General features: G+C 52.0%; 19 protein-coding genes and 1 long non-coding RNA gene across 39 annotated transcripts; 12 read left to right on the top strand and 8 right to left on the bottom strand.

Moving 5' to 3' along the window:
• The first annotated feature begins 22,176 nt into the window (after nt 1–22,176).
• On the top strand, nt 22,177–31,846 carry Cxcr5 (C-X-C motif chemokine receptor 5). Of its 2 annotated transcripts, XM_090319798.1 has the most exons (3): nt 22,276–22,349; nt 30,291–30,345; nt 30,770–31,846. In XM_090319798.1, the coding sequence occupies exons 2-3, from the start codon at nt 30,304–30,306 to the stop codon at nt 31,835–31,837; spliced, it is 1,110 nt and encodes a 369-aa protein (XP_090175924.1). In that variant the 5' UTR covers nt 22,276–22,349; nt 30,291–30,303; the 3' UTR covers nt 31,838–31,846. The 2 variants fall into 2 exon arrangements, with proteins under 2 accessions (XP_090175923.1, XP_090175924.1); XM_090319797.1 differs by lacking the exon at nt 30,291–30,345 and having other exon boundaries at nt 22,177–22,349.
• Nucleotides 31,847–36,449: 4,603 nt separating this feature from the next.
• Nucleotides 36,450–64,123, bottom strand: Bcl9l (BCL9 like). Of its 6 annotated transcripts, XM_090319377.1 has the most exons (10): nt 63,411–63,534; nt 57,633–57,688; nt 48,672–48,773; nt 47,063–47,448; nt 46,260–46,379; nt 42,900–43,116; nt 42,677–42,761; nt 40,301–42,593; nt 39,670–39,951; nt 36,450–39,197 (listed from the first exon to the last, which is right to left on the bottom strand). In XM_090319377.1, exons 3-10 carry the CDS (start codon nt 48,695–48,697, stop codon nt 38,101–38,103), a joined length of 4,506 nt encoding a protein of 1,501 aa, XP_090175503.1. In that variant the 5' UTR covers nt 48,698–48,773; nt 57,633–57,688; nt 63,411–63,534; the 3' UTR covers nt 36,450–38,100. The 6 variants fall into 6 exon arrangements, with proteins under 6 accessions (XP_090175503.1, XP_090175501.1, XP_090175505.1 ...); XM_090319375.1 differs by lacking the exon at nt 57,633–57,688 and having other exon boundaries at nt 63,411–64,123; XM_090319379.1 differs by lacking the exon at nt 48,672–48,773.
• An 18,332-nt stretch (nt 64,124–82,455) lies between these two features.
• Upk2 (uroplakin 2) lies at nt 82,456–84,932 on the top strand. The gene is made up of 5 exons (XM_090319796.1): nt 82,456–82,556; nt 82,943–83,074; nt 83,230–83,368; nt 83,598–83,668; nt 84,540–84,932. Exons 1-5 carry the CDS (start codon nt 82,481–82,483, stop codon nt 84,674–84,676), a joined length of 555 nt encoding a protein of 184 aa, XP_090175922.1. The 5' UTR covers nt 82,456–82,480; the 3' UTR covers nt 84,677–84,932.
• Nucleotides 84,933–86,274: 1,342 nt separating this feature from the next.
• Nucleotides 86,275–92,924, top strand: Foxr1 (forkhead box R1). Of its 3 annotated transcripts, none has more exons than XM_090319372.1 (6): nt 86,275–86,410; nt 90,581–90,655; nt 90,745–91,001; nt 91,249–91,404; nt 92,236–92,452; nt 92,850–92,924. In XM_090319372.1, the coding sequence occupies exons 1-6, from the start codon at nt 86,275–86,277 to the stop codon at nt 92,876–92,878; spliced, it is 870 nt and encodes a 289-aa protein (XP_090175498.1). In that variant the 3' UTR covers nt 92,879–92,924. The 3 variants fall into 3 exon arrangements, with proteins under 3 accessions (XP_090175498.1, XP_090175497.1, XP_090175499.1); XM_090319371.1 differs by having other exon boundaries at nt 91,178–91,404; nt 92,214–92,452; XM_090319373.1 differs by lacking the exon at nt 92,850–92,924 and having other exon boundaries at nt 91,178–91,404; nt 92,236–92,411.
• LOC150045489 (uncharacterized) lies at nt 90,785–95,605 on the bottom strand. The gene is made up of 3 exons (XR_016532800.1): nt 95,524–95,605; nt 91,769–91,980; nt 90,785–90,870 (listed from the first exon to the last, which is right to left on the bottom strand). It is a non-coding gene; the product is annotated as an uncharacterized LOC150045489 (long non-coding RNA).
• A 141-nt stretch (nt 95,606–95,746) lies between these two features.
• On the top strand, nt 95,747–101,936 carry Cenatac (centrosomal AT-AC splicing factor). 2 transcript variants are annotated; one of them, XM_090319366.1, is made up of 11 exons: nt 95,747–95,914; nt 95,999–96,162; nt 96,742–96,840; nt 98,639–98,705; nt 99,032–99,094; nt 99,363–99,430; nt 99,679–99,784; nt 100,529–100,559; nt 101,370–101,459; nt 101,564–101,696; nt 101,774–101,936. In XM_090319366.1, exons 1-11 carry the CDS (start codon nt 95,747–95,749, stop codon nt 101,820–101,822), a joined length of 1,038 nt encoding a protein of 345 aa, XP_090175492.1. In that variant the 3' UTR covers nt 101,823–101,936. The 2 variants fall into 2 exon arrangements, with proteins under 2 accessions (XP_090175492.1, XP_090175493.1); XM_090319367.1 differs by having other exon boundaries at nt 95,753–95,914; nt 99,634–99,784.
• On the bottom strand, nt 101,912–103,620 carry Rps25 (ribosomal protein S25). Its single transcript, XM_090319370.1, has 5 exons — nt 103,517–103,620; nt 103,239–103,334; nt 102,946–103,129; nt 102,054–102,152; nt 101,912–101,962 (listed from the first exon to the last, which is right to left on the bottom strand). Exons 1-4 carry the CDS (start codon nt 103,517–103,519, stop codon nt 102,058–102,060), a joined length of 378 nt encoding a protein of 125 aa, XP_090175496.1. The 5' UTR covers nt 103,520–103,620; the 3' UTR covers nt 101,912–101,962; nt 102,054–102,057.
• A 191-nt stretch (nt 103,621–103,811) lies between these two features.
• Trappc4 (trafficking protein particle complex subunit 4) lies at nt 103,812–106,864 on the top strand. 2 transcript variants are annotated; one of them, XM_090319368.1, is made up of 5 exons: nt 103,812–104,041; nt 104,239–104,413; nt 105,331–105,434; nt 106,016–106,142; nt 106,550–106,864. In XM_090319368.1, exons 1-5 carry the CDS (start codon nt 103,867–103,869, stop codon nt 106,626–106,628), a joined length of 660 nt encoding a protein of 219 aa, XP_090175494.1. In that variant the 5' UTR covers nt 103,812–103,866; the 3' UTR covers nt 106,629–106,864. The 2 variants fall into 2 exon arrangements, with proteins under 2 accessions (XP_090175494.1, XP_090175495.1); XM_090319369.1 differs by lacking the exons at nt 103,812–104,041; nt 105,331–105,434 and having other exon boundaries at nt 104,279–104,413.
• A 1,002-nt stretch (nt 106,865–107,866) lies between these two features.
• Slc37a4 (solute carrier family 37 member 4) lies at nt 107,867–113,868 on the bottom strand. Of its 5 annotated transcripts, XM_090319361.1 has the most exons (10): nt 113,526–113,868; nt 112,481–112,826; nt 111,582–111,814; nt 111,019–111,262; nt 110,192–110,350; nt 109,959–110,044; nt 109,375–109,488; nt 109,116–109,181; nt 108,657–108,795; nt 107,867–108,540 (listed from the first exon to the last, which is right to left on the bottom strand). In XM_090319361.1, exons 2-10 carry the CDS (start codon nt 112,626–112,628, stop codon nt 108,374–108,376), a joined length of 1,356 nt encoding a protein of 451 aa, XP_090175487.1. In that variant the 5' UTR covers nt 112,629–112,826; nt 113,526–113,868; the 3' UTR covers nt 107,867–108,373. The 5 variants fall into 5 exon arrangements, with proteins under 5 accessions (XP_090175487.1, XP_090175486.1, XP_090175489.1 ...); XM_090319360.1 differs by lacking the exon at nt 113,526–113,868 and having other exon boundaries at nt 112,481–113,064; XM_090319363.1 differs by lacking the exon at nt 113,526–113,868 and having other exon boundaries at nt 111,582–111,845; nt 112,481–112,603.
• A 1,888-nt stretch (nt 113,869–115,756) lies between these two features.
• Hyou1 (hypoxia up-regulated 1) lies at nt 115,757–125,335 on the bottom strand. Its single transcript, XM_090319359.1, has 25 exons — nt 125,239–125,335; nt 124,942–125,035; nt 124,689–124,767; nt 124,409–124,563; nt 124,234–124,310; nt 123,775–123,956; nt 123,460–123,575; nt 121,888–122,080; nt 121,609–121,743; nt 121,419–121,501; nt 121,212–121,344; nt 120,844–121,031; nt 120,448–120,586; nt 119,770–119,830; nt 119,548–119,627; nt 119,018–119,203; nt 118,736–118,908; nt 118,555–118,642; nt 118,323–118,445; nt 117,944–118,077; nt 117,745–117,829; nt 117,349–117,589; nt 117,209–117,259; nt 116,030–116,080; nt 115,757–115,915 (listed from the first exon to the last, which is right to left on the bottom strand). The coding sequence occupies exons 1-25, from the start codon at nt 125,327–125,329 to the stop codon at nt 115,854–115,856; spliced, it is 3,000 nt and encodes a 999-aa protein (XP_090175485.1). The 5' UTR covers nt 125,330–125,335; the 3' UTR covers nt 115,757–115,853.
• Nucleotides 125,336–132,016: 6,681 nt separating this feature from the next.
• On the top strand, nt 132,017–143,464 carry Vps11 (VPS11 core subunit of CORVET and HOPS complexes). Its single transcript, XM_090319358.1, has 16 exons — nt 132,017–132,207; nt 133,942–134,089; nt 134,178–134,313; nt 134,618–134,781; nt 135,622–135,869; nt 136,233–136,434; nt 136,801–136,952; nt 137,806–137,992; nt 138,386–138,532; nt 138,616–138,804; nt 138,903–139,064; nt 139,886–140,025; nt 140,117–140,319; nt 140,420–140,591; nt 142,633–142,855; nt 142,975–143,464. The coding sequence occupies exons 1-16, from the start codon at nt 132,017–132,019 to the stop codon at nt 143,137–143,139; spliced, it is 2,829 nt and encodes a 942-aa protein (XP_090175484.1). The 3' UTR covers nt 143,140–143,464.
• A 2,229-nt stretch (nt 143,465–145,693) lies between these two features.
• Nucleotides 145,694–154,427, top strand: Hmbs (hydroxymethylbilane synthase). The gene is made up of 14 exons (XM_090319357.1): nt 145,694–145,875; nt 149,023–149,076; nt 149,380–149,452; nt 149,813–149,862; nt 149,938–149,993; nt 150,411–150,488; nt 150,680–150,757; nt 150,877–150,952; nt 151,801–151,914; nt 152,136–152,174; nt 152,519–152,638; nt 153,602–153,655; nt 153,773–153,859; nt 153,941–154,427. Exons 1-14 carry the CDS (start codon nt 145,843–145,845, stop codon nt 154,112–154,114), a joined length of 1,086 nt encoding a protein of 361 aa, XP_090175483.1. The 5' UTR covers nt 145,694–145,842; the 3' UTR covers nt 154,115–154,427.
• Nucleotides 154,428–155,005: 578 nt separating this feature from the next.
• On the bottom strand, nt 155,006–155,973 carry H2ax (H2A.X variant histone). Its single transcript, XM_090319355.1, has one exon. It carries the CDS (start codon nt 155,916–155,918, stop codon nt 155,487–155,489), a length of 432 nt encoding a protein of 143 aa, XP_090175481.1. The 5' UTR covers nt 155,919–155,973; the 3' UTR covers nt 155,006–155,486.
• Nucleotides 155,974–157,227: 1,254 nt separating this feature from the next.
• Dpagt1 (dolichyl-phosphate N-acetylglucosaminephosphotransferase 1) lies at nt 157,228–164,211 on the bottom strand. Of its 3 annotated transcripts, XR_016532799.1 has the most exons (10): nt 163,673–164,209; nt 163,197–163,317; nt 162,798–163,011; nt 162,233–162,379; nt 159,892–159,976; nt 158,958–159,146; nt 158,576–158,663; nt 158,257–158,412; nt 157,811–158,180; nt 157,228–157,690 (listed from the first exon to the last, which is right to left on the bottom strand). XR_016532799.1 is itself a non-coding variant. In XM_090319353.1 (9 exons), exons 1-9 carry the CDS (start codon nt 163,837–163,839, stop codon nt 158,115–158,117), a joined length of 1,233 nt encoding a protein of 410 aa, XP_090175479.1. In that variant the 5' UTR covers nt 163,840–164,209; the 3' UTR covers nt 157,698–158,114. The 3 variants fall into 3 exon arrangements, 2 of the variants coding, with proteins under 2 accessions (XP_090175479.1, XP_090175480.1); XM_090319353.1 differs by lacking the exon at nt 157,228–157,690 and having other exon boundaries at nt 157,698–158,180; XM_090319354.1 differs by lacking the exons at nt 157,228–157,690; nt 162,233–162,379 and having other exon boundaries at nt 157,698–158,180; nt 163,673–164,211.
• A 6,225-nt stretch (nt 164,212–170,436) lies between these two features.
• Nucleotides 170,437–179,603, top strand: C2cd2l (C2CD2 like). 2 transcript variants are annotated; one of them, XM_090319352.1, is made up of 14 exons: nt 170,437–171,031; nt 173,260–173,355; nt 173,699–173,818; nt 173,986–174,087; nt 174,181–174,297; nt 174,386–174,497; nt 174,698–174,806; nt 175,431–175,498; nt 175,588–175,715; nt 175,794–175,968; nt 176,899–177,000; nt 177,130–177,263; nt 177,351–177,636; nt 178,552–179,603. In XM_090319352.1, exons 1-14 carry the CDS (start codon nt 170,669–170,671, stop codon nt 178,761–178,763), a joined length of 2,124 nt encoding a protein of 707 aa, XP_090175478.1. In that variant the 5' UTR covers nt 170,437–170,668; the 3' UTR covers nt 178,764–179,603. The 2 variants fall into 2 exon arrangements, with proteins under 2 accessions (XP_090175478.1, XP_090175477.1); XM_090319351.1 differs by having other exon boundaries at nt 173,986–174,096.
• A 9,174-nt stretch (nt 179,604–188,777) lies between these two features.
• On the top strand, nt 188,778–195,449 carry Hinfp (histone H4 transcription factor). Of its 2 annotated transcripts, XM_090319349.1 has the most exons (9): nt 188,778–189,054; nt 190,083–190,312; nt 190,569–190,680; nt 190,840–190,992; nt 191,479–191,556; nt 191,641–191,761; nt 191,844–191,982; nt 192,075–192,199; nt 194,528–195,449. In XM_090319349.1, the coding sequence occupies exons 1-9, from the start codon at nt 188,874–188,876 to the stop codon at nt 194,943–194,945; spliced, it is 1,557 nt and encodes a 518-aa protein (XP_090175475.1). In that variant the 5' UTR covers nt 188,778–188,873; the 3' UTR covers nt 194,946–195,449. The 2 variants fall into 2 exon arrangements, with proteins under 2 accessions (XP_090175475.1, XP_090175476.1); XM_090319350.1 differs by lacking the exons at nt 188,778–189,054; nt 190,083–190,312; nt 190,569–190,680; nt 190,840–190,992 and adding an exon at nt 191,041–191,272.
• Nucleotides 195,450–201,485: 6,036 nt separating this feature from the next.
• Abcg4 (ATP binding cassette subfamily G member 4) lies at nt 201,486–213,729 on the top strand. The gene is made up of 14 exons (XM_090319347.1): nt 201,486–201,732; nt 205,789–205,906; nt 205,996–206,128; nt 206,279–206,329; nt 206,494–206,639; nt 207,777–207,900; nt 208,025–208,139; nt 208,328–208,470; nt 208,983–209,081; nt 209,286–209,454; nt 209,573–209,673; nt 211,458–211,616; nt 211,757–211,875; nt 212,066–213,729. The coding sequence occupies exons 1-14, from the start codon at nt 201,495–201,497 to the stop codon at nt 212,289–212,291; spliced, it is 1,941 nt and encodes a 646-aa protein (XP_090175473.1). The 5' UTR covers nt 201,486–201,494; the 3' UTR covers nt 212,292–213,729.
• Nucleotides 213,730–218,485: 4,756 nt separating this feature from the next.
• Nucleotides 218,486–232,368, top strand: Nlrx1 (NLR family member X1). The gene is made up of 9 exons (XM_090319346.1): nt 218,486–218,598; nt 219,097–219,166; nt 219,626–219,714; nt 220,414–221,033; nt 222,229–223,050; nt 226,899–227,494; nt 228,480–228,566; nt 229,892–230,143; nt 230,565–232,368. Exons 1-9 carry the CDS (start codon nt 218,538–218,540, stop codon nt 230,884–230,886), a joined length of 2,919 nt encoding a protein of 972 aa, XP_090175472.1. The 5' UTR covers nt 218,486–218,537; the 3' UTR covers nt 230,887–232,368.
• A 383-nt stretch (nt 232,369–232,751) lies between these two features.
• On the top strand, nt 232,752–237,578 carry Nherf4 (NHERF family PDZ scaffold protein 4). Its single transcript, XM_090319319.1, has 11 exons — nt 232,752–232,767; nt 233,173–233,200; nt 233,312–233,388; nt 233,595–233,806; nt 234,520–234,709; nt 234,883–235,019; nt 235,230–235,434; nt 235,644–235,840; nt 235,924–236,151; nt 236,559–236,759; nt 236,991–237,578. Exons 1-11 carry the CDS (start codon nt 232,752–232,754, stop codon nt 237,012–237,014), a joined length of 1,515 nt encoding a protein of 504 aa, XP_090175445.1. The 3' UTR covers nt 237,015–237,578.
• On the bottom strand, nt 237,389–242,149 carry Drc12 (dynein regulatory complex subunit 12 homolog). Of its 2 annotated transcripts, XM_090319344.1 has the most exons (6): nt 241,712–242,149; nt 241,327–241,392; nt 240,552–240,671; nt 240,013–240,105; nt 238,845–238,975; nt 237,389–238,000 (listed from the first exon to the last, which is right to left on the bottom strand). In XM_090319344.1, the coding sequence occupies exons 1-6, from the start codon at nt 241,779–241,781 to the stop codon at nt 237,872–237,874; spliced, it is 609 nt and encodes a 202-aa protein (XP_090175470.1). In that variant the 5' UTR covers nt 241,782–242,149; the 3' UTR covers nt 237,389–237,871. The 2 variants fall into 2 exon arrangements, with proteins under 2 accessions (XP_090175470.1, XP_090175471.1); XM_090319345.1 differs by lacking the exon at nt 241,327–241,392.
• Nucleotides 242,150–242,524: the final 375 nt, after the last annotated feature.

Genomic DNA, 242,524 nt, shown 5'->3' with positions numbered 1-242,524 from the left:
CACTTGAGCCACAGCACCACTTCCTGCTTTTTTCTACATATATGGTACCAAGGAATTGAACCCAGGTCTTTGTGCATGCTAAGCAAGCACTCTACCACTAGGCCAAACTCCTGGCCCTCTACAAACATTTTTACACTCCTCCCTTAGCACTGTTTTTGATTTATGGAAGTAGTATATGCACTGTAGACTTGGTGATTAGACAGAGTGTGGTTGTATATGATTATAATCCCAACATTGATGGGGGGAGGGAAAGGAGAACAAAGAAAAGAGGAATACAAGTTCAAGGCCAGCCTATATTGTGCACTAAGACCCTGTCTGGGGAAAAAAGTAAATGCTTGTTAAATATGTCAAAACATAGTCTTATCTTGAGAATTTTTGTTCATATATTATACAAGCTCTATTTTCCATTTGCCCAGAAAGACAGCTCGTTTAATGCTTTTGGAACTTTCTGCTCCGTAATGTCTTTAGCGCTGACCGTTTGTTAGGTTTGTTTTCTCTTCATGCTAAAGTGTCAGTTAGTGGTTTTATGAACTGGTCAGAAATTCACAGGTCTTAAACGTTTGGGGGAAATTTATATTGGACACTGCTCTTTGTCTAGCAAATAAAGATGTTAATATATTCCTGTTACTGGCATGTGCACGACTATGTTATTAGAAGCCACTTGGTCATTTTTCCTGCTTTAAATAGAAATGTCTGTTTATGAATTCTGCTTGTAGTTTTTTCACAAATAGTAAATTTTTTTAAAGTAGAGATTAGAGCAGATATTCTTGTTTAACTTGTCTACACACTTGGGAAGTGGCTGCTAATTAATAGGAACCCTGTCTTCATCGAGGGTTGATCTAGTAGGGAAAATACAGATTTATGTCAAGAGAGTGGGTAATGAGACCCCCGTGAGTCATGCTGTTTCTGTTCCACTCTGAAGGCATCACATGGCATGGGTGAGTCCGTGGTGGCAGGAGTAGGGCTCCTGTTTTCAGGTTAAGGTTGTTTGGCCAGAACATACAACCCTAAAAAAAGCTTCACTCTACTCATGTATAGGATGTAAACACACTGTCGGTGGCAGTTCTGCGTTTAATCTCCTAGTTCTCTTTTATGGTTTCCTCATTTGTGGGGTCCGTGTTGGTGGAGCCTGCTCCCAGCCCAGAAAGGACAAGGAAGTTCTCACCGAGTCACCTTGTTGGTTTTTTTCAGTGTTTATCCCAGAGGTGTTCCTCTCTTTTCCTGTCTTCTATCAGCTCTGGCCTTGCGCCCACCTGTTGCTGCAGGAGATTCCAGAAGTTTCTTTGCAGGCTCAAATCTTCTTCCCAATTCCATGGAGAATGTCACCATGCCTCTGGGTATGGTAGGTCATGACTATAAATCCCAGGTATTTGGAAGGCAGAGATCTAGAGGATTGAAGTGCTAGGCTATCCCAGACGAGAAGTTAACAAAGACCTTCTCCCCCCGCCCCCCACATCTCCCATGTTAAGCAATAAAAGTTTAGTGGAGGGGCCAGGAGTGTGGCCTAGTGGTAGAGTGCTTGCCTAGCATGCATGAAGGTCCCAGGTTTGATTCCTTGGTACCACATACATAGAAAAAAGCCAGAAGTGGTGCTGAGGCTCAGGTGGTAGAGTTCTAGCCTTGAGAAAGTCCAAGGACAGTGCTCAAGCTCTGAGCTCAAGCCCAGGACTGGCAATAAATAAATAAATAGAAAAAGAAAAAAGAAAAAAAAGTTTAGTGGAATGTGTTTCCAACCAGCCAAGCAAACCCCACAAGACTGTATTCTAAAAATAACTAACATAAAAAGGCAGAACACTTGCCTAGCAAGGACCAGGCCCCAAGTTCAAGATCCCAGTATTGGGGGAAAAAATCCTAGTGTATGCAATGTGAGTGATGAACTCTTTTCCCAGAGGTCTCCTTTCCAGGAAGGTGCAGACTGGAGAAGGAAAGACAGAACAGTCAAGTCTTAGTTGTCTGTGAATCTCCCCTATGTCCGTTACTTCCCCACAATCCATTTTCCTTGTATTCAGTCTCCAAAATAAACTGAATTTCACTCAGTACTGGATCTCTACTTTGTATCAACTTGTACACCTCCACTGCTTCCTTGATATTCTCTACTGTTTATATTTCTATTAAATATATATTTAAATATATACATTTATGTGTGTGTGCGTCTCTTTATGCATGGGTATATATTTTTGTATTAAATATATTTAAATATATATATTTCTATGAAATGTAAAAAGGACTGTTTCTTTTACCTACTTAATAAGAAGCAAGAGGGTAATCCTTAAAGTATTCCTAATTCCAATGGCCAAACAACATAAATCTATTAAAAAAAAATAATAACTCTGCCTGGAGTTTGGCCTAGTGGTAGAGGGCTTGCCTAGCATGCATGAAGACCCGGGTTCGATTCCTCGGTACCACAGACATAGAAAAAAGGCAGAAGTGGTGCTGAGGCTCAGGGGGTAGAGCTCTAGCCTTGAGAAAGTCCAAAGACAGTGCTCAGGCCCTGAGCTCAAGCCCAGGATTGGCAAAAAAATAAATAAATAAAAATAACTCGAGGGTCTTTGTAAGAGTCACTCCCTGTGGTAGGATGTAAATTTGGGCCCAGAATCTCTGAGTTGGAAGGCAAATTACCATGGCTAACCACATACTGATACCTGTGCAGGTATACCAGGAAATTGAGATTGGGAAAGAAAGGTTTTGGGAAAAAAAAATAGATAGGTTAGTAGAAAAATACACAGGGAGCCAGTGCGGTCGCTCACACCTGTAATCCTAGCTACTCAGGAGGCTGAGGTCTGAGGAGCACGGTTCAAGGCAGCCCGGGACTAAACAAGAGACTCCTATCTCCTATTAACCCGCCAGAAAACGGGAAGTGGGCTGTGGCTCCAGGGTAAGGCTGTAACCTTGAGCTGAAGAGCTCAGGGACAGCCCACAGGCCCAGAGTTCAAGCCCCATGACCAACAAAAAGAAAAAGTGAAGAAAAATACACAGGGAAGCTTAGCTAGGCCTCTTAAGGGTAGAGCTAAGGTGGAATTCAGCAGTCTAACTAGAGGAAATTAAGTGCGTTTGTTTACAGTAATGTTTCCGTGACAACCCAAGTACCTTAGAAACAGGAAATAAGTCAGGTGGAGAAATAAGAGAAAGGACAAAGCCCCAAATTACAACATCCTTAACCTGACCTTAAGAAAAGCTAGCTGGTTGTGGTATTTAAAATTCACTGTAAATTTAAGAGAAATAAGCTAGTATTAGCTCCATTTTTCTCAGGCACAGATAAATAACTTGTCTAATGTTTCATGCTGGCAAGTGGTAGGACTGTTTTGTTTAACAAAACAAAATTGTTTTGTATCATTTTATTATTGGGTTTATATCAGGACTATAGCTACTCATAGAGATGAGAGCCAGGATTTTACACAAAAGATACATCTAGGGACAGCCAGGCATGGTGGCTCATACCTGTAATCCTACCTTCTCAGAAGGCTGAGATCTCAGTTCAAAGCCAGCCAGGCACTAAAAAGTCCATGAAACTCTTATCTCCAATTAATCAAAGAAAACCGGAAGTGGCTCTGTGGCTCAAGTGTAGAGCCGTAGCCTTGAGCTGAAGAACTCAGGGACAATGCCCAGGCCAAGGGGTAAGGTGGTAGTCTTGAGCTCCAGAGCTCCAAGACACCTCCCAGGTGCCCAAGCTGAGTTCAAGTCCCACGACTGACAAAATACATATATATGCGGGGGAGGGGGGGGTAAGAGTGTGGCCTAGTGGTAGAATGCTTGCCTAGCATGCATGTAGCCCTGGGTTCAGTTCCTTGGTACCACATACACAGAAAAAGCTGGAAGTGATGCTGTGTCTCAAGGACAGTGCCCAGCCCTGAGTTCAAGCCCCAAGACTGGCAAAAAAAAAAAAAAGAAAGAAAGAAAAGATACAATGATACATCTATTCGCTGCATATAAATATGCACATAGTTTGTGCCAGCGATTGTATATAGAGATTCCCTTCTTGAATTCTTGTTTGTTAAACATGACACTTGAAATATGATGTTAAAATCAATGTTAATAAAATCTTAAAAAAATATGCACATGGTTTTGCCGGTCTTCTGAGGACTAGAAAATCTCCCAACTTGGGAAGACCCAGAGAGATAGTGGGCAGCCCAGCACGGGGACAGTACTGTCTAGACATTGGTTCTTGTGTGGTAGGAAATAGGACCACACCTGCACCCAACAGGTATTCAAGGGACTGAGAAAATAGGAACACATGCAAAGTGCTTGGGCGTTTGTGCAGTCTCTGAAAAACAAATAATGAGTTAGTTATAGGGTGATCAGGAAATCAGGTTGTTTTATGCTATTTTCTAAGAATCTTATTTGATTTATTTGGTCAGTACGGGATTTGAACTTATAGCTTCATGCTTGCTAGGCAGGCACTCATTTCCAGTCCTTTTTTTTTTCCCCACCCCCCATTTCCAGTCCTTTTTTGCTCTAGTCTCTTTATTTTTGTTAGTTCTGAAGCTTGATATACATATATATGTAAATATATGTATATGCATATATGTGTGTATACATATGTGTATGTATGTGTGGGTATATATATCGATATATCTATATTCCTCTTTAGTAGCTAATACCAAGGATGATCACTTTTTTTTTTCCCCCAGTCTTGGGGTTTGAACTTGGAGCCTGAGCACTGTCCTTGGGCTTTCTCAAGGCTAGAGCTCTACCACTTGAGCCACAGCACCACTTCCAGCTTTTTTTCAATGTATGTCATACCAAGGAATTGAACCCGGGCCTTCATACATGCTAGGCAAACACTTTACCACTAGGCCAAACTCCCAGCCAAGGATGATCACTTTCTTAACTTCAAGCATCACTGGTAACTTTTGACTGCTGGAGAACACTTAGAAAAATAGAATCACATGAAAAGGTATCCCCATTTGTATCTGGTTTCCTTTGCTCAGCAGGGAAAGCTGGGATTTAATAGCTCACATACATCTGTAATACTCAGGAGGCTGAGATCTGTGGATCACAGTTCAAAATCAGCTGGGTCAGGAAAGTCCATGAGACTTTTATCTCCAGGTAACCACTAAAATAGCTGTGACTTGGTGGTAGGAAGAGTGCCAGTCTTTTTTTTTTTTTTTTTTTTTGAGGGTCATGGGGCTGGAACTCTGCCTGGGCATTGTCCCTCAGCTCTTCAGCTCAAAACTACCACACTACCCTTGAGCCAAGCCCCACTTCCCATTTTCTAGAGGTTAATTGGAAATAAGTGTCTCAGGTCCTTTTTTTTTTTTTTTTTTTTTTTTGCCAGTCCTGGGTTTGAGCTCAGGGCCTGAGCACTGTCCTTGGATTTTCTCAAGGCTAGAGCTCTACCACTTGAGCCTCAGCACCATTTCTGGCTTCTTTCTATGTATGTGGTACCGAGGAATCAAATCCGGGTCTTCGTGCATGCTAGGCAAGCACTCTACCCTCTCAGGTCCTTTTGTGCCCAGGCTGGCTTTGAGCCTTGATCCTCAGATGTCAGCCTCCTGTGTAGCTAGGATTACAGGCATGAGCCACCACGCCTGGCTAGAGTGCCAGCCTTGAATGAAAAAGCTAAGAGACTAGTACACACACACACACACACACACACACACACACACACCATGGCATTCATGATTTCATTGCACATTATTGCAGTTTGTTCAGTCTTGGGCTGTGTGATTCTCCATTGGGTGAAGATACCCTAATATATACTTCCAATTGCCTATGAACATGCAGAGTATTTCCCGGACTTGGCTGTTTCAAATAGGGTTGTTATTCACAATCTAGTCACATAGTTTCAGTTAACAGAGGCACACAGAAATGCACTTGGCTAAAACCCTGAGAATGAAATTGCTGGATCATAGAGAATATATTTGATTTGCCCGGTTTTAATGCGTACTATCAGATAATTGTTTTATGATCATATTCTCTTTTTCTTTCAAAAGTATCCTTTTGTTCTCCCTCATATTTAATAAAATACTTTTTTTCTTTTTGCCAGTCCTGGAGCTTGAACTCAGGGTCTTGGCACTGTCCTTGGGTTTTCTCAAGTGCTCTACCACTTGAGCCACAGCACCACTTCCAGCTTTTTCTGTGTATGTGGTACCAAGGAATCAACTCTAGGGCTTTGTGTATGCCAGTCAGGCACTCTACCACTAGGCCAAACTCCCTGCCCACTAAATAGCTTTTAATCATCATATCTGTTGAACATTGGCAGTCTGGTGTGTGTGTGTGTGTGTGTGTGTGTGTGTGTGTGTGTGTGTGTGTGTGTGTGTGTTTTGTTTAGTTTGCAGACTGAATTGAAGGCCTTACTCTTGCTGGGCAAGTTCTCTACCCATGAGTCACGTCCCCTTCTTTGGTTTAGTTATTGTTGAGATGAGGCTTATGCTCAAGCCAACCTGGACAACAGTCCTTCTACTTACACTGGCTGAGCACCCGGATGACAGGCAGGCCTCATCATATCATGCCCAGCTTGTGTGTTCATTTGTTAATCGGTCGAGAAAGGTTCTTTCCAACGTTTTGTCTGAATCGGCCCCAAATCTGGCAATCCCACTCTCTCAATTGGTCATTCTGTCACCAGCACTAAAGATCAAGGCCCCCAAAGCAGAGACACACTGAGAGAACACACAAACCAATACATCCATACAGTCAGAATGGGGCAGCCAATGTCTGAACAAGGGTTTCATTTACATAAACTGTCATATCCGACATCCCCCAAACCCTATGGGACATGTCCTTATGCTCCTCATTCAGTAGATAAGGCAGTCCAGAGAGGAGAAATGAGCTGTCAAAGGTCATGACCAGTAATTAGAAACGCCTACCTCCAAACTTAGGTCTGTCTAAACCAATAGCCTGATAGTTTCATCATGGGTACATCAATTATGTGAAAGTTCAATTTTCCCTGACTCTCCAATATACTTCTTGAGTGTTGGCCTCTGATTTTAGTTAAGTAAAATATATTTGGTGCCTACTGCATGCTGAAGACATTTGGGTTACTAAAGCTAATATTAAAATTAATTGACCTTTTTCCAATACATTCCTTTAAGCAGGGTACTGGTGACCTAGTCCTACAATGCTAGTTACTTAGGAGGCTGAGATCTGAGGGTTGAGGTTCAAAGCCAGCCCAGGCAAGAAGGTCTATGAGACTCTTATTTCTAATCAGCCAGAAGTGGCTGGGCGCTGGTGGCGCACTCCTGTAATCTTAGCTACTCAGGAGGAGATCTGCCAGCCAGGTCATGAAAGTCCAAGACTCTTATCTCCAATTAACGACCAGAAAACTGGAACTGGTAGATTGCTAGCCTTGAATTGAAGAGCTCAGGGACAGCACCCAGGCCCAGAGTTCAAGCCCAATGACTAACAAAAAAGAAAGAAAGAAGAAAAAGCCACAGCTGGTACTGCAGCTCAAGTTGCTAGCCTTGAACACAAAGAAACTCAGGGACGGAGCCCAAGCCCTAAGTTCAAGCCCCAAGACAGGCCAAAAAAAAAAAAATATCCTTTAGCTTCCCTGGTTAGGAGGCAGCTGGCATTTTTTTCTTTTTTCTTTCTTTTGCTAGTCTTGGGACTTGAACTCAGGGCCTGGGCACTGTCCTTGGGCTTTCTCAAGGTTAAACCTTTGCCACTTGAGCCACAGCACCACTTCAGGCTTTTGTCTACGTATGTGGTACTGAGGAATCAAACCCGGGTCTTCATGCATGCCAGGCGAGCACTCTACCACTAGGCCAAACTCCTGCCCACCCCCTTTTTTAAAATTACAGTAAAAGACATGAAATGAGTGGGTAGATCTTTAACAGGGCTCAGGAGAGCTTTTCAGATCAGAGAAGTAGAGGTAGGAGAAGGAGGGAGAGAGGTGGGGGAAAGGCTTAGAGAAGGTATGGACGGCCCCTCAAGAGAGAAGCTTGAAAATCCTTTCCATCAGAGATTTTCTTTACTTACAGCTGTCAAGTTCTTGAACTTGCTTTCTGTGGAAAGCAGAATGCACCGGAGGTACACTGGTCTGCATTGCTGGCTACAGCGTGAAGAAACACTCCGGGTAACAGATGCTGTGGCTGGAAACTGGAGCCCAGTCCTGGACTCTGGTTCAGTGATGGCAACTCCTTGGCACCATGGGCAGGCTATTTGTCACCCTAGTCTGGGGGGGGGGGACAGATCCCAGATGATGTAGCAGTGGTGCCAAGATGGCTGTCCTGCAGTCCTGTGAAGGGCAAGGGGGCTGGGGGAGTCCTGGAAGATGGGACGGAGGGAAGGGAGGGGGAGAGCAGGGAGAAGGGAAGGGAAAAGGGGTAAGAGGGAATGAGAATGTATCACCTTTTCTAACTCTAGCATGGCTTTTTCCCTGCCCAGTTCTCTGCGTAGCTAATGCCTGGGACTGTCCAGTTGCCCGCAGAATGGATTCTTTTCTTTTTCTTTCTTCTTTTTTTCCTGCCAGTCCTGAGGCTTGAACTCAGGGCCTGGCACTGTCCTTGGACATTTTTTACTCAAATGAACACTCTGCCACTTGAGCCACAACGCCATTTCTAGCTTTTTCTATATATGTGGTACTAAAGAATTGAACCCAGGGCTTTGTGCATGCTAGGCAAGCACTTTACCACTAGGTCACACTCCTTGCCCCAGGATGGATTCTTCACCCTGTAACAGTCATGGCACATGTTCAATTGTCTCTCACGCATACTTCAGGGGGCTCACTGGTCCCTGCTCATGATTAAGACTGAAATAGCGGCCTGATTTGCATGCTAGTTCAGCCTGCATTTCAGTTCTTGTTTCTTTGAAAAGGATCCGTTAGGGAAGCAGTACGAAATGTCAGCTTCCGGTCTGGTATTCCCCCCACTTAGCTTCAGCCTTGTAGCTTGACTTCTGTGGGATTCCCACTCATAGCCAGGGTCTCTGCATGCCAAGAGGCTTGTCTGATTCAGGAGTTGCTGGATGATGTGGTGAAATCACAATCCTGGGACATCAGACTTTTTCTTCTTCCATCACCTCAGATGGTCTCGTTGGAATCCACTTGAGTTCAAATCCCGGTCTCTCTAGGACATGCCTGTTAAGTGCAGGAGCCACCAAGGAAATTTCTACTTCTTCCTACAGGGAAGCTAAAGAGGCTTGTACACATTTTTACAATTATTCCAAATTGTCAAACCTCTGACAGTTGGCTACTCCTTATCAATGTCTAACCCTGGGGTTGGAGGTGTGGCTCACGTGGTAGAGTGTCAGACATCAAGTTCAAATCCCAGTCTCAGACAAAAAAGAAAAAAGGCAATGTCTAATTCATACTGATCTCCTAACATTTTAAATTTAGTTGGTTTTTTTTGTCTCAAACATTGACTGTCTCACGGTTTTGCCTCTGACTTTGTCATAGCCATCTCACTTTCTCTCCAAGACCACAGAGAGCTGTAGCCTCGTTCTAGGAAGGATCATTGCAAGACTGTATGTTAGACTTGGGGAACTTGGAGGTGTCTTAGTGTGGAAATTCTCTAGTCGTTAGAATCTAAGATGTAAAAGTCTGTCAACTTTTCTAGCTGCGGGAACTAGCCAAAGAGGTCTAATATCCCTTTCAGAATTGAATAGTTTTACTCACACCCTTTCATGATTTGAAGAAGAGCCTTTTCCTGCTATTTACATAGTAAGAAAGCCCTTTTCTGCATGCTCTGAGTGAAAGACTAAATGTTGGGAGGGAGAGAAAAGCAAGCATCCAGAGTAATTTGTGAATCAATCGAAGACACAACTGAAAACAAAACAAAACAAAACAAAAAAAATGAACAGTTTGCAAAAGAGGAAATAAATTGGACTAAAAGACATGTGGGAAAATGTTCAACTTCACTAGTAACAAAAGAAATGCAAATTAAAAAGGGGGCCAGGTATCATTTTCATCTATAAAACTTAGAAAACTTTCAAAAATGATACCAAGCATGTTTGAGTGGCATGGTGCCCTGCCAGGGCTGTGTGCCCTGTCCCCAGGCTGGGAGATGGGCACCTATCCTATTCTGTTACATTGTCCTAAGACAGGATCCAAGCAATCTTCAAAGACTCACAAAGGTACCTTTTATGTATAAGACTAAGAGAAAAAATGGCAACAACTTAGGTCAGACAAAAATGTTCTCATTTAAATTAGTATCATTTGGATACTGAGTAGCAAGAGTATTGTTTTAATACCCTGTTTAAATAAGAACAACATATTCCCATGGTGAACAGCAATTGCACTAAAAGATGCATGAAGAAAAAAATGCAAAATTGTGCAGATAGCTGATCTCAGATGCAGTTTTAAAAAAAAAATCTGGGCCGGGAGTTTGGCCTAGTGGTAGAGTGCTTGCCTAGCATGCATGAAGACCCGGGTTCGATTCCTCGGTACCCCACATACATAGCAAAAAGCCAGAAGTGGTGCTGAGGCTCAAGTGGTAGAGCTCTAGCCTTGAGAAAGTTCAAGGACAGTGCTCAGGCCCTGAGCTCAAGCCCAGGACTGGCAAAAAAAAAAAAAAAAAAAAAGAAAGAAATTCTGCTGTGGCTCAAGTGGTAGAGCTCTAGCCTTGAGAAAGCCCAAGGACAGTGCCTAGACCCTGAGTTCAAGGCCCAGGACTGTCAAAAAAAATCTAAGACATGAAAAGAAGTGATAAATATTGTATATTAATTTATTCATTGTTGATAGTTGGGAGTAAAGATGATTGGTAAGTTTTTTCTTTTTTCTCCCCCCCCACTTTCTTGGAGTACTGAAATTTGAATTCAGGGCTTCATTCTTGCTAGGCAGGAACGCTACCACATGAACTACCCTCATCCCTTCTATTTTTTAAAAATAATAGTAATAATGTGTAGCCATTTCCTCTTTTTGAAGATCTCATTATATAAACCAGGCTAGCCTTGAATTTATAATTTTCATGCCCCTTGAGTGCTGAAATAATCGGCACATATCACCAGGCATGGTCTTATATTGTCTCCATAATAGAATATGAATAGAAATTTCTCCAAATAAGGTATACAAATGTCCACTAAATAATCATTAATTTCTTATAACCACATATTTAGTGGCTTAAAACAATGTCACTTTATTATCTGGCAGTTCTGGAAGTCAGAAGTCCAGTGTGAGTGACAGTGGAAATGATGACAGATGGATTAGTGAACCTGGCACTGATGGCTTAACTCTGGAGCCTGGGATCTGAGGATTGTGGTTCAAAGCCAGCCAGGGCAGGAAAGTTCATGATACTTATCCCCAACTAGCCACCAGAAATCTGCAAGTAACGCTGAAGCTTAAGGTGGTAAAGCAATAGCCTTGAGCAAAATTGCTCAGGACAGCGCCCAAGTCCTGAATTCAAGCTTCAAAACTGACCTCCTACCCCGCCCCCCCTAAAAAGCACTGGTAGTTTCATTAGGAGGTCATGATCTAAAATTAATTGTGGTGATAAAAATACAACACTGGGAATAAATTTAAAAATATAGTCTAGAGTGTGGCAGTAGCCTTGAGCTGAAGAGTTCAGGGACAGCACCCAGACAAGAGTTCAAGGCCCACAACTGACAAAATACACACACACACACATACACACACACACACACACACACACACACACACACTGTACTTTTTTTTCCCTTTGGTAGTCCTTGTACTTGGTTGTCCGATGCTATGCCACTTGAGCCATACCTCCAGTCCTGCTTTATGCCATCTGTTTCAGAGATGGAGGGTCTCAAGAACGTTATTTGCCTGGTTTGACTTTAAATCAAGATCCTCCAGCTCTCAACCTCCTGAGAAGCAATACAAAAAGCCTAGTGATGCTGAGCAGTGTGGATTATTCACTAAGACAACATCTGTGCTGAAAATTACTTCCTTTCTCTAATTCTGTACCATCTCTCACAGATGTGGACGGATGCTGATACTCCTACAAGTTCATTTTTCCCTATTTTTTGTTTTTTCTATTTCTCACACGTGCCACCCCCCCACCCCCGGCCCTGTCATGGGATCTGTCTCTAGTATTTAGTGAAGAAGCCTTGTACCAAGCACTGGTGTAAGAGTGAGGACAAAACAACAACAACAACAAATGCAGGCTTGCTAATCTACCCATGCCGTGAGGGAAGAGTTCATCAAACCACTACTTACATGAGTAATGGCATGACAAATAAAACAAAAACAATGACAGTGCTATGAAAGATCTCAACTTGATGCGGATGGGGGATTACTGGGAAATCTAATTTAGATTCAGTAGTGGCAGCAGATGGGAAGTTGGTCTAAGGAAATTATTCTGAGCAGAATAAAGAGGGCAGGCAAAGACCTTTTGTCCAGTGCTGGGTGAGTTTGAGGAACTAGAAGAAAGCTGGTGCTGTTGGAAGGGACAGGACTGGAAACATGAAAGGATCTGGACGCTGTAAGGTTTAACGAGTGTGCCCGGGAGGTTGGGAGTGGCACACAGGACCTTTGTACATGGTAAGCAAGCGCTCTAGAGCCACACCCCAGCACGAGAGGCTGACTTTCATTTGGAGTGTTAGAAAGTTGTGAAAGGAATTTGAGCAGGAATGTGATTGCATGTATTTTCAAAGAGTCTAAGATGCCAGGGCCCAGATAAATTACCTCCATTGAAAGAACTTGCAGGAGTCATCAATATTTGTCCTAATCTGCGGAGAATGGCACTGTATTAGAGGAAGGAAGTTGCTGTGGGAAAATGAAGACAAACATGACAACCACACCTATGTGAATTATGTGACCATTACTAGTTTCAAAAAATTATCAAGTTTTGGTCAATTTTCAGGACTTGGGAATACAAAAAATAGAAATTTGGGATAAATGAATAAATAAGGCAAAAAGAAGAAAAAATGAACTTTCAATGAAATTCTTAGAAATTCTCGGTATTATAAGATATTCTGTATTCTACTAACTGGTTTAAATAATAATGTACATTTAAAATACGTTTATATAATATGTGTAGCATATATTATATAATATATACTATGTTAGTATAGTGTGTATATCATAGTATATATAGTAGATACAATACAATGTAAAGTATACAACATATATGTGTGTATACATATATGGCATACACATACACACTTTTTTTTTTTTTTGCGGGTCCTAGGGCTTGAACTCAGGGCACTGTCCTTGGTTTTTCTCAAGGCTAGAGCTCTACCACTTGAGCCTCAGCACCACTTCTGACTTTTTTTTTCTATGTATGTGGTACCAAGGAATTGAATCCAGGTCTTCGTGCATGCTAGGCAAGCACTTTACTGCTAGGCCAAACTCTCTGCCCTGTAAAATATTTTTGTATGTCATGGTGTGTGTGTGTGTGTGTGGTCTGTGTGTGTGTGTGTGTGTGTGTGTGTGTGTGTGTGTGATCCTTAGCCTCACCCATGCTTAGGAAAGCACTCTACAGCTAAGCTACAGCCTCAGCCCTGTTATGATGTTCAGAACATCTTCAAAAGCCTTTCTGTTTGCGGGACATTGTCTACGTCCCAGGCCAGCTCTGAAGATGTGGTAAAGGCTGGGTGCAGAGGCTCCCACGGGGCTGAGAACTGAAGACTGCAGTTTCAAGTCGGCCTGGGAATCCAGGTCTATGAGACTCTTGGCATTTTATTGCCAATGGAAGCTTTTGTTGCTAATGGGAGTTGCTGAAGAGACTTCTCTCATTGGTGCCCCATGGGGGGAGGCCTGGTGGCCACTTCATTTCTGCCCTCTGCACAGCTGACCCCCCAGTGTCAGAAGCACCCTCCCTGTGTGCTGAGTCATCGCTTACTCACTGTCGAGTGCCTGGCCTCCTGCCCCCCCCCAGCCCCTACTTGCAAGCCCTGAACGCTTCCTTCCCAGGGCATCAGGACCGAGTCATTTGGAAACCAGTCTCTGATGATCAAGGTGCTGAGACAGCAAGCGGGCCTCTCACCAGGTCACCAGTCTCACCAATCTCACCGATCTGGAAGGTGAATTCAGGAGAGGGTTTCGACCTCCGCCTGATGCCGGATTCACTTTCACTGCTGGGGCACTGTGCGGTCGCCTCTGAGGATGCCACGGCACCAGCCCGCTTCGGCCATTTCCTGCCTCTGCCTGCCCCATCCTAGGCAAGTGAGGCCAAACCTCCAACCCTTCCTCCCCCATGGACCCACTGTTGACCACAGCTCCTTGAACTAGTATCATTTGGGGCTTTGAGGACAGAAAACAGAAAGATGAGATTTGCGCCCTTTAACTTCTTGAGCTTCCTAGAAACTAGAGAATAGAGACCATACCTGTAATCCGAACCTCAGAAAGCCCAAGCAGAGGCATCAAGAGCTTGAGGCCAGCAAAGGGTACACAGTGACTCTGTCACAAAAAGAAAAGAAGAGATAAGAAAAGAAAAGGAAGAAGCCAGGGGCGCTGGCTCATGCCTGTAATTTTAGCTACTCAGGAGGCTGAGAAAAGGAAGAGGGGAAGGTAAATAAGGGAGAGGAGTGAAGGGAGATGGAAAGTATAACAGAGGAGGGACTGGAAATGTGGCCTAGTGATAGAGGTGATTGCCTAGCATGCATGAAGCCCCGTTTCCATTCCTCAGTAGCACATACACAGAAAAAACCAGAAGTGACACGGTGGTTCAAGTGGTAGAGTACTAGCCTTGAACAAAAGAAGCTCAGGGATAGTGAGTGCCCAGGCCCTGAGTTCAAACCCCAGGACAGGAAGAAGAAGGAGGAGGAGGAGGAGGAGGAGGAGAAGGGGGAAGAGGAGGAGGAGAATAAACTGATACAGTGTTCAAGGACCCACCACCTATTTTCACTAAGGGCTTTTATTAGGCTCCTAGGTCTTGTTCACTGCTGGAACCTGGCATGTAGTAGGCAGTTCATAAATGTTACTTTGGAAGTGGAAATGATGTCAACATCACTGTGATATTGTGGGATTTTCCATGTGTCCCCTTTGTGAATTCAATGCCCAGACAGGCTTTCCCGGGCCTCAGGCTCTCTTTCTTCCTGTCTTGCTCCCAACTCTCCACTATGCCCTCACCAAGTGTGCTATACCCCTTGTAGACTCTGCTAATGCCCAGATCTTCCCTCAGCAGCCTGCCTAAACTTCCTCCTTTCCAACCTCCTTCCAAGGGAGCGAGAGACAGAGAGAGACAGAGAGAGACAGAGAGAGAGAGAGTTGGTACTGGTACTTGAATTCAAGGCCTGGGCTGCCCCTTAGTTTTTTGCTCAAGGCTATTACTCTACCACTTGAGCTGGACTACTGCTAGTCATATTGGAAGTAAGTCTTATGGATTTTCCTGCCCAGGTTGGCTTCAAACCTTGATTCTCAGATCTCAGCCTCCTGAGTAACTAGGATTAGGTGAGAGGCATTAGTCATAATTGTGATTTTTTTTTTTTTGCCAGTCCTGGGCTTGAGCTCAGGGCCTGAGCACTGTCCTTGGACTTTCTCCAGGCTAGAGCTCTACCACTTGAGCCTCAGCACCACTTCCAGCTTTTTCTATGTACGTGGTACCGAGGAATTGAACTCAGGTCTTCGTGCAGGCTAGACAAGCACACTACCACAAGGTGAAACTACCAGCCCCACAATTGTGATTTTTAACCTGCAGATTTATGCTTTCAGTGTGAGCTCATATAAACAATCTGAGGGCCAGGAGTTTGGCCTAGTGATTGAGTACTTGCCTAGCCTGCACGAAGACCCAGGTTCAATTCCTCAGTACCACATACATAGAAAAAAAGAAAAAGAAAAAAACAATCTGAGTGACTTCCATTAAAAATAATAATAAAAATTAGCAGAAAGAGAGAAGAAAAGAAGGAATGGAAGGAGGAGGGAGGGAGGGAGAAAGGGGGAAAAGATTAAGTATTGTATATAATAAGTATTATTTATGGTGTCTGTTATAGACATCATACATGTCTATACATGGTACATACATGTATGCTTGCACTGTAACTAGGTTGTGATATAAAATATACTTCTTTGTATGTGCTGATCCTGGGGTTTGAACTCATTGTCTGGGTGCTCTCTGAGTATTTTTGCTCAAGGCTAGCACTCTACTACTCAAGCCACAGCTTTATTTTCATTGGCTTTTTTTTTTTGCTATTATTCATTGCAGATAAAAGTTTCATGGACTGAGCCAAGCACCAGTTGCTCATGCCTGTAATCCTAGCTACTCAAGAGGCTGAGATCTGAGGATCCTTGTTCAAAGCAGGAAAGTCCATGAGTCTCTTCGCTCTAATTAGTCACAGGAGGAGGGAAAAAAAAGCTGGAAGTGGAGCTGTGACTCAAGTGGTAGAGTGCTAGCCTTGAACAAAAGGAGCTCAGGGAGAGTGCTCACCCTGACCCAAGGACTGGCCCAGGACTGACAAAAAAAAAAAGTTCCTGCCTGGGTGTGTTTCCAACTATAATCCTTAGATCTCAGCCTCCTGAATATCGAAGATTACAGCCAACAGTGCCTGCCTAAAATATAGATTTGACTGCAGGCCATGGTCAAGTGACAGGCTTCTGTGACAGGCCAAAGGTTATCTCACCGCACTTACATGGAAACAGATCAGAGGGATTCAGCAGGGAGAGCAGGAGTGAGCAGGGGTCCAGGAGCGTGACAGAAATCTCAGCTCTCACAGGAATGCGGGAACAGGCTGAACACATGCCACACGCTGCTCACTGAACTCTGGGTTGAGAGTGAACAGCACTACTTGTGATGGGGTGCGGGGGAGAATGGAGAGAGTGAGGGAAGGGGTGGCACTGGCCTTTTTTTTTTTTTTTTTCTGTGCGCTGTCCTTGGGTTTTCTCAAGGCTAGCACGCTACCACTTGAGCCACAGCACCACTTCTGGCTTTTTCTATGTAAGTGGTACTGAGGCATCGAACCTAACCTTTGTGCATGCTAGGCAAGCACTCTACCAGCACTACCTACTAGGCCAAACTCCCAGGCCAGAAGTGTACCCATTACCTCAAAACTGTAACCCCTCTGCACATCACCTTTATAATAAATTAAACACACACACACACACACACACACACACACACACACACACAGATGTTCGGGGGGGGGAGAAAGACACCTCCGCTGTGCCAGCGTGGGTGGGTCCCAGGTGATCTGACAATCTGGGGAAAGCAACTGAACTGTCCATTGTTCTGGGAGGAGCTGGGCTCTGGCACTTTCTGAGTGGGGGTTGCTAAGAGTCCGCCCAGGGCTGACTTGGGGAGCCCCAGCTTGGCACACTTGTGTCTGAGTAAGTGTACCAATGAGTCCATCTGATCAAATGAATTCCCCAGCAGGGCGGTGACAGCTCTCAGTGTGTCATTGTCATGCAGGCAGATCCCATCTCCTGAGCACTTGTTACAAGTGCAGATTCTCAGGCACCCCAAATTCTGGGGTCAGACTCCTGGGAGTGGGTCCGGCCACCTGTGTTTACAGAGCCTCTACGGAGCCCTCCACCTCATCCATTCTGAGGCAGAAAATGAGAATCACCCTGTCAGGGCTGTCTCGTGGCTCTCTGTGTTGACTGTGTCTTAGGGCCTGGTCTAGGGACAGGCCTGCTGGCGAGCACAAGGACTAGGGTGCCTGACCCAGCCTTTTGTCATCACATGTGCAGTCTGTCCACTTCCCACAGCTCCTGCAGCTGGCACACCCTTCTCTCCCTGTGCCCCTCCCTGCTCCACAAGGCCCACACTGCTGGCCCTGATATGGGACAGTTTGGGACAGGTTTTTTGTTTGGTTTTGTTTTTGTTTTCTCTGGCTGTAGGGCTTGAACTCTGGGCCTGGGAGCTGTCCCTGCACTCTTCAGCTCAAGGCTAGCGCCCTACCACTTGAGCCACAGCACCACTTCTGGTTCTCTGGTGGTTTATTGGAGATCAGAGTCCCTCCAAGGGGCTGGGAGTTTGGCCTAGTGGTACAGTGCTTGCCTAGCATGCATGAAGACCCGGGTTCAACCCCTCGGTACCACATACATAGAAAAAAGCCGGAAGTGGTGCTGAGGCTCAAGTGGTAGAGCTCTAGCCTTGAGAAAATCCAAGGACAGTGCTCAGGCCCTGAGCTCAAGCCCACGACTGCCAAAAAAAAAAAAAAAAAGAGTCTCTCCAACTCTGGCTTTGTACCAAGATCCTCATATCTCAGCCTCCTGAGTAGCTACGATGACAGGAATGAGCCACCAGCACCTGGCTGGGACAGTTTTGAAAATGTCCTCCTACTCAGAAACTACAATCTGAGAATTGCAGTTTGAAGCCAGTCCAAGCAGGAAAGATTTATATCTCCAATTAACAACCATTAAGCCAGAAGTGAAGCTGTGGCTCAAGTGAGCAAAAAGAAACAGAGACAGTCACTATATATGCTTAAGAGTGTGTGTATGTGTGTGTGTGTGTGTGTGTGTGTGTGTGTGTGTGCGCGCTCGTGCATGTGCGTGTGTGTGCGTGCATGGAGTCCAAACCTGCATACATGGAGTCTGTTCTGCCTTTTTTGTTAAACACAGTACTCCCAAGAATCTCCCCCCCCCCAATCGGTCCTTAGCTTAGTACTCAGCATATATTGGATCCAAGTACCTAATTCACTCTCTAGCCCTGGCCTTGCACAGGTTGGCCATGGTTCCCAAACTATTCATAATCCCTGCCATCTTGCAGTCCCACGACGCCCTTGCCAGCACCTGCAGTCCACTTCCTCTCCTGCACAAGTCCTACCTGTTACCTAATGGCAGAGGACCTGTGCGTGGGCGCCCAGCAATGGCAACCTTTACCACCCACTTCCTGTGTTGACTTGCTAGGTACTGTGAGGTCCCAGGTGCCTGAGGAAGCTCTTACCATGCATCGTATGTCCTACTCCTGTCGGAAGCTCAGTTTCCATATTTGTAATGTGGTGATAAAAATGTGACGCTGAAAGACCGTTTGAGGGATGACCTGCTGGTGTGAAGAACCTGGTTCACGGGACCCAGTGAGCATAATAAACCACCCGTGAAGGGCTGAGGCAGTGTTTCCCCCTCAGATGGAGTGTCAGGTAAGTGCAAATGAATGTCTCGAAGAGAGGCTTGTGTGGGCTCAGGTTTGCCGTCCACACCACCATAGCTGCTGCTACTGAGAAAGTCCTAAGCCTTCTTCTGGGCCCTCACTTGTCTTGCCTCTCACCGTCATCAATGTCATCCGCATCCTCATGGTTATTGTCCTCATCACCATCCCCACACCCCGTGCAGAATACACACATGGGTACCTACATCAAGCCAGCACAGTATGATTGTGTGTGTGGGGGGGTGTTTTAGTACTGGGGCTTGAACTCGGGGCTTTGCCCTCTTGCTTGGGTATTTTGCTCAAGACTGGTGCTCTACCATTTGAACCACATTTCCACTTCCAGCTCTTTTCTGGCTAATTAAAGAGAATCATTTCTCAGATTTTCCCCCTTGGCTGACTTTGGATCTAGATCTTCAGATCTCAGCCTCTTTTTAAAAGAATTTATTTTTTCATCTATGTGGTACTGAGGATTTGAATCCAGGGCCTTATGTATTCTAGGCAATCACTCTACCACTAAGCCACATTCCCAGCCCAGATCTCAGTCCCTTGAAGAGCTAGGACTCCAGGTGTGAGCCGCCAACTCCCATCTCCATATCTTTTTTCACATAGCCTTCATCATCTCCCTCAATGTGCCTCCCCTCAGGCACACACCATTCCTTCCCTTTCCTCTACCCTTCCATGTCTAGTCATGCTCTACTTCTCCCATGAAGCCTCCCCTGACCTTTGAAAAGTATAGCCATGGAACAAGGCTCGGCTTCTGGCTTTGTCCTGTTCATTTTATCTGCCAGGACTTAGATAGACCCAGAGACCAAGAGTCTATGTCCACCTTAGCTCCAGATAAGCCAGGAATACAAAAATTTCCCTCTAAGGCTTGGACGAGTGGAGTGGTGGGGCCAATCACCATGAGCTCCACTCCATATCCTGAAGGGGAGCAGAGGCTGTGGGGGTGATCATGCCTGTGAAGCTGTGTAAGTATGGATCTTAAGGGAACCCATTACTCCCTAGTACATTCTAGTCACAGACTGTCTGGACCACGAACCAGAAATCACCCAGAGTCAAAGAACAGGCTGATGAGAGGCCCAGAAACCAGGTCTGTAAAGAATGGTTGAAGACACTGCGGATAAGGTTTTGGGACATAGGAGACTCGCCCACAAGTATGTGATATCTATCTTCAGAGGGCACTGATTGAAAAAGATGCCACACAATCTGCACTCAGGACCAGCCAGCCCCACAGGTATGTTACAAGAAGACCTACTGACACGATGGGAGAGCTACGTTTCTAAGCACTAAACCCTGGGTTCAATTCCTCAGTACCACATAAATAGAAAAAGCTGAAAGTGGCGCTGTGACTCAAGTGTGGAGTGCTAGCCTTGAGCAAAAGAAACTCAGGGACAGTGTCCAGGTCCTGAGTTCAAGTCCCAGGACAGGGAGAAAAAAAATCAAATAAAAGCCAGGCACCAGTGGTTCGCACCTGTAATCCTAGCTACTCAGGAAGCTGAGATCGGAGGATCAGGATTCAACACCTGCCTGGACAATGAAATCTGCAAGGTTTTTAGCTCCAATTAAAAACATCAAAAAATTAGAAGTGGAGCTGTGGCTCAAGTGCTAGAGTACTAGCCTTGAGTTCAAAAGCTCAGGGACAGCACCCAGGCCCTACACTCAAGCCCCAGGACTGACACAAAAATTAGTAAGAATTAATTAGATTAAAAAAAGATTGGATCCCAGAGAATGCTGATTTGGCTTGACAGACAAGATGACAACAAAGAACTGGCAGTGTAGGTGCTTCTCTCTGGGTGTTATTTTTACATAATTGTGGACAGAGACAGGAAATGAACACTCATGGAAGAAAAAAAAACCCCACAAAAGTGAGGCTTGGAGAGGAAATGGATCAACTGTCTACAAAGGGGCTTCATAAAAGAAAAAGCCCTCAAATAGGGCAGAGCCAAGGAAAAGGCAGGGACGCTGAGTGTGAGAGAGCAAAGCCTGTAAGAACAGAGAAACCACTGAATGCACAGTTAGCAAACCTATATCCACATGAGCTGCTGCTGGTTAGCTGTGGGTCCGGGGTGAGTGACCTTCCCTCTCTGGGTTAGGGGCACCTCCTGGGTAAATCTGAGAGTTGGTATGGGTGGTCTCCCCATCTTCTCTAGTTGGGTACTTAGTGATGTTGATCTTTTTTTGAAACAAAAATTATTATTATAAAGGTAATGTATAGAGGAGTTAGAGTAATATACGGTGGGTAAAGAGTACATTTCTTTTTGGCCCAGTGTCATCCCTTCTCTTGCTCTCTCCCAGTCTGCTGATCATCTTCCTGCCAACCAAGTTTATTTGTGGGTAGAACATTGTTAATTTTTTTTAATTAGACAATGTTATTTTCAAATTCAATGTTACTTTCTAATTCAGTTAGAACTTTTTTTTTTTAAGAAAACGATGCTATGGCTATGTTTATAGTTCTGCTTGTCTTAGACAATTCCCTTTTTGTCTCCCCTTTGCCAAATTCTCACCTCTCTCTTTCAAACTTGAGCTGAAAAAATTAAGGAGTTTTGCCAGGCACCAGTGGCCCATGTCTGTAATCTTAGCTGCTCCAGTGGCTAAGATCTAAGGATCATAGTTCAAAAGTCAACCTAGGCAAGAAAGTCTCTGAAACTTTCCAATTAACCATCAGAAAGTTGGAGTAGAGGTGGTAGAGTGCTAGCCTTGAATGAATAAGCTAAGGAACAGTACCCAGGCTCTGAGTTTAAGCCCCAGTATCAGTATCAGTGTAAACACACACACACACACACACACACACACACACACACACACACATATACGTAAGGAGTTTTGTGCCTGCTGAGGCCAAACAATAATAGCAATAGGTCTGTCAAGTGCTCTGATTTGCCTAGGACTAAGGGATTTCCCAGGACTAGGGACTTTCTTTCTTTCAGTTTGGGGCAAAATGGAATGATTGTTCTCCCTTGTTGGTGAGGGAGGTAAAGACATAGAGTTGGCTGGGAGAAGAAGCAACTAGACAAAAGTGTCACCATTCTTTTTCTTGGGGAGTCCCCCACACACATTATGGTGGTTTTTTGTTACAAGGCCTGCATCCCTCACAAAGGTCCAAGGGAGAGAAGTGAGGGGCCAGCTTTGCACCAGTCTCAAACCCCACCTGACTCGCATTGCCAGGAAAGATGCTGAAATGCTTGACTGGCACTGATGCTGCTGTGGGGGATTTTCCCTTTTTCTTTAAAAAAAAAAAAAAAGAGACCCAGTGGAAAAAAAAAAAAAAAAGCGATGAGTTGTGAGGTAGATAGCAGGCCTCCCGCAGCCCAGGAGGCTGCGCGGAGCTCATTTGTTTAAATTTTGGGCTGACGCCTGCCCCCCTGTCTATAGGCAACATACGTAGAACCTCTCGGCATCAGACGGTGACCAGTCTGGTGACTCACACCTGCAGCCATGAACTACCCCCTGACCCTGGACATGGACCTCGTGAACCTGGAGGACCTGGTGAGTAGAGACGCGCCTACCATTTGAAACCTCTTCCACTGAGAGAGGGGTCAGCGTGGAAGTCTCACTGTGAGTCAGTAGAATGTAGACAGACTCCATGGTGGCTACTTTTTGAGGTTTTTGGTTTCTTAGCCTGACAAATAAGTATGGCTGTTACCCTTCAGAGGTGGAAGGCATGGGTTCGGATCCGGCACCGTCCTGTGACTTGCTAAGTGATTGAGAACACAGCCCTTTTCCCCAGGGAAGCCTCTCCTTACAGCTGAGGCACCGAGGAAGCACGTTGGGAGTTTTCTCATTGTCAAGAGGCTGGCATTGCTCCTTGACAATCAACACTGAGGGGTTCATCTCTTGCTAGACGATTGTTTTCTCAAGGCATGACATTCTGCATTGGATGGAGAAGCTGAAAAACTAATCCATGCCCTCAAACAGCTCATGATCCAGCAAAGAACGAGCCAATCAGTCACGGAAGCTGTAGGACAATGATTATATGCTAGACTCAGGAAATACGGGGCCAGTTGGTAGCAGGGAAGAGAGTTCCGGTGGGCCAAGTTGAGAAGCAGGGCGTGCTAAGTGGGTGAGGGAACCCCGTGTTAGTCTTAGAGGTTGGGGTCTCCTGTGAAGGACTAGCACCGATAGAGAGAAGGGATTCTTGGAAGGATTTCATAGGGGTGCTAAAGGAAGGATGCCCAGCAGTGCTCTGTGACACCCACCCAAGTGAGTGTCTGCAGGGAAGCATCATGGCTCAGGTAACTTGGTTGTCCCCAAGTATGTGTGTGGGGACAACTCAGTCAGATGACTCCCAGGACACTGGCAGCAGAGGACTTGTTGTTATGATGTATTGGAATTATTGTCAGGAGATCCTTCTCTGGGGAAGTATTTCTCTCTGAGCTACATTCCGGCCTGGGTCATGAAGAATGCAGACCCTAGCGCCTGCCAGCTCTCCACATCTAAAGTCACCCCCCAAGTTTCCCGGCTCCTTTGGGTCCCCAGGGGTGAGTCTATTTTCTCACTCTTACCCACTGTGTTTCCAGACATGTTGCAAAGATGCTGCATCTCTTGTCCCAGGCTGGGAAGGGTCAGTGGGATGTGGCACAGGTGAACAAGAACTCATTATTATACCTCTGACCTCTCTAATCAAACTCCAGTTCAAGTCAGACCATCTATATAAGTCATCTGATCAGGACCTGGTGGTGCAGTCTGTGGCTGGAATACAAAATTGAACTCCAGGGATCCTTGTTAGAGAGATGTGAAGAATTTTTTAAGTGGAGTCTGGTGGTGTACACCTGTAATGCCAATACTGGGGAGACAGAGGCAAGAAGGTGGTGCAGTTCAGGCCAGTCTGGGCTACATCATGATCTCCGTCTCGAATAAACAGCAACAAGAATTTGAAGCTGGCAAAGCATTAAATGGAATGTGCGGTCCTTGTAAAGTGTATGCCCTACGTGACTGCTCAGGTGACCCCCCAGGCACCAGCCTGGAGTCTAACCAGCATCTAGGCCAGACCCCATGTCAGACTAAAACCTCAATGCCCTGCATGGCAATGTGCTCCCACTGGGGCCCCTTGTCCTCACCACTGCCCACACCTCATTAGGTTACTGGGTGTCTTCAGCCTCCAGCTTCAAACTGACCACGAGCCTTGACCCAGTTGGATACTTTAGTAACCACCTGGAGACCCGGCCAGCCCTGGTTTCTCAGAAACCCCAAGAGTTTCCCCTCACTACCCGCCTCAGCTTGCTGAGTGACCTACAAGTACCGATAATGGCAGGGGATAAAAGGACAGCCTGGTCCGTGTCATAAAGGAAACCTACATCCCGGGGAGCGGGACCTGAAGACTTACTTCATCTCGTACCTCACACCAGTTCTCCAGATTTGTTCAGCCTCAGAAATACAGACTGTCCCCCTCGGTCCCACTCTCCCCCTCACAGCTGTGATTTGCCTTGGAAAAGGGCCCCCACCGTGTCACAGAACTGAGGTGACAAAGCAGAAGAGTCCTCAAAGGCAGTGATTTCCCAGGAAATCGGTTTGTGCAGTGCTGAAATTAGAACCCAAGGTCATACCCTCCCTAGGCAAGGGCTCTGTCACCGAGCTTCCTCTCCAGCTCCCCTCCCCCACTGGTGAGCATCTTCTTGCCTTGTGTGGTTGAGGTCTTTGCTCCTCATTTTCTCTGGAGTCTGTCCAGTTTCTTCTATTCCTTTTGTTTCCCGTTCCCCTCCCTGTCCTTCCAAGTACAGGCCCAGTGTCCCAGATTACTAGGTTCTACACTCCAGGGCTGGGCTTGGAAGGAGGTTCCTCCGCCCTAAGCCAAGCATTAGCCATCCTGTACGCCTTTCATCTTCTTCAATGCTAAGATCAACTCTCACCACGTACAATGCTTTAACCTGCATACTGGATCCAGCTGGCTAAGAACTAAGAAGAAAGAGCCAGCTACCTAGGGTTTGGCATGCCAGGAAAGCACCGGCTGGGAAGGCCAATCAAGGCAGACCTAGGGAAACTTGATCAGAGAGAGAACCTGTTCTGGACAGAGCCAGGGTGGGGCTGGGGCACTCCCACCCCTGGTCATGGGCCACCTCTCCAGCCCCACGCGTGCACCAGCCAGGAAGAGAAGCTGCCGCAGTGAGGGGAAAGCCCGTGGAAGGCCAGAGTCTTGTTACCCTGATGCTTCCCCACTGGTGACCACCACAGACCAGAGAACCTGTGTCGCCAGAGCATCACAGGATGTCCACACCGTGACATCTCCGCACTGTCTCCTTTCACCAAGGAGGTGTGAAGAAGAGGAACCAAAACCCCCTGAGGCTGTTTCTGGGCTTTACCTAGGGGGAGGGAAGGCTCCCCACCCTACTTCAGCCAGGGCAAAAGTCCCAGCGTAGCCCCAGTGAAGGAGGGCCTGAGTAGAGTGTGCCTGGAAAGATCTTGAATGAGGGGAGACCCAAGGCCAGCCTAGGCCGGGATTGGCATGGGATAGTGGGGAAATCTAGAGTCTGGTACTTTCTTTCTTGGGGACACAAGCTGTGTCTGATCGCACCCCTCTTTAAGATAGCCTAAAAGAGTGGCCGTATGTTTAGAATGCAGGAACAGAAGCTAACCATGGTCTGAGAGTCACCGCTACATGTGCCTGACCGTGACTGTCCTCAAAGTACAAGCTGAGAATATCATGCAGGATGGGATACCTTGAAACGTCAAGACTCAGCCCAGGGGCAGCTTAAAGTCTCCTCTAGACCTGTATTAAGAGGGGTACTGCTCGGCCAACAGCCACCACCCTTGGATGGATATAAAATAAAATGAGGTGTGAAAGGCTTGCTCCTGAAACAGGAGCCAGGGAGGAGAAGGAGGAGACAGGTGGTTCTAAAGGCTGGGGTGAGAGGTAACCTGGCCAGCCCCCTCTCAGGTCCTAACTCATTCCTGGGACTAGTCACATAGAGACATAAAAGGAGGCGGAGTCTCTGTGGTCCCCACAGGCAGGACACAGATCAGCTCTTGGCATGAGTGCCAGCATGACTCAGGCTGTGGAGTCCTGTGGTTGGGCGTGGGTGAGCAGGCTGGGGGTTGGCAGCCCTACCCCTCCCTAAGAGGTGAAGTCTAAGTAGCACTTCCTTCGCTGGCTGCAGTAGAGTTGGACAAAGACCACGCTTAGAACCAGAATGGCTTGTGAGCAATCCAGACGCAACACAAGGCAAGATCCAGCCTCCTTCCAAGGCAGGAACCTCAAACTGTGCTCTCGTTGACATTGGGCCCTTCTCCTTGTTGGATAGTTGTGTCTGTTGGAAAATTGTCCCTCCATGAGCAGAAACACTAGCCTATTGACTTCTCCTTTCTCCTGGTATGCCCCACAGAGGCTCATGCCACTGTCCATGTCTGCCCTCTCATCTTAGGGGCTCTGCCAGTGCTTCAGGACAGCTGGCACAGAGACCAGTCTTCTCTTCCTTGGACTCTACACCACTATTGTCTGGAAACTTCCTGCCAGGGAAGAGTTCTCCAAACCCCTCAGTAGACCTTTGTTCAGGCCAACAGAACTGGGTTGGAATCTGTCTGTCATCTCACCTAAAGGAAGGCAATTCATCGAAGCTCTCGGTCAGCCCTGTCACTAGCAACTCCTCTGAAACTTTAACAACACTCTCGAGATTTTTCTTTTCTCATGACCTATAGTTAACAGATTCTCCTTGACTTATCTGTGGATAGTTGGCGTGTGTGTGTGTGTGTGTGTGTGTGTGTGTGTGTGTGTGTGTGTGTATCTTGGTGTATTGCCCAGGCTGGTCTCAGATTCAGAGGTTCAGGAGATACTCTTGTGCCACCAACTCAGCCAGTGGATGTGTCTCCATCCTACTCCATTCCCCATCCCTGGGCACTGCACTGCTCCCTACTTCTGCCCCAGTGCTCACAATTTTCAGTCAATTCCTAGCTCCGTGGCCACGTCATTTGTGACACCATGCTTTCTTTCCTCCTTTGGGAGCGCGTCCCTAGCCTAGTTTTGGTAATATTCTGCTGGGTGCCTGCCTGTGCCCGCGTGCTGGGGCATGTATGCAGCGCCTGGGTATATATGCAGGAAGGTGAGTTGTTTGCTGTATGGCAGGTTGTGCACTTGAAGGCCTTGGTTTCTCGGCCTTCCATGGCCAAAAATGAGTGAACCCCTGGTCCAGGTGCTGTCACCGAGCTCCCTCTGATGTGAGCCTAGACTACTTCCTACAGAGCAATCTAAAGTAGCACTCAGGAATTGCTGAGTCTTCTCCTCTCTGTTCCAGGCCAGGGCCAACATTGCTTTATTGACTCCACAGGGTTTGTTTTTTTGTTCGTTTGTTTTTTGGTAGAGGGAAGAGGCCTAAATTGTTACATATGGGAAGTGGCTTTAACATGTGCCACTCCTATGTCCCCAGAACATCTGTTTGACATCTCCTGCTATGCACCAAGCCACCTTCCCCGCAGCTTCCCTTCTCTGTAAGCACTTGGCCAAACCAGTCCTCTGGGTTCTGGGAAATGGAGTGCCTGGAAAATGTCCCCCTGTGCTGCCTTAAACAGGAAGTGCACTGATCAGCCTGGATGTCTTAGAGCATAAGACTTGAGCTGGTCTATTAAGGGCCTTTGGGCCAGACAGTCTGGCTGAACCTAAGCCTTCCCCTGGGCAGTGGGGCATCTAGACTCTAGTTTCTGCCAAGGTAGGTGGAGTCAAGCCCCACAGCTGGCCCCAGGCCCCGTATCCCTCCTCCACTGTCAAAAGCCTGGATTCTGCTTCAGGACTGCTCACCTGACCCTTTCCCCTGAGTCTCCTGCAGACCTGAGGTGAGGATATTAGTGAATCTATTGAACATAGCTCCACAGAGGGAATGAGAAACCAAGACAGGAAACTGAAAGAGGAAGAGGAAGATAGAGTCCCTGGCGAGAACTCAGACAGGCTCAAGTGTAATTCCAAGAGGGCCAGTGGGACTGAGTGGGTCTTGAAGAAGGCCTTAGAACTAGATAGAAAGGCCTGCTGGACCAAAGGAAGGGGTTTTTTGGTGGATCATGGGGCTTGAACTCTGGGCCTGGGGGCTGTCCCTGAGCTCTTCAGCTCTAGGCTACCACCCTTACCCTTGAGCCACAACCCAACTTCCTATTTTCTAGTGATTAATTGGAGATAAGAGTCTCAGGTTCTTTAGTGCCCGGGCTGGCTTTGAACCACAATCCTCAGATCTGAGTCTCCTGAGTAGCTAGGATTACAGGCGAGAGCCACCGCACCCAGCCCAAAGGAAGGGTTTTCACAAAATGTTTGGTGACAGGAAGGTCAGAGAGTGTCGGGAACAGGAGACTAATAAGAAGGAATTCCTGGAGACTAGGGTATCTACAGCAATAAAGTGGATGGCGAGGATTGGCAGGTAAAAGGAATATGCGTTTTGGAGAAACCCCAAGGTCCTCTTTGGAGTCATCTAAGCCACTACCATGGAGTCTCAAGAGGTCCTTGATTTACAAGTGAAAAATAGAAAAATGCCATACCAGGGCTTCAACTCAGGGCCTGTGTGGTGCCCATTAGTTCTTTTTTTTTTTTTTTATTGGTCAAGGCTGGCACTCTACACTTGAATCACAGCTCTACTTTCAGAATTTGGGCAGCTAATTGGAAATAAGAGTCTCTCAGGTTTTGTCCACCTGGGCTGGCTTGGAACCCTGATCTCCAGATCTCAGCTTTCTGGGTAGCTAGTATTACAGAAGTGCACCTGTAGCTAGAACCATTTTCTTAAACAAAAGTCTGTGCGTGTTTGATCACATGGTCTGGTTTAAAGGCAGAAAGAAGGAGGTCCTGGAGTCCCAACACCAGGGACACTTGTAAGACACACACAGTCCCAACACTCATAGTGTGTGGGGTGCCCTGCACATGGGCTGGAGGGTGCACGATGAGCATTGAAATCTGTCCCTAAGAGGACAGGCTGCAAACCTGTGTCCTTCCGCCAGGTCATGATCCTCTGTCCTGGAATGCAAGGAAACTGGCTTACTCCACTCCTCCACAGAGTTACCTTAACCTGAAAATGGCTTTTTCTCGTAGGTGGCTTTTGAGTTTGAAGGGAGAGAAAAAAAAGAAAAGACAAAGGCAAAAAGAAAACCACTTTTTAGAGGTGACAGGGAACCAGTAAAGGATTTAAACGAGACCTTAGTGTGATGCGTTGTTCCGTGGTTGTTTGAGATGACGTCTCGCTACAGATAGTTGATCTCAAACCCCTGGGCTTAAGCTGTTAGCCCACCTCAGCCTTCCTCAGTAGCTAGAGCCCAGGTGTGCCTGCCATAGCACTCAGCTAGACTCACCCTGTCCTTCGTGCAGGAAGTGGACAGAGTGGAGAAGTTGGTGGGCAAGGGGCTCTGGAGGAACAGTCATCCTGAGAGGTAGAGTGAGGAGGGCTGGCCTGAGGTGATGGCACAGTTGTGCAATGCTGGATGGTAGACAGCTTTGCCATGGTACCCAGGTGTCCCCCTGCCTTCTCATGGAGCCAGCTGCTTCAGGGACCAGAAGGAGAGCTGACCAGGTGGGAAGGGGTTTGCCCACCCCTGAGAATGAGTGTGTGCCCAGCACTCGGGTCCCTAGGCGGCATGAAAGCCTGCAGAAGCCAGTGTAGCCCCCACTGCCTACAGGACACCCTGAACCTGAACCCGGGACGCAGCCTCTCCCGGGCTTATCATTTCTAGAATCGCTTTATGAAGCCATCCATGTCCGTTGAGTACAATCAGTTTTGCATTGCACGGGGAGGTGGGTTGACCAAGGCAGGGTGGGAAGTACAGAGCTGAGAGGTGAGGCTGAGCAGGTGCAGGGCAGCTGTGAGTGAAAGGTATGAAAACAGGCACGTTGTCTTCCTCTGCGGTTAGCTGAATAAACAGCCTGAGCCCTGGTGTGTGGGGGGGGGGAGGAGGGGGGCATGATGGAGAGAAGAGGAGGATGAGGAGGAGGGAACTTCCGGAGACATAATAGACACACCCCTTCACTCAGAACAGTCTCCCTCCCTCCGTCCCTCCCCTGTCTAGTCCCCTTGTGTCTCTCTTTTCCTTCTGCCTCTCTTAGCTTCTCTGCTTCTTGGCACTGGGATTCCCTAACCTGGGGAGTCTGCAAGGCATAGGAGGCAGCAGAGAGGGCTGCATCTGCCCCTCTCCCTGGAGGCTTTGAAGGAGCCCCAGGCAGTGCTGTCTGTGCTGAGAGGCTTGGATTCTGTGTGGATTCAAACAAACCTGTTCCCTTTAACAAGACACATCTGTTGAAGGTGGCAGTGTTAGATATCTCCAGCTTGTGTGATTAAATCAAATGGAAGACTGGGGTTCTACAATCTCAGTGATAATAAAGATCATCCTGAACTGGGGAGGGAGGTGGGGGGAGGAATGCAGAGGCTGGCAGGCTGTATCAAGACCCTGACTGTCACCTCCCCAAAGTGAGATTCTAGGTGTTAGTGCTCATTCTTCGGTTTAGAAAAAGTACAGACGGCTCCTTTCTCCCACCAGATCCAGCCCCCAAATGGCAGTCCTGATTCTACACCCAAGGACACACAGACACAAAGTAAGTCATGGCACACAGTCCTTTATGGCTTCCAAAGCATGCCCATCCCATATGTCTCATCCTTGTCACCTTGTCACCTCGTCACTGCCCTGATGAGCAATCGGACCACCCAAGCACAGACAAGCTACAGGCTAGGGAGGTGACTCAGTAAGGGAGCACTTGCCCAGAGTGAGATGTCCTGGGTCTGTCACACACACACACACACACACACACACACACACACAGCTGGAAAAGACACACCATGCATACCCTTGTAAACAGACACACCAAGGAAACTTGGAGGGTCATGAAGGGACAGGACAGTACCGGGACAAAAGCAGTTGGCCCGGAGGACTAGGACACAGCTACAAGGCAGCTAGGATTCCTCTTAGAGGCGGATGGCAGGGTCCTCAGTCGTTCACTTCCTGCCTCCTTGTTCCTGCAGTACAGGGACTTGGCCAACTACAACGACAACAGCACGGACAGCCCCCTGGAAAGTCACTTCTGCTCCACCGTGGAGGGACCCCTGCTGACCTCTTTCAAGGCCGTGTTCATGCCCGTGGCCTACAGCCTCATCTTCCTCCTGGGTCTTTCCGGCAACATTTTGGTGCTCGTGATCTTGGAGCGGCACCGGCAGACACGGAGCTCCACCGAGACCTTCTTGTTCCACCTGGCAGTGGCTGACCTCCTGCTGGTCTTCGTGCTGCCCTTTGCTGTGGCTGAGGGCTCTGTGGGTTGGGTGTTGGGGACATTCCTCTGCAAATCTGTGATTGCCTTGCACAAACTCAACTTCTACTGCAGCAGCCTGCTGCTGGCCTGCATCGCCGTGGACCGCTACCTGGCCATCGTCCACGCTGTCCACGCCTACCGCCACCGCCGCCTCCTCTCCATCCACATCACCTGCTCCACCGTCTGGGTGGTGGGTTTGCTCTTTGCTCTGCCGGAGCTTCTCTTTGCCAAGGTCATCCAACCTCATCACAACGAGTCCCTGCCACGCTGCACCTTCTCCCAAGAGAACCAAGCTGAGAGCAGGGCCTGGTTCATCTCTCGCTTCCTCTACCACGTCGGGGGCTTCCTGCTGCCCATGCTGGTGATGAGCTGGTGCTATGTGGGGGTGGTGCACAGGCTGTGCCAGGCCCAGAGGCGCCCTCAGAGACAGAAGGCCGTCAGGGTGGCCATCTTGGTCACCAGCATCTTCTTTCTCTGCTGGTCACCTTACCACATTGTCATCTTCCTGGACACCCTGGCGAGACTGAACGCCGTGGATAACAGCTGCCAGCTGAATGGCTATCTCCCTGTGGCCATCACCATGTGTGAGTTTGTGGGCCTAGCCCACTGCTGCCTCAACCCCGTGCTCTACACTTTCGCCGGCGTGAAGTTCCGCAGTGACCTATCTCGGCTTCTGACCAAGCTGGGCTGTGTCGGCCCTGCCTCTCTCTGCCAGCTCTTCCCTAGCTGGCGCAAGAGCAGTCTCTCTGAGTCAGAGAATGCCACCTCCCTCACCACCTTCTAGGACCTCGCAGTCACCACCTTTGTTTCTGCTTTCCTGGGGCATGCAGTGAAGATGGAAGCCGTGCCAGAAGCAGCTGGGGCCCCAGGAGCTTCTTTGGCCAGCATCCTATGTGGAGGCAACCAAGATCGTTTTGCTCAGCAGTAAACCAAGGGGTGTCTGTGCCCCTGCATCTCCTTGGGCTGTACACCATCTCCACCAAACCAACCAAAATCTCAAGAACCCACTTACTGCTGGTGGCCATAGGGAATTCAGTGCCCTCCCCTTCGTTCTGAAGGACTAACCCCTACCCTGCCCTCCTTATCCACCACAGACACCAGGCAAACCCCCGGGGATGCGTGTGCTTACTGTGCAGGCAGGACAATGCACCTAAACCTGGCTGGAATGCCACTTGGACCCAGCAGAATGGGTCCTGACGGCCTTTTCATTAACCTCTGCCTCCTTGCTTAGAACCCATAGAAGACACAACCCTGCCCCACAACCCACACAGCCTCGGATCCCCCCACTGTTATGCCTCAATAAATAGTCCTAATCTGTTGAAGATCAAGTCCAGCCCAGTCCTTTTCCCTTTTCCTTTGCCTCCATGTTCCTAACATATGGTGATGAAACCCAGGACAGGAAAAGCACCAGGAGTAACTGGTTCCCCTCCACCTGTCTCTCTTCCGGTCTTTTGCTACCCTTCATCTCTTTCTGAGGTCTCTCTTCCACCAAGAGCAGATAGTCCCTTGGGCTTCTTTCTCCTCCATCTTCCTCTTACTCGTCCCTCTCTTCTGACTCTTGGTCTCCAGGCAGGAGGCCCTTCCCAGTTTGACCAATTCCATCCACCACCCAAAAGCCTTCAGGACAAGGTAACTGTGCCAGAGACGCCCCAATATGGACCTAGGGACTCTGGGAGTCCCTCCCTTCCTGTCTGTGGGGGTCCCTCTCTAGGAATCTCTCATGTTTTGTGGACCCCCTGATACCCTTTAATTGGGACTTTGGGGATGCCCTCTCCTAATTATTGGGATCTATCCATTAGCCTTCTCACACCTTTGGGGATGCATGAAGTGGCAGGAGAAAGACTCCATAGTCCCACCAGATTTTTCCAAAATGGGTTCCAAATTGTCTCTCAGAGACACCACATTGGCTTGCCTGCAATCAAATCTTAGTCAGACACACTGAGGGATAAATAACTTCTGTTCAAATTTAAGTTTGGGCCATGAGTGTTGGCCTAGCGGTAGAGTGCTCACCTAGAATGCACAAAGGCCTGAGCTAGATTCCTCGGTACCACATACACAGAAAAAACCAGAAGTGGTGCTGTGGCTCAAGTGACAGAGCACTAACCTTGAGCAAAATATGTCCAAGGACAGTGCCCAGGCCCTGAGTTCACACCCCAGGACTGGCAAACCAACCAACCAACCAACAAACTTCTATTCTTAACAAGTTCCAGGTAAACCCTGCTAAAAAAAAAAAAAAGAGGGGCTGGGAGTTTGGCCTAGTAGTAGAGTGCTTGCCTAGCATGCATGAATCCCTGGGTTTGATTCCTCAGCACCACATACATAGCAAAAGCCAGGACTGGTGCTGTGGCTCAAGTGGAAGTGGTAGTGCTTTAGACTTGAGAAAGCCCAAGGACAGTGCTCAGACCCTGAGTTCAAGCCCTAGGACTGGCAAAAAAAGAAAGAAAGTAAGAAAGAAAGAAAGAAAGAAAGAAAGAAAGAAAGAAAGAAAGAAAGAAAGGAAAAAGGAAGAAAAGAAAGAAAACCTGTTTCTATTGATTGCTCCAATTGGAGGAAAGGGGCTTCAAAAGCCCCTTCAAAAGGCTCATTTGATTTGAGGTCAAAGCAAGCCCAGGCAGAAAAGACTCTCTGGGACTCAGTTCTAATTAACCAGCAAAATGCTACAAATGGTGCTGTGGCTCAAAGTGGTACAGTGAGAGCCTTGAGCAAAAAGCTCGGGGGTAGTGCCCAGGCCCTGAGTTCCAGCCCCTCAACTGACAAAAGAGATCTCAGTAAGAAGCAGACACCCCTGGGTCATAGCTTGTCCTGGCAACCAGAGTGCCTCCAGAGGCAGATAATAAGGGATTGTTTCAGATCCTAGATGGAATTACTTTGTGCTTGCCTTTCAAGATTAACCAGAGCTGGGAGGTGAAGAGAAATAGTAAGCATGTTCATCTAATGTCCATGCCTGTCTACCTTCTAATTAGACAGGAACTTATATTCTTGCGTTTGTTACCTGCTATTTCTATATAGAGTCAGTCTTGGAACCTTCCTGGGTGTCATCCATCTCTATAACCCAGACATCTACCAAAGCCTCCCACCAGTCCCTTCACCACTCCAGTCGAGCCCCAGCTGGACTGGCCTACCATGCTCTCCTCCACCCAGTTGCCAGAAACCCTAAATACTTTCTTCCTGCCCCCAGTCCAGTTATATAGAATTTCTCTTTTCCCTAGGGCCACAACTGGGTTTGTGCTCCAAATGGACCTTTTCTGGCTCATGACCAGAGAACATTCCCCTGTGTCACATCAACCGCTCCTGCCCTCTTGTCAGCCTCTTGCTTGATCTTGACTCAATTGCAGGAGCATCTCAGTGGAGATGGGGCGTACTCCAGTGGACACCCTGCTGGAACTCCTCTCATAGAGGACCCCTGACGGGCCCTCTACTAGAACCTTTATCAGCCATCCTCTTACTCCTCCTTCTTGGATCCTGGTTTTCTCAACCTTTTTCAAAAGTTTCTCTTTAACAGGATAATAACTCTCACTCAGGACACTACCTGGGATCAAGTCAAGGCCATGCAATCACCACAAGAAACCAGAGGCTTCCCTTAACTGTCCTGCACTGCTCAGCATAGACTTGGACCCCGAAGGCCCCAAGCCTAGTGACTCCTCGATGCCTCCTGGTCACCAGATCATAGCTAGAGAAGACCATGTCAGCCCTCCATTTATACTCCTTCAAGGGTTCAAATGATGAGAATCCACTTCGTTCTCATAATTTCATGCTGCTTCTATGGCCCACTGACCACTCTCCCCCTTGGGGCCCCTCCTGGTTCTCGAGAAAACTTTACCTCTGACCTTATCTGAAAGTTCAGGACTGCCAGTGTCAGGTTGATGATACCCCTGCCACAAAAGGCCAAATGGGACAGTTTGCACCATAGAGCCCAAACAGGATAATAAATTTGAATAATAAATTCCCAATAGGACAGGACAAAGAATTTCCAAAGAAGAGTCCGATCTCTTCCCAGGTTCCCTATTAGCCCGATGGTTTTATGTATCCAGAGATGGAATTATGATGGGTTGACCCCCACCCTATCATCTCAGGCGCAACAGATGCCAGGTGTGCGTGGACATGCTTGACTTGCAGGAAGGGCATCCGCCTAAGCTGGCTCTAAACATTGTGGGACCAACTGGAAACTCATTCCTTCCTGCTCCACCTTCCGCCCCATATACTTCAGGATCTAAGGAACTGCTACAGCAAAAGGCTCCTGGCCACAGCAGAGGAGTCAGATGGAGCCTGAGAATAGAAGACTGAAGATGGGACAGATGGAGTCTAGAAATTTCTAGTCCAGCTTTCACCCACCGAGTCACTTTAGGCAAGACAACATAAAAGGCTTGGCCTGCCAGGCACCTGTGGCTCACACCTGTAATCCTAGCTACATAGGAGGCTGAGATCTGAGGATCAAAGCTAACCCGGGCACTAAGGCTCTTATCTCCAATTAACCATCAGAAAACTGGAAGTGGTGCTGTGGCTCAAGTAGTAGAGCACTATCTTTGTGCTGAGGAGCTCAGAACAGTGCCAAGGCCCAGAGTTCAAGCTCCATGACAAAAAAAAAAAAAAAAAAAAAAAAAAAAAAAAAAAAAGCCAGCATGGGCAGGGAAGTCCTCAGGCTCCAGGAAGCTCTGCCATGCCCCTGAGAGAAAGCTCCCAGGCATGCTGGGGGTAGAGGCCTGTCAGGCAGTTCTGGACTCTCTCCCTTCTCCCAGCCTCTGCTTTGAGGTATAGCATCAGAGACTCCTACTCTTGTGGAGAGCCTATCCAGACTGTCCAATCAGCTGCCAGCTGAGCTTCCTGGGTGAGGGGGGGCTTCCACCAGGAAAATCAGCTCTGGGGCTCCAAGAGGCTAGCTCTGACAAGGCGATGGGGACGTCCTGGGCCATCCTTTTCCCTCCTGGCATCCAATAGCATGCTGGACCGTGGAGAAGCCAGACACAGAAACAAAAAGGCAACATATTGGATTCTGAGTTTTCTCTTTTTAATAAAAAGGCACCTATAAAACAGGTCAATACAGTACAGGCAGCACAGAGACCCCCGGAACAAGCCTAAAAATTGTTTCAAAATAAAAACCAAGAAGATGTCTTCACATATTGTATTTATATATTTATATTTATATATATATTTATATAATGGTACAAAATGGCTAGGGGCATGGCCATGGATGGAGGGAAGAAGGCTGGCCTGTGAGTTTGCCTTGGGAACTAGTGGTGGGAGGAGAGGGCACAAGGGGTGGGGGGAGAGCACAGGGACCCTTTGTGGTCTGAGCCCTGTCCCGGGGCAGGAAACAGAGTAGGACAGTTTGAGCAGTTGTAGGACAGGGGTGGGGGCCCAGGTGGAGGCAGGCCAGACAGAATGCCTGCCCCACCCCTCCCACAGAGACCTGGCCATGGCCTCTGGGAGGTATTAGGGAGTCAGGAACCTGCAGCCAGCCCTGGAAAAGGACTGATGGTGGACCAAGAGGACAGCACCAACTGGGAGAAGTGGGCACTAATTCCCTTTGTATTACAGCTGCCAAGGTGAGACCAGACCCTGCAGACAGGTCAGGAAGGCTGGGGTAAAGGACACTGTCTAAAATGGCCCTTGGCCCTAGAGGCAGGGCAGCAAAGACCTCAGCCAGAGAACTGCCCTGCCACCTCACAAGGTAGGAAAGGAAGTAAAAGGTTTTACTCCTGGGGGTCAAGTGGGACAAAACACCCAGTCACGTATGGCTTCGGCTCTGACCAGTGGTGGGCTGGGAACTCTGGGAAGGAACAGACTGAGGAGGCAGTGGCTGTGCCTGGGTGGGCATACACAGATCTGGCACATGGCCCTGAACCCTGGGCAGGATTTGCCAAGGAGTGGGCAGAGGCAGTGGGGTGCTCTCCATCCTCGCCCCACTTCTGCAACCCAATCCCTGGAGGCAGAGACTGGAAGGGGAGGCAGACAGACTCAGCCAAGCCCTGCTCCTCTTTGGTGGTTTCTGGGAGTTGGAACCCTGGGGGTTCTCTGGCATCATGTGGCCCCTTCTATGGCTCCATTCAAGGGGGCCATGCACACACAGCCCCTTCCTCCTTTCCTTCACCCCAGACTGGGGGCAAAGGACTTCAAGTTCTGGCTAAGATGTAGCAGCAGGAGCACCCAGACATCCACAGAGGGAGGTGGGGTCCATGTCACCCCACAGCAGAGGGCTGCTGCCGCGGGGACTCAGCCCTGCTGGAGCCCACCAGCAGGTGGTGTGACGTCAGGTCAGGTGTGGGGCATCTATGTCATCTTACCACCAGGAGAGAGGGCAGAGGCTCTCTCCTTTCATGGGGTGAATGTGTAGGACGGGTCTTAGGATCCAGGGGAATGGAAGGGAAAACCATTTGAAAAGGGGGGGGGAAGGGTTTTCTTTACCCTTTTTTTTTTTTTTGAGGTGGGGTGACTTCTATCAAAACACAGAAATACAGCACACGCACAAACCGGCACAAAAGTTCAGCGCTCTATTTACAGCTCCGGCTGACACCTGCCCACCTGGCCAGCCGCCTGCAGGAGTGGACGGGGTAGGGGAGGGAGGAGGAAATGAGGCAGGAAAAGACAGGAGGGAAAAACAAACAAACAAGTAAGAGCAAGGTAATAGAGGAGGAAAAAAAAAAGTGGAGCTGAAGCAATGAAGAGACCGCTGACAGAGACAGAGGGGAGAACGGACCCTTCCTCCCTTCTTCCCTCCCCCAGGACTGGAAGCACAGCTGAAAGGCGGGGAGGTATAGAGAACAGAGGGAATACAGGTTCCATAGGAACTGGAAGGATGGAGAAGGGGCTGTCCTGGCTGCCAAAATAAAGGAACAAACCCCAAACCCCAACCTCTCTCCCCTACTCTGCCACTTCCTCTAAACTGCCAGCACGTCTGGTTTCCACAAATGCCACTCCCCCACACCAGGCCCCTCCCACCCCTCGCCCCACCCCTGGACCCAGGCCATCCCCACACGGGAGGGAAGAAACTTGGAAGGTTAGCATCTTTGCAGTGTTGCCCGGCTCGGCTCCAGCCCCCTACAGGGACTGCTAGAAGGGCAGGTTGGCCATGCCACCCGGCGCAGGGAGGTAGCCCATCTGGCTGTCCAGGGACACGCTGCGCTGCCGCAGCGGGTGGGATACCATGAGGTTCTGCTGGGGTGGGGGGCCCATCAGAGAGCCCTGCGGGGAGAGCATGTGGGGGGGCTGGCCATAGACCTCGCCCCCCACGCCCCGCTGCTTCATCAGCATGAAGCTCTGCTGGGCCATGAGGCCCTGTGGTGGGGACATGACCCCCTGATGCAGGCCATGGGCCACTATGCCCTGCTGTGGGGGCACGCCTGTCCTGCCCAGCAAGGACATCTGTCCGGGGTGGCACATGGACATGTTGAGCCCCCGCTGGACTCCCTGCTGGCCCGGGAGGTTGGGGGGCCGAGAGGGGGTCTGCTCCGCCATCATGTTCTGCAGGTTCATGAGATGCAGATTGGGGGGCTGGGCCTTGGGGGGCTGGCTCTCGCTCTTGGGGAAGTACTGAAGGGTGCTGCTTGGCTTCTCGGAGGGGATGATCCTTGACAAGTCGAACTCGGGGATCCCGGTCGGGGTGGGCCGGATCACCTCGCTCAGCTCAGGGTCGTTCAGCACGGATGCCACCCCAGGGAGCACCCCCGGCGGGTAGGTGTCACCCATGCGCCCAGTCAGGCCTTTGCCCAGCAGGTGCTGCTGCTGCGGGGGCATGGGCCCTGGTGGCTGGCTGGGCAGGTCCTCCGGGGGCAGAGGCATGCCTGCCGGGTAGTGCTGCTGCAGGCCGGGGGCCCCGCCTCCACCCCCAGCAGGGGCCAGGGCACCATGGGGCTGCTGCAGCCGAGGGGGGAAGGGCATCATCTGGGAGGAGCTGGGCCCCGGGCCACAGGGGGCATTCAGGGAGTCTGGGCCTCCAGGGGCCATCATCATGGAGTTCTGAGGGGGCCCCCCTGTCCCCTGTGCATTGGGGTGCAGTGGAATGTTGGAGCCCAGAGGGGTGGGAGAGGGTAACATGGTGGGTGGGGGCTCATGGGAGAGGGGTTGCTGGCCTGGCAGGTTCAAGCCCATGGGGCTCTGGGCAGCAGTGGAGTTCAGGTGCATCTGGCTGGGCTGGCTGTTGCTGAGGCCTGCCGGGAGGGAAAGGGGACAAGGGTATTAGAGACTGTTTGCACCCACACGGAGGGAGAAACCCCAGCCAAAAGGTGAAGAAGGGGAGTTCCCACCACTGGTGCCCCCTGGCTGTATGAGAAGGGACTGGAAGTGATTAAACTGGAAGCCAAGAGCCCAAGTTCTGCACCCCCGCCCCTACTCTTTTTTATTCTGGTGTGGGGCCTGGGGCGTGAACTCGGGGGGCTGGCTGTCTCACAGACGTTTCTGGCTTTGAACCACAAATCTAAGGTACCAGCTTCCTGATAGCTGAGATTACAGGCGTGAGCTCCGGGTGCCAGGCACATTGCTGGGCGCTGAGGAGACCAGCAACGCACTCTGGGATGAGGTCCGCTAAATGCCCGCAGAGGATGGGATGGGGGTCCCAGACCTCACGCCTCCATGCCTAGGGTCTCTCTTCCCATTGCCAGGGCCCCGTTCCTGTCCTCGCACCTGGCCCGGAGCCCTGCGGTGGTGGCGGTGGGGGGAGCAGGGGCCGGTCGGGAAGCAGCTCGTCGTCTGAGGTGGCGATGGTCTTGATGGCATTGTGGTAGAGGGGGGTGGAGCTGGGCATGGCGTACTTGGACATCTGGGACATCATCAGTGACAGGGGATTCTGGGAAGGAGTGGGGTCTGGGGAGGAAGTGAACGGTAGACTGGGGTTCATGAGGCCGCTGGGAGGGTTGGCAGGCGGTGCTGAGGAGCTGCTCCGGGGACCACTAGGCGGGAGGGTACCTACAGATGCAGGGAGACAGAAAAAGCAGGGGGGTGACTGGGGAGGGGAGGATGAATTTGGCTGCTCCTATTGGGGAGACTCAGGTGAAGAGGTCAGCTCCAAAAACCCCACCCCTGACTCCTCCAGGAGCACCCCACGTTTCACTGAACACCAACCCGGAGTGAACCACAGCCACCCACCTTCCAGAGATCCCTGCAGGGGATCCAAGTCCCGAGTCACCCCTCAAAACGCTTGCGAGACACATGCACTATCCCCTAGAAAAGCCTGACCCACACGTCACGACCCGTCCCAGCCACAAAGGCCAACACAGTCGAGGACGGGCTGGCCCGGCCCACCCGGCTGACTCACCCTGCTCCATGTTGCCCAGGTTGGAGGAAGAGTTCATGCTGAGAGGCGGCTGCTTAGTCTGGGGGACTCCGGGGCTGGGCATGGCTGTCTTGGGCGAAGCAACCCAGCCTGGAGAGGGCACCGCCATGGAAGGAGACTTGAGCCTGCTCGGTGAGCCAGTGGGCGAACGGACACTGAGAGAGGAGCTGAGGACCTGGGGAGACTTGAGAGGTCCCGGAGGGTTGGCGGAAGGCAAGGGTACCATCTGAGAGGGAGTCTGGGGTGACTTGAGGTTGGCGGAGGGTGAGGTGACCAGGGGCGAGTGCACCTGGCTGAGGGTGGGTGACTTCAGATGCCCCAGGCCCGGGGAGCCCATCTGATTAATACTGATGGTGAGGTCTGAGGGCCGCCGGCCCAGGCCCCGGTTGGGGGCAGGGTGAACGGAGCCAGGAGGTGGATTGGACACAGGGGGAAGAGGCATGTGGCTGAGGCGGGTGGTACCCACGCCGCCCATGGGCACTGCGCCCTGGTCAGGGCTGAACAAGTCTTGCGCGCTGCCCATGTCCTGAGGCATGGCTTGGTAAGGTCCCTGGCCCCCAGAGAACCCCTGCTGTCCCTGGCTGGGGAACTGCGAAGGCATAAGCATCTTCTGTGGGCCAGCCATCATGCCGCTGTTGTTCTGGGCTCGAACCCGGGCCATCTCCTCAGGACTGAGGCCCTGGGGTCCCATCATGTCCCCAGGGCCCCGCATCTTCTGAGACATGAGCATCTGCTGCTGCGGGGTCATCTGCACATTCAGGTTCATGTTCATGTTCATGTTCACGTTCATGTTCATGTTGAGGTTGCCTGGCCCCATGGGCGGGTCCACCTCCCTCAGTCCAGACTGCCCCATCGGGGGGCTCAGGAGGCCACGGCCCCCGCCAAACTCCATGCCCAGAGGAGGGCCCGCCAGGCCTTCGCCACCAGCCATCTGCCCAGGGAACATGGCGGGGTCCATCTGCCGGTGTGCCTGCATCATCCGCTCCATCTCCATGGTCTGCGCCATGCCGCTGTTGGCCATGCCCAGGGGGCGCTGCATGCCCATCGAGCGCTTCTCCAGTAACTGGTGGCGCAGCAGCTCCTCCCGCACCCGGGGGGCCATGAGTCGCTCAGAGTCACCCTGCCCGCCTGGGTAGGGCACAGGGTTCTGGGCGAAACTGCCGGGTCCCCCCATAGGGGGCAAGTCTTCAGTCCAGCCCATGCCCGGCCTCACGGGCCTCTGCATGGCGTTCATAGGCACCTCCGCGGGCATACTCTGCATGCCCCCAAACCCAGGCATCCGCTGCATCTGGCTGCCTGGGAAACGAGGACTAGGGAAGGGAGGCCCACCCCGGAGCTGCATGGGGTCTGGGACATCCAGGGGCCCCCGCAGCTGTGAGCCCATTCCAGGAGGCCACTGATCCCCAGGCTTGCTGTGGTAGGGAGGCGGGGGCCCCCTCACCATCATGCCCCCCATTCCCATCATGTCCTGCAGAGGGCGGCCCCCGTGCAGTCCAATCTGCTCCTCCTTCCTCCGCTTCTCCTCGTAGTATTCCTCCTGAAGTTTGCGCCAGGCCACCTGCTCGGGCGTCAGGCTGTCCTGGCCTAGTCTCTGCATCATCATGTTCATCTGCTGCCCCATGTCCCCGCCCGGGGTGTGCCCAGGCACTTCGTGCTCCAGCGGGGGGCCCCCAAGGCTCTGGGTCTGGGAAATCATGGACTGCAAGGGCTCTTCATACTTCTTCAGCCCGCTGGGAGGGCCCGAGGGCGGCTGCTGGGGGGCTGGGGGAGCTTGGGCGGGTGGGCCCCCCTCGCCGCCTCCTCCTGGGGGCCCCTTGAGGAAGGGCTCTGCCTCTCCGCTCCGGAGCAGCAGCCGCTCGATGTCTCGCAAGGTCTGGAGGGAGCGCTCTCGGTGCTCCAGCTGCTCTTTGGACAGACCCTCAGAGCCCACTAGGCTGCGCTGTCCATTGCCTGTGGGGGTGGTGTCCCCCAGCAGGGCGGGGCCGGGGGCACTGCTGGGGTCCCCTCCAGGAGGCAGAGGGTTGGTGGCGGTGGCAGCTGTCGGGGTGTTAGGATGGGTGCCCCCTGTGCCACCACCGGTGCTGGCAGCTCCCACGGAGTTGGGGGCCAGGTCCTGGCTGGTGTCCTCAGCAGGCCCCTCTGGAGGCAGAGCAGGGGGCGCACTCCCAGGGGCCGGGGGAGGTGGCGGAGGCAGAGGAGGCGGCTGGGACTGTGGGGTGCCTGCTGACGGTGTGCTCAGGTGTAGCGATTCAGGGGTGGGTGGCACTTTAGGGGCCTGCAGGAGGACAAGGGCAGGATGTGAGACAGGAAAGGGGATATCCCAACCCATCTTGGGGGTCATGCTGTGCCCACCCTCACCTGGTCCAGCTTGGCCCGGGGCACGTTCTGCTGGTGGTAGGCGAGGATGGAGTCTGCCCGGCCCTGGAACACAGCCTCTGCAGCTCTGAGGAGGGGTCGGCCACAGACAGCTCAGGAGAGGCAGGCGGACGGGAGCCCACCCTGACTCCTAACTCCCCCACCCCCCTGTGTGAGCTCACTGGAGACCCCACACAGCGGGTGTACACCAGCCCCCCACGCTTACGTGTTGGCCAGGTGGGTGGTGAAGACGTACACGAACTGGGATGGTGGCTTTCCGGGGACATTCCCGCCCCCGCCCCCGCCTCCCGGGGCATCTGTCCGAAGGCCTGGCGGGGGACCGTGAGGTGGGCCTGCAGCGCTGCTCTCACTGAGGGGCAGCTGGGCAGTTTGGCCTGGACCCAGCTGTGGGGCCGCCATAGCTGGGTCTGCTACATTACAATCTGCAGAGGTGAGAAAACGTGCGTGAGAGGTCCAGATGCTGAAAGAACCAGCCGGTACCCCCTCACCCCACACCTCCCTTGCCCCTACCCTAGGGTGTTCCCTACCTCACAACACACCCAGCAGGGCTATTTATTGTCCCAGCCTGGAGTCTTCACCATTGGCTTCTACCCTGACCTGCCCTAGAGCAGTCTTTGCCCACGATGGCAGTGTGGCCAGGAGGGCAGGGGAAACGTGGCCTGGTGCTCCGCTGGATACTTACAGGTGTGATTTTCACGTCACCAGCACATTCCCGGGAGGAAGGCATCACACTCCAGCTTACAGAGGAGGAAATGAGCCTGGCAGGAATGCAGTAACTCACCTAAGCTCACACACCCAGCTAGGACCAGCAAAGCCCGAACTGGAACCCGAAGCCGAACTCAGCTACTTAGCTCTGCTCTGCCCCATTCAGTGGTGCTTGTGTGCATGTGCGCGTGTGTGTGCGTGTGTGTATGTGTGCCCACGCGCACAGGTGCGTGTACAGGGGCTCACACACATACTGTTCACTGACCTGCAGGGACTACACAAACTGATGCGCAACTGACTTTGTGATCTATGTCTCACCAGCCAGCCCCTGCCCTGCACAGAGGACAAGTCAAAGGAAGAAACCAATCTGAATAACAGAATTACAAAAGCAGTGTGGTGGCTGGGGCACTGAAGATTCACGCTTGTAATCCTAGCTACACAGGAGGCTGAGATCTGAGAATTGTGGTTGGAAACCAGTCTGGGCAGGAAAGTATGAGACTCTTATTAACCACCAAAAGTTAGAAGCAGAGTGGTGGGTCAAGTGCCAGCCTTGGGTGAAAAGTTAAGGAACAGCACTCAAAACCTGAGTTCAAGTCCAGTGCCAGCATGCACATGGACACACACATGAAATTAAAAAGGAAAAAAAAAATCTTTCCTCTGACCTCATATCTCCACAAATAATCAAAGGACAAGTTCGTAATAGCCAAGGCTGACACCCCAGGAGCTGTCAACGTAGATGAGCTAACCTGAGCACAGACAAAAGTTTTTCTCCAGGGCCATACACTTGACTCTCACTCAGTCCTACCTTAGAAAAGTTCCAAACTGGTCACTGATGACTCAAGAGTTGGGAGTTATTCTCATGTCAAGAAAAACAAATCAAATGGCCTGGCCTGTAGACAGTAAGTGACAGCATGGCCCAAAGCTACATCAGGGCCAGCGCAGATCTCCCCAGCCCACCACAGGCTGCCCTCCTGATACACTGCACAATAACCCTGCTCTGGACCCTGTCTCTGCAACTTTACATAGAAGAGTGGAGCCAGAAGAGCTCTCGGAGACTCGAGAGCTGACCTTAATGCAGGAAGACTGTCCTGAAGAGGAAAGTGTAAACTCAGAACACACAATAAGCTCCTGGAGACAAACTATGGTAAGGGCTTATTTCAAAAAAGAACTTTCTAGGACAATGATAACCATACAAGCTGATAATGTTCTAAGTGTCTTACATGGATCAACTTATACCTTCTACCAACTTTATGAGGTAGATGATTTTTATAGACGAGAAAATAGGTCTTTCTGCAAGTTTACACAAATAGCAAGTGCACCCTTGGTACAAACCAAGTCTGACCTCTGAGCCTATGCTAGTAACTACATTTGCCCATCCATTAAGAATTCAAGAGGCCAGGTATTAGTGGCTCATGCCATAATCCTAGCTACTCAGAAAGATTAGATCTGAGGGTCACAGCTCAAGTGGTAGAGTACTTCACAACAAGCCTGAGACCATGCTTTTTAAACAAAAGAAAGAAAATAAAGAAATCTTTAATACCAGTCTGGGGGCACTGGTAGCTCATGCTTATAATCCTAGCTACTCAGGAGGCTGAGATCTGAGGATCAAAGTTCAAAGCCAGCCTGGGCACAAAAGGACCTGAGACTCTTATCTCCAATTAACCTCTAGAAAAATGGGAAGTGGGGCTTGGCTCAAGGGTAGGGTGGTAGCCTTGAGCTGAAGAGCTCAGGGACAGCGCCCAGGCCAAGTTCAAGCCCCATGACCCACAAAAGAAAGAAAGAAAGAGAGAGAAAAGAAATCTTTAATACCAAATGCAAACTGCATGCTGGTGGCTCACACTCACAGTCCTAAGTATTCAGAAGGCTAAGACCTGGACAATCAAGATTGGAGGCCAGCCAGGGCAGAAATGTCTTCAAAATCCGATTTCCAATTAACCAGTAAAATGCCAGAATGTAGGTATGGCTCAAGTGGTAGAGTTCCAGCTCCAGGCAGAAAAAGCTGATGGAGACCTCAAGGCCCTTGGTAATAGGAAGAAAAAGAAAGGAAGGAAAGGAGGGAGAGAGGGAAGGGGGGATGGAGGGAGAAAGGAAGGGAAGGGAAGGCAGCAAGGAGTACACCTAACACATTCCAAGCGTTAGGCATGGAATCTTAGTGATTTCCCTTCTAATCTCCCTATGTCTTTCGATGCTTCTACGATGATGCAGTATAATGTTATGGAAGTGAACTAAGGGTGGCACTATCACTGGAGTGTGGGCAGGAGAGGACCCAGGACGACCAGCCAGCTGCCCAGGCTTCCATATGGGACTCTCTACAGCATGGTGCACTCCCTCCACATGCTGTTTCCTCTTCTCTAAAGGTTGCATCTGGCTCTGCTTATGGAAGGTCCAGATAGACACTGGATCAACTAAAGAATAAGAAGAGTGTGCATCCACCCCCCCCATGGTGACATACACTGGGCGCATGCCAGGAGGCATCAGAGGTTAGAAAAGGGCACTAGAGTGAGTCACATGTCTCTCACATGCAGGCTTAGGATGGCTTTGAATAGCAGAGCCAACTGTCCTGCTCCCGGGGAGGGCCGACCTTTCCTGCCCTTCCTCTATTGACCAGCAGGTGGCAGCATAGGCCAGACATTCATGGTGAAGGTCTAGGTGAGGTAGTCAGAAACCTTAGGAAAGGGACCATTAAGGGAAGGACAGAGTCTGAGAGGCGGGATGGTAGATCAAGAGCCTGAGCTCCTGGCCTTGGCTATGACTTGCCCAACACTGTCCTAGGTGAGAGGGAAGCTCCCTCAGGGCAGCCATCCCCTGGAAGTCCCACAGACTATGGAATCCTGGGAGTCCTGGTATCACGAGTACTCACTGTGGGTGGCCCCGATGGGCTTGTCATCCTCCTCACTTTCAGGCCCTGAGCACCATTCGTCCCCACTGTAAGGCTGCTTCCGCTCCAGCACACACCGCCGCTTACTCCGAGGTGCCACCTCTGCCAGCGCAGGATGCAGACCAGAAAAGGAGTAGAGTGAGTACCCAAAAGGCCCATCCCTCCCATACCCAGAGCCCCTCCGGGAGCCTTTCTCCAGGCTGCTTTACTCCCGAGGGCACTGCCCAGGCCATGGTGGGCACTTGGCCAGTCCCTGGCCCCCACCACGCCACCATTTGTTTCTGATTTCTCTCCTAGCCCCATTGCCTGTTTCCCCTCCCCCCCCATACCAAGCACAGCATAATCCCCAACCACAACTGGTTCTAATTAGGAAGGGGAGGGGAGGGGAAAGGAGGGGAGAGGAGAGGGAAAGCCTTTGCAACTCTTCTAGGCCTCCATGCCTGTTCCCAGAAAGGCTCCTACCAGCCAGGAGGATATAACAGGAGGCTCAGGGGAGCTGTGTGGGTCTGTTCCTCACTCCAGAACACCTCCCTGTCCCCATGGGTTGCAGTAGGGAGCAATGAGACCAGGAAATCTCATCACTCTGTGTGGCCCTGCCCACAGGTGGCCCCTGGTCAACCCCATTCCTGAACCACCCGGGGATGGAGGTAAAGACAGATGTCTGTGCGTCAATGCTGTCAATAACCAGGGGAGGATCTGACAAGAGGAGAGGCATGGTTTCGCTGAGAGTTTGGGTCTTGGACTATGGATGATGTTAAGATGTTGGGGATAAGGAACTGGGGTACCTTTAGCCTCTGAATCCAAAGATGGGGTCCCAGCCTCTCTCTGCTCTCCAGAGTCCACTGACACGCTACGTTCCCGCTTCACCTTGCCCTTGAGTGAGCTGAAAGGGGGTACCCCTGCCTGGGGGTTCTTCAGACTTGTGTTGCTAGGTGAGATCTGGTTGGCCTTGGCCCCATGGCTCCCTGCCCCCACGCCCTTGGAGCCCAGGTTGCAGGTGGGTCCTTGGTTCACATTCTGGTGCTGTGATTGGGCCCCGCCATTCCCTGTCTTGCCATGATTGGTCAGCTTATTTTCTGGGTGCATTGGTTTGGCTGGGGCGGGGGGGCAGTGGCCGCGGGGGGACAGCGGCGGGCTCCCTGGAGCTTCTCTCCTCCTGGGGTGGGGGAACCTGGGAGAAGGTAGGAAAGACACACGAGATTAGCCTTACTCGAGCTCCACATACCTAGACAGTGAACTGCCCCATCCGGGCTCACCCAACGGCATGGGTTACCTCCAGACCACCTGCTATTTCCTATCTCCATCCATAGCTCTCTAGAAATGAGCTGATGGCCCTGTCCTCCTGGGCCACCAACCGCTTCTCATCTACACCCCTTCCCCAAACAGAACCCAGGATCTTCTGGGTTGACAGCATGGGCCCAGCCCTAATGCTCATCAGATTGCAGATTTCCCTGGCAACATCTCCCCTGTAGCACCTGACCCATACTTAGCACCCCCTCTTCTAGGGTTTGCTGTCTTCCAACTCCTTTCAAGGGTCCCAAATTTCAACTCTCCTCTGGTGTCCCAACACCAGGGTTGGGGGAGGCGGGAAGGGCTGCAGACCTATGAGTCACTCAGCTCAGGTCCCAGCCCTATTCCCCAGGGGAGGGGTTGGGAAAAGCACTGGGGAGAGTGGTACCCTCCAGTCCAGCCGGCTTCTGAGAGCCTGGGGGGAAGGCCTGAAGAGGGTGGGCCTGCGGGCCCTGCAGGCAGGCTGGAGCTGGGGGAGGGGGAGGGGAGTAGCATGTCAAGCAGACAGGATTGCAGCTAGAAGCCAAGGATTCCTGCAGCCTGGGCTGCGGGCCCTTTAAGCTCCAGCCTGCTCCCCCCCACTGCCTCCCCCTCCCCGGAGACCTATTAATAGCCGCTGGAAAGATCACATCACGGGAGAGGATATTTATCCCCCCTCATTCCACACCAGCTCAGATTTATTTCAGCTCGGCTGTCCTGCTGCTGCCGCCTGGCCCTGTCTGCCCGCTTCTTCTGGGGAGGCGGAGAAAGGCAGGCACCACCCGCACTCCTGCTCCCGCCCCTACTCTGGCACTGAGGCCAGAGAGAGCCAGTGGACCCCACACCAGGGGCAGTGGGGGTCTGCTATAGTGCTCTAACGGTTTTTGGAGGGAAGAGCTGGAAGGAATCAAAACCCTGGCCTGGCTGGCTGCCGGGCCCCTCTGCCCCCGGGCCTTGGGCACGAGGGCGGGGGGTGTAGCTCCTGCCTGAGGCCTCGCTGCGCCCTCCAGCCCGCCCGTGGCCTGGGAACCAGGTGTCCACTGCGGCACAAGCCAGCCCCGTCGCCGCGGCCCTCCCTGCCCCGCTCTCCACACACAGATCCCGCCCTCCAGGTCACCCACACACCTTGTCTTGTTAGCCAGGATCCTCATGGCTCCCAAACACAGTGGGACCACGGCCCCTGTGCGTGCCCGGGGCCCAGTCAGGTACTCGGAACTGGAGCTCGGACTGCAGCAACAAGCCCCAAAGAGAAAACTTGTGACTTGGGGAGAGGGACAGGAGGCGGGTGGGAGGGTGGCGGGGAGGACCCCACGGCCCCGGGACTCAGGAGCTGGACCGGCTGGGGCAGGGCTGGAAGGGGGAGACGGCCGCCTGGGGTCTTGTTCCTGGAGGTCGGTCCGGTCCCCATCCCTCCCCGCGCGCCCTCGGGGCGGGGGGGGGGGCTCCAGACGCAGGCTTCCCGGGTCGGGGCCCGGGCCCCCCCGGGGACGCCCCGCCGCCGGACACGCCCCTCCCCCGGGGCTCGGGAATCCCGCCGGCCCCGCCCCGGCGCTGCGCCCGGCCCCGGGGCGCCGGGGTGGGGGCCGGCGCGCCCCGCCCCCAGCTCCGGGCCTAGCCCGTGCCCATCCCGGCAGGCCCGGGCGGGCAGCGGGAGGCCTGGCGGGGCCCCGGGGCTGCAGCTGGGCTCTTCTGGAGACCAGTAACGCTGGCTCAGATTCCTCCCCGACCGCAAGAATGCAGGAGCCTCCCCTCCCCCGCCCTCCCCCTGGCGGAGCCCGAGCGGGGAGGCCGAGCGAGCGGGCGGGCGGGCGAGCCGGGAGCGACAGAGCCAGCGGGCAGCGAGCGGGGGCGCGGGGCGCGGGGCGCGGACGCCCCGCGGGTGACTCACACACACACACACACACACACGGCTCACACGTGGACTGGGAGACAAAGACACGACCCGAGCCCGGGACGCCGGCCGGGCCGGGGCGCACAGGCAGACGGCCGCCCGCGGGCCGAGAGCCACGGGGAGCCGGGCAAAGTTGAGGCGGAGAGTCCCAGAGACCCCCGGAGAGCCCCACGCTCGTACTCACGCGGCGTGCGCCTCGCCGGGCCGCCCCCGGGGGCAGATCCCCGGGGAGGCGCCGGGAGTTCCTCCCCGGGACCGGGCCAGCCCGGCACGCCCGAGCCGCTGCGCCCGGCCGGGCGGTGGGGCCGGGGCCGGCGGGGACGGGGCCCCACCTGCCACCCTGCTAGCAGGCTAACCCTAACTCAACCCCGAGGAGGCGCGCCGACCTTCCCAGCGCCAGCCCTGTCTCTGGGGGGGGGGGGAGAAGGCTCCTCAGGAAAAGGTTCCAAAGTCCAGGGCCCAGTGTGGCCACAGCCTGCCACCCCCGCCGCCTCTCACTGGGGACACCTGAGCGCAGGGCGGGGCTACGGCTGTCCAACACCACAGGCTCACCTCCATCCCCAGCTGATTCTCAGCCGCCTATCCCTTTCATGAGGAGGAAACTGAGGCCTGGGAAAAGGAAGAAGTGTGTGTCCTCGCGCTGGAGCCCCCGTTCCAGGAACCCAAGTGACTGCTCCTCTGAGCTCATGCCAGATAGGTGGGCTCCCCACATTCCAGCAGCCACCTTTAGATTTGGGGGGGTTGCTGAGACAGCAAAGGCAGAGGCTACCTACTACCATTGGTTTATAGCCTCAAGAACAAGGACCTAGATAATTTGGGGAGGGGCTGCTAGGAAATCAGCCCTCTCCAGTGGCCCCAGGGAGGCCAAGGCTCCTAATGAGAATCTTAGACCCCCTACCCCACCCCCAGCTCCCACCTAGCCGCAGGGCAAGCTGAGTCAAGCAAGGATGAGTCAGGACTTTCCCATGTCACACTTCCCCCTACCGCCCCTCAAGAGCAGGCCCTAACCCCTAAAGATCTCCACTCTACCTCCTCCAAGCAGTCCCTGAAGACACCAGCAAGGCCTGGCCTTGGGAGGCAGGAAGGGCTGGTTCCTGGAAAGGCAGTTCTTCAGTCCCAAAGAAGCCTTCCTAAGTACCACACTGGGAGCTCCCTAAGACAGGAGAAAGGAAAGGGACAGAGCTCTGGGAATTTGGCACTCTTTGGGAAGGAAGAGGTGACACGTGCTCACAAACAGGGAGCAGGTGTAAGTCACCTGAGGAAAAGGCCAAGAGCATACCCAAGAGAATGTGCCTGGGGCGAGATGGCTGAAGCTGGGTTGTAATATGCTATCCCCGTGCTGGGAAGACGGGCTGGAGAATTGAAGAGTTTGAGGTGATACTTAGCCTCAAAAAAAAAAAAAATGAAAAAAGAGGCTGGAATGTGGCTTAGTGCTAGAGTGCTGGCCTAGTATGCATGAAGCTCAATTCCTCAGTACTACATAAACAGAAAAAGCCAGCTGTGACGCTGTGGCTCAAGTGGTAGAGCATTAATTAGCCTTGAGCAAAAGAAGCTCAGGGACAGTGCCCAGGCCCTGAGTTCCTGCCACAGGATTGACACACAAAAGAAAGAAAGAAAGAAAGAAAGAAAGAAAGAGAGAGAGAGAGAGAGAGAGAGAGAGAGAGAGAGGGGGGGAGAGAGGGAGGGAGGGAGAGGAGGGAGGGAGGAAAGAGCTGGTAGGCTGTGATCCTAGCAACATCAGGAGGCTGAGATCTGAGGTTAGAGATTCAGAACCAGATGGGGTAGGAAAATCATGAGACTCTACCTCCATTAACCACCAAAATCTGGAAAAAGAGATGTGGAGCTTTGAGTGGAAAAGCTAAGCAAGGGACAGCACCCAATCTGAGTTCAAGCCCTAGTACTGGCACGAGAGAGAGAGAGAGAGAGAGAGAGAGAGAGAGAGAGAGAGAGAGAGAGAGAGAGAGAGAGAGAGAGAGGGAGCGGGCCAGCGCCTGAATCATTAGCTCCCACCCCTTACATCATTAGGGGGGTGGGCATTCAGCATCATAGAGCCTGAAAAATTAAAGTAAGCCTGACCCAAGCTAGAATCTGAGAGAGCCAAGGAAGGCTCCGTGCCTAGAACTTCCAGGTAGGTGTTCAGTACCAGCTCTGCTCAACACAACTGCCCCAAGCAGGTCAGCTCTCCAACCCCCAGCCGCATTCTGCCTGCTTCCACCTTGCCCACTTCCATGTCAGGAGCCTCAGCTTGGGGATCCAACCAGTCTCACTGCTCAGCTCAACATCACATCAGGACTGAAAGTGAATCTCAGTGATAGAGCTAGCATATGCACAGTCCTGGGTTTAATCTCAGTTCTGCCAAATAAAACATAAAAACCAGTGAACCTAAGGCTCATACTTGCAATCCTAGCTACTTGAAGGGCTGAGATCTGAGGATCATGGTTCAAAGCCAGCCTGAGCAGGAAAATCTGTGAGACTCTTAACTCCAGTTAAATAAACATCAAAAAAGTCAGGAGTGGCGCTATGGCTGAAGTGGTACAGCATTAGCTAGCATTGGAGAGGGAAAAAAAAAGTTCAGGAACAGCATCCAGACCCTAAGTTCAAGCCCCAGGACAGGAATAAAAATACATACATATATACATACATACATACATACATACACACACACACACACACACACACACACACACACAAACAAACCCCAAAGAGACAATGAGGAAAGGCTTTGGAGAGCCTTATGGGCAGCAACCAGGCACTTGTAGAAAAGAAATTGTACAACTAGAACCCCCTGTAATTTGTGAAAACACACCTCTGCTGGGGGCCCCAGAAGCAAAATCCTTGACATCTGGCTGAAAGAGACCCAGCCATCCCCTGCCCCCCAAGACAATAAGGTCTCAATATCCCCTTTCTCCTGGATGTCAGGCCTTCTAGGTCCTCAGGTCTCCCTCTAAGGTCATTTCCTCTTCCTGAGGTGGTGACTCAGTGGCCTGGTGGGGAGGTCAAGGATTCACAGCCTAGCAGGAAATCTGCTCAAGGACCAAGGTGCTACTCTGGGACCCTCTGTGGGAACTTCCAGCCTGGGGGGGGAGGGGCTTCCCCTAGCCCTGGTTCCTAGCAACTCTCAACTCCCCACTTCCTCTGGCCCCCCTGCCAGAGGAGTCCATGCAAATGAACGTTTTGCTTGGGAGGTTTTGCCTGGGAGTTTCCAGCCCCACCCCACCTGTATCCCCAGGGTAAAGCCAGGCTACCCCAATCCTGCTGGGCCAAGAAACAGCCTGACCCTAGAGCCTTCCAGACTAGGACCTCAGGAGCAGGGTGCCTGAGAAGAGTAATTCTGCCTATTCTGGGTCACTGTCCCTTTTGGAGCCTGTGGGGACAAGTGGCACTGCCTAGACAGACCTGTGTCACCTTACTTCTCTTGGCTCCTGTAAGCCACTTCCAGGTGGCCTCTGCCCTGGCAGTGGGGTGCCCCCAAAGACTGCTGCCCAATTCAATCCGTAGCTGGTCCCTCCCCTAGAACAGAGGGGTGGGGAGGGGTGGGGGGGCACAAGGAAACAAGACAGGGCAGGAAGCCCAGGCAGGCGGCGGGCACTCTGGGCCAGGCACAAACAGCCAACACAGGAAACCACAGCCCACCCCCGCCCACCCCACCCGCCCAAGGCTCTGGAAGAGAAGAGTGCCAAAAGCTCCATACCCCAACAGAGGCCAGGGGCAGGGGTTAGCCCAGGCCAAGGGAGGAGCTTGAAGCTCTCAGGCCTTCTCTGGGCCCCAGACCCTACCTGGGGAGAGGGAAAGGAAGCCAGGCTGGCAGGGGTGGTGCTGCCTCTTTAAATCCACCGAAATCCTGAGCTAGGCCCAACCCAGCTCTAGTTTCACAGGAAGGAAAGGCGCTTGGGAGCCAGTAGGGCAGGCGGTGGTGGCTGGAATTAGCCCCACCGGCCCAAATATATCTGGTCTCCTCTTGCCACTCCACTGGCACTTCCTGCCCCCTGGCACCTGTACCGGAGTAGGGGTGGGAGAGGGTCTACCTGGTGGGATAGCCTGATCTCAGAAGGTGGCTGGTTGCTACTGGTTACAAGTGGATAGGTAGTGATTTCCAGAACAGGGAGAGATGGGCAGAGCAACTCCCTGGGGGCCATCACCTGGCCTCGGCCCTCCAAGGGGTTAATCTGGCCCCCGCTTTAGGGGGTAGAGGTGGCTAAGGAACCTCCTCTAAACTGCCTGGCTGCTGGAACAATGGGGCCATTGTGGAGTTCAGGCAGGCTGCTGGCACAGCCAGCACACCACGGGTGGGACCTCACCCAAAACCTGCTGCCGTACTCTGCTCTCTCCCCCAGGTACTGCCAGAGGCAGACACATCCCTCCAGCCCCATCACCCCGACTGCCTGGCCCAGCCTGGCCTAGCCTCTTGGCACCAGCAGCACCTGGAGGGCCAGCGGGCCCTGACCACGTGGCCATCCAGGCTGCCATGACCCTCCAGGACCAGGTGGGGGTGGGGTGGTGAGACAGGATGTGTGCCTGTGATCCTCCAGCAGGGGAGACAGGAAGGCCAAATGGGGTTTCTAGTGTCAGTCCTGGCACCCTTGGGCCAGAAGGGCTTAGGGGATTGTGAGAGCAGAAATGGACAGGTCCCTGCGCCCAGGCCTCTTCCCCACACACCCATCCCATAAACCTGCTACAGAAGACATGGGGTGCCCACTGCACCCTCCTGTGGCATGAGAACTAACAGTGTAGTCAGGCAGGCAGGGCACCAGTACCCTCTGACCCCTTCCGGGCTATGGGGCTTTAGGCCTTTCCTTTCTACCTCTGAGCCCCAGTTTGCTCTTCTGTAAAAGCGAGGATGATTTTATAAAGTGAGCTACCAGGAGCAAACTAACTAATAAAATGCCTAAGTCCTACTAGCCTGCACCAAGTTCTGTCTGGCCCTGATGCTCTCTTCCTTATCTCTTGCCCTGGTGCCCACCTATGTGGGCATGTCGGGAAGGTGCCTTTGGGAAAGGCAGGCATCATCCAGCTGTTTGCTCTTTGGAATAATTAAGCACTTGGGACCCAGGACCATCTCACTAGCGTGGCTGATCCTTCCACTGTCCCAGAACAGTTTGGCTCCCTCTGGCAGCTAGCATGCCCCCGGGCTTTCCTGGCTCACCCCTCTCCAATCCACAGCAGGAACCCAGAGAATATCTGTCTACTGTCCTAGCCTCAGGTCTGTAGCTCCAAATCCCAGAGGCAAGTGAGGAGGGAATTCCCTTTCCCCAGTCTGCAGCACTTCAACCAGAGCCCCTCTCCTGCCTGACCCTTTAAGACACCGCCCTACAGTATAGTAGAGGGCCTAGAAGAGAAAGAAGGGCAAATGACATGCACTTCTGGCAAGGAGACCCAGGAAGAAGACCAGATAGGACTGTATTTCTCGGGGTAGGGGGGGCATGTGCCCCCCAAAGGGTTAACAAAGCCCTAAAAATAACCTGCTCCCAGCAGGACCCATGGATCAGAACCCTCCAGCCATCTGTTCTCATTTTCTCCTGTTCACATTGGAACATCTGAAACCAGCCCCAGAGCCCCAGCCTGATCCCAAAAATAGCCCCAGCCTGCCCAAGGAACAGGCCCAGAGGCTGGGCACAGAGGCATGGCCAGCTCAACAATGAGACATGGCTCAGGCCCCGACCTTCAGGTCCATGAGGGCTGCCCCTCTGTCCTAGAAGGAGAGGGGGAGACAGTTAAGGGCTCTGGTTGACCCTCCTACTATCAGGCAAGCAAGGGAGCCTACTAGCCAAGTCCAGGCCTCAGCCCTGGGGAAGCATAGCATCATAAGCACTGTTACAAGTTAATCCCCAGACAATTCCAACCACCTGTCAGCTCCCCTCACCTAGGGGCACTGTGAGTCTCAGTCAATCCACCGCCCGCGCCCATTCCAGGATCTTTGGGAGCCCTTGGCACCAACTGGAACTCGACATTCTCCTCTGTCCCAGGGTACGTAGGGCCAAGGCAAGCCTCTCCAATACTGTCCGAACACTGAAGTAGCTCGGGAAAGGATTCGGGGATGTCCTCTAGATGCTAGGAATGCCCATAGAAGCTTGCTCCCCTTCTGGGCTTTGAAGAGAAGGGCCCTCTATCTAGGCAATGGCCCTTCACAGCAAGAGAAAAAAAAATACCTAGGCAGGGAATCTAGGGGACCCTGAGAGTGGGGACGGGTCTAACAGATGACAGCAATGGCACAACTTCATGTGCCACTTTTCTCCCCAAGGAAGGTCCCTGGCCCCTAGGCCAGGAAGAAGAGGAGGTGGCCACTACGGGAGCCATTTAAGGACAGAATGTCTTGTTCAGTCCAGTGAAAGAACAGAGCAGCAGGGGATGGAATGGTGGGAGGGGTGCTGAAGCTGAACTGAGCAAACAGCCTGCCAGAGAGAGGGAGGAAGGGAGGAAGGGCTGGGCTGGTCCTGAAAAGTACAACTTTGGGACAATAACGAGGGGACAGGCACTCGGCCTCCCCAGGCCCTTCTCCACTAAAACTTGCAACTGAAGTATCAGCTGGCACCAACCATGGGGAAACTGAGGCAGCAACGAGGTGGGTCTTGGAGGGTGTTAAGAGTCCAGGACTGTGCAGCACTAGAAGGGCTCTCCCTTCCCCTCCATCAAGCCTTCGTCCATTCCAGCCCCTTGGGTTACCAGCGTTTCAGTAGAAACTCTACTGGTAATAAGGAAGAGTATCTCTAACATAAATTGAGTACTTGCTCAAAACCCTCCATATATATTATCTAGTTTAATTTTCAAAACAACGCGACTAAAAAAGTACTCTTATGTGTTTTGATTTTTAAACTCAGGTGTGTCTGTTACCAGACTAACCTTGAACCCTGGGATAAGGATGAATCCTCCTCCCTCAGTCTCTGCACTAGTTAGAATTAGTCACCCGGTCCTAGAAAGTACTGTAGAAGAAGAGAGAGGCACAGGGAAGTTAGTAGCTCAGCCTAGAGTCAGGAGACACTCTACCATCACTGGTTCTTGGCCGGGGCGCCACGCACGGTATCAGCTCTGCCACCACAAGACAGCGAATGTCCTGTCCAGCCTCACCCTCATCCCACACTCGTTCCCTCCATGCCTGATGGGTACCAGGTCCCACACTAGAGGCCACACACAGTTCCTGCCTGGGGAGGAGATCAAAGAGAGCACGCCGCTCCCTGCCCCCTCCACGCAGGTGTCTGGCCTGGCCCTGAGCTTCTAGAGAGCAAAGTTCCCGGGCCTCCCACCACTCAGTCTCCCCCCCCCCCACCCCGCAGTGTTACCTCTACTGACATCCAGGGCCCTAACAGCCAGCAAGGTCACAAGGCAAGTGTCCCGGACCACTGCCCTGGCCCCCCTGCTGAGAGATGCCCTAGGCTAGGAAGAAGCTAGCTGCCCCCCAACACCCCAGGTGGGGGTCAAAGGTCAAGTGGGACCGGCCTGGAGTCCAAGTCTTGTTTTCTGTCCCATGGCTCTGCCATACCTGTCCACTGCTCCCCATTTTTTTTCACTGCCTGAGTTGGAAGCATGGCAACTTCCTCCCTGAAGGGAAGAGCCCAGAAGCCCCCACACCAGGGAGAAGCACCTCCTCCAGATAGATCCCTGCCTTCCTCCAACTTTCTCTACTCAGACAGGAGCCCACAGGAGTGTTTGTTGTGAATTCGGGGAGTTGTTGCTAAGTAAGGAAGAAGGGGAGGGAGGCGTCTCCTCTGTGTGTGTATGTGTGTGCGTGTGTGTCTCCTGGGCCTATAGAACCAGAGCAGCAAAAGTCACGTTAAGGTGGCAGGTAGCCACTCTGGCTCTGACAAAGCCCGGCAGAGCCCAGAGCCAGCTAGGGGGGCAAGTAATTGATATAATCAGAACTCCAGCTTGCACTCCAGGGTACTGGGCTGAGTCTCCCCACCTCCTGCCAGGGGAAAGATGCAGGAACTTTCACTGGAGCCCAGCTTTAACCCTCCTCATCCCAGCCCCTCCCCCAGCCCATCCCCGCCTAGGTGCAAGGCCTGTTTGCCCACCAGGAGGCAGGGGAGGCCCCCTTTTCTGGGGGAGGGGAAGGCAAGGTGAAGTGGGGGCAGAAAGCCAGAAGGAGGGAGCCCAAAAGACAGAAAAGCCAAGCGGGAGGCTAAGCTAGGATGGTGCGACCACTGCAGATAGAGATCAGGGAGGCCAAGAAGGACACGTACACAAGCACAGGGACTGCTCACCTCCGGAGAATGTGCTCAGGCTCAGGCTCAAGGGTGTGGTCTGGGATGGGGGCTCCCTGTGGAGAGAGGGTCACAGCTAGACGCCCTCCCCCCCCCAGCAATCTATGCCCCAATCCTCCCCAAACCCCAGCCTCCCCCACCCACCCAAACTTGCACACACATACACGCAGCCTGCAGCTACAGGAAGTCTCTGAGCTGCTCAGACCCCCACACACACACACACGCCAGGACTTCTGTGGACTGGCCGGGAGCCAGGCCTGACCCAGCTGCCCCACCACACCACTCCCCCTCCCTGTCCTGGAAGCAGGAAAGGAGAAGGCACTGGAAGACCTCAGAGTTCCCAGATTGCTTGGCCCCATGGGAGGCAGGGGGGCCTCCCACGACCTGGCCAGAGGACCTGGGGAGTGGGAGGCCTGAGGACCCTGGTTTCCTGCATCAGCCACCTCGAGGTCATCTTATGTCAGGGAAAAGAATGGCTGTGGTTCCTGCAGGCCCTGTGTGGTCTCCCTAGCTGCCGCCCTGCTCCCCCGAAAACATCAAGTCCTAAGGACTTGGCCTGGGGTAAGGAAGGTTTAGCAGTTCAGTAGCAGGACTGGGTGAAGCTCCCACAGCAGGCAGGAGGGAGGCTGGCGGCTGGGCTCAGTTTGTACTGGGGGTCAAAGGGGAGTTCTTTTCCGAAGAATTCTGGGAGAGACGCCAACTAGAGCAAGCTGCTAACCACCCCTCCCTCTCTCTCACTGCACTGGGGGCGGGGGGGGGGGTCCCTGCCAACCAGACTTAACCCTCTGAAGCCTGTGTTACGCCCAGGCCCAGGACAGCGTTGGACTTGGGCTGGAGTTAGTCTCTCCACTGCTAGGAGGCAGGCAGTTCCAGGGTGCCAGCCAGAACATGGCCCTATCTGGTGACTTTTCTAGACTCATCTACGGAAGGTAGATGAGAGTCTGCAGTGACGTGTGCATGCGTGTCTCGGAGACAGAGATTGAGAAACACAAACTGAAAATTCCTTGCCAAGCCCCTCCTCCTGCTGGGTCACTGAGCGCTGTACCAACCTGTGCCTCCACCCCTCCCTCCCTTCCACTGGGCCCAGGGGGAGGGGCGTCAAGGGACAGCCTAGCCTAGGCCTACCTTCTACTCATCTCCCAGGTCCTTGGCATCTACCAACAGCCCCTGCCTGGCCTCCTTCCTTCATGGCCTCCAGAAGACAGCATTCAACTGGAGTGTGAGATCCCAGAAAGGGAAACTGAGTTCTAGGGAGATATCAGGGCCTCCGGTGTGTACAAGCTCAACCCAGTGTGAGTCCAATTCCTCAGAACTTCCTCTCCCACAGAACACTGTCTAACTGTAGTGGGAGGGGATGAGATTAAACATCAAGAACCACTTTCTGGGACCAAGGCCTCAGTGGCAGCTAGCCCCACCCCAAATGCCTGGATTCCAGGCCCCTCCATCTTCTGCTCATGGGGGAAAATACCAGCTTGTTTATTTGTTCCCTGCTGCTAATCAGAGAATTCAACTTTTCTGAACCTAAACTTTGCCAACAAGGTCCCAGGTCTGATGTGACTAGTTGTTCCTTGTCCCCCAAAGAAGCAAGTGATAATGGGGGGGGGGGAGAGGGGGGAAAGATGTCACTTTTCTTTAGAGCTCTAGATCATTCTTAACAACCAACACTGTCTTCACGACAGAAGGTGATCTGGCCATGTGGGACCCCTCACAGTGCTGAGGACCCATGAAGAGTAGAGGGGAGAGGCGACCCTGGGTGGCAGTTTATCCCCAAGTGTCTCTAGTGCGCCACTCTCTTTCCAAGGGCTAGGGCTGCCAGAAGCCTTGGCCTGACGCCAGGAAACCTCCCTATCAAAGGGCAGAGGACTCGGCGTCCCAGGGAGCAGAGGAGCTGCAGGAGACCTGTGACTACACACCCAGACATGTTCCCAGGAAGGAGGAGGCAAGAGAGACACACAAGTGCACACACATGCACACACATCAAAGACACACACAGTAGTAGTACGTGGCCAGCACATACCCCTGAAATGCTCCCACAGATGAGTGCAACCCACAGATACGTACACATCCAAAACACCTCCTTAAAAGAACCCCCAAACTCTCCTTAAGACCCAGAGAGATTTACATATGTTCTAAGATAGCCCAAGAGAGCTCAGGAAACAACCAGACACTGGCCAACCACACAGAATTGCCCAGAGGTACACCAGCTCTGGGATGGACACACACACATACACACACACACACACACACACACACACACACACACACACACACACAGAGTAGTAGTACGTGGCCATGTGCTAGCACACAAACTCACTCAAACACTCCACCTCTATACCCAGCATGAAGTCAGATTAGAGGACAAGGTCCCGCCTACCCAGTGCAGAGGGGAGTCAGGGGGTGGAGAAGTACTCTGGGATTTCAAAACAATCCTGGTTTCGAAATGCTGGAAATGCTGGATTCAGGGCCATTCCCAGTTGAGAATGGGGGGGGGAGGGGAAGACAGGCTAACTCAGGAGCTGCTAGCCCAAGACCAAGGGGAGAGGTTGGACAGAGAAAGTCCCAGCCCATGGGGAAAGGGCTCCCCAAAGAGACATCAAGTCAGGAGGGGCAGCTGGCCCAGGGCCACGCAGGGAAGACCCAGTCTGCTGGACAGAAAGCAAAAGAGAGTTCCTGGCTGGCTCTTGCCACCAACAAGAATAGAAAGGAGACAGGGAGAGGCCTCTCCTCCCGCTAAGAACCGGGAGTAAGGGGGAACCTGCTCCCCTACCCACTCGTGGGCTGTGGTGACTGCCTTCTGCCTCTGCTTGCCCCAGCAGCACTCTGAGGCTCTTGGTGGGCCAAAAGTCAAGAGGTCAGAGTGGGTGGGGGACAGCCAAGGGCCCGTAACATTTAGAGGGGTTTCAGAAGTGCCCACACTCAGGGCAGGCTAAGGGAGCCACTCCCTGGGAATTCAAGTCTTCTCTCCCCTCCACAGAGATGAGGGTCACAGGGGAGACTGAGGCATTGCAACACCCCCACACACACCCAGGAAGTCACCCCTCCCAGGGCAGCCAGAGGGCCTTTGCTGCCCCTCCTCCAACCTCTAGGGAAAGTCTGCTGGGCTCACCAGGGAGGGAGGGAGGGAGGGAGGGAGGGAGAGAGGGAGGGAGGTCAGGCCAGGTTGGGGGTGGGGCTCTGGAGGCCTGGCCCTGGCACCCGGCAGAGGAAATTCCAGGCTGTAACTCCAGGCTGCCTGCAGAGCCGCCCATCCAAATGACAAGCCACAGCTCAGGAGCAAGAAGACCCTGACTCTCCTCACCTTGTCCCTCTGCTCTCTGGCCCTGGCCACTCAGATCTTGAACCCTAGCTCTAAGACTTGGAGAAACTCAGCAACCCCTGGGGAAGACACTCAGCCCTGCCAGGAGCCCCGACCTGGTCCCTCGAGCCAATCTGAACCTCTTTCCCCAGGTCCTGGGAGCAATCCCCACAGTGCAGCTACAGGTGGGCAGCTGGTGAGGGCTGGCAGGCAGAGGCCCAGATGCCAAGCTACAGCAGCCAGGCGCTCAACAGGTTGAGCCAGTCCCTGGAGCAAGCGGGCCCCACCCCAGGGAGAGCGGGCCTGGCAGAGGCTCCCCTGCCCGCGGCACCCAGCCTGTACCGCTTGGCTCCCACGGCTGCCCACTTTCCCACGGTGCCATCCCCCTTTTGTCCCTTCTCCCAGGTCAGCACTGGGGCAGTACCCAGAGCTCCAGTACAAGGAAGCAAAGGATGACATTTTCCCCTCATCTTTGTGCGCCCAGGCCTCACTGTCAGCAGCCAGGAAGCCCAGGGAGAGGTAAACGTGGCACAGCAGCAGGAACCCCGAAAGTGTCTCCCAAACCTCCTTGCAGGCCTCTTTTCATCCAAGGAAGACTAGACACACAGACACCCTGGCTTCCCAGGAGCTGCTAGGGTGCTGGGACACAACCTCTGCCTGCGGGAGCGCCAGAGGCAGGGTGGGGATGCCCCCAGCTTCTCCCTGGAGGAGCCGTTACAGAGCTCCTTCCATTTGTGCCGAAGTTGTTGCCACCTGCAACCTTGGTACTTTCCTTCCGATCCACTCCAGGACCCCCCAGGGCTCCATCTCAGCCACTGTCCAATGGCAGGCACCACGCACACACACACACACACACACACACACACACACCACTGCCTTTGCACAGCATCCTTTAATCTAAAGCAGGTGCCAGGCATTTCAAGCCCTTGCTGAGTCCACACTGCCACCAGCTAGGCCTCTGCCCAGAACTAGCAAGCTAGCTAGTGGTAGGTAAGCCCCCAGCCTAAGGTTTCAGGAGCCAGGAGGCAGAAACTAGCTAAATGAAGTCATGGTGTCCCATGTACCTTCAGCAAGCAAGATCACTCTGGCTCATTTTAGTACTGACCAGCCCTTATGACCCAGTGGCATAAGAGTCATTCTAGATTCAGCCATAGACATATTCTATCCCTCCCCAGCCCACCTTCCACTATCAACTCCATCCCAATTTACACAAGAGTTAGCAGAGAACGCAGTAGACGAGGTGCAACACTGGCCCAGTCTGCGGAAGGGAAGAAGGAGGATCGCCCTAAGGAAGGAAGTGCCTTCCGCTGGCCACCTAATTTCCAGGTACCAGATTCCAGCTTTCCTCCCCATTCCTTGCCTTCCCCCCTCCATTCTCACCGTGTCCTGAGGCCTCAGAGCTCACTTTGGGAGGACACAGCCTGAGCATGCTCTTCCCCGGAGGGCATGGAATCATGGTCTTGACCCAGCCAAGCCCATGCTGGGGGGGGGCAGCAGAGGAACCCCTGTCCCCAGTAAGTGACTGCTCCCTAAAAAAGGCTGAGTAGAGTGAGGGAGTGGAAGGGAACCCCCACCATTGGAGAGCTAGATTGAGCAGATACAATGCAGACAGCCTTCCCAGGTAAACAGTAGAGCGAGGAGTAAACTGTGGGGGAGGGGGGCAAAGATCGAGGGGGCCGCAGCCTCTTTCCCAGGCTCACAGCCCAGCTCCCCCACACCCGAATCCGTTTCCTCCTGCCGCAGAGGGCCCCCAGACTGACACGGACACAAACCCCAAGAAGCAGACAGCAGGGGAGGGGGGCGGCGTTAGAAAAACCCGGAAGGAAGGAAGCCGGACAGACAGACAGACAGACAGACAGACAGACTGACAGGCACGGATCCTAGCTTCATTGCTCAGAGACACCCTCCAGACTCCCCGATTTCGAGGGGGCCCTCTCTTTCTCAGCTTCCAGGAGGGAGGAGGAAACTGGCCCTCGGTCCCTCCAGAAATCCAGTTCCCGAAGCCTGGGGCAAGCCGTACCCCAGCCCGACGAGAGGCTGGGACCCCTTCCCCTTCCGCCCCAGGGGCTCCTTCGGAGCGAGCTGGGGGCCACCTCCCATGGCTGGCCCACGCCGTCGGGCCCACGCCGTCGGGAGCCTGGGCAGGGGCCGCTCCCGGCCCGAGCGGCCCCTCGGAGCTCCCGCGCCCCGGGGCCCGCGGGCCCGGCCGGGACTACATCTCCCAGAAGCCCCCAGGGCAGGGTTCGCCGCTCCAGCTGGCCCGAGGCCGGCCTTGTTCTCGGCGCGAGGGCGGCGGGGTCCCCGCGCGGCCCCCAGGCCCTCCTCCCGGGGACCCGGGGACCGGGAGCGGCCGCCCCGGCCCTGGGGGCGCCCCCGCCCCTCCGCAGCGCGGGGCCGGAGACAAGCCGGCCGCGTCCCCTCCGCGGCCCGGCCCGGCGGCCTGGCTGGCCGGACTCCCACCCCGTCCCCGGCCCGCCCCTCACCTCACGGCGCGGGCCGGGGGTCCTCACGCCAGGCCGGAGCTGGACGCCATGGCCAGGTCGGGGTCGGTGGGTGGATGGCGCGCTGGCGCGGCGGCGCGGAGGGCGGCGGGCGCTGATCTTTTGATCCCGGGCGCCTGAGTCTCAGGACCTGCCCGGCCCGGGAGAGGGGATCCGGCAGTCGGCGGGCGCCCGGGGTCCTGCCTCGCCACCGCCGAGCATGGTGGTGGGCGCCGAGCAGCGGCGGGGAACCGGCACGCCGCGGGCCGGGCCGGGCCGGGGCCGGGGCGCGGGGCTGGGCGCTCGGCCCCGAGCCTCCCCGGCCGGGGCTCGGGTCCGCTTCCTCCTCTCCCTTTCCTTCCTTCCTTCCTTCCCTTTCCTTCCTTCTTCCTTCCTTCGCCTCCGCCTTTCACTTTCCCCGAGGCCCGCGGGGACGCGGGGCCCGGGCGGGGAGGGGGCTGTCTGGACGCTTATTGTCGATCGGACGCCGAGGGTCCAGGTCGCGGCCCCCGGGCTGCGCGGCGCCGGGAGACCCAGGCGTGCGGGCGTCCGGCCGGCTGGCTCCGGGCGGCGGCGGTGGTGCAGCAGCCCCGGCTCCGGGGCATGTCCGGCCACTGGCTCCGCCGCGCGCCGCCGCCGCCTCCTCCTCCTCCTCCTCCTCCTCCTCCTCCTCCTCCTCCTCCTCCTCCCCGGGCTCCCCCGCGCCGCCGGAGCCCCGCTCGCCCCTCCACTCGGCTCCGCTCCCCAGCCTGAATAAGCATCGGGGCTCGCTGGCTGCCTCCTTCTGCCTTCATACCAGAGCCCGGAGAGGCCCCTGTCAAAATAAGAGCTCCCCCATCTCGCCCGACTCCGCGCCCAACCCGGCTCCCCCGGCCTCCCAGTGGCCTGACTCGGTAAGGCGCCCGGCCGGCTAGCGGGAGGCAGGTTGGCCCGCCGGCGGGGAGGGGGGCCGTCTGAGTCTCTCCTCCCCTTTCCTGAGGACGGGGGAGGACGCCAGCCACCGCGTCCCGGCTACGGTGCCTTCTGGCAAACCTACCTTCCTATCTGCACGGGCTGGAAAGAGTGGGAGGGAGTGAGAGAGGCCTGCACACACACACACACACAAACACACACGCGCGCGCACACAAACACACACACACAAACACACGCGCGCACACGCACGTGCACGCACACACACGTGCACCCACACAAACACACGTGCGCACACACAAACACACACACATGCGTGCACACACACCTGCGCACACACACGTGCACACACACAAACACACATGCGCGCACACACGCGTGCGCACACACAAACACGCGCGCACACGCACGCACACACACGCGCGTGCACCCACACTCACACACAAACACACATGCAGGCACGCGCGCGCACATACACGCACACACAAGCACACGCACTCGCGCGCACACACGCACGTGCACGCACACACACAAGCACACACACACGTGCACCCACAGTCACATACACAAACGCACACGCACGCGCATACACGCACACACATGCGCACACGCATGCACACACTCACACATGCATACACGCTCACGCACACTTGCATGCACACACACGCGTGCGCACACACAATCACACGCACAGGGTCCCCCTTCATTGTACCCACCCATATCCATTATGCATTGCATTTCTTTAGTCACCTCTCTCTTAACAGACCCTGAGATCCTTGAGGACACATACTGAATGGTTTCATCTCAGTACTCACTGGTGCAAAGTGGATGCCAAGAAATTGTGGACATGAAACCTTTGTCTTAAAAAAAAAAATTCTTGGGCTGGGAGTTTGGCCTAGTGGTAAAGTGCCTGTCTAGCATGTACAAAGACCTGGGTTCGATTCCTCTGTACCACCTACATAGAAAACGCTAGAAGTAGAGCTCTAACATTGAAAAAGCCCAAGGACAGTGCCCAGTACCTGAGTTCAAGCCCCAGGACTGGAAAAAAAATTCTTTGTGTGTGTGGGGGGGGGGGTCTTGGGGCTTGAAATTGGCCTGGGCACTGTCCTTGAACTCTTCAGATCAAGGCTAACACCCTACCCTTGAGCCAAGCCCCACTTCCCATTTTCTAGGGGTTAGTTGGAGATAAGTTTCAGGTCAGGCTGGGAGTTTGGCCTAGTGGTAGAGTGCTTGCCTAGCGTGCATGAAAACCTGGGTTTGATTCCTTGGTACCACATACATAGAAAAAAGCTGGAAATGGTGCTGAGGCTCAAGTGGTAGAGCTTTAGCCTTGAGAAAGTCCCAAGGACAGTGCTCAGGCCCTGAGCTCAAGCCCAGGACTGGCCAAAAAAAAAAAAAAATTATATAAAAATGGTCTCAGGTCTTTTTGTGCCTCGGCTGGTTTTGAACCTTGATCCTCAGATCTCAGCCTCCTGAGATTACAGGCGTGAGCCCCCTAAAATTTTTTTCTTTTAAACAGGTGCACATCTGAGGGAAGGCGGGGAGGGCACAAACAGTGGAGACCGAGTGAAAATGTACAGCAGAGGGGCCCAACAGCTGCACTGGATATTGATGAAAGTGAACTAAGCAACTCAAGTGTGGTGGTGGGAGGGAGGGAATGAGAGAGAAGGAGGGAACAGCTGATAGTAAGCAAAAGAAATGTACAAATCACCTGATATATGTAAAAGTAACCCCACTGTAAGTCACCTCTAATATAGTAAAGAAAGAAAGAAAAAAAAGAAAAGAAAATGCCACCATAAATCCTGCTATATCAAAGGCCACAAAGAACTTGCATGCATATTAGACCATGCTTGACCATAACCACCAACTGTTCTACCAGCTTCTGGGGGAAAAAATTGTGCTGGGTTAGTTAGGGATGGAATCATCACAGATTAATTAGATTTTATCCTGTTGTTATTTCTTTTCAGTACTAGGGTTTTTTTTATTTTGTTTTTGCCAGTCCTGAGGTGTGAACTCAGGACCTGGGCACTGGGCACTGTCCTTGGACAGTTTTTGCTCAAGGTTAGTGCTCTGCCACTTGAGCCACAACACCACTTTCAGGTTTTTCTGAGTATGTGGTACCAAGGAATTGAATCCAGGGCTTAGTGCTTGTGAGGTGAGCGCTCTACCACTAGGCTACACTCCTAGACAATGATAGGGTTTTTCTTTATTTATTTTTGCCCATTGTGGGGCTTGAACTCAGGGCCTGGGCATTGTCCCTGAGCTTTTTTTTTTTTTTTTTTTTTTAAATTTTTGCCAGCCCTGGACTTTAGCTCAGGGCCTGAGCACTGTCGTTAGACTTTCTCAAGGCTAGAGATCTACCACTTGAGCCTCAGCACCACTTCTGGCTTTTTTCCCTATGTATGTGGTACTGTGGAATCAAACCTGGGTCTTCATGCATGCTAGGTAAGCACTCTACCACTAGGCCAACCTCCTGGCCCCTCCTTGAGCTTTTTTTTCTCAAGGCTAGTATTCTAATACTTTGAGCCACAGCACAACTTCTAATTTTCTGGTGGTTAACTGGAGATAAGAGTCTGGTGGGGCCTTTTCTGCCCAGGCTGGCTTCAAACCATGAGTAGGTAGGATTATAGGCATTATGGGCGTGAGCCAGCAGGCCACCAGCACCCAGCTGTGAGACTCAGGGACAGTGTCCAGGGCCTGAGTTGAAGCCCCAGGATAGTCTGTCTGTCTGTCTGTCTCTCTCTCTCTCTCTCTCTCTCTCTCACACACACACAGCCCAATTACTTCTCTGCATGTTCCTAGTATGACGTGGGCCACAGAGCACAAGACCAGCTCTCAAGAGGATGCTCGCTCGTGACCCATCTGCTCCATTCACTCCCGATCGCACAGCGCGCACGGGCTGGCTGACAAGGGCTCTTGAGCACAGCCGTGTTCATAGTGGGTCCACCACGTTCGAGCCTGAGCAGCGGAGGCTGCCGCGGAGAGCTAGCTTCGCAGGAGACCGGTCTCTGGGAGAAATCAGGATTTTAAACCTGTCCCAGCAAAAAAGCTGCCCAAACCACCGCCAGTGGAAAGCCAAGCTGGCGGTGTGGCTTGCCAGGAACCGAGACCCGCAGATAAGGAACGCAGAGGCGCGCCGCGTGGCTGGCGTGCAGGGCCCCCGTCCGCGTTCACGAGCGTCCGGGACGGCCCGGGCCCGGCCTCGGCAGCGCTGCCCGGGGGGCGGCGACCACTCCCCCGGCCCGGAGCGGAGCCGGGCGGCTCCCCCCACCGGCGGACCGGGGGACCGCTGCGTGTCCCCGCGTCACGAGCGGTGTCCCGGCTGTGTCCCCGTGGGGATGGTGGCGGCACCGGTCGGGAGCCGCGCTCCGGTGTGCGTGCAGGAGGAACGGCCGGCGTGTCCGCGCCACGCGGGGCAGCGCCCGGGGTGGGGATCGGGGGGGAGGGTCAGGGGCCGACGATCGTCTGAGACGGAGAACGCGCCCGGAGTGGGCATCTGCGGTCGGCACCCCTCCCCGGCGCAGGCACCGCGCAGGCGGAGGGGGGGGGGCTCGGGCCGCCGCCGCCGCCCGCACGGGGCCCAGGGAAGGGTTAACGTGGAACCCCGCAGTGGCTTCACTCATTGGCTCGGGGCGCTGTCAGTTAAGCGCTCCGAGGGCGGGGCTGGCAAGGCCGCCGCCGGATCGCCCGGCGCCCCTCCCGTGCCCCTCGACCCCCCACATCATTTCCCTGCCCGGCGGTGGAGACGCCTTCCCGGGCCCTGGAGGAGGCGCGGACCCGAGCGTCCTGGCTCCTGGTTGATGGTGATTATTATATAAGGGACTCGCTGCACAGACCCGTGCCAGCGCTCGGAACACTGGGCCCCCTCCTCGGCGGCCGCCCCGGGGCCTGGCACCGGCCGTCCCGGGCCGGGAAGCCTCGCCGCCCTCTCCCGCGGTGGGAGCCGGGAGCCGCGCCGGCGCCCCGGGGTCTCGGGAGAGTACGGAATCCACCCCACCCCCAAGCTGAACTTGGAACTTGGGAGCCAATGGAGGTGGGGCTAGGGGGCGCTGGGGCCGGGGTCGGAAAGGGAAAGGACTTTGGAAAAGGTGCGGGCCAGGAAGCGGGAGCTTGGGAGAGGGGGCGGGGGGGGGCAGGGGACTCTTATCCTGACAGGGCTCCCGCCTGCCCCGACTGGAGGGCTTGGAAAAACTGAGCAGGCAGCCAAGGCTGGGCTGGAAACCTTGCAGCCCCCCCTCCAGGGGACACAAAGCTGGCGGGGGGGGGGCGACCCCGGGGAGGGCAGGGCCTCCTCGGGGGCAGGGGGCCCGGGGCCGGGTCCCCGGGGTGGGGGCTCCCGACGAAGTCTCCCCGCAGTCTGCTTCCCCCTCCTCCCCCTCCGCTCCCCCCTCTCCCCCCTCCAGTCTTGCAGATTGCGGGCAGACTTAACTCGTTGCGTGCCAGCCTGGTGGACGCGGAGGTGGAGACCCGGCGTGGGGGGAGAGGGAGGGACTCCGGGCCCCACTCCCACCCTCCTGCCCTTTAACGCCTTGTGGCCCGGAACCTGATCGTCCGCTGGGCTCCGGGGCCAGCCCCGGGCACCGAGCCCCGCGGAGCCCCTTCTGCGCCCCGCCGTGCGGCCCGGCCGCAGGCTCCCCCCCAGTACTCCCGTCGCCGTGGCTGGCTCCCCACGGGTGACAGTCAGCGCTGGGGGCGCGGAGGTGGAGCCCGAGCCCCGGCACGCGGACGGCTCCGCGGCCGCCCTGGGCCCCGGGGCTCTCAAGTCAGCGGAGGCCGGGAAAAGGCCTGCCCAAGCCGGGCCCGACGAGGACCGGGGCCCGGGGCGGTCAGACGGCCCCCGGGGCGCCGGGAAGGACGGGGTTAAGGGCCGCGCGGCTCCCCGCAGGGCCAGGTGAGCCCCGCCCGCCCGGCCCCAGGTGCGCGCGGCGGGCGTGGACCGGCTCGGCCTCGGGGCTGTGGGTGCCCTCTGGTGGCCAGATCCGGCCTTGCGGGCCCGCCGGGCCGGGGAGCTCAAGCCCCACCACTGCCCCCCCTCCCTCCAAGAAAAGACTATTTGAGGGAGTCTGTGCTCTCAACATGTCCCAACATGACTAGACCCTTTCTCCTAAGCCCTAAGAAGCCCTCCCAGGTAAGCAAAACCGAAGCTTTAGAAGGGCTTCCTTCTCTCCGCTTTAAATCACTTCATTTCCCTCTGCCCTCTACTGAAGGTTCCATACCCAGCAAGTGTGTGGGCACTTCACCAAGGGGCAGTGTAAGTCTGTCCCTTGTGCACTGCCATATCTGACACATTGTCAAACTATCTGCTTATTCATTCAATATCTATGTATTGAAGACCTACTATGTGCTGGGTACTGACCTGGGTGTGGATACTGAGTATCTGTTGGTAACAAGATGGATGTGATCCTTGCTGCCACACAGCTAACAGCCCTGTTGGGGATGATCAGACAAGCAGACAATTCAATTCAGCATGATATGAACTCAACCCTACTCTACCCAGACTTGCCAGTCTGGAAAAGGAAGCAACTTGTGAGTTGATATTTCCTCCAGCCTCAAGTGCAGGCAGACAATGTAAATCTCACCAGTGGATTAAAGCTGTGACAGGGTCCCAGTAGATCTACACTAGATGTGAGAGATCGCTAAGGTTGCATTCTCAAATGGTCCATTCTTTTTTTTTTTGGGGGGGGGGACTAGTCCAGGACCTTGAACTCAGGGCCTGAGCCCCATCCTTGGGCTTTCTCAAGGCTAGAGCTCTACCACTTAAGCCATGACACCACTTCTGGCTTTTTTACTGAGGAATACAGTGCATGTTAGGCAAGCACTCTACCACTAGGCCAAACTCCCTGCCCCTTTTTGTTGGTTTTTATTATGTTTTGTTTTGCCAATTCAAGAGTTTGAAGCCAGGGCCTCGGTGCTTATTAGACTGATACTCTACCATCTGGGCCTCCAGCCAGGCATTTGCTGGATAGTTTGGAGACCGAATCTCACAGACTTATCTGCTCTGATTAGCTTGAACTCCTGGATGTTCAGGATTGCAGGCACGAGCTGCCATGGAACTCTTGCCCATGGAACTCTTGCCATCTAATTCTTCAGTTTCATTCCATTTTTTTCTTTATTGGTCATGAGGCTTGAACTCAAGGCCTGGGCACTATCTCTAAGCTTTTGTGCTCACAGCTAGCATTCTACCACTTTAAGCCATATCACCACTTGCAGTTTTCTGGTTAATTAGAGCTAAGAGTTTCACGGACTTTCCAGCCCAGGCTGGCTTTGAATCGCAATTCTCAGATCTCAGCCTCCTAAGTAGTTAGGATTACATGAGTGAGACACCAGCACCCAGCCTTTTTATCCCCCCACCCCCTTTGGTAAGAGTCATTCTGAGATTATGCTGGGAGCAAGGAGCATTCTGTGACAGTGCTCACAGACTATGTCTGATTGTTTCATTGACTTCTCTTATACGTAGTAGAAAGAACTATTATTTTTAAGAGATGGAAGGCTTAAAGGGGGGAAGGGACTTGCCTAAAAATGTGGCTGGTGAGTGGTAGCTGGAAGGGCCCCAGGCCTTCTAGCTTCCAGTCCAGACTCTTTCCACGATACCATGGCTGCACTTGTTTCCAACTTTCCATTGGACTTCTTCTTGTGTCTGGCTCATTTCCCTGAGAGGCCATCAGATCTGGGAATGCAAGCTTGGCTTCCTTATCTGGACATCCCCCAGAGCATGGACGGTGCTCAGAACTCCTAGTCTCTCAAGCCTGTCTCTCTCTCTCTCTTTCTTTCTCTCATGTGTGGTGTGTGTGTGTGTGCGTGCGCATGTGCGCACGTATGCGCGTGCAGCTCTCTGGCAGCTTAATTCTAAGACATGACTGGATTGTGGGCTGGGCCTGGGCCAGCTAGACCTAAAACCTGCTCTGTGACTACAGCACACTGAATAATCTCCTCAGGCCTCACGTTCTTTATCATGGAGTCCCATAACCCATAGCACACCCAGGCATCAGTGGCTCACACCTGTTGTCCTGGCTACTCAGCAGGCTGAGATCTGAGGATCATGGTTCAAAGCCATCCCAGGCAGGGAAGTCTGTGAGACTCTTTATCTCCAATGAACCAGCAGAAAATCACAAGCGGCACTGTAGCTCAAAGTGGTAGAGCACTAGGCATGAGTGGAAGAGCTCAGGGATAGTGCCCAGGCCCCAAGTTTAAGCCCCACAACTGATCAGAGAGAGAGAGAGAGAGAGAGGGAGGGAGAGAGCGAGCGTGATCGCAAGCACCCTTGTTAGGCTTGTTAATCCCAGAAGGCAGTAAGAGCCAGACTTCACAGCAAGTTCCAAGTCAACCTGAACTACATAATGAGACCCCTCATCTCTTTCTTTTTTTTTTAATTTTATTTTTTACTATCGAAGTAATGTATAGAGGGGTTACAGTTACATTCGCCAGATAGTAGGTGCATTACTTCTCACACATTGATACCCCTTCTTATGGTTTTTTTGTTGTTGTTTGTTTTTTTGTGTTCCTTTTGCCAGTCCTGGGCTTGAGCTCAGGGCCTGAGCACTGTCCTTGGGTTTTCTCAAGGCTAGAGCTCTACCACTTGAGCCTCAGCACCACTTCCGGCTTTTTTTGCTATGTATGTGGTACTGAGGAATTGAACCCTGGTCTTCGTGCATGCTAGGCAAGCACTCTACCACTAGGCCAAACTCCCGCCCCCCCCTTATGTTTTTGTCCCCATTTCCCTCCCCTCACCCACGACCTCATCTCTTAAAAAAAAAAAAAAAAGCAGCTACAAATCTGAAGCAACATCTCTGGCCACAGCCTCAGGCCCAGGAGGTGCTATGTATCAGGGAGCCCAGACCCTGGTACTGTGCTCGCCTATGTAACAGTTACGGGATTAGTGAAGTAAATATATTCTAAGTCTCCATGACCCAATACCAGTCATAATTTCAGCTTTTTTGCTCACGGCTGGTGCTCTACTACTTGAACCACATCTCTACTTCCAGCTTTTTGCTGATTAATTAGGAATAAGAGTCACAGACATTTTTTTCTGTTGGTCCTGGGACTTGAACTCTGAGCCTGGGCACTGTCCCTGAGCCCTTCAGCTCAAGGCTACCACCCTACCCCTTGAGCACCACTTCTGGTTTTCTGGTGATTCACTGGAGATAAGACTCTTACAGGCTTTGTAGTGCCTGGGCTGGCTTTGAACCTCCACCCTCAGATCTCAGCCTCTGAATAGTTAGGATTACCGGCGTGAGCTAACGCGCCTGGAGTCATAGACATCTCTGCCCAGGCTGGATCTAACCAAGATCCTCAAATCTCAGCTTCCCAAGTAGCTAAAATTAGATGGCCTGATAAGTAAATTGTATGTCAGTTATCACGGGTACCTGCCTTTAAGAGGCATAGAAGATGCAGAGGAAGAGAGAACAAGAAGGTCATACTACACATTTCAGGCTTGTGTCAAACTCAGCATATAGACTAGCCTTGACTTCTTGATCCTCCTGTCTTAAATTCCCAAGTGCTGAGATTACAAATGTGTACCACCATGCTCAGCTTAACCCGCTCTCTGAACATTTGCTTTTCATTCCTCGGAGACAAACTCTGCCTCTCAGTTGTCTCTGAACTTCAGTTCAGTGAACTTTTCTTTGAGCTGAACTCTCTGTCCCTGTGGTCCAAGTATTACCTCACCATGTTGTACAATGTAAGTCTAATTCTTCCACCATGATGTGATAGTCCTTCACACAGTTTAGTTGAGTGACCTCCATTAAAATAATAATTATTATTATTATCAAGGCCAGGCAATGGTGGCTCATGCCTGTAATCCTAGCTTCTCAGGAGGGTGGGATCTGAGGATCATGGTTTGAAGCTGGCTTGTGCAGGAAACTCAGTGTGAATCTTACCTCCAGTTAACCACTCAAAAAGTTGGAAGGGGGACCAGCAGCGTGGCCTAGTAGTAGAGTGCTTGCCTAGCAAGCATGAAGACCTGGGTTCCATTCCTCAGTACCACATACACAGAAAAAGCCAGAACTGGTGCCGTGGCTCAAGTGGTAGAGCCTCTAGCCTTGAGAAAGCCCAAGGACAGCGTCCACACCCTGAGTTCAAGCACCAGGACTGGTTAAAAAAAAAAAAAAGTTGGGAGGGGGAAGTGTAGCTCAAGTGGTAGAGGAGGCTGGACTGAGATTTGGACAGAGGAGGCAAGGAGGCCTTCATGGAGACCTAGACTTAGAGGAGACCCAGATGAAGAGATGCCTAAAGAGAGCCTGCAAGAGAACAGGACAATAGAGGAGGGGGAAAGAGACGGAGGAGAGGGCAGAAATAAAGATTTGCTGAGAAGCTTGTGAAGTGAAACTGAGAAAACTGTTGCCATGGTGATGGGTCCAGAGGAGGGAGTAGGAATATAAATCGGATTATGAGTTGAGGGAGACCAGGGAGTCTGTGTATGCTGGGGTGGGGGATTTGAACGCCCAGAGGCTGTGCTGCCACAGTAGGCCCACTCCAGCCAGCACCCTGTCTCTTCCCAGCCCCAGACAGCAACAGAGCAGACTTTAACCCTCACGTACCCTGGCTTCCCTTTTCACCTGTCCTTCAATGCCTCAATGAGGAGAAAGGCAAGTTGTTTACATACCTACTATGTGCCATCAGAGTTGCCCCTTTATGAGCCCTCTGAGGCAGTGCCCTCTCTGGCAGGGATCATAGCCTATGGCACTGCCATTTATAACTGGGAACTGGAAATCAAGGGCAGTGGACTGGGCTGTAGCCCCGGCCCCTCTGCTCCCAACCCCATCCATTCCTACTCCCCAGTTGTTCTGCCTCTAAGAGCAGCTGCCCAGGGATGGACCACTCAGAGCTCCTGCCTCCATTCTTGGAGACAAAGGGAATTGGAGAGGCAAAAATGTCCACCAGCCAGTAAGGCTCCAAGCTCGGTAGGAGGCACTGGGAAGCTGGGCTCAGGGCTCAGGGAGGGGGAGAGGGGCTGGGGTGGAGAGGCCCCACGGAGGCAGGAGGTGGCCGGGAGGGGGGGGTGTGGAGTGAGAAGCTCTGATGCCAGGCCATTTCCAGCAGAACTGCTGAGAAGACATGGGGAAATGGGGAAACTCGGGCTCCATATTTGCCAGTGGAACTCACAGCAGGAGTGGCTGGGGGCCGGTATTTGCCTGCAGGTCCCTCAAGTGGAAGTACGGGGAGGGAAAGATGGGAGGGAGGGAGGGAGGATCTTCCCCCACCCTCTCTCATGGGCTTCTGCACAAATAACAGTTTTGCAAAGGGCACTGGATCTGATGTGCATATCAAACAGGACCAGAGAGGTGGGAGGAGGCTGAGTTCAGGGCTATAGCCTGGTGCCAAGACCACCCACTCCCCAGAAGGAGGGAATGGGAAGACATTGAAAATCAGTTCAGGAACCAGGTGCCGGCTCTGTTCTGAGCCACTCCCAGCTACTCAGGAGGCTGAGATCTGAGGATGGAGGGGTGAAGCCAGCCCAGGCAGCAAAGACTGTGAGACTTTTTTTTTTTTTTGCCAGTCCTGGGGCTTAAACTCAGGGCCTGGGCACTGGCCTTGAACACTTTTTTCTCAAGGTTAGTGCTCTGCCAATTGAGCCACAGCGCCGCTTCTGGCTTTTTCTGTGTAATTGGTACCCAGGAATCAAACCCAGGGCTTCACCCATGCTAGGCAAGCACTCTACCGAGAGGCTACAATCTGCCTAGTCCATGAGACTTTTTTTTTTTTTTTGCCAGTCCTGGGCGTGAGCTCAGGGCCTGAGCACTGTCCTTGGACTTTCTCAAGGCAAGAGCTCTACCACTTGAGCCTCAGCACCACTTCCGGCTTTTTGCTATGTATGTGGTACCAAGGAATCGAACCGGGTCTTCATGCATGCTAGGCAAGCACTCTACCACTAGGCCAAACTCCCGGCCCATCCGTGAAACTCTTATCTCCAATTTATCCAATTAAACAGAAAAAGCTGGGGCCGGGCGCAATGGCTTGCCCCAGTAATCCTAGCTACTCAGGAGGCTGAGATCTGAGGATCAAGGTTCAAAGCCAGCCGGGGCACAAATGGACTCTTATCTCCAATTAACCTCTAGAAAAGGGGAAGTGGGGCTTGGCTCAAGGGTAGGGTGGTAGGCTACTAGCCTTGAGGGGAAAAAAAAGCCCTCAGGGACAGCACCCAGGCTCTGAGTTCAAGTCCAGGACATCCCCCCCCCCAAAAAAAAATAAGGCATTCATTCTAGGGCCCTTCCCATCATACCTCACTCTTCCTCCTCATGGCTACCTAGAAACATCTGGTTCTTTCCCAGGACTGGCTTGGGCCACACCCTAACCAGGAAGTCCCTGTGGGGGTTGGGGAGCTCAGAGGTGCCTTGACTTCAAGAGAAGTTAAAGGTCACAGTTCTGGATTCCTTGGCCCACTGGGCTGAAGATCCCACACCCTAAATAGGAAAGTGCTCCAGGATCTTCCCCTGTTTCTCCCCCACCCCGCCATGCCAGTCCAGGGGCTTGAACTCAAGGCCTGAGCACTGTCCCTGAGCTTTGTAGCTCAAGGCTAGCATTCTACCACCTGTTCCAGTTTTAGGGACTTTTCCTACCCAGGCTGGCTTCAAACCACAATCCTCAAATATGAGCAACCAGCGCATGACTGAAAAGACTCCATCTTAATAAGTGGCTGGGTGCAGTGACCTATGTCTGTCATATCAGCAACAAAGAACAACACGAATAGAAGGACCACGGTCCAGGCTGGCCTAGGCATAAAGACTCACACTTGCTAGCCTAAGAACTCTGCCACTTGAGTCATACCAGTCCTTTGTTTTGGTGGCTATCTTCAAGACAGGATCTAGTGAACATTTTTGCCTGAGATAGGCTGGAACCTTGATTCTTTAGCTCTCAGCTTCCCAAGTAACTAGGATTACAAGTGTAAGTAATTATTGCCTCACTAGAAATCAGTGTGTGGATGTGGGGGGTTAGTGCTCGAGCTTGAACTCAGAGCTTTGGCCTTGTCCCTTGCTGAAGGCTGGCACTTAACTACTTGAGGCACAGATCTGCACGGGGTTTTTTGATGCTCAACTGGAGATAAGAATCTCATGAATTTACTTGCATGAGCTGACCTCAATCCCCAATCCTCAGCTCTTTCTCTCCGGAATACCTGGGATTATAGGTGTGAGCTCCAAGTACCTGGCTTGGAAATCAGCCTGGCTTCTTCCTTCCTGCCATCTTTCTACTCAATCTCTCTTTAATACCACTGCAATATGCCTACTTCTTTCCATAGACATGCTTATTTTCTGGCCACATTTCCCCACTTTTATCATTTGAATCATTTGCTTCTCACCCAGGCTCCCTACCTCATGTCTTACCTGTTGGGGGTCCACACTGTCACCAGCCCTTTCCTCTCACAATGAAAACATCTTAGCGCTTTTCTGGTTTCCTTCAGGATAAAAACCAAACACTTTGCTCTCTGAACCAAGGACATGGAAGACCCCATCAGTGGCTCCAGATCTCCACGCCCCTACTTCATGCCAAGCATCCAAGGAACACTGGCTCCATCACCCTGTCATGTCTCACCTGGACTGGCTCTTCCACCCAACCTCCCCTCACCAGTAACACCACTGCCAGAGACGATTCCAAATGAGATTCCACCGTGTTTCCTGTTTATGCTGTGACCCTGGGTCCCTAGACTTCATGTGCAATAAGGGTTCATAAAAAGGAGAGGAGAAGATGAATCACCTAAATTAGTATTTATCAAACCAGATATTGTGCTAGGCATTTTTACATACATTAGCTTGAGTGATAGTCCAATGTCCCCCAGGAGACATATTTTATACCTTCCTACAGAAGAAACTGTAGCCCAGAACAAGTCACGATGCTGGCCAAAGCCACAATGCTGGAAGATTTGGGTGGGGCAGAAGTGATGGTATCCTAGGCTACATCAGGAAAGAAAAAAAAAAAGCTGGGCTAGTAATCCTAGCTACTCAAGAGGCTGAGATCTGAAGATCTGAGGATCACAATTTTAAAGCCATCCCAGGCCTTAAATTCTTATCTCCAGTTAACCACTATAAAACTGGAAGTGGAGTTCTGTTCAAGTGGTGGAGCACCAGACTTGAACCAGAAAGCTAAGGGTCAGTGCCCAGGCCCTGAGTTCAAGCCCCAGTACCAGTACAACAGCAGCAACCACCACAAAAGAACATATAGGTCTCTCTGCCCTGACCAATGAGGTTTTCCTTCCAGCCACAGCCTTTTCCAGCCTTAGGTCTCAACAGACCAGCCTTGTTGAGTACTGTATTTGACCATCATCCAAGCCTCCAGGGTCCCCCTGTGCATACCAGCAGATCACAACTGCAGTCTCCACATTCCTCTGCCTTAACACCTTTGTTGCTGTTGCTGTTGGTTGGTCATTGGGCTTCAACTCAGGGCCTGGACACTGTCCTGAGCTTTTGTGATCATGGTTAGTGCTTTGCCACTTTGAGCCCCAGCTCTGAGTGGATAATTGGAGATGAGGCTCATAGACTTTCCTATCCAGGCTGGCTAATTTTTCTGTCAGTTGTGGGGCTTGGACCCTGTCCCTGAGCTCTTCAGCTCAAAGCTAGTGCTCTACCACTTTGAGCCACAGTGCCACTTGGGTTTTCTGGTGGTTAATTGGAAATAAGAGTCTCATGGACTTTTGTGCCTGAGCTGGCTTTGAACTGTGATCCTCAGATCTCATCCTCCTGAGTAGCTGGGATTACAGGCCTGAGTCACCAGAGCCTGGCTGAAAGTACTTCTTTTATCTGTCATAACGGAGAGGAGAAAGTCCTATTTTTTTCTTGTATTTATTTATTTTTGGTAATACTGAGGTTTAAACTCAGGAAGTCGTCTACCACTTGAACCATACCCCAGCCCGAGCCTCCCCATTTTCATATAAATATATATATACATATATTGTCATGGGGCTTGAACTCTAGGCGCTGTCCCTGAGCTCTTCAGCTCAAGACTACTGTCCTACACTTGAGCCACAGCCCCCACTTCCCATTTTCTAGAGATTAACTGGAGATAAGAGTATCATGGCTTTGTAGTGCCTGGGCTGGCTTTGAACTACGATCCTCAAATCTCAGCCTCCCGAGTAGCTAGGATTACAGGCGTGAGCCACCACGCCTAGCTCTTTATTTTTTTGTTGGTCATGGGGCTTGAATTCTGGGCCTGGGTGCTGTCCCTGAGCTCTTCAGTTCAAGGCTACCACTCTACCATTTCCTGTTTTCTGGTGATTAATTGGAGTCTCACAGATTTTGGTGCTTGGGCTGGCTTTGAACTGCAGTCCTCAGAGCTCAGCCTCCCGAATAGCTAGGATTATAAGCGTGAGCCACTGGCGTCCAGCTCCCCATTTTCCAGATGATAAAAACAAGTTAAGGACTAGAGGCATGAGTAAAGTGAGAGAGACTTGCTTAGGAAGCCGGAGCCCTGAGTTCACATCCCTGCACAACTGAAAGGAACTCAAGCCCCCTATAGTGCCATGTCTTAACAGGAGGGTAATGGCTGCCCCCACAGGCTGGTGTGCCCTGGGAGCCCTGTGGAACTGGCTCTCGCCCAGAGGCCCCTGTGAAAGGAGAACCATGGACATGCCAGCTGTTCTCACATACAGAACTACTGCCATTCGCACGGGGAAAAAAACCACCACCACATGCTAGAGTCCAGAAAGAGGTTTTAGAAGATAACCCTTTAGTTTGGGTAGAAGAGAGAAATCAAGAGCTCCTCAGAGGCACCAAGTTACCTTTGCTTATATGCCAGTGCCTGGGAGAGTCTCAGGGACATATTTGGTGCTCAATAAAGAAATGCCTGTTGAATCGGAAATTTGGAGGCAAGGAGGCAAGGGAAGTAACTTGAGAGAGTTTAGAATGGAGAATCCAGAGACAATCTAGAGAGAAAGGGCTCAGGGAAGAGACTCCAAATGTGGGGTGGTTCTCTTATTCCAAGCCTTTGGGAAATCCTCCAGAGAAACAGGGTGCTGTGGCTTTAACTGACTTCAGCATTGTCAATGAATCTGCTCTGCTAAAAGAGTTATCCTCTCGCTCCTGCTCTTGGCCTCCCCCTCCTCTCAGTTCCCCAAACCCTTCTCTGCTACTGTGATGGGATAATTAGATGCGAGAGCTCAGCACAGATGATGCTCCAGTTGCTTAGCAACTAATGGTTTCCATGGAGACTGAAAAGCACAGCCTCCAGAGCAGCCAGTGAGCAGCTCTGCAGGGCAGGGAGAAGAAGCAACTCTCTGCTTCTCCAGAAACCTGGGGAGGGTTGGGGTGGGTAAAGGCGGGAGGAGGGTTGGAGGGAGAGGAGAGGGCTTAAAGGCACAGGGTCCTTAATCCTTTTAAAATCTTGTCAGAGATCTGCCCTCTCCTACCTCAGTCTTACTCCTCATTTCAGATGGAGGTGGCAGCTTAAGAGTGGACTCAAGCTGGGTGCAGTGGCTCATGCCTGCAATCCTAACTACTCAGTAGGCTGAGATCTGAGGATCATGGTTCAAAGACAGCCCTGGGAACTAAAGAATGTCAGACTCTTATCTCCAGTTAACCAAGCTGGAAGTGGCACAGAAGCTCAAGGGGTAGGACAGTAGCCTTGAGCTGAAGAGCTCAGGGACAGTGCCCAGGTCCAGTTCAAGCCCCACGACAGACCAAAAAAACAAGGGGTGTGGAACCAATGCAACCTGTCTGCAATAAACCCAGCCTCTTCTCCCTGTCTGCTTCCTGGTCATGACTGAGTGGGAAGGGCTCCCTCCTAAGCCCACGGGTCATGCTGCCTGGTGGGCGGTGGGGTTTGAGAAGGGCCAGGAAGAGCCCAGCCTCACATTCCACCGTTTCATTGGCTCTCTCCCAGGTCTTCGAGTGTGACACTGAGTAGTGAGGGTGAGATCCGATCTAACAGGGACAAAAGCCAACAAACCAGAAAAACAGAAAGTGATTCTCTACCAAAGGCAGCCTGTCCTGGCAGACTAGGGGAAAATACCTGTCTCCAATCTCCATCATAGGAGCTTGTGTGTGCCTGTGTGTGTGTGTGAGCACGTGTGGGTGCGCTCGCACATGCATGTTTATGCATGCGTGCATACACACGTATGCTTGCCTGTGTAGAGAAAACAGCTGGTACCTCCAGGTGTGTGTGTCTCAGACTAGCAGGCTGCTGGGAAATGCAGAATTTCAGGCTTCACCTCAGATCCTGCAAATCAGGTACTGCATTTTAATAACATCCAGCGATTCCTATACTTTAAATTTAATCAGTTACTCAAAAGGCAGAACTCTTTTTTTTTGCCAGTCCTGGGGCTTGAACTCAGAGTGTGAGGCCTGTTCTTGGGCATTCTCAAGGCTGGCACTCACAGCACCACTTCTGACTTTTTCTATGTATGGGTACACTAAGGAATCGAACCCAGGTCTTGGTGCATGCTAGGCAAACACTCTTACCACTAGGCCAAACTCCTGGCCCCAAAAGGCTGAACTCTTTAAGGATCACTGTGGGAAGTCAGCTTAGTAGCAAAGTCCATGAGACTCTTATTTCCAATAACCAGAAAAAAATAAAGAGCTGCAAGTAGAGTTGTGGCTTAAGTGGTAGAGCACAAACGCTAAGGAATAATGCCCAGACCCTGAATTCAAACCCCAATACTGACACAACTGGAGCAGTTCTGAGACCTTCCTGCCTTCTGCTTGGGTCCCGAAATCTATCATTTTGTCAACTCCCATCCCTCACACTAGGCTTTGAAAATGCCCTTCAAAGTGTGGAGGCACACACCCAACCTGCCGTCCCTTTTCTACCAGGATTTCTCTGCAGCTGGGGAAGAAAGGATGGCTCATCAAGCACAGAGACCTCAATGCAAGAGTACTGGTTCTGCTGAGCGCAGCCTCTGTAGTATTCTACGAACTCTCCAAACTCCTCTACATTTGTTTTTCTTTTGTTAGGAATGGGACTTGAACTCACACTCTTGTGCACTGGGCTTCTTACACTCACGGTGGTGTTTTACCTCTTGAGCTCCACCTCCAGTCCAGCTTTTTTGCTGGTTAATTAAGATGGAGTCTCACAGACCAAGATGGTTCTGTACCATGATCCTCAGACCTCAGTCTCCCAAGAAGGCAGGATTGTAACTATTAGGATTCTAGCCACCAGAATTGGGCAAGTGCTCCACTTTACACAATGACTGCCTGTCTCAGTCTCAGCTTTCCACAACTCAAAGGCAGCCATAACCATTTGTGGCTCAGGGGTTAGGTACACAGGTTAAGTATATGGGGGTCCATCCAGGGGCGGGAGTAAGGGCAGCCATATTACCTTTCTCTTCCCTCCTTGCTAATGGGATCTGGAGAAGGGAGACAGTCAGAAACACTGTCTCTCTCCCTTTTGTTTTGTGGTGCTGGCCACGGACCCAAGGCCTGGAGCATGAGAAGCGGGGACTCTACCACGGGTGCACCCTCAGCCCCCAATCCTGCAGTGATGTTTTGTGTTGGGATAAGTTCTCATCACTGTGTAGCCAAACCTCCCGCCTTTGCAGCCTGAGCTTTCTCTTCTTTATTCTCAATCAGTTTAATAAATGTTTGTTTCCCAACCCGTCAAGGCTGATTGTGCTCACCCCACACCCCTGCTACAACTGGTCCAGCGTCACCCTCTCTCAGTGTCTCCCTAGCTGCCCTCGTCCTCACCCTCCAGAAGAGGCTGCACTGCCACCGCCAGTCTCTCCAGAATGGCAGTTGTGGGCCACAGGCAACACCAATAACTGTAACCCTCCTCTCCACAGGCCCCATCCTCTTCTAGCAGTTTCCTCTCCCATTCTTAAAAATCCTCCCAGCAAAATCCTTTCTGGAGTTCTTTGATCATTCTCTTCACCTCAGGGTCACTGCAAAGCCACCACCACCATCCAAGGGCAGCAGCCCACAGGTGGGAACACAGCCACTCCACCCCACCCCCTGCAGCACTACCTCCTCAGAGTCTTGGGACATGTGGTCTATCTACTGGTGAAGCTGGCTAAGCTGCCAGGGTCCAGTGCGGGCACCCTTCCCCCTCTCTCCTGGCCTGGGGACCAGCTTCTCATCTTGAAGAACCTGTCTGGGGCCCTCCCTGAGGCCATAAGGCCCAAGGGGCAGGTTGGACCAGATTCTCCTGCCCCTCCCACCCTCAAGACAAAATCAGCTACTCCAGGACAGAGCTCCACTGTCACAGCCCTGCCAACACCTGTTTCAGGTTCCAGCTTCTAGCCCAGCATGGCATCTCCGGTACCCATCCAGGCCCTGCCCTTCATCCTGATTTTGCTGGCTGTCCCGGCTCCAGGAGCTGCAGGTCTGGGGGTAGAGAAGAGTTCAGAGGTGTAGACGAGGGCCCTGTGCCTTCCATAGCTCTCAAAGGGGGTCTGGTTGGTTAGGAGCGGGGCTGGTGATGGCAGTGAGGCCAGAAGTATGGCAAAGGAATGGAGGCTAAGGGCAGGGCTGAGGTTGAGCACTGTCTGGCTCCCAAGCAACTCAGGGGAGTCATCTAACTTCTGCAGCTCACGTCAGCCACCTGGTGGTCAGACTCACAGGCCTGGTGCTGCTCTGCCAGCTGAATGCAGAGGGGAGGGGAAGATGGGATACCCCACCTTTAGCGAAGGCCCCTGGGGAGGTGCAGTCAGATCTGATGACCACTCGACGGCTGACCTCCATCTGAGCTACTTCCTGGCCTCCCTGCAGAATTCAACATCTCCAGCCTCTCTGGTCTGCTGTCCCCAGCACTAACAGAAAGCCTACTAGTTGCTCTGCCCCCCTGTCACCTCACCGGAGGCAATGCCACACTGATGGTCCGGAGAGCCAATGACAGCCAAGGTCTGCCACCCTTTCCCCAGATATCCCTCTGGTCCCTGAAGACCCCTTCCTAGGAACTCTCCGCCCCCACCCAGCATTCCTACTCACTCGTCCCTCCCAGCTGACCTCTAGAAGCTGTCCCTGAACCTGCCTTTTGCTCCCCATTTCCTGCCCAGTGGTGAAGTCCAGCTTTGTGGTACCTGCATGCCGCGGACGCAGAGATCTGGTGAGCGTGGTGGACAGTGGAGCTGGATTTACCGTCACCCAGCTCAGTGCATACCAGGTGACAGACCTTGTGCCAGGGACCAAATACTAGTAGGTATCTGACCCAGGATTGGGGCACCTGCAAGAGAGGGGGACGAGGGGAGCTGCGGCGTAGGGTTGGTCAGCATGGGGAAAGAGAGAGCATGGGAAGTGGAGGGCACCATGAAGGGGCACAGCTATGAAAGTGGGGGTACTGGCTTGCTCTATCTGCCCTCAATGTCCGAGATACATACCAAGGGGCCTGTACTTTCTCGCTCTCTCTCCCAACCCCCGCCTACAGCATTTCCTACCAAGTACAGAAGGGGACAACCGTGGAGTCCAGCAGAGAGGTCCCGATGTCCACCCTTCCTCGTGAGTACACTCCAGCCACTTTCACTGCTCAGGGCCCACGGCCGCCATGACATCCCCCCCCTGTACCTTCGGCAGCTTCGCTGAGCACTGGGCTCTCCACGTCCAGTTGACTCACATATGCTCCAGTGAACTAAAGGCTCCTCTCAGACAGGGATGGTACCCTAACAACTCCGTGTGTGTGTGTGTGTGTGTGTGTGTGTGTGTGTGTACATGTGTGTCCTGGAACTTAAACTCAGGACCTGTCCTTGGGCTTTGTTGCTCAAGGCTAAAGCTCTACCACTTGAACACCAGCTCCATTTCCACCAGCTTTTTGGTGGTTAATTGAAGAGTCTTGGACTGAGCCAGGCATGGTAGCTCACGCCTGCAATTCTAGCTACTCAGGAGGCTGAGATTTGAGGATCATGGTTCAAAGCCAGCCCTGGCACTGAAGACTGTGACTTTTATCTCCAATTAATCACTAGAAAATGGGAAGTGGGGCTGTGGCTCAGAGGTCGGGTGGTAGCCTTGAGCTGTAGCGCCTAGGGACAGTACCCAGGCCCAGAGTTCAAGTCCCTATGACCGACAAAAAAAAAAAAAAAAAAAAAAAAAAAAGAGGCTAGTTTTGAACTGTAATTTTCAGATCTTAGCCTCCTGAGAGGCTAGGATTACAACTGTAAGCTATTGACGCCAGCCCTCTAATAGCTTCTCAATTCCCAGTGACGGGCTCCCTAAATGCAGGTGTGAATGGGGTGTTTGGGCCCAGTGGTTAACTGGCTGCATGCTAACAGATGAAGGCGACTGGCTGAGTGGCTGAATTAGGGGCAGAGCTGTGTGTCTCAAGGAGATAAGGAGGCCTTCTGCCCACCAGCGCTGACCCCTCTTCTTCTGACAGGAAGGAATCTGGAGTCCATTGGGCTGGGAATGGCCCGAACAGGGGGCATGGTGGTCATCACCGTGCTGCTGTCTGTTGCCATGTTCCTGCTGGTTGTGGGCCTCATCCTCACACTGGCACTGGGCGTTCGCAAGTGAAGAGCCTGCCTGCGCGGTGATGAAGTCCAGCACTCTCTCTGTCCCCAGCTGCCTTCCTGCCGGCCTCAGCCAGCGGCCTTCCTGCTTCCCATCTCCCTCCCTCTGTCCTTCTTGGGGTCCCCCAGGCAGGTCTCACCTTCCAACACTCCTTACCACCCCCTCCCCTCTACTGTCAGCAATCTTCCCTCCCATCTACCCACTCTACCCTCATCACCACCTCCTCCTCCCTTTGTGACCTTGGGTAGTTATAATAAAGGCTGACCTCCACACCTGTGTGTCTCCCTTAATTAAATTCCCCTTGGGTGTGGACCTGTATGCCAGGCTGCAGGTGCACCCCGTCTCCTTCCCACTCCACGAATCTTCTTATGAGGGAGTCAGGCAGGGAGAGGAGAGGAGAGCCAAGTCGCACATGAATCAAGGTTTATTCAATTTTTTGGCAGTGCAAGAACGTTAGTTCTGTAACATCAGTCAATTCTATTATTGGTTTTTTTTTAAATCTAAACATAAACATACACATATACATATAAAGTTTGAATTTTTAGAAACCTTAGTTGTCAACTTTGGAAAATGTATTCTAGTTTACTACGTTAGCATTGTACAGAAATGAACATAGGAACTTTAAACTGTCCTCGTCCCTGTGAGTTTCATTGCAGAAACGAAATGTATTCTCTAAACAGTCATTTAAAAATTCAATAAGAAGTATAGGCAGGTGCCCACGGCTCCAAAAAAGAAAAAAAAAAGTATACAGGACAAAAATAAAAAGACCTAGGGCTATACCCCGTGGCATGTAGCCAGGCATGTGTGATGCCCTGGGTTCTGTTCACAGCCTGCATGAGGGGGGAAAATAACAGCGTTCCAATCACTAAGCAATGCGGGGAAATTCCTTAGACTAACTAAACTTAATAGATGGATTTGCAAAAACAAAACAGACAGAGTGCGTTTTGGGAGCCCGAGTGGCAGCTCCCAGACCCGCGCGGGTTCGGGGAATGGCGATAGGGAGCCGTGAGGAGTAGCTTCAGTGTTCACGCTAGGCCCGCAGGCCTGCACACACCTCCGACCCCCGCGTGCACACCCGCGCGTGCGGGGGACCCGGGGCGGGACCCGGGGAGACGCGCGTGTGCGCACGTGTGCGTGTGCGCGCGTGGCGGCCCGGCCTGGCGATGGCCCGGCCTGGCGGTGGCCGGCCTGGCGGTGGCCGGCCTGGCGCCGCCCCGGGTTCTTGCTCGAGGCTGGTCGGGGTTCCACCGCGGGCGTGGGCGCTGCTCGCAGTTCAATCCAGGGTTTACCACTTTCACGTTTCCAGAAGACCAAAGCCGGAAAGCCTCGGGCCGGGCGAGGGCTCCTCCAGCCAGGACCCCCACAGCCACGTGGCTCCGAGCAGCCGAGGACCAGTAGTGCTGGATGGATTGATCCCCGCCGCCCTGGCGCGCGCCCCGGGCCCCCGAGGGCGCCGCCGCCGCCCGCGCGCGCACCTGCGCCCACCTGCGCCCGCGCCCGGCCCGGCCCCGCCGGATATTGGCGCCCACGCAGCCGCCACGCGCCGCCCGCCCCCCGCGCCCGCCCCCGGCCCCCCGCGCGGCCCTCGGCGCGCCCTCGGCATGGACCTGCATCTGCAAGACCTCGACTTCTGGAGCGGCCTCCACGGCCAGGTGCCCGGGCTGCTGGACTGGGACATGGGCAACGAGCCCTTCCAGACCTTCACCACCGTGCACCTGCCCCCGGCCGAGCAGAAACGTGAGTGGGCAGGGCAAGGGCCGGCGCTGGGGAGGGCCCGCGGTGGGGGGAGAACCCGCGGTGGGGAGGGCCCGCGGTGGGGGGAGAACCCGCGGTGGGGAGGGCCCGCGGTGGGGAGGACCCGCGGTGGGGAGGGCCCGCGGTGGGGAGGACCCGCGGTGGGGGGGAGGGCCCGCGGTGGGGGGGAGGACCCGCGGTGGGGGGAGGGCCCGCGGTGGGGGGGAGGGCCCGCGGTGGGGGAGGACCCGCGGTGGGGAGGGCCCGCGGTGGGGATGACCTTCTGTGGGGGAGGGCCCGCGGTGGGAAGGGCCTGCGGTGGGGAGGACCCGCGGTGGGGATGACCTTCTGTGGGGGAGGGCCCGCAGTGGGAAGGGCCTGCGGTGGGGAGGACCCGCGGTGGGGAGGGCCCGCGGTGGGGGAGGACCTTCTGTGGGGGAGGGCCTTCTGTGGGGGAGGGCCTGCGGTGGGGGAGGACCCGCGGTGGGGAGGGCCCGCGGTGGGGGAGGACCTTCTGTGGGGGAGGGCCTTCTGTGGGGGAGGGCCTGCGGTGGGGAGGGCCTGCGGCGGGGGATGACTGTGGTGGGAGATGGCCTGCGGTGGGGAGGGCCTGCGATGGGGAGGAGGGAGATGGCCTGTGGTGGGGAGGGCCCGCGGTGGGGGATGACTGTGGTGGGAGATGGCCTGCGGTGGGGAGGGCCTGCGATGGGGAGGGTCTGGGCATCTGGAGGTTCTTTGGTGGGGGAGGGTCTGCGGAGGGAAATGAGGGTCAGGAGCTGCAGTGGGGATAGGTGTTGGGGGTTCAGGAAAGTGGGAGGTGGGGAAGGGTCTGTGGAGAGGATAGTCTAAGATGGGAATTGGGGAAAGTGGGATGGGGGATGGGGTGGGAGAGGGCCTACCACAGAGGGCGGGTGATGGGGTTGTGGAGATGCAGGGGAGGGGACTGCAGGGAGTGCCTCAGCATGCCAGCCTCTCACTGGGGACACTACCCTGAGCTCCCCGCTTCCCCCTGCATGTGCCCGGGGAACAGTGACCTGTGCAGCCCGGTTGCTTCCTGAGGGCCATTCCAGTCCTGACCCGAGGGGGTGGCCCCTGGCACTTGGCCTGAGTCTTTTTGCTTGGCCCCTGCTTGGCACCATATTGTATGCTGTATTTCTTTTCCTTTCTTTATCGCCAGTCCTGGGGACTGATCTCGGCCTGAGCACTGTCCTTGGGCTTTCCTCAAGACTAGAGCTCTATCACTTGAGCCACAGCACCACTTGGTAGCTTTTCTATGTACGTGGTACGGAGGAAGCAAACCCTGGTCTTCATGCATGCTAGGCAAGCACTCTACCACCAGGCCAAATTCCTGGCCCTGTTTATTTATTTTTAAAAACCCTGCTAGGTTTGTTCATGGTTGTGTGCATTGCCTGACTTGTCCATGCACTCAATGTTTGCCCACTCCCATGGGCCTCAAGTGTAGTGATTTTTGAGGTGATTAACCTCGTGTACATTCAACCTGTTCCAACTTGCTCACTATTCTTTCTGCAGGCAAATGTTGTTTTTGCAGTGATGCTCATTCCACCACCAAAGCCTTCACCAACTACCCAACTCCTAATCCATTTCTGTTTGTGTACTACATGCAGTCTGCCTCCTTATTTCCAACTGTGTTGTTTGCCATCACCTGTATAAGTTGGCCTCCTGGTCCTATGTGACAGTGCTGGGTCTTGAGTTTTTGGTCTGCTTTTATGCTCAGAACTGTGGCTCTACCACTCAAACTCTGCCTCCACTCTAATGTTTTATTGATAAATTGGAGATCATTTCACCATCTTCTCCATGGGGCTGGCTTGAGACTGTGCAGGGAGGGGGTCCTGTTTCCACCTATCTTAGCTAGGATTACAGGAGTGAGCCACCGGAGCCCAGGTCCAGTTTATTATTTTGTTTTATCTTTTGTTTGTTTGGTTTTTTGTGGGTCATGGGCCTGGGCGCCCGATCCTGAGCTCTTCAGCTCAAGGCTACCACCCTATCCTAGGCCTGGAAATTGTCCCTGAACTCTTCATCTCAAAGCTACCATCCTACCTTGAGCCAAAGCCCCACTTCCCATTTTCTAGTGGTTAATTGGATATAAGAGTCACAAGGACTTTAGTGCATGGGCTGGCTTTGAACCTTGATCCTCAGATCTCAGCCTCCAGAGTAGCTGGGATTACAGGCATGAGCCAGTTTATTCTTTTTTTGTTTGTTATTTTTGCCAGTCCTGGGGCCTGAACTCAGGGCCTGAGCCCTGTCCTTGAGTTTTTTTTTTCTTCAAGGCTCACACTTTACCACTTGAACTACAGCACCACTTCTGGCTTTTTTCTGTGTATCTGGTAACAAGGAATTGAACCTGGGTCTTTGTTCATGCTATAGGCAGGCACTCTACTGCTAGGCCAAACTCCCAGCCCTCGTTTATTCTTTAAATATATAGCTTTATTTTTATTTGGGTGTTGTACAGAGGCATTACCATTTCATAAGTACTCATAAAAATGAGTACTTTCGTTTTGTTTTGTGGGTCTTGGGGCTTGAACTCTGGGCCTAGGCATTGTTCAGCTCAAGGGTAGAGCCCTACCCCTGAAGCCACAGCTCAATTTCCCATTTTCTAGTGGTTAACTGGAGATCAGAGTCTCAAGTTCTTTAGTGCCTGGGCTGGCTTTGAACCATGATCCTCAGATCCCAGCCTCCTGAGTAGCTAGGATTACAGGCATGAGCCACTGTGCCCGGCTATGAGTATATTTCAGTGTCATCCTTCCACTGTCCAACTTTTTGTTGTTGTTGTTTACTAGAGATAAGAATCTCACAGACTTTTCTGAACTGGCTAGCTTTGAACTATGACCCTCAGATATCAGTCTCAAGAGTAGGTAGGATGATTACAGGCCTGAGCTACTGATGCCTGGAGAGATTTTCCAATTTCAATGCTAGTACAGGAAAAGTATTAATATGGTTGTATAGCCAACGTTTGTTCCATTCTGAGATAGGATCTCTGTATGCTGCTAAGCTGACCCCAAAGTCTCAACCCTGCCTCAGCCTTCTTTGTTTTTTTGCCAGTCCTGGGGCTTGAACTCAGGGTCTGGACATTGTCGTTGGGCTTTCTCAAGGCTAGTGCTCTGCCACTTGAGCCACAGCACCACTTCTAGCTTTTTCTGTGTATGTGGTACAGAGGAATCAAACCCAGGGCTTTGTGAATGCTAGATAAGCACTGTCACTAGGCCCTGGCTCTTGGCCCTGCCTCTGCCTTCTGACTGCTGAGACTGAGTTCACCTGGCCCACAGTTGCTGAACTGTTAGTGGTTCTTTAGAATGGTGGTTGGCTCGTTTGTGACAGGCTTGCTCTATGGCTTAGGGTATTCTCCAACTTGATATTCCTCTGTCTTCAACTTCGTAACTTCTGGTATTATTACAGGTGTACACTGCCATACAAGACTTCTTAGTGCTTCTAATAATTTGTATATTGATATTATATGGTTTTCTCTATGGTGGCTCATACCTGTAATCCTAGCTACTCAGGAGGCTGAGATCTGAGGATGGAGGTTCAAAGCCAGCCTACGCACAAAAGTCGGTGAGACTCTTATCTCCAATTAACACCAGAAAATTGGAAGTGGCGCTGTGGCTCAATGTGGCAGAGCACTAGCTGTGAACTGCAGAGCTCAGGGACAGCACCCAGGTCTCACGACCAACCAAAAAAAGAAGAAAAAGATGCATGTCACCACAGAGCAAGTGTCAAAAACAACCATAGTGGTCTGGGAATGTGGCTCAGTGACAGAGTGCTTGCCTAGCGTGTGTGAAGCCCTGGGTTCCATTCCTCAGTACCACATACACGGAAATAGATGGAAGTGGCATAGTGGTTCAAGTGGTAGAGCTTTAGCCTTGAGCACAGAGAGGCTCGAGGACAGAGCCCAGGCCCCGAGTTCAAGGCTCAGGACCAAAAAAAAAAAAAACCCCAAACCCAACCAAAAACCAAAGCCAAACACGTGGCTTAGCTCAGTGGTAGAGTGCACCGTAACCCCCAGCCCACTGTCGGGGAGAATGGACCGAGGAGGAGGTGGAAGCAAACCCCGCAGTGCCCGCTTAGTATCAGCAACTCCCCAGCCACTCCCAACACCCTGCAAGGTCATAGAAATACTGCTGTGTCTTGACTGTCTCCTTACTGTGTTTTTGCCAGTTGCCAAATACAAACTCAGAATAGTTGAACCGCCAGTATTGCCTCTGGATAAAAAGTATAAGGCCGATGAAGATGGTGAGTAGCCAGAGGTGTGGTGGGGCTCAGGGCATCCAGAGCCAGTGAGCTGCCATGGTGACTCGCCATTCCCTTTCTGTTCTGCACAGACCCAGATATTGAGCCCAACCTGTGGATGTGGGTAGACCCCAATGTCGTGTACCCACCTGGCAAGATGCAGGTCAAAGAAGCCAAGTGGGCGCGTCCGCCAAGCCCTCCTCTCAGCTCCCAGCCATCTGTGAAGGAGGAAGGCAGCTGCTCAGAGGGGGCAGAAGAGGAATCCCCCCAACCTTCCTCCGGCTTGGGATCACCCCCCGAGGAGCAGAAGCCCAGCCAAGTTGTTGTCCCTCTGCCCTGCCCCTGGCAGGTACGAGTGGTGTGGGCTTTGGGTTTCTTAGGGACAGGTTAGCAGGTTTAGAGGTGACCGTTACTTTGGGTTGGGGAGAATCCCAGATGTTGGTGGTAGACCATTCCCCGTCCAGCCAGTGCCCCCCAGAGTGAAGGCCACGGAGTGAGGACCAGTTCCTACTCTGTGCCCTCTAGCTCGCGGAAGAGGAGGCAGCCCAGGACCAGGATGACAGCTCCTCTGTGGCCCTCCCATCCCCTCCTACAAGGGCCCCCCTCCAGAGTCGGAGGCTTCGGCAACCCATCAGCTCAGAGGGCAGACTCTGGTCCCGACCTCCACTCAATTACTTCCACCTAATTGCCCTGGCACTAAGAAACAGTCCCCACTGTGGCCTCAACGTGCAGCAGATCTACAGTTTCACTCGGTATGTGCCGGGGCCCTGTACAGGGGAAGGGAGGGACAAGGCCGTCTCAGGTCTTCTAGTCTTCCCCTGGCCTCCCTGACTCAGTTTCTCCATTTGGATCTGAGGTCTCTTTTCTCAGGCACATATGTGCCTGCCCGTGTACAAGAACACAGCTCCCACCGCTCCTCAGCCTTTTGTCTTAGCTGTCCTTTTCAATGCGAGTTCATACTCCTTCCCCACCCTTTTCAGAATGAGCCAGGGTAAAATCTGTGTGTTCGAGGACTGTCCTGCCAGGCAGGCACAGCTCTCTCAACCCCAGGGCCCCAGGGAGTCACACTGAAAAAGGATTTGGATGCAATGTGTAAGGGCACATATGTGCTCACACCTGTTTACACTGAGATGGAACCCAGGGCCTCACAAAGCTGGACTGTACTTCACCCGAGCTACAGCCCAGGGCCTTCATTCAGCCATCAGCCACAGTCAAGTAGACAAGAGTACAAGGGAATTTCTCAAGAGGTTTTCCAGTAGTAGAAAAAGAAGCTACTCCATCAGAATAGGAATCTCCTGTGCTCTTGCTGAAGTCAAAAGCCCCGAGCCCTAGGGAAAGGGAGGAAAATGAGTCTGAGGCGGGGGCAGTAACTCAGGCTTAGAAAAGAGGGCAGGGGCAAGATTTTCCCCTTGCTTAATCAACAGAGGGCAGTTCTGGGCCAGCATCCCATTACCCCCTTGAGGAAAGGGCTGAGGCCCCCCCCACTCCTGGGGGTGGGGACACTGGAGAGAAAGGTCTCCCCCCACCTCAGAGAAACTTTGCCTGTCTTCCCTGTCCACAGACAACACTTCCCCTTCTTCCAGACGGCTCCCGAAGGCTGGAAGAATACCGTCCGGCACAACCTGTGTTTCCGAGACAGCTTTGAGAAAGTGCCCATCCCCGTGAACGCGGAGGCGGGCCCCCGGCCCCGCTCCTGCCTCTGGAAGCTGACGGAGGAGGGACGCCGCCGCTTTGCGGAGGAGGCCCGCACCTTGGCTTCCACTCGGCTGGAAAGCATTCAACAGTCCATGAACCAGCCAGGTGTGAAGCCTCCTCATGCATGGGCCCAAAGTTGGGGACCCAGGGGACAGTGTGGTCGCTTGGGCCACCCTTCGGGGCATCTTCTGTAGGGAGCAGGGTGATATCTGCAGGGCGGGGGATGGGGAGAGGCCTCTCAGGTTACCCAGGGAGGAGAAGAACTGATGGGGAACAGCCAGGGGCAGCTGGCTGCTCTTGACCCTAGGGGAATGGTGCCAGACACAGTAAGGAAGGGGCACAGATTTGGGGACTCTGCCCTCCTCCAGCAGGTCAGGAAGCCAGGGGAGGAGACTTTGGAACCCTGAGCAGCTGGCCTATGGGAGAGCAGCTTTCCAGATTGTTGGGTGGGGGGAGCCATTAGGAATTGCAGGTTACTCTGAACCTTCTCCTTTTCTTGCAGATATGATGCCTTTCCTCTTTGACCTTTAAGAAGCACAAGTTAGAAATGCCTTATAAAGCTTCTCTGCATCCTGTACATGTGTGTGTGGTCTCTGAGTAGGTGGGTCAGTGCCCGCTACACGGGTAGAAATGGGGTACCCCTCAAAGGTGGGTGATACTTCGGATGCTTCAGCAGTGGGGGAAGTGGCTCTATGCTTTTCCTCCTCAGTAGAGGGGAACTCACTCTCCCAGGGACCAGGGCCAATTCCTATTTTGTCTGAAAACTGTTCAGAAAAGTTAACCTGCCAGCTTTGGACATGCCAGCCACTCATTGACTAAGGAGCAGTGGGGTGGGGCGTGCCTCACTGCAGTGGTGGGAAGAGCTAATGCAGATCACACCAGGGCTATAGTCACAGGGTCTAAGGAAATAAGATGCAAGATGGGAGAAAAGGGCTCTTTTTGAGATAGGATTTGGCTAAGTAGCCTAGGTTAGCTTGGAACTTGAGATGTGTTTGCAGGTCTCTGGAGTGCTGGGACTATAGCTGCGAACCATGATACATGATACCCATTTTTTTATTTTTTGCCAGTCCGAGGGCTTGAACTCAGGGCCTAAGCACCGTTCTCGGGACTTTCTCAAGGCTAGAGCTCTACCATTTGAGCCACAGCGCTTTTTCTGTATTTGTGGTACTGAGGGATCCAACCCGGGTCTTCGTGCATGCTAGGCACTCTACCACTAGGCCAAACTCTGGGCCCAACCCAATTTTTTTCTGAGACAGGGTTTGCTATATAGCTTGAATTCTCCTACTTACAGGCATGGATCACCATACCCAGCTTGTAGCAACATCATTTTTTATTTACTTGGTGTTGGTACTAGGCCTTCAGCTCTTGTTCTGCTTTTTTTTTGAGGGGGGGTGTCATAGGACTTGAACTCTGGGTCTGGGCACTGTCCCTGAGCTCTTGAACTCTGGGCTACCGATTTACCCCTTGAACTACAGCACCGCTTCTGGTTTTCTAGTGGTTATTGGAGATTAGAGTCTCAAGGACTTTTCTGCATGGGCTGGCTTTGAACCTTGATCCTCAAATCTCAGCCTCCTGAGTAGCTAGGATTACAGGCATGAGCCACCGCATCCGCCGAGCTTTATTCAGCTTTTTCACTCAGAAGCTTCCCAGGGATAGAGGCAGAGGAAGTCAAGTTCACAAAGAACCTTCAGTTTCCTTCTGCATTAGGGTCCTTCAGAGTCACAGAATTATATTTATGTGCTGTCATGTTTAGCTTCCAGTTGTACTGTTTTCTCTTTTTTTAGTGGTCCATTGTGGGGCTTGAACTCAGGACCTTGGCACTGTTCCTCAGCTTTTATTTTTTTTGCTAAAGGCTTGTACTCTTATCATTTTGAGTCACAGCTCTAATTCTGCTTTTCTGGTGGTTAATTGGAGATGAAGAGTTTCAGAGACTTTTTTTGTCCTGGCTGGCTCTGAATCCTCAGATCTCAGCCTCCTCAGTAGCTAAGATTATAAGCCTGAGCCAACAGCAACCAGCTTCTCAAGTTTTGTTGTTTTTTTTTTCTTAATGGCTCAGCTGGTGCTTTACCATTGGAGCTATGCTCCAGCTTTTTTTTTTTTTCCCCTGATCAATTGGAAATAAAAGTCTCAAGAACTTTCCTGCCTTGGCTGGCCTGAACTGCCGTTTTTCACATCTTGGTAGGTGCTACTAATTAGAAGAATGGTAGCTGCATGCTTTCTGTTCTCCAACTCTGAACAGCTCTACCTTTAAGGAGAATATTAACTCTGGGCAGCTTGGGTTTTGAAGGTTTTAACCTAATTTGATGCCTAATGGACCAATGGATGCAAAGTGTTGAGACAGGCACGAGTAAAAATACAGTTCTTCTACTTGAGTTTTTCCACTGATTTCGGACTATTAGATATCCCTTTACTAAAGCTTTTCAACTATTAACAAGATACCTGGCATGGAGGCATACTGCCATAATCCTAGCACTCAGAAAGCTGAGACAGGCTGGGCGCTGGTGGCTCAGGCCTGTAATTCTAGCTACCCAGGAGGCTGAGATCTGAGGATCAAGGTTCAAAGCCAGCCCGGGCACAAAAGGACCTGAGACTCTTATCTCAAATTAACCTCTAGAAAAGGGGAAGTGTGGCTTGGCTCCAGGGTAGGGTGGTAGCCTTGAGCTGAAGAGCTCAGGGACAGCGGTCCAGGCTGAGGACAAGCCCCATGACGTGACAGATGGCTCACATCAGGAGTTCAAGGCCAGCCTGGACAGTGCAGCAAGTTCCAAGCAGGCCTGTGCTACCTAGTGGCATCCGGTCTGAACTGTCACAGACGTGACAGGGGTAGCAGAGGACTTCGGAGTTCATTCAGGGGCTGGGATGTAGGAGCACTGAATAGCATGCATGAGACTCAAGCACCCAGCGACACAGACAGACACAGACAGTCCGCAAGCACGACTCGGAAGGCTTCACCCGGGACCCTTTCATTCTTCAAGCTACCACGAGCCAGGTGAAGCCTGTATTTCAGAGAGTTCATGGAGAAAAAATAGGAGGAAAGTTCCGGGCTGAGAGCTGGGGATGCCGGGGGGCTGGGGATGCCGGGGCGCTGGGCGGACCCTGGACGCGGCCTGCAAGTCCAGGAGGGGACGCTCAGCAGCTGGGGTCCTTGGAAAGAGCTTTGGACTCCCCGGCCTCACCTTTCCCGCTCTCGAGGTCCAGTCCTTGCACAGCATCCACGGCCGCCGCGGCCCGGGCTCTCGCACGTGGGTTTCCGGACAACGGTGGAGGTGGCGGAGGAGCGGCCAGCGTCCCGACGCGCAGCCGCAGAACCGCGTGCAGCGGCGACCTCCGGCCGCTAGGGGGCGCGAGGGCTGCTGGGCGCGCTCCTCCTCCGGGAGGTCAGAGGTCAAGGGTTAGTGGATGGCGGCGAGTTTCCTGCCGGTGACGGAGGTTCGTGATCCTGAGCCGATGGCGCCCCCGCAGCGTTGCCCTCTGTGCCGCCAGACTTTCTTCTGTGGCCGCGGACATGTGTACAGCCGGAAACATCGGCGGCACCTGAAGGAAGCTCTGGAAAGACTGCTGTCCCGGGTGCGGACGCGGGCTGGGGCGGGGACGCAGGCCGGGCGGCCTGGGGAGCTGCCCTGGGACTCATCCCGGCCCTGGTCCCCGCAGGTGGAGGCGGCCCGCAAGGCTGTCCGCGCCGCCCAGGTGGAGCGCTACGTGCCCGAGCACGACCTATGCTGCTGGTGCCCGTGCTGCGGCCGAGAGGTGCGGAGGCACCTAAGCCATGGAAACCTGACGGTGCTGCACGGGGGCCTGCTGGAGCACCTGGCCAGGTGGGTGCTGGTCAGGGCCTGCTGGAGCACCTGGCCGGGTGGGTGCTGGTCAGGGCCTGCTGGAGCACCTGGCCGGGTGGGTGCTGGTCAGGGCCTGCTGGAGCACCTGGCCGGGTGGGTGCTGCATGGGGGCCTGCTGGAGCACCTGGCCGGGCGGGTGCTGGTCAGGGCCTGCTGGAGCACCTGGCCGGGTGGGTGCTGCACGGGGGCCTGCTGGAGCACCTGGCCAGGTGGGTGCTGGTCAGGGCCTGCTGGAGCACCTGGCCAGGTAGGTGCTGGTCAGGGCCTGCTGGAGCACCTGGCCAGGTGGGTGCGGGTCAGGGGCCTGCTGGAGAACCTGGCCAGGTAGGTGCGAGTCGGGAGCATTATCAGTCTCTGAAGTAGAAGTTTTCTGGTCACCATGGTGAATCACTGCCCACCAACTCAACTTGGTTGGGAAGAAGGGAGAGTGGAGATCTTGAAAGAGGTCTGCAGCAGTGCTCCCCTGCCTCGTCCAGGTTGGGAATCCCATGCCAGGGTGGTACTTCACCTAATACTCGGGTTCCCAGGATCTGAATCTGAGATGACTCCTTCTTTCAGCCCAGAACATAAGAAAGCGACCAACAAATTCTGGTGGGATAACAAGGCTGAGATCCACATGAAAGAGAAATTTCTAATCTCCCCCCAGGACTATGCACGGTAAGTCACTGGTTATGGTTATTAGCAAAGATGAACTAGCTGAGTTAATTCATTCAGTCTTTGCCAACTAGTTTGAGAGAGTTTCCCTAACTTTGCTTGGGTGTAGCCATGCATACTAATCACTAAGCCACTTATTTGGGAGGCAGAGACAGGAGAATCTGAATTCTAGGCCAACCTGAGCCAAATATTGAAACCCTCAAAACAAAGAGGTCAAGACCTGAATTTAATCTCCAGCATGTTTAAGAAAACGTTATGAGAGGATTGTGATTTAATGGTAGAGTGCTTGCCTAGCACACATGAAACCCTATATTTGATTCCTTGGTACCACATACACAGAAAAAGCTGGAAGTGGTGCTGTGGCTCAAGTGGTAGAGCATGCCTAGCATGCACAAAGACCCAGGTTCAATTCCTTGGTACCACATACACACAAAAACCGTTAGTGGGGCTGTGGCTCAAGTGGTAGAGCACTAGCTTTGAAAAAGCCCAAGAACAGTGCTCAGGCCCTGAGTGCAAGCCCCAGGACTGTAAAAAAAAAGAAAAAAAACCCACAGTAATAATAAAATAAAATAAAAATTAGAATATATAAGGTAATACAGCATGGTATAGTGTAATGCCCAAGTCTCAGGACGACCACCAAAGAGACCACCGAGAGTCAGACATTCCTAAATGCAAAAGCAAGGCTTTATCCAGGCAGGCCCCCTCACACAACAGAGCTTAGGAAGAAGCCCCGAGCTAAAATTTTACAGGGCTTTTAAAGGTAAAGACCACAGATTTACAGAACTAGGTGTCTGAGTAAGATAAGGTGGGGGGGGGGGGAGTTAGGGACAGGCGGGAGGTTTCCATGCCAGTAGAGTCCTAATTAGCTGTCTGAGGGTAGTTTTATGGCTTAGAAAACAAATGCCATCCCTGGAATTTACACGAGTTCTGATTAATTTTAACACAGACAGGTCAGTTCCTGAGACTTATGGGCACCACAATTCTGTTTCTTTAATTTATGTGCTGTTTATATAAACCGCAAGATGGTTACTGCCTCAGAATGGGGGGGCGCTTTTTAGCTCCTCAATAGCATTTTCTTTTAACAGTGAATCAATGTAGAAAGATGATCTCAGCCAGACACTAGTGGCTAATACCTGTAATCCCAGGTACTCAGGAAGCTGAGATCTGAGGATTGCAGTTGAAAGCCAACCCAGGCAGGAAAATCTTTTGAGTCTCACCTAAATAACCCCTCTCTGTATAAAATCTTAATATTATTATATTGGGTGGGGGGAGAAGGAAACCAGCCAGGCACTTGATTTCCTCAAGTGTGGAAGCATAGAATATTACTGCTGTTGGAAGATGGATGCCAAAATATGTAAATTTCCACCTTATAGCATCTATACTTTTTTTTGTTTTTGCAAAAGGGGTGTAGTTGAAGGAGATTTGGTGCCAAAATAGCAATCTAGGTGAGTTACATACACAAGGTGGTTTGTTTTTAATGTTTTTTTTGTTTGTTTTTTTGCCAGTTGTGGGGCTTGAACTCAGGGTCTGAGCACTGTCCTTGGACTTTTCTCAAGACTAGAGCTCTACCACTTGAGCCACAACACCACTTCCAGCTTTTTGCTGTGTATGTGGTACTGAGGAATCAAACCGAGGTCTTCATGCATGCTAGGCAAGCATTCTACCACTAGGCCAAACTCCTGGCCCTGTTTTTTAATGTTCTTTTGTGGGTTTTGATTATTGTCAAAATTAAAAAATTACTAGGGAGCTTTTCACAACTGGCAGGCCGGGGATTTAGGCTGATTTGTCCCTTTTCTTTTAGATTCAAAAAATCCATGGTGAAAGGTTTGGATTCCTTTGAAGAAAAAGAGGATGAGGTAATCAAAGAGGTAGGTAGGAAAGGCTCCTAAGAACCCATCTTCAAGCCGAAGTGGCTCACACCTGTAATCCTATCTGCTCAGGGGGCTGAGATCTGAGGATCAAGGTTCAAAGCCAGCCCCAGGCACAAAAGGACCTGAGACTTTATCTCCAGTTAACCTCTAGAAAATGGGAAGTGGGGCTTGGCTCAAGGGTAGGTCTTTAGCCTTGAGCTAAAGAGCTCAGGGACAGCTCCCAGGCTGAGTTCAAGTCCCATGACCCACCAAAAAAAAAACCCTATCTTCACGATGCTGACCCCATGATGTTGAACTCATGTGAGCATCTTCTTTCCCCGCAGATGGCAGCTCAGATCCGAGAGGTGGAACAGAGCCGGCAGGAGGTGGTCCAATCTGTCTTAGAGGTTGGTTTCTCTCCAACGATCCAGAGCAGTATCCAAATCCACTTATCCCACCTTTCCTAGATCCAGCCTTTCAACTTGCAGCTCTTCTCAGAGAAGTCGAGACTCCATTCCTTTCTGGTTGGCTTGAACCCCCTGCGGGCCAGGGGCAAGCCTGGGCATGGGGATGTGGGTGGGATCTTCTAGGACACTGGACTCTGGAGTGTGGGGCATGGCCGTGGTAGGCTCTTAAGCACCTTAGACACATTTATTTTTCCTGAATCAAACTCAGCCTCAGACAGAGCCAGACCCAGAAGAGGGCTCTTCAGCACCTGGAAGCACCTGGAAGGAGACAAACAGGTAGGACTGTGGGAAAACATCTGGCCTGTGGGCTCCAGGCCTCACACTCAGCTGCTCACCTGCTGCCTGTATTGATAATTTCGTATGACCTGAAAAAGGGTGTAGCCAAATGAGTTTTGGCAGGAAAAAGGATGTTTTTTAGAGCAATCTAAGATAGGATGGGTGGGAACTAGGAAGAAAGTTCTAAACTTTTTTATCCTCAGGGCTCAAGGACCTCACCTGGCAGCCTGGCTTCATTTGTCTTTCAGCCAAATAGCTTCCAGCTCTCAGCAGCCCTCACAGTTGGACTTGCAACCTGCTCCAGAGCTTGACTGGATGGAGACAGGCCAACCTCTAACATTTATTGGTCATCAGGTACAGTGGACCAGCCAAGCCAACAGGCCAATGCTCCCTCTGTCTAAGGATCATCACCTTCCTGGCTTTCCTGCCATGGGCACTAAACTGTCTCACCAAGACTCTTAACCCCACCTCATTTCTCAAATCGTATCAGCAAGTTTATGTATTAACTGTAACTCTTGTCTCAACATTGGGACAATTTCTACTCTCTCGGCATCACCCTTGAAACCCACACCCCGCAACTCAGCATTGTCATCTTATAGGTCCTAGTTATCAGCACAGGTTATCTCTACTAGAAACAGATGCAGCACCTTCTAAAGTTACACATGTACTCTGTGTAAAAATAAGCCTCTCTTTCACAAGTCCATATATGTGATCTGAAAACATTCTTCTAGACACATCCACTATTAAGATTGGGATCCTGGGGCCAGGAGTTTAGCCTAGTGGTAGAGTGCTTGCTTAGCATGCACTAGGACTTGGGTTTGATTCTTTAGTACCACATACATAGAAAAAAGTCAGAAATGGTGCTGTGGATCAAGTGGTAGAGCTCTAGCCTTGAGAAAGCCCAAGGACAGTGCTCAGGCCCTGAGTTCAAGGCCTAGGACAGGCCAAAAAAAAAAAAGACTGGGAGTTTCTGAGGCCAGGATTGTCCTAATGGCTTAGGGGTCTTTGAACAGGATTGGCATGACAGTGGTTTCGTCCTCCTCCCTAGAACAGCTGTTTTGTCTCTTATCTTGGATATTTTCTCCATTTCCACTATAGGATACACCCGGAGTTGGTAACATCCACTCAGGTAAGGGCCCCGATATTTCTAGAAGCAGTTGAAACCCCAATTAAATCAGCGTTATCAGTTAAATGTAAATGTAAATAACTTTTGTCATGCTAAAGACTGATTATACCAAGTGTTGGGCAAAGATATGGGAACCAGAATTTTGTTATACCCCTGATGGAGTGATGGGAAAAGTAAAATGATAGCACCTTGGGGGGGGGGGGGAGGCAGAGCTGGGCGCCATGGTCATGCCTGTAACCCTAGCTACTCAGGGGGCTTGAGATCTGAGGATTGAAGTTCAAAGCTAGCCTAGGCACTAGTCCTGGAGACTCCAATTAGCCACTAGAAAAAGGATCCTGTGGCTCCAGGGATAAGGCAATACCTCGAGCCTTTCAAGGCTCAGGGGCAATGCCCAGGCCCAGAGATTAAGCTCCCCAACAACAAAAATTGTCCCAACAACCCCCCATACCTCGCCCTGGATAATATCCCTGAACATATCAGCTCAAGTGGTGAGTGCTCAACCATTTTTGGCCACAGTGCCACTCCTGGAGATAAGAGTCTCAAGGACTTTTGTGACTGGACTAGCTTTGAATTGCCATCCTCAATTTCAGCCTCCTGAGTAGCTAAATGTACATTAAGGAATGGAACCCAGGACTTTATACATGCTAAGCAAGCACTCTACCATTCTTTTCAAGTCTATCAACTGTCTGAAACTAGAATTACCAAATTGCATTTCTAGTTCAGTCAGGCAGAGTAACAGCTGGCAGATCTTTTTTTTTTCAATCTCCAATACTACCAAAAATGCTTTTAACTTTGGAGTGGGTCTTTCTACAGGTGCCACACCACCCTGGATGATCCAAGATGATGAACACAGCTTTGGAAAACAACAAATAGGGCCATCCTATGAAGAATTTCTTAAAGAGAGTAAGTTCAGAGCTGTTAGCTAAACTGCAGTAGTATGTATCTGAAGCTCAGGCAGAGTGGGGCCAGTTTGCCGGCCAATCAAAATGGTTTCCTTATTATTGCAGAGGAAAAAGAGAAACTCAAGAAACTCCCCCCAGATAGAGTAGGGGCCAACTTTGATCACAGCTCTAGCACTACTGCAGGCTGGCTACCCTCTTTTGGCAGAGTATGGAATAATGGACGCCGCTGGCAGTCGAGGTATGAATCCATTTGATACTCCTAGCATCAACCCTGTGGAGCGGTCACCACCCTATTAACTTTTTATTTCCTTTCAGGCATCAGTTCAAAACTGAAGCTGCAGCAAGGAATAAGCAAGTCACATAAAGAAAAATGCTAATTATTCCCATCCAAATACTATTATGGCCAAATACTTTTCAATTGCTTCTCTTAGAACACAGACACACACACACACATTCATTTGATGTAATAAAATTTTATTTTTCCAAATGTACAGCTGGTTGGACCTGTTTAAAAAAAAATTTAAGTGAGAACCAGAGTCTTGAAAAGGGGATGTGCACTTGTAAGCTGTTCAGTTCTTGGGTCTGTTGTGCTCACCTGTTCATGCATCTTCACCAGCAGCGGGGGCATCTCCACCTTTAGTATTTCTAGTGTAGATTACTTGAGCTCTGTGCTTTGAAACCAATTTGATAAGTCCTAAGGAAAAAAGGAATAAAACTTTAGCAGTAGTTCTGTAAAATTATTTCAATTTAGATAGAAGAGGCTCTGAAGCATGGCCTAGCATGGAGGAAACCCTGTATTGATTCCATGGTATCACATACAGCAAAAGTTGGAAGTGGTGCTGTGGCTCAACTGGTAAAGCACTAGCCTTGAGAAGGCCCAAAGATAGTGCCTAGGCCCGAGTCAAACCTGAGGACTGGCAAGAAAAAAAAAAAGGCAGCCGCACCATGGTTCACACCTGGAATCCTAGCTACTGGGGAAGCTGCATTGAGGACCACAATTCAAAGTCAGCCCAGGCACTAAAGGGTTATCTCCAATTAACCACCAGAAAACTGGAAGTGGCACTGTGGCTCAAGGGATAGGGCAGTAGACTTGAGCTGAGAGCACACCAAGTACCACGACTGATACTGACTCACACAAAGGCAAAAATATACTTGTCTAGTGCTGGTGGCTCATACCTGTAATCCAGGTATGCAGAAGGCTGAGAACTAGGATAATGTTTTGAAGCCAGCCTGGACTGAAAAGTCCCTGTGAGACTCTTACTTTCAATTACCAGAAAACTGGAAGTGGGGCAGTGGATCAAAGTGGTAGAGAACTTAGCACCCAAGAAAGACCCACACAGACCCCAAAACCTAAAACAAGACAAAAACACTCCAGTTTCCTCTAAGTTCTACATGCTTCCAGACTAGACTTTCATGGGGAATGAGTGAGAAGTAAACCAAGACCTTTTCTCTAAAACTCGTATTCGACCCGTAAACGCCCTGCTTACCTTTACTGAGTAGTTCCTGAAGGGCTGCTCTAGCCAGGGAGCCACGAATCTTCAGCCTCTCAGAAACCACAGCCGGGGTGATGAGCTTATAGTTGGGAACTTCCTTACAGAGCTTGTCGTAAGTGGCTTTGTCAAACAGGACGAGGTTGTTGAGCTTGTCCCGGACCTTGCCTTTGGACCACTTCTGCTCACAAGCGCGCGGGAAGCGAGTCAGTACTGCGGGCCGCGCCGCTCTCGTGCCCGCCCTTCCGCGGACGCGGTGTCCCGCCGCCTCCGCGCCCGCGCCCCCTTACCTTCTTCTTGGCCTTGCCCCCGGACTTGTTCACTGGGTCCTTGTCTTTCTTGGCCGACTTCCCGGCGTCCTTCTTCTTCTTGTCGTCCTTGGGAGGCTGCGGGGGGAAGCAGTGCGGGCCGGTCCTGAGTCGACCCCGCGCCCCAGCGCCGAGCACGTGGGGCGGCCCCGCGCGCCCAGGCCCGGCCCCGCCCGCAGCCCTCCCCGCGGGGTCGCCCGCTCGGCGGCCCGGCGCCGCTCGGCCCGGGGAACCCGCGCCCGTCACACCCACGAGCTCACCATCGCGAAGCCCGGAGAGCGGGAGGCACGGCTGCTGCTCCGTCAAGATGTCGGACAGAAAGGAAGTGCTGCTCACGGACCAGCCCAGAAACCTCAGTGCGCGGCGAGCACTTCCGGGGCGAGGGGCGGGGCCGCGCGGAGGAAGTGACGGCGGGAGAGGGAGCACCGCCCGCCGCTCTCCACGTGATGCTGCCCTGATCTTCCGGGCCCTGGGAAACAGGAAACGACTTCAGCCTGCAGCTGCGAATGCGCACGCGCCGCTAGTGGTGGGCGGGGCACTGCGAGACAGCCGGGGGAGTGGGAGGGGGGACGCGTTTCCGGGGCCACATCCGGGTGTCCCCGCGGCAGCCATGGCGATTTTTAGCGTGTACGTGGTGAACAAAGCTGGTGGCCTCATTTACCAGTACGACAGCTACGCGCCGCGGACGGAAGCTGAGAAAACCTTCAGTTACCCGCTGGACCTGCTGCTCAAGCTACACGACGACCGCTTGCTGGTCGCCTTCGGCCAGCGCGACGGCATCCGGGGTGGGCCGGAGGCGGGGCCCGCCGCGGTGGGGGCGGCGGCGTGGCCGGCGTAGGGGGCGTGGCCGGCGTGGAGGGGCGGGGCCCGCCGCGGTGGGGGCGGGGTCGGAGGGGATTCCCCAGTCCCCCACCCCCCCACCCCCCACCCCGGCCCGGCCCCGCCGCGGGAGCTGCACTGACCCCCGGCCTCACCCTTGCAGTGGGCCACGCGGTGCTGGCCATCAACGGCATGGACGTGAACGGCAGGCAAACGTCCGATGGAAAAGAGGTGCTGGAGTATCTGGGCAACCCAGCCAACTACCCGGTGTCCATTCGGTTCGGCCGGCCCCGCCTCACCTCCAATGAGAAGCTTATGCTGGCCTCCATGTTCCACTCGTGAGTACCCAGCCCTTCCCGGAGCAGGAGGCTGGCGCCTGGCTCTGGGGGCGGAGCCGTCGGTTCTTGTAAAAACGACTGGCAGCGCGGTGGGGAGGTCGGGCCTCAGTCGGTTTCATTTTCCTGAGCCTTACTGTCTTCATCTTTAAGGCAATTGAATTAAACGACCTTTAAAATGGACTAAGTAAATGTGCACATGATCCCCAGGGTGTTTGTTTTACCCTGGGATTTCAGTGTAAAATGTTTTATGGCAAAATAGGGAGGGCAGGGGCAAAATAGCTTAGTGGTGGAACACTTACCTAGCAAACTATGCAATAGAAAATAGAAGTCATACGAACTTGAATTTTGTTGTTGTTGTTGGTCATGGGGCTTGAACTTGGGGCCTGGGTATGACCTTGAGCTCTTCAGCTCAAGGCTACGGCTCTACCACTTTGAACTGTGATACCACTTCCAGTTTTCTGGTGGGTAATTGGAGGTAAGAGTTTCATGGTGGCTCATGCCTGTAATCCTAGCTACTCAGGAGGCTCAGATCTGAGGATCAAGGTCCAAAGCCAGCCAGGGCACTAAAGGACCTGAGACTCTTATCTCCAATTAACTTCTAGAAAATGATAAGTGGGGCTTGGCTCAACGGAGGGCTCAGGGACAGGGCCCAGGCAGGGTTCAAACCCCATGACCCACCAAAAAAAAAAAGTTTCATCGACTTTCCTACCCAGGCTGTCTTTGAACTGTGATCTTCAGATCTCCGCCCTTTGAATTGCTAAGATTACAGGTGTAAGCCACCAGTGCCCAGCTGAAATTCAGATAGACCACATTCAGGCTCCTGACTGTGCCAGGCTGTAAAATAAATTCTCTACAGGTAGGATTAACTCAATGGAAAAGTGAGGGGTGCATTTGCTACTTGCCTCCTTTACACACAGGCTCTTTGCCATTGGTTCCCAGCTGTCTCCTGAACAGGGAAGCTCAGGCATTGAGATGCTGGAGACAGACACATTCAAACTGCACTGCTTCCAGACACTGACAGGTATGTGTCTCTATGTAGGCCAAAGGGATAGTTGACTGACCAAAAACAGGTTTAGTAAACAGGGGTGGTGTCAGATTTTCCTGGGACAGTGGAACAGACACATCTATTTACTTGTTTTGTGAAGCCAAAGCCAATATTTAATCTAAAGCTGATTTTTTTTTTTATGTCACTCACCATGTTCAGCCCTGGCTATCCTGGACTCAGAAAACTTGACTTTAATATTAATATTGCACACACATAGCAAGTGTCAAGTGTTGTTCCAAAATGAAATTTGAAAGCCAAGTAAATTTGGCCTTTGGATTGTATCATTGCTTCACCTCTAATGCAGATAACTGAAAACTGCCATCCTTGTCTCGTTTGGCACAAAGTGATTCTTGGAGTGGGAGTAAGTGACACAGATAGAACTGGAAACCTGGTCTCCGCCTGAGTGACTAAACTCACCACATTTCTTTAGCCCCTTCTGTAGCTCTTGCATGATGAAGCAATAGATACAGATTTGTAATATCCTTTACAAAATTGAAGTTGATGTCACTTGCTACTTTTTGTACCTCTGGTATAACTTATCCCTGGCCTCTCTCCAGGGATCAAGTTTGTGGTACTGGCAGATCCCAGGCAAGCTGGAATAGATTCTCTTCTCCGAAAAATTTATGAGATTTACTCAGACTTTGCTCTCAAGAATCCATTCTACTCACTGGAAATGCCCATCAGGTAGGTGACCCCATTTCACAGACAGTGGTCAAAACATTGTGCTCTCCCTAAATCATATGAAGTTTACGAGATTTTTTTTTTTTTTTGCCAGCCCTGGGGCTTGAACTCAGAGCCTAGGTACTCCTTGAAGTGGGAGCTCCTTGAGCTTTCCTGAGGCTACCTTACTTGAGCCACTTAGTACCACACACTAAGGAATCAAACCTAGCGCTTTGTGCATGCTAGGCAAGTACTCTACCCCTAGGCCATACTCCTAGCCCATAAAATACATCACTAGCCCTTTGAGACTCTAAAGACTTTCCTTGGAATTCATGCCTTTCAAATAGTGTTTCCACTGATTCTGCCTCTATACCCCAAAGGGGAAGGTAGCCTTAGACCTGATGCTTTTCTGTCTGCTGGATTTGGCTTAGGTGTGAGCTGTTTGAGCAGAATGTGAAGCTAGCTCTGGAGGTAGCAGAGAAGGCTGGAACCTTTGGACCTGGGTCGTAAACTGAACTGGCAGTGGGACCTCAAATTCTGCAGCAGAGGTTCTGCTGCCTCCACTCTAGTGGAGATCCTGTTGCAGCAGCCTTGGAGTATACTTGAAAATGGGGGACTTCTGAGCTGGAATGTTTGCTGTCTTCCATACATATCGTATATATCAAGTTCCTGCTTTCTGACTGTACAGATTTATTTATGGAAAAGGTAGGATCGTAAGTGCTATAATAAACATTCCTTAGTTCTGGTGTTTGCTGTCCTGACTGATGGTGTTGGGAAAAAAAAAGATGAGGGCAAACTGGGCAAAGATGGTGAGGGATGCAGCTGTGCAAGGCGATAAATGCCTAAAATCCCAGCTACTTGGAAGGCACAGGTAAACTTGTGACCCAAGACCAGCCCAGTTGAAAGTGAAAGAAAAAAAGCAAAAAAACAGACAAGTAATGGGAATTTCAGGGTGAGGAAATACTGTGTTTTGGAAGAAAACAAAGCTTTGTTTGTGTTTGTTAATAAGTGAGCATCTTTCTTTGTGTATGTGGGCCTGGGCCTGGGCCTGGGCCCAAGGCTACTGACCTACCCCTTGAGCCCCACCCCCACCTCTCACTTTTTAGGGATTAGTTGGAGATAAAGAGTCTTATGTTCTTTAGTGCCCGGGCTGGCTTTGAACCTTAATTTTCAGATCTCAGCCTCCTGAGTAGTTAGGATTGCAGGTGTGAGCCACTGTGCCCAACAAGCATCTTATTTTAAATTATAAACTTGGATCTAGTGCCAGAATTGCCATTGATTTCATGGGGGGCCTGAGGTAATGGTAGTAGTAACAGAACAATTAGTCAACACTTAGCGCCAGGCTTAATTACTTCATGTCACTTCTTCTGCACCCTAACCCCAAGGGTACCTTCTCTTTCAGATGAACTGTAGTGATTGTACCTATCTCCATGCCTCAGATTCTCCCAAGTCAGTTACTGACAGCCTGGTTTAATACCGTTTCTGACTAGTCTGTGAGCCATGATCACACTGCTCTATCAAGTTATTTAACTTAACCTACTATCCCAGCAGTTTTGTTTGTCAAATGATCACTGATTATACAATATCCAGCTGAAGGCATAGTAGGCATGAGCTTATTAAGGGCTCTATATACACTTCAGCTTCTCCATTCCTGGGAAATGAAGTCTGTCTTTGAAGTGGAAAGAGTAATTTCCCAAAGGAAAGCTGTGTCTAGTTTCTCTTACCTCTTTTTGAAGAATGAGACACTGTTTAGTATCAAATCTAGTTTTAATCATTATCTCCCCCCTCCTACACCCAGGGTACCAGTGAATAGTGGCTTTCCTCCAGAGCTTGAGGTACTGACAGTAGTTTTTCTCACTCTGGAGAGGACTTAAAGCAGAGCAGAAGTCACAAGCCATTAGTGCCCTCCAGCTGCAGACACAGCCTTGCAGGTGGAGACTGGTGGGGCTGGGACAGGAGGAAGGGTGTAGGAGACAACAGACTGCAGGAGTTGCTGTTTGAAGGCAGGGCATGAGCTAATGGGGTCCAGGAGCAGGGTTACTGTTTAAATAGAAGATAGGGAACGGGGACCTCATTAGCCACTGATAAACTTTCAGTGCCACCTGGGTGAGGGAGACACTGCACGCACAGAAAAGCAAAGGTTCCAGTTGGAAAGGCAAAGGTTCCAGTCAAAGGTTCCATCCTGGCAGGAGCAGCCTGCTCCCTATCATTTGAAGGTGGAGGCACTGCAGAAGGTGCTCCAGAGACAGCGCTCTTCACTCAGCCTTCTTGGGTATTCGGCCCATCTTGGTTCGGATGTTTCGGAGCAGGAAGAAAGCAGCTGTGCTGACTGCGCAAATCATCTCAGCCACCCAGAAGGCTGTGCTCCAACTGTAATGCTTGGCGATGGTGCTGAAGGGCAGCCCGGCCAGAAAGCCGCCCACTGTCAGGAGGGAGGAGAAGGCCTGAGCCATGTGTGGGGTAGAGCCCATAGGGGGACTGGCTCTGCCTTGCAGGTCTCCAGCAATGCACAGGTGCAACTTACGGGGAATTACTTACCATTTGCCATGAGTCCCACAATGGCATGAGAGGTACCACACAAGTTGGGAGGCGCACTCTCATTGGCTATGACTCCAAACAAGGCAATGGGACCATAGGAGGAGAAACCAAACACTGCTCCCAGCACCAGGATCCAGATCTGCAAGGGCAGTGTGGGGTGTCGGTCAGCACCAGAAAGCAACCTACCTGCCTACCTCTGCCAGCCACCAAAAACAAACTAGAGCAAAGGGACAACAAGCTACCCACTTAGCCCAGTCCCCAGTGCAAATGACAATACAGAGCTAGAGTGCTGAGCCAGCTCAAGGCCTATGAGGACAGGAGGAAGACGTATAGAAGTCTCTCCTGTGTTGGACATTAGCTGGTTCAGAATTTGCATGAGCTGTATTGGTTGGGATAGGCAGAGGGGCAGGACAGTGGCGAGATAGACCAGGAATAAAAGGAGGGACAACTTTAAGGCACCTCGTGCTCCGTAAAGCCTGTGAGCTCAGCGAGAGGATGGAGAGCTGGAGTCCAGAAAGCAACATCCTAGAGGAGCAGAAGAGAAAGAAAACCAGGCCCAGAGTGGACATGGACACCAAATGTAGAGGCGAGATGTGAGTTGCACACAGACCAGAAAAGGAAATCTGAACAGCAGAGAAGCAGCTGGCCAGGGAGAGGGCCAGTCAGGGGTCCTTGCTCAGTCTCCTGGGCACCATCCTTGGCCAGGCTGTATATTTACCTTGGGGGAGTCGCTGGTCACTGTCACCCGGAAGAGGTACATGGATGCTGTCATGCCAGCCATCATGAACAGCAGCAGGCCATGGCGAGGGTTTCCATAGACAGATGGCCCCGCCTGTGGAGACAGCCCCAAGACTTCAGGCCCTCAGCTACCCTGGACTCTGCACAGCAGCAGGGCTGCTGCTGACAGGTCTTTGGCAATCCCATCACAGTTCTTGGCTCTGGGAGGCCCTGGGCCTTGCTTACTCTCTAAGGCCAAATTCCACAACATCCCTTCCTCCACCGCAGGGCAGGTGTGGAACACGTGCTGGGGAGCTGCACGCAGTCCGTCCCCACCCGCAGTTTTCCTGCAGCACTGGAGAAGCCAATTTAGACAGATTCTGGCTCTCCGTGACAGCAGTTAAAACCCCTGCCCCACAGCCAGTTGTCCCCAGGGAAGGTAAGAGAGCCTGGACACATTTCCACCTCACTCCACCTAAACCAGCTTGCCAAACAGCCTCTTTCCCACAACTCTCCTCTCCCCTGCTTTTCCGGGCCATGCAGGAAGGACTCAAAGGGCCTCTCCGGTCCCCTCTGCCCGCTCACCTTTGCCATGGCTCGGTCTGACAGATACCCAGCGGCGATGCTGCCTATGAGGCCCCCAACCTCCAGAGCACTCATGTAGGAGCTACCTGCAAGGGGAGGTGGGACGGGAAGGGGAGGGAAGGTAGACCAGAGGTACTTAAGCCTCAAGAGGGCCTGGTCTCTGGGAACCAGGGAAGGATAAAAAGAAGCAAGACCTCCATTTCTCACCCCTAGGATCCCAACACTCATCTTACCCACAAGGGCAGATTGTCCTTTCTCCTGGATCAGGAAGAACTGGCCCCAGTCTGTGCAGCAGGTCTTGACTCCGAACACCACCAGGTAGCCAGTGGAGAGCACCCATAGGTAAGGGGACAGCAGCAGCTCCTGCAGGGTGCTCTCCTCCTTTGAGGACCCTAGAGGGGGGAGGGGCCAGACAGCTCTCAGGTTTTGTTTTGGCGTGGTGGTGTGTTTTCAGTACTGAAGACTGCAAGGCAAGCACTCATACCCCCAGTGTTTTTAGTTCTTCTGAGCTAGCCCAGCCTGGCCTGGAGCACACCATCCTTCTGCCTCTAACTCCCAGGTGCTAGGACAGAAGGAGTACATCACCACATCTGGCTTCAGGCTTTGCGCTTGCTGTCGTACCCAGCTGTACCCCCACCGTTCATTAACCAGCTCCAGGGGCAGAGTCCATGGGCACAGCCAGGACCAGTGTGAAGGGGGGCTCCTTAAACACCTGTTTCCCCCCCACCTTGCTGCAAGCCTTAAGGAAGGAAAGTGAAACTGAGGACCAGAGCAGATGGAAGGAGACAACGCAGCCTACTTCAAACTTGGGATGATGTCCAGGATAGGGAAGTCTGCTGCTCCGAGTGAGGAAGGACCAGGACGTGCAGGAGGCACAATACCAGTTGGCTCTGACTAACGATGGAGTTGGACTAATTTCCCACGCAGCCTACCTTGCCCCCCCACTTCCCCTGCATCCACTGGCGAGCACAGGGTGCCGCAGCAGAAGGCTAGTCCTCAGCAACGTCCTGCCACGTGAACGATGAATGAGGAGCCCACGGTCAGCGTGGTGAAGGCTCACCCTTCTTGCCCTTGGGCGGAGTAGGGTCCAGGTTGCGGAGTCCAACATCAGCAGGTTCGTTGTGGATGAACAGCAGGCAGAGGAAGGAGACCACCACACACAGCGCCCCGGACATGGCCAGTGTGCTGCGCCAGCTGTAGCTCTGGGCAAGGATGGTTGCCAGGATAGGGCCTAGCCCTCCGGCCAGGTTCATGCTGGTTGACAAGATGGCCCACCAAGTGCCAAACTGGGATGGCTCAAACCACTGTGAGGCAGAGGGGGAGTGGGTAGGTGCCCAGCCTTCAGCCCATGTCAACAGAGGGGCTAAGGTGGGGCAGGCCCGGCTCATATGACATGGATGAGGGAGAAGGTACTTCCACACTTGGCAGGGCAGTACCCTCATCTGCCACCTGATCCCACCACTCTCAGACTCCTAAAATATCTTGACAAGCAATAGAAGCTGGCTGGGACTGCCTAAGAAAACCGCTGTGGGCTGGGGCTGAAAGAGTGGGCAAGAAGAGGGGCTGACACTCATGTCCAGTACCCTTTATGCCAATCCAAACAGGCCAACTGCATGAGCTCACCTTGCGAAGGATCTTCCCGCAGGGGGGCCAGCCCAGCCCCTGGGCCAGGCCATTAAGGAACCAGAGAGCAGCAAAGATGGATACTGTGGAGCTCCAGGAAAAGACTACGTTGACCAGGCCAACCAAGAGCAGTCCGGAGGAGAAGAGCCAGCGAGCACTCATCTGATCGGACAGCACCCCGCTCACAAACTTGCTGATGGCATAAGCCGCAGACTGGCTGCTGGTGATGAGTCCTGCAGAGGAGGGGAGCGGGGAGCAGGACACCTGGGGAGTTAGGGGCAGGGCAGAGGCACAGGAAGGGTGGAGGAAGGCACGGGGTCAGGTGTGCAGAGGTGCCCTGGAAGACGAAACGAGTTCCTTTCCCAAGGAACAGGAGGATCTGTGCTAGAGTCCTGATGTTCTCATAGGGCCTGGGGACTGTGCTGCCCCTCCTGCCTGCCCTAGGGCCAAGAAAGAAGCAGATCTTCTCTTGGGATCTGCAGGCCCACCTCACCCATGCCAACCCAAGGTCTCTTGCAGCTGCCCCACTTCTGCACATGGGGTGAGGGGCTCAGGATGGGAGTTGGGGACCTCATTCTTTCTAGAAGGTGGACATGCATGTCAGGCCACATGAAATCACGGTGCCATCCTCCCATGCTCACCTGCAGCCTCGCCTCGGCATGCCCTCCACAGGGGTGAAAAGCTAGCTCAGAACCCAGAAAACACACTCAGCATGAACAGTGCCTCTGAGAGCACGTGTGGGTGACAGGCACACACACACACCAATTCACTGTGGCCCCAAAAGACTGGCCACGGTCCTGCTGAGACACTCCTCGCACGCTACACACCACACCCATATACCCTGCACTGCCACACACACTCAGTGCCCTGACCCGCCATCCTTCCCTTCCAGGGCTCACCCAGATCATCCTTGTCCAGAGAGATCTCTTCCACCAACGACGGCATGACAAAAGAGAAGGTCTTGCGATTGTAGTAGTACAGGCTGTAGCCCCCAAACATGGCTGCGAATATCACAGTGCGGTAATAGCCGTAGCCTTGGGCCTCCATGGTGAAAAAGAACAGGCCCTGCCAGCCAGGACACAGCTCTGACCACAGCACCTCCGACTCCTCCTGCTAGAGGCTCTCAGTGCCCAGATCTGCTGAGCTGGGTTTTTTTTTTCTGCTCCCTCCTCCACCCAGACTCCCTTTATAGCTGCCTTCTGGACAATTATTAAGCCCTAGGCAGCTCCTAGGGTACCCAGTGTCCTGAGGGAGACAAGAAAACAGGAGATTACTGAGAGCCAAACTGTGGGGGGTAGGGGTCCCTGAGGGGAGGCAAGCCTGTGAGCCAAGACAGAACCTTGTGTCCCTCTCCTCCCTTTGCATTGTCCTTCTGTGAAAGGAGCTGTGATTAAAGACTCAACCTAATTACTTTTGTCTGCATGAGCCCAGGGGAGGCAGGGCAGAGCAGAGCAGAGCAGCCCTCTTCCCAGCCTTGCTCCCTCCGTCATTCAGGGGGGATTTAGAGAAGATTCCTGGTTGTCAGGCACAGGTTGCAACTGGTTTCTACACTGTCCCTTTCAATCAGACAAACCCAGCAACCCCACTCCAAGCCGTCTAGAGGGGACTCATGCAGTGCTCAGCACAAACGGGGCGTTAACTTTCCTGACACTTTCCTAATCCTAGGAGGGTGAGTCGGGGACCTCTATAAGCTGTTTCCCTTGGCATTCCCGTGACAACGTGTCCTTTACACGCTGGGCACGGGCAGCCACAACAGTAAAACAACGATGGCAATGCGCTATGGTTACGGAGAACACCGTTAGCATTTTCCCCACCACGGACGGCCAGAATTCCGACAGCGGAACCGCAGAGGCGGACAGATGTTTAGCTGGGGTCCCCTCCCAACGCGCCCGGCGGGGACACGCAGGAAGCCCCACGGGCTGGGCCCGGCGGAGCCCCCATTACCCTGCGGCGTCCGTCCGGGCTTCGGCGGCGAGCGGGGGGCGGGGGTGCCAGGCGCCCGGCGTCCCGGCCCCCGCATGCCGCGGATGCTCCGCTCCGCTGGGCAGCAATTGGAGCGGAAGGCCGGGCGCGAGGCGGCGGGCGGACGCACGTAGTCCCGAGGCCCCTGGCTCCGCCGGCCGGGCGGAGGCCGCTCGGCACCGGCCCAGCCTCCGCGTCCTCAAACCACCCGGGACACCCGACTCCGGGTTTGGGAGCCAGCGGGGTGCGGGGAGCCCAGGACCAGGGCTGTAAAGGCGGAGGTCAGCCCCTCCGCGGCCCCCAGGCCGAGGCACGGCCTTCCAACCGGAAGGGCAGCGGCCGGCACACGCGGCTTCCGCGGCCCACACTGGGGGCCGGCGCCCCGCCCCGCCCTCGGGGAAGCCCCGCCCCCGCCCGCCTCCCGGGCCTCCCCGGACGCAGGCGGGAGGCCGCCGCGGACTGGGCGGGGCCAGCCCGGCAGGCGCTGCGCGTGCGCGGGTGGGCGCGCCGGCGGCGGGCGGGGCTCCGCCGGCACCTGCGCGCCCAGGGCGCGGCGGCTCCAGGAGGGGGCCCGAGCCCCGAGCCGCGCTCCGGCCGCCAGTGACTTCCTCCGGAGTGAGCCATGCGCAGTGGAGCGCTTTCCTGGGGCACTTCCCCGGCAAGCCCTCAAAGGCAGAGTCCCTTCTGTGAGCCACGCGCGTTCTGGAGATGCCCCCTCCTGCTCAGAGGAGCCTGTGGACTGCTGTTCTCCCTGCGCCTCCGGAGACCTTGCGCTTCAGGTATGAGCCGCTACACCTGGCCTCTGATGTCTACCCATTTATTCGGGCGACGCTCCAGGCTGAAAACTCGGGGCTTTGCCCTTCCTGGGGAGGTTCTCATGTGAGCCACGCCTACCTGGCATTCAGATAGTTTTACTGTGCATCTTTCCGGACTAGGCATGTGTTGTTATTCTGAAACATGTATTATCTCCAGAAAACAAAACACATTTAAATTTTTTACAAAGCACACAAACTGTAGAAAAGAATATTTTATTGAAAGTTACTCAATTAACAATGGAGCAAAGTACAATTTGATTCAAACCTGTCCAACCAGCCTCAAGTGCTAATGAAGGAACTCAAAACTTATTGAAGTGGGGGGGGGTGGGACCTAAAGATCTCTCTGCCAATGTGGCAAAAGAAAAAAAGGGGGGAAGGGGAGAGGAAAAAAAGGAAAAATAACTGACTCAACCAGGTTTGCTTTTGTCCCAGAGAGGGTGGCAGTCCTGGCCCTGCCACGGATAGAATACCAAAGGACAGGTTCCCCAGGCATCGGCATCATGGGTAGAGTTCCCCCTCCTAGCAGAGTCACACATGGAGCAGGACAGACCTGACCCTCACACTTTACCGAAAGCTTGCCTCTGAATGAGGTGACAGTTTTACATTCATACGTGGTCTCTCCGTCCCCCAGTCTTGGGGCAGGGGCTCACAGTAGAAAGCACGTTTTGGTCAGCCCAGTGGTAAGAGGTGAGGAAAAGGCTCTATTTGGGAGTGGCACAGGAGGGAAGGGAGAAAGGTGGCTACAGAAACCTGGGGTACTGGGCAGATAAGGATTGAGTGATTGTAAGCTACTGGCATCCTTGCTAAGCACTCTACATGCTTTCCAGGGCCCAACAATCACGGGTGGCTTTCTATACTTCGCCCTGTATATTCTGGCCACTAGGGGTCACACCAGGCCAGTCTGGGTGAGAGATGTCAAGCAAGGGGCACCTATAGTAGGAAGCTAAGGGATCCAGTGGAAAGAGCAGATAAGAACTGGGGGAAGGGCTAGGAAACAGAAGATCTGGGAAGGAAAAAAGCACAGACAGGCACTCAGAAACCAAAGCTGGTAACCAAGGCTCTGTAGACACTGGCCAGAATGGGACATTGATTTCATGGTGGAAGAGGAAAGGAGGGAAGGAAGGATGGCCAGAGAAGACTGAACACTCTCCTGTGTCCCTTTACATCCTGCCCACTACTAGGTCTCCCTCTACCACTGGCAGTCATCCTCTCACCAACCCAGAGGCAAAGAATTAAGACATAATAGTGATTTTCCCCAAATGCAGGGCCAGACAGGGACCAAGAGGTGAAGGTCTGGGAACCAACAGTTCAGGCTTAACACAGAGCTGCTCCAGAAGACGGTGAGCAGCCCTCTCCTGCCCCAGGTGACAGAGGTACTTTAGTCCTGCAGGCAGGACCAACCCCTGCCACACCCCAATGTGTAATAAATAGAGGTGGTAGGAGAAGGGGCTGGACACAAGTGGGGATGAATGGGGCTGAGGAGGTGGACGTGGGGTTATAGCTCATCGTTCTTCAAAGGCCTCTTCTGTCCTGCAGGCTGCTCTTTCTGTTCAGACTCTGTTGGGAAAACAAGGGGGCGGGGGGACGAGAGGCAGTGAGTCCAAACAATTCTCTGGAGGAATTCCCTCAATCCTACCAGGCTGCCCAACACATACCCATTCCCATCCTCACCTGCTCCAGGGCCTCCTAACTCCAGGGGCTCAGTGTCTGCTGGCTCAGAGCCTATGTTTTGGAAGGAGTAAGTCAGGAGGGAGAAGCTAATGGAGGGGCTGTCAACAGTCAGCTAGTAAATATTTTAGAATGTAGCCCACATTTGGTCTTTTGACTATTTAAAAAAAAATGTTTTGGGCCACCTGACTCATATTGCACTTGGCAGTGAAGTCAGTGATCTTATACAGAAAAACTTGTGGAACTTTCCTTCTTGGACATTGTAAAAACACTAGGGCATAAAATTGTATTGCAGGGCTGGGAGTCTGGCCTAGTGGTAGAGTGCTTGCCTAGCATGCACAAAGCCCTGGTTTGATTCCCGAGTACCACATACACAGAAAAAGCCAGAAGTGGTGCTGTGGCTGAAGGGGCAGAGCGCTAGCCTTGAGCAAAAAGTGTCCAAGGACAGTGCCCAGGCCCTGAGTTCAAGCCCCAGGGCTGGCAAAAAAATAAAAATTTTTTAGAGGCCAAGAGCCCTAGGACCAGCCAAATAACAACAATAAAACATTATGGGATGGGGCTGGGAGTTTGGCCTAGTGGTAGAGTGCTTGCCTAGCACGCACAAAGACCTGGGTTCGATTCCTCAGTACCATATACATAGAAAAAAGCTGGAAGACATGCTGTGGCTCCAGTGGTAGAGCTCTAGCCTTGAGAAAGCCCAAGGACAGTGCTCAGGCCTTGAGTTCAAGCCCAGGACTGGCAAAAAAAAAAAAGATTATGGGAATAAAGTAATTTTAAGCCAGGCGTGGTGGCTCACACCAGTGATCCTAGCTACTCGGGAGGCTGAGATCTGAGGAGCAAGGTTCAATGCCAGACCACGAACTAAAGTGCGTGAGGTTCTTATCTCCAAATAGCCACTAGAAAACCGGAAGTGGCACTGTGGCTGCAGGGTTAGAGTAATAGCCGTGAGCTGAAGAGCTCAGGGGCAGAGCCCAGGCCCGAAGTTCAAGAACAAAAAAATATCAAAATAAAAAGATAAAAGACCAAGGTCTGGAGATGTGGCTCAGATCTTTTGTTGTGCATGTCCAGGGCCCCAGGTTAAATCCCCAAGACGACAAAACAAAAGGCCACCCAGAGATGATGGTTTGCCTACCCCAGGCCAATGCAATGCCTCTGGCCCAACGGCCAGTTTCCCCAACTCACCAGTCTCTACTTTCCCAGGTTCTGCAATGGGCTTTGCCTCTTCAGCCTGGCCTGGAGGGAAACCAGAAGTAAGATGCAGGAAAAGGAGGCCTTCTCCCTGCCCGTTGGAAGCAGGAACCAGGCACCCTTCCTGCCCTCACCTGCTGGTGGGATGACCTTCTCGCCCTGGTCACTGGCGCTGGCATTGAGGGGAGGTTCTGTCCTCGTGCCGTTCTTGTCCTTCGGCCGGGGCCGGGGCTTGGCAAACTTGGCCTTATTGAGCAGATACTGTACCTCACGGTCTAGGGCCATCATCTTGGCCTCAATGTCTTTCGAGAGCAACACAGGCTTCTCTGTGGCAGGAAGCTTGGCCTGCTCCGCTGTGGTTGTATTCTTCCAGGCCTGTGGGTGAGGCCAGGACACTCAGGGGTTGCATGGAGAGAGAAATGTCTACCCCAGGGAAATCACCCCAGCCTCTGGCTAAAAACTGCACCTCATCCCGCCACCCTTGGTAACTCCACTGCAAACTAAGTTACATTCATTCCCACAGGAATTACCCAGGTCTCGTTGATGACTTTCTCTAACGTTGTCATCTCCACCTCAGTGAAGATCTGGTCCATCTCTGGAATGAGCCGGGCGCCCCTAGAAGCCAAACAAGGGACACAAAGGTCTGGGTGGGTGGAAAATGTGAAGCTGACAGAAATGAGAGCTGTGGCTATGGTAGTACTAGAAAGAAGGGGTGCAAAGGCCACTCACTTGAGGAACATGCTGGAATGGTTGAGGAGGTTGTCTAGGGCAGACAGACGTTCGGGCCATTTCTTGCGCTCTTCCACCCGGAAGAACAGACCTTGGCATAACTTTTTCAGCTCAGTCAACTTCTCCTTCAACATCTGAGGGACAATGAGAGTAGGCAGGAGTTGAGAAAAGGATGACAAAAGCCCTGGAGTCAGTCTTGTGTCCTAATTTTTTTTTCTTTTTCTGTACTCAAGTTTGAACTCTGGACCTTGTGCTTGCTGGGCAAGCGCTCTACCACCGAGCCATACTTCTAACTTCCTTACATTTTTCTTCATGGTCTCATACCCTGGGCTCTCCTCTTTCTGACCTGACAGAAGCTTCCATCCCGTCATATCCTCACCACAGTGGTGGCCTCAAAGCCCTCATCCTCCAGCCATGCGGACACGGTGCTGAGTTTCCGCGCGATCTCCTCACGCTGTTCTTCAGTGGACACTTCCTGGTACTCAGGCTGGAACAGCTTGTCCTAGGAAGGAACAAATTCATGCATGCCATGAGCCCACGTCGAGGCTCAGAGCTAGATGCCCCTAATCCAAGTTCCAGGAGGCAGGGAACATGGTCCCCAACCTGCCAACCTGGGTTTCAAAGATGAAGGCTTCCAGACTGTTAGCCGCTTTCTCTCGTTCCTGCTTCTCTAGGTCTCGGAAAGTCAAATCTTCAAGTCTACGGGGTGAAAGAGAGGTAGACATGAAGGAGAGGGTGGGCTAAAAGTCAGATCCTAGACTTCACATATATGTACACACACACACCACTTACTTCTGCACAGAACGAGCCAGCTCCTCCTCTGGCAAGTCAGGCAGGTCCAAAACAACCATCTCTACCCCAATCTCTTCCACCATTTTCTGCTTCCGGGCAGGCTTCTGCTTCTTTTCTTCCTCAGGGGCAGTAGGGGCACCCTCGGGCCCTGCCTCCCCCTTCTCATTGGGCTTCTAGATGGGAAGAGTTGAGGATGTCAGAAAAAGCTTTGCCTTTTCCAAAGATTGCTTCTGTCTGGTCCCTTAAACTGGTCCCAGTTTTCACGGGCCTTCCTCTGCTCACCTGGGCCTCAGCTTTGTCCCCACCTTCCTTTTCGGTGAGCTCTTCTCCCTCCGGAGTTGCCTCTCCTTTGGGCTCCGTGAGTGAGGGCTGAGTGGTATCCTCTGCTGGGCTTTCTGCTTCTTCCTTGAGCTCCGCCTGCTGCCCAGGTTCGTCCCTGCTCCCCTCAGCAGGGCTCTCCTCTTCTTCCTAGGAGACAATACCGAGTACTCACAGATGGCGCCACTGGCACAGCCTAGAGGGCCTTGCCTTGGCTATGCCAGCTTCTCTGCTGCTCAGGACACTGGTGGGGGCAGAGAAGAGCTAGTGGGAAACCACATGGGCTGTGTGGACTCCAACAGTCTAAGTGGGTGTAGGGATTGTCTGGGGAATGGGCCTTGGACTCTGAATTGGAATCGCTTCATGTCCAGCAGAGTGTGGTGAGGGCATGGTTAACCTGGCATGGGCTGAGGTTAAGAGCCATCAACTCCCAGACACCTTGGATGCCCATCAGACTTTTCACCTTGGTTGTAGCCACCTGCCCCAGTGCTTACCTGGACAGCATCAGTGCCATTCTCTTTTGAGTCGGGTGTGGTACTACCTCCAAACAGGCTGGAAATGGTGTTACCAAGTTCTATGGAGAAGGAAGCACACAGACTCACAGGGGAACCAAGCAGTGAGTCAACTTCCTAACCCAGGGCAATGCTCCATCCACCTTGTCAAACTTCTCTCCCCACCCATGCGCACACACATGCAGGCATACATGCTCTTCTTACTGGTTAGAGTAGATTCCTCTTCTGGACTGTCCTCCACTAGGGTCTCAAAGACAGACTCCACCTGAAAACAGATTCACACTGATTCACAGTGTAGCTGCACATGTTACGCCATGCATGTCTACAAACCCCGCATGCGCACAGTGTGGCAACAGCTGTGTGGTGCTCTCACCAGCCTTCTCTTAGAGCTTCCCGATGGCCACCCAGCCCCCTTTACCCCGACCACTCCACATCTCCAACATTACATGTCAGCAACACTACAGGACATAAAGGACAACCCAAACTTGCTCTTCAAAAATGGGTTTCTCGGCCGGGAGTGTGGCCTAGTGGTAGAGTGCTTGCCTAGCATGCACGAAGACCTGGGTTCGATTCCTTGGTACCACATACATAGAAAAAAGCCAGAAGTGGTGCTGAGGCTCAAGTGGTAGAGGCTCTAGCCTTGAGAAAGTCCAAGGACAGTGCTCAGGCCCTGAGCTCAAGCCTAGGACTGGCAAAAAAAAAAAAAAAGGGTTTCTCAGCAGGGGAGCGGTAGCTGAGGCTGAGATCTGAGGATTCTGGGGATCCTGAGATCCAAAATTAATGCAATTCCAAAATCCATTGTGCTTATTGTGTGGGTCCTGCTCTGGGAAAGCCAGCAGGGTCCTGGTCCCTGTGCTGCGCAGTGCCCCCTCTTGCTCTCACCCTGTCTAGACTGAGCACGCCACTCTCATCCAGGTTGAAGTGGGCCTTGATGCCCTTGGATTCATAGTCGGGGTACTTCTTGAAGCTCTCACCCACACCTTTTAGCTTCACTGTGGTCAGATTCTGGGAGCCAAATACTCTGGATGGAAGGGAAAGAGAAGTTTGAGGAGATTACTTGCTCACCTCTAGTTCCAAACAGCCTCCTGGCCCAAGAAGTTAGGGCCTACCTAAGGATATACCCAGGACAAAGAACTCTGGCTGATGCTTATAAACTGACCCTCACCCTACAGCCCACTTCCTGTTCCAGTCCAGCAGGCTCCACAGCCCCCACCCACCAAAGTTATCTGGTAGCCACCCCTGCCTCCCAGGGGTTCCCATGCTGTCCCCCGCCCTCACCGAAGATCCTCAGGCCCCAGGAAGCCCAGGTCACCGTAGTTGATGTGGAAGTTGAAATCATGGCTGTAGCGGTTGAAAGTGATGACTTTGCGTTGAGGGTAGGGCCCCATGCGGGAGAAGAGCAGGCGTTTGTTGTGCTTCAGGCTGTGAACCCCAGGCTCCTCCTCCACCTCCCTTGTGAACTCCACCTACACAGCCGGCAGTGAAGAGGCACACTGAGGAGCCATTGCAGGGTCTGGGGTGGGAATGGGACAGCAGGGATCACTTGTAGCAGAAAGACCGAGGGGACAGGCTCGAGTGGACAGAAAGCGAGAACCCACTTAGAGAAGCAAAGGGAGCTTGTGCGCTGATCACACATGCTGACTCACCAGGATGGGGTAGACCACTGCATCCCGGACGACAAACGGCTTCACTTTGAAGGCTTTGCTGAGTGCAGCAGCTTGGTACACGGCCCCCATGGCGGCTGCTTCATCAGCATTGATGTTCTTTCCCAGCTCTTCCCTGTGAGAATCCAAGCTTCAGCACCGTCCACCCAGCCTGAAGAGCTCGGCCCCACGCCCAGCTCCCATACTCACTTCCTCACGGCCTTCAACAGCACCTCCTGAACTTTGGGGACCCGAGTGGCCCCACCCACCAGGATCACTTGCTCAATCTCATCCTGCAGAAGGAAGAAGGTGAGGTGAGGTACAAGCAGGGCACACCCTTCCTCAACACTGACCTTTCCCCTGCCAATTGCCCTGGCACCCCTGCCTCCCATGCTCTCACCAAGCTCATCTCAGCACTCTGGAGGGCATGCTGGACAGGCCCAGGCACCCGCTCAAACAAGTCTGCACACAGCTCCTCAAATTCCACTCGAGTCACTTTTGCCTTGAAGTCCACATCATCCATCAGGCCCTCGATCTAAGGGAGGAGGAAGATGGTCAGGAAGGAGTTGCCCAGGTAGGCCCTGCTGACACTTCCCAAAAGAACAGGACCATGGGAGAGTGGCAGGGTCCTCCACCCTCTGGGTAGGGCAGGCGTGCCCACCACCAGCTTCATGGGCACCTGGGCCATGTGGTCAGCATTGGCACTCAGGACGGTTTTGAGTCTATTGGCTTCCCGCAGCAGCTTGGCCATGGCTCGAGGGTTCTCCTGCACATCCTTGGCATTCTGACCCTTGCGCTGCTCATTGAAAAGCCCAGCCAGGTGCTCCCGCAACCGAAGCTCCATCTCCAGGCCTCCAAGTGTGCGATCAAACCTGTCCAGAGCAGGGAAAGGGTAAGAACACTGGGTCCATCCACTGAGCAGGAGTCTCTCATTCTCATGTGGTACCTTGCCATTGTTTAAGAGACCCTGTGACCCCAAACGTGAAAATCATTGTCCCTAGCTCTTTACAACACACTGGACACGTCACAGTGCAGCTCATCCATTCACTCAACAGTATTTACTGTGTATTATTTCTCAGAATATAAATGCGGTTGGGAATAACAGGGCCCCTTCCATCAAGAACCTTATAATTTAGGAGTAGAATAAATTAATAAACATAAAATAACCCTGTGTTTCAGGTTGGGAATGTGGCTTAGTGGTAGAGTGCTTGCCTAGCAGACATAAAGCCCTGGGCTCCATTCCTCAATACACATAAACAGAAAAAGCCAGAAGTAGTGCTGTGGCTCAAGCAGAGCGCTAGCCCTGAGCACAGAGCAGCTCAGGGGCAGAGCCCAAGCTCTAAGTTCAAGCCCTGGGACTGGCAAAAACAAAAACAAAACACAACACACAGGAAAATCGAAACAAAACCCTGTGTTTTATAAAGGAATAATAGACAAGTCTAGCTGAACTCAATAGGGAGGTTTGCACCACACTTAGGGATGCCTGGGAAAGCTTCCCTAAAGAAGTGATGCCAGAACCAAAATCTCCACAGGGGCTGGAGCTGAGAAGGTGAAGAGAAGGGAAGATATTTTAAACAGAGAGAGCAATGTCTATAGTGACCTTGAGAAGGGAAAGACGATGGCAGGCTCCAAATGAGGACAGACATGCTGGGGAGCAGAGTGCTTAATTAGAGATAGCTATGGGAGGCAGGACTCAGGTATAGGAAAAGTATTGAAGAAACAGGTTATAATCAGATTGGCTTTATCTAACTGCTGAGAAATAAACTCAGTAGTCAGGAACACCAAGCCAAAGGCTCTCTTACTTCTCTGCTACCCCAGCCCCTAGATCAGCATTTTAAAGAGAATCCTTTCTCTGTAAGAGGGAAGGAGAGCACATCTATTTTCACACTGTAGGCAGTGGCAGCTTGGTGTAGGGCAGCAGTAGTAAAGACAGAAAAGATGAGTCTAAGACAACAGTGATAAACTAGATGTGACAAGAAAGCCAAAAGTGACTGAATTTGACAGTCTACATTGGCTTGTGGGCTCATAAATTTCTTTAGAATAGGTTTAAGAAGTTCCCTGCCTTTCTCTCTGCCCAAACTGTCCTCTTCCCTTCTCCCCTGTGTTCCCTTACTCTTGGGAGTGGTCCTTTATGGTGGCTGAGGCTTTGCTGGGGGAGCATTCTCACAGACAGCAAGCAGGGAGGCAATTGTTGTTCAGGAGGAACCCCCCAGGGTCTTAATGGGAAACCCTCCTCCACCAATCCACTCACCCCACTCCCCGGATCTGCAGCTGTGGCTGCATTCCCGCATCTTTAGTCTTCACCGTTTGGTAGGTCACGATGGTGCACACGGTACTGCCGGAGCCCATGTCATAGAACATGACGTTCTGTGGAAACATCAAGCGCATGGTCACAGAATCCTCAGCCATGCCCGCCTGCCTGCACTCAACAGCAGACCAAGGTGCTCCAGTAGGAGGCTGCTGCCACATTTTGCCAAAGGTCAGCCATGCAAAGAGGATGCAAAACAGAACAGGGGAGCCTCCATCTTCAGGCTTAGCACCCAGTGTGCCTGGCCTTTCGGCTCACCTGTGCAGTGGTGTTGATATCCTTCCTGCGGAAGACACCATAGCTGAGGGCAGTGGCAGTGTTATCATTGATGAGCTGCAGTACTTTGAGGCCAGCCATTCGGGCAGCCTGCAGCACAGCTCGGCGCTCGGCCTGGTTGAAGAAGGCTGGCACAGTGATCACCGCATCCTTGATAGACTGCTCTGCAAAGGACAACACAACAGGGTCCCACAGTTCCAACCTCAAACCAGGGCTTCCAACCTCGGCACCACTGGCACTTGGAGCAGCAGTTTTGTCGTTGGGCCTGTCCTGTGCACTACAGATGTTCAGTGGTATTCCTGGTGTCTGCACACAACAAGCCAGGAGCTCATCCCTGACGAAGGTAGACACTGCTGAGTGTTCCCTTAGTGTACCCCCACTCAAGAATCCCTACATTAGATCCGTGGAGCCTGGCGGCCATGGCCCCACTGAGGTACTCACCTGCGAAGTCTTCAGCCAAGGAACGAGAATAGTTGAGAACCATGCCCAGCACCTCCTCAGGCGAGAACTGCAGCTGACTGAGGCAAAGACAAACATTAAGGTAAAAGACAAACATTAAGGTGGGACAATCCTGAACACATGACAACAAGAAACTCAGGAGGGCCGGGCCACTCACGGGCTGATCTGAAAGCGCACAGTCTGCCTCTGCGGGTCAATACTTAAGTCATGCTCTGGGAAGCGAGCTCGATACAGGGCTACAAGGGGATTATCCGCCTGCTTCCCCAGAAGATGCTGGAAGTAACGTAGGGTAGCCTTTGGGTTCTTGATGGCCTAAGAGGAAGCAAAGAACAAGCAAGGTGGTAAGGTCATGCCCAGCATGGCCCACCTCTTACACCACAGGGGTATAAGGGAACAGACTCTTGAGCTCATCAACCTGGCAAGGACTGCTAACTCACCATGCCTGCTGCACTGTCTCCAAAGAACCTTTCATTTTCTTTCAGGGTCACAGTGACTGGAGTTTTCCTCCGAGATTCCCTGAGCAAAAGGAAAAATTAGGTCCAGGTACCTACAGCAGGATGTGATACCAGAAACCTCAAGACTGAACAATTAGTTACTCAACTATCAGTCTGCTGTAGGCATTACCAAGAAACCCCCTATGCTCTGCAACTCAGACGCCCTCACTGCCACTGACTACTGGGCTGCTCTCACTTGTTCAGGACAATCTCCATGGGCACTCCAGGCTTGACGATGGCCACCTTCATGGATTCACTGCCAAGGTCCACAGACATCACAGCCAATGTTTCTGAGGGGTAAAAGGTCTGTCAGTGAGGCCCTCTTTCCTTACCTCCCCACAAAACACCTGCTTTCTGAGGAGAAAGATGGCAAAAGACCAAGGAAAAAGAGTCTAGATCCAGTAATTCTACAAACTTCTGACCCAGAGCCTCAGGGCACCTCCCCCCCCAGGCCCTTCATTTGTTCTTTTGACCCCCTCTGTTGGATACATACCACTCAGTGCCAACAGGTCTGCCAAGAGGATAGCCATCACAGCCCAACAGGCTAGCCTCCTTGGCCTCTGCCTCCTGACTGCTGCCGCCATTGTACCCTTTGGAGAGGAGGAAAACTCAGGGTAAGTGGATGCTCCAGAGAAGGACACTGAACCACATCCCACAAGTGAGTAGCTCTTAAGACTGCATTCTCGCTTGGCCAGAGTAGCCTACATCCCTTCCCTTCCTCCTGACAAGTCATGTCCATTCTAATCCTCCCCTGGAGTGTCCACAGGAAAGGCCCTGGCAAAACAGCACGGGTCCAGAGCTCGCTAAACAAGGAAGGTAATCGGAGGGGCAGGGGGAGGTCAGGGCCTTCCCTCCACTGTACAGCCTTGTAAATGACCAACCACAGCACAGTGCGCACTCCCGGACGCCCGGGGCGGGGCCCAGGTACCCCGGCAAGGGCTCCGCTGGTGGCTGGGCGGCCCAGCCCGGAGAGGAACAGAGAGGTGATGACGTTGGGGTGGCCGGGACGTTATCGCGGCCCGTCTCCCTGGCATCCCCGCGGCTGTCCCGGCCCCTCCTCCTCCCCACCCCGCTCTCGGCCCCCCTGCCCACGCAGCCGCCATGCGGGGGAACAGCAGGGTCACTCGCGCGAGGGTCTCGGGGAGCCGGTGCTCACCTACGCCTCACCTGACCGAGGCCGCGGCTCCAGTCCCGGAAACGGATCCGGGCCTACCCCTAGCCCGTGCGGACGGCCGATCTCGAACTGCAGGACCCAAACGCGCCGGCGTCCGTGCGGCCCTCACTCCCGCACACGACCCGCCCCCGGAGCTCGCACGCAGCCGCCCTCCGGAGCGGCGGCCGGTCCGCCTCTCCGCTCCCGCTCCCTCTCAGGCCCCTGCTCCGGTGAACCCCGCTCCGAGACCAACGCAGCGCCGACGTGCCCGCGCGGCCAGCAGCGATGCCCCGGCTCGCGCCCTTCCCCGCTCGGTTTGCAAACTGTTACAGGAGCCACCAACCTCTCCGCGGCGTCTCGCGCACCAGCCGGCCCCGGACGCGGCGCACGCTCATTGGCGCCTCCACCGTCCGGCCTTGCGCCGCGCGCCCGGCTCCGCCCCCGCTGTCCGTCGCGCTCTCTTATTGGTCCACGTTCTAGGCCCGCCCGGGGCCCCGCCCTTAAGGCGGTCCCAGGGTCAGTCCACCAATTGGAGGGCGACTTGGCCGCGGGCGCCGGCCGGGGATTGGGCCACGTCACAGGCCAGCGCGTTCCATTCCCTCCTCCGCCCGGGAGCCCGCGGGATCCTTCCCGGACCCGGTGGTACGGGGGACGTCCCGCCGGCGAGGCTCCGGAGTGACTCAGGCTGGGATCTGGAAGGCTGCCCAGTCGGCCCGCTGGTCCCGCTTCGTTTGGTCCCCGGGAGAGCCCCGCCAAGGCAGGGGAGCGAGCAGCATCCCCTCCGCAGCCTCGCGCGACGCGCGGGCCGGCCGGTGCGTGCTGGCTGGGCATCGTCAGTGTCGGGTCCCTGAGGGGACCAGCCGAGCTACGGCGTCTGCTGCGGCTCCGAGATGAGCGTCCTTCCCGGCACAACCCCGGGCCTGGATTTGGGCCCCGTTTTCGTGAGGAGGAATGGTCCAGGCTTTGGAGGAGGCTCGATTTGAGCATGTGCTCACCAGCGTCTGAGCATTTGTGCCGTCGGGGCTCGTACCCTGTCCCTCGCTCCTTACCACTGCTGTGGTCGTGGGATTGGAACCGCTTGTTCCTTCCCTCTCTATGTGGCATTTCCTCTCCCTTCTCTGGGTCACTTCATTGTAGAGTTTACCACCCATCCACCGCCCTAACTCTGCACCTGGTGAAGAAACTCACATCTTCTTTCCTCACACATAAGCGAAGAAAGCAGGAGAGACACCAGAACCGCGGAGAGGTCTGCTTGTTTCAGGAATAATTCAGGCCTGGGGGTGCGGCTCACTGGTAGAGCCCTGGCCCAGCTTTTTTTTTTTTTTTTTGTAAATTTCCATCCAGCACACAGGTGTAATCCTGCCTACTCAAAAGCTAAGATCTGAGGATCTAGGGTTAAAGCCAGGCTGACCAAAACCAACCAAACAAAAGAAATCCGTAAGACTCTAATTAACCAAGGAACATGACAAATTCAAGGAGTAAAGTGCTAACAAACCCTGTGACTACTACCAGCACCACCAACAGCAACAAAACAGCCAGACGTCGATGGGCAGGCACACACACACACCCCTATTGGATGGCTGCAGAATGGGAGACTAAGTCTCTCTCAATCCCGGGAAGGAGGGGCTTCCACTTTTGCTGCAGTTACCATTCTTAGCCTAAATATCTGTCCCTCTGGGAGGGGCAGCAGGTGTTAAGTGCTCTGGGGAGTCACCTGTTTTGTTCTCTGTCCACAGAGGAGAATAGTGTTTCCAAGTAGGAGTTAGAGAACAATGGGAAATATTTTATGTAAAACACCTGATTCATATTGCACTTGGCTGGGAAGTCATTGATCTTATCCTGAACAACTTGTGAGACTTTCCTTCTTGGACACTGCAGGAACACTGGGGAAGAAAGTTGTATTGCAGTGCCGGGAGTTTGGCCTGGTGATAGAGTACTTGCCTACCATGCACAAAGACCCGGGTTCAATTACCACATATATAGAAAAAGCAAGTAGTGGTGCTGTGGCTCAAGTGGTAGACCTCTATCTTTGAGAATGCCCAAGGACAGTGCACAGGCCCTGAGTTCAAACCCCAGGACTGCAAAAAGAAAAAAAGTTGTATTGCAGTTGGTCAAACAGACAATAGATTAAAATCAACAGGAGTCAACAGAGTGGTGGATTTGATAGGCTAAGGCAAGAGGGCCTCACATCCATCCCATCAAGGTCAGCCTGGACTAAACACACACCCAAAAAACAGTATATTCTTAGTTTTTCACTTATATAAAATTTAAAAGGCAAAAGTGCCAGGTGGCAGTGGCTCACACTTGTAATTCTAGGTATGCAAGAGGCTAGGTCTGAGGATTGCAGTTTGAAGCCAGTTAGGTATGAGGCAGCAGGGGGAGCACTGAGGTCAATAATAAAAATGCCCCCCACATGCTAATCATGAGTAGACTCATCTCCAAAGCGGGAGAGGGGGCACAATTAAGTTAGTGATAAAAGAGTTTTTCTAACCCTTAAAGGGAGGAAATGTCTCAAAAAGGGCAATTCACAGGCTTCTTGAAGACTGCCAATATTTTCATTGCTGGCTATGATAGATGTGCTCAGTTTGTGGAATTTCAGTGAGCTGTAGCATGTAACTTTTTGAATGCATGTTATACCTTAGTTTAAAAATTGTCTGGAGGTGGTGTGGTCTACTGGTAGGTCCTCACGTAGCATGCACAAAGTCCTGGGTTCAACTCCCACATACATAGAAAAAGCTGGAAGTGGCAGAGTGCTAGTCTTGAGCAAAAAGTGTCCAAGGACAGTACACAGGCCCTGGGTTCAAGCCCCAGAACTAGCAAAAAAAAAAAAAAAGAAAGATTATTGTGCCTGAATCACACAAAAGACCTGGAAGATTTGATTTTGTTGCAACCCTAGGTGGGGAGAAAACAGAAGATGACTCACATTTTTTGTTTATATAATATTTTAGTATTAAAAATGTATTTATTAAAGAAAAATGGAAAGGTCTTGCTAACTAGGAACCCAAGTTAGCTTTGACCTTGTGATCTTCTGCTTCAGAAGGACTGGGATTATAGGCATATATCACAAATGCCAGTTTAGGCTTTTGACTTGGAGTTGTGACCCCTTTCACTTCAAATTCAAATTTTGTATTGCTTTTTTAGGCCCTTAAGAACTCAGGTGCTTATAAGCAGAAGTTTAATGAATTTATATGCTTAGTCATTTGTTTATCTTCCTTACTATACTGAAGTTCCTAGATTGAAACAAGTATAGCAAGTATAAGAAGACAAATTCTGGGGCCGGGAGTTTGGCCTAGTAGTTAAAATGCTTGCCTAGCATGCATGAAGACCCAGGTTCAATTCCTCGGTACCACATACATAGGAAAAAGCTGGAAGTGGTGCTGAGGCTCAAGTGGTAGAGCTCTAGCCTTGAGAAAGTCCAAGGACAGTGCTCAGGCACTGAGCTCAAGCCCAGTACTGGCACACACAAAAAAAAGAAGACAAATTCTAGGGTATGTTCTGACAAGTGTAACCTAGCTTTACATCCCAGAAAACTGTCTAATTAGAGATTGAGGGACTGAAGAGTTCATTTAACTTCCAGAGAACTTTGATGTTGTTTTGAGAGGATCCAAATAATTCCATCTTGTCCTCATCCCCATTTTGGCATCTTAATAGATGATGGGGTATTTTCACCCAGTTCCAAGAACTCTAGAGGTAAGGTGATATAGTACTTCCTTTGTTCTACAGCTGTGTGGTGGGTTGTCAAGAAATATAGAGGTAATATTCTTTGAATTATAGGTTTATTCTTTGAATTTCAGGTTGTTTAGCTCCAGGAAAGCTTTGCTACAGAGAATACTTGCCTTGATTGTCCATGATTGTTCCCCTAGATAGTCTGCTCCAGGAGAACAGGGTTTGCTCATTCCCATACCATGTGACATCTGCCTTGATGCGAGTTTTGCCTTTATAAGCTTTGTAATTATTGCATTCAAGACTACAGGTTCTTGGGGACGCTAGTCAGCCTGCAGTTACAGTTTCCTAATAAAGACTCCCTATTTGACCTCTCAAATTGTGGCTTCTCTGTATCTCACTGATCGAGTTTCTGTGTAACCTCCTTGAAATTATTTGTCATCGGGGATAATAATACCTCTCCTTCAGAAGGATAGTCCATGAGAACTGAAAGCCCTCACGCCTGTAATCCTAGCTACCAAGGAGGCTGAGATCTGAGGATTGTGGTCCAATGCCAGTCTGGGCAAAAAAAGTCTGTGAGACGCTTATCTCCAATTAACCACTAAAAACCAGGAAGTGGCGCTGTGACTCCAGGGGTAGGGCGGTAGCATTGAGCTGAAGAGGTAGCACTGAGCTGAAGAGCCCAAGGACAATGCCCAGGCCAAGGGGTAGGGCCGTAGCCTGGAGCTGAAGAGCTCAGGGACAATGCCCAGGCCCAGAGTTCAAACCTCACCACCACCACCAATAACAAAAAAAAGAAGTGAAAGCCCTTTGTTAGGTATAATTAGCTATATGAAATCACGCACTGCTTGCTGTCAGTTCTTTGTTCCTTAGGGCAGTGTCAAGGATCATGTGTTCATTGTCTTTTGGGCATTTAGTACAATTCCAGAAATAGGGAGTGCTCAAAACCTATCAATCAAAAGAAGGAAAAGGCCAGCCACTGGTGACTCACCCCTGTAATCCTAGCTACTGGGATCACAGTTCAAAGCTATCTTGGGCAAGAAAGTCTATGAGACTCATCTCCAATTAATCATCAGAAAACTGGAAGTAGCACTCTGGCTTAAAGTGGCAGAGTGCTAACCTTGTATGAAAAAGCTCAGGGATAGTGCTCAAACCCCAGGACACCCTCGCCCCCCCCCCCACATATACAGAAGAAAATTCTAGGGGTTATATGTCCAAAAAGGTACTAAAAGTTACTCTGCCAGACAGTTTCTTCCTTGATGTTGTTCATCACTAAGAAGACCCACTAGGCCCAATTCAGACAGCAGAGGAAGACTTCCAACATGGGACAGCAGGGGGTGCACTGAGGTGAATAATAAAGATGCTCCCTCCCCCCACCATGCTAGTCATCTCTTTCCTTCCAATGTATTGTTTTAATTTTTTGATCTGTTAAGGGGCTTGAACTCAGGGCCTCAAGCTATCAGTTGGCCTGCTCGGTTATAGCTGGTGTTCTACCACTTGAGACACACCTCCAGTCTGGTATTTTTGCTAGTTAATTGGAGCCTCAACAGGCCCCAAAAGTTCAAATCCCAGTACTGGAAAAATACACACACACACTCTAATAGCTGTGTGGTTCATAATGTGTCTGGAAGTACAGACTTTTGTTTCTCCTTTACAGTAACTGAAAATCCAGTTTTTATTTTTTTTATTTTTTATTTTTGCCAGTCCTGGGCTTGAGCTCAGGGCCTGAGCACTGTCCTTAGGCATTCTCAAGCCTCAGCACCACTTCCGGCTTTTTTCTATGTATGTGGTACCGAGGAATCGAACCCGGGTCTTCGTGCATGCTAGGCAAACACTTTAACCACTAGGCCAAACTCTGGCCAGTTTTTATTTTTTTAATCCAGTTTTATATGCATAGCTTCATTTGCACCGTAAACATAATGCTATCTGACGCGTGTTTGGTTGCTGTCCCGGTTGCTGTCTGAGCGCCGCAGCTCCACGCTAGGGCTTTGGGCTGGTCTGGGAGGTGAAGTCCCACGGAGTCTCCTGTCGAGGCTGGCTTTGAACCTCGGTCCTCACACCTCCACCTCTCAGCGTGGCCCAAGAACTCCACCGTGGGAGCCACGATGCCAGCCCCACCCTTGGCTGATGGTCTGGGGATTCAAGTTTCGCACAATGTCCTTCCAGGGGCGGCTTCAGATCACAGTGGTCCAGGACTAGGCCTCCTGGGACCCGGCGTGACCCTCCTCTCCCGGGGGCCGGCGTCGCGCGGGTCTCACCGGCGCCCCGCCCCGCCCCTCCAGGCCCCGCCCCTCCAGGCCCCGCCCCTCCAGGCCCCGCCCGCCCACCCGCCACCGGGGAGCGCGAGAGGCGTCCGGACCGCAGAGCCCAGGCTCCCGGAAGCCGCGGAGGGGTCACATGACCCGCGCGCTCCGCTCACGTGACGCCTCTTCCGGAGGCGGTGCCCTCGGCCAAGATGGCGGCCTACCTGCAGTGGCGGCGCTTCGTGTTCTTCGACAAGGAGCTGGTGAAGGAGCCGCTGGGCAGCGATGGGGCCGCCGCGCCCGGAGCCGCGCCCGCCCCCGGGCCGCCCGCGTCCAAGTTCCTCTGCCTCCCGCCCGGCATCACTGTCTGCGACTCTGGACGCGGGAGCCTGGTGTTGGGTGATATCCTTCTGCCTGGATCTCCCTCCTCCTCCTCCTCCCCGGCTCCCCGGGGCCAGCGGCCGGGGCGGGGCTTTGTCGGTCACGCTCCCCGTCGGTCCGGCCCGTGGCCGCCGACCTGCCCCGGAAGGGCCGCTCCCCGGGGAGGGCAGGCGTCGGGGTGGTCTCCGCTGCCCGGTGACGGGGTGAGGGAGTGCAGCGCGTCCAGTTGTTGAACCTGCTCTCCCGGCGGAGCGCTGTGATCGGAAAGAGCTGCGCACACAGACGGGATTGGGCTGGGGATTCATAGAGCCCCGGGCGTGTCTGGAGAATGCATAGAACCACCACCCCAGTTCGCGCCGCTTTTTTCCTATAGAGATGTTAGTCTCCTTATGAGGAACTCACCCTAAGTTGTAAATATTCTAAGATGAAGACAGCATTCCAGAGGAGAAAGAGCGGGAGCATGAATATAATGGAGAGGGGTAAAGCTGTTCCAAGGGTACTGAAGGGACTGTCACGGTACAGCGCCAGCCAGAAGCAAATGGGAAGAATTGTGGTAGTGAACCTCTCCAGGACTACCGTACGCTACTTAAAAATACAGGTGTTCCCCCCCCACCCCCAGTCCTGGGCCTTGAACTGTGGGCCTGGGTTCTGTCCCTAAGCAGCCCCATTTGTTCATGGACAGCCCTCTACCACTTAAGCTACAGCACCGTTCTAGGATTTGTCAGTGACTAATTGGAGATAAGAGCCTCACAGACTTTCCTGTCTGGGAAACCACGATCATGCTTCAAACCATGATCCTCAGATATCAGCCTCCTGGATACCTAGGATTGAGGCACTGGTGCCCAGCTAAAATACAGGGATTTTAAGGAGAGTATTCTAAATTGAAAATGCATTTAAGAGACCTAGCCTAGCTACTCTCAAAGCTTAGTAACATAGTGGTCTAGGTATATTAATTAGTGTGTTCTTTTGATTTCATTGCTGACTGGGAGATGCACCTTGCTGCAGCTGCTCAGAATCACAAGAAAGTATTGCCTTCCTTACACCACTAGTCCAGAAAGGCTCCAAGTTTCCATTACAACTTCTAAACACATATCAATTTTGAATCATTGTAAATGAAGACTCATACTGTATGTATATATATATATAAATATATTTAGGGTAGAGTTTAACTTGTAAATTAAGCAAGGTTTAAAGCTAAGCACCAGTGGCCCACACCAGTAATCCTAACTACTCAGGAGGCTGAGATTAGAGGATCCTGAGATTGTTAATATTTCTGGGTGCTAGGGGCTCACGCCTGAAACCTTAGCTACTTAGGAGGCTCTGATCAAAGATCAGGTTGGAAGCCAGCTCAGGCAGGAAAATCTGTAACATTTTTACCTCCAATAAACCACCAGAAAAGCCAGAAGTGGAGCTGGGGCTAAAGTGGTTGGACACTAATCTTGTGCCAAAAAGCTCAGGGACAGTGCCCAGGCCCTGAATTCAAGCCCCAGGACCAGTGCCCCACCACTCCCCCCCCCATTGTTAATCTTGTAAGATGAGCAACAATAATAAAAACAATTCGGAAAATGATGCTGTAATTAAAGTTAAGTGAACATGGTCTCTGTTACTCTCCAAATACCTTAATTCCTTGGGCTATGGTAATATAACTTAACTAAAGATAACTGAAAGAGAGCATGCAAAGTGAAGCTACAGATGGGGTTGGAGGGGCGCTACTGTATCTCTCCTTGGAAGAAAGGTTCCTTAACTACCTTGCACACATGGAAGGGCAGATCTGGTTCTTGCCACGTTCCCTACAGCTTACGGGTTTCCAGGCCTACAAACTACGAGTGACACATCTGTATCAACTGAAGCAGCACAATATTCTAGCATCTGTTGGTGAGGATGAAGAGGGCATTAATCCCCTGGTGAGTTCCGGAAGGAAAGATCCAGAAGCCTGGGAATGTTTTCCTGTTGGAGAAGACTAGCATCTCGACATTTGAGTTTTGTCCATAGGTGAAGATCTGGAACCTGGAGAAGAGAGATGGTGGCAATCCACTCTGTACTCGAATCTTCCCTGCCATCCCAGGAACAGAACCAACAGTTGTATCTTGTTTGACTGTCCATGAAAATCTCAACTTCATGGCCATCGGTAAGGGCGACAAAGGCAAAAACGACACCCAGATTTTCTCTGTTTCTGCAGCCCATCTTCATTTTCTAATTAGAATCACTGTACACTGAACAGAGATATTTGAGATGTTGAAGTTTGGAGTGGGGAAGCATTCAATTTTGTTCTTTGAAATTGAGTCAGTATCAGTATTTGGTTTTGCTACTAAAGAAGCTGGGTATGAGAAGAAAGCTTTCCATTTCTAATGAGTATCTTGAATGGTCCTTTTCTGTTATCTACTTCCCAGTCTTTTCAGCCTCACTGAGATGCTGTTGCCTGCTTTCCACAGGTTTCACAGATGGCAGTGTTACGTTGAACAAAGGAGACATCACCCGTGATCGGCATAGTAAGACCCAGATTTTGCACAAAGGCAACTATCCTGTTACTGGACTGGCCTTTCGCCAAGCAGGAAAGACCACTCACTTGTTTGTTGTAACAACTGAAAATGTCCAGGTGGGACTACAACACTGTTCTTGGAGCAGGGTTTCTACTTGGCTCAGGGGGCTAGAGTAAGGAACTAATAGGAAAGAAGGAAATCCTAAAAAATTTTATCAGATAGCCTTGAATTATTTGCCCAGCTTTATATTTTATATCTTCACTTGGGAGACAAAGAGGAACTATACTTCAGGAAAACACTCTGGGGTAGTAGTAAAAAATATGCATTTTTCCCTAACCTAAGTGACATTAGAAAGTTGTTTTACCTCTAGTTCTTTTTTTTTTTTTTTTTTGCCAGTCCTGGGCTTGAGCTCAGGGCCTGAGCACTGTCCTTGGACTTTCTCAAGGCTAGAGCTTTACCACTTGAGCCTCAGCACCACTTCCGGCTTTTTTCTATATGTGGTACCAAGGAATTGAACCCGGGTCTTCATGCATTCTAGGCAAGCACTTTAACCACTAGGACAAACTCCTGGCCCTACCTCTAATTCTTGATGACTTATAACAGCCCACATTCTCAGGAATGCTAGAGTTCAGACCTTGGGCATCACAGGTGATATGCATGCCCTGTACCAGTAAGTTATATCCCTAGTCCAGGAATAGTGTTGATGAAATGTTAAAAGATGACTGGGTTTCTCTTACTTGTAGAATTCTTGTACTAGGTAGAGGTAACATAAAGAGAAAGAATATGGCTCCTATTTGGCAGATGGGGGGTGGTTAATGGAGAGGGCAAACGGTCAAGGGAGGGGTCTTAGCATGTTGAACAAGGAAAAAAAGTCGTCGTGGAAATGGCAGTGCTTTTGTGAAGGCTTCGGTGCTGCTTCTTGAGGAGAGCTTGCTAACTTCTTCTTCCTTTGGCAGTCCTACATAGTTTCTGGAAAGGACTGCCCCCGGATGGAGCTGGATACACATGGGTGTGGTCTGCGCTGCTCAGCTCTGAGTGACCCTTCCCAGGACCTGCAGTTCATTGTGGCCGGGGATGAGTGCGTCTACCTTTACCAACCTGACGAACGAGGGCCCTGCTTCGCCTTTGAGGGCCATAAGCTCATTGCCCACTGGTTTAGAGGCTACCTTGTCATTGTCTCCCGTGACCGGAAGGTTTCTCCCAAGTAAGGACTCTAGAGAAAAGGAGAAGAGAGAGGGCTAGACTTGTTCCCCAGAACTAACCTGATTTTAAAACCTGTGCCTGCACCCTACTTAAATTTTAGGTAGATTGCAATTTTACCTCTGTTATATGTTTTTATTGAAAAAAATGTGTTTTTGCTATATATACTTGCTGCTTAGCCCTTGTATACTAGAATGCTTCAAAGATTGCTGTGGATGTGATAATTGGGTTTTTTACTTTTGTTCAAAATAAGTAGGGCAGAGGCCAGGTGTTTGGCCTAGTGGTACAGTGCTTGCCTAGCATGCACAAAGACCTAGGTTGGATTGAGCTATAACCTTAGGCATGCTGCTTTTTCTTTCCTGTGCAGATCAGACTTTACCAGCAGGGACTCACAAAGTTCTGACAAGCAGATTCTCAACATCTATGACCTGTGCAACAAGTTCATAGCCTACAACGCTGTCTTTGAGGATGTAGTGGATGTGCTTGCTGAGTGGGGCTCCCTGTACGTGCTGACACGGGATGGGCGGGTCCACGCACTGCAGGAGAAGGACACACAGACCAAGCTGGAGGCAAGACTACCAGGTCCCCACAACTGGCACTGGCTCCTATAAGTTGCTAGCAGCAGGAATAGATTTCCTAACCCCTAGCCCTGGGGTTTTTCTTTCCTTTGGGTTATCACTTCCCTTGATTTCCTTAAGTAAATGGCTAGGCATGGGAGCTTAGGAGGGTACAAATGGCTGGGAGTCCAAGCCCAGTGTCAGGGTTTGTTTGCAGAGACCCTTATGAGATTGGTTTGGGGGTTATCTGAAGCTCTTTGTCTGGGATCTAGGCAGCTTGGAATGTCAGGGCTATCAGGCTTGTCTCAAGGGAACATTTTGGGAAGGTATTTTCTAATGACTGGTTCTACCAACTTCCTTATTGCTTTCACCTTCTAGATGTTGTTTAAGAAGAACCTATTTGAGATGGCGATTAACTTGGCCAAGAGCCAGCATCTGGACAGTGATGGACTGGCCCAGATCTTCATGCAGTATGGAGATCATCTCTACAGCAAAGGCAACCACGATGGGGCTGTTCAGCAGTACATTCGGTCAGTTGTGTGCGTGAGACAGCTCTAAACAGATGCTCAGCCAGAGCTCTGAAACCCAGGCTGGGGAGGGGCCTGAATGGCACAGGAACTGTTGGCTTTTCTGTAGAAAGTGTGATGCTTCAAGTAAAGAAACAGGACATCTTCTTGGAAAGGAAATGTTTAGGGTGAAAAGTTATAGGACTAGTATAAAACTGAGCTGATGGTGCTTCTCCTTTAAAACTCTAGCTTGGCCTTTGTTAGCATTCTTTTTGATCTAGTCCCCCCTGCCTCTCTTTCTCTTTCTCTTTGTTTACTGGGGTTTGAACTCAGAGCCTTGTACTTGAGTGCATAGGCGCCTGAGCTTTAGCCCTTTCTGTTTTAGTAATTTTTCCAGTAGGGTCTTGTGTTTTACTGGTTGAGGTAGAGTCATGTGAACCGTTTCCTTTGAGCACAGCCTCTACCTGTAAGCCTCCTGACATTTTTCTCCTGAGCAGCTGGGATCACATGTTTGAGCCCCCATGCCTGGCCTGACCTAGCTAGTGAACTAAAAATGCTTGTCTCTTGCTTCCCTTGGTACTAATTCGTAGAATTTCTGCCCTTACAAGAGGTTTTGGAAACCTAACTAGTTTCTTCCCCAGGCCCTCTTGAATTCCTATTATCAGCCTGGTTGAAGAAGGTGCTCTGGAGCCTGGCACGAAGCGTGTTGTACAGGTTGCTACCGATGTAACCTAGGACTTGTTGCAAACACAGTTGAAAGGACCCACCTATGATGAGCTGAAGCTAAATTTGCCTTTTAAGAAAAATCAGTAAGTAGCTGTAGTAACTGAGTGTGAGAATACACTGATCCAGGTGACACTGCGGTGTGTCTCCCTAGGACCATTGGCAAGTTGGAGCCATCCTATGTGATCCGCAAGTTTCTGGATGCCCAGCGCATCCACAACCTGACTGCCTACCTGCAGACACTTCACCGACAGTCTCTGGCCAATGCTGACCACACCACCCTGCTCCTGAACTGCTATACCAAGCTCAAGGACAGCTCCAAGTTGGAGGAATTCATCAAGGTGTGGGAGTGGTTACAAGGGACAGTTCCTAGAGGGCACCACTTTCACCAGGGCACAGCCAGAGGGCTGACTTTATTTGTGAACCCGCACCCTTGCTTTTGTAAATGGGAAGACAAGTAGCTATTCATGCTAGTTCACTCTCATTTTGTCTCACTTTATGATGAGCACCCATTCAAGCCCAGGGAAGTGGCAATGGAATTCCCAGAAATGTCCCATGTAATAGTACGGGCAGAGGAAGGTCTTCTTTTCATCAGAACCTCTGAGAGGCAGGTTAGCTTGTTTACAAAGCACAGACATTATTGTTGCTTTACAAATGTGTCTTACCATGAGATGCCTATGTCCCTTCTCCATCTACTTTTGTGTAAATGATTGTGCATCCTGTCTCTCTGGCAGACAAAGAGTGAGAGTGAAGTCCATTTTGATGTGGAGACAGCCATCAAGGTCCTCCGGCAAGCAGGCTACTACTCCCATGCCCTCTACTTGGCTGAGAACCATGCACACCACGAGTGGTACCTGAAGATCCAGCTGGAAGATATTAAGGTGGGTGAGATTTCTGGCATGTCTCTACAGTAATGAAAGTGCTTCGAGGAACCAGTGTTAGTCTGTCCTTTACCTCTCTGCAGAATTACCAGGAAGCCCTTCGGTATATTGGCAAGCTGCCATTTGAGCAGGCTGAGAGCAACATGAAGCGTTATGGGAAGACTCTCATGCACCACATACCCGAGCAGACAACACAGTTACTAAAAGGACTTTGCACTGACTATCGGCCCAGCCTGGAAGGCCGAGGCGATAGGGAGGCTTCAAGCTGTCAAGTGAGGCCTTGGGAGAATCACTGTGGGCAGCAAGGATTACCTTAGGGGGTCTATGGGTACCAGATGCAGTCATCAGCCTCCCTTCTACTCTATCCTAGGCCAGCTCCGAGGAGTTCATCCCCATCTTTGCAAACAACCCTCGAGAGCTGAAAGCCTTCCTGGAGCACATGAGTGAAGTGCAGCCAGATTCTCCCCAGGGCATCTACGACACACTCCTTGAGCTGCGGCTACAGAACTGGGCCCACGAGAAGGAACCGCAGGTGAGTTCTGGTGGGAGGTGCTGGAGAGAATACAACTCTTGGGACTGGGGATGTAGCTCAGTAGTAGAATACTGTCTAGCCTGTGGGAGGCCCCAGATTCTGTTTCCAGCATTGCGAAAATGAAAAGAATCTGGGTTCAGTGACACACTTGTAATCCTAGCTACTCAAGAGATGGAGATCAAGAGGTTTCAAGTCAGCCAATGCACCAGTGGCTCACGTGTGTAATCCTAGCTTAAGAGACTGAGATCTGAGGATCATGGTTCAAAGCCAGCCTGGGCACTAAAGTCCATGAGACTCTTATCTCCAATTAATCACCAGAAAACTGGAAGTAGTGCTGTGGTTCAAGGAATAGAGTGGTAGCCTTAAGCTGAAGAGCTTAAGAACAGCAGCCAAGTCCAGCAGTCAAGCACCACGGCCAACAAAACAAAAAGATCACAAGACCAGTAAAAAGTTAAAGTGGTAGCACACACCTGTTACCCAGCTATATAGGAAATGTAGAGAATTGTGGTCCCTGCCAGTCTAAGCAAAAAGTGATATTCAAAAAATTACTGAAGTAAAAAGTTGTTCAAGTGGATGAATGCTTCCTGGGCAAGCACAAAGCCAAGTTCAGACCCTGGCACCACTGAGAAAAGAAAGAATAGTTTTCTCTCTCCTCGTTCTTTTACTAGCTTCGAGGCAGCCTTTTGTTGCTTTCCTTAAGCAGCAACACTTCACTAGCGTCAGTGTGCTTCACCAAAGGGGACCCTGCACTGAAAGCGACAATCCATAGGACCTGAGGATTCCACCTTATGTCTACCAGCCCCACCCTCTTCCACCCCCAGGCCAAAGAGAAGCTTCATGCCGAGGCCATCTCCCTGCTGAAGAGCGGCCGCTTCTGTGATGTCTTCGACAAGGCGCTGGTCCTGTGCCAGATGCACGACTTCCAGGATGGGGTCCTTTACCTCTATGAACAGGGGAAGCTGTAAGAGTGTGGGCACGTCCAGGGCAAAGGGAAGACTCGGGGGGTGGGGAGGGTGGTTTCCAGGGATGTCACTGAGGTGTCCCGGCTCCAGGTTCCAGCAGATTATGCACTACCACATGCAGCACGAGCAGTACCGGCAGGTGATTGCTGTGTGCGAGCGCCATGGGGAGCAGGACCCCTCGCTGTGGGAGCAGGCCCTCAGCTACTTCGCCCGCAAGGAGGAGGACTGCAAGGAATACGTGGCAGCTGTGCTCAAGCACATTGAGAACAAGAACCTGATGCCACCCCTGCTAGGTACTGGGGAGATGGAGTGAGTGACAGGGTGCGGTAGTCAGGGACCAGGGCGAGAGCTGCTGGGCTCACTGTCTTGTTTCCTCTTGGACCCCAATCTCAGTGGTGCAGACGCTGGCTCACAACTCTACAGCCACCTTGTCCGTGATCAGAGACTACCTTGTCCAAAAACTACAGAAACAGAGTCAGCAAATTGCCCAGGATGAGCTGCGGGTACGGAGGTACCGAGAGGAGACGACCCGCCTCCGCCAGGAGATCCAAGAGCTCAAGGCGAGGTAGCGGCATGTGCATATGGGGACAGGGTTGTAGAAAGTGTGAACGCTGGTTTTTTTTCCTGTGCTGGGATTGAACCCAGGGCTTCACACAGGCTGGTCACATACTCCCACTGAGCTACATCCCCAGCTCAGCCCTTCTGAAGAATGGTAAGAACATAAAGCATCATTTATTGGGCTTTGGAGGTTATTATCTTCTAGCAGTTACCTTTTCTAAGCAGACATCTAAGTTGTTGTTTACAGCCATTCTGAAGTCAAAACTTGGTTTTAGAAAATGCAGAAAGCAGGACTGGGAATGTGGTTTAGGGTAGTGTGCTTGCCTAGCATGCATGAAGCCCTGGGTTCAATTCCCCAGAACCAAATACACAGAAAAAGCTGGAAGTGATGCTGTGGCTCTAACTAGCCTTGAGCAAAAGAAGCTTGGGGACAGTGCCCAGGCCCTGAGTTCAAACCTTAGAACTGGCAAAACAAAAATCCCATTACCGGCACTTTATTTGATATTTATTTATAGCAAAAAGTGCATAATTTAGTATTCCTTGTGGTAGAAATTAAGTTTGTCTTATCTGCCATTAACATTATGAAATGTCCATGCGGCAACAACAGTTTCTTCATTCTGCAAATCGCATTTAACTCCAGTTAGGTCCCAGATCCTGTGAGAGTGACAAAGGTAAGTGGCCTTGCCTTCAAGGGGGTCACATCATAGAGGCAGGGACAGACACATCTCAAAGACAAACTATAATGCTGTGTTGGGTACTGATAAGTTCAGGACAACTGAAAGGGGAGTGAGACAGATGGGAAGTGTAGCCATGAAACTCCCCTCTACATAACTAATGTAAGGTATTTTAAGAAGCTAAGAAGGGGTAAGGAGTTCATTTTTTAGATAGTTTTGCAGTGCTGGGAGTGGAATCTAGGGCCTTGAGCATGGTAGGCAAGTACTATATCACTGAGCTGTACTTCCAGTCTGTTTCTGTTGTGTAAATGCATATTAAAATTTTAGGTAAGGTTCAAAGGAAAGGCCCTCCTGAAAGCATCACATCTGAGTACGTACCTACCTGAAGAGGATTTGGGGCAATTATGAAAACTGAAAGGGAAGATACCCCTGTGGTTCCTTGTACTTGCTAAGACTCACTCCAACTACAGGGCTGTGATGCTGATTTGCATTCCTTTAAGTAATCAGAAGTAAAGGGAGGGCTGCTGCTCCTCCCAGAGACCCTTCCTTGTCTCCTCCAGCTGCCACTGGATAGGTGGAGCTTGACCTCAGGGCCTGGGCACTGCCCTTGTACACTTATAGGGCAGCGCTCTGCCACTCGAGCCACAGCGCCACTTCCGGCTTTATCTGTATATGTGGTTCCCAGGAATTGAACCCTGGGCTTTGTCCATGCTAGGCAAGCACTCTACCACTAGGCTACGCTCCTGGCCTCTCTCTCCACTTTAAAAAAAAAAATTTTTTTTTGGGGGGGGGGCGGCTGGGAGTTTGGCCTGGTGGTAGAGTGCTTGCCTAGCATGCACTATGCTCTGGTTTCGATTCTTCGGTACTACATACACTGAAAATAGCCAGAAGTGGTGCTGGGGCTCAAGTGGTAGAGCATTGTCCTTGAGGAAAGCCCAAGGACAGTGATCAGGCCCTGAGTTCAAGCCCCAGAACTGGGAAAAAAACTTTTTTTTTGTCAGTCATGGGTTTGAATTGGACCTGGGTTCTGTCCCTGAGCTCTTTTGCTCATAGCTAGTACTCTACCACTTTGAGCCACAGAACCATTTCCAGTTTTCTTTCTTGTTTTCTTTTTCTGGCCAGTCGCAAGGTTCCTTTTTGCTCGAGGCTAGCAGAGCTCTATCACTTGAGCCACAGTGCCACTTGCCGTTTTTTCGTGATTAATTGGAGATAAAAGTGTCTAGGACTTTCCTATCCTGGTTGGCTTTAAACCAAAATCATCAGATCGCAGCCTCCTGAGTAGCTAGGATTATAGGTGTGAGTGCCCACCTCCTCTCTCCACTCTTGGTCCCACCTCATTCCTTGCCACTCACTGTTGGTGTCTCTTGCCTATAGCCCGAAGATTTTCCAGAAGACCAAGTGCAGCATCTGTAACAGTGCCTTGGAGTTGCCCTCCGTCCATTTCCTGTGTGGGCACTCCTTCCACCAGCACTGTTTTGAGAGTTACTCAGAAAGTGATGCTGACTGCCCCACCTGCCTCCCTGAAAACCGGAAGGTCATGGATATGATCCGGGCTCAGGAACAAAAGCGAGACCTCCATGATCAATTCCAGCACCAGGTGGAGATGAGTGGGCAGATGGGGAGGGGAGGGGACGCTCCGCATCACAGGTCATGAGCTTGTTTCCTTTGCTCCTCCTCTTAGGAAATGACTTTTCCTTTTCCCTCCTTTCTCTGCAGCTGAAGTGCTCCAACGACAGTTTCTCTGTGATTGCTGACTACTTTGGCCGAGGGGTTTTCAACAAGTTGACTCTGCTAACAGACCCTCCCACTGCCAGGCTGACCCCCAACCTGGAGGCTGGGCTGCAGCGGGACCTGCTCATGCACTCCAGGAGGGGCACGTAGGTGGCTCTGGGATAGCATGTGACCTGGTGGCTCAGCTGGACATGGGGTCCTGAGACAAGCTGTTGCTGTACATACAGCAGGCAGATGTGTGCACGCCTCTCCAGTCAGATAGGATGCCATGTCAAGGGGACTTGCTTTTCCTGCCCCTTTATTTTGCTGGCCTGCTGTTCTTCCTGTTGACTGGCAGTATAGATTATTCCAGACCAGTGGGGGAGGGTACCTCCATAACCTCTGTGTGGATAATAGCTGCTTTATTCTCTATTCAAGGGTACCAGGCTGTGCTTGGGTCCTTACTCTCCAGATGTATAAATAAAAGAATATAATGATGGGAGCCTGAAAGATGTTTTTCTGAAGACTTTCTGATGATTCTTAACTGTTCTGAGCCCCTAGTTTCCTTCCTGTGGACTTCTTGGAGGTCATCTCAGTAGTGATGCCTATGGCATCTAATATGATTCAGCTTTTGAAAAACTTCTGCAAAAGTAAGCTGGTTGCCAGTGGCTCATGAAGGCTGAGATCTGAGGATTGGGGTTCAAAGCCAGCTCAGGCAGAAAAGCTGCGATTCTTATCTCCAATTAACTACCATAAAAAGAAAGTGGAGCTTCGGTTCCAGTGGTAGAGCACTGGCCTTGAGCAAAGGAATTCACTGACAGCACTTGGGCCATGATTTCAAGCCCCAGGATCCTGACACATAGTGACTTGAGTTCAAGAGCAGCCTGTCTAAGGCTCCCAAAATAGCTCTTTCTCTTTAGTCTTGCTGGTCTTCATGGTTTAGGTTCAGGAGAAACATTCAGAAGTAATCTTAGGCCTAGCTTGCCTGCATAATGAGTAGAACAGTATTTTTCTTGCTGTAGTTAGTTCCAGATAATAAAGCAGGGTAAATATTTTGTTATCGGGGAATAGGGATGTTGCTTACTGGTAAAGTGCTTGCCTAGTATGCATGAAGCCCTGGGTTTGATTCTTCAGTACCATATACACAGAAAAAGCCAGAAGTGGTGCTGTGGCTCAAATGGTAGAGTACTAGTCTTAAGCTCAGGGATAGTGCCCTGGCCTTCAGTTCAAGGCCTCAGGACTGGCTGAGAGAGAGAGAGAGAGAGAGAGAGAGAGAGAGAGAGAGAGAGAGAGAGAGAGAGAGAGAGAGTTATTGATGTAAGTATGGTGGTTCATGCCTATAATTGTAACTACTCAGGAGGTGGAGATAAGGAGAATCTCTGAGGCCAGCCCAGGTAGGTTCATAAGACCCCAGCTCAACTACTTAAAGCTGAGCATGGTGTATGCCTGTCTTCCTAGCTATATGATGAATTTAAATAGGAGGAAAAAAATGGTTGAGACAAAATGTAAAAGCCTATTGAATATAGGATAATGAAACCTACCAAATGATATTTGAAAAAGGGGAGAAGTGGGGGCAGGGAGTTTGGCCTAGTGGTAGAGTGATTTCCTGGCATGCACAAAGACCCACATTGGATTCCTTGGTATCACATTCATAGATAAAGCTGGAAGTGGTGCTGTGGCTCAAGTGGTAGAGCACTAGCCTTGAAGAAAGCCCAAAGACAGTGCTCAGGCCCTGAGTTCAAACCCTAGGATTGGTTTAAAAAAAAAAAAAGGGAGAAGGGAACGATGGAAATGTAGAGCAGATAAATTGTTTCAAGTACAATATATAAAGGTATGTATATGTGTATATGCATATTTATATATACACATAATTCCATGGATTCTGGGGTATGAGTTAAAGAGGGGGGGAAAAGGACAGAAGATAATTTTGAAATATATTGCAACTATGAAGACTGAGGGAAAGAGAAGCAACAGGGTTATTCTGATCAAAATATATACATATCTGAAATACCCTGGTGCACATTCCTGGTACAATTAACATACAGTAAAAGAAGAAAATGAGGCTGGCGCCTTAGGATGCTGAGATCTGGAGGAGGTCTGTAATGAGGCCTGTATGGCGAGTCTGATAGACTCCCATCTCCAAAATAACCAGCAAAAGCTGGGCTAGAAGTGTATTTCAAGGGAGTAGAGGGCCGTCTGAGCACACAAGCCAAACAAAAAGGGAAAGCACCAAGGAAATTACCCTAAGTGCTTGAACACACCAGGTAACGTCTTCTGAAGCAACCCTGGGTGCGTGTGTTAGGCCTCAGTACTGTCCTTTTGCTGAAGGCTGGCACAGGTCCACTGCTGGCTGGCTTAGAGCAGTGGCCCCAGCCTCCTGAGAGGCGAGGCCATGCCCAGCTCAGCAGTTTGTTGTTACTGTTTTGTGATGACGACTGCTGCCCGGCGGGCATCGTAATTTCTAACCCTAGATTTTAGGGTTCCTAGCCCTTCCTTGCCCGCTGGGCCCGGCTAATTTCCAGTTGATTACTCCGCAGGGTGGCCGGAGGAGAAGACTGGCAACGGCTCTTTGTAGGTACGGCGGGGAAGCGGTGACAGGCCTGGGTCTGCAGCCGGGACGCGCGTGGGGTGGCCTGGGAACTCACCTTCCAGGTGAGCCGCGAGGCCCGCGAGGAGGCCCGCGGTGTCAATCATCCTAGTTCCCGCCCCCTCCGGGGGCGCAGGACGTGACGCAGGCGCCACTCGGGTCGGGCAGCCAGGTCGCGGGACGGGCTCGGGCCCCATGCGCCGTCAGTCCCCACCAGCCCGAGCCTGCGGCCTCCGCCGACCCCAGGGAGCCTGGGGAGCACCACGCGGCCCAGCTCCAGGAGAAACATGTCCGGTAACGGCGGCGTGGCCGTCACGGCGGTGAGTCCAGAAGCGAGCCGGCGACCTGCACTTGGGGCTTCCGGGCGGCCCGCGCAGGGATTGGCCCCCGGGTCCCCGCCGTCCATTGGTCAGAATGGCTGTCTGTCATCTGTCCTGTAGTTTTTAAAGGGACAGGCGCTCGCATGCCCTTCTTAGGTGGGGTGGGGGAGAGTGGAGAGCTGGTGTTCTGGGGCACCGCTGTCCCTGCAGGCGTCTGCGTGGAGGGCGGGGACATGGCCGAGGGGGACGCGGCCGCCGTCAGGGCGCTCTCCCCGGCGTTCGCGCTGCCGGCTTGCCTGCGGAGCAGTCAGCTACGGAGTCGTCCAGGCCCTGCCTGCCGCAGATAAGGCCGAGAGGGGCACCTCCTTATCTGCTCCTTTCCAGCCTGTTGAGGGTCCAGAGCCCTAGAGGAGCGCCTAGAGGGAGGGAGGCATTCCAGCACGAGCTCGCTGCCCATTCTTAGCTGTGCGTCCTATCACGTCACCCCTTTGCTTTTGTAACACTCTAGGAAAGATGCCCATCTCCCTGCCACATCGATCGTATGCGTGCCAGAGCTGTAGTAGCACTAGTACAGAAGTCATCAGAAAACTGTGCGTGTGTGTGTGTGTGTCTTGGGCTTGAACTCTGGGCCTGGGCTCTGTCCCTGAACTCTTCAGCTCAAGGCTACCACTACCCCTGGGCCTGGCTCTGTCCCTGAACTCTTCAGCTCAAGGCAACCACTACCCTGGGCCTGGGCTCTGTCCCTGAGCTCTTCAGCTCATGGCTACAACTACCCCTGGGCCTGGGCGTTGCCCCTGAGTTTTTCAGCTCAAGGCTACCACTACCCCTGGGCCTGGGCGTTGTCCCTGGGCTCTTCAGCTCTAGGCTATGGCGCTAACCCTTGAGTCACAGCAGCACTTCCAGTTTTTGTAAGGGTTAATTGGAGATAAGAGTCTCAGGTTCTTTAGTTCCTGTGCTGACTTTGAACTGTAATCCTCAGATCTCAGCCCCCTGAATAGCTAGTATTACAGGCCTGAGCCACTGTGCCCAGCTGCAAAACACTTTTTGAGACTTTAGTCCGTCTATATCCCCCCAGGCTGGTTTCAGTGGGTTCTGGTGATATTACCACCCTAGCCTTCCAAGTATAAGTTGATGCAACTATGTGAATTGATAAATTTAAAGACTCTTTAAAGACTTTTAAACTTGTAATACTACAGCCTTATATTCCTTCCTGTAGGTTCCCTTGGCCTAGAATTAAATTGTGTACGTGTGTGCAATTGTGTGCCTGCACTTGGATTCAAGGCCTGGATGCTGTCCCTTAGCTTTTTTGCTCAAGGCTGGTGTTCTTCTAGCCTTTAGCCACAGCTCTGCTTCTGACTTTTTTTTTTTTTTTGTCATTAATCGGAGATAAGAGTCTCATGGACTTTTTTGCCTGGGCTGAGTTTAAACCACAGTCCACAGATCTCAGCCTTCTGAAGTGTGGGCCACTGGCACTTGGCCTTTATATTTTCTTCCTTCCTTCCTTTTTTTTTTTTGGCAGTCCTGGGACTTGAACTCAAGGTCTGAGCATTGTCCTTGGGCTTTCTCAAGGTTAGGGCTCTATTGCTTGAGTCACAGAACCACTTCTGGCTTTTTTAATGTATGTGGAACCGATGAATTGAACCTCAGTCTTCATGCTACATAATCACTCAACCACTAGGCCAAACTCACGGTCCTCTTTCTTTCTTATCAGTCATGGGGCTTGACCTCTGGGCCTGGGCACTGTTCCTGAGCTCTTCAGATCAAGGCTACTACCCTATCCTTTGAGCCACAGTGCCACTTCCTGTTTTCTAGTGGTTAATTGGAGATAAGAGTTCCATGGTCTTTAGTGCCCAGGCTGACTTTGACCTGGGATCCTCAGATCTCAGCCTTCTGAGTAGATAGGATTATAGGTGTGAGCCACCATGTCTGCCTTCTTTTTTTTTTTCTTTTTTTTTTTTAGACCAGTACTGGGGCTTGAACTCAAGGCTTCAGGGCTTGGGTACTGTCCCTTCTGTGCCTTTAGTTTTTTTTTTTTTTTTCCAAAGCTAGTGCTCTACCATTTGAGCCAGAGATTCACTTTCTGGCCCAGAATTTCAGGGACAGTGTTTAACATTTCAGGCCTAGGTAGATTTGCAAAGCACCTCTCTAGGTTGATTTATTGTAGGAGTGAGTACACAGGAATGGATTGGGTTCTAGGAGCAGTGAACTCTCTTCTCCTCTAACAAGAAAGACCTTCATAAAAAATAAAGATCCTAGTGCAGGGAAAGCTGATATTTTCTGTAGCAGCTCCCGTCTGGTAGAGAAAGACTTAAGACCTCTGGCTCAGACTGAAAAACCTAGTTTTGCCTGCTTGGCACTAAATGCTTTTGTCCAAAGTGCCCTGACAGGAGGGAGAAGTGTGTCCCTCTGAGTTCATAGCTTGAACTCTGACACCCCAATATTTACCTGTTGATGAAACCAGAGGCAGCACTCTAGGCAAGCGAATGTCAGGCAGTTTAGCCTCAGTCTTACATGACAGCCAGACAGAAGGAAGCTCTTCATTCCATAAATGAATGGACTGGCCCTGTTGAGACCATGTGCCAGTGGACTGAGCAAGACTGTTCATCACCGTTGACCCGAGTCCCACAGAGGTACATTTCAGCCAAACTCTAGGACCCTTTGTGTGGCAGCTGTGCGGTACCTCTTGGTTTCTGGAGGGCACTAGCGGTTTTTTTTTTTGAGCGCCTGCTCTGTTATGGATAGGGAGCCTGTTCCCCTATGATGTGTGGCTGCAGCTATCCAGTCCCAGCCTGCTGCAAGCCCCACCCTCCTGTGACTAGGCTGATGGGCCTTATCTCTGTCCACACCTGGCTGTGGGCAGCCTTCCCACTTAGAAGTATCTTGCCCTGGGTGAGCTTTGGGGATCAGTGTCCTGGTTACCGCCACTGCTGCTCTACCATCAGCGGAACCTGCTGCCAACTTCCTTCTGGTTTCTACATCTCTGGATCCTAGAGGAGGAGAGAAGGTATTGAGGAAGCGTAAAGGACCAGTCTTAGAATATTTCCTAACTCTGAGGCTCCAGTGGCCAACCACCGGGGAGAGGGGCTGGTTCTTGGGAAGGTAACTGATGAACAGAGGGGACTGTGACCTGGGGACCTTTTTCTTCAGGAAGAAAACAACTCGAAGATGAGAGTGATCCGAGTGGGTACCCGTAAGAGTCAGGTGAGTGCCGTCATAGAGCAAGAGAGGAGCTCTGTCAGAAGTGTACTCACAGGGTCACAAGTAGAGGAGCCCAGAGGGTTAATTTCCATCACGGCAGAAACAGAGCAGCTGAGAGTTAAATCTCAAGGGGAATTTCCTGTGGAAAGTGGGAAAGTGGTTGGGATATAGAGATCACCCTGTCCTCGCCCCTCTCATTCCCAGCGAGGAATTCCAGTTCCTTTAGAATCTCCCTGACCCTATGAGAATGTGAGGTTGGCACAGTGTCCAGGAAAAGGCAGGACTAATCTGAATCTCCATCCCCAGCTGGCTCGCATACAGACAGATACTGTGGTAGCAATGCTGAAAAACTTCTACCCTGGCGTGCAATTTGAAATCAGTAAGTGTGTGGAGGGAAATGGAAGTTGATGGGAAACCAGTGCTGCTGGAAGGGAGCACAGTGTCTCTGGCTTTTCTGGGACCAAAGCCTGAGTTCTTCCCTCCCAGAGGCTTTCTTGGCTGCTCCCAGAGGGAGGGAGCCCTTCTCCTCAGACACCTCTCACTCTGACTTCTTGGGCTAACGTGGCATTTACTGTCTCCTGCCTTGGTCTTTTTCTGAATTTGTCTGCTTCCCTGCTAGCTCCTTGTATGATCTAGGGACTGGCGCTCATGTCCCTCTGTCCCTACCATGAATCTCAGCATAGTGCTGAGCACAGGAGGATCTCGGTAAATTCTAATTTGTGATTGGCTCTCTCCTCAGTTGCCATGTCCACCACAGGGGACAAGATCCTTGACACTGCACTCTCTAAGGTAACATCTCCTCCTCAGTCCTTGTCCTCCTCCCTTGCCCTCAGACATTCACCCTAATGCTCTCTCATCTGGCAGATCGGGGAGAAGAGCCTGTTTACCAAGGAGCTGGAATATGCTCTGGGGAAAAATGAGTAAGTAAAGATCTGAGATGTGGGGGCCGAGAGTTTGGCCTAGTGGTAGAATGCTTGCCTAGTATGGACCAAGACCCGGGTTCAATTCCTCGGTACCACATACATAGAAAAAAGCTGGAAGTGGTGCTGAGGCTCAAGTGGTAGAGCTCTAGCCTTGAGAAAGTCCAAGGACAGTGCTCAGGCCCTGAGCTCAAGCCCAGGACTGGAGGAAAAAAAAAAAAAAAGTCTGGCAGCCCTGCACTCTTTGCTGGGACAATGTGGTAGAAGGAAAGGTGAGAGCAGAACAGATCTCAAGGCCCTCGGGTCTTAAGAAGGCCTGTTTCTTGAGCTCACTTTCACTACTGAAGTAGAGACGGGTGAGTGAAGGGTGGGGCTGGCTGTGAAAACCCCTTTTCCACGTTCCCCTCTCTCATCTAGAGTGGACCTGGTTGTTCATTCCCTAAAGGACCTGCCTACTGTGCTACCTCCGGGCTTCACCATTGGAGCCATCTGCAAGTAAGAGGCCTGCAAGCCAAGGCCCAGGCAGGGGTTGATGTCTTGGGAGCTTTGACCGTTTCCTCTGGGGCTTGGTCCTCTGTGCACAAGCATGGCAGAAACTCAGGAAATTGCCAGTGGATTGGCTATTGAGACAATGGAGGTGACCTGAAGTATCCTCCCTTATTCTATCACTTTCCCTTGTTGCCCAGGCGAGAAAACCCCTGTGATGCTGTTGTCTTTCACCCCAAATTTGTTGGGAAAACTCTAGAAACTTTGCCAGAGAGGAGGTAAGCTGGATTGGATGGGCACATTTGCTGCTGGGATATCACAGAAGGTGGAAGGGGGGAGGAAAGGCAAAGTGACGGGCTACTGTAAAATTTCATTTTGAGTCCTCTCTCTTGAGCAGTGTAGTGGGGACCAGCTCCCTTCGGAGAGCAGCCCAGCTGCAGAGAAAGTTCCCTCATCTGGAGTTCAAGAGTATTGTATCCTTTTTAAATGGAGAGGGAAAACTGGGAGAAGGTAGGAAAGGAGTGGCATTGTCCAAAAACAAATACAAGCGGGGTGCAGTGGCTCATGTCTGTAATCCTAGCTGCTCAGGAGGCTGAGATCTAAGAATCAGAGTTCAAAGCCAGCCCGGGCACTAAAGACCGTGAGACTCTTTATCTATGTAACTGCTCTATAGATCACCTTTATAATAACAATAAAAAATTAAAAGTAAGAGTGAAGGGCAGTAGTGAAGAGTGAAGGGAGAAGGTAAGGTCAACCTTGAGGACCCCGGGAGTCCTCCAGGGTGTGGGTGGGGCTTCTAGAGAAAGTACCCGAGGTGGGGCACAGAGCTGTCTTTCCATCCATCCGCAGCCCTAAAATGGTTTAGCTCCAGGCAGGTGCCTGATACTGGGGAAACGAAAGTATAAACACTATCTTGCCTGTATAGACTTCGCATGTTTAGAAACAGACAGGCATTAGAAATACAAAATGGTACCAAACTGTGATAGGACCTTACCCCCCCCCCCCCCAGTCCTGGGGCTTAAACTCAGGGCCTGGACACTGTCCCTGAACTTCTTTTGCTCAAGGCTAGCACTCTACCCCTTAAGCCACAGTACCACTTCCAGCTTTTCCTGCGTATGTGGTACCAGGGCTTCATGCATGCTAGGCAGGCACTCTACCACTAAGCCACACTCCCAGCCTGACATAGAACATTTTGGGTAGGGTGGTTCTGATGAAGCTGATTAGTGGAAAATGAGTAGTAGTCATACAGATAGAGAGGGAGCGAGACTAGTAGAGTAACCACAGCTTGTGGCTCCTCACTGTCCTTAGCACCTCTCCTCAGCGCGGAAACCTCAACACCCGGCTTCGCAAGCTGGATGAGCAGCAGGAGTTCAGCGCCATCATCCTGGCTGTAGCTGGCCTGTATCGCATGGGTTGGCAGAACCGGGTGGGGCAGGTAGGGGCTGACCTTTTCCCTCCTCTGTCAACCTGCATCTCCCTTCTGGCTGCCCTCTCTTTTTTTCTGACCACCCATCTGTAACACTCCAAGCCCCAGGTTGGAGAGATGGAAACTAGAGGCTGGGCTACTACTGCCTGTGGCCCCAGGCTTCCTAGCAGATAAGCCCCCTCTTGCTGCTAGAGGCCCATCCCCATCTTCTGACTGTTCTGTCTCCACAGATTTTGCATCCTGAGGAGTGCATGTATGCGGTGGGTCAGGTAAGCCTGATTGGGTTAGCTGTCATTAATGTCCCCCTTCCCTTTGTTTCTAGTCAAGAAGCTGGTATCTAACCATCTTTGACATCTTCCCCCAAAATAAGATTTGCAGGGAGGAACAGGCCTTGAGCTGCAAGAAGTACAGGGGAGCAGGTGTAAGAGGGCTGATTTCTAGCCTTAAAGGGCGAAGCCATTCATTGTTCACGTGATGGAGTACCTGCCTAGGAAGCTCAAGGCCAAGTTCAAACCTGTGCTGTCAAATAAAAGAGATACTGCAACCCATCCTTAGTGCATTGACTGGGGAAAGAGTAGGCCTGGTGTGCGAAGCTGGTTTTTGTTTTCACCAGGGGGCCCTAGGTGTGGAAGTCCGAGCCAAGGACCAGGATATTTTGGACCTGGTGAGTGTGTTACACGATCCAGAGACTCTGCTTCGCTGCATCGCTGAGAGAGCCTTCCTGAGACACCTGGTAGGGCTCCACATCTCCCTGTGAAGGGGTGGGACTTAGGGAGCCAGAAAAGGCTGTGGGAGGTTTTAGGGTTTTTTTTGGTGGGTCATGGGGCTTGAACTTGGTCTGGGTGCTGTCCCTAAGCTCTTCAGCTCTAGGCTATTGCCCTACCCCTGAGCCAAGCCCCACTTCCATTTTCTAGAGGTTATTTAGAGATAAGAGACTCAGGTTCTTGGGGCTAGGAGTTTGGCCTAGTGATAGAGTGCTTGCCTAGCATGCATGAAGACCCAGGTTCAATTCCTCAGTACCACATACATAGAAAAAAGCCGGAAGTAGTGCTGAGGCTCAAGTGGTAGAGCTCTAGCCTTGAGAAAGTCCAAGGATAGTGCTCAGGCCCTGAGCTCAAGCCCGGGACTCACAAAAAAAAAAAAAAAAAAAGAGTCTCAGGTTCTTTTGTGCCCGGGCTGGCTTTGAACCTTGATCCTCAGATCTCAGCCTCCAGGGTAGGTAGGATTAGAAGCGTGATGCCTGGCTGTGGGAAGATTTCTTAAACTAGTGCTCCACTAGGCTGAGTGGCTCACGCCTATAATCCTAGCTACTCAAGAGACTGAGATCTGGTTCAAAGCCAGCCAGGCACTAAAAACTTTGAGACTCTTATCTTCAATTAACCAGCAGCAAACCTGCAAGTGGTGCTGTGGCTCAAGGGGTAGGGTGGTAGCTTTGAGCTGAAGAGCTCAGGGACAATGGCCAGGACCAGGGCTAGGGCTGTAGCCTTGAGCTGAAGAGCTCAAGGTCAGTGCCCAGGCTGAGTCCAAGCTGCATGACTGATAAAACAAAACAAGTGCTCTGTATGCAGTGGTAACTAGTTTAGGGTGAATGTTGGAAATAGAGAGAACTCAAGTCTGGGCCCAACAGCCTTTTCAGTTGTGTCCTCAGAGGCTGTCTCTAAGGGCTCTTGGAACTCATAGGCATTCCTTATTTCAGGAAGGAGGCTGCAGTGTGCCAGTAGCAGTACATACAGTGATGAAGGATGGGCAAGTAAGCAGGGCACAATTGGTGGGAGGACTGGAGGGCCTGGAGCATTTGCACGGGACATCCAAGTTTTTAAAGCAGTCCTTTCTTAGTAAATGCTCAGGCAATGATTCTATTTCACAGCTATACCTGACTGGTGGAGTCTGGAGTCTAGATGGCTCAGATAGCATGCAAGAGACCATGCAGACTACTATCCATGCTCCTGCCCAGGTACTAGGAGCTGGGTGGTTAGAGGGGGTGCACATAATGACCCCTCTCTATGCCATTAACTCCCACCTCCCTCTCCTCCAGCATGAAGATGGACCAGAGGATGACCCACAAACGGTAGGCATCACTGCTGGGAACATTCCACGAGGAGCCCAGCTGGCTGCTGAGAACCTGGGCATCAGCTTGGCCAGCTTGTTGTTGAACAAAGGAGCCAAAAACATCCTGGATGTTGCACGGCAGCTTAACGATGCCCGCTAACTGGTCTGTGGGGCACAGAGTTCCTAGACTGTCACTTTTCAGTGCCTGCACCTGGGTTTCAGTGCTCTTTACTCACTTACTGGGATGAGATTACTCCAGGAGATTGAACCACAGCCTGAAGCTCACAGCCACACCTCTCACCTTGGGGCCTTGTTCAGACTGTCTTGCCTCTAAAATAAATGGGGGCTATATCTCTTTAGACAACAGTGTAAACCACAGCCTTCGAATGTAAACAGCTAACAGACCGGCCATGATGGTGGTCATTTTGATGGGGTTGAGAAGATAAATAAATCCAAAGCCCTTTTAATCCTTACTTCTGAGTCTGGAACCTTTGTCCAAAAGTTCTAGAACAGCTTTAGCTTCAACAGTCCCAATTTCAATGGCTTGCCTGGTACGAGGACCAAGCCTAAAATCCCAGCATTTGGGAGGCAGACACAGGAAGACTATGGGTTCAAGTCCAGCCCTGAGGTATACTGTAACTCAATATAACCAAAAGTCCTGCGGCTTATCCTTTCTCCAGCTAATAGCAAAGATTAGACAACCTCTTCCACCCCCCCCCCACTTCCTTAGGAATTACCAGTCCTTTAACTTGAAAAATGAAAACAGACACTCTTTAAAAAACAACCATCCTTTAATAAACAAAATTAGCCCATGTGAAACTCCCCAATACTTCGAGATTCTAGTCTTAGATGGGTTAGCTGCAGAGTCCCAGTTCGGAAGCCCAGAGGCTCGGTCCAGACGGGTTTGTGCTGGTATCCTGGTGAGGAGCTGGAAGGAAAATGGGTGCCAGGCCCACGGGCCGGCTACCAGTCTCGCACAAGCACAGCTTTGCTGTCCATGTCACATGGCAGCCGCGAACGCAAGCCGGGGGCCCTGGCCCTCTTACTCCCGGCCGCGCCGCGCAGGCCGATGAATGAAGATGGAGGGGGATCGGAGTGAAGGCCTCGGGGCTCGGCCGCCGGGGTGGCGCGGACACCGACACAGGCCAGTCATCCCTCTCCCACCGAGGCCAGGAAGCCAGCAGTCAACGCCTGAGGTCCTGGCGAGGGCTAAGCACCAAGCTTCCCCTTGGCTGCCCACCTGGGCCCTGCGTCAGGGCGCGGGCCAAGTGCTCCGGAGGGCGCGGCGTCCGCACTGCGAGTCAAGTCGTTCCGAGGATGGGGAGCCCGAGCCCCTCCCCTCCCGCAGGCCCCGGGCGCCGCGGCAGGCCGTGCGGGCGCGGGGGGAGCCGGGGGGAGCGGACGGGGGCGACGCGGCGGCCCCTCCGACCCCCAACCCAGGCCGCTCAGCTCTTCCGGTGAGGCGGTGGTGGCCCTTAAAAGGGCCTTTGTGGTGGCCTGGAGGGCGGGGGCGGCCGCGGCGCGGGCGCCCCTCAGTACTCCTGGGAGGCCTGGGTGCCCTTCTTGCCGCTCGCCGGCGCCTTCGGCCCCACGGTGGCGCTGGTCTTCTTGGGCAGCAGCACGGCCTGGATGTTGGGCAGGACGCCGCCCTGCGCGATCGTCACGCCGCCCAGGAGCTTGTTGAGCTCCTCGTCGTTGCGGATGGCCAGCTGCAGGTGGCGGGGGATGATCCGCGTCTTCTTGTTGTCGCGGGCCGCGTTGCCCGCCAGCTCCAGGATCTCGGCCGTCAGGTACTCGAGCACCGCCGCCAGGTACACGGGCGCGCCGGCGCCCACCCGCTCGGCGTAGTGGCCCTTCCGCAGCAGCCGGTGGACGCGGCCCACCGGGAACTGGAGGCCGGCCCGGGAAGAGCGCGACTTGGCTTTGGCGCGGGCCTTCCCGCCGGTCTTGCCGCGGCCGGACATGGTGCGCGAGGTAGACAGGTGAAAATGGACGCCCAAAGGTTCCCAACCGCCACTCGCCGCAATCCAACTGTCGCCCAGCGCGCCGCGAGCTCCCCTTATAAGCTCTCAGGGCACACCCCCGCGCCCTCCCGATTGGCTCTTTTCTCTAACCCCTGCCCCTGATTGGTCAGGATTAACACTTCCGTAGCGTGCGTCGGAGGAGGGAGCGCGCCCCGCGATTGGTCGAATTTGAAAACCTTTTGCCCGGGGAAGCTGCGTGCGGGAGTGACGACGCGCGGAGAGCCCACCCCTTCCTGATCGGGCCAATCCTCGTAAAGCGCGCGAGATTTAAACACGACCGCGGGAGACCGCGGGAGACCGCGGGACGGAGATCCGGAAGACAAAAGGATGGAGTCCGAAGCTTCGGGCTGGTCTGTGCTGGCCTGGGATTTTTAAAAGGGTGGCTCCTGGGTCACGCGCGTAACCCGAGCTACCCCGGAGGCTGTGATCTGAGGATGCCATCTGAACCCAGCCTGGGTAGGAAAGCCAGAGAGGCCCTTCTATTACCAATTAACTACCAAAAATAAAGAAGTGGAGCTGTGCAGCCGGGCACGGTGGCTCACGCCCATAATCCTAGCTACTCTGGAGGCAGAGCGCTGAGGATCAAGGTTCAAAACCAGCCCGGGCACTACAAAGCCCATATCTCCAACTAATCGCTAGAAAACAAAAAGTGGGGCTGTGGCTCAAGGGTAGAGCAGTAGCCTTGAGTTGAAGAGCTCAGGGACATCGCCCAGGCTCAGGGGTAGGGAGGTAGCCTTGAGCCGAAGAGCTCCGGGACAATGCCCTGAGTTAAAGCCCTATGAGCCCCCCTCCAAAAAAAGTAGATCTGTCCTTTATTCAAGTGATAGAGAACTCTAGCTTTTAGCCTTGAGTGAAAAAGCTAAGGAACAGGGATAGTACCCAAGTACCCAAACCCTGAGTTCAAGTCCCAAAACGGTCACAAAAAAAGTCAACACTACACATCTCTGCCTCCTTAGAGCAGTACATGAGAGAAAAACAAAATAAAACAGTCCTATGTTAGAAGAGATCTTAATGGCCTTTCATACCAACTGAAGTAAACAAATGTATATATGTCAGTCTTGGACTTAAAGCCTGGGCGCTGACCCTGTGTGCTCTACCTCTTTGAGCCACAGCGCCACTTCTAGTTGTGGTTAATTGGCAATAAGTCTCAGACTTTGCCTGGCCTCACTTGGAATTAGGATACTCAGAACTCAGCCTTCTGAGTAGTTAGGATTACAAGCATGAGTCACCAGCACCCAGCTAAGCATTTTAATTTTTATTCAATATGTTCTTTCTGGTCTCAGTTCACTATTTATGCTGGTACTGGGGTTTACAGTGAGGGCCTCTACCTCTTGTTCAATTTTTTTGTTCATGGCACTCTACCAGTGTACCTCCAGTCAGATATTTTGCTGATTAACTGAAGTCAAACGTGTGGACTTTTCCTGCCTGGATTGGCTTCAAATGGCAGTCGTCAGATCTCAGTCTCCTGAGAAACTATTATATAAGTGTGAACCACTGGTCTGTGGCTTTTGTAATTTATTAGGATCTAATACAGCAGAGAAATAATAGATATCCTCTTGTGGAGAGTATTTCCCTCACCCTTCCAATTTACCCCATCAGTATAGAAACTATAGTGGCTGGGATATAGCTCAGTGGTAGAGCACTTGCTTACTACATGGAGACCCCGAGTTCATTCTCCAGTACTGAAGTGGGGAGGGAAAGAGGAAATATATCTGTAGGAACAAGAAAAAGGAAATACTTTATTGTCACTTTTGGGAGCACTGGGCCCCTGCATCTGCTCTAATCAGAACACATAATTTATAGTCAAATATAAAGTTGTCTATGGTCCTCACCCTGGTTCAGGCTCTATGTCAGGGCCCAGTCAGGAATTTGAATGTTGAGTTATGGATATCTGCATAAAAGCTTCTGTGTCCCCACCTTAGGAGGCTGTGAAAATGAAATGGAAAGAGAGTGGCAAGTTGATGAAAGCCACAGGTAAAATCTAATCATCATTAGAAGGCCAAAAAGGTTCAAGATGTCAACGCTGAAGGCAATATCTCAAAGAGAACGAAGAATGGGGGAGGGCTGGCCCAGGAGTCATTAGTCTTGAACCAGACACAGGTTGGCCCCCTGGAGACTTGTGAGGTAAAGGGGAACTTAGACATCATAGAAGAGTCGGACAAGTTGGTAGCGAATGGAGAAGGTGACAGCGCTGCCCAGGATCTGCAAAGAGAAAGGGTCTGGAATAAGAACCAAAGAAAGGGAGATGAGGAGGCACAAACCCCATCCTTGCCCTCACCTGAAGCAGCAATAGGAGCAACGTGAGGTCTCGCTCATGGATGGGCCCAAAGACTTTAAGTAGCAAGTTGATGAGAGTCATGTTGTTACATTCAGTGAAGGCACCATCCTCATCCTCACTGTGTCGCACGGCCACCAGCTGGAGGTTCTCTGCTACCTGGGGGACCAGAGTTAGAGAACTTCAACTAATACCGACGTTCCAGGAATGGGGATCTACTTGATGCTTCCAAGTTCCCCTTGAGTCTGCTTGTAGACCTAGGGTCCCATTCCCCGAGCTTAGGATGGTGGCCTGGGGCCTTACCTCCTTGTTACCTAGTTACCTTTAATACAAAGGTGCCCAAGAAAGAGAGGCTCTTGGTCTTGAACTTGGAATAGCTCATCTCCAGTTTGCCTGTCTCGGTATTGAGTCTGCAGGGGGGGAAGACAGCTTTACACAACTAGGCCACTCCTCAAAGAATTCGCCTCCTTGTGGATAATTACCAGGAAGAGCAATTAAAGTGGAATCAAACAACCTGAGATCTATTTTTGTTTCTGTGTGATCAGAACTACTGTGAACATTCAGATTATGTATGTAAATGTGCTTTGTAAATTATAAGGGCCTATTTCCTTTACCTAGGCTATCTTTAGAATCCCAGCGAAACGCTATGATATCCTTTTCAAGGGAAACTCTATGATATCCCCTTCAAGTTCCAAAGTGGCTACCTGGGCATACGGTGGCGAGGACAGGGAATGATGCGCAGGAGCTGAGGCAGTGAGTAGAGGAAGTTGAACACCTGGGGCATGAAGAACAGTAGCATGGTCTTGCTGAAGTGTCCCAAGATGCCCACCACGGCAAAGGTCATGCCAGCAAAGTAACAGAAGGTGTCTCCCACAAACACCCGTGATGGGTACCTATGTGGGGAAAAGCCTCTGAGCCAACAGCAAGAAGCATTACTAACCTTTCCTCCCACATTTGGACACTGAGCTTACCTTGACGCTGGTTTTGACTAAACAGAGACAATAGCTGTTACAGCATCTCTGCAGGACCCCAAGCCTCAAATTATCTATTCCAGGGGCTAGCCACTACTAGATAGTCATCAAGTTCAGAACACTACTGGGCTGAGTTTGCAGCTCAGTGGTAAATTGGTTAGCAGTAGGAGGCTATGAGTGTGATTCCTAGAATCATGGGGAAGCAGGGAAGGGATGACAGGCTACAACTGAAGACAGAGAAAATACTCAGCAAAGCCTGGTACTGGTGGCTCACGTCTGTAATCCTAGCTACTCGAGAGGCTGAAATCTGAGGATCAAACTTCAAAGCCAGCCCTGACACAAAAGAACTTGAGAATCTTATCTCCAATTAACCTCTAGAAAATGGGAACTGAGGCTTGGCTCAAGGGTAGGGAAGTAGCCTTGAGCTGAAGAGCTCAGGGACAGCACCCAGGCCCAGGGATAGGGCAATAGCCTTGAGCTGAAGAGCTCAGAGACAGTGCCCAGGCCCAGAGTTCAAGCCCCATGACCCACCCACCCCCCCAAAAAAAGAAAAGAGAAAATACTCAGCAAAAGTATATACAGGTTTAGTCTCTATCAGGAACTACATCAGGATGAAGACCATCTTTTGCGGCATGTACAGACATCTGACTCCTGAATCCATACTTACCAGTTATGGTAGAGCAATCCCAAAGTGGTGAAAAAAAAGGGTATCATGAAGTAGAGAGAAAAGACATGATCATCTCGATAATCACCTTTGGAAAAGAAGGGAAAGTGAACACAGGCCCTCCATACGATGGCCCAATTTTTGTCTATCTCTCTAAGTTCTATTCCTACATGTATCATCCATTTCAACCCAAGTTGCTTTCTTCTATAACTCTTTAAAACTAACATATATTTCTGGGCATGGTGGCACATGCCTATAATCCTAGCTACTCAGAAGGCTGAGATCTGAGGATCTTGGCTCAAAGCCAGCCCAGGCACTAAAGAACGTGGGACTCTTAACTCCAATTAACCACTAGGAAAAAAACATACAAAGAAAATAACTGGAAGTGGCACTGTAGCTCAAGGGGTAGGGTGGTAGCCTTGAGCTGAAGAGCTCAGAAACAGTGCCCAGGTCCAGAGTCTAAGCCCCACTATGAACCAAAAACAAACAAACAAAAAACATTGAGAGCAGCAGGCCCTCAGTTCAAGCCCTAATTAGCACTGCCCCTGCCACCCCCACCCCCACCCCCCCAATCACCTCCACCCCTTCATCCAACTCATGATTAAAAGACATCATTTTTGTTGTTGTTGTTTTTGCCAGTCCTGGGGCTTGAATTCAGAGCCCAACACTGTCCTTGAGCTTTTCTTAGGGCCAAAGCTAGTGCTCTACCAGTTAAGCCACAGCACCACTTCCAGCCTTTTCTGTATATGTTGTTCCCAGGAATTGAACCCAGGGCTTTGTGTATGCTAGGCAAGCACTCTACCACTAGGCCACACTCCCCCCCACCCCCTTTTTTAAATGTCATACAGTTTCCAGTATTTCAGTACTTTCATGAAGCCTTCAAAAACTAATGAATGGCTGGGCACCAGTGACTTTTACTTGTCATCCTAGCTACTCAGGCTGAGATCTAAGAATCAGTTCAAAGCTAGCCTGAGCAGGAAGGCCTATAAAACTCTTACTTCTTAATTAGTTACCAAAAAGCCAGAAACAGAACTGTGGCTCAAACAGCAGAGCATTAGCCTTGAGCAAAAAAAGCTCCATGACAGTGACCAGGCCTTGAGTTCAAGCACCAGACTAGCACTAAAAACAAAAACAATGCCTAATGAATGTCTTAAATTTGGTTTAGACATTCTGACCCTAGGGTTGAATACCAGCTTCACTTCCTGGCAGTGTGACCTTGAATATGACACATTTACCTTCTCTAAGCCTCCATTTTCTTACCTGTAAAACAGAACTGATACGTATAACACAGAGCTGTTAAGATTTAAATGAGGGGGCCGGGAGTTTGGCCTAGTGGTTAAAGTGCTTGCCTAGCATGCACGAAGACCCGGGTTCAATTCCTTGGTACCACATACATACAGAAAAAAAGCCGGAAGTGGTGCTGAGGCTCAAGTGGTAGAGTGCTAGCCTTGAGAGAGTCCAAGGACAGTGCTCAGGCCCTGAGTTCAAGCCTCAGGACTGACAAAAAAAAACCAACCAGTGCTTAGTTTAGAACTGGGTGGTGACTCATGTAGTAGGGCATCTGCTTGCGCTTAAGATTAAGTACAATGGGGCCAGGAGTTTGGCCTAGTGGTAGTGCTTGCCTAGAATGCACAAAGATCAGGGTTAGAGTCTTCCCTACCACATACATAGAAAAAGGCCAGAAGTGGTGCGTAGGCTCAAGTGGTATAGCTCTAGACTTGGGAAAGTCCAAGGATAGTGCTCATGCCCTGAGCTCAAACCCAGGACTGGCAAAAAAAAAAAAAAAAAGATTAAGTGCAATCCCAAATATTGACCCAAAAATCAACAGGGAAAAACAGAACAAAACAAAACAGAAAAACAGTGCTTAACTTTAAGTCAATTTCCCCCCTTGGGCTTGAACTCTTGGCATAGCTCCTGCTATATACCACTGAAACCATGCTTACATCCCCGCTTTTTACTATTTTTATAAGTTGGCTTTATTTTTGAATTCTTCAATATAATCATTTTTCTTTCTTCTGCCTATACTAGGGCTTGAACTCAGGGCCTCTTGTTTGGCTGGCACTTTACCACTGGAGCCATGCCTCTAGCCTTTTGCTTGTTATTTTAGAAATGGAGTCTCTTTGATTTTTCTCCCTGGGTTGGCTCCAAACTGCCATCCTCTGGTTCTCAGTCTCCTGAGTAACTAGAATCACAGGCATAAGGTACAAGGTCCTGACTTACTTAGGTATCAGTAATTTTCAAAGTAGCTTCCCCGATCTGAGTTCTCCAAAGCCATACACATACATCAGACAACTACCTTTCTTCCCCCTCAGAGCTCTCTCATCCCACCTCCAATCTCACCTACCTCCCAGCTCCACCAGGTTGAAGATAATGATAGACGCAGAGATGACCAGTGACTGGCCAGCCTCTAGGCCATTGACTCCTGCTAAGATATTGATGGCATTCGTACAGAACACCGCAAGCAGCCCCATGTAGACATAGTACAGGACCCCTAGAGGGAGACACAGCACGAAAAACAGCACCACCTAAGAAAGCAGAATTTAAGGGCTGGGCGTTTGGCTTAGTGGTAGAGTGCTTGCCTCGGTACCACATACATAGAAAAAGCCAGAAGTGGTGCTGAGGCTCAAGTGGTAGAGCTCTAGCCTTGAGAAGACCCAAGGATGGTGCTCATGCCCAGAGCCCAAGCCCAGGACTGGCAAAAAAAAAGAAAAGCATTTAAGAACTTTCTGTTGAGAACAGAACACAGGATGTGAAGGGCCACCAGAAAGGGACCTAACAGGAACACTTAGAGGAGAATGTGGAACGCTAAGAAGTGTCCTCTGATACCTGCAGAGGTTGGAGTGAGGTGGGAAGGAGTGGGGAATGTCCTGAAGTATGTGTCACGGAGGCAGTAGTGGCGGGATACTTACCCAAGTCCAGATGTAGGCCAAGAAGTGGACGTACAGGCTTGGGTACCACAATGGTGGTGTTGCCGAAGTTAGTGAAATAGACCATGAGGAGAGGTAGTGAGGCCGCGGTGGGTAGCAACAGCTTGTGGCGCCATCGCAGATTCAAAACGTCATCCGCGAAGCCCAGGAAGATCATGCAGCAGATGGCAAGGAGGGCACCTATCAGGGCCACAAACTGGGGGAGGCTCGGGCAGGTCATGATTCATGCCCGCTCTGCCATCCCACCTTTCAAGAATTCTTGTCTTTTCAGTTGTGTCTTCAGTCCTTTCTCCCAAGTCCAAAGAACCCCCGCTCTCTGAGATCCCTTCCCTCCCGCGCCTCCCCCAAGTCCCCGCCAAAGGCTCCCACTAGCTCACTTACTTCATGGTGGGGAAATGCCTTACACTGCTCCTCCACGAAGCAGTTCAGGAAGGGGAAAGGGATGAAGCAGAAGAGGATGATCAGGAAGACAGCACCGCTGATCACTCCCTGGGACTCCGGGCTGTGGCCCCACAGGCGAGTGGAGGGCAGAGGAAGAGGAAATGGGGCGTGGTCATTCGCCAGGGCCGGGGGGGCCGCAATCCCAGACGGCGTGGGCGTCCCTCGTTCCGTGGTGTTCGGTGGGAAGGGAGGACACACAGGGAGGGGGGCACGCACAGCTGGAGTTCCCGTCCATCCTTCCCCCAGGCTGGGCCGTGCGGCTTCCGGGAGGCCTCGGGGTTTCGCTCTGGTCCCCACCTCAGGCAGGCCCACCCCGGCCTCCCACCCCGGGCCACCGGCCTCCCACCCCGGGCCACCGGCCTCCCACCCCGGGACACCCGCCTCCCACCCCGGGACACCCGGCCTCCGCTACTCACATTTCCCGCTGGATGGGTTTGTTGAGGTCCCGGCCACAGAGGCGCGCGGCCATGAAGTGCTCGCGGAAGGCGGGGATGAGGGTGACGGTGGCCACGAAGCCCAGCACGGAGCCGGTCAGGTTCACCAGGAGGGGCGGCGGCATGGGCAGCTCCGGGAAGGCCCACATGGCACGGGCCGGGAGCCCCGCGGAGGGGCGGCCGGGGCCGCGGTGCCCGGGCCTCAGCTGCGCGGGGTGGCGGCGCCCAGCCCGCCGAGGATTCCCACGCCCGACCCGCCCTCCTGACCCCCGAGGCGCCAGCAATCCGCCTCGGCCCGGACCCTCGGCGCCGGAGTCCCCCCGTTTCCGCCCGGATCTCGGCCTGGACGCACCGAGGGTGCCGAAGGCGGGGGCGCCATTTTTAATCCGGGCAGCGCCGGCCGCGCGCCCGCCCGGGGTTTCCGGGAACCGGCGTCTCGCGCAGCTGAGTAGGCAGGCACTCTGGTTTTGTCAGCATCGACTCCAGAAGGACAGCCAAGGGCGGAGAGTCTCCGGACAGGACGGGGAAGACGCCGAGCGCAGACCGGAAGTCACGCCCGCCCGGCCCCAGGGGACCGCCCCCTCCGGTCACGTGCCAGGCGCGGCCCGCCCCTCCGCCCCGAGCTCCACGTCAGCCCTCGCCGGTGACGTCCGGCTCGCAGGGCCGGGAGGACCCCGCGGGGGAGCGGAGCGCGGGCCGGGCGGGGAGCTGACCGGGGAGCGGGGCGGAACACCCGTCGCTCTCGCAGTCGACAGCCAGCACTACTCCGTTCCCAGAGCCGCGGCGACCCTGTGGACGGACGGTGTGGGCTCCGCCCGCCTGGCCCCCGCGCGTAGCACTTGGTTGCCTGGCAACCCAGGGAGGCCGCTTCAGCTTTGAAGGCGTCGGACCCTGGATCCAGCCCGGAATGTTAACTTGGCCTCCGATCACTGCGCCGTGCCCAGCTCCCGACATGGGGAGGTGGCTCCTGAGGGGCTGGGAAGACAAGGGCAGAGGCCCACCTGCTTCCGGAGAGCTGGAGGCGCCTTCCTCCACCGAGGTCAGCGCGCCCTTGGCCTGACACCTGTCAGACACCAGACTGCTCGTGCCCAGCCACCGTCTCCATGGACTCCCTGCTGTGCGGGAGCTGGGGAGAAGGACTGGAAACGTGGCTCAGCCGTAGCCCTGAGTTCGATTCCTCAGTACCACATAAACAGAGCCGGAAATGGCACCGTGGCTCGAGTAGTACAGTGCTAACCATGAGCAAAGGAGCTCAGGGACAGTACTCAGGCCCCGAGTTCAAGCTCAAGACGGGCGAAAAAAAACAACCCACAAGGTGGATAGGAGAATGGGCCAATAGCCTGCCCAAGAATCAGAATGAGATTGACTCTTTTGATGATGCTTTTCCTCAAAATTAGGTGTAGGTCCCTAATACTCGAAAGTAGCTCTAATTAACAAACACCCTCCCTCCTCTCTCCTCCCAGTAATTATTAAAACAAGTTGTGTTTTGCTCTACATACATGGTGCAGGCATGTGCACAAATTCTCTGGAGGAAGGGTAGGGTGATAGCTTTGAAGCTGAAGAGCTCAGGGACAGTGCCCGGGCCCAGAGTTCAAGCCCCACAACAAAAACAACAAATAAAAAAGCAAACAGGGGCCGGGAATTTGGCCTAGTGGTAGAGTGCTTGCCTAGCATGCACGAAGACCCAGGTTTGATTCCTTGGTACCACATACATAGAAAAAAGCTGGAAGTGGTGCTGAGGCTCACGTGGTAGAGCTCTAGCCTTGAGAAAATCCAAGGATAGGGCTCTGGCCCTGAGCTTCAGCCCAGGACTGGCAAAAAAAAAAAAAAAAAAAAAAGCAAACAAAAAACTCCCCAAATTCTCTAGAGAAAATGTTTTCCTTTCCACAAGATTTCCCCTGGGGTTAAGGACACAAAGATACCTGTGTACAAGATTACAGACATGGAGTCAGAACCTAGAGAGAGTGTAGAGGGTGATAAGTGCACTTGGAGTCATGAAGTGAGTGGACCTTGAGATTTTTTGTTTTTTATTTTGCCAGTCCTGGGCCTTGAACTCAGGACCTGAGCACTGTCCTTGCTCTTTCTCAAGGCTAGAGCTCTACCACTGGAGCCACAGCACTATTTCCAGTTTTTGTCTATATATGTGGTACCGAGGAATCGAACCCAGGTCTTCATGCATGCTAGGCAAGCACTCTACCACTAGGCCAAACTCCCGGCCCCTTGAGGAGTTGTATCTGGAAAGATGTCCATCAGCAGGGAAGTGGAAGGGCTTTCCAAACCCAGAGAGCTGGATAGGAGGAGCAGGTGGGAAGGAGGAACTTGTGGATCCCCAAAGGATTTCCCTTCCCCTTGAGTGTCTTGTTGATCAGAAGCAGGCTGAGACTCCTTGGAGACCTGAGAGACAGTCTGTACCTGTTTCTTTTTCTTTTTGGCCACATCCCTAATAAACCTTGCTTTTCAACCTGACTGGAGCCTTAAGATCTCTCTTCTCTGGGATCATTATCCTACCCACCCCACCCAGGAGGCTGGACCTGTTCAAACACAGGGCACTTGGATTCATCAACCATATACAGACCCCATCAGAAAATGGTTACTTGGATGCTTGCCATATAATCCTAATAATTATGTTCCTGTGATGGTAAGGGCTCAGAGAAACAAACACATAGTTGGCTTGAAATTTTGTGTCTATCTTGATAAAAGTTCAAAGCATTTTTCTGAATGCTAAAGTTGCTGGGACTCAGATCAGCTGAGTTGTCATTGTCTCTGGGCAGAGCAGACAATCTCTGAGATGCCATCTATTAAGTAGCCCTGAATGCCTCCCAGTAAGCAAGTCCAATCCGCTATTAAACTAATTGCCAGACAAAACCTGTCACGAAAATAGTTCACAATGCTAAAAGACCATGAGGCAGAGCTGGATAGTCTGGAATCGTGCTTGACATTTGTGTGACCCTATTTGTAGTTCAGGCAGCTGAGTTACTCGTTCTTTTTCTTCCTACCTTTCTCCCGTCAGTGTAGCCTGAAAAAGTTATTATCTGAAAGCATGATGAATTGATTTTTGAAAGATGGAAATAATACAAAAATTGATGGGTGCTGGTGGCTCCCACATGTAATCCTACCTACTCAGGAGGCTGAGATCTGAGATTGTGGTTCAAAGCCAGCCCAGAGAGGAAGGTCCATAAGACTCTTACCTCCAATTAACCACCAGAAAACCAGAAGTGGTACTGTGGCTTAAAGTGGTAAGAGTACTAGCCTTGAGTAAAAAAGCTCAGAGATGGTGTTCAGGCCATGAGTCCAAGTACCACAATAGACCAAAACAAAACAAAAAAGCCAGGTGTAGTGGCTCACTCTTGTAATCCTACTTACTCAGGAGGCTGAGATCTGAAGATCTCAGTTCAAAGCCATCCCTGGGCACTGAAGTCCAGGATATTCTCTCTCTCTCTCTCTCTCTCTCTCTCTCTCTCTCTCTCTCTCTCTCTCTCTCTCTCTCTCTCTCTCTCTCTCTCTCTCTCTCTCTCTTTGTGGGTCATGGGACTTGAACTCTGGGCCTGGGCGCTATCTCTGAGATCTTCAGCTCTAGGCTACCCTACCTCCCTCCTGAAGCCACAGCCCTACTTCCTGTTTTCTAGAGATTAATTGGAGATAAGAGTCTCATGATCTTTTGTGCCCAGGCTGGCTTTGAACTGCTATCCTCAGATCTCAGACTCCTGAGTAGTCAGGAGGCATGCGATACCTCACCCAGCTGGAGACTCTTATCTCCAATTAACCACCTGAAACCCAGACTTGGTGCTGTGGCTCCAGAGGTAGGATGGTATCCTTGAGCTGAAGAGCTCAGGGATAGCACACAGGCCCAGAGTTCAAGCCCCAAGACAAAACAAAACAAAACACACACACACACACACACACACACACACTCCCAGAGACTGGGAAGGTGACTTAGTGGTAGAGTGCATGCCTAGCATGCATGAAGCCCTGGGTTCAATTCCTCAATACTACATAAACAGAAAAAATCAGAGGTGGTGCTGTGGCTTAAGTGGTAGAGTGCTAGCCTTGAGCAAAAGAAGCTCAGGAACAGTGCCCAGGCCCTGAGTTCAAGCCCTAGGACTGGAGAAAGAGAAGGAGGAAGAGGGAAAGAACACAGAAATTATTTGTTTATAAGTACATTGAGACATTTCTATTAGACCTCTTAAAATAACAATTCACAACTCCCAACAATGTGTATAAAAACCATCAAGTAAGCCGGGAGTTTGGCCTAGTGGTAGAGTGCTTGCCTAGCATGCAGGAAGGCCTGGGTTCAATTCCTCGGTACCACATACATAGTGGCTCAAGTGGTAGAGCTCTAGCCTTGAGAAAGCCCAAGGATAGTGCTCAGGCCCTGAGTTCAAGCCAAGACTGGAAAAAAAAATGTCCAAGGGCAGTGCCCAGGCCCCAGGACTGGCAAAAAAACCCAAAACAACAAAAACAAGAAACCACAAAATATTGTGTGGAACACATCATATAAATGCAATTGCTTCCCCGAGAAGTATTTTAGTGTATTTGAAATACCTTGGTTGAATAAACGGAAGAGAGATGAATAAGACATGATGCCCACCCTTAGAAAATTTTCTGATGAGGGGTCAGGAATTGCTTGCCTCACATGTATGAAGACCTGGGTTCGATTCCTCGGTACCACATACATAGAAAAGGCCAGAAGTGGTACTGTGGCTCAAGTGGTAGCGCTTTATTCTAGAGAAACTCCAAGGACAGTGCTCAGGTCCTGAGTTCAAGCCCTAGGACTGGCAAATAAAAGAAAAAAGAAAATTTCCTGGTGAGTGGAAAAAGCAGTCATATAAACAGCCAGCTACTTTATAAGACAGAATGAAATAATGACTAAGTTCATGTAATCGTAAATTCATGAATTGTGAAGCAGTATCTGGCAAAGACCCAGAGAGAAGAGGGACTAAGTCTAAGAATTCAGAGAACCAGTCTGGCACTGGTGGCTTATGCCTGTCATTCTGACTAAGGAGGCTGAGATCTGAGGATCATGGTTCACCAGTCTGGCAAAAAACTTTGATCTCAAATTTACCAGCAAAAAGCCAGAAGTAAAGATGCAGTTCAAGTGGTAAAGTGCCAGCCTTGAGTGAAAAAGCTAAGGGAGGGCTTGAGGTTTTATGTTTAAGCTCCAGTGTGTGTGTGTGCATACATACTTGTAAATCTGGTGACAGTATATGGACAGGGCCACAGCAAAGTTAGCTCATCACCTTCCTCCTCCTTCTCCTTCTCTTCTTTCTTCTGTTAGTCAGTCTTGGGACTTGAACTCAGGGCCTGGGCTGTGTTCCTTAGCCACTCTGTGCTCAAGGCTAGTGCATTACTACTTGAACCATAGCACCACTTCTGGCTTTTTCTGTCTTTGTGGTACTGAGAAATTGAACCTAGACTTTTGTGCATGCTAGGCAGGTACTCTACCACTAAGCCACGTTCCCAGCCTCATCACCTTTTTTCTTTTCATCATTCCTTACAGTATTCAACTACCTCTAGCTCTTCTTCTACCTTTTTTTTTGCCAGTCCTGGGTCTTGAGCTCAGGGCCTGAGCACAGTCCTTGGACTTTCTCAAGGCTAGAGGTCTACCACTTGAGCCTCAGCACCACTTCCAGATTACCTAGGAATAGAACCCAGGTTTTCAGGCACGCTAGGCAAGCACTCTACCACTAGGCCAAACCCCCGGCCCTCTTCTTCTACTTCTTTAACTCAATCACATTGCTACGTTGTTAGGTTCCACTTAGCCTGCAAACTCACCCTTTAAAAGACATTATTTTTCTCTTAGAAAAGTAAATGGAGGGCCACGCCTAGTGGTAGAGTGCTTGCCTAGCATGCATGAAGACCCGGGTTCGATTCCTTGGTACCACATGCATAGAAAAAAGCCGGAAGTGGTGCTGAGGCTCAAGTGGTAGAGCTCTAGCCTTGAGAAAGTCCAAGGACAGTGCTCAGGCCCTGAGCTCAAGCCCAGGACTGGCAAAAAAAAAGACCATAGCATAAATAATATAAGTTGCTCTTGGGAAATGAGGACCCCTTTTAACCCATGACGGTGTAGGGTGTCACCACACCCTGTTTCCTGTACACGCGCACACACACACACACCTATTGTATGGACAGACAGACAGACAGATCTGGAAGGTCCTCTGGGCGTGTAAACTCAGGGTTCGCTAGCCAAGCGCTCGTCCCTTCGGCGGCCGCTGCTCCCGCGCTCGGCCGCTCTCCGCCACTGTGGAAACGCGTTCTTTCCCGGGCTGGGGAGGTGGGCCGGAGGGGTTCGGAAGTTCTGGCTTCAAAGGGCGGGCGGGGCGGGGAGTTGCCTCCCTGCTCCCTCCCGTCGCCGTCGGCCGCCCTCCGGCCGCGCCTTCTGCTCCGCGGGGCCCGCGGTCCTCCCCACGTGCGTCCGCGCGGAAGCGTGGAACTTGGAGGAGAACGGGGGGGGGGGAGCTTCCGTCCGCAGACTTTCGCCCCGAGCACCGGGAAGGCGGGCCGCGGCGGGGGATCGCGCCGGCGTCCCCGCCCCGCGCCGCCCCGCCCTCCCGGGCTCGGCGCGGCGGGCGCGGCTCCTTTAAGGCGGTGGGGGCGGGGCGCCGGCCGTGTTGTCAGTGTCAGCTCTGCGCGCGCAGCCGCGCCGTTCCGGAGCCGGAGCCGGAGCCGGGGCCGGAGCCGGAGCCGGGGCCCCAGCCGGAGCCCGAGCCGAAGCGCGAGCCGGAGCCCGAGCCGGAGCCGGGGCCCGAGCCGGAGCCCGAGCCGGAGCCCGAGCCGGGGCGCCCCTGGCCAGCCGGCCGCCTGCCCCCGCGTCCCCGCCCGCGCCGAGGGAGCGATCCGGGGCCCCGAGCGACCCGGAGCCCGAGCCACGAAGACAGAGCCCCGGCCCCGGGGGAGCCCGCGCCCGCCCCCGGCCCGCCCGGGCCATGCTCCCCCGGGGCCGCGGCTGAGCCGAGCCGGGGCGCCGGGGCCGCGCGGAGCATGGATCCGGGCTGGGGGCGGCAGGACGCGGGCTGGGCCGCCCTGCTGGTCCTGTTCGCCGCCTCGCTGCTCACCGTGTCGGGCTGGCTGCTGCAGTACGCCCGGGGTCTGTGGCGGGCGCGGGCCCGCGGGCCGGGGGGCGGCCGGGGCCCGGGCCCCGCCGAGGCCGCCGAGGCCGCCGCGTCGCTCCGCGAGCTCGGCGTGTGGCGCTCGCTGCGGCGGCTGCGGGCCGCCCCGGCCGGCGCCCCCGGGGAGCCCGGCGTCCGCGGCCTCCTGGCGTCGCTCTTCGCCTTCAGGTCTTTCCGGGAGAACTGGCAGAGGGCCTGGGTTCGAGCCCTGAACGAGCAGGCCTGCCGCGATGGGGTGAGTCCCCTCGGGGTCCCCTGGAAGGGAAGGACAGGTGGGGGAGAGGTGAGGAGGGAGAGGCGAGGGGCGAGAGGCGAGGGGGGAGAGGCGAGGGGGGAGAGGCGAGGGGGGAGAGGCGAGGGGCAGGACCCTGCACGGGGGCTCCTGGGGTCCTCTTCCCCTCCCAGATCAGAGAAGGCTGGTGTGTGTCTGTGTGTGTGGTGTGTAGTGTGTGTGGTGTGCGTGTGTCTATGTGTGCGTCTGTGTGCGCGCACGCAGAAATCCAGCTGTATCTCAAATCTGCGTTTGTGGACTAGGTACTCTGGTTGCAACCCGAGCACAAGTTACTGTTCTCCTAGCAACGCTAATCCCTGAGCCTGAGGGCACTTCCGCCTCTTCTCAGTACTGGTTGGGCCTGGGGAGGCTGGTGCACCTGCAGAAGGAATTTGACTGGTCCTAGGGCCACCACACCCCGCTAACATTTCACACTCCCTCCGGATTTCTAGTGTGGCCCTGGCATTCTGAGTTGCCTCCAGTAATTCCACCGCTTCTGTCCATGCTACTCTTCCACGCTGGCCTGTAGTGTATTTGTTGAAGCAGGGGGAAAGTGTTCAGAGAAAAGAGCATGTTGACAGTCCATATCCTTTTCGGTAAATGAACTTGAAGCTGCCCCTTGAGGGTCAGCCATAACCCAGCTCAGCCTACTTCTTCCCATTGCACCATGGACTACTGGCCTCCCAGGAAGTGGGCAGGAAGCATGGTCATGAGACTGAACTGAAATGGAAAGCCCCCTCCCATCCTGACCCAGCAGTTTCTCTTTTGCCTTCACCGGCTAGCAGCTCCTGGCCTGGAGGCTTCTCCATTTCCAGCCACCAGGAGCTTGGCATCTTTTACCCTACTAATTAATTCTCCAGATGCCTGGAAACAGAAGTGGCCACAAGAAGCTGCTCTGTTTCCTCTTCCCAGCTGGCTATCTGAAAACCAGATGACATCTGTCCCTTTATACCTTGAACCTACCCCTCCACCTGGCTCTTCCTGCACCTTGTCCCTAGATCAGAAGCAATTCTCAGGGACAGCTGTGTCAGTTGGACGTTGGCCTCCCTTGTATGGACAGAAGAGATGAAGCATGCTGAAAGCATCCATCTCTTGTTCTTTTCCCTTGCCCTGGCTTTTTGAAGAAGACAGCTACCAGAGCACAGACGTTGGCTTTTCCTGGTTTGCCAGGCATATGAGTGAACCCTGTGAATTTGGTTTCTGTGTCTGAGGAAGAGTTGCCAGCACATTCTGTGTCCCCTCCTCAATTCTTCCCATCCTTCTCTCTACTGCTGTGGAAGAATTAGGGAGCAGCCTCTTTTGAGACCTAGGTTAAGCAGCTTTCTGATCCCTAATACCATCCCACTGTCTGCCTTGAGGAATTAACCAGGCCCTGGACCCTTTTGCCTCTGAGCTTACCTCTCCTCAGTACCTCTGGTGCAGCTGCCCCAGGCCATGCTGAGCCAGTCTCATTTTCCCAGAATTTAAAGGGTCATAGTTTTTTAACTCTTCACATCTCATTTATCTGGAAGAATTCTTTAGCCTCTTAAATTAAGTGATCCTACCCTTTGCACCTTTATCTTGGCCCTGAACCTCTCTGTCAAGCTATTATATAGAGTTGGCAACTCATAGCTATTTTGTGGGGGGGGGGGCGGTCATGGGTCTTGAACTTGGCCTGGGTGCCGTCCCTGAGCTCTTCAGCTCAAGGCTACTACCATACCCTTGAGCCAAACCCCACTTCCCATTTTCTTGAGGTTAATTGGAGATAACAGTCCCCGGTCCTTTTGTGCCTGGGCTGGCTTTGAACCTTGATCCTCAGATCTCAGTCTCTTGCGTAGCTAGGTGGCGTGAGCCACTGTGCTCAGCCAGCTAATTTTTTTTTTCTTTAAGCATCTATATCTGGGGCTAGAGCTGGAGACAGGGCAGGCAGGGAGTGAAGAGGAAGGCAAGGAGAAGAGGAAATTTCCAGGTATTCCAGAAAGGTTCCACAGTTTTCAGCTGAAAGCCGTCTAGGCTCCCTCAGTTTTCAGGGATCTCTAGTAGAATACCTACTATCCTAAAGCCCTGAGCCAAGCAGGGACCAAAAGCTGGCCAGCTTGCAGCTGGGGTTTCTGCAGTGCCAGGGCCTAGCCAGCAGCTAAGCAGGCCAGTCTTGGGGGGAGGGCGGGGGTCACCTTCAGGGACCTCACTTTATGCCTTCATTACTCCCTCAGAGTTCCATCCAAATTGCTTTTGAGGAGGTGCCCCAACTCCCACCCAGAGCCAACATTAGTCATGTGACCTGCATTGACCAATCAGAGCGCACCATGGTAAGGGTCTGATGGGCACTGCTTTCTTTGGGACAAGAGGAAGGCTGATCCCAAGGGTACCTCCTTTCACCTGAGGATTTGTAAACTGGGTACCTGTCAACACCTTAAGGGTTGTAAGGATGGGCTTCAAGAAGTCTGAAAATCCCACTGAAGTTATGGGCCTATTGTTGTATGTGTGTATATCTGTTATCCTTGTATCTTTGGCTCTTAGCTGATTCATTGAGGAGCTTTTTGTCCCAAAAATGCCATGTCCTAAGGAAAGCTGCGGTGGGGAGGGGCTGCCGAAGCATCCTATGGCCCTGCAAAGCTGGGTAAGCACATCCTCCACACCCGCCTGTCTTAGGTGCTGCACTGCCAGATCTCTGCCGAGGAGGTGCGCTTCCCAGTCTCTGTGACCCAGCAGTCCCCCGCTGCCGTCTCCATGGAGACCTACCACGTCACTCTGACACTGCCACCAACACAGGTGGAGGAGAACATGGGAAACTGAGTTGGGGGCGGGGAGCAGTTCAGTTGACCAAGCGTTTTCTGTTTGGTCCCTCTCTGTGATGGAATTTGGGAAGGGAGGACAGGGGCTGGGGAGATGGGAGTCATGAGAGGAATGAGGCAACGATCCAATCTTTTTGTCTGTAGTTGGAAGTCAGCCTGGAGGAGATCCCTGAGGAGGGGTTGCAGGTGTCCTGGGTCTTCACTGATCGCCCAGATCTCAGCCTAACGGTGCTTCCCAAGTCGCAGGTTAGGGAGGTAAGGAAATGGGGCTGGCCCCCAAAGAAGCCAAACAGGCAGGCGGTCAGGGAACAGGGACTCCATTGCTTCTCCTTTCTGCAGAGAGGGGAGGAACAGGTAGAGCTCTCAACAATCGAGGAACTGATCAAAGACACCATAGTGAGCACCCAGCCAGCCATGATGGTCAACCTCAGAGCCTGCCCCGCCCCAGGAGGCTTGGTGAGTGGGAACCCACATTGAAGGGGTTGCGTATGCCCCATCTGCGGGGTACTATTTCAGGGCTTTAATCGCCTCCTTCTGCTCTTAGGTACCTAGTGAGAAGTCAGCTGTGGAGCCCCTGGGCCAGCCAGCCATCCCCAGACCTACCCGGTTATTCCTACGGCAGCTTCGAGCATCTCACCTGGGAAGTCAGCTGGGAGGTGAGAGCCAGACGTGGGGACTGCCAGGACTCTAGGCATTTTCTGCCCCTCTGCATTTCTCAGGGGCTTCCCTTCCTTTCTCTGAGCATCTTCTAAATTCTGAATCTTAGGCCAAGGTATGGTTCAAAGGGTAGAATGCCTCCCTAGCAACCACAAGTCTCCAAGTTGAACATCACATTGTAACTTTTCATTCCTTATAGGCACGGAAGAAGTGTGCTGTGTGGCTGAGCTGGACAACCCTATGCAACAGAAATGGACCAAGCCCACGAGAGCTGGTCCTGAGGTGGAATGGACAGAAGACCTGGCACTGTGAGGCAGAACCCCAACCTCGTTCCCTACTCACCTGGGCAGATAGGATAGAGAAACTCTTGAAGCCTAGTCCCAGCATAAATCAGCTCTGCTCTCAGCAGACTTGGGCGTGGACCTCTCTCGTATGCCAGGTTCTGGTGTAGGTCCTAGTGGTACAGCCCCTACCCCTGGGTTGTGCATAGGAAGGTGATGCAACTGTTTATATAGCATAGCATGTCAGTGGTTGAGTAAGGCAGATCCACTCACACAGCAGAGTAAGCACCTGAAAAGACTTTTTTAGAAGAGATGGCATTTAGACCAAACCTTTGAGCAGAAGTAGGCTGTAGCCAGTGTGTGAAAACATCCTTGGCAGAGGGAACAGCTTAAGCAAATGAAAGAATTGAGTCTGAGAGAGGGCCTGGCTAGATAGTGGATCAGGGCCAGGATTTGATGCTTGGCTAAGGGGAGTGATTTCCACTCTGGAGCCCTGATCATTCTTTTGGGAAGAGGAAGGATTCAGAGGGGAGGGTAATCTGACTGGAGCACCTTATTTAGATACTGCCTTTGGCCAGTAATTGACCCAGGGGTGAATTTAAGTTGCTGAGCTTTCCCTTTTTGACATTTCCATTCGCTCTTGCCTCCTAGGGATCTGGGCCCCCAAAGCCGGGAGCTAACTCTCAAAATGCTAAGGAGCAGCAGCAGTGGTGGAGACAGTGAGTGTGGGGCTGGAGGGCACCTCTGGGTGGATGCTGCTCTGGGCCTGGTCATGGGCCTGACTCATCGGAACTCTCCCTGTCCTCAGCTGAGCTCCTTGGCCAAGTCACATTGCCCGTGGGCTCCCCCTCTAGACCACTGTCTCGAAGACAGGTATGCCCACTCACTCCAGGGCCAGGGAAAGCCCTGGGCCCAGCAGCCACCATGGCAGTAGAGGTGAGCAGCTGGTCTGTGGGAGGAGATGGGTGGACGTAGGATGGGCAGTCTCTGAGGCCCGATCCCTCACCTTGGCAGCTGCAGTACGAGGAGGGCTCTCCCCGGACCCTGGGCACATCCACTCCCTCCACCCCACGTCCCAGCATCACACCTACTAAGAAGATTGAACTGGATCGGACCATCATGCCCGATGGCACCATTGTCACCACCGTCACCACAGTCCAGTCCCGGCCTCGTGTAGATGGCAAATTAGGTAAAGGGATGGAGCCTGGGAGCCCGGCTCTAGCTAGGAGTCCTAGACTAGAGACCCATGGCTGTCGGAGAAAAAGTGGGAAGGAAAACCATACTCCAAATGCATCCTGTGTCCTGACGTTCTTCAGATGCCACAGCTTCTTCCTCACATCTTTTTTTTTTTTTTTGCTTGAGCTCAGGGCCTGAGCACTGTCCTTGGACTTTCTCAAGGCTAGAGCTCTACCACTTGAGCCTCAGCACCACTTCTGGCCTTTTTCTATGTATGTGGTACCGAGGAATTGAACCCGGGTCTTCGTGCATGCTAGGCAAGCACTTTAACCACTAGGCCAAACTCCCGGCCCCTTCCTCACATCTTTGTCTCTTCAAATTTTCTTTTCTATTCCTCCATTATACCAGAAAATCTCACTTTTCTGTCCTTCTGATGCCACCAGCTCCACACATAGGACTCTTCTCCCTGCTCAAGTTCCCTTCCATCTTTTTCTTTCCTTCCTTGTATCTAGCCTCAAATCTCTATTTAATCCTTCCTCTGCCACCAGCCCTCCAGTTCTCTGTGGAATCCTCCAGCAAACCCAGTGGCCTTTGTGGCATATCTCCCACCCCCAGTATCCTCCCTATCACCCATCTCCTATCTCTAGGGGTACCATGGCAGTTCCCTTGCTTCTGGCGGCTCCTGGGCTTCCTCTCCATATTTTTATGGCATCTCCCCAAACTTTCAAATGAATCCTGTGACACTTTCTCACATTCCTTTTGACTCCTATGGTATTTATGCCCCCGCTATCAGCAACTTAAACAATTAACCACCCTTATGATTAATCACCTCTTAATCAACCTTGCCCTCCGAGTCAAGCAAAATCGGCATTTCAACAAAAATGGCAGGGGCGGGGACCACACTAAAGCACCTCCAGCTCACTGACCCTCCCCGACCCACCAGACTCCCCCTCCCGCTCCCCGTCCAAGGTGGAGGTGACTGAGAAGATGACAACGGTGCTGAGCGAGCAAAGCGGCCCCGGCAGTGCCTCCCACAGCAGCAGCCGTGAGTGGGGAATGGGCCGTGGCATGAGTACCCTGTATTTATAATCTACTTTGAATGGGGTAGGAGGAATTTGAATCCAAGAAGGGGCCACAGAGAAGACAGGTTGTCCCTCCTCTGTTCCCTGAGCAGGAGAGAGCCACCTTTCAAATGGCTTGGACCCAGTAGCAGAGACAGCGATTCGCCAGCTGACTGAGCCCAGTGGGCGGGCAGCCAAGAAGACACCCACCAAGCGCAGCACTCTCATCATCTCTGGTGTTTCCAAGGTAACGGGGCTCTAGGAAGAGGCGCTCGGATGGGGAGAATGCCCTCCTGGGTCACTCCCGCACATTCAAACTCATCCCTGCTGCCAGGTGCCCATTGCTCAGGACGAGTTGGCACTGTCCCTGGGCTACGCAGCATCCATGGAAGCCTCAGTGCAGGACGATGCAGGCTCCAGTGAAGGCCCCTCCTCGCCTCCCTCAGACCCTCCGGCCATCTCCCCAGGACCCCTCGACGCCCTCTCCACTCCCACAAGTGTCCAGGAAGCAGATGAGACTACGCGTTCAGACATTTCTGAAAGGCCATCTGTGGATGATGTTGAATCAGAAACAGGGTCTACCGGTGCCCTGGAGACCCGCAGCCTCAAGGATCACAAAGGTGGGAAAGACTGGCAGGATCCCTTTCTTTTATACCCAGTATTGCCATCCAGGTCCTCCTAGACCCTTGGGGACAGGAGAGGCCCAGCCAATTTGCCTTCTCCTAAAGTTCATCTGAGTGGAGTTCAGAGGAGCACCTTGTCCCTCAGCTCCTGGCCTGGCTTAGATGAGAAGAAGGGGTACCATGGTAGTTCCCTTATCTCTGTTTCTATAATCCTAAACCAGAGTCTTCTTTCCCTCTTGTTTTTTTTTTCTTTTCTTTCTTTGAAATTTCTCTCCTTATCCTTTGTACCCATGCTCGCATGAGTGTCACCCTTGGCCTTATCCCACTGGCAGTGATCCGGCGGAGGACCACCAGCTGTGGACCACTAGAGTAGTTCCAAGCGTGGAAGATAGAGTGGATCCCACACGTTTTCACTCACTAACCAGTGAGCCTGTTGGCCAAGAATTCTCTTTATGATTTAAGCCTGCTTCGCTTCTTGGAATAATGAGGTTCTTAAGTCCAAACCCTGCTGTGTAAGCATCTTCCTGCTCCCCTTGGCCCCAAACTTAAGTCTTTGAAGTTTCCAGACTCTTTGCTCCCTGCTCACACCCTGCATTGCAGTAAACAAGACTGGGTCAACGCACCTTTTCCTTCATGATTTATAGGCTTTGGGAGACACCACTGTGTAGCCTTTGTCTCTCCAGAGGAAAAAGGTCTTGCCTCATTTTATCTTCACAAGGCTGCAGATCCTGTCTATCCATGATAGTCCTCGTGGGGGCAGAATTAGAGGCACATAGAACCCCACAAGCTCACCTCTTCTTCTGTGGGACATCTTAGCTCTCCTTTCCTTCCTGAGAAAATCTGTCTTCAAGCCAGGGGCTTGTTCTTCATCCCCTGTCCCATCTCTGCCTCAGCTCCCCCTCTTCCCCACAGTGAGTTTCCTGCGCAGTGGCACTAAGCTCATCTTCCGAAGGCGGCCTCGACAGAAGGAAGCTGGTCTGAGCCAATCACACGATGACCTCTCCAATACCACAGCCACACCCAGCGTCCGCAAGAAGGCTGGCAGCTTTTCTCGCCGCCTCATCAAGCGTTTTTCCTTCAAATCCAAACCCAAAGCCAATGGCAACCCCAGCCCCCAGCTCTGAGCGCCCTCCTCACCTCTGAAGCTAGGAGAGGACGAGAGATCTCTCCCAGACCATTCCCTCTATTACCCCTCTGTACTTCTTCCTGGATCCCTGATGTGGGCGCCCGGAAAGCCCTTGGGGTCTAGGAGCCCCATGCACCCTGGGCGGGGGGCCCAGTTGAATGGGTCTTTGTCACTGGAAGGTTTTGAGAGATGGCTGTTGGTTGGTGTGGACATGGAGGAGGAGAGAGTTGATGTCTGGGAGTGAGAGGTGGGCTCTGTCTGGCACATGTGGACATTCCTCAGAAGCATCTGCCCTCTGTTGACAGTGGCCCCAACAGGAGTCCCGGGGTGCTCGGCTCCTCAGCAAATCCTTCTCCCTTATTTATTCTCTTTTCTATTTATGTGTGGTCTGGGGCCCGCAGTGAACAGGTGGCAGAGGGTGTCCCTCCCAGGTATCCCAGGAGGAGGTCGCTTCTCAGACCAGCATCACTGTCTGCCTCTGAGGACCTCAGTGATCCATAGGAAGCCAGGCCGGGGGCGGGGGGCAGGTACTCCCCACCTTCCTGCCTCCCCAGCTGCTCCTTGCCCTCGGTTCCCCTTTATTACTGTTTTGTACTCGATGCCTTCTCCATGAGCAGTGGCTCAGCGAGGAGGAGGAGCCAGGAGCTTGCAGGAAGCCTGCCCCAAAGAGATGGCACTTGGGACTTGATGTGAACATTGGACAGTGGAGAGGAGCAAGGCTGCATCTCTGTGTGTTGGGGATTGATGATGTCCATTGCTGTGTGATGGTTTGGAATTTAATTTATTAAATTAAAGTGAAATTGGAGTTTATAAATTGGACAACTGCTTATCTTTTGTAAGGCATGTAAGGAGCCAGGCTGTGATAGGGTGGGAGATGGAAGACAGGGACCCAGAGAGTGGGCATGTTCCTATAGGACTAAGGATGGGTAAGAGCAACAAAACAAAACCCAAATACGAAAGACCCAATGAGCTAGTCCCTGAACCTTCATCCCCATTTCCCAGGATTTCCTTCAGGACATGATGCAGCTCAGAGCATGGACTCGGGAACTGGACCTCCTGAAGTCTCAGCTCCATGAATACCTGGGTGACCCTGGGCAGATTATGTGAAGGACTTACTTTTCTCATCTGTAAAACAGAGACTGGGTCTGGAGGTGAAGCTCAGTGGTAGAGTACTCACCTAGCATGTGCAAGGCCCTGGGTTCTATCCCCAAGTACTGAAAAAAGCAAGGTGTGGGGAGGAAGGGGGCGGGCTGTGATAATAGCAGCTATCATTGTGTTGTGGGTGAGAAGCAAATTTATAAAGTACTTAGAATTCTGCCCGATAGGCAGTGCTGAGTAGGTGTTAACTGTTGCCTCCCATTGAGGAGGGGAAGTGTTAAAGTGTTTTATCATAATAAGTTTAGCCGGGTGCCCTATGGCTCAAGTCTGTAATGCTAGCAACTCCGAGATGATCACAGTTCAAAGCCAGCCCAATCAAGAAAGTCTGTGAGACTCTGGTCGCCAAGTCTTCTTCAAAAAGCCAGAAATGGAACTGTGGCTCAAGTGGTCAAGCACCAGCCTTGAGTGAAAAAGCTAAGGAACAGGGGCTGGGAGTTTGGCATAGTGGTTAAAGTGCTTGCCTAGCATGCACGAAGCCCCAGGTTCGATTCCTTGGTACCACATACATAGAAAAAAAGCCAGAAGTGGTGCTGAGGCTCAAGTGGTAGAGCTCTAGCCATGAGAAAGTCCAAGGACAGTGCTCAGGCCCTGAGCTCAAGCCCAGGACTGGCAAAAAAAAAAAAAAAAAGCTAAGGAACAGCGCTCGGGTCCTGAGTTCAAGCTCGGTTCTGGAACCCTACTCCTTCCCCCATCTTTTGTTGTTGCTGGGCACCAGTGACACATACCTATACCATACTAGCTACTCAGGAGACTGAGAACGGAGATTCAGAGCCAATGCAGGAAGAAAATCCAAGAGACTCATCTCCACTTAACCAGCAAACAGCTGGGAAGTAGAAGGGTAGCACGAATGACAGAGTAGAAGAATTCCAGTGAGAGCGCCAGGCCCTGAGGTCAAGACCCTATGCTGGTAAAAAAGAAAAGAAATCCTCCACAGGAGCTGGTAACTGGAAATGATATGCAGTCTCTGAGCTGCTCAAAAAGCAGCAGAACTCCACACTGCTGCAGCAAGAATGAGCCTGCTCACATTTCAAAAATAGGAATGTGTATGAGGGGTATACTGGGATTAGAACTTCAAGCCTTGTACTTGGCAGATGGCATAGCAATTCTTGAGTTGCCTTTGGCTCTTTCGACTATCATTTCTCAAACAGGGTAAGGTCTCATTGTGCTGTGGGCTGGCCTGCACCTCCACTTTTCTGTTCACACTTCCCACGTAGCTGGGATGACAAGTGAGCACCAGCTTACCCAGCTTTTTATTGGTTAGAAGGGGTCTTGTGAGCTTTTTGTCTTGGCTGCCTTTGAACCCCAATCCTCCTGGCCTCTACTTCCTGAGCAGCTAGCATTATGGGCATGAGCCACCATACTTGGCTAATAACAGGGATTAAAAAAAAATTCAGCAGTCAAGCCTAGGTTAAGCCTTGTACCTGTAGTCAAGAGTTCAGGGGTAGAGAGAGAGGATCCCCACTCAAGATCAGCCCAGGAAGAAAGGGAGATCTGGACAGCACTTGGCTCATGCCTATAATCTTACCTAATTGGGAAGTTGAGACCTGGCTCAAAGCCAGCCTGGGAAGAAAAGTCCTCAAGACTCCATCTCTAATAAAAGTTTTAGCTGGAGTCATGACTCAAATAGAACATCAACTAAGCAAGCAAGCCTAGTAAGCACAAAGACCTGAGTTCAAGCCCCTGTACTATATATATATGTATATATCATAGAGAAAAACCATCTTAAATGAGTTGGGCTTGGTGGTACAGTTCTAGAATCCCACTCACGAGAGAGGCTGTTCATAGAAGAATCTTACTCAGAAGCTGGGCCTGGAGTTAAAGGAGATACCGTATAAGGGAAAATTACTAAAGCAAAACAAAAGGGCTGGGAACATGACTTACGTAGTAAAGTACCTGCCTAGCAAATGTGAGGCTTTGGTTTCAAATTCCAGTACCATCCAAAACAAGGGTATAATTCAGTGAGAGAGAAGTTTCTAACAACCAAGAGGTCTTGAGTTTGATTGCCTGTGCATGGAAAATGTCAAGAGAAAAAACAAGAAAGAAACCTAGTTTTAGGGCCTGGAGTTTGGCCTAGTGGTAGAGTACTAGTCTAGCATGCACGAAGACCCGGGTTCAATTCCTCAGTACCACATATATAGAAAAAAGCCAGAAGTGGTGCTGAGGCTTAAGTGGTAGAGCTCTAATCTTGAAAAAGCCCAAGGACAGTGCTCAGTCTCTGAACTCAAGCCCAGGACTGGCCAAAAAAAAGAAAGAAACCTAATTTTATCAGTTTTATCCATTTCATCCTTTTAAGAAGAGCCACAGCTTTTTTGAGGGGATGGGGTGGGGAGGTGGGGTCATGGGAGTTGAACTTGAAGGGTGGGCATTTACCCTGACCTTTTTCACTCAAGGCTACTACTTTGAGCCACAGTTCTGCTTCTAGTTTTGGTGTGGTTAATTGGAGATATGAGTGTGACAGACTTTTTTTTTTTTTTTGCCAGTCCTGGAGCTTCAACTCAGGGCCTGAGCTTCTTTTGCTCAAGGCTAGCACTCTAGCACTCTACCACTTGAGCCATAGCACCACTCTGGCCTTGTCTGCTTATGTGGTACTGAGGAATTGAACCCAGGGTTTTATGCATGCCAGACAAGCCTCTACCACTAAGCCACATTCCCAGCCCAAGAGTCTCAGACTTTTATACCTAGGCAATTTCGAACTGTAAGCCTCAGTTCTCAGCCTGTGAAGTAGGTAGGAACATAGGCATAAGCCACCAATGCCAGTCCTTTTTTTTTTTGTTCCCCCAGTTCTGAGGCCTGAAGTCAGAGCCTAGGTGCTGCCCTGAGATTTTTTTTTCTTTCTTTTTGTTTAAGGCAAACACTTTACCACTTGAGTCACATCTCCACTTCTGGCTTTTTGTTGGTTAGTAGATGAGAGTTTCACAGATTTTTTCTGCCTAGGCTGGCTTCAAACCACAATCATCAGATCTCAGCCTCCTGAGTAGCTAGGATTACAGACCTGAGTCACAGGTGCCTGGTGAGCCACAGTTGTTTTTTTTTTTTTTTTGTGGTCCATGGGGCTTGGGCTCTGGGCCTGGACTCTGTTCCTGAGCTCCTCAGCTCAAGGCTACTGCCCTACCCCTTGAGCCACAGCACCACTTCCCATTTTTTAGTGATTAATTGGAGATAAGAGTCTCTCAGACTTTAGTGTGTGGGCTGGCTTTGAACCTTGATCCTCAGATCTCAGCCTCCTGAGTAGCTAGGATTACAGGCCAGAGCCACAGTTTTTAATGACAACAAATTATCTTTTTTTTTTTTTTTGGTGGCAGCTTTTTGAGAGCAGACTTCAGAATACGTCTGCATTATCCAGCCAAAATTGTGGTTTGTTTTCAATAGAAGCAGATTGAGATGGAAGTAAACTATTCTAGACAGCAAGATGCTGCCTTAAATTCTGGAGACAGATCCCTCAGCGTTCTAGAATTTCCTCCTCTGAAAGTCACATTGGAATTCACACAGCTCTGTGACTGAACATGTTACGTAATTTGTTAAAGCTAAGAGTCATTTTCAGTGGTGTAAATTTGAATTAAAATGAAGCCAACATTTCACAAAATACTGCTTTAAATACAAGACAGTGACTACCTTATGGGCTGGTCCAGGTAAGAGAGTCTGCTCCAAATGTCTTGCACATCAATAAAAAACTTGAGCCTAGGTAAAAGCACTGCCATTCTTACTCTAGACACAGCCTGCTTTCAGTCTACTAAAAGTGGATTCTGCTGGGCACCGATGGCTCCTGTCATCCTAGTTACTCAGGAGGCTGAGATCTGAGGATTGTGGTTTGAAGCCAGCCTGTGCAGGAAAGTCTGTCAGAATCTTTTCTCTAATTAACCACCAAAAAGCTAGAATTAGGGCTGGGGTTCAAATGGTAGGCACAAAAGCTCAGGTTAAGTATACAGGCCCTGAATGAAGCTCTGGGACTAGTGCATGCACACCCATGCACACATGTGTACACACACACACACACACACACACACTGCATTTTTTTCTTTTCTTTTTCTTTTGCCAGTACTGGGCTTGAGCTCAGGGCCTCAGCACTGTCCTTGGACTTTCTCAAGGCTAGAGCTCTACTACTTGAGCCTCAGTACCCTTTCCGGCTTTTTTTTTTCTTTGTAAGTGTTACCAAGGAATCTAACCCGGGTCTTTGTGCATGCTAGGCAAGCACCCTATGCCTAGGCCAAACTCCCAGCCCCTGTATTCTTTTCTTAATAAACTTTCCTATCACCTGAAAGAAAAAACAAAAACAACCCTATGTACTACCTATTAAACAGTGTGTTATTACTTCTGAAGAATTTAGATAGATATTATATTTGTACACATGTTTCAAAGACAGGGTCTTGCCATGTAACCCAGGCTGGCCTTGCTAGAGATCTTCTCCACTCAGCCTTCCCAGTGCTGACAGTACAGGTGGGTGCCACTGCACCAGGCAATGTCCTCCCTCCCTCCCACCATTCCTCCCTGTCTTTCTTTTCTTTCTTCTAGTTAGGGGGCTCACCTTCAAGGAATAGTTGCTCTCACTGGACTTTCTGAATCACAACTGGGTGCTTTACCACTGGAACCACACCTCTAGTTCAGCATTTTGCTGGTTAATTGGAAATAAGAGTCTTGGCCTAGTGCTTGCCTTGTATGAATGAAGATCCAGGTTCAATTCCTCAGTACCACATATATAGAAAAAGCGGGAGTGGTGCTGTGGCTCTAGTGGTAGAGTGCTAGCCTTGAGGAAAGCCCAAGAACGGTGCTCAGGCCCTGAATTCAAGTCCCAGTACTGACAAAAAAAGTCTTGAAGACTTTTCTGCCATGACCAGGCTTTGGGCGGAAATACTCCAGGTTTCTGCCTTCTGTGTAGCTTAGAGGACAGGTGTAAGCCACCGGTGCCGGATACACTGCCCATGACATTCAAATCCATTTTTCTCACACTGAACATTCAGTACATTTTCTGATCACATAACTGATATAGTTCATTTTTAGGTTGGAATATCCAGAAAACTATAACGTAATAAGGTTCACCCCAGTGAACATCCCTAAGCTGTCTCATTCTCTGTGGTTCCCTCACTAGCTTAAGGGGTTGGTTAGGAGGTCTCTATGTGCTGAGTGGTTACTGCAGGGTGCAGAGGACTAGCGGGCAAGGACCTGCACACACAGGGCAGGAGACCTCTGCGGAGCACGGAGCGGCAGGCGGCAGCCGCGGCGCGGCGCACGGAGGGGGCCGCCGCTCCGGCAGTGCGGACAGTCCGGTGGCCCGGAGGCGGGACGCCGTGGAGGCTCGCGGTGACGCGTTAGAGGTGGACAGGACCGAGATGCCCAGGGGTCGAGGACTCCTCGGCGGGGATCCCAGGCTGTTCTCAAGAGGCCACAGCCTCAGGCTTTCCAGCCTCCGCTTTGGCACCGCCACGCCCGGACGGCCCCGAGGGCACGGAGCGCGGGCCGGACGCGGGGCGGTGGGGCGTCCCGAGCGCAGAACCCCCCCACCCCGGCCTCGGGGGATCGGGGAGGGCTGCCGGGCGGGGGGCCTGCAGACGCGTGGTGGGGAGGCCGGCATTCCAGATCGAGAAGTGGGGATCTACCCGGTTTAGGCGGAGCCGGGGCAGCGGTGCGCAGCGGTGTGCAGCGGTGCTCAGGGGTGGGCGGCGGGGCCCGCGCCGCAGCCACCGCCCCCCGCCCCGCAGGCGTCACCGCCCACGCCCGGCCGAGCCCCTGCGCATGCCCACTGGGCCCAGCGGGCGGAGCCTGCGCAGTGCGGGGAACGCGGGCCCTCCGGTCCGCGCACCTTCCAAAAGCACCGCGGCTACCTTTCTCCGAATCCCGTCGCTCGCCCCCCCCACCCTGAGTCCCGCCGGGCACGCCGAGCCCCACCCACCGTTCCCGCCCCTTCCGTGTTTTGGTACGCACGGGTTCGGCCAGACGCGACCTGCCATTGGCTGCCCGTCGTCCCGCGAGCTGTGATTGGCTGGCGCTGCCTGTCGCTCAAGCTTCCCTCTGGTGGAAGGTCTGGAGTGGGTGGCAAGCCGGGCTCCCGGGCGCGGATGCTGGGTAAGTTGGAGCTCGCTGCGGGGGCACGCGGAAAGCCGGACTCTCCAGAGCGAGTGGGCTTCCGCGGCTCCGCCGCGCCAGCCTTCCCGACGCGGCCCTCGCTACTTTCTCCTCGGGCCCCCCCGCTGCCGCCGGGATGCGGTCACCGCCAGGCCGCCCGGGGAAGGAAGCCGGGAAGCCGGCGGGGCTGCGAGGGGGCGAGCTTCGCGCTCCGGGACCGTCCCAGGCCGTGGAACTCCTTCCTGCGGAGCGAGGGCGAGCGTCCGCCTGGCTGCCCGGGGCTTCCGGCTGCCCGGCTCGCTCGGGCTCGGAGGCGTTGAACCCGGGCCCCCGGCGGGCGCTTCCCACGTCCCCGTCTTGGATCCTTTCCGTCGTGGTAGGTGGTCCTTTCGGGAGGACGTGGACCCGGGCCCCGCCTTTCCCGGGGTCCCATTCACGGCGAGCCCTGATGGAAAGGAATGTGAAGGAATTCCTTGGCTTGTTCATGTTAAAGAATTCTGTGTTGTTGTTTTTTTGCCAGTCCTGGGCTTGGGCTCAGGGCCTGAGCGCTGGCCTTGGACTTTCTCAAGGCTAGAGCTCTACCACTTGAGCCTCAGCACCATGCCCGGCTTTTTCCACCTATGTGACACCAAGGACTCGAACCCGGGTCTTCGTGCATGCTCAGGAAACCACTGGGCCAAACTCCCGGCCCCAAGAATTCTTTTCTGTTGTTGTTGGCTTATATTGAACCCTTCTTGAGTTCTCTTAGTGTACATAGATTCGATATCTTAAGTGGTTAAGTCAGTGAAATGGGTCTAAGTATTCCTTTGTTCCATGGGAAATAGGTCTAAATAATTTTGCCTAAGATCATGTAGTTCGTAAATGTAGGAGCTTTGTAATTATGTCTGTTGAATCCAGCACCCATGGCTGTAATGCTCGTGGCCCATTTTACAATTCACTAAAGTTCAGAGAAGCTGTATGATTTGTACAAGGTATTTATAGGCATTCTCAAACAAGGAAAGAGCACTGGGGATGTTGCTGAGCAATAGCCCACTTGCCTATTCTGTAAGAGGCCCTGGGTTTGGTTCTCAGCACTGGAAAACAAGCCAAGGAAACATTTTCCTGTAGTCGGGAGCGCTTGGGAGATGGAGGCAGTATTGTGAGTATAAGGCCAATCTGAGCCACATAACTCAAGAAATAAAACAGCTGGGTGCTGACAACTCACCTGTAATCCTAGTTACTCAAGAGGCTAAGATTTGAAGATTGCAGTTTGAAGCCAGCCCAGGCAGGGACGTCTAGCAGACTCTTACCTCCCATTAACCAGTAAAAAGCCAGAAGTGGAGCTGGGACTCAAATGGTAGAACTTTGGGTGAAAAAGGCCAAGTAAAAATGTGAAACCCTAAATTCAAGCCTCAGTAGCAAGCACCAAAAGAAAACAAAACAAAAGATAGGGCTGGGAGTTTGGCCAAGTGCTTTCCTACCATGAAGATCTGGGTTCGATTCCAAGGCACCACGTACATAGAAAAGCCAGAAGTGGTGCTGTGGCTTAAGTACTAGAGCATTAGCCTTGAGGAAAAGCCCAAGGACAGTGCTCAGACCCTGAATTCACGCCCCAGGACTGGCAAAAATAAATAACCTTCAGTAGATGTTTGGTTTTGCAGATAGAACTGAATAGGACATAGGCCAGGCATTCTAGATCTTACCAGTAAATGAGACTAAAAGTAGTGCCTACCTGAGAAGAAGGTTGCCAATTAAATGACTCAATGTGAATAAAATAACTAATATGGTACCTGACAATATAATAAGTGTAAAAATTTAGAGAAAAACTTCTCTTTTTTTGTCAAGATCATACTTGTGCTTGCTTGTTAGTTTGTGGTAGAAGGTGGAGTCTGATTTTTTTTTTTTTTAATTTCCATTTCTGGGACTTGAACTCAGGGTTTTTGCTCTATCCCTGAGCCTCTCTGTGTTCAACTAGTGCTCTACCACTAGTAGAGCGCTAAAGTGCTGTTTCTGGCTTTTTCTGTGTATGTGGTGCTGAGGAATTGAATTCAGGGCTTCGTGTATGTTAGGCAAGCACTCCATCATTATTTTATTTTTTTTTTGAGGGTCGTGAAGCTTGGACTCTGGGCCTAGGTGCTTTGAGCTCTTCGTGAAGCTCAAGGCTACCATCCTATGCCTTGTGCTACAGCACTACTTCCCCTTTTCTGGTGGTTATTTGGAGATAAGAGTCTCCTGGTCTTTAGTGCCCGGGCTGGCTTTGAATCTCTATTCTCAGATCTCAGCCTCCTGAGTAGGATTACAGGTGTGAGACACCATACCTGGAAAGCACCCTGATTTTTTTTTTTTAATTTTTTTTTCTTTTTTTTTTTTGCCAGTCTTGGGCTTAAGCTCAGGGCCTGAGCACTGTCCTTGGACTTTCTCAAGGCTAGAGCTCTACCACTTGAGCCTCAGCACCAATTCCGGCTTTTTTCTATGTATGTGGTACCGAGGAATCGAACCCGCGTCTTCATGCATGCTAGGCAAGCACTTTAACCACTAGGCCAAACTCCCGGCCCCAGCACCCTGATTTTAACTCTGGTCCTAATCCACAGACATCTCTTTGAACCTGAGCAATGTTCTTTGTCCCTTAGGAAAATGTTTCTTGGCAGGTTATACTGAAGCTTCATGGGAAAATGTTACTCAGCTCATCGTCTGCCATGTGTTTAGTCATGTGTTTCTTCTCTCCTCCCAGGGATACCAGATAACCCTCAAGGGGGTAAGGAATCACTGCTCCTTCCTTACTGAAGAAAACACAGGGTGGCTGGCAAAACTCCTCCTGATTTCCACAGGCTGTCTGCCCAGCTGTTTGCTCCTAGAGGCCAGGGCGTGGAACCCTTGCAGCCGTATCTCTTCCATTCTGCCTAGGGTGAAGGCCATGTCACCTCCTGGAAAAGGACCCCGGAAGGAGAACCTGGGGCTCCAGTGTGAGTGGGGGTCCTGTTCCTTTGTGTGCTCAGCCATGGAGGAGTTCTTCGAACACGTCACTCAGCACCTGCAGCAGCATGTGCATGGTTCCAGAGAGGAGGAGGGAGAGGAGGATGACAGTGACCTACTTGGTAAGGGAGCAGGACATAGGAAGGGGAGGGAGTTCAAGGGCAGGTGGAAAAATCTAACTTAGAGAAGGCAGCTTGGGAGTGTTGTAGTAGTTTATTTTCCTAATTATGCTTTGCTTATTAAAAAAAAAACCAACATTGTAAATTCATCTGGGCGCTGTTGTTTCATACCTGTAATCTTAGCTACCCAGGAGGCTAAGATCTGAGGCTTGCAGTTTGAAGCTAGGCTGGCTAGGAAAGTCTGTGAGTCTTATCTCCAATTAACCACCAAAAAAGTAGGAAACCGTGCTGTTGCTTAAGTGGTAGAGCACTAGCTTTGAGCACAAAAGCTCAGGTACAATGCCCAGGCCCTGAGTTCAAGCCCTAGGTCCTGTACACAAAAAAGAAAACATTGTAAACTCATATTTAGAGAATCAAGAATAATAATGGCCTTTTGGGGCTGGGGGTGTAGCTTAGTGATAGAGGGCTAGCCTATGCACGAAGCCATAGGTTTGATTTCTCTGTACCATATACTCAGAAAAAGCCATAGTGGCACTGTAGCTCAAGTAGCAGAGCACTAGCTTTGAACAAAAAGTGTCCAAGAGTTCAAGCCCTAGGACTGGCAAAAGAAAAAGGGAGGGGCAGCTGTCTTTTGTTTTTTGTTTTGCCAGTCCAAAAAAAAATCTTAGGGCCTGGGCACTGTCCCTCAGCTTCTCTGTGTTCAAGACTAGCTCTCTACCACTTGAGCCATAGTAGCATTTCCGGCTTTTTCTGTTTATGTGGTATTGAGGAATCAAACTCAGGGTTTCATGCCTGCTACATAAGCACTCTTCCACTGAGCCACATTCCCAGCCCCTGAATGTCCTTTTTTCCTGACTGAAAGTGAGATGAGGGCAAAGATTGGGACTATTCAGTTATATTCCATACCTGATCCACAAAAGGTGGTCTTTAAACCCTGGTATTTGCCAAATGAACTCTGGATAACTTGGTCTGAGTGCTGCTAAATACCTTAAGTGGAAGATGAGCTGTTTCTTTTAAACCTCTTTCTACAGAAGAAGAATTCTCCTGCTTGTGGCAGGAATGTGGCTTTTGCTCTATGGACAGTTCCGCCGACCTCATCCGCCATGTCTACTTCCACTGCTACCACACCAAGCTGAAACAGTGGGGGCTGCAGGCCTTGCAAAGCCAGGCTGACCTCAGCCCCTGCATCCTGGACTTCCAGAGCCGGAACATCATCCCTGACATTCCTGACCACTTCCTGTGTCTGTGGGAACATTGTGAGGTCAGCAGATAATGCCAGGACTAGGGGTGGAAGGAAATTGGGAATCTTCACTCAGGGTACCTTGACTCTTTGTGGGTGCCTTGTATCCAAGACTCCTGCTAGTGTGTCCTTTCCACTTCTTTGTTAACTCCTTTCCTGAAGCTTTCCCATCCCCACCAAGTTAATTTGGGAGAGAACTGAGATGCCCCCCTTTGGACACATAGGGATGAGGCCCTCCTCCCACCCTCAGTCCTCACCCCAAGTTGCCCTGGCACAGAGCTCCTTCGACAACCCCGAGTGGTTCTATCGGCATGTGGAAGCACACAGCCTGTGCTGTGAATACCAAGCGGTCGGCAAGGACAACCATGTGGTGCTGTGTGGCTGGAAAGGTAGGGCCACTCCCTCTCTGATGTCCGGTTGATAGTCTAGGGGTGTAGAATGGGGCCAGTCCTGCAGGACAGGACTAGGTTGGCAGTTGTATGGATTGACTCTAGTTCCAGAGCCTGCTTGGGATTTGGGCTGGGCTCTGACCAGGCCTTTCTCCTCAGACTGTACCTGCACCTTCAAGGACCGCTGTAAGCTCCGAGAGCACCTGCGCAGCCACACCCAGGAGAAGGTGGTTGCCTGCCCCACTTGCGGGGGCATGTTTGCCAATAACACCAAGTTCCTGGATCATATCCGTCGCCAGACCTCATTGGATCGTAAGTATTTGGAGGGAAGAGGCCAGGTGCAGGTTTCCTGCTTGGCATGAGGCTGGGGCATGTTCTCAGGGGAGGTGGCCACTCTGTTCCCTCCTGCTTTTGGGCTCAGGCACTTCCCAGTCTAGTCATAGGCATTGTTACTCAGCACAGCTTGCGTGCTATATCCATTATCTTGGTATTCTCACAACAGCCCCATGAGGTAGGCTTCTCATCCCCTTTTTGCAGATGAGGAAACTGAGGCTCAGAGAGGTTAAGTCACTTACCTGAGATCACACAGATAGTAAGTGGTCAAGTCGGGCTTCTTATTCAGATTCTTGACTCTTATTCTTGACTTCTTATTCAGATTCTTAATCCCATTCATAGCTTCCTAAGCTCCCTTTCATCCTGGGGTGGTTCCCTTCTGCTTGGGGTGGTTCCCTGTCTTCTCTGTGCACTTGTCTACTGTCTCTAGAGTCGCCCTTTCTCTCCGTTCCCTGCCCCCTCCAGAGCAGCGTTTCCAGTGCTCTCACTGTTCAAAGAGATTCGCTACTGAGCGGCTTCTTCGGGACCACATGCGCAACCATGGTTAGTGGGCCTCCCCAGCCAGCCTGCCATCCTGCAAGGTTCTGAGTGAGTCCTGGGGTCACACAGCCTTCTCTCTGCTCCTAGTGAATCACTACAAGTGCCCTCTGTGTGACATGACCTGCCCGCTGCCATCCTCCCTCCGAAACCACATGCGCTTTCGCCACAGCGAGGACCGGCCCTTTAAATGTGACTGTTGTGACTACAGGTAAGGAGGGTGCTGGGGCCAGATAACAAGGCTCATGTTCCAGGGTCCCCATGCCTCCACTCCTCCTGACCTCTTCCGACAGCTGCAAGAATCTGATTGACCTCCGGAAGCACCTGGATACCCACAGCAAGGAGTCCGCCTACAGATGTGACTTTGAGAATTGTGATTTCAGTGCTCGCTCACTCAGCTCTATCAAGTCCCATTACCGCAAAGTGCACGAAGTGAGTGAGGCTAGAGGGACAGAAGGGCTGGTGGGTGTGTGGGAGAGCCCCGGGTGAAGAGCTGGCCTCACTTCTCCCTTCCCCTCCATCAGGGAGACTCAGAGCCAAGGTACAAATGTCACGTGTGTGACAAATGTTTCACGCGTGGCAACAACCTCACTGTGCACCTTCGCAAGAAGCACCAGTTCAAGTGGCCCTCAGGGCACCCCCGTTTCCGGTATGTCTCACAATTTCCATCCCACCCATAGAATCATACACATTCTTCTCATGGCTTTGCAGAGTTGGGTAGGAGGTTATAACTGGAGCTTGAACTAAGAGCCTTGCTCTTACTCAGCTTTTTCTGCTCACAGCTGGCGCTCTGCCACTTGAGCCACACCTCCAGTTTAGTTAATTTTAATTTTAATTTTTCTAGTTAGTTGGAGATAGTCTTACAGACTTCTGCCCAGACTTATGACTTTAAACCACGCAATCCTCAGATCTCAGCCTTCTGAGTAGCTAGGATTACATGTGTGAGACACAAGCTCCAGGCTTTCCCCTTGCCTTTTCAACAAGAACCTTGAATTTTATCATAATTTTCTGTCTACAAGTCCCATTAAGACTCAACCAGAGAATGGTAATGGGGCAAAGATTGGTATTTATTTATTTATTTTGCCAGTCCTGGGGCTTGAACTCAGGGCCTGAGCACTGTCCTTGAGCAGCTTTCTCAAGGCTAGCACTCTATCACTTGAGCCACAATACTACTTCCTGCTTTTTTCAGTGTATGTAGTACTGAGGAATGGAACAGAGCTTTGTGCATGCTAGGCAAGCACTCTACCACTAGGCCACACTCTGGCCCTTTTTTTCTTATTTATTTATTCATTCATTTGTGGGTCATGGGGCTTAAACTCTGGGCCTGGGCACTGTCCCTGAGCACTTCAGCTCAAGGCTACCACCCTACCCCTAGAACCACAGCCTCACTTCCCGTTTTTCTAGTGATTAATTGGAGATAAGAGTCTCAGGTCCTTCATAGAAAAAGGCCGGAAGCGGTGCTGAGACTCAAGTGGTAGAGCTCTAGCCTTGAGAAAGTCCAAGGACAATGCTCAGGCCCTGAGCTCAAACCCAGGACTGGCAAAAAATAAATAAATAAATTTTAAAAAAGTCTCAGATCCTTTTGTGCCCAGGCTGGCTTTGAACCTAGATCCTCAGATTTCAGCCTCCTGAGTAGTTAGGATTATAGGTGTGAGCCACTGTGCCCGACATCCCCTTTATTTATTTTTTAATCCAAGCCACAATGTAGACTCAATAAGTGGTGCCAGAAGTTCTGCAGCTGGAGCTGGAACTAGAGCCTTGTGGTTCTGGCCCTCAGTTCCCTTAAACCTTAGATACACAAAGTATCTCTTTTAGGTTGTTCCTGCACAGACTTTTCTGTCTTGAGTAACATTCTTCTCTTTTACTTTTTTTGTTTTTTGGTCAGTCATGGGACTTGAACTCTAGACCAGGGCATTGTCCCTGAGCTCTTCAGCTCATACGAGTCTCATGGACTTTAGTGCCCGGGCTGGCTTTGAACAGCAAAGCTCCTCAGATCTCAGCCTCCTAAGTAGCTAGGATTACAGGGTGAGCCACCACACCCAACTTTTTTTTTTTCCTTCATCCTGGGGCTTGAACTCTGGGCCTGGGTGGCATCACCCCTGAGATCTTCAGCTCAAGGCTAGCACTCTACCAGTTGAGTCCCTGCGCCACTTCTAGTTTTCTGGAGGTTAGTTGGAAAAATAAGTCTGGGCTGGCTTTGAACCATGATCCTCAGATCTCAGCCTCTTGAGTAGCTAGGATTACAACTGTGAACCACTAGCACCCAGCTTTCTACATACTCCAACAGCGACCTTTTTTTACTTCAATCATCTTATGTTAAATCCTTGAGTCCCAGAACTTCTATCATTCTCTGTCTCTCTTCCTCTCCCCCCTCTCCCCTCTCTTCCCCCTTCTCTCCCCTCTCGCCCTCTCTCCTTCCCTCTCTTTTCCTCTCTTCCTCTCTCTCTTGTCCTGGTGCTTGAAATCTGGGCCTGTGCTGAGATTCTTTTTTTTTTTTTGGGGGTGGGTCATGGGGCTTGAAACTGGACGCTGTCCCTGAGTCCTTCAGCTCAAAGCTACTGCCCTACCCCTGGGCCTGGGTGTTGTCCCTGAGATCTTCAGCCCAAGGCTACTACCCTACCCTGGAGCCAAGCCCCACTTTCCGTTTTCTAGAGGTTAAGAGTCTCAGGTCAGAGAAATGGGGACCAAGATAAGGGAAAGGGTATCCATGTTTGTGAAGTAATGCATCTTCTATCTGGTGAATATAATGTAACCCTTTTATTAATTCAATAAAAAGATATATGCAAACAAAACAAAAAAGAGTCTCGGGTCGTTTTGTGCCCAGGCTGGCTTTGAATCGTGATCCTCAGATCTCAGCCTCCTGAGGAGCTAGGATGACAGGCGTGAGCCACTGGCCGTATTTGTGTCTTAACTCACTCATCTCTAGCTGATCTCTGCATCTTTCTTCCCATTCACTGCCTGTGCTTCCCTCCACCAGGTACAAGGAGCATGAAGATGGCTACATGAGGCTGCAGCTGGTTCGCTATGAGAGCGTGGAGCTGACTCAGCAGCTGCTGCGCCAGCCCCAAGAGGGATCCGACCTGGAAGAAACACTGAACGAGAGCAGTCTGCAGGGCGTCATTCTAGAAACGGTGCTGGGGGAGTCCGGACTTAAGGGAGAGGCAGAAGAGGAGGATGGTGGTGTCGAGGGGACAACACACTCCTCCTCTCAAGACAGCCCCAGCTCTGTCACTCCCATGGTAAATCACACCAGGGCCCAAGGCCAGCGAGGGATTGTCTACTATGTGCTGTCAGAAGCTCCGGGAGAGCCCCCGCCCACCTCCGAGCCACCTGCAGAAGGCATCCTGGAAAACCTTCAAGGAATACCCGAGGAGCCAGAGCTCCAGATGGTGTGAAGGCCAATTGTTCTACCCCAGGCCTGGGGTTGGAGCCAGGCACGTGGCAGTGCTCCTGGGGGAACTGCCCTTGCCCGACAAGACTCTAGGAGGGTGCTGCTGAGAGCAGTGTGGTCCCCTCTGGTCCAGGCTTGTATCAGTCTGAGGGGTTCCCCCTTTTTTCCCCATACTACATTTTGTGGGGATCCTGAAGAGTTCTTCAAGGGGATTGTGAATGTGTGTGTGTGTGTGTGTGTTCTTACCCATAACCCCCTTGTCACATTAGATAATGATGAAGTCCTATATCAGCTTGCATCCATTCTCTTGTTTGTTCAAGGATGATGCATTATTGGTCCTGTGAGGGCGCTTTCCTCCACACCAGCTAAGGCACTGAGAATCATGCGGCCATTTCTTAAGGGTTCCTCTTATACCTTTGAACATTTGTGGCTATCCTCAGGGTCAGGATTGGAAGCAAGTCTATGTGTGACCGTTGTATTTGGTAATAAAAGAAACACTTGGGCTGTTTCTTCTTAAGTTCATTGGCAGTTAGGTAATGAGATAAGGCTGCCAGGACAGGACTGATAATTAGCTCTCTTGCCCTTCTAGTTACTGGTGGTTAGACTGCTATGTTGTACCCATTTACAGGATCCTCTCTATTTTTTTTTTTTTTTTTGCCAGTCCTGGGCTTGGGCTCAGGGCCTGAGCACTGTCCCTGGATTTTCTCAAGGCTAGGGCTCTACCACTTGAACCACAGCACCACTTCTGGCTTTTTGCTATGTATGTGGTACCGAGGAATCGAACCTGGGTCTTCATGCATGCTAGGCAAGCACTCTACCACTAGGCCAAACTCCTAGCCCCCTTCTCTTTTTTTTAATATAATTTTATCATTCAGGTATTGCATAGAGGGATTACAATTCCAGAAATCAAGTAATGAGTACAATTCTTACAGCTTGTTCATTTCTTCAGAAGATCTTCTAGGCACAGTTATGAGTGGACAATGATACCCACTAGAAGCTGTCCCCTTGGTCCTGATAGAACCCTGTACCTTCTGGGTACAAGGTTCTTTATGTGTGAGATTATATGGATCTGAAAACAGTGGATGGAGGGTGGGTTTAGATGTTCTCCAGGGAATGTCAGGTACTCAAGGAGCCTAGAAATCAAGTTAGAAAGTTGTGTTTCCAAATATACATTTTAGGGCCAGGAGTTTGGCCTAGTGGTAGAGTGCTTGCCTAGCATTCATGAAGACCGGGTTCAATTCCTTGGTATCACATACATAGAAAAAAGCCGGAAGTGGTGCTGAGGCTCAAGTGGTAGAGCTCTAGCCTTGAGAAAGTCCAAGGACAGTGCTCGGGCCCTGAGCTCAAGCCCAGGACTGGCAAAAAAAAAAAAAAAAAAAAAAGAATCTCCCAAATGAACATTTTATTTTTCTTTTGCTAGTCCTGGGGCTTAAACTCAGGGCCTGAGCACTGTCCTTGTGCTTTCTTGAGCCACAGCACTACTTCGACTTTTTCTATATATGTGGTACTAAGGAATTGAACCCCAGTCTTTGTGCATTCTAAGCAGGCATTTTACCCTTAGGCCAAACCTGGCCCCTGTTTTCCATTAGTCTTATAAAATATTGAAACCTCCAGGCATTGATGCTTCATGCCTGTAATCCTAGCTACTTAGGAGGCTGAGATCTGAGGATCACGGTTCAAAGCCAGCCCAGAGTCCAGTCCGAGTCTCTTACCTCCAATTAATCACCAGAAAATTGGAAGTGGTGGCTCAAGTGGTAGGGCATTAGCCTTAAGTTGACAATGTCCAGGCTAAGTTTAAGCCCCACAGCCAACCAAAAAAAAAAAAATTGAAACCTTAAATCAATGCTGCTCATGCCCATAATCCTAGCCATTCAGAAGGGCTGAGATCTAAGAATCAAGATTGGAAGACAGCTTAAGCATTGAAGTCCCTAAGAGACTATCTCCCTTTAGCAGAATCCTGCACTAGAGGCAGAGCTTGAATGATAGAGCATCACCCATGAGCCCAAAATACTTAGCAGGAGCTTAGTGTACAAGCCTTGATACTGTGCGCATGTGTATACACAGAGATTGAAACCTTTCAACTGTATTTTTTTGTTTGTTTTCTTTTTTGGTACTGGGGATTAAACCCAGGCCATTGCACTTGCTAGGCAAGCGCTTTGCCACCAAGCTATATCCCAGCCCTGAGATGGAAACCTTTCAAAATAAGAATCATTGTTTAGACCTGTCAAATCTCTTCCCAGCACCCTGCTCCATTCTCATGGTTTCTGCCAGTCTGTAGAGGTTAAGGAAACATTCTCTGGAATCGTAATGGACAGAAACCTGTCCAAATAGGATTTCTGAAAAAGGACTTAATCAGGGGCCAGGAGTTTGGCTTTGTGGTAGATTGCTTGTCTAGCATGCATGAAGCTCTGGATTCTATTCCTTGGTATCACATAACAGAAAAGGCTGGAAGTACAGCTATGGCTCAAAGTGGTAGAGCTGTAGCCTGGAGTGAAAACAGCTCAGGAACAGCACCCAGGCCCTGAGTTCAAGCCCCATGACTGGCTGAAAAAAAAAAATGTTAATTGGAAGCCAGGTGCTAGTGGCTCAAGCCTATAATTCTAGCTGCTCAGAAGGCTGAGATCTGAAGACAACAGTTCAAAGCTAGCCTGACCAGGAAAAGTCTGTGAGATTCTTATCTCCAATTAACCTCCAAAAAGCTAGAAGTAGAGTTACAGCACAAATGGCATAATACCAACCTTGAGCAAAATCCCCCAGAAGGAGGGGTTAGGCCCTGAGTTTAAGCCTCAGTGTCCAAACAACAGCAAAATCTTACATTTGGAAGCTCAAAAGTCAAAATAGAAATGAAACTCAGTGATACATGCTTCATATTCATGAGGCTCTAAATTTAATCCCTAGCTCCACCACCAAAAATAAATAAATAAAAGACAATCTAGACAATGAACTAATCAGGAAAGGGCTTCATAAAAGAAATTTCCTCCCAACTGAGACAGAAGTGAGGAAAAAATCATGGTGCCGCATTTTTCACAGGCTCTGTTACTGAAATTGAAAGCAAATGACATTGTATTATTCTTAGTGGGGTTGGGAAGGAGGAGAAATCACAGCAAGATCAGGAGTTAGAGGCTGCTTTTTTTTTTCCCCCTTTCGGGGCAAGCCTATAACTTCAGAGAAGTGCTGAGTGCATGTAAAAGTTGGTTTATGGTGAGAAGTAACCATGTTCAAGGGGAATAAGCTTTTGTTGTTAACTAAATGGTCTGTGCATATTAGAGGTGGTCTACCACTAAGCTTTGCCCTCAGTTCCAGGGAATAAATTGTTCAATTGCTGTTAGATTATGATGTGAACATGGACACTTAAATGAATTTTTGCTCAAGACAGATCCGGGCATAACCTTTGCATGAATGGGGAATTAGGACTGAGAGGGAAAGATGAACTGGTTTAGATTTCTTGGTCAGGTAAGGATTTTCCTAATGTTTAAATGCTCCACATTTCCTCAAACTTTCTTCCATCTCCTAAAATTGTAGCTCCCACCTTATCCCTCCTTGCTCCCACCACCAGGCAGAGCCTCCTTCCAAGGAGAGTTCCTGAGACCCAGACATTGAAGACTTTGCTGCCAAGTTTGGCAAGACTGCTAGAAGCTGGCAGTAGGAGGGAGAGGGCTAGGACTGTCCAGTTTTTATCCATCCAACTGTCTTGGTTCTGAGCTGCATCTTCTTAAGTGGCCAGCAGAGGGCTTTCTCATTGACTAACACTTAAAAATCACAGTGCCCAAACTGGCATAGCCTGTGTGCAAAGGAAACATAGCCAATGAAGGACTTGGGGAGGTGGGAGCAGAATGGGGACAATCACAAAGCCCCTAGTTAAAGTCCTTTGCAGGCCTCATCAGCCTGACCACATTTCTTTCCCCACCAGCCAACACAGGCTCCTCACAAATTGCTTTACTCTCAACTCCCTGTCCAGAGCAGCTTGTTGTCTGTTAGATTAGCTCCTAACACTAATCTGAGATAAAAATTTTCCTCGTAAGCCAATTATCATTAACCCTCGTATGTCTGGGTCTAGGGAACTTGCCCCTTAGGGGTGGAAGGAGGGTTATTAAGGAAATAGGGGATTTTCTGGGCATTGGGTCAAGTCTATGGAAAGAGGGTATGGTATGTTCTGGGAATGGTAAAGTCTAGACTAAAGGAAAAAAGGTTCTTTTTAACAGTATTTCTCTAAGTGTGGTCCCCAGATTAGCAGCATCAGCAGCCCCCAGAACTCATTGGAGATGTAGAGCCTTTGGCACCACACCAGATATTGAACTAAAAATCCTGGGAGTGGAGCCCAGTACTCCGAGTTTTAACCAAACCTCTAGAAGATTCGGTAAGCACTAAAATTTGACAACTATTGCTCATGAGTTTCAAAGTCTGTAGAGTCGAAAGGGTATTTATTCAGGGATTAGGAGGGGGTGTATGAGAGAAGCATGGATTGTCTCCTGAATGGGAAGGGTCTGTTTAGAGCAACTTAGTCAGGTTAGAAAGGTTGTATATAATAGAATGAGAGGTGTATTCAGGGAGGGGAACATAAATGAGAAGGTGAAAGAGAAAGCAATAGGGTATTCTGGTAAAAATGTATGTATATCTAAAATACATAGTGAAACCCCTTGTTACAATTAATGCATACTTTTAAAAAGTAAAACAGGATCTGTTAGTGAGTTTAGCAGTAGGAGAGGAGAGAACTAAATAAAAAGAAGACTGATCCAAGTAGGTAGTTTGCCCGGATGAAAATAGAATGATGAAATCTTGAAGAAGCAAGGAGTGGGGTTAGGGGAAAGAGTAGAGGGATGATTTTGATCAAGATACATCGTATGTTTGTGTGGAACTGCACTCCAAAGTAGTGGAGATTTTTGAATACTCTGAGAAATTGTATATGTGTGAGGTGATAGATGAGATTATTACACATTGTAAACAAGTATTAGAATAGGACCCATAATTATGACAGATATTGGTCTGGAGGTATGGTTTAAGTGATAGAGGACCTGCCAATAAGCTCAGAGGTATGAGTTTAAACCTTGGTACTTAAAAAAAGGGGGGGGCACTATGTGTTTACTATAGTGGAGTATTACAGGTTAACCGGATGATGAGGGCTCCTCTGGAGAGCAGGGAAGGTGGTGATGTGGAGGCCGAGGGGGAAAGAAGATAGAAAAGGCTGCATCTAACACCCACGTGCACCTCACACTTACAGAGAGGACCACCAGCCTCCTGGACTTCTGAACCGGAGGTGGTAGGGGGAGGGAGGAGTGTTTGACCGCTAGTAACCTCTCCCTGCTACGGCCGAGACAAGCTTGGTTGGTGGCCGCAATGGCCACCTCGGCAGCCTCCCTCCCATTCCTTTGCTGGGTCGACAGGTGGGAACTTCTAGGTTCCCACCTCCCGTCTAGGCTACCTATTCACTGATGGCGAGCAGGGGCAAAGGGGCTGGGGCCCCTCAGCGCACTCTGGGGGATGGATGTGCGCAAGCTCGAGGGTGAGGAGAGGACGCACGTGTGTGCAGGGTGTCCAGGCGAGTCGGTGGGCCCTGTGCCTGCCCTGGCCGGCGGGCTCGGTCTGGAGGCCTGGTTGGGAAGGCGGATTAAGATTTCTGCAGTGGGTCTGGGGATTTCGTGTAGCCCTGCCTGGAGCGCCCCGGCTAGCCGGAACGGGCGCAGGTCCCAGGACCCCTGCTGTTTTGAGGCCTTTGGGTTGGTGTAGCCCGGGGTTTGGTTCCGAGGCCAGAACTGAGGAAAGTGATGGGGAGGAGGTTGTGTGCAGATGGACAGACAGCTTCCCCGTTCCAGTGCCACTGTTGTCCCCTCTGTCCCCCCGCGGCCTGACTCCAGCGCTCCTCTTATCGCACAGCCTCCCCCGTCCACCCCTGGCCCCTGGCACCAGGACGGTGGTCTCCCCCCGCCATCCGCGCCCCCCGCGGGCCGTGGGGCAGCGCGGGCCCTTTAAGAGCAGCGGGGCCGGCGAGCTGTCGCTGGGAGGCGAAGCAGTCGCCCGCCGGCTCCGGGAGACGGAGATCGGGGGACCCCAGCCGAGCCTCCCCAACCTGGTCATCTCTGAGCTGGGGCCCGGCCCTCCCCTCCTGCCCGCCCCGCCCCGGCCCCGCCCCGGCCCGGGCCACCGGGACCCGGAGCCGGGGTGCCGGTGCCGCAGCCCGAGGCCGGGCACAGGAGCCCCGGGTCTCCCTCGCTGCCCACGGCCTTGCTCCGTGGAGGCGCGTCAAGGTGATCAGGTATGGAGCGGGGGAGGGAGCGGGGTCCAGCCGCCTCCCGGCGGACCGCGGGGCGCCGAGAGCCCGGGGCGCGCCCCCCGCGGGGCCCCGGGCGCGGACAGCGGACAGCGCCCAGGCGCGGAGCCCCTCTCCTCCGCCCGCCCCGAGGGAGGGGACCCCGGGAGGTCGGGCCTGGGAGCTGCTCCCCCGGGAGGAAGGCGGAGGGGGAGGAGGGGGCGGCGTTGGGGAGCTAGCGAGCCTGGAGCAGGGGTGGGGGTCTAGCTTGGCACCGAGCAGGCCCTCTCCCCGCAGGCCGGCCGAGTGATGGCGGAGAAGGCGCTGGAGGCCGCGGGCTGTGGCCTGGGGCCGGGGGCCGTGGCCATGGCCGTGGCGCTGGAGGACGGGGCGGAGCCCCCGGTGCTGACCACGCACCTGAAGAAGGTGGAGAACCACATCACGGAAGCCCAGCGCTTCTCCCACCTGCCCAAGCGCTCGTCCGTGGACCTCGAGTTCCTGGAGCTGTCCTATTCCGTGCGGGAGGGGCCCTGCTGGCGGAAGCGGGGTAGGGAGCAGCCTGCTGGGGAGGGGGCTGGCTCACCGAGCCGTCTCTCCAAGCTGAGGCCCGGGCACCCCTCCTCCGCGGGTCCCGCCCCAGAGGGCCCCAGCCCCTCACGCGGCACAGGGATGGGGTTCAAAGATCCCTGCGCCCCACGGCTGCCAGGACTGTGGGACCCTAGGCTCACTTGGTTACCGAAGCTTTCCCTTCTCTTTCTCGCGCCATGACCTCTGGTCCTTGAGTTTTCTTCTGTCTTTGTTTTATTTCTGGAGGATTCCTGCCTGTGGGGCTTGCACGGGGAGGGGTGGGGGGCTCTGCCTGGAGGGGCCCACTCTGTATCTAGTCCCTTGTGCCTGTTTTTAAAGATGTTCTCATGCCAGTCGTCTTCCTCCGTTCTTGCCAGATCTCTGAAGCAAGAAGGGTGGAGGTCTGGCAGGATGGATGTCATCCTCATGTTACACAAATAAGGAAAGTTGATGGGCTTGACCAATACCACACTGCTGGTGAATGGCAGTGTAAACCCAGCAGCCAGCACAGCAGCTCCATTCCCCTCCCCTTCCTATCGGGATAGAATCCCCTGAGCTCTCGCTCCTCTCGGTAGCTTAAGCTGGGAGAGAGAGGTTCCCAGAGCCGGGTGTGAGTTGGGGTGGAGCTGGGATCTTGCTGTCTGAGAGTTAAGAAATAAGATTGGGGTGCTGGCAGGGTTGAACATGCATTGTCTTTGCATTCTCTGTTCATTCTCATAGGGAACCAGAAGGGCCTGAGCCAATGGAAACTGAGGCATCTGGGCTCCCGCCTCAGTCGCCTCTTTCAGTATCGAGACCTGCTCTGGGCAAAATGATGAGGTCCTTCCTTGCTAGTTCCTTAGTCCTTTGATTTCCTCATAACTTTATGATGAATGAAGGTGTGACTGGACAAGTCTGCTCTCTGGTTGCTTCTACATACTTCCTGCATTTTGGTGCCAGCAGCCAGGGCTACCTCTCTTTTTGACCTGATCGACACTACTCTGTCTATTGTCCATCTCCATCTTTTCACCCCTGTCCTCTTTTCCGTCCTCCTCTCTCTGACCTCCCTTTTCTCACGACTCCTGTCCTTGAACGATCAGAAAGTATTTACAAATAGCAGAGAGGTTGAGAATGGATGTGGAGGGAGGGAGACGACTGCCTCTCCCAGGTAAGGATTTGTTTCCCCGCAGTCAAATTTCTTATTTTTCAAGCTGTCAGCCAACAGCCCATGCCTGTAATACTACCTACTCAGAAGGCTGAGACCTGAGGCTTGCAGGTTGAGGCCAACCTAGGTGGGAAAGTTCATGAGACTATCTTCAATTAATCACCAAAAAGCCAAAAATGGAGCTATGGCTCAGCTCGTACAGCACTAGCCTTGAGCAAAAGAACAGAGGAACAGCATCCAGGCCCTAAGTTCAAGCCCTAAGACTGGCTCGTGTGCACGCGCGCACACCCCCTCCCCGTTATTTTTCTTACTTTTCAAAACACTTTCCTATTATTAGTAGTAATAATGTCACCTAATATTTATAATAACCCTAGTAAATCTTCAAGACTTTTAATAGATGAGGCATGAGAGGACTTAAAGATTGATTTGCTAGGACTGGGAATGTGGCTTAAGTGGTACAGGGCTTGCCTAGCATGCATGAAACCCTGAGTTCCATTCCACAGTGCTATGTAAACAGAAAAGGCCAGAAATGGTGCTGTGGCTCAAGTAGTAGAGTGCTAGCCTTGAGCAAAAAAAGCTCAGGGGTAGGCCCTGAGTTCACGCTTCACAATGGGCGGAAGGGGAGATTGCAGAGGATTATTGCTTGAGTCAAAACTAAAACATTGGTGTCTGTCCAATTGGTGTGTGTCAAAGGCCTAGAAAGCCCCCTCAAATGCTGAGCAGTTATGTACAGTGCAAGTTCAAATTCATGGCTTCCTAGCCCTTGGATAATGTGTGACCTTGGAGAGGCTGCCTGCCCTCTCTTGGCCTTGCTTTCCTCATCTGTAAACAGGGATGGTAACAGTGGTCGCCCCATGGCTTGTTGGGGAGTTCAGCTGAGTTGTCTGTGAAAGTGCTTTGTGAAAGGCAAGTGTAAGATGATATCCGTGCTTGGTTTCATGTTCAACCAGCTCCTGGCTGTGATTAAGTGAGGGGAAGGTTCACCATTGTAATTTCTTCCCCTGCACAAGAAATCACTTCCTGTGAGGGGCACTGGACAGCTTATGTGCTGGGATGCACCGCCCATGTCAGGTGAAGATGACTGAGGAGGTGCATTGAAACTATGGCTTCTTCTTCCAGTGAAGAACACGCTCTGTGACCCTGGGTGAGTCACTGGCTGACCCTGGCCCCCCTTGGCCCATCACAGCTGAGAAATGAGCAGTGTCAGCCAGGAGCCAGGAGCTCTCACCTGTAACCCTAACTACTCGGAAGGCTGAGATCTGAGGATCACAGTTTGAAGCCAGTCCAGGCAGAAAAGTCTCTGAGACTCTTATCTCCAATTAACCACTCAAAAACTGGAAGTAGCGCTGTGGCTCATGTGCTAGCCTTGAGCACAAAGGCTCAGGAACAGCTCCCAGGCCCTGAGTTCAAGTCCTATGACTCACAAAGCAAAACAAAAAAAAAAAAAACCAAGAAATGGGCACTTTCCAGGCCGTGGCAGAGTCTAGCTGTGACAGTGGGCTGGGCCTGAGCCCCCTCTCATGAGACATGCCCAAAGGGACAACTGGGCCCGGTGTATCATCCCGGTGGGGTGGACAGTGGGCTAAGGGAGGAATCCTTTACTATCTCTGCTAAGGCAGTAAGGTGGGCTCTGAGGCAGTGGCAGAAGGTGGCAGTGAGGGATAGGAGCTTGGTGCCTCCTCAACAAGGCAGATCTTTGAGCCTCAAAGGTAAGATACACTTCATTGGTTTTCTCATCCTTCTCTACCTCTGTCTAACTGGTGACTCCATGGTAAGTCTCTGCCCTCTGTTCCCTGGATTATCTTACATAGCAGAACTTTGCTTCTTAAAGCCTGAAAGGATTCTGTCATTCATCCTTAGCTCACATGTCACCTCTTCCACGGAGCCACTCCTGATTTTCTATACCCCATCCCGTCAGCTCCACTTTTTACATTCTTGTGGTATCCCAGTTGTGCTGCTGTGATAGCCATTATTTACTTCTCTTCAGATCACAGAGAGTTTTCGTCTGTTTGTGACTTTTTTGTGTGTCCTGTGTCTGTCACAGAGCCTGGTATATGGTAGATAACCACATAGCATTGCTCAAGTACTAATACTGCTGTGTCATACATGTATTATTTTATCAAATCTTCTTAATAACCCTATGAGATATAAGGGACCTGGAACATAGAGAGGCTATATCATCTACTTGAGGCCATATACTTGGGACATATGGAGCCAGAATTTGAACCCAGATCCACCTAACTCCATACTAGTATTCTTTATGCATTTGCTACCTCCCAGAGACTGAATGAAAGATGAAGTTTTACCAGGGCCATGTTAGGGGTTGGAGAGACAATATTGCATGGCAGAGAAAACACAAAAAAGGCAGGTTTATGTTCTCAGGAAGAGGCAAAAGCTCAGAGAACAAAAACATACTGAGCATCTACTACATGCCAGACAGACCGTGAAGGTTACCAAGATGAGTAAGACACAGAAACTCAATGACTAATAGGCGGGAGGAGAGGATGAGTGACATACATCAAGTCACAAACATGCTGGCATATGACAGGTGCTGTGGGAACCCAGAGGACAGCCAGCCAGCCAGCAATGGCCGGACCAGTGGGCAACTCTCCCAGACCACTGTGACTCCGTAGACCTTGATCCCCTCTTAATAGCCATCCAGGAGAGAGGCCCGGGATTCCTCCCAAGGCTCCCATTCTTTGGCATTAGAGATGGTCATTTGGGGAAGGACAGGATGGACGCCTATGAGTCCTGGCTGGGCGTGGGAGTGGCTCTTCCATTCTGGTCCCAGTCTCATTATGCAGGTCTGTCTACATCACTGACAGCCACGCTGCCACTAGGAAGTTTGGGTGTGCCTCTATGACTAGGGATTCCTCTCTTCCTCCATTGCAGGTTATAAGACCCTCCTCAAGTGCCTGTCGGGTAAATTCTGTCGCCGGGAGCTGATTGGAATCATGGGCCCCTCTGGGGCTGGGAAGTCCACATTCATGAACATTTTGGCCGGGTACAGGTGAGGACCAGAGAGGGATGAGGGGGATCGGGGTTCAGGAAGAAGGACGGCTTGGGAAACATGGAAGTGTCCAACCAATGGCCTCACAGGGAGACTGGAATGAAGGGGCAGATCCTGGTCAACGGGAGACCACGAGAGCTGAGGACCTTCCGCAAGATGTCTTGCTACATCATGCAGGAGGACATGCTACTGCCACACCTCACAGTGCTGGAGGCCATGATGGTGAGGGCAAGATGGCTGCCCCCTTCCCTGGCTCCCCCTTCTGACTGGGCTCCCCCCCCCCCCCCCCCCCCCCCCCCCCCGCCCCATCAGCAGAGCGTGTAAGGCTTTGTCTTCCTACACATACTTTTCTTGTCTGCTCTTTGGCCCCAGGTCTCGGCCAATCTGAAGCTGAGTGAGAAACAAGAGGTGAAGAAGGAACTGGTAAGTGAAGAGAGGAGGCAAAGGGCTTTAGAGACCTTTGTGGGGCTCAGTCTGGATGGGAGAGTGAAAGCCAAAGTGTGGGGCAAGGACTGAAAGAGGGTGGTGCCTGGGGGGACGTGGAGACCCTGAATCTGACCTAGGCTGGGGCGGGGAAACGATTCCAGGTGACTGAGATCCTGACAGCCCTGGGCCTGATGTCATGCTCGCACACGAGGACAGCTCTGCTCTCCGGAGGGCAGAGGAAGCGGCTGGCGATTGCTCTGGAGCTGGTCAACAACCCGCCTGTCATGTTCTTTGATGAACCCACCAGGTAGTTCTCCCCCCAGAATTCCTCCTCCTTCAGTCCTGAGTCAGCACTATAGTGCTGAATTTTTCCCCATGGCTAGAGACCAGAGGACACCTCCCCCAACACACACACACACACACACACACACACACACACACACACACACACACACACTCTGTCTGTAGCCTCCTGGGGCCAAGTGAAGGGCTGACTCCTTATCTCCATCCTTGCCAGTCCTCTTGCAGTGAGCCCATTCTTCATTAGGCTAAGATCAGAGTACTCCCCCCTCAGTACTCCCCCCCCAAATTGATGCCTCTCTCCTTCTCTCACAGCTAAGAGTCACCGAGTCCTGTTGATTCCATCTCCTTTTAGTAGCTTTTAGATTCCTTCTGCCCATCCCTAGTGCCAAGGCTTGTGTTGAGGACATTATCAGCTGTTCTCACCTACCTGTCTCCAGTGTTTCTAAAGACAAGCCTGGCAAGACTCCGCTACTTCCATCATGCAGTGTGTTCCATTTGCCCTCAGAAAAAAAAGCCAGGTTGCTTACAAGGTCCTGGTCTGAACTTATTTCTCCAGCCTCCTGTCTTGTACTTTATGCTCTAATAACACCGATTCGCTTGTAATTCGCTTGGTAGAACCATGTGTCTCATGCCTCTAAGCTTTGCCCATGCTGTGCTTTCTGCCTAGAATGCCCTTCACCACACACTGCCCCTTTTTACCTTCACCAGTTTACTGCTTACTTCTTTAGATTCATCAGGAACCTTCTTTGGCGGCCCTCCAACCTCCTCTACAGCATGGCTGCTCTCCCGCCTCTCCTTCCCTCTGTTGCTATAGCACTTTCCACATTCTCCAAATCAACTGTGAGCTGTCTACCTCCCTCCAGACCAGAGTCTTACGTATGAATCATTGCCATTCCAGTGCCTGGCATACAACAGGTGCTTGGTATAGGCTTGTTAAAGAGAACAGGGCTCTGGGCTTCTGGTAACTCCAAGTGCCAGAAAACATGCTTGGCGTGCAGGAAATGGAGGCAGCTACAAGGGCCTCCTTTCCTGCCAGCTCCATCCATACCTTTGGCAGCAGCTTCTCCCCACCCTCCCCCCAGCTCTGTCTCCCCGGCCCCACCCACCTCACCTGGCCCCATGCTGTCCTCTCTCTGGACAGTGGTCTGGACAGTGCTTCTTGTTTCCAAGTGGTGTCCCTCATGAAGTCCCTGGCCCAGGGTGGCCGTACCATCATCTGTACCATCCACCAGCCCAGTGCCAAGCTCTTTGAGATGTTTGACAAGGTAAGTGTGTCTGGGTCTTGAAAAAAGGTTGGCTTGAGATGGAGAGGTGGAAAGTCAGGAGAGGTCCTGGTGGGGTCTCTTGACCCTCTGGTCCTGTTTTCCTTACCCCTGTCTTCTGCCTCAGCTCTACATCCTGAGCCAGGGTCAGTGCATCTTCAAGGGCGTGGTCACCAACCTGATCCCCTATCTGAAGGGGCTGGGCTTGCACTGCCCCACCTACCACAACCCAGCTGACTTCAGTGAGTGGAGACCCTTTGGAGGGGGCAGGAGGCGTTGATGGGTCCAAATTGGGGGCTTAGATCAGATGTCTCCCAGGGGCAGACATCTCCCTGTCACTTGCCTCCACACACACCCAAGGAGGGCCTGACTTTGCCTGGGGAAGCAAAGGTTAAACCAAGCTGAGCATTTTGATGTGTGTGTCCTCTAGTCATCGAGGTTGCGTCTGGCGAGTATGGAGACTTGAACCCCATGCTGTTCAGGGCAGTACAGAATGGACTTTGTGCCATGGCCGAGAAGAAGAGCAGTCCGGCGAAGAACGAGGTCCCTGCCCACTGCCCCTCTTGCCCACAGGTGAGTGAAGAAGGGCAGAGTAGGGGAAGGTTGATGGGCTCACAGGTGCCAAGGAGGCCGGGCTCCAGAGGCCTCACTACCACTGGGTATTTGGAACAGACCTGCCACGAACGGCTCTGTGACCTCTGCCCCATTAACCGTGTTCAGATTTGGGTTGTGCAAATGCTCATTTGCCCTCCATGTCTACATGAGCCGCAGGCCTCCTGGCCAGGGAGACTGCCTGTAACCAGAAGTGATGCCACTGTCCTTTCATGGGTGCTGGGAGAGTGTACTATCTAATCCTTGATGCCTTCCTATCTCCTAGCTCCCAAGTCTTCACCCCCTCCTGTGCCTCTTTCCCTGTCTCCTTCAGATTCAGACCCACAAATCCACTTCCAGGCACACACCTCAGCGGATGAGGCCTCCTGTCTTCAGCAGACCTCGTGGTGCTCCGAGAAAGCTGTCATGGGGGTGCTGTCCCCCTGGCTGAGCTGAGTGCGCTGGAGTAAGTGGGTTCCATTTCTTCTCCCCAGGACGTGGATCCCATTGAGAGCCATACCTTTGCCACCAGCACCCTCACCCAGTTCTGCATCCTCTTCAGGAGGACTTTCCTGTCCATCCTCAGGGACACGGTGAGCCATTAAGCTGGGGAGAGGAGGCCCCGGCTCGGCCTGTGGAGCGGTGCGATCGTGGCCGCTGCGATGGGACTGGGAGCCCCAGCCCCATACCTGCTGGTGCATCTGTGGGACCAGGTGCAAGACCGCGGGGCTCCGAGTTCCGGTCCCAGAGAGTCCTGCCCTGTGGCCTTGGGACATACCCTCGGGACCCTTCCACAGGTCCTGACCCACCTGCGGTTCACGTCCCACGTGGTGATCGGCGTGCTCATTGGTCTCCTTTACTTGCACATCGGTGATGATGCAAGCAAGGTCTTCAACAACACCGGCTGCCTCTTCTTCTCCATGCTCTTCCTCATGTTTGCTGCCCTCATGCCAACTGTGCTTACCTGTAAGCTGAGCTGCCCCGGCCAGGCAGGGGCAGGGGGGGGGCAGTGTGTGAGGCGTGGGTGCGGCCCGAGGCAGGGTTCAGGGGCTCACCAGTGGAACCTGATTCACTGTGTCCTCAGTCCCGTTAGAGATGGCGGTCTTCATGAGGGAGCACCTCAACTACTGGTACAGCCTCAAAGCGTATTACCTGGCCAAGACCATGGCTGATGTGCCCTTTCAGGTGAGCCTCTTCCTTTCAGCTTCCGCTGTCCCTTCTGCCCTTGCTTGCTGGCCTCCCTTAACCTGAGGTCTCCCATTCTTTCCTTCTACTCACTTGCAAAGAGATGGTGCGTACCTACTGTGTTCTGGCTCTAACTGGGCACACACGCAGGAAATGAACAACAACAACAAAAATCCCGCTCATTTTTGGTACTAGGGATTGAATTCCAGGCTTCTCTTTTACTTCTGTGAATAATGGCAGTAACTACTTGAGGATGGTGTAGGAAAATCTCATGTAAATTTAGATTGTGTATGTATGTGTGTGCCAATCCTGAGGCTTTTTAAGGGGAGAGGGGAGGGTCGGTTGTGGGGCTTGAATTCTGGGCCTGGGCACTGTCCCTGAGTTCTTTAGCTCATGGCTAGCTCATTCTACCACTTGAGCCACAGCGCCACTTCCAGTTTTCTGGTGATTAATTGGAGATAAAAGTCTCGCGGACTTGGGGCCAGGAGTGTAGCCTAGTGGTGGAGTGCTCGCCTCACATGGGTTCAATTCCTCAGTACCACATACTCAGAAAAAGCTGGAAGTGGCTCTGTGGCTTAAGTGGTAGAGCACTAACCTTGAGCAAAAAAGTGTCTAAGGACAGTACCCAAGCCCTGAGATCAAGCCCCAGGACTGGCAAAAAAAAAAAAGTCTCATGGACTTTAGTGCCTGGGCTGTCTTTGAACTGTGATCCTCAGATCTCAGCCTCCTCAGTAATTAGGATTACAGGTGTGAGCCACTGACACCTGGCAGTCCTGAGACTTGAACTCAGGGTCTGCGTACTACCCCTGAGCTTTTGTGCTCAAAGCTAGCACAGATTTTTGATAGTTATTGGAGATAAGACTTCCGTGGACTTCCCAGGCCAGGCTGGCTTTGAACTGTGATCCTCATGAGTAGTTAAGGTTATAGGCCCGGGCCGGGACTTTGGCCTAGTGGTAGAGTGTTGCCTAGCATCCATGAAGACATGGGTTTGATTCCATGGTACTACATTCATCGGGAAAAAAAAGCTGGAAGTGGTGCTATGGCTCAAGTTGTAGAGTTCTAGCCTTGAGAAAGCCTAAGGACAATGCTCAGGCCCTGAGCTTAAGTCCAGGACTGGCAAAACAAAACAACAACAACAACCAAAAACGTGTAGGCCCGAGCCACTTGTGCATAGCATGTTAAGATTGTTTTTGTCACTATGGGATACATACAAAGTGAAACAAATGGAAGCACCAGTTATCACATGTATTTACTTTGCTGTGATAAGAGCAGCTAAGATATACCTATTTAACAAGCATTCCTAATACAATGCAATTGTATTAACTGTAGTCTACATGTTGCACATTAGACATCTGTTGACTCTACATGTCTGCTTTTTTGTATCCACAAGGGTGATAGTTTTAAGGAGGGAGAAAACATTGCTGTGGAAAGTGAATTAATTGACAATATAAGAGAAAGCTAGTCCAGAGGAGAAGGACTTTAGGCACTCAAAGGGCCAAGTTACCACGTATGAAGTGGTCAAAACAGGCCTAATGAAGCCATCTTCCTGTGACGTAGGCCTGTAACACTAGCTACTCAGGAGACTGAGCTGAGGATTGACATTCAAAGCCAGCCCAGGCAGAGAAGTCAGTGAGACTCACATCCCAATTAATTACACACACACAATGCAGAGAGAGAGAGAGAGGGTGGGAGGGAGAGGGGGCTCATTCCTGAGTAGAGTGGAAAGTCTAGGCCACATGTCCCTGGCTCAAAATCCCCTGCCCAGCTGTGTGCCTGCTCCTCAGGTGATGTGCCCGTTGGTATACTGCAGCATAGTGTACTGGATGACCGGCCAGCCAGCTGAGACCAGCCGCTTCCTGCTCTTCTCAGCCTTGGCCACAGCCACTGCCTTAGTGGCTCAATCCTTGGGACTGCTGATCGGAGCTGCCTCTAATTCCCTACAGGTGGGAAGGCTGGCACATGGGGATTTCCAAACACGGATGGGGTCTTGGGGCTGAGGGTGGGATGGGCCTATGGGAAACTCTGGGACCACCCTAACCCCAGTCACCCCCATGACAGTATGGCCCCCTCCCGTCCCCTCCAGGTGGCCACTTTTGTGGGTCCAGTTACTGCCGTTCCTGTCCTTTTGTTCTCTGGCTTCTTTGTCACTTTTAAGACCATCCCCACTTACCTTCAATGGAGCTCCTATCTCTCCTATGTCAGGTTCGTGCTTCTCTCCTCTGTGCCTGCCCCTGCCCTTCCTTACAGGAAGCCTTTCTTAGCTCTGCCTTGGTTGTGCCAAGTCTGGCAGGTCCCAGGGGCATCCTGGCTGGCCCCTGGGAATGCAGCCAGGCTCTGGCAACTTACTGAAGGAATGCGGGTCCTGCTCTCTGTGTCCCTCTGATGCCCGTAGGTATGGCTTTGAGGGTGCAATCCTGACCATCTATGGCATGGAGCGAGGAGACCTGACATGCTTAGAGGAGCGCTGCCCATTCCGGGAGCCACAGAGCATCCTGCGAGCCCTGGATGTGGAGGATGCCAAACTGTACCTGGACTTTGTGGTCTTGGGCATCTTCTTCCTGGCTCTACGGCTGCTGGCGTACCTTGTGCTTCGGTACAGGGTCAAGTCTGAGAGATAAAGCCTGCAGCAGGAAGCCCCCAGCTCCAGCCCTTTTGGGACTGTTTTAACCTTGTAGACTTGGGCATTTGTTGCTGGTACAGCCACCCTCTCCTCCCTCAGCCGCTCTACCCGCTGGTGGGGGTGGGGGGCTGTGCTGCCAGCTGTGGCCCTGTGCGGGTGGGATCCTCCCCCCCCCCCCACGACATCCAGGAGTCTTCCCAAATCAATGCAGTTTGTAGCTTCCTCCCTTCTTCCTCCAACATCTGCATGCAAAGACTGCAGGGAGGCAGCCATCTTCTTAAGGACTTAGGGCACCCTCCTCTGTCATCGCCTGGCAGCCTTGGGCTCTCTGGGCTCCCACTTACAACTGACCAAAGTGGCCCCACTGGGTCCCCACCACAATAGTGTTTGTAAAGCAGGCTGCTGAAAGGTTAGAATTCCAGGGCTGGGCCTTGGTGGGGTCTGCTGGGGAGTGAGGTGTCCCCTCTTAGACTCTGGAAGTCTCTTCTAACGTCCCCTCCCCATAAGACTTGAACAATCTGCTGGGACAGAAGCTAGGTTTCTCTCTGGTTCCCCTCTCAAATCCTGGGGATTGGGGAGACCATGGGATGTCCCACATCCCTTCCGGATACACATTTGGTCAGGGTCCAGATGGTGGCACCTCTGCAATAATGTCTGTGTTTCTCTCTCACCTGCTGCTGGAACTGGAGAATGCACTTTATTCTGGAGAAGGGGAGAGCGGGTACACTCCCAATTCTCCTTTCTTGCTGCTCCTGTCTCGTGATCCCCAGGCACCTTCCAGGGTCCCAGGCACATATACATGAACAGGCAATCTCCCTCGCACTCTTCCCTACAGCTCAGAGGGAAGCGGTGGTGGTTCGCAGGCGGTGGCAGCAGGTGCTCTGGGGAGAGCAGTGCCAGTTTCCTCGTAGGATCCCACTTTGGAGACTCTAAGGAAGAAGCTGGTGCTGCCGAGAGTAACTCCAGGACCTAGAGGTGTTTACTCCCAGTCTTCCCTCCCTCCGGAGCCATGGGTGGCACTAGAGGTCAGGACCCAATGAGCACAAGCAGGAGCATAAGCTTGGCCTTGGCCATCCGCACCCCACAGCTCCCCTTTTGTGCTCCAAGCTGACATTCTCACTCTCCTGCTCCTTCTCCAGCAGCTTGATGCTCATTCAAACTCTTGTCCACATCTCTCCACCCTCTGCCCCTCAGCAGGTGACCCCTGGGCTTCTGAACAGTCTGCCCTGTTCACCAAGATGGCGTACACACATTAAACTTGTCTGGCTTTCCTAGTGGGTCCAGGATCATTCTACACATTTCTTCTTCCCCAGAATCTTTTCCTTCTCCTTCCTGTCCACATACCTCTCCATCTTCCCTCACTCTGCCACAGGTTCTCATGACATAGAGATGCCAGTTGTATTTGTGGGATTTCACCCATTATTAATAAAACCTATATTTATACAGTACGCAGCATGTGAATGTGTATGGTTCTGCCACCTGGTACAGATGAGCTAATGAGCGAGTCATTAAAGGACTTGGGAAAATGTCTGCCAACTTTCAGGAGCCTGTGGCAGGGGTGGTATATGCTGGGCACATATTGAATTAGTGAGTACATCCTATGGAGTATGTGAATCGTGCACCCTGCCTTACCGGTGCTTCACATCCAGCATCTCCAGGAAGGCCTCGGAGAACCCTGCCTTGTCTCTCTTGACAACTCGTACAGATTCGAGCACTCAGGCTTGCATGAGTGAATTGCCACTGGCTCTCAGGGAGTAGAGGTAGAGCACAGTCTGGAGACCAGGTCTTTTGCTTCCTGAGGTCTTGTTCTTGGCATTGGTCGGAGTCCTTGGTCATGGTTGGCTGTGACATGGCATCAGGGCCTGTGTGTGCTGCATGGCTATGTCTTTGCCCCACTGACTGGTGTCCCTCCTGTCTGTCAGGACTCCCTGAACCCAGGTTGTATTGCTGTCAGGCATTATGACTGGAATGGGAAGCAGAACAGAATCTTATTCCGTTCTCGTCAGGATGAATTCTCTGCTCTCCTCCCTTTACAGAATACGAAAGTGAAGCTAGGAGAAATGGCTTGAGCTATCTCTCAAGACACAGTGCTCAGCCAGGCACTGGGGACTCCGCTGTAATCCTAGCTACTCAAGAGGCTGAGATCTGAGGACTGAAGTTCAAACCCCTACTGGGCAGAAAACTTCATGAGATTCCTGTCACTAATGAAGCAGCAAAAAGCCAGAAGTGGAGATGTGGCTCAAGTAGTAGAGTGCCAAGCAGGAGTTGGGAGCGTGGCCTAGTGGTAGAGTGCTCTCCTAGCATGCACTAAGACCTGGGTTCAATTCCTTGGTACCACATACACAGAAAAAGTCGGAAGTGATGCTGTGGCTCAAATGATAGAGCGCTAACCTTGAAAAAGTCCAAGAATGGTGTTCAGGCCTGAGTTCAAGCCCCAGGACTGACAAAAAAAAAAAGCCAAGAACAAGGGGTTGGTTCAGGAGAAGACATTGTTCAGGTTGCAGAGTGCCAGCCAATGAGTGGGAGCAAAACTCAGTTACTGAGTTCAAGTCTCAGTGTCAGACCAAATAAAAATAAAAATACAAAGCCAAGCAGGTGCACAAGACCCTAAGTTCAAGTCCTAGTACACACACAGACATATGCACACACACACACATCTTGTGGTCTTGCCACTGTGACCACTCACTATTCCTAGTGACCTACATAGACTCACTCCCCATCTATGCATGTTTGGAAATGGGCCCTTTCGCCCTAAGTGCATACCTGATTAGATCCATTAATGTGACCACTTTCTGAATGTATGTCAGTGCTGTGCAATGTGCTGGAGGACAGTTGACCAAGACAGTTCTTCATGCTACCGCTCTTAGAGCACCTGGCACTCCATCCTGAGGTCAGACAACAGAGGACATGCCCACAGCATGACTCATGCCACTTCTGTCTGTGAGGGACTAGTCAAATGATATGTTATTAATAAAATCTACATGGCTGTCATCCCCACAGGAGAGGGGAATGGCTGGCTCAAAACCATGACCTGTGCCTGCAGTCAGGTGACAGCTGTCTCTTCTGGTAAAAAAAACCCCAACCTAAGACCCAAAATATCACTTCTGAGACTACATCTACCTTCCCTCTCCCCTCCCCACTCAGCTCTCCTGGAAGAACTTCTCTTAAAATGCAAATGTGCCATTTCCCCTGTTGCTTGAATTCTCTTTCCTTCTCTGACTTATTTTTTACATTTTAATTAATGAATTGTGGTGCGTTTTTTCCCCCCAGTCCTGGGTCTTGAACTTGGGGCCTGATCACTGTCCTTGGGCTTTCTCAAGGCTAGAGCTCTACCACTTGAGCCACAGCACACTTCCAGCTTTTTCTATGTATGTGGTTCCAAGGACTCAAATCTGGGTCTTCGTGCATGCTAGGTAAGCACTCTACCACTAGGCCAGACTCCTGGCCCCGAATCCAATTGTGGTGTTTAGACAGGGTCTCAGTACGTAGCCCTGACTGATCTCAAATTCTCAACCCCCCCGCCTCAGCCTCCCATGTGTTGAGATTCTAGGAATGTGCCATCATGTCCAGCTTTGATTTATTTATTTTGAACCATCCAGTTCCAATGTTGCCTTTCTCACTTTTCCAAGGCCTTGTGTTGCCTTGGTCTCCCAAGTTCATCCATTTGAACCTGGTGGTAGGTTCCAGAATTCTTCTCCATAGCTCTAAGGTTACTGCTGGGCCTGGCCAGCGGGTGAGATGTTTCCTAATAGCCCCACACCACCCATTCAAGGAACAGACAGTTGTCTAAGTGAACTATCCACATTGTCTTCTGACTGGAAGGAAGTGAGGCCACCAAGTCCTCTTCCTGCCCAGCCCTGGGCAGCCTGTCTCCCTTCCCCAGATACAGGTTCCGGCACACTGTACACTTATGTTTGCATGTTGAGGTGTGCCCTGGCGAGGGGTGTCTCCTTCAACTGGCTTCTGTGTACCCTGGGTGTTCCTTGCTCAGGGATGAGGACTCAGACTGGATGGCAAACTGGAAGAGCAGGTTGGGGTGGGAACTGTCCAGCAGCCTCCGTTCTTCCTCCTTCCTGATGAAAGTGACCAGGGGCCACACACAGAGGCCCCGGGTCTGAAGAAGACCGAAGGGAGGCCCTGGGGAGGTGCCAGCCACAGATTGCCTGGCATCAGGGATGAAGCAGGAAGATCCAAGCCCCAGACTACTGGCTCATCCGCTTCCCTGCTGGGTCCACCGGCCCGGGTCAGTTCTGCCTTCTCCGCCTGTCTTCACCGGTGGAACCAGTGCGTCCACACCCCCAGCGGGGAGGCTTCCCGGGTCACGGGGAGGGAGCCCTCGGGGGCAGTCCCGGAAGGCCGGGGGCGCAGCGGGGATCCCCGGCCCTCCCCGGGCGCCGCTCCGCCCCCTCCCTGCCGGGACCCCGGCCTGCCGGTGTCGCTCCGGTGCGTGCCCGGGCCGGCCTGGGCCTCCGGGCACAGGGGGGCCGGCGGGCGGGCGGGGGCGGGCAGGAAGCGCCGCGCTGAGCCAGCCGGGACGCCGGGAGCCCGCGGGAGGCGCCGGCTTCCGCTCCTCCGCGCCTCCGCTCCGCCAGGCTCCGGGGCCTGCGCAGCCACGGTAAAGGCCTCCCCGCCCGATCGCCCCTCGGGCCTCCGCTGGGCGGTGGCGCGGGGCCGGGCGGGGCGCAGGCGCTGGGCAGCCGGGGGGAGCGGGGTCCCTGGGCGCGGGGCGGAGGAGAGCCGTCTGGGGCGAGCCTGGCCGGAGCACCACCCCTGACTTGCCCTCCCTGCCCTGGACACCTAGGCTGTAAAACTGTCCAGACTCTTCTGCGGTGCTCTTGACCCAGGGATCCTGCACCCCATGGTCACCTGGAGCTTGCACAGGTTTTCTGGGCCTCGGTCACTTTTGTGCCCAAGCTGGAGCCTGCTAAGGAGAGCTGGCAGAGCAGCCACCTGCTTCCTGTGCTCAGTGAGGAAGCCCAGGCCCAGAGGGGAGCGCCCCGAATCTAAGGACAGCTTCCCCAGAGCAGGGATCTCACAGGGTAGGTAGGTTAGAAATCAAAAGGCTGGGGCAAAGCTGAGGGAACGAGGGAAAGCCTTGTACTGGCCTGGTGTTGTCTGCCTGTAAGTGACCTCCAGCTTTGGAGAGAGGTGATTTGTGTCTGGAATGAGGGATTGAAATGTGCCAAGACTGAAGGCAGAGAAGCCATGACAGAGAGGAAGCCTGTAAGTCCAGGGAGGGTCTGTGTGAGCTCTGGCAGGCTTAACACCAGTCCTTTGCCTGAAGGAGTGGCGGTAGAAGGTCTAGAATAAAAGACCAGCTTCTCAAGCCATGTGTGTGGTGGCTCATGCCAGTAATCCTAGCTACTCAGGAGGCTGAGATCTGAGGATCAAGGTTCAAAGCCAGTCAGCACACAAAGAACCTGAGACTCTTATCTCCAGTTAATTTCTAGAAAACAGGAAGTAGGGCTTGGCTCAAGGGTAGGGTGGTAGCCTTGAGCTGAAGAGCTCAGGGGTAGCGCCCAGGCTGAGTTCAAGTCCCACGACCCATTTAAAAAAAAAAAAAAGGCCGGCTTTCCAAACAAAGACCCTAAACCCTTAAACAAAGTTACAAAGCTAATGGAGACCAGGTTGGCATGGCTGATGGTGGAAGCAGTGGCAGCATTTAGTTATGGAGATGTCAAGTAGAAAGTTGATGCTCTCTTTCATTTATTATTTATGCCAGCTTCAAAGGCAGCCTACATAAAATCACTGAAGAGAAAATGATAAAACCATTAAAACTCAGCTAAAAGAACCCAATGGCTAAGGGAACAAAGGCAGAAAGGAATGGGTAATTATTCCTGGAAAATCTAGGCTCCAAAAAGCCACTGGAAATGAGCTTGCTGGCAGTCAAAGGGGAGAAAAAAGATACCTAAACACAGAATGTTTGTCTGGAACTGAAGATAAAGGGGTTTGTGAAGCCTCAGGGGAGAGAGACAAGAGGTGGCTGGAGATAAAATAGAACCATTCTGTTTGGGGCTATCCTTGTTGGAGAAGGGCTGGAAGCCAGGGTCAAGCCTTCTAGAGATGTCCCCACACTAAAGGCCGAGCCTCTGCTGGGAGAAGGCTCCTTCTTAGCTGCCCTGGAGCAAGTGGGACATGGGAGGGGTGAAGGATAGTGACTCTCGGTTCACATCATTCTTCTTGTAGAGAAACTGGACGGAGGAAGTGGTGCTACATCCCCTAGGCTCTGACCTTCTCTCCCAAGATGAGGTGGGGCCACCATTTGACTAGGGCTTCTGGTCTGGGAAGAACCCTGCAGCCACCAGGTGAGAGGGAAGCTGAGGTTTCTGTTTCTGCCTTTTCTTTCTTCATGGTCCAGATGGTGCCTCCAAGAGAGCAGGGATTCAGACACCAGGTGCCCTGGTCCCAGTGTTTTGGTTTTCCAAATTGTTGACCTTGGACAGGTCACCTCACCCCCCCTCCCCCGTGAGCCTCTTTATCCCATCCTAAAATAAGAGGACTGAATTGTAGAGTCCCTTATAGTTGCAGAAGTCTGATTCCATTTTTTCCTTCAATTGAGTTTTACTGAGTCCTGGCCATAGGCCAAGCCCCTCGTTAAGTTCTAGGCATTGAATTGTGAACAAAAACAGAGATCCCCTCCCCCTCCGAGGGGAATGGATGCTAATCAAGTACTCATATCATGAAATATAAGACTGCATAGTAACTGCTTCAGGAGGCTGGCTGGTCCACGTTGCTGTGAGAGCAGGTCTGAATGGAGATGTGTGCATGGGGCCTGCAATACTGTTTCTTCCTTCTCTCCACAGATAAACGCATCCCCTTCCTAAGCTGCTGGAGATGGTCCCCTAAAGGACAGTGTGCTTTGGGGCCACTGAGGTGAGCCTGGGTGTTATACCCGGGACCAACCCAGCAGACTTGGCACAGGGTTGGGGGAGATTGGGACCTGGTGTTAAGCTGATCCCTTGGTCCCTTGGGAAAAAGGCTTGAGCTTCTGGAGCGGGGAGGGGAGAGGGTGCAGAGGCAGCTGGCTGCAGCCTGTGGACACCATTAGCTTAGGTCATTTTGGTAAAAGTCATAGTAGTGGGGGAAGGGAGGGCCTGTGGGAAGTGGGTGGCACTGGCAGTGCCCAGGCTGAGCTGAGTAGTACGTCAGGCAGGCAGCAGCAGGGGCTGAGGGCCCCAGAGACAGGCCTCTGGTCCTGGGAAGGGGATGAGAATTTGAATCGGAGCCAGCCTGGATCTCAGAAAGTCGAAGTGTAGAACAGCCTGGACTCAGACTATACAGGAGTTGAGCCCCAGTGGCCGGGCCTCAGTTTACCTCTGTGCTCTCTCCCAGGGCATTTTCAAGTCATCAAGAGAGCTCAGCGGACAGTGCTCCCCCTCCAGGGAGGCATGGACAGTTGTTCCGGAGCATCTCTGCCACTGGTAAAGGACTGGCTGGGATTCTGGTTGGGGAGGGGTGCAGGAGGGAGGGGGTTTGATGAGGTAGGCATAGAGAATCCACAGCTATTATCCATCTCTGCCCTCCCCCCCCCATATGTCTGCGCATCCCTTCTTTCAGCGCTCAATCAGAACAAAAACACTGGGGAGATGTGGCTCTTTCTACCTTTTACCAACTTTTATGAGCCAAGCAGTCAGATTGAACTTGTCTAAGTTCAGGATTACTTGCCTGAGTCTCCTCTTTTCTGTCATAGAGCCTCCAAACTCTGTGGGCAATTTGTATTTCCGGAGGGCATCTTAGCCCGGTATCATTCTCAACGCTGTATCTTTGGGTACTGTGGTTTTGTTTTTGTTTTGATGACAGCACTGGGACTTGAACTTAGGACCTGGACACTGTCGTTTAGCTTTTTCTCTCAAGGCTAGTGCTCTACCACTTGAACCACAGCTTCACTTTTGGTTTTTCTCCGGCACATGTGAGATCAGAGTCTCAAGGACTTTTCTGCCTAGACTGGCTTCAAACCACAATTCTCAAGTCCTCCCGAATAGCTAGGATTAGAGGGGTGGAGCCACCAGTGCCTGGACATGTGTTTTGACCCTCCAGCATGATCTGCCACCACCCCAGGCAGGGCTAAGCGTCAACGTCTCCAGTTCTTTCCAGACCCATACCCTTGCCTTTCTGTGCAGCAGCCATTCAGTGGCATCGCCGGAATCTGGCCGAGTGGTTTTCACGGCTCCCCAGGGAGGAGCGCCAGTTTGGCCCAAGCTTTGCTCTGGACACGGTGCACGTTGACCCTGTGATCCAAGAGAGCACCCCGGATGAGCTGCTGCGTCCATCTGCTGAGCTGGGGCTGGAGCAACAGCGGCCGGCGGCCGGGCTCCCCCCGCTGGCTCTGTCTCAGCTCTTTGACCCCGATGCCTGTGGGCGCCGGGTGCAGACGGTGGTACTGTACGGGACAGTGGGCACAGGCAAGAGCACGCTGGTTCGCAAGATGGTCCTGGACTGGTGTCACGGGCGGCTGCCTGCCTTTGAGCTGCTCATCCCCTTCTCCTGCGAGGACCTGTCCTCCCTGGGCCCCACTCCCACCTCCTTGTCCCAGCTTGTGGCTCAGCGCTACAAGCCGCTGAAGGAGGTTCTGCCCCTGCTGCCCGCCACGGGGTCCCGCCTGCTCTTTGTGCTTCATGGCTTAGAGCGGCTTAACCTTGACTTCCGGCTGGCAGGCACAGGACTTTGTAGTGACCCCGAGGAGCCGGGGGCACCAGCTGCCATCATTGTCAACCTACTGCGCAAGTACATGCTGCCTGAGGTGGGTGTCCCTTGAAAACCTGTGGAAAATGCTTCGATCCATGGCCTGCTCATTAATTGTTACTTAGAATGATTCATTGTCTTCTTCATCGCTTGTTAGTCCCACTTCAGGAACTAGAGGAAACAGGAGTCTAAAGTGTGTGTGTGTGTGTGTGTGTGTGTGAGAGAGAGAGTGAGAGAGAGAGAACGCACACACATGCCTGCTGGTACTTGGTACTGGGGCTTGAATTTAGGGTCTCCCTCAGCTTTTCTGTTATGACTGGTGCTCTATCACTTGAATCATAATTTCCAGTTGCAGCTTTCTGCTGGTTAAGGAGATAAGTCTCTTGGATTTGTCTGCTCTAGGTAGCATCAAATTGTGATTCTCAGATCTCAACCTCCTTCCTGATCAAGTAGGATTAGAGACCTGAGCCATGTATCCAACCTTCCCTATTTTTTACTCCCCTCCCCACACTCCCCTCTCCTCCCCTTATTTGTATTAGGGCTCAAACTCAGGTCCTAGACTCTGTCCCTGAGCTTTTTCACTTAAATATGACATTCTACCATTTGAGTCATCCCTCCACTCCTGGCTTTTAAGTGGTTAATTAGAAATAGAAATACGAGTCTCATGGACTCTCCTGCCAAGGCTGGCTTTGAATTGGGATTCTCAGATCTCAGCCTCCTGAGTAGCTAGGATAACAAGTGTGAGTCACCAGTGCCCAGCTTAAAATCTTTCTTTTTTCTTTTTTTTTTTTTTGCCAGTCCTGGGCATTGAGCTCAGGGCCTGAGCCCTGCCCTTGAGCTTTCTCAAGGGCAGAGCTCTGCCACTTGAGCTACAGCACCACTTTCAGCTTGTTTTTCTTTCTTTCTTTCTTTTTTTTTTTTTTTTTTTTTTTTTTGGTGTGTGTGTCATGGAGCTTGAACTCTGGGCCTGGGCACTGTCCCTGAGCTCTTCAGCTCAAGGCTGGTTAATTGGAGATAAGAATCTCAAGTTCTTTAGGGCCCGAGCTTTGAATCACAATCCTCAGATCTCAGTCTCTTGAGTAAACTAAGATTACAGGTGTGAGCCACTGCACCCAGCCCAGCTTGTTTTTCTATGTATATAGTACCAAGGAATTGAACCCAGGTTTTTGTGCATGCTAGGCAAGCATTCTACCACTAGGCCAGACTCCTGGCCCCTTAAAATCTTTCTTAACTATCAACTTTGCCCTTTCCAGGCCAGCATTCTGGTGACCACCCGGCCCTCAGCCATAGGCCGCATACCCAGCAAATATGTGGGCCGCTACGGTGAAATCTGTGGCTTTTCGGATACCAACCTGCAGAAGCTCTACTTCCAGCTCCGTCTCAACCAGCCGGACTGTGGGTACGGCGCGGGAGGTGCAAGCATCTCTGCCACCCCAGCTCAGCGGGACCACCTGGTGCAGATGCTCTCCCGAAACCTAGAGGGGCACCACCAAATTGCCGCCGCCTGCTTTCTGCCCTCCTATTGCTGGCTGGTCTGTGCCACGCTGCACTTCCTGCATGCCCCCACGCCTGCAGGCCAGACCCTCACAAGTATCTACACCAGCTTCCTGCGCCTCAACTTCAGCGGGGAAACACTGGATAGCACCGACCCCTCCAACTTGTCTCTGATGGCCTATGCAGCCCGCACCATGGGCAAGTTAGCCTACGATGGGGTGTCTTCTCGCAAGACGTATTTCTCTGAAGAGGATGTCCGTGGCTGCCTGGAGGCTGGCATTAAGACAGAAGAGGAGTTTCAGCTTCTGCACATCTTTCGCCGAGATGCCCTGAGATTCTTCCTGGCCCCATGTGTGGAGCCAGGGCAACGGGGCAACTTTGTCTTCACCGTGCCTGCCATGCAAGAGTACCTGGCTGCCCTCTACATCGTGCTGGGCTTGCGCAAGACCACCCTGCAGCGGGTGGGCAAGGAAGTGGCAGAGCTCGTGGGCCGCATCGGAGAGGATGTCAGCCTGGTACTAGGCATTGTGGCCAAACTGCTGCCTCTGCGGATTCTTCCTTTGCTCTTCAACTTGCTCAAGGTAACAGTGCCAGGACTCCTCCCCTTCCTCCTTCTTCCCCCAGATATCTGACCGTCTCAAGGCTCTCCATTCTTCCCTGCTTCCTCTCCCAGTAGAAATCCCAGTCTCTTATACAGCTGGTTAACAGGTTTTAGCTCCTGGCTGTTTAGCTTCTAGTAGAATTGAGGCCCAAGGAATGGGAAGAAAAGCCACAGGAAGGCTTGGGAGCTGGAGGAGAATTTGAGGCCAGGGTCTTTAATATTGGTCCTACAAGGATGTCTAACATTTTATATGCTGTTTGAACTCAAAACCTTATGCCTTTTTTGCTTTAGGTAGTTTTTGGATAGGAGCTCATGGATTTTTTTTTTTTTCCGTTCCTGGGGCTTTAACTCACGGCTTGGGCACTGTCCTTGGCTTTCTCAAGACTCACACTCTATCATCTGAGCCACAGCACCACTTCCAGCTTTTTCTGTGTATGTAGTCCCAGGACTTTGTGCATGCTAGGCAAGCACTCTACCACTAGGGTACGCTCCAGGCCTATCTCTTGGGTTTTTATTGCAGGCCTACCTTCCAGCCTGTTGCAGAACTAGGATTTGGGCCCATCTGGGAGTTGTTGGTTGATTGGTTGGTCCACGCTGGGATAATCTAACCATGATCTCTGCTTCCTGAGTGGCTGGGATTCTAGGTGTGGCCAGGCACCCAGTGATCTCTTTCTAGTCTTCATTACTTGGAGGCAAGGTTCACTGCAGTGCAGCAATGTCTGTCCTGTGCTTTGTAGGCTCCGAAAACTTGACTGTTCTTGACTGTATCTCAGAGGCAATCAAGCTCTGGGAGTGATGAGTCATCGTAACTCAACCACCAGGGACAGGTTTATAAAGCAGATGCCCTTTTATTCGTTTAACCTGGGACAAAGAGTGGTATCAGTAATTGGCTTAGGAAACAGGTCTGCTTTAGAATCTGAATGAAGAGGCTGAGGGCCTTGCTGTGAGCAGGGAGGATGCGTGAATGCTGGAGAGATGGAGGGAGGCCCTCTGCCATTTCTTTTGTCTTTCACCCCAACCCTGGAGATCTGGACATGAAATATTGTTCCTATCCCTTCGATAAGTGAGGAAGTGGGCAAAGGAGCTTGTCCAAGGGAACTCCTAGAGTACGTGGAACAGCCAGGATGTGAACCCAGAGTCTTACGATTCTGGGGCCTGTGTTCTTTCTGTTGAAACTGTCAAGCTGTGGTGCTTGCTAGGGAACTGTGGTTTCCTCTAGGAATGAATCAGCAGCTGGTCTGTGAAAGTAGAACCATGGTTAGTGCCAGCAGAATTAACACAGGTTTCATCTCTCATAGGTCAAAAAGCATAAAGAACTGGGATTCACCGGTGGCTCATGCCTGTATACCTAGCTCCTTAGGGAGCTGAGATCCCGGTTTGAAGCCAGTCTAGGCAGGAAAGCTTGTAAGATTTTTTTTTTTTTTTTTTTTGCCAGTCCTGGGCTTTTAGCTCAGGGCCTGAGCACTGTCCTTGGACTTTCTCAAGGCTAGAGCTCTACCACTTGAGCCTCAGCACCACTTCCGGCTTTTTTCTATGTATGTGGTACCGAGGAATTGAACCCGGGTCTTCATGCATGCTAGGCAAGCACTTTAACCACTAGGCCAAACTCCCAGTCCCAGCTTGTAAGATTTTTATCTTCCCTTAACCACCAAAAATATGAAAATGAACGTATGGCTCAAAGGGTAGAGCACCAGCCTTGAGTGAAAAGCCGGGACAATGCCTAGGTCCTGAGTTTAAACTCCAGTACCAACATCATACACACACACACACACACACACACACACACACACACACACACACATACACACACCAAGAGTCCAAAAGGGTAGAGGTGTGGCTCAAGTAGAGTACTTGCCTAGCGAGCAAAAAGCCCTGAGTTCAAATCCTAGTACTAAAACAAACAAACAAACAAGACAGGGCCAGGAGAGTGGCCTAGTGGTAGAATGCTTACCTAGCATGCACAAAGCCCCGGGTTCAATTCTTCAGTACCACATACATAGAAAAAGCCAGAAGTGGTGCTGAGGCTCAAATGGTGGACAGCGCCCAGATCCTGAGTTCAAGGCCAGCACTGGCAAAAAATAAAAAAATAATTAAAAATTTTAAAAAAGACAAAAAATGCCAGATGCGGTGGCTCACGCCTGTAATCCTAGCTACTCACTCAGGGGGCTCAGATCTGAGGATCTCGGTTCAAATCCCGGGCACTAAAGAACTTAAGACTCTTATCTCCAATTAATCACTAGGTAATGAGAAGTGGAGCTGTGGCTTAGGGGTAGGCAGTAGCCTTGAGCTGAAGAGCTCAGGGACATTGCCCAGGTCCAGAGTTGAAGCCCCATCACACACACACACACACACACACACACACACACACACACACACACACGACTAAAACATCCCAGGGCCAGGTGTTTAGCCTAGTGGTAGAGTGTTTACTTAGCATGCACGAAGACCCAGGTTCGATTCCTCGGTACCACATACATAGAAAAAAAAAAGCTGGAAGTGATGCTGTGGCTCAAGTGGTAGAGCTCTAGCCTTGAGAAAGTCCAAGGACAGTGCTCAGGCCCTGAGCTCAAGCCCAGGACTGGCAAAAAACCCCCAAAAACAAAACGTCCCCCAGACATTTGAGAAGACACTGCAAGACAAGTCAATAATCGATTGCAAGGATGTGAGGTGACATTGCCAACTTCCCAAGACATTCATTTCCTTGTTAAATATTTGAGTGCCTGCTGTGTACCAGGCAACGTGTCAATTTCTGAAGGAAAAAACAATCAATTTACCAAACTGCAGGTTTCTGTCATTTCTGATCTCATAGCCTGAACACAAATTAACAACTGGATAGTGAAAAATGATGATAAATGCCTATAAAGCAAAGTTCCAGGTGTTATAGAGGTGGAATAGGGGAACTTGGCTGGCGAAGGGAGTCAGGGAAGTCTCCCTGTGTGTAAAGGGCATGGAAAGTGATTTCTACAGGATTCATCAAGGGAAGCACCCCAGGAAAAAGGAGCATCACGGAGGCTCTGGGGGAAGGGAAACCTTGGCATTGTCGGAAGCTAAGAAAAGCTTGAAGATGGGAATAGAGTGAGTGGGGATGGAGGTCTGGGTTGGGAGTGCTGTGGTGGTTTGGGGCCATGTCATGTGGGGCCTTCAAGTAGTAGGAACCACACTGCTCAAGGATGGAGAGGACGTGGGAAGTGAGCTACAGATCCCTCCCCGTCCAGTCCTCTCCGGATTCTCTGAGGACAACTGTGTAACTCCTTCCTCCCCACTGCCTGCTGGGCTATTCGGGAAGGAGAGAGGAGGGAGGGGAAGGGGAGGGAGAAGGAGGGGGGAGAGTCGGGGGGATGAAGAGAAGTCAGGTGCTGGTGGCTCATGCCTATAATCCTAGCTGTTTTGAAGTTCAAAGCCAGCCCAGACAGGAATGCCCGTGAGACATCTCCAGTTAACCACAGAATGCCTAAAATGGAGCTGTGGCTCGAAGTGGTAGAGTGCTAGCTTGAGCACAAAAAGCTTAAGGCCTGCGCCTGGTCCCAGATTTCAAGTCCCAGGATTGGCAGAGACAGACAGACAGACAGACAGAAATTCCTAATGAGACCAGAGTTTGAAAAGGGCAAATGGCTGCTAGATGATAAAGTTTCGTATTCTAGGCTACCTGAAGTCTGACCCACAGGCAGTGGGACGCCATGGAAAGTGGCCGTGAGGGATGAGTGAGAGCTGACAAATGGTGCCGGGAGGGCAAAGGGAACTCACGAGGCTGGAGCCCCTTCAGCGGGGCCTGGAAGGCTGAGCGGCCCCACAGAAGGCCACGGTGACCTCCCCCTGCTTCTCTTCCAGGTTGTTCCTCGAGTGTTTGGGCGCGTGGTGGGGAAGAGCCGGGAGGCTGTGGCCCAGGCTATGGTACTGGAGATGTTCCGAGAGGAAGACTACTATAACGACGATGTTCTAGACCAGATGGGTGCCAGTATCCTGGGGGTGGAGGGTCCCCGGCGCCACCCAGATGAGCCCCCTGAGGATGAGGTTTTCGAGCTCTTCCCCATGTTTATGGGGGGCCTCCTGTCTGCCCACAATCGCGCTGTGCTGGCTCAGCTCGGCTGCCCCATCAAGAACCTGGATGCCCTGGAGAATGCCCAGGCCATTAAGAAAAAGCTGGGCAAGCTGGGCCGGCAGGTGCTGCCCCCCTCAGAGCTCCTGGACCACCTCTTCTTCCACTACGAGTTCCAGAACCAGCGCTTCTCTGCTGAGGTACTCGGCTCCCTGCGCCAGCTTAACTTGGCAGGAGTGCGCATGACACCCCTCAAATGCACGGTGGTGGCAGCTGTACTGGGCAGCGGAACGCATGCCCTGGATGAGGTGAACTTGGCTTCCTGCCAGCTCGACCCTGCTGGGTTGCGCACACTCATGCCCGTCTTGCTGCGTGCCCGGAAACTGGGGTGAGGACCTGGCTTTGGGCATAGATAGGATGAGAGGAGAGGGTTGGCGGTAAAGCAGGGAAAGAAGGTGCGATGGAACGAGGAAGGACCAGGGGTGTTTATTAGTTTACTTTCTTCTATGATAGCAAAGGACCTGAGGCTGGGTAGTTTATAAAGAAAACAGCTAAGTAGCTCAGGGTTTTGGAGAGTAAAGGCCCAGGTTGGATGGGGATCTCCAGTGAGGGTTTCTTTTGCTGCCTTGGACAGCAGAGGGAACAGCTCCATTTAGAAGAGGCCAAGCACATGGAGTGGGCTTGTTTTTTGTTTTGTTTTGCCAGTCCTGGGGCTTGAACTCAGGGCCTGGGCACTGTCCTTGTGCTTTCTCAAGGGTAATGCTCGACCACTTGATCCACAGTACCACTTCATGTGGTACTGAGGAATTGAGCCCAGGGCTTCATGTATGGTAGGCAAGCACTCTACTACTAAGCCATACTCCTGGTCCTTCTGAACTTCTTTTGATTGAGGCTAACACTCTACCAAAGGAGTCACAGCACCACTTCCAGTTTTTTTCTGTTTATGTGGTACTGAGGAATCGAATCCAGGGCTTTCTCTATGCCAGGCAAGCACTCTACCGCTAAGCCACATTCCTAGCCCTGGGCTTGCCTTATAACAACCCACTCTCATGAGACCTACCTCCCTCTGTGAGGCCTTCATTAATCCCTTCCCCAAGGTTCTCATCACTTTTGCACCAGGTACCATCTCTCAAGGACTCTGGTCTTTCCTTACTTATCACCAACTGGGGATCACGTGTCCAAACTCATGTCCCATGGAGACCAAGCCACCCCCAGACCATACCTGGGTGGGGTAGAGAAGTTTAGATGGAGGTGACTCAAACAACAGAAGGCCGCGTGGCTCTCAAAAGCAGGCCGGTGAGATCCAGATGTGGTGGATGGGAAAACCATGCTGCTTTCTTTGTCCCCCTCCTCCCTTCTTCTTTCTGCTCCAGTTTACAACTCAACAACTTGGGCCCTGAGGCCTGCAAGGACCTCCGAGACCTTTTGCTGCATGACCAGTGCCAAATCACCACGCTGCGGTGAGTGCTGGAGTGGGGCTGGGGAGTCTCTGGCCATCCTAAGGTACAGCTCAGTTCAGGGCAAATTCCCTGCCTCACAGGATGCCTGGCACAGGCCCACCTAGGCCACAGTAAAGATGCTGAGAATCAAGGTTCAAATCTTCTCCTTGTATGCTCAGGTCCACTGGAAGCAGAAGGATGGGGTAAAGACGTTAACAAAGATGTTAAGAAAGGCTTTGTAGTTGGGCACTGGTGATTCCTGCCCGTAATCTTGGCTACTCAGGAGGCTGAGCTCTGAGGACTGAGGTTCAAAGTCAGCCCAAGAATCAATGAGACTCTGATGGCCAATTAACCACTGGATAACCTGAAGTGGATCCGTGGCTCAAAGTGGCAGAGCACTAGCTGTGAGCAAAAGAACTCAGATAGCAGCACCCAGGCCCTGAATTCAAGCCCCACAAGACAGAAAAAGAAAAGAAAAAAAAAGAAAGGAGGAGGAAGAGGAGGACAAAGCTTTCGTGGTGAATATCAGCCTGCTGGGGTGGTGGTGTGGGGAGTGGTAGTGGAGAGGTTGCTGTAATGTCTGGGCTGGTTGCTTGGTAACAGCCGTGATTTTCCCAGCAGCCACGGAAGGATGGCCCTCGGCTCGCTCCCCTAGATCCTCCCAAGGTGTGGTGTGGGATGATGTGCCAAGATTCCAGATGCCTGGAGAAGAGCTCAGGGGAGGTGAATGAGGAAGAAAGAAGGACGGGGAGGAGGAATGAGAGGTTGGAAGGGCAGGAAGAAAGGCAGGGATAGGAAAGGCAGGAGTAAGGGAGCAAAGGCAAGGAAGGGAAAGGAGAGAGAAAAGAAAAAAGTCAGCTTTTCCTACTCTCCTTGGCAGGGGTAACCTTCATTTTCCTGTTCTTTTCTGGGCCGACAGTTTCCGTGTGTGTGTGTGTGTGTGTGTGTGTGTGTGTGTGTGTGTGCGCGCGCGCGCGCGCGCGCGCGCAGGCGCACACATGCTATTTCTAGGGCTTGAACTCAGGGACCAGGCTTAGTCCCTGAGCTTTTTTGTTGTTCAGGTTAGTGTTCTACAATTTGAACCACAGCTCCACTTCCAGCTTTTTGGTGAGTAATTGGAAGAGTCTTGCGGACTTTTCTGACTGGGCTGGCTTTGAACCTTGATCCTCAGATCTCAGTCTCCTGAGCAGTGAGGATAACAGGTGTGGGCCACCTGCCCTGCTGGATCTGCATATCTATCCAGACTCTCCTCAACCCAGGCTGTGCCCCTCTTTGGCCTATGACCTGATTCCCTGCCCAGAGCATCTACCATGGCACTCGTTGCTGTCACTTGCTTGTGACCCTAGGCTGTCCAACAACCCGCTGACGGAGGCGGGGGTGGCCCTGCTGGTGGAGGGCCTGGCAGGAAATACCTCATTGACACACCTGTCCCTGCTGCACACGGGCCTTGGAGACGAGGGGCTGAGGCTGCTGGCTGCCCAGCTGGACCACAACCAGAAGCTGCAGGAGCTGAATGTGGCCTACAATGGTGCTGGCGACGCGGCAGCCCTGGCTTTGGCCCAGGCAGCCCGGGAGCATCCTTCCCTGGAGCTGCTGCAGTAAGTCTGCCTTGGGTCCCGCGCCTCATGTCCACAGGCCTCCATCATCTCTGCACTGTGCGCTCCGTCCCCTGCAGTGTGCTGGGCCTGGGCCTGGTGACTCTACTCTGACTAGTCCTTGTCAACTGAGTGCTGAGCCATTTTCTCTGTGATTGGCCCTTTCCCTGCCCTAATTCCTCTGCTCCATTTCTTCTAGGAGCTCACGGCCTCCAGTCTCAGTCACGCTTGTGTCCATCTTGTCTTCCCAGCCTCCTCCTCCTTGCTTACCTTGCCCCCCGTCCATCCCTGGCTGATTCCAGACTCTTACCCTGGTCCTTGGCAGCCAGGAGATGAGTTGTGAACTCAACTCCGTCCATCTGCCCTCGGGTCCTCCTTTTCAGGGCCCCGGATAAACGATGTCTTCCCTTCTCCTTCCTCTTAGCCTCTACTTCAATGAACTGAGTTCAGAGGGCCGCCAGGTCCTGCGAGATTTGGCGGGCGCTGCAGAAGGGGGTGCCCGGGTTGTGGCATCCCTGACAGAAGGGACCGTGGTGTCCGAGTACTGGTCTGTGATCCTCAGTGAAGTCCAGCGAAACCTCAACAGCTGGGATTGGGCCCGGGTTCGGCGACACCTGGAGCTGCTGTTACGGGATCTGGAAGACAGCCGTGGTGCCACACTTAATCCCTGGCGCAAAGCCCAGCTGCTGCGAGTGGAAGGCGAGGTCAAATCCCTGCTTGAGCAGCTGGGAGAGCCTAGAAGTTGAGACCTGGTTATGGGTCCACTGGCCCTCAAACCCCTTCTCTCCATGGTCCACTGGCTTGCTATACTTTTCCCCGAAAGATCCCCTTTGGGCTGGAGGCAAAGCAATGGGGCATAGCTCTGCCAATTACTCCCCCCGCCCCACCCAGCAAGTCCAACCACAACTCCTAAGCTTGGAATTCTCAGGGTCAAATAGAATGGTTTGACAGGGAAAGTGGCTCATGCCTATAATCCTAGTAATTGAAAGGCTCAGATGGTAGGATAGTAAGTTCAAGGTCATCTGGGCTACATTGTGAGATCCTATCTCAAAAAAACCCTCAAACCAACCAATCAATGAGAGCAATGATAAAAGCAAATAAAACTAAAAACAAAACAAAAACAACCAAAAAAAAAGCAAAACAAAACAAAAGCCCACTGGCTGCGGTGGCTCACGCCTGTAATCCTATCTACTCAGGAGGCTGAGATCTGAAGATCTCAGTTCAAAGCCAGCCCAGACACTAAAGAATGTGAGACTCATCTCCAATTAATCACTAGAAAATCAGAAGTGGCTCAAGGGGTAGGGCGGTAACCTTGAGCTGAAAATCTCAGGGACAATGCTCAGGCCCAGAGTTCAAAAAATTTAAAAAAATGCAGTGAGTTGTGGCTGTGGTTGCCATAATGGTGTAGGCCGCTTCTCCCTTGGGTAAGAAGGACTTAAAAGTTGTGGCACTCAAGTGGCCAGATTGTCTCTAGAATTTGCCTCTCCCTCCAGGCTAGGTGCCTCTGATTGTGCCACCAAGGGCTCACATCTCATGTTTGCCAAGCCAGAGGTATGCACGAGGTGTCTGCATCCTGCCGGATGCCCTCTCTGGGTGCTTTCCCTCACCCCCATGCTCCCTATTGCACCACTACAGATGCAAGGAGTGCTTGCACCTGACCTGCTGCTATTAAAAACCTGCGTGTGTTCTGCCTATGGTTGCCTCCTCTTTCTTGCCTGGTACTTTCAAGAAAGGATCGTTCTGGTTAGAATTTTGAAAGTGACTGTTGAGCTGAGTGCTGGTGGCTCACGCCTGTAATTCTAGCTACTCAGGAGGCTGAGATCGCGAGGGTTGTTGTTTGAAGCCAACCTGGGCAGAAAAATTCATAAGATTTTGTCTCCAGTTAACCAGCAAAATTTTGCAGGTGGGGATGTGGCTCAGGGGAGATAGAGCACCAGCCTTGAGCAAAAGAAGTTAATGGACAACACCTCGACCCCAGTACTGGCACAAACACAGAAGAAAGGGGGGGAAAAGTGAAGTGAAAAACTGAATCACAGCCATCCCAGTGCCTGGCCAGTGCCAGGGACCTGTCGATTTCTCAGTTTACATGCCTGGATCAATGGGGAGAACCTGGAGGGCCCTGCTTTGGGGAATATGTAGATACATTGTGTTGTTTAGCCCCAGTGGAGTCCTGATCCTGGTGGTGTGCTCGGTCTCCAGCCAGTATGAGCCTTTTGTCTTTGAATGCTGGGGCTGCTAGTCTTTGAGACCGGAGACCACCATGCAGTCACTGACTTTTTAATAAAGACTCCAGATTTGACTTCCTAAATTGTGGCTTCTCTGTACCACTCGAATCCAATTCTCTTTTTACAGGGTACTGAGTTCACAATCTGCCTTGCTCCATGCAGAGGAGCAACTGGGCTTGCTCAGGGATCTCAGGAAAAAGTTAGCCCAGGATTGAGGGCTGTAGGAACTCACTTCCCAGTGGATAAGATTTACCTACGTTAACCATTACCCAATCGCTTCCTTGAATGTCTTCAAGAAGGCGGGGCTTGGGAGGGGGTGGGTGGGAGGGTCAAGTGGTTAAAACGGACCTTGGCCCTACTCTGAACACTTGATCACTGATCCAAGTATGGAGGCAGCTACAGGTAGGAGGCTGGGAGATACCTTCTTTAGAAGCGACCTTGGGGGGGCAGTTGAGGAGCCTTTTGGAGGCTTTGAGACTTAAGGCACAGTCGAAGTTGGGTCTTGGAGTCCTGAGGCAAATAGAAGTTCAGAAGAATGAATTGAACTGATCCGTCTGCCTGTCCACACCCTGTACTGATATACTTAGATTTATGTGGCACAGACCTGGAGGAGGGGGAGAAATGGGAGAGGGAAGCACACAGAATCCCTGTGTGTGTCATGGTAGGAAGAAGGGTAACCCCCTTTGGAACAGAATGGGGAGGACCTCAAAGTGGGGGTTCCCCTGAATCCTTCCATTTGTGCTCATGCTGGAGGTGCACAGGGGAAGACACGGTGCCTCTCCTCTCACCCACTTCTTTATCCAACAGATCTCCGGAACAAGGCCTCACTAACTCTGTAAGTGGCATGAAGATGGGGGCAAGAGGAGGAGGGCCTGGAAGAGGGGGGGGGGAGTGGACCCTAATCCATTGCCAACTTCTCCTACTGGCTTCCACTGCTCCCTTGCAGGAAGTTTAAGTTTGACCCCAAGCTGGGCATTGACAATCCTGTCCTCTCCCTGGCTGAAGACCACCAGGACAGCTCTGGTAACCTCCTCACCCCCCGGCAACCATTGCTTTTCCCGAGAGACACCACAGCTCCACACAGCCTCCTATCTCCTTGGTAACCATTTGCTGCCTTCCTCAGATCTCAGTTACTGTGTGGAGGTGTGGGTAGACATCCAGGGCCTTCCTTCTACTTGGGTTGGGTTTCCTTCTCTCTTCTTTTCCCACCGCCCATTTTTTTCTTTCAGATCCCTGGAACCTAACGCAGCCTCGCTTCTGTCTGCTGAGCAAGGAGAATGGGAAGAGTTTTGGTTTCCACCTGCTGCATCAGCTGGGCAGAGGTGGACACGTGGTATGCAGAGTAGAGCCTGGCTCCTCGGCCCAGCGCCAGGGTCTCCGGGTGGGAGACCGGATCCTGGCGGTGAACAACAATGCCGTGGACAGTGAGGACCATGCGGCGGTAAGGCCCAAGGGGTAGGGAAGAGCAGGGGGGCGAGCACTGTGGAGGGAGACTGGACACTGGGGATCGTACTTCTATCCACTATGGAGGCTGAGATCTGAGGTTGACGCCAGCCCAGGCAAGAAAGCCTGGGAGACTTTTTTGGTAGGTCATGAGACTTGAACTTGGCCTAGGCCTGCCACTGAGCTCTTCAGCTCAAGGTTACCGCCCTACCCTTGAGCCAAGCCCCACTTTCCATTGGAGATAAGAGTCTTAGGTTCTTTTGTGCCCTTGTGCCCAGGCTGGATTTGAACCTTGATCCTCAGGATCTCAGCCCCCAGAGTAGCAAGGATTATAGGTGTGAGCCGCCACCACGCCCGGCTTATGTGAGATTCTTATATCCAATTAACTAGCAAAAAGTTGGAAGTGGAGGTACGGCTCAAGGTTTAGAGTGACAGCCTTGAGCAGAAGACCAGGGAGAGCACAAGGCCCTGAGTTCAAGCTCCAGTTACAGTGTGTGCATCCCCCCCACCCACACGCTGTACTGGATACAGTAGTGCAGGACCCAAGACTCACTTGTCCACCACCCCCAAGGATTTAAGGGGTACCCGTGTGGGAAAGATTGGGTGAGGGCATTTGGAGATGCAGTTCCTGTGGTGTCACACGCAGGTTCCAGGTGGCTCCTTGGGAGCTGGCGAGTGGGGCCTCCTCATTCCCACGTGCTCTCTTTGTAGGTAGTAAGCCACATCCGGGCTAGCGGTCCTCGGGTACTCCTCATGGTCTTGGCGAAGCACGTGTACGAGGTGGTCCGAGCTCAGCAGGGGAACGAGGACCGCATCTGTCCTCTCCGAGGCCTAGGGGTCCGGCCCCGGCTGTGCCACATAGTGAAGGATGAGGGTGGCTTTGGCCTCAGTGTCACCCATGGTGAGCTTACAGGCTGGAGGAGGGGGTTGGGCAGGGGGGCTTGGACCCTGATCTAGTCAGGCAACAAATTAGAACTGACTCTTCTTCTTCTTCTTCTTCTTCTTCTTCTTCTTCTTCTTCTTCTTCTTCTTCTTCTTCTTCCTCTTCCTCTTCCTCTTCTTCTTCTGCTTCAGGAGCTCAAGGTCAATTCTGGCTGGTGCTAAGTGCGGGAGGAGCAGCCGAGCGGGCAGGAGTCCCCACAGGAGCTCGGCTGCTAGAAGTAAATGGGGTCAGCGTGGACAAGTTCACTTATAACCAGCTCAGCAAGAAGGTATGGCTGCTGCCCATTTACCCCACCTCCACCCACATGGGTCAAGGCTCACCCACTACCCGCCCACCCAACCTGACCTGGCCAGTCCTCACCGTCCTTCCCTCTACAGTTTGTGCTCAGCCCCTCATTGCTGTGCCTGGGAGAGGGGTCAGGGAGGGGATGGCTTCCACCCAGATGGTTGATGTTTATATCTCTATTGGGTCCTCACAGCTTTGGCAGAGTGGAGAGCAGGTGACCCTGCTGGTAGCAGGGCCAGAAGTAGAAGAACAGTGTCGCCAGCTGGGAATGCCCCTAGCTGCACCCCTAGCGGAAGGCTGGGCACTGCCTGCCAAGCCCCGCTGTCTGCATCTTGAGAAAGGGCCCCAGGGCTTCGGGTTCCTGCTCCGAGAGGAAAAGGACCCTGATGGCTGTCATGGTGAGTGGCTGCCCTGGTGAGTGGGAGAAGGGAAGGCCAGCTTTGGAGGGGGCCCACAAGTGTGTATTGCCCCAATGTGTACCCCATCCATGGGTCCGTGGGCCTCCCTGCCTTGCATATGCTGGATACAGTCCCCTGGTGGGTACAGGGTGATGGGGGGACGACTCAGTGCAAGTTGGGAAGGAGCACTGAGGTCCTCTGTGTCGTAGGGCATTTCCTGAGGGAGGTGGAACCAGGACTTCCGGCTGAGAAGGCTGGGATGCAGGAAGGAGACCGGCTGGTGGCTGTGGCTGGGGAGAGCGTGGAGGGGCTGAGCCATGAAGAAACAGTGTGCAGGATCCGAGCTCAGGGATCTTACGTTACCCTCGTGGTCCTCGACTCTAAGGCTGACCGCTTCTTTAACATGGTGCGTGCAGGGAAGGGCTGGGGGAGAGCAGGATGCATCAGAGCTCAGGGGCCACAGGTGAGCTTCTCCCCCTCTCCCCTCAGGTTCGCCTGTCACCTCTCCTCTTCTTGGAAAACAAGGACACTGCTGTCTTCCCCGGGAACTGTCACACAACCTCTCCAGTTGAGACTCAGGACCTCCCAGCTGGAGACACAGCCTTGCCTCCCAGCCCAGCAGGACCCCGCCAGTATTTCCTATACCCTGGGCCAGGTGGGGGCTATGGCTTCCGACTCAGCGGTGTGGCCGGCAGGCTTTGTCTGTTCATCTCCCAGGTGATGGATGCTCCATAACCTTTGGAATCTTTCCTTGCTTTTCTCCTTTTTCTTGGTGTCAGTCCTGGGGCTTGAAATCAGGACCTGGGTTTTGTCCTTGAGCTTTTGTGCTGAGTGCTAATGCTCTGCTACTTGGGCCACACCTCCACTTCTGGCTTTTTTGATAGTTAATTGGCAATAAAAGTCTCCTAAGATTTCTATGCCCCGGGCTGGCTTTGAGTCCCAAGATCCTCAGATCTCAGCTTCCCAAGTAGCTAGGATTAGAGGTGTGGGCCATCCACACTTGGCTGTCTTGGAATTTTTCCATTGTCTGTCTCCTGCTTAGCCTTCCTCTGCCTCCCTTCCACAGCCTTGGGGCACCCAAGGCTTCATATTCTAAGTGTCCTTCTCCCACCCACTGCCACCAGGTGACCCCAGGAGGCTCAGCTGCCAGAGCAGGACTGAAAACAGGAGACCTGGTTCTGGAGGTGAACGGGCATGTGGTGGGTGGAGACAACAACCCCAAAAGGCTACAGCAGCTGGCTAAGGCGGAGCCACCCCTCTGCCTGAAGCTGGCAGCCAGATCTCAGCAGAGCTTGGAAGCCTGGATTTCCCCAGCGTCTGGAGAGGTGAGGAGGAAGAGACAGATGGTAGTGGTGGGAGCAGCCAGAAAAGGGCAGAAAGGACAGAGTGGGAGGCCTGCAGGTGGAGCAATGTGAGGTGTGCCAGTGGGGGAACTTCAGGTCATAGGGGATGGGGATCAAAGGATCTGTGAAGCATGTCCCAGGCCTGGACACCCTGGGTTAGGGCAAAGGAACTCTTCTGGTTGTAGGATAACCTTCTTCCTCCTCTCTGTGTAGGACTGGGCTCCCACCAGTCTATAAATCTCCATGGTTGGCACGGAATGGCTTTTCTGTCTTCAGTCTGCAGCCTGAGACACTAGGGATCATCTCACAAGACACCATCTGGAGAGATACGGACACCACCACTTATGGGAGAAGCCCAGGATTGCCCTGGGATCCTTCACTTCCTGGGCCTACCTCCCAGCAGAGCCTGCTCAGAGACTTCAGGTGGCCTCTGAGAGAGTGTGGGGCCTCAGTGATAGGTGTGTGTGGAGCTGTGGAGAGCTGCGCCTCAAGGAGGAAGTGCTTCATGAGAAAGGAAAGCCCTAGGGAACCCCTGGGGTGGAAACCTTCTGGAAACTGCTCTAGCTATCACTCCAGCACACGGTTGCTCAAGTATTAGGAGACTACCTCTGCCCTGCTTCTCTGGGGACCCTAGGATTGTGGAGGCTGGTGTCTAGTCACTTTTGGGTCCTGTGAGGCAAAAGCCTTTTGCAGGGTTGGTGATGTCGCTCAGTGGTAGAGTGCTTATTTAATATGTACAAGACCCTGAGTTCTAGCCCCAGAACTGTACATATTAGTAAATTAATAAATAAATTAAGAGTCTTTCCCTATCAACTTGGCTATCTGTGTTTGTGTTGTGGAGAATAAGCAGGGGTGGTTTGAGAAAAGTACACAGGGCTCCAGGATCAACAGGTGGGACCTAGTTTGTGTAAGAGACTGGGTGAGATCTGGTCCTATTTCTTCCCTGTCATTCAGTCTCCAGGTTCATGGGTCAATCTAGAATTGAGATATGCCCACAGGGTTACTTTTCTCTGTTAAAGGTTACAGCCCAGAGTGCTTCTGAGTTCTCCATGAGGACAGTTTATTGGTGGGCCTCAAAGACTGAGAGACTTATCTCAAATGTCCAGAGGGTTGAGTCCAAACTCCTGCAGCTGCTCCTTGTGCCTAGCGTGGAGTTTTAGAATGTCTCCATCCCACTGAGGCTTCTCAGCTCTTACCTTGGCCAAGAGCTGGTCCAGGTTGCCCTGCAGACAGCAAGCAGGAAGAGACAGGACAGAGGTGAGGGCTGTCCCATGTTGGTTAGTAAGCTTCCCTTGCCAGTGGTTTTGCCCTCGTTTTCCTTCTCATACTCCATTCCTTCTTTTCAGTAAGAGTCTTGCTATATAACTGGCTTGCAGGATCCTACTTTAGCCTGCCAAGTACTGAGATTACCGAAACATGCATCACAGCAGCCAACGTTCATTAGCTCTTTTCCTTCTTCCCTCCCTCTCTCCCTCCCTCCCTCCAGTGCTGAAGATCAATGCTAGGTACGCAAATGCTGTACCACTGACTATCTAGATCCCCAGACCTTGTTTTATTTATTTGTAGACAGACAGGGTCTCAATGTGTAGCCCAGGCTGGCCTTGGACTATGTATCTAAGGTTGGCTATGAACTTTTCGTGTGTAGTTTTTTTCTCAATCATAGGGCTTGAACTCAGGGTCCAACCACTGTTCCTGAGCTCTTGCTCAAGGCTAGCACGCCACCACTTTGAGTTATAGCTCCACTTCTGGGTTTTTCGTGGTTAATTGGAAAAAAGAGTCTCATGGCCTTTCCTGCCTGAGCTGGCTTTGAACTGTGATCACAGTCTCCTGGGTAGCTAGGATTAATATGTGTGAACCACCAGCACTGGGAAGCAACTTGCGTCTCTGGAAGGCTAGGTTAAAGGCATGCACTACCACGCATGCACTAGCTCTGTCAGTTGCATCTTCGCTGGCTGCCCTTGGGATAGAGCAGTCAGTCCACTCTGGATTGTCAGTCACCACACTGGCTTGGGGCGTGGCATGGAGGAGCACTGCGGCCAGTGCTGGCCACCAGGGGGTGCTGCTTACATGTAAGATTTCTTCATACTTGGCTTCCATGTCTGCCACGTGAGCCCGAAGCTGAGCCAGGATCTGGTCGCGCTCTCCAAGTGCTTGCTCAGCCTCTTCCCTTGCAGCCTTTGCCTTTTTCTGGCATGTCTCTGGGCATAGGGTAAAAGGATTGGAAAGGAGGGGATGGTGACACTATGCCCTGAACAGCTTCTTTCCCAGTCCTGGGGACGGAACTCCCCAGGAGTCTTTGAACTTTTCTCAAGGCTAGAGCTCTACTTCCTTAGCTGCAGCACCATTTTCAGCTTTTTTTTTTTTCCTATGTATGTGGTACCGAGGAATCGAACCCGGGTCTTCGTGCATACTAGGCAAGCACTCTACCACTAGGCCAAACTCCTGGCCCTTTGTCCTTGGACACTTTTTTGCTCAAGGCTAGCGTTCTGCCACTTGAGCCACAGCACCACTTCAGCCTTTTCTGTGTATATAGTTCTGAAGAGCCAAACCTGGGCTTCGTGCACGCTAGGTGAGCATGATATCACCAGGCTACGCTCGAAGTCCTGCTCTGAACAATTTCTAAAGGCAACAACGTGTGTGGGATCATGACAGATCTTACAGAGTCGTCAACTTTCCTATTGATTCTGTAAAGAACCTCAGACAAGCCAGGCTAGTAATACTAACTACTGAGGAGGCTGCGATCTTAAGTTAACAGTTCAAAGTCAATCCAGGCAGGAAAGTCTGGGAGACTTTTATCAATATACCAACCCCCAAAAACTGGAAGTGGAGCTATGGTTAGCCTTGAGCCATAGGCTCTGAGTTGGAGCCCTAGGGAACTTTGCTTCCTTCTTCATTTCTCTTGAATTTCCTTGTAAAAGTCAGCTAAACTAAGAAGTAATACATTCTGCTCAGGAGAGAGACAAAGCAGTATGGTGGGGGGAACCAAGTGCCAAAGTTTGGAGAAAACAAGCAGAAGGGGAAACGGGGCAGACCACCTTCTGTACCTAAGGCTCAGAGTTCTTGGCATCCTGAATCTTCCACTCAGGGGAGAATGGGGTGGAAAGGGATCCAAATTCAAACTCAACCAATAGATTTCAGCCTTCTAGGAAAGGATCTTCTACTTCATCTTCTCTATGCTCGAGGGAGTCATTGACTCTTGGAGAGAAAGGGTATGGGGTGTGGAGTAAGGGGCTACCTAGCTGGTTCTGAAGGTCCCTGGCTTGCTCTTCCAGCTGCTTGCTGTGCGCCTCCATCTTCTCCTGCAGGGCTTGTCGCTGGCGGCTCATCTCTGAGGTAGGGAGGCAGAAACCCAGGTTAAAATAAAAAGCATAGAGAAAGGAAATGAAGTTTCATCTGGGAAAGACTCTGTTTGGTCCAGAGGGACAGGAGCATAAAGGCTTTCTTGTGATGCCAAGAAGCCAGGAGACACTAAACACTCGGGGAAGGATAGGAAACCAGACCTCTCCTCATGCTAGCTTGGGATGGGCATTCTGGCCCTTTTGCTCCACTTACTCACAGGCAATGAATGAGATAATGGCTTTCATTTCATTTTGTAGTGAACAAAACATCAGGCATAAAGCATGAAGCAATCTGGAAGACCCGGGACTGGGAGATGATCCTTTTGAAGACGGAGACTTTTCTTCTTTTCCCTTGCTTGCATCCTCTGGCTCTCTCTCTCTCTCTCTTTTTTCCTTCCAGGCCTGTGACTGCCCACTTGCTCTACCAACCACCTACCTGCATATATGGCCTTTGTTTCACTCTGGGCCCTTTCTAGTTCAGCCGACAATCCTTGCAACCTCTGCTTCAGCTGGTCTTTCGCAGCCTTGGCTTGACGGGCCTCATCCCTTCGTAGAGCTGTGGATAGTAGGAGAACCATCCTCAGAAGTGGCTGGGGTTCCACAGAATCAGCCCCCATGGGCTTGATAGTGCTGTCTATCTCCGGACACCTGGCCAAACGATGTTCAACCTCTTATTTTGTTACTGGCCATTTTCTCTCTAGGATCTCTGTGGCCCTGCCTCACTATGAAGTTTCCCTGGGCTGTGGGTATAGATCAGTGCTAGAATCGTTCCCTACTGTGTGTGAGGCCTGCACTAGATCCTAGTAACAGAGGAGAAAACAGCTTCCCAATCTGCCCAGTGCTTCTCCCACAAGAAGGTTTGGATTTGGCTTAACCTTGAATTGTAGCTCCAAGCTTTCAGTCCTCCAAGGACTCAGGAAATCTCATGCATAGGCGCCAGTGGCTCACACCTCTCATCCTAACTACTCAGGAGGCTGAGATCTGAGGATCGTGGTGCAAAGCCAGCTCAGGCAGGACAGTCTATGAGACTCGTATCTCCAATTAACCAATGGAAAATGGGAAGAAGTGGGCTGTGGCTCAGGGGCAGTAGCCTTGAGCTGAAGAGCTCAGGGACAGCCCTGAGTTCAAGCCCCATGACCCACAAAAGAAAAGAAAAAGAAAAATGTCTCATGGCAAATCTCTGATACACACCGACCCTTCCCACTCCTCACCCAGCTGGTCTCGGAGCAGCTCCTTCTCCAGCAGCAGCAGCCTGTGCTTGGCTTCAGCTTCCACATCTGCCCTGGCAAGGCGGCAAAGCCTTAGTTTATAGGAGCTCAACCTCGGCTCCCTGCAGCGAAGAGTTGATTGGGGCTCCCTCTAGTGGGATTGCTTAGGGGGAAGGGCAGGACTGAGAGGAATGATGGGGTTCTGGAGTCTATTGTCCTGACACCTGGGAAACAGAGTTTTCACACACGGGAAACTGGTGAAATCAGCTCACAAAGCCTAAGTGAATTCTGTCTAAGAACCTCTGTCTGGTCTCTGTGTCAGGACAAGAAGAAGCTGGGGTTGCCCCCAGCAAAACAAAAACCAAAAACCAACAACGTAGTGACTCACCAACATCCGAGTTATTTTTCTTCTTTTGTGCTATGGCTTTTCTCCCCTTTTCTTTACTCTTAGGTGGCATGCCCTTGCCACCTAAGTAAGGATTTTGTGGGTGGGTCTGAACCTGGAGATGAGCACTTAGATTGAAGCAGAAATCTCAGAAGACTCGGAATTCTCCTCTTCAAGTCTGTCCCACACTTCCCAGAAGCTTCAGCTCCTGCTCTCCTGGTCACCAGCTCTCTGTGGAGAAATACATGCTTCCAGAAAATAAATGGCTTGCTCTCCCTCTCCCCATCTTCCTTACCCCACCTCGTCCTACCTGTAAGAACCTTGCTTGCCTGTGTCTTCTCTGTAGACAGAGAAGGGCAAAGAGAAGCCCACACTCAGATAAAGCTTGAGGAGGAGCCCAGGGTTTCTGGTAGCCAATCAAGGATAGCAAACTGGGCCCCCTCTTCCAAGGGAGGAGGGTGGGGCTAAGACTGGTATGCTGGGTTTCTAGAAGCTGTCCAGGCAACGGCAAACATTGTGTTCACAGGGTGGTGGCACAGGGAAATGAGCCCACAATGCTTAAAACTTGAAGGTCTTGTAGCTGCCTTCTGGCCTCATCCCCAAAGCCTAAGGACCTGGAGCTGATTAGCTATGGCTCACTTCCAGATTTGGAGACTTGGACATTTCTGAACTACACATATAGGAGAGTTTGCTCCTCTTGCTGACATAGAGGAAAAGTGGTGGGCATCCTGAGAACTCTTTGGCAAAGTGATACTAGACTTTAAACAAAAGACCTTCTTCAGAAAGATACCCTACAGTGTACAAGGGAACTAACAT

This window comes from Megascapheus bottae, chromosome 27, assembly GCF_031878675.1.
Source record: "Megascapheus bottae isolate mThoBot1 chromosome 27, mThoBot2.hap1, whole genome shotgun sequence".
NCBI lineage: Eukaryota > Metazoa > Chordata > Mammalia > Rodentia > Geomyidae > Megascapheus > Megascapheus bottae.
This window is presented reverse-complemented; position numbering and strand designations above follow the sequence as displayed.

Excerpts from the sequence above, each read along its gene's own strand:
- Rps25 (XM_090319370.1), bottom strand. Across the intron at positions 103,130-103,238 it reads GGGGCAAGGCCAAGAAGAAG|AAGTGGTCCAAAGGCAAGGT; the intron begins GTAAGGGGGCGC and ends GCTTGTGAGCAG. Across the intron at positions 102,153-102,945 it reads TCAGGAACTACTCAGTAAAG|GACTTATCAAATTGGTTTCA; the intron begins GTAAGCAGGGCG and ends TTTTTTCCTTAG.
- Cxcr5 (XM_090319797.1), top strand. The coding sequence starts at position 22,299 with ATGAACTACCCCCTGACCCTGGACATGGACCTCGTGAACCTGGAGGAC. Across the intron at positions 22,350-30,769 it reads TCGTGAACCTGGAGGACCTG|TACAGGGACTTGGCCAACTA; the intron begins GTGAGTAGAGAC and ends TTGTTCCTGCAG.
- Nlrx1 (XM_090319346.1), top strand. The coding sequence starts at position 218,538 with ATGAGGTGGGGCCACCATTTGACTAGGGCTTCTGGTCTGGGAAGAACC. Across the intron at positions 218,599-219,096 it reads AAGAACCCTGCAGCCACCAG|ATAAACGCATCCCCTTCCTA; the intron begins GTGAGAGGGAAG and ends TTCTCTCCACAG. Across the intron at positions 227,495-228,479 it reads CTGCGTGCCCGGAAACTGGG|TTTACAACTCAACAACTTGG; the intron begins GTGAGGACCTGG and ends TTTCTGCTCCAG.
- Foxr1 (XM_090319371.1), top strand. The coding sequence starts at position 86,275 with ATGGACCTGCATCTGCAAGACCTCGACTTCTGGAGCGGCCTCCACGGC. Across the intron at positions 91,002-91,177 it reads CTCTGCCCTGCCCCTGGCAG|CTCGCGGAAGAGGAGGCAGC; the intron begins GTACGAGTGGTG and ends TGTGCCCTCTAG. Across the intron at positions 91,405-92,213 it reads CAGATCTACAGTTTCACTCG|ACAACACTTCCCCTTCTTCC; the intron begins GTATGTGCCGGG and ends CCCTGTCCACAG.
- Nherf4 (XM_090319319.1), top strand. Across the intron at positions 233,807-234,519 it reads ACAGTGAGGACCATGCGGCG|GTAGTAAGCCACATCCGGGC; the intron begins GTAAGGCCCAAG and ends CTCTCTTTGTAG. Across the intron at positions 234,710-234,882 it reads TGGCCTCAGTGTCACCCATG|GAGCTCAAGGTCAATTCTGG; the intron begins GTGAGCTTACAG and ends CTTCTGCTTCAG.
- Bcl9l (XM_090319375.1), bottom strand. The coding sequence starts at position 48,697 with ATGAGGATCCTGGCTAACAAGACAAG. Across the intron at positions 46,380-47,062 it reads TTTGGATTCAGAGGCTAAAG|AGGTGGCACCTCGGAGTAAG; the intron begins GTACCCCAGTTC and ends CTGCGCTGGCAG. Across the intron at positions 39,952-40,300 it reads CCTGGGCAACATGGAGCAGG|GTACCCTCCCGCCTAGTGGT; the intron begins GTGAGTCAGCCG and ends CTGCATCTGTAG.
- Hyou1 (XM_090319359.1), bottom strand. The coding sequence starts at position 125,329 with ATGGCGGCAGCAGTCAGGAGGCAGAGGCCAAGGAGGCTAGCCTGTTGG. Across the intron at positions 122,081-123,459 it reads CTGCAGATCCGGGGAGTGGG|GTTTGATCGCACACTTGGAG; the intron begins GTGAGTGGATTG and ends TGCTCTGGACAG. Across the intron at positions 121,345-121,418 it reads CTGTTGAAGGCCGTGAGGAA|GGAAGAGCTGGGAAAGAACA; the intron begins GTGAGTATGGGA and ends GGATTCTCACAG.
- Drc12 (XM_090319344.1), bottom strand. The coding sequence starts at position 241,781 with ATGCCACCTAAGAGTAAAGAAAAGGGGAGAAAAGCCATAGCACAAAAG. Across the intron at positions 241,393-241,711 it reads GAAAAATAACTCGGATGTTG|ATGTGGAAGCTGAAGCCAAG; the intron begins GTGAGTCACTAC and ends TTGCCAGGGCAG. Across the intron at positions 240,106-240,551 it reads AACAAAGGCCATATATGCAG|AGATGAGCCGCCAGCGACAA; the intron begins GTAGGTGGTTGG and ends TCCCTACCTCAG.
- Abcg4 (XM_090319347.1), top strand. The coding sequence starts at position 201,495 with ATGGCGGAGAAGGCGCTGGAGGCCGCGGGCTGTGGCCTGGGGCCGGGG. Across the intron at positions 205,907-205,995 it reads AACATTTTGGCCGGGTACAG|GGAGACTGGAATGAAGGGGC; the intron begins GTGAGGACCAGA and ends ATGGCCTCACAG. Across the intron at positions 206,129-206,278 it reads CAGTGCTGGAGGCCATGATG|GTCTCGGCCAATCTGAAGCT; the intron begins GTGAGGGCAAGA and ends CTTTGGCCCCAG.
- Hmbs (XM_090319357.1), top strand. The coding sequence starts at position 145,843 with ATGTCCGGTAACGGCGGCGTGGCCGTCACGGCG. Across the intron at positions 149,077-149,379 it reads TGGGTACCCGTAAGAGTCAG|CTGGCTCGCATACAGACAGA; the intron begins GTGAGTGCCGTC and ends CTCCATCCCCAG. Across the intron at positions 151,915-152,135 it reads GGCAGAACCGGGTGGGGCAG|ATTTTGCATCCTGAGGAGTG; the intron begins GTAGGGGCTGAC and ends CTGTCTCCACAG.
- Hinfp (XM_090319349.1), top strand. The coding sequence starts at position 188,874 with ATGTCACCTCCTGGAAAAGGACCCCGGAAGGAGAACCTGGGGCTCCAG. Across the intron at positions 191,557-191,640 it reads GGACCACATGCGCAACCATG|TGAATCACTACAAGTGCCCT; the intron begins GTTAGTGGGCCT and ends CTCTGCTCCTAG. Across the intron at positions 191,983-192,074 it reads ATTACCGCAAAGTGCACGAA|GGAGACTCAGAGCCAAGGTA; the intron begins GTGAGTGAGGCT and ends CCCCTCCATCAG.
- C2cd2l (XM_090319351.1), top strand. The coding sequence starts at position 170,669 with ATGGATCCGGGCTGGGGGCGGCAGGACGCGGGCTGGGCCGCCCTGCTG. Across the intron at positions 174,807-175,430 it reads TGGACAGAAGACCTGGCACT|GGATCTGGGCCCCCAAAGCC; the intron begins GTGAGGCAGAAC and ends CTTGCCTCCTAG. Across the intron at positions 175,499-175,587 it reads CAGCAGCAGTGGTGGAGACA|CTGAGCTCCTTGGCCAAGTC; the intron begins GTGAGTGTGGGG and ends CCCTGTCCTCAG.
- Upk2 (XM_090319796.1), top strand. The coding sequence starts at position 82,481 with ATGGCATCTCCGGTACCCATCCAGGCCCTGCCCTTCATCCTGATTTTG. Across the intron at positions 82,557-82,942 it reads CCCGGCTCCAGGAGCTGCAG|AATTCAACATCTCCAGCCTC; the intron begins GTCTGGGGGTAG and ends GCCTCCCTGCAG. Across the intron at positions 83,075-83,229 it reads GAGAGCCAATGACAGCCAAG|TGGTGAAGTCCAGCTTTGTG; the intron begins GTCTGCCACCCT and ends TTTCCTGCCCAG.
- Trappc4 (XM_090319368.1), top strand. The coding sequence starts at position 103,867 with ATGGCGATTTTTAGCGTGTACGTGGTGAACAAAGCTGGTGGCCTCATT. Across the intron at positions 104,042-104,238 it reads CCAGCGCGACGGCATCCGGG|TGGGCCACGCGGTGCTGGCC; the intron begins GTGGGCCGGAGG and ends TCACCCTTGCAG. Across the intron at positions 105,435-106,015 it reads CTGCTTCCAGACACTGACAG|GGATCAAGTTTGTGGTACTG; the intron begins GTATGTGTCTCT and ends GCCTCTCTCCAG.
- Vps11 (XM_090319358.1), top strand. The coding sequence starts at position 132,017 with ATGGCGGCCTACCTGCAGTGGCGGCGCTTCGTGTTCTTCGACAAGGAG. Across the intron at positions 134,314-134,617 it reads TCTCAACTTCATGGCCATCG|GTTTCACAGATGGCAGTGTT; the intron begins GTAAGGGCGACA and ends TGCTTTCCACAG. Across the intron at positions 136,953-137,805 it reads GCTGTTCAGCAGTACATTCG|GACCATTGGCAAGTTGGAGC; the intron begins GTCAGTTGTGTG and ends GTGTCTCCCTAG.
- Cenatac (XM_090319366.1), top strand. The coding sequence starts at position 95,747 with ATGGCGGCGAGTTTCCTGCCGGTGACGGAGGTTCGTGATCCTGAGCCG. Across the intron at positions 99,785-100,528 it reads TAACATTTATTGGTCATCAG|GATACACCCGGAGTTGGTAA; the intron begins GTACAGTGGACC and ends TTTCCACTATAG. Across the intron at positions 100,560-101,369 it reads AGTTGGTAACATCCACTCAG|GTGCCACACCACCCTGGATG; the intron begins GTAAGGGCCCCG and ends GTCTTTCTACAG.
- H2ax (XM_090319355.1), bottom strand. The coding sequence starts at position 155,918 with ATGTCCGGCCGCGGCAAGACCGGCGGGAAGGCCCGCGCCAAAGCCAAG.
- Slc37a4 (XM_090319361.1), bottom strand. The coding sequence starts at position 112,628 with ATGGAGGCCCAAGGCTACGGCTATTACCGCACTGTGATATTCGCAGCC. Across the intron at positions 109,489-109,958 it reads CAGACCGAGCCATGGCAAAG|GCGGGGCCATCTGTCTATGG; the intron begins GTGAGCGGGCAG and ends CTGTCTCCACAG. Across the intron at positions 108,796-109,115 it reads CAGGCTTTACGGAGCACGAG|ATCTGGATCCTGGTGCTGGG; the intron begins GTGCCTTAAAGT and ends CTGCCCTTGCAG.
- Dpagt1 (XM_090319353.1), bottom strand. The coding sequence starts at position 163,839 with ATGTGGGCCTTCCCGGAGCTGCCCATGCCGCCGCCCCTCCTGGTGAAC. Across the intron at positions 159,977-162,232 it reads CAACCTGGTGGAGCTGGGAG|GTGATTATCGAGATGATCAT; the intron begins GTAGGTGAGATT and ends TCTTTTCCAAAG. Across the intron at positions 158,413-158,575 it reads TGGGCACCTTTGTATTAAAG|GTAGCAGAGAACCTCCAGCT; the intron begins GTAACTAGGTAA and ends CTGGTCCCCCAG.